The 288358-nt window shown below is 43.1% G+C and overlaps 2 protein-coding genes and 1 long non-coding RNA gene across 12 annotated transcripts; 2 read left to right on the plus strand and 1 right to left on the minus strand.

The window, feature by feature from the left end:
• Nucleotides 1-9127: 9127 nt before the first annotated feature.
• On the plus strand, nucleotides 9128-196247 carry mapk8ip3 (mitogen-activated protein kinase 8 interacting protein 3). 10 transcript variants are annotated; one of them, XM_033040352.1, is made up of 34 exons: nucleotides 9128-9788; nucleotides 53800-53920; nucleotides 59898-59968; nucleotides 67550-67626; nucleotides 72488-72511; nucleotides 82857-83001; nucleotides 84670-84904; nucleotides 85850-85955; nucleotides 88428-88546; nucleotides 97427-97438; nucleotides 99500-99517; nucleotides 104900-104957; nucleotides 106331-106483; nucleotides 107834-107900; nucleotides 112313-112443; nucleotides 116514-116570; nucleotides 117932-118108; nucleotides 122377-122427; nucleotides 124892-125018; nucleotides 128255-128350; nucleotides 129323-129484; nucleotides 131271-131427; nucleotides 141475-141660; nucleotides 144289-144472; nucleotides 152244-152366; nucleotides 154250-154330; nucleotides 155710-155777; nucleotides 157640-157788; nucleotides 167590-167761; nucleotides 168352-168465; nucleotides 174803-174841; nucleotides 184760-184942; nucleotides 186650-186793; nucleotides 193239-196247. In XM_033040352.1, exons 1-34 carry the CDS (start codon nucleotides 9489-9491, stop codon nucleotides 193352-193354), a joined length of 4023 nt encoding a protein of 1340 aa, XP_032896243.1. In that variant the 5' UTR covers nucleotides 9128-9488; the 3' UTR covers nucleotides 193355-196247. The 10 variants fall into 10 exon arrangements, with proteins under 10 accessions (XP_032896243.1, XP_032896250.1, XP_032896247.1 ...); XM_033040359.1 differs by having other exon boundaries at nucleotides 84670-84847; XM_033040356.1 differs by lacking the exon at nucleotides 174803-174841.
• Nucleotides 196248-201356: 5109 nt separating this feature from the next.
• On the plus strand, nucleotides 201357-201640 carry LOC116985558. Its single transcript, XR_004415297.1, has 2 exons — nucleotides 201357-201479; nucleotides 201534-201640. It is a non-coding gene; the product is annotated as an uncharacterized LOC116985558 (long non-coding RNA).
• Nucleotides 201641-201694: 54 nt separating this feature from the next.
• LOC116985557 (nucleoside diphosphate kinase A-like) lies at nucleotides 201695-211350 on the minus strand. The gene is made up of 5 exons (XM_033040363.1): nucleotides 211221-211350; nucleotides 210073-210203; nucleotides 208096-208197; nucleotides 204352-204464; nucleotides 201695-203099 (listed from the first exon to the last, which is right to left on the minus strand). Exons 1-5 carry the CDS (start codon nucleotides 211264-211266, stop codon nucleotides 202982-202984), a joined length of 510 nt encoding a protein of 169 aa, XP_032896254.1. The 5' UTR covers nucleotides 211267-211350; the 3' UTR covers nucleotides 201695-202981.
• Between the last annotated feature and the right edge of the window lie 77008 nt (nucleotides 211351-288358).

Consider the following 288358-nt stretch of genomic DNA (forward strand, 5'->3'; position numbering starts at 1 on the left):
CGCCGTGTGTGGTAGATGCCCTCCAAGGCTGGTAGCTGTGTCCCAATAATCCTCTGCGCTCTGTGGACGACGCGCTGAAGAGCTCTCCTCTCCGCCTCCGTGCAGCTGAGATACCACACAGAGATGCCATACATTAATATTCTCTCTGTGGTGCAGCGGTAGAAGGTTGTCAGCAGCTGTTGGGACAGACCAGCCTTTTTTAATGTCCTCAGGAAGAACAGCCGTTGCTGCGCCTTCTTGACCAGCGCAGCGGTGTTGGTGGACCATGTGAGGTCCTCTGAAATGTGAGTGCCCAGAAACTCAAAGCTGGACACTCGCTCCACACTTTCCCCGTAGATGGAGATTGGGGCGTATTCTCCATTATGGGACCTCCTGAAGTCAATAATCAGCTCCTTGGTCTTGGAGGTGTTTAGTGACAAGTTGTTACGTGCGCACCAGTCCGCCAGGTTCTGCACCTCCGCTCTGTATTTTGTTTCATCACCGTTGGTGATCAGCCCAATCACTGTTGTGTCGTCTGCAAACTTCACGATGGTGTTGGTGTCGAATGCAGGAACACAGTCGTGAGTGAAGAGGGAGTAGAGCGTGGGGCTTAGTACACAACCCTGTGGTGTGCCGGTGCTCAGGGTGATAGTGGAGGACAGGTGCGGGCCCAGTCTCACTGCCTGCGGTAGCTCCGTCAGAAAGTTCAGGATCCAATCGCATATCGGCGAGCTGAGGCCTAGCTGGTGGAGTTTGGTGGTGAGCTTGGTGGGGGTGACCGTATTGAAGGCAGAGCTATAGTCTATGAAGAGCATCCTCACGTACGTGCCCTGTCTATCCAGGTGAGTCAGGACAGTGTGAAGAGCCAGCGAGATGGCATCCTCTGTTGATCTATTTGCCCTGTATGCAAATTGATGAGAGTCCAGTGAGGCAGGGATGCTGGATTTGATGTGGGAGAGGACCATACTTTCGAAGCACTTCATTGGTATTGGAGTTAGGGCAACCGGGCGGTAGTCATTCAGGCTGGTGACTTTAGACTTTTTCGGACAATGCAGTATGGGATACTGACATTGTGTTAACACTAATACACAAGGGGGCTCCAGTTACATCCTTGGGTTTGGCCGGCCCTCATAAGGTAGTTATCCTACTGGCGCTGGTTCAGCGCAACAGGTTCAGTTGCTACATATTGCGAAGGTACAGGATAATTACTTCTGTAAATAAAATATAATATTTTAGGTTTATAATTACTTAAGCACAGCAGAAGGGGTGTCAGGTCTCAGAATAAGTTCAAGGCATACACAGGGACCTTTGGCTGTGTGAGGGCACACATGTACAACTATATGTCAAGGTCAAGCTTTTTCAAGGCTCTGAACTTGCAATGCTTGTTAGTACACAAAAAGTGTTATAAAATGTGTCCGGTCAGACGATTTCCATGGATAAAAAACGGGGTTGATCTATGCAGGAGTAGATACTGTTTCCAGATCTCACTGCACCAGGGCTGCTGCAACATCGGCAGCAGGGGTTGTTGACGTTCCGTTGGATCACATCCTAATGGCTGCAGCATGGTAAACAATTAATGGGTTTTCCAAACATTTTATAATAACCCAATGCCAGACCAAGGGTATTTGTCAACTCTATTTACGTTTTATTTATTTATAGTTCCACCCGGGAGGTGTTACTATTATTATTACTTCATTAACAGCATCAGCATGTTTTAAATCGATGTCATGACTGTATGCATTATGAATGTTTTTCCCTCATTCATCAATGAAGCAGTTGTGGTTGTGTAGACTCGTTTCTCACGGCATGAAATCACAGAGCTTTGAAATCTTCACATAGTCACTCACGTGACTCCGAAGTAAAATAGTAAGTGTAGATTGATGATACATGTGAACCAATCACACATAAGCCAGCATCACTAACTCCACCCCACTATAACACTTATACTAACACTCATTTCCCAGCACTGCAGTTCGAGCAGCTAGGGTGCACTGATAACCTGTTGTCCTCAGCGCTGCTAGTTTCAAGTGCTCATTAAAGATGTGTTTAAATCATACACTGTCTCTGGCTCTTGTTTACAGTAAGATTAAATGAGAACTTACCAGTTTGAAGTTTGATCTTTATTTTATGAGGAGTTACGATGAGGGTCTACGTGCCCTACGCTCCCACCCCTCATAAAGGTAATCTGGTAGTTCTAGTCTTCTCTCATCTTACTATTATACTTCAGTCACTATTATCTGTGATTTCACAACGCTGCTTTGAAGATTGACGCACATGCGAGCGGGGTTCTTCACGTAGTCCCTCATCGTAACTCCTCAACTCCTCATAAAATAAAGATCAAACTTCAAACTGGTAAGTTCTCATTTAATCTTATTATTATAGACCAGTTAGCCTGACATCGGTGGTGGGGAAGATGCTGGAGTCAATTATAAAAGATGAAATAGCGGCACATTTGGATAGCAGTAGCAGGATCGGTCCGAGTCAGCATGGATTTACGAAGTGGACATCATGCTTGACTAATCTTCTGGAATTCTTGAGGATGTAACTGAGAAAATGGACAAGGGAGAGCCAGTGGATGTGGTGTACCTGGACTTTCAGAAAGCATTTGATAAGGTCCCACATAGGAGACTAGTGGGCAAAATTAGAGCACATGGTATTGGGGGTCATGGATAGAAAATTGGGTGGCAGACAGGAAACAAAGAGTAGGGATAAACGGGTCCCTTTCAGAATGGCAGGCAGTGACTAGTGGTATACAGCAAGGCTTGGTGCTGGGACAGCAGCTATTTACAATATACATTAATGATTTAGATGAAGCGATTCAAATTTGCAGATGACACAAAGCTGGGAGGAGGATGCTATGAGGATGCAGGGTGACTTGGACAGGTTGGGTGAGTGGGTAGATGCATGGCAGATGCAGTTTAATGTGGATAAATGTGAGGTTATTCACTTTGGTGGCAAAAACGGGAAGGCTGATTATTATTTGAATGGTGTCAACTTGGAAAAAGGGGAAGTACAGCGAGATCTGGGGGTCCTTGTTCATCAGTCACTGAAAGTAAGCATGCAGGTACAGCAGTCAGTGAAGAAAGCGAATGGCATGTTGGCCTTCATAACAAGAGGAGTTGATTATAGGAGCAAAGAGGTCCTTCTGCAGTTGTACAGGACCCTAGTGGGACCACACCTGGAGTATTGTGTGCAGTTTTGGTTCCAAATTTGGGGAAGGGCATTCTTGCTATTGAGGGAGTGCAGCGTAGGTTCACGAGGTTAATTCCTGGGATGGCGGGACTGTCATATGTTGATGGAATGGATGGGCTTGTATACTCTGGAATTTAGAAGGATGAGAGGTGATCTTATTGAAACATAGAAGCATAGCAAATAGGTGCAAGAGTAGGCCATTCGGCCCTTCGAGCCTGCACCGCCATTCAAAATGATCATGGCTGATCATCCAACTCAGTATCCTGTACCTGCCTTCTCTCCATACCACCTGATCCCTTTAGCCACAAGGGCCACATCTAACTCCCTCTTAAATATAGCCAATGAACTGGCCTCAACTACCTTCTGTGGCGGAGAATTTCACAGATTCACCACTCTCTGTGTGAAAAATGTTTTTCTCATCTCGGTCCTAAAAGACTTCCCCCTTATCCTTAAACTGTGACCCCTTGTTCTGGACTTCCCCAACATCGGGAACAATCTTCCTGCATCTAGCCTGTCCAACCCCTTAAGAATTTTGTAAGTTACTAGAAGATCCCCCCTCAATCTTAAAAATTCTAGAAACATATAAGAGTATTAAGAGTTTGGACACGCTAGAGGCAGGAAACATGTTCCCGATCTTGGGAGAATCCTGAACCAGGGACCACAGTGTAAGAATAAGGGATATGCCATTTAGAACGGAGATGAGGAAAAACCTTTTCACACAGTTGTGAATCTGTGGAATTCTCTGCCACAGAAGGCAGTGGAGGTCAATTCTCTGGAGGCTTTCAAGAGAGAGTTAGATAGAGCTCTTAAAGATAGCAGAGTCAAGGGATATGGGGAGAAGGCAGGAACGGGGTACTGATTGTGGATGATCAGCCATGATCATAGTGAATGGCGGTGCTGGCTTGAAGGGCCGAATGGCCTACTCCTGCACCTATTGTCTATCCTCTATTGTCTATTGTCTATAGGACGTACACAAATCATAAAAACAGAAAAAAAACCCCAATCAAAACAGGATACAGAGTTTCATTGCATAGATAAAGAATATAAAAACAAAGAAAAAATATGGATTTTGTGCACTACCCTAACAATTGTATTTTGCTTCCTCTCCTCAGGGGGAGAGAGTGGGCCAAAAACTCATCAGAATAATCACTAAATGACAACAGAGTACATTTTAAGGAATATGCAAAGAAGCTGTGTAAAGCATATACATTGGTTAAATGCTTGAGCAGGGAGATGTGGGATAAAACTCAATTTGGTGCATTGGAAAGTTGTCCACTTTAGGAAGTATTGAGAATCAGAATATTAATGATTAATAAATATTGCCATCCACATCCGAGGTCTCCTGTGTATGAATCACAGAATGTTAATATAATTGCAGTAAATATCTTGGAAGGTAAATAGTGTGCTATGTTATTTATATACATTTGGAGTATGAGGATAAGTAAGCTTTGTGGCAGAGAGATTACATCTGGAGTAGTCCACAGTTTCAGTTTCCTAACTTAAGGAAAGATACACTTGCCCGAGAGTAAGTGCAATAAAGATTCACCGGATAGATTCCACGGATCAGAGTTCAGTTCTGTGAGAAGACGCGTATGTTCCCTGTTTTTTTAGGCATCTCATTGAAACATTTCAAATTATTAGTGAGCTCGATTGGGTTCCTGGTGAGAGGCTGTTTGCCTAGATGCTGAATGGAGCACTGGATATCATAATCAAAAGGGCCGATATCAAAAGGGCTGAATGACCTACTCCTGCACCTATTGTCTATTGTCCATAGAGCACAAAGTGCTGGAATAACTCAACGGATTAGGCAGCATCTCTGGAGGACATGGATATGCAACGATTTGGGTCGGGCAAGGACATGAAATCAATTGAACAATTGCAGACAAGCAAACATATCAGTTTTTATGAAAATTGGCTAGATCTGATGAAAGATCATCATTATCAAGAGAGAGCTAGATAGGGCTCTTAAAGATAGCGGAGTCAGGGGATATGGGAAGAAGGCAGGAACAGGGTACTGATTAGGGATGATCAGCCATGATCCCATTGAATAGCGGTGCTGTCTCGAAGGACCGAATGGCCTACTCCTGCACCTATTGTCTATTGTCCATAATCTTCAGTTTAGTTTATTGCCACGTGTGCCGAGGTACCGTGAAAAGCTTTTGTTGTGTGCTATCCAGTCGGCAGAAAGACAAAACATGTTTACAATCGAGGGTAAGGAGTCAACTAATTTAGAACAGGGGTGAAAAATATCTGTGATACATGAAATATTATGAGCATTTGCAATTCTACAGCTCGGAGAGTTATGCATCGTTTCAAGTGTTATAGATTTTTTGGACTTTAATGGAATTGGGAATTTGAGTTATAAATTTAGCCACGACCTTATGGAGCAACTGAGCATTAGCAATAAGCTATGAACATTTAAATTTCTGCAATCTATTGACTTTTACTTGAACTTTATATAAATGCATATATTTATATGTTGATAGGCCCTTTTAAAAAAAGACCTCCAGAAACCTAGCATTAAGCTGCCATGAATCGGTTTTCAAATCTTGTTATTGACTTTCTTTTTGGAGAGCATTTAAAATGTTTGCTTTGTTGGTGATGTAACTTGAGACATTGTATTCTGCTGCTGCGATGTGGTAATGTTGAACGCATTTTACATGGACCTTAGAGCGCAGAAACGGACCAATACAATGTCTCTCCTCCTTTTTGATTCAGGACCCACTCTGGAAATTTGGGAACAAAATGCTTGGCTAAATACCTGAGATGCCAAACCTTCCAAGGAGACATTAAATTGGCCAAGCTGGCCATCCGCGAGTCACGGCGCCAGACGGTGGAGGGCTCTACCCGAGCCAGCTGCCTGCCCCTTTTCCGGGGATACGTCCGTGCCCGGGTGCAGATGGAAAGGGAATACGCCCTGTCTGCAGGCACCCTGAGGGAGTCCCGGGACCGCTGGGCACCGAGGGGGGTTGAATGTATCCTTGACAAGGATTGCAATATAATTGTTTAGCAGTTGCTGAGCATATTTGTCCGTCTTGTATTATGGTGGTGTTTTGTTTTATTGTAGTGTCAATACTATTTTAATATTTGAATAAATATTTTTGATTTAAAAAAAAAAAAAAAAAAAAAAAAAAAAAGAGACATTAAACTGAGGGCCCCCAACTACCCCACGTGGACTAATGCACATTTTACACTATTTTCCCTGAGTTGGACTTATTGTATTCATTTCAGCCACTCCATGTGGCAACGCCCTTCACATTCTGTATAACATCAATATCCAGTGATGAATAGTAATTGACAACTAAACAATTGTAGATGGGGAGGAATTGGCATGAAGATCCCTTCTCGTTGATGGACACAAAAAGCTGGGGTAACTCAGCAGGTCAGACAGCATCTCTGGAGAAAAGCAAAAGGTGACGTTTCGGATCGAGACCCTTCTTCAGTGACGGATGAACCCCAGGCTATGAGTGCAAAAGACTAAAGCATTTGCATAAATCTTTAGCACAAATTATTGGCCATGAATGGTTCATCTCAGACTCATCCTAGGGACGCATCATAGGGAGCTAATCTACAGCCAAATTAATTTACTTCACATGAAAATGAGGCAGAAAGCATCAAATAGTCAACAGGAGTCAAGAGTGTTTTATTGTCATATGTCCCAGATAGAACAATGAAATTCTTACTTGCTGCAGCACAACAGAATATGTAAACATAGTACACTGGAAACAATATGATAAATGAGAGAAAAAAATAAAGAAAACAGTAAAGCCGACAGCTATTGGCAACATCTTGATTGTACAGATGAAGGATTGTGCTCCTGAATTAGTCATGAATTGACTGAGCTGGTCTAGTGGGGCTGCAAAACTGGTTCCTACTCGAACAAAGCGTCAAATTGCCAGTATGTCTTCCCATGCAATCATCATGGCAGCTCACACTCAATTCTCAACAGTGATCGAAGGAATTGTGAATAATGTTGTTGAATAAATATTGCTCAATGTGCACAATGGATTTCAGCAGGATTATCCAAGTCTGGACCTCGCCGTGACCTTGGTTCAAACATGAACAAAAAGCAGACATGCAGAGGCAGAGCCATACAGCGCAGAAACAGGCCCTTCAGCCCAACTCGTCCATACAGCCCGAGATGCCCATCTAAGCTAGTCACGTTTGGCCCATATCCCTCTGAACCTTTCCTATCCATGTACCTTTCCAAATGTCTTTTAAATGTTGTTATGGCAACTTCCTCAACTACCTCTTCGAGCAGCTCATTCCATATACCCACCACACACTGTGTGAAACAATTGCCCTTCCAGTTCCTATTAAATCTATCCTCTTAAACTTATGCCCTCTAGTTCTTGATTGCACTACCCTGGGCCTGTGCATTCACCCTATCTATTCCCCTCAGCCGCCTGTACTCCAAGGAATAAAGTCTAATCTACCCAACCTCTCCCTACAACTCAGGCTCTCAAGTCCTTGCAACGTCCTCGTAAATCTTCTCTGAACTCTTTCCTGCTTAACGGCATCACGCCTATTGCAGGGTGAGTAACACTGAGCACGATACTCCAACTGTGGCCTCATCAATGTCTTGCACACCTGTAACATGACAGCTCAGCAGTGACAGTTGTTGCCATTCAGACACCATTAACTAGAAACTGAAAGGACACAAAGTGCTGGAGCAACTCGGCAGGTCTGGCAGCATCTCTGGAGAACATGTAGAGTACCTTTACGAGCTGGGCATTCAAGGGTGGGTAATAAATGGTAGCCTTGCTAGAAACTGCATATTCCGTGAATGAGCTCAACAATCTCCTAATTCCCTACTGTAATAATTATTATTCATAATTTCTTACTAGAGGGTCCATATTTTTCTGCTTCCATATCAAATCCGTCCAGAATTTTAAAGGCCACTTCAGCGCCTTCCAAACAAAAAATTCCCATCCTCTTCAGTGCCCGTTGAAGGGTGTAAACTCAGTTCCTATATGATGTTTATCAATCAATCATTTCATGCATCTTCTCCGGGGCTTTTTTTTTGTTTCACCAGGGAGGGAGGGAGGGAGGGAGGGGTAGAACTGCTGCCACCTGAGATAATAATGGGCCGGCGGAGGGGAGCAAGGAGCTTGCAGGCGGGTTGCATCGGGGTGCCGTGGCTGCAGCGGAGGGAGGGAGAGAGAGGAGGAGGGGAGGAGGAGTGGGAGATAATAATAATAATAAATTTTATTTATTGGCGCCTTTCAAGAGTCTCAAGGACACCTTACAAAAATTTAGCAGGTAGAGGAAAAACATATAAGGGGAATGAAATAAATAGTAGAGACATGACTAGTACACAAAGTAAAGACAGAATTCAATACAAAACACATGGGAGATGGGAGAAGGATGGAGGGAGGGAGATCGAGGAGGGAGAGAGAGAAAATGAGAGAGAGATGGGAGAGAGAGGAGGAGGGAGAGGGATGGAGGGAGAGAGAAAGAGGAGGAATAGGGGGGGGGGGTGAGTGGGAGGGGTAGAAGGATGGAGGGAGGGAGATGCATGAGGGAGAGAGAGAGAGAGGAAGCAGGATGGAGAGGGGGGGAGGAGTGGGAGCAGTAGAAGGATGGAGGGAGGGAGATGAAGGAGGGAGAGTGAGGAGGAGGAGGGAGAGTGGGGGGACAGAGGAGGAGGAGGAGAGAGGGAGAGAGAGAGAGAGAGGGAGAGAGGAGAGATGGGGAAGAGAGGAGGAGGGAGATGGAGGAGGGAGAGAGTGAGGAGGAAGGAGGAATAGGGAAGGGGGAGGAGTGAGTGGGGGAAGGATGGAGGGAGGGAGATGGAGGAGGAGAGGAGAGGGAGGTTCGATCGCGTTTCCCACAATGCAGACACCCATGTCCTGACGTCAGATGGGCACAGCCAGCTGATAGCGCGGAGACGGCTGAGGCTGAGGCTGGGACTGTGGCTGGGACTGAGGCTGGGACTTTGGCTGTGACTGACGCTGGGGCTGGACCTGTGGATGTGACTGTGTGAGAGCGGGGCACACACTCACACACACACAGAGGCGCAGGGACTGAGCGCTATTGTCTGTAACCCGGGAGGGCGGCTGGTGCTCGGCACAGCGAGGGGGCACACGGGGACTGGGCCGGCGGACAAACAAGGACTGGGCGTTGCATTAAGATGCACTGAGACTGCAGAGGAGGACCTCTGACTGCTCCTTTCTCTCTCTCCCCTCCTCCCCCCCCCCCTCCCTCCCTCCCTCTCCCCGGCCGGGAGCGCAGATTTACCCCCCTCCCCTCTCCCCCTGTCTGTTTCCCTCTCGCCACTTCCATCACCGCCAGCAGCAGCAGCAGCAGCCGGGAAGATGATGGAGCTGGATGACGGGGTGGTTTACCAGGATGACTGCTCGGTGTCGGTCATGTCCGAGCGGGTGTCGGGCCTGGCCAACAGCATCTACCGCGAGTTCGAGCGCCTGATCCACAAGTACGACGAGGAGGTGGTGAAGGAGCTGATGCCGCTGGTCGTCAATGTGCTGGAGAACCTCGACTCTGTCTTCACCGAAAACCAGGAGCACGAAGTGGAACTGGAACTGATCCGGGAGGACAACGAGCAGCTACTCACCCAGTACGAGAGGGAGAAGTCGCTCAGGAAACAAGCTGAGGAGGTGAGGTCCTGATCAATGTATTCATCTGATGAAGGGTCGACTCGAAAAGTCACCCGTTCCTTCTCTCCAGAGATGCTGTCTGACCCGCTGAGTTACTCCAGCATTTTGTGTTTATTCTTCAACGTAAACCAGCACCTGCATTTCACATATTAATCATACATCTTTCAACTCCCCATCATCGAACTATCAACCCCTGTGTGTTAATTTATTTTTTCTAGACTGCTGACAGCTTTGTTTACATGTTAACACTATAGTTGAAATCTTTCACCAACCCCCCTCCCCTCCCCTCCCCTCCCTTGCTATCTTTTTCTCTACCTAAACCTTGCTGGTGTAACGGGTTTCACTGCACCATCTCGGGCCTGTCTGAATTACGTGTTTTGATCATTGATTGGTATCAGTAGAATGAGTGTTTGGATTTTGTTACAGCCATTATATAAGAATGTGTTCAGAAATCAATTGCCTGCGTTTGTGTCACCGTGAAACCTCCTTTCTACGATTATTCGTTAAATCAAAAATAAATGTTGCCATTTTAGATTGGATTAGGAATCTGTTCCTCTGTAGAATTCTCTGTAGGACTATGTTAGTTCCTCTGTAGGATTATGTTAGTTAAAATAACATGTGAAATTGTTGTACGTGTGTATGCAGCTTTACATGTGTATTACATGTGTGGGCAATTGCTTACATTTGTTTATGTATCTGACTGGAGATTTCTCTGCGATTTGAGCTCAATGCAGTGGTAGGATTGTGACCAAACGCACCGGGCAGCCTGCAGTAGCAGCAGGAATATTTCAATCATTTTCTCTTTGCAGGTTCCTGCATCGATGTTGGCACCTAATCAGCGATGCTTGATGTGGTATTAGTCTTTTGAGGGCGGGTTTACCAAAATGGGGGGGGAATGGGGGGGGGGGGGGTGGGGGAGAGATGTGGAGCCTGATGGTGCAATCTAAACCTTTCAGTGTCTAGACGGACATGGGCCTTCGCTGAGGGATCCACGTTGAATAGACTCACCCTGTAGAAACAATTGCTGAGGCTGGGGGTTGAGGGGACAGAGGTAAAGGGAGGAGACAAAGGCATCATGGATGCATTTAATTAAAATACAGGGGTTTTAGTATAGGGCCAAATAGTAATAGTTTAAATTATTAATAGTTTTAATATAAGCCCAAATATAGAGCTAATGGAATCAAGGGATATGGGGGAAAAGCAGGAACGGGGCACTGATTTTGGATGATCAGCCATGATCATATTCAATGGTAGTGCCAGCTCGAAGGGCCGAATGGCCTACTCCTACTCCTGCATCTATTTTCTATGTTTCTAAAAAGACAGCTTAGGGGATGCTGACAGTTGTACTGTTAGTAATTTATGTCTTTCGGCCCTTTGGAGTCCCAAAATATCAGCAAAATAGCAGGTCCAATAATTATGTTATTGAATATATTCAGTCTTATGTTTAAGAAGGAACTGCAGATGCTGGAAAATCGAAGGCAGACAAAAGTGCTGGAGAAACTCAGCGGGTGCGGCATCATCTATGGAGCGAAGGAAATAGGCAACGTTTCGGCCAAAACCCTTCTTCAGACTGATGTAGGGTGGGGGGGGGGGAAGAAGAAAGGAAGAGGAGGAGCCAGAGGGCTGAGGGAGAGCTGAGAAGGGGAGGAGACAGCTAGGGCTACCGGAAATTGGAGAAGTCAATGTTCAAGCCGCTGGGGTGCAGACTGCCCAAGCGGAATATGAGGTGCTGCTCCTCCAATTTCCGGTGGTGCTCACTCTGGGCATGGAGGAGGCCCAGGACAGAAAGGTCGGATTCGGAATGGGAGGGGAAGTTGATGTGCTGAGTCACAGGGAGATCAGGTTGTTTGAGGCGGACCGAGCGGAGGTGTTCGGCGAAATGATCACCAAGCCTACGCTTGGTCTCACTGATGTAGATCTGCTGACATCTAGAGCAGCGGATGCAATAGATGAGGTTGGAGGAGATGCAGGTGAACCTCTGTCGCTCCTGGAACGACTGCTTGGGTCCTTGAATGGAGTCGAGGGGGGAGGTAAAGCGACAAGTGTAGCATCTCTTGCGGTTTCAAGGGAAAGTGCCCGGGGAAGGGGTGGTGTGGGTGGGAAGGGAAGAATTGACCAGGGAGTTATGGAGGGAGCGGCTCAGCACTTCAACTCCCCCTCCCATTCCGAATCCGACCATTCTGTCCTGGGCCTCCTCCATGGCCAGAGTGAGCACCACCGGAAATTGGAGGTGCAGCACCTCATATTCCGCTTGGGAGTCTGCACCCCAGTGGCTTGAACATTGACCTCCAATTTCCGGTAGCCCTTGCTGTCTCCTCTCCTTCTCAGCTCTCCCTCAGCCCTCCTCCTCTTCCTTTCTTCTTCCCGTCCCCCCCCCCCCCCCCTCCCACACCCTACATCAGTGTGAAGAAGGGTTTCGGCCCGAAACATTGCCTATTTCCTTCGCTCCATAGATGCTGCCGCACCCGCTGAGTTTCTCCTACACTTTTGTCTATATTCAGTCTGATTCTGGATTCCAGAGTGGAGAATGATGTGATCAATTTCCTCCAGATGACTCGAAAACAGGAAGGAAATGAACACAAAACAGAAAGCACTATTATTTTCAGCTTTCCAATTACTGATTGGGTAAATGCGTTACATGGCCAACATGGAATTTGACAAAACGGGCAAGTTCAGGTTTTGGGGCTTGAACCAACATAGCTGCTCTTGATGCAATGGTGGGTAAATGTTCCTACTCTTGGCCTGGGGCTACAGCATTCCTTGGCTAATGGAGGGGAATATTGGCCAATTTCCATCTCAATGCACTATCCAGTGGCCTCTGCTGAAGTTGTGAAACAACGTTCAGACCTGCTGTGTTGCTGTCCTCGTGGAAAATGCAACATTTGGATTTATCTAACATCTTTCGTCACTTTGGGATGTCCCAAACCTCTGAATAAGGAAGTACGAGGTATTTTTGAAATATAAGAAACAACATTTTGCAAGTTTGCACCCAGCCTGGTTCTAAAATGCCTTTTAAATATTTTTCTATGTTTGTTTGTTATTATCTGAATGGTGGCCGATTAGGAAAAGGGGAGATGCAACGAGACCTGGGTGTCATGGTACACCAGTCATTGAAAGTAGGCATGCAGGTGCAGCAGGCAGTGAAGAAAGCGAATGGTACACAAAAATGCTGGAGAAACTCAGCAGGTGCAGCAGCATCTATGGAGCGAAGCAGATAGGCAACGTTTCGGGCCGAAACTCTTCTTCAGACTGTAAGAAAGCGAATGGTATGTTAGCATTCATAGCAAAAGGATTTGAGTATAGGAGCAGGGAGGTTCTACTGCAGTTGTAAAGGGTCTTGGTGAGACCACGCCTGGAGTATTGCGTACAGTTTTGGTCTCCTAATCTGCGGAATGACATTCTTGCCATAGAGGGAGTACAGAGAAGGTTCACCAGACTGATTCCTGGGATGTCAGGACTTTCATATGAAGACAGACTGGATAGACTCGGCTTGTACTCGCTAGAATTTAGAAGATTGAGGGAGGATCTTATAGAAACATACAAAATTCTTAAGGGGCTGGACAGGCTAGATGCAAGAAGATTGTTCCCAATGTTGGAGAAGTTCAGAACAAGGGGTCACAGTTTAAGGATAAGGGGGAAATCTTTTAGGACTGAGATGAGAAAAACATTTTTCACACAGAGAGTGGTGAATCTCTCAAATTCTCTGCCACAGAATGTAGTTGAGGCCAGTTCATTGGCTATATTTAAGAGGGAGTTAGATGTGGCCCTTGTGGCTAAAGGGATCAGGGGATATGGAGAGAAGGCAGGTACAGGATACTGAGTTGGATGATCAAACATGATCATATTGAATGGCGGTGCAGGCTCGAAGGGCCGAATGGCCTACTCCTGCACCTATTTTCTATGTTCCCATGTTTCTATGTAAGGTTAAATGGAAATTTGCATGTTGATTTGCGCCCATCTTTGAAATAATGCAATAGTATATTTGATGGCTTTTTTTGGGAGGGAATGTGAAACCTTCATCCAATTCTCAGCCAAGTGGAGCATGTCAGCCAGCTCTGCATGACATTTTCAGGTTTTGTGCAAAAAACATTGGAATGAGACTTGAACCCAAAACCAATTGACTTGACAAATGACATTAGGTGCAGGTGTAGGCCACTTGGCCCTTCGAGCCAGCACCGCCATTCAATGTGATCATGGCTGATCATCCCCAATCGGTACCCTGTTCCTGCCTTCTCCCCATATCCCTTGACTCCGCTATCTTTAGGAGCCCTATCTAGCTCTCTCTTAAAAGAGAACCGGCCTTCACCGCTCTCTGAGGCAGAGAATTCCACAAACTCACAACTTTCCGTGAGAAAAAGTATCTCCTCGTCTCCGTTCCAAATGGCTTACCCCTTATTCTTAAACTGTGGCCCCTAGTTCTGGACTCCCCCAACATCGGGAACATGTTTCCTGCCTTTAGCGTGACCAAACCCTTAATAATCTTATATGTTTCAATAAGATCACCTCTCATCCTTCTAAACTCCAGATTATACAAGCCCAGCCACTCCATTTTCTCAGCATATGACGGTCTTGCCATCCCGGGAGTTAACCTTGTAAAGCTAGGCTGCACGTCCTCAATAGCAAGAATGTCCTTCCTCAAATTAGGGGACCAAAACTGCACACAATTTTCCAGGTGTGGTCTCACTAGGGCCCTGTACAACTGCAGAAGGACTCCTTTGGTCCGTTACTCAACTCCTCTTGTTATAAAGGCCAACATGCCATTTGCTTTCTTCACTGCCTGCGTACCTGCATGCTTACTTTCATTGACTGATGAACAAGGACCCTCAGATCCCATTGTACTTCCCCTTTTCCCAACTTGACACCATTTAGCTAGTAATCTGCCTTCCTGTTTTTGCTACAAAAGTGGATAACCTCACATTTATCCACATTAAACTGCATCTGCCATGCATCTGCCCACTCCCCCAACCTGTCCAAGTCACCCTGCATTCTCATAGCATCCTCCTCACAGTTCACACTGCCACCCAGCTTTGTGTCATCTGCAAATTTGCTAATGTTAATTTGAATCCCTTCATCTAAATCATTGATGTATGAATTGAAGATAGACACAAAAATTGAAGATAGACACCTGAAAGGACTGTCGGGGTCCCTGGACGGAGTCGAGGGAGGAGGTAGAGCGATAGGTGTTGCATCTTCCGCGGTTGCAGGGGAAGGTACCTGGGGAAGATTGCACCATTGAGCTGTGGCAGCTAAGTAACTTGATCGCAATTATAGTCGTGGCTTGCATTTGGATAATATACTGCAATATGGGGAGTTAATAAGAAGATATTAGGAGGTATTTATAAAAAGCTGTGAGCAAAGGTTCTTGAGTAAAACGCAAGTTTTCTCAGTTTGTGGTTTCTAATTGCAGGGATGGAGGTAGATAGGTTTGGTGAACTGCATGCAAGCTCTCCTGCTTTTCTTAGTCGATTTGTTCCATGCCAAATGTTTTTGCTTCCCATCAACTGGCAGGATTCACAAAGTCAACTATGAATCTAGAATAGATATAAGATCGTAGATTTGCAGCATCATTTTGATGACAGTCCTGCTCTTACAGATCAGGCTGTTTGCCAGAATTTCAACTTGTCTGCGTTTAAAATATAAATGTTGAATCCTAAAAGAATTAAGGGGATATTATATATTTGAAATGCTGCAATATACATTCTATATTTTCCTAAAACGTCATTTCTTATCTGACAATCATTTATTTAACATAGAAACAAGGTGCAGGAGTAGGCCATTCGGCCCTTCGGTCAGGCACCGCCATTCAATATGATCAAGGCTATCATCCAAAATCAGTACCCCTTACTTGCTTTCTCCCCATTCCAGTAGCACGAAGAGCTATATCTAACTCTCTCTCTAATACATCTTTGGATTGGTATTTACTTTGGATATGAAAAAATGTTGCTCCTTCCCTTGCATTGACATATATCAACTTGATGGGTACAAATAATCCTAAGATTAAAAAATTACAGTTAATGAATTATTCCTAAAACATGTTGTTGCTCCAGCATGTCACTGGCTTATTATTGTGAAGAATTCTACCAGACCTTGAATAATTTTACTCTAATCTTGTCTCATGAACATTGTTAAAGATTAATTACGCATCCCCAATTCACATCCTTCGGGATACTGATGAGTCGTTGTGTATCTATACATAACTAAAACTTTGATCTTCTACTCTTCCGGTTTGCGCGGTCTTTCTATTTGCGCAATAACGGTACGCGTTAGCGCTATGATTTTTTGCCAGCTCACTCACCGTTCTCATGTGCTGCGAGTGCACCAAGTTTTGTTCCGATCGGTGGTCTATTATAAAAGTTAGCGAGGTTTAAAAATATTAAAAACCGCACGTGCGCAGATCGATCCCTCTCCTGCCAGTCAGCGCCGTGTTGGCGGGGGGAGGGGCAGTGGAGAGCTTGGAGAAAAGACGGTCTCTTCTCTTGTCACTCCGCGGGATGGCCCGCCAAACGGAAAGCGGAGAATCTGATCCCAGCGGAGGAGAGCGTCCAGCGCCCGCGGTGAGTCCAAACGCACTGCCATCACAACACCCCGCAGCTCCAGCTCCTTCCACCCTGGTCCCCCTCACTGGCTCCTGCCCCCTACCCCGCGATACCCCCCTCTCCCTCATGGCTCTTCCCCCGTCTTTTCTCCAAGCTCTCCACTGCCCCTCCCCCCGCCAACACGTCGCTGTAGTTGCTGGTACTTCCGGGCCGAGCCGAGGATCTGCGTCGACGGCTGATACTCCTCCGGGGCACATAAGAAGGGAGAGGAGCGGCAACCTCGAGATCCTGGGGAGGGAGAGTGCGAGGGGAGATGGGGATAGAGGGAGAGGAGGGGAGTAGGGAGGGGAGAGGAGAGGAGTTATGGAGGGACTGAGGGTAGGGGAAAGGAGAGGTGAGGGGGCGATTGGGGGGTAGTAGGAGAGGGATAAGAAGAGGGAGGAGGTGATGAGGGAGAGTGGGGGAGGAGGTGGAATAGAGGGAGAGGAGGGGGGGAGGTGGGGGATAGAGGGTAGGAGGGGGGGTAGGGAATCGAGAGGAGTTATAGAGGGAGGAGGGAGTGATTGAGGGGAAAGGAGAGAGAGGTGAGGGAGGGATTGGGGAGGGGAGGTGTAGAGGGGAAAGGAGATGGAGAGTGAAGAGGAGGGGATGAGAGTACTAGGGATGAGGGGAAATGAGCTGCGCCTGTGTAGTTGGGGGCTATGGGTGATTGTGGTGGGGGACCAAGCCTCCTGTGTGACAGGGACCTAATAGGTTCCACTTAGTCTAGTTATTAATAATTTTACAGATATTATAAAATTATAATATATTTAATATACATAATATAATAAAAGTTATAATATCTAAATAAAATATAATTTTGTAGCTATGCTACAAATGTTCCTGATGAAGGCAAAATACGGAAAGAGTAAAATAAATTAAAAAATGTTGTGAATGTTATGGATGATATTAGTGCATGGAGTTTTTCCAATCTGATCACTCGGACATGCATTATTTACATCATTTCTTTCCTTTGCTATTTTACATTATAAGCTAAATGTTAATGCTTCATATTAGTTCATGCAGCTTGCATCTCTAGGCCAAGTCATATTAAGCCTCAATGCTGGTTATGTGATCAACATCAGGGCATGTATCGAGGTTATAATTGCATTGTCATTCAATCAGTATCTGGCACTTGCATTAGTTCATCCATTCTGTATTGGAGCTCTGCAAGCTTCCATGTACCACTTGCCTTTCATTTATGTATCCTGGCAGGTAAGGTGCAGCTTTAACATCATGTATCTTCCCACTTGCAATTGGTGTTACAACTCTGATATCCCTGATTCATTTTCCTTTACTGCTCAATAGACAATGGGTGCAGGAGTAGGCCATTCGGCTCTTCGAGCCAGCACCGCCATTCAATGTGATCGTGGCTGGTCATCCCCAATCAGTACCCCGTTCCTGCCTTCTCCCCATATCCCCTGACTCCACTATCTTTAAGAGCCCTATCTAGCTCTCTCTTGAAAGTACCAGAGAACCGGCCTCCACCGCCCTCTGAGGTAGAGAATTCCACAGACTCACAACTCTCTGTGTGAAAAAGTTTCCTCGTCTCCGTTCTAAATGGCTTACCCCTTATTCTTAAACTGTGGAAAGAGTAAAATAAATTGAAAAATGTTGTGAATGTTACGGATGATATTGGTGCATGGAGTTTCTCCAACCTGATCACTCAGACATGCATTACTTACTTAATGCATAAACTTTACTTACTTAGCTTGTTGCATCCTGTCCTGGAGCTTGACTTCCCTGTATCTTGATTCCCATTCGTACTGTAGTGGCGTAGATATGCAAATTGAATTGTTTCTAGCTTTTGTCGGTTTCCCTTGTGCTGTAAAATGTAAATAAATGGTATTGCTGTTAAAATGAATTCAATCCAATGATTTATGTTCATAAATATTGCTGTAACCTATTTTAGTCTGCAATTTATTGAGCTGAATAAATGGTTTAGTTGCTTAAACTAGCTTGCAGATTATATGTATTCCTATTTTTTTATATGTTACAGGTTTATCAATTAGTTTCATGTGAACAAATGATAGTCACGTGACAGAAACTATGTTTTTTAAAGGATGTAATATAATCCTAAAGCCATTCATACTGAGATATGATCTGGGTCTGCCAATTCTTGTGTGCTGTATCTGAGAAACCCCAGATTGCCTTGGGAATGCTTAGTAAAAAAACAGGTCAGATTAAAATCTTTCCATCATTGTTATTCTTAAATAGTTGCCTTTCGGTAATTGTATCCATCCACCAACACACATGGAGCTGGGATTGCTTGAACCCAGACTTTCCTGATGTGTATGCCTGCCTATCAAATTGCAGTGACTTTACTTACCAATGGCTTGCAAGAATATTATAAATATTTTTGTTCTGAAATCAAATTATATAGTTATGCAATCACTTTCTACATAATTTGTATTGTTTGAATCATGAACCACTGATACATTTAAAAGGGATTTCTTCCATCGAACGTGTCCAAAGACAGGCAGCTCGATTTGTTACTAACACCTATGAGAGAGAAGCGAGTGTCATCAAACTTCTGAATTCTCTGGGGTGGAACCCTCTCCAAGACAGACGTGAAGTTCACCGATTGACCTGTTTTTACAAAATGTTAAATGGTCAGCTCGACAAAGATTACAAGATCTACACCAAACCCAAACCAATTAGGAGCAGACGAGGGCATTCGATCCAATTTATGATCCCAGCTACAAAGACAGATGTATACAGCAATTCGTCCTTCCCCCGCACAATTAAAGCATGGAATAATCTCCACCCTACTATAGTTACCCAACCAGATGCAACTAAATTTAAAGTAGCTCTTTCTTCCCAATAACCCTTTCTGGATTAAGCCCTCCCTTCACCACCTCCAGTTTAAATTCCATTTGGAATATTTTGGAGGACCAAGAAACCAAGAACCAAGGGATAAGGTGAGGATTTGGAAATACTTGAAATCTTTCACTCGAGTTAAATGGATCCAGGGAATTGTTTTTTTTAAGGAATTCATTATCGTGTAATATTATTATTCTGAAAATAATATTTGACAAATAGTCTCCTAACAACAAGTATGCTCCATCAGTTGTCTGGGTCCCCTCGTCATTGGTTGATTGGTCTATTTACAGTGCGAAAAAACATTATTGTAATTCATTTTGAAAATAAAAAGCAAAGCTTGAAGGATTAATCCAATCACCTTGCTCACTGAACTAAAATTCTAGCATCAGCCTTTGATTGGGTATTATAAGAGAAGCAAGATTGTAATGATTGTATGAAATGCTGCTCACGTAAACAATAATAGGGTTGTTGGAATGAAATGTTGCGTAGGAAGGAACTGCAGGTGCTGGTTTAAACTGAAGATAGACACAAAATGCTGGAGTAACTCAGCGGGACAGGCAGCATCGCTGGAGTGAAGGAATGGGTGATGTTTCCCGCATTTCCGGATAGACACTCCAGCATTTTGTGTCTATCTTTGGAATGAAATCTTATTTCGTGCAGAAAACCAAGAAGGTCAGAATGTATATTTATTTATTGCTAGGGTCATGCTGTCATAAACGTGTCTCAAGGTTGGTTGTTTTATTTATTACGGACTGTATTTTGTCCTCGTTAGCTGGGATGATGGAGGGAAGACAGATTCCGTGCTGCTGTTCTGGAAAAGCCAGTGATGTCGCAGGAGAAGGCTAGGTACCAGGTGCAACGACTGCATTGTAAGAGTATCTTATGATTGCACTGCAGGCAGGGTGAGAGTGGTTGTGCTGTGGGGCTGTTTCCACGATTCCTGAAGATAGACACAAAATGCTGGAGTAACTCAGCGGGACAGGCAGCATCGCTGGAGTGAAGGAATGGGTGACGTTTTGGGTCGAGACCTTTCTTCACACTTCTTCCATGATTGCTGCATGGAACCAGCCATCCCCACTCTGGACATTATCAAGAGCAAGTCCAATTTCATGAATGTCCAGTATCAAGCACGGAAACTGGCCTGCTTTACCCAGAGCAGCAAAAGAAATGGAGATCCTGGAAATCTGAAATGTAAACAAAAGGTGCAAGAATCCTCAGCTGTCAGGCAATCTCTGTGGGGAGTTATTGCATCATCCACTTAAAGCTAATCTATACCTCCATATGATGGCGGTGGGTGCTAAGATCATTTCACATATAGCACACTAGAACATTCAGGACTTGCTGATCATGTACCAAGGCCTTGGGACACAGAGCTGGAGGTCTTGCAGGAATAAGAGACAATGAAGAGTGGAATCCTGATCTACAGGATGCCAGGAGAGTCTTCTGATGCAAGTGTGGAAACAATAGCAAGAGTTAGGGATATCAAGCAATGCAGTGAATGTAACAGTGAACGTTTACTGCTCGTGCATAATGTCAGAATTTGGATGCAGATTGATTTCACAATATTCAATTTAATTTGCAACTTCTTTAAAACTGGAGCAGCAGGTATGCACGCTGTAAGATCTAAGCAACATTCAAACATGGGATAAACATTCAGCAAGTGGGAAGTAACATTTGCCCATTACTGAAATGCAGTGACCATCTCCATTGGGAAAGTTTATGCACTGGCCCTTGAAATTTACTGGAATTACCAATGCCTGATCCACTAATCAATACCCTGTTGTCATTATTGGTTATAAACGTAACTGGACCGACAACAGGAATACTGCAACTGCAAAAGCAGGTGAGATGTTGGGTTTCTGGTGCAGTATGATTCCTCTTCTGACTTCCCAAAGCCTTTCCATCATCTACAACAGGGGTCGGCAACCTACGGTCCCCGGGTCGAATGCGGCCCATAACCTGAAATCATCCAGCCCGCAGGCGGATTTTCCCCCTGTAATCATCCGGCCCGCCCCGAGCAGTGGCCAGGCGCCCCGAGCAGCAACGCCCCGAGCAGCGGCCGAGCTCTGGCTGTACCGCATATATTCACTGGTTTAAAGTAATATCTCACGGGGCAGTGGGGTGGGCCTGTTTCTTACTCACAAAAGCCGCTGGCATGGCCGCGCACCTTCTGTGAACACGTTTAAGGAAGAACTGCAGATGCTGGAAACTCAGCGGGTGAGACAAGCAAGGATTGCGTGAGGCTGCCTCACCCACTGAGTTCCTCCAGCATTTTTGTCTACCTTCTGTGAACACGTGATTTGATGCCTGCCCTCTGGGGCGGGATGGGGGCGGGATCCATGTGTATAGATGTGGCCCGCCATCCGCTCACAGACATGCGTTCTGGCCCCTATGCAGAACAAGATTGCCGACCCCTGATCTACAAGGTGCGAGTTATGAGCCGCGTAACACATATAAGCATTTTTATGCTATCAAAAATAGTTTTGGGCAGATTCTGGGCAATGAATAGTAGTAGCTGTGTAGGAAGGAAGTGCAGATGCTGGTTTAAATCGAAGATAGACACAAAAAGCTGGAGTAACTCAGCGGGACAGGCAACATCTCAGGAGAGAAGGAATGGGTGATGTTCTGGGTCGAGACCCTTCTTCAGACTGGATTTTAATTGTAGCTAACTTGAATGGCCTTTTAAAGGGCATCACGTCACACTTTGAGGAGAAGTTTGTCTTTAGTTGTGTGAAGGGAGTGGGTAGAAGAGCAGAATTTGCCCCATCATTCACTTCCATTATAAATGTGTGGGGAATGGGTGGCCCTGGTATTTGATATGCTTGAAGGGAAGAGATTTGAACTTTTTTTTTCGCCTTCCATCACAGCGAGGAATGTGGAGGAGTCACTGTGGTGGATGTTTATGCTAAATGTATTTTGTGTGTTCCGTTGCGTTTTACTTGTATGACTGACTTGGCAAATGAAATTCCTCGTATGTTGCAAAACATACTTGGCTAATAAAGTATTATTGTGATTGTGATTGTGTGAATCCTCATTGCGGAACTATTGACCCAAGTGAAGTTCTGCCCCACTGTTTTATATTAGAACACATACCCAATTGTTAAGTTGGCATTATGTCAAGGGAAATGTTATTTGATCATTGTATTGATTGCGCCTGTGATGAAGAATAAGGGAAGCCAATTTTAACCGAACAACTGTCCTTTGGGAAACTGATAAGGTCAGTAAAATGCTGACCAGCCATCTCGTCTGCATTTATACCCCATGGTTAATGCAAAATAATGATGGCCAATGTTCCACCAGAGTCCATGGGGATTCTTCCTGGAGCTTTCAGTTAAAAATATCTTAGATAGAGAGTCGCAAGGACTGCTTCGTACTTTTGCTGTGGAAAGTGGCCTTGCTTTGAGTTCAGTATGCTCAAAATCTCTAGTAGTTTACCATTTCCCTGCAGGTTAGGTATTTGGAACATTTTATCAAGTGAATATAATCTGTGCAATGCAGCTTGCTGAGCTAGAAATTGTGAAACTCATGGAAACCTGTACTAAATATTCACTGGTTTAAAGTAATATCTCACGGGGCAGTGGGGTGGGCCTGTTTCTTACTCACAAAATGCGCTTGTAAACAGCAAGAATTCTGGGGCTTCAGTGTGGATCTAGAAATGCCACTGCTGAATTTCAGGAGTTATGTAAGGAGGACCAAGTTGGCTGCAAGATCGGCCCTACCAAGAGCTCTTCATGGCAGTTCTCAATGGACAATAGACAATGGGTGCAGGAGTAGGCCATTTGGCCCTTCGAGCCAGCAACGCCATTCAATGTGATCACGGTTGACCATCCCCAATCAGTACCCCGTTCCTGCCTTCTCCCCATATCCCCTGACTGCTCTTTAAGAGCCCTATCTAGCTCTCTCTTGAAAATATCCAGAGAACCGGCCTCCACCGCCCTCTGAGGCAGATAATTCAACAGACTCACAACTCTCTGTGTGAAAAAGTGTTTCCTCATTTCCGTTCTAAATGGCTTACCCTTATTCTTAAACTTAAACATCGGGAACATGCTTCCTGCCTCTAGCGCGTCCAAACCCTTAATAATCTGGTGTTTCAATAAGATCCCCTCTCACCCTTCTAAATTCCTGAGTATACAAGCCCAGCCGCTCCATTCTCTCAGCATATGACAGTCCCGCCATCCCAGAAATTAACCTTGTGAACCTACGCTGCACTCCCTTAATAGCAAGAATGTCCTTCCTCAAATTTGGAGACCAAAACTGCGCACAATACACCAGGTGAGGTCTGACTAGGGCTCTGTACAACTGCAGAAGGACCTCTTTGCTCCTTTACTCAACTCCTCTTCTCAATGGGACATTTAACTCTCCTGCAGCTGTTAATCCTCCCATTACAGGTTCGGGCTCTAGTCCGCTCTCTCACTGAGTGTACATGCTTCAGCCTCCCAGCAGTGGCGTCAATTAGCATTGCGTGATATCTTTGCTGTACTTCCAAGGACTTGTGAGCGTAGGTCTGATATGTGAAATGAATCCAGTAATTCAATTTTACATTGCATACTATATGTTTCATTATCTTATTTTTGTTTCACTTACTTTAAAGCCGCATAGCACACGGGAAATGTAGCTTCTTGGATGATTTTCTCGTCTGCTGTTATTAAAAGCCTAAATTGCCTTTTGGAATTGTCGAGAAGGCGGCGCATGTTTTTTTCAACTATGTGAGACTTAATGAAAGTTTTCTAGGAAAATAAATAGATTTTCATTTGTATAATGGCCTTCAAGGCCTCGGGTCATGCCAAAGCATTTTTCAGTCAATGCAGCAATCCTGGTGTAATAGAAGAAATGCAGCAGTCAATTTTTGCACAGCCAGCCCCCATAAATAGCAATATGAGATTTATTTTAAAATAATGTTGATCGAGGATAAACATTGTGCAGAATGCCAAGGACAACTTATTTGTTCTCTCCTTTTGAAATACATCCAATTGAAGGGGGCCTCAGTTTTGTATCTTTTGTGAAAAATGATACCTGGTGCAATACTGAAGGCAACAGTCCTTCCATAGTGCATTGGCGATTTCGAGGTAGGAACTCTGTAACTTAAATGCTTTGGCATAAATATTTAATAACGCTTGCTGATTGAGGTTTATCTTATGGATTTAACTGATGGATCTAATTGCGAATGGTGGGAGAATGCAACCTGAAAATCAATTGTAAGTCAGGATGGTTGCTAAATTGAAGGATATATACAGAAATCTTCAAGAAATTATTTGTGTTATGATGCAGAATTCAGCTTTAATCTGGAGCCCCCTATCCTTGCATTTTTGGTATAACTATCCAGTCACAAACGTTGGTTCTGTGACCCTTTCACTGTGATCTTTACCTGTTTGAGAGTTAGATCCTCTTGAGCAGACCTGTGTAATTAATAGTAGCCTGATTAAATCAGATCATTTGTGGTCTGCGCATCAAATTTAATTGGATAAAAAATTGACACAAGCCATCAGGCAGTGAGGATCTTTGTTGGTAGCATGTAGTTGGGATGTGACCCCACTGTAGCAGCTGAAGCACATTGTGCAATGTATCAGCCGGCCAAATGTTGGTGTACATCGCCTTCAGGGAAAATATCTAATTAATGCAGGTTGATTGATGAAATCATTCCAAAGATTTTGACCAAAGGTAGAGTTGGTATCCTATTTTGAAAACTATAATGAAGACGTTGAATGTAATGTTACATCTCGTTGACCTCTCATTATTCAGGTTTGGATGAGTTTACTGTTATGTACACCAGTGTGCATTACGCCAGGTTTGCAGGACGCACAACAGGATGCAATGATTAATGCAACAGTAAATACAATAACAAAATAGCAGAATGGTGAAAAGATTGTCGTGCAATCTCAAATAGTCCAAAAAGCCCAAAGTACATTAAAGGAATAACTGAATGAGGTGGAGTCAAGTGGACATGGCAGCACCTCTGGGAAGTGGGAGTGATAGAGGTGATTGACTGAGGAATCTGAGTCAAGAGTCAAAATTGTTTTATTGTCATATGTCCCAGGTAGAACAATGAAATTCTTACTTGCAGTGGGAAAGAAGCTGTTTTGTCTGGATGTCCAAGCTTTTAAGTTCCTTATCGTTTCTCAGAAGGTAGAAGAGAGAACATTGAGTGGCCTGGGTGGCAAGCATCCTTCACAAAACTTTCCTGATGAAATGCACTGAAGGTGGACTGGATAGAAGGAAGTACAGAGCCTGCGATGGACTGGGCTGTGTTTACCACTCGGCAGATTCAGGTGGTCAAGAGCAGAGCTGTAGCCACAACAGGCTGAGATGCATCCCATCAGAATGATTAATATAGTGCACCTATAGAAGTACGAGAGTACCCTCATGGACATGCTGAATCTTCTCAGACCTGTATGAAAGTAAAGGGCCTGTCCCACTTGGCGATTTATTTTGGCAACTGCCGGTGTCATATCAGTGTTGCCAAAAGATTTTGAACATTTCAAAATCCAGTGGCGACAAAAAAAACGTTGCGACACTTGAAAAAACATCGCGCGTCATATGTCATCACGCCGCGTCGCCGTCGCAAATTTATCGGTGACCTGATACGTCAGTCAATGATGCCGGCAGTCACCGAAAAAAACACCAAGTGGGACAGGCCCTTAAATAGTCTGATACACTCATCTTTGGTGTGTACGTAGACAGGTTAATTTGCTATGGATGTTTAGGAACCTGATACTGTTGACCGTCTCTGCACTGGTTGTGTTGGTGAGGACGGGGTTGTGTTCATCCCCATTCCCCTCCACTTCCTTGGGTCAACAATGAACTCTTTTATCTGGCTGATGTTAAGGTCAATGACACAAGGTTCACAATCTCTTTCCCTTCCTCCGTCTCATCATTGTTGTGGATCTGGCTGACAACAGTGGTATTCACTGGCAAACTTCAATGCCAAGTTGACGGTGTACTTGGCTACTTTTCCGTGGGTTACAGGGAGTAGAGCAGGCATCTGAACACACAATCCTGAGAACAACCAGTGTTGAGAGTCTGTGTAGAGGTAATGATGACCAGTTCTAACTGATCGAGTTCTGCTGGTCAGGAAGTCCAGTTGCAGATGGAGTTTCAAAGGCCAAGATCCAGACATTAAGGGATGACCTTATTGGGTATTATGGTGTTTAAGTCTGAGCTGTAGTCAATGGATCGCATCCTGTAATGGATGTTCTTATTGTCAAGTTGATGCAGATGACAAATTACTCATGATTAACTGGTTAATAAAAAAATTACAATTAAGAATCTTAATTGTACAGGCTGAACACTGATTCTTCAGTACCCTTGGTTCCAGAGCCTTTCTGCATTATCAGTTTTTCTGGACAATGAACCAACAATACACACATAGCTCACTGATGACACCTCTCCTGTGTCTCTAAAGCACCGTGGAGTGCCAGAAACTTAAATAAAACCAATACAAATTGTAAACTGAATGTGAATTGAATGACCTGCCGACCCATTCCCAGCTCCCACCATCTCCCTGGCTGCTTAGAGTCCCGATTGTTGACCCCACTCCCAACTCGTAAAATACATCAGTGAGCCCTTCACCCACTGCACAGCGCTTTCTTTATGTTGTCTTCCCCCCGCCTCCTCCCCCTTCCCCTTTACACCGCCCCCTCCTCCTTCTCCCCCAGACATACTCCCACCTTGGAAGCTGACATATTCCACCTTGGAAGCGACAGCAGGTGAGAAGGGAGGGAGCCCCACAGTGACTGAGTGCCTTCTGTCGGTGAGGACACACTGAAGAAAGCACTGTCCCCAGGGGTTATAACGTGAGCTGCAACAACAACCGTGTGAACAGGTGAAGAAGGGTGCAGACCAGCGGCATTGGTACCTAGCTTTAAGGTGAAACAGCACAAAATGCTGGAGTAACTCAGCTGGCTGAATCAGTCTGAGGAAGGGTCCCGATGTCACGTATCCGTGTTCTCCAGAGATCCTGACCCGCTGAATTAACCCAGCACTTTGTGTCCTTTCGATGGGTAAGGCAAGTGCACCGTGCGAATCGGGAGGGGGTTTGGAAGCAGGGGCTCTAAACGTCCGGGGATATGGTGGTAGCCGGGGATGGGTGGGCAGGTTCGTCCGCTACATCAAACATTTGTTATAATGTGGCGGTGACCACATGTAGACGTCTCTGACACGGGAATCATTTACTTTATCAAGTTCCATAAGAATTTTGCATGTTTTGAAGCGATCACCTTTTATTTTTCTAAATATTTGAGAGTTTTGGTCCATTTTTCTTATTCCCTCAATCCCATAAATTAATAGTTTTACAACATGAAAACAGCCATACTGCCTAACTCATCCGTGCTCACCAAATTGCCCCATCTAACCTAGTCAAATTTGTTGTATTTGGTCCATATCCCTCTATCCATGTACCCATCCAAGTGTCTTTTAAATGTTGTTATTGTACCTGACTCAATTATTTCCTCTAGTAGCTCATTCCATACGCCACCCACCCTCTCACAGGTCAGCATGGTCTCACGGTGGTAGAGTTGCTGCCTTACAGTGCCAGAGGCCCGGGTTCGATCTTGACTACAGGTGCTTGTCTGTACGGAGCTTGTACATTCTCCCCGTGACCTGCGTGGGTTTTCTCCATATCTCCGGTTTCCTCCCACACTCCAAAGACGTTTGTAGGTTAATTGGCTTGGTGTAATTGTAAATTGGCCCTAGTGTGTGTAGGATAGCGTTAGTGTGTGTCCAGATCGCTAGTCAGTGTGGACACAGTGAGCCGAAGGGCCTGTTTCCGCGTTTTATCTCTAAACTAAACTAAATTCTCAGTGTAAAAGTTGTCCCAAAGGTTCCTATTAAATCTTTCCCCTCTCCTGTCTGATTCTTGATTCTGCTACCTGGGTAAAAGACTCTGTGCATTCACCCTATCATTCCTCTCATGATTATATACACCTCTGTAAGATCGCCCTTCATCCTCCTGCGCTCCACGGAATAAAGTCTTAGCCTGCCCATCTTCTCCCTTTAGGTTAGGCCCTTGAGCCCTGGCAACATTAGGTGAACATTGCACTCTAGCATGTGTATCCTTCCTTTGAAAGGGAATCCAGGCACAATATTCTGGACGTGGTCCCACTGTGTTCTGTATAATTGGAGCCAGGCATCACTACTCTACTCAAAACCTCCTGTAACAAGAGGCCAATATACCATTTGGCTTCCTAAGTGCTTGCTGAACTTGCATGTTAATTTTCATTTCTGTGGCCACATAGAAACATAGAAAATAGGTGCAGGAGTAGGCCATTCGGCCCCTCGAGCTAGCACCGCCATTCAATATGATCATGGCTGATCATCCAGATTCAGTACCCCATTCCTGCTTTCTCCCTATATCCCCTGATTCCATTAGCCCTAAGAGCTATATCCAACTCTCTCGTGAATACACACAACTCTCTTGAATACATCCAGTGAATTGGCCTTCACTGTCTTTTGTGACAGAGAATTCCATGGATTCACAACGCTGGGTGAAAAATTCTTTCCACATCTCAGTCCTAAATCGCCTACCTCTTATTCTTAAACTGTGACCCCTGGTTCTGGACTCACCCAACATCGGGAACATTTTTCCTGCATCTCCCCTTAAGAATTTTATGTGTTTCCATAAGATCCTCTCTCATCCTTCTAAATTCCAGTGAATATAAGCCCAGTCGATCCATTCTTTCATTATATGTCAGTCCTGCCATCCCAGGAATTAACCTGGTGAACCTACGCTGCATTCCCTCAATAGCAAGAATGTCCTTCTTCAAACTAGAAACACTTGGGTATTTGTCAACATCACCCTTTCAATCTCTCTCTGTTTCAAAAACTAGTCGACCTTTCAATCTATTCTTCCAAAGTAGATAATGTATTTTTTTCTCATGATATTCCTCTTGCCATTATCTCACCCAAACAACACCTATCTCTGCGATGAGGAAAGACTTTTTCACCCAGAGAGATGTGATCTATGGAATTCTCTGTCACAAAAGTCAGTGAAGGCCACTCCACTTGTCACAGCCTTGCAACATGAAAATGACCTGTATTCCTGTGGGTTTTCTGTCTGTTAACCAATCCTCTATCCACACCAATATACTTATTATGTATAATATATATATATCATATAATATATGTTTATATGCCCCTATATTATATGTTTTTAAAGTTTCTTTAGTAATCTCTTCTGTGGCATTTTATTGAAGGCTGTTTATTAGTCCAAATGCATCTGGTCTGTCTGTATCTAGTTTGCTGATCACAGCCTTTAAAATGCTCTCACAGATGTACCAATTTATGTGATGTCCCTTCCATAAATCTAAATTAGCTCTATCTCGTCCTTTTTCTCCCTTCAATGTCCCATTACCAGTTCCTCATGAATAGATTTCAATGGAATGCATCATTTCATGCATTTTCAGAGATGATTTGATTTTCTTGGACTAAATTGTCTTTTGGCATAATTAAAACAAACACCTGACACCTGTGTCTGCAGCACACACATGGACAAAGTCTTGAAGTTACTGTCAATGAGCTCTTGGTTGCATTGTTGCCTTGCCGAGGCTAATCAGGTGGAAGGTCTGAAATGGGGAGGGGGGGGGGGGGTGGGGAGAGAATTGTGACACAAGGAACTGCAGATGCTGGTTTACAAAAACAGACACAAGGTGCCAGAGTAACTCAGCAGGTCAGGCAGCATCTCAACATCTCTGGAGCACATGGATAGGAGGTCGTTTCAGGCCAGGACCCTTCTTCGGACTGATTGTAGTGGGGGGTGAGAGAGAGGGTGGGCCGGGAGGGTGGAGAAAGCTGGAAGAGTAGTGAGAGCAGGACAAAGTCAGCCGAAGGATAGAAGGATTTTTGATCAGCAGATGGTGGGGCAAAGGCGAGAGATAAAAAGACAAAATGCATGAGATAAGGACAGATGAGGCATGGGATGCGGGGCCTGAGGAAGGTGTATAGGTGGAAGGGGACAGGGGCAAGAGAAAAAGGAGATATGGGTGCGTGTCCAGCTGGGGCATAGGGAAGAGAGGGGAATAAATGGGGGATGAAGAGGCTTGTTTGTGAGAGCTTGCAAAACAACTGTGACTGTATTAAAAAAAATTATAACACTTTGGAAAGGTTAAACCTTTGTTTGAAGTGCAATCGGGTTTTTAACTGCATTGTAAGGCAAACTTACTGGCTGCAAATAGTTTTTGTGCTGGCTAATCTCCCTGGATAATTCCTTTGCCATCACAGATGCTGCTTGACCTCCTGAGTTCCTCCAGCAGTTTTTATTGTTCCAGATTCTGGCATGTTCAGTCTCTTTCTTGTGAATCCTCAGATAATGAATTCAAAATTCTATTGAAGTAGAAATTCACCCTTCGAGTTTGTTAGATATGTGCTGCAGTCCACAAAATGCCAAAAGTTAAGGGTATACTTGTTTAATTTGCACAATAGAAGGTGCAATTCCACCTCTTGGCTTTAAATATAAAATTAATATTTAATTTTTAAGGTTTATTGATGATATTTTAGTTTCTATCTTAACTTTATGCATGTCCGATCTTTATTTTGCATGTTCTCCAACTTTTTAGGCAGGAGATTGAGGGTGATTTATTTCCACAGTCCCTTGCACAGGTGAGTCAGGAAGTGCTTGGCAGCATGGGTGAGTGGCTAGTTTGGGAAGTGATGCTCAGCTTTCGGAATTCATGATGAGCTTCATTGTGGTTCTAAAGAATGGACGACATAATTAATCCTATCCTGAAGGCTACTTCTTCACTTCGAATAATCGCGAAGCAGGAATTCTCATGAGTAAATGGGAATGTCATGCTTCTTTACAGAGAGCATCCTGGAATCAAATCTTTTCCCATCTTGAACTCTGTTGCCATGATGGAGCTTGGAGAAGAATGTTTCTTTGGGAAGAATGGTCTCGCACCAAAACATCACCCATTTCTTCTATCCAGAGATGCTGCCTGTCCCGCTGAGTTACTCCAACATTTTGTGTCTATCAATGTTTCCTTGGGAATGTGTTGTTGGGGGCAAGTAAATGAAATGGTGAAACCATTGGAGCCAACTCGAATATAATAAGAGCCTCGGTGATGTTGATGATGCCCAGGGGATGGCATTGACACTGGTTCACTATCCTGTCAAGGGATTTGGAGGATTTGGTGGACTTTTGTTATCCCTCCCAAGCTTGGTGGAGCCTGCCCTAGATAGTCATACCAGTTGGGACCACTTGCTCACTGAAGACTCTCCTCCACCTAATGCTCCTGTCCCACTAATGCCCCTGTCCCACTTAGGAAACCTCCCCGGAAACCTCTGGAGACTTTGCGCCCCACCCAAGGTTTCCGTGCGGTTCCCGGAGGTTTTTGTCAGCCTCCCTACCTGCTTCCACTACCTGCAACCTCCGGCAACCACCTGCAACCTCCAGGAACTGCACGGAAACCTCGAGTGGGACGGAAAGTCTCCAGAGGTTTCCGTCCAGGTTTTCTAAGTGGGACAGGGGCATAATAAGACAGGGCAAACCTCAACTCCACGTTCCCTCGAAAACTGTGGTAATCATCCCCTCCTCCCCCACCTTGCTGATTAAGAATCTATCTTCCCATCTCCAAATATTTATCTGTCTACTTCCATAATTCTTTAAAGAAGAATTCCAAAGATCATGTAAGAGAAGAATTTCACCTCAACGCTTTCTTAAATGGTGACCTCTCATCTCCCTCAAGTGGAAATGACTTCTCCACATCAACCCTGTCAAGTTTTATTTAAGGATCTTTAAATGCTTCAATCAAGCCACCCTTTTCTGTTCTAAACTCCAGTGGATGTAAGCTTAGCCTGATCATTGTTTCCACAAAGTGCAAACTTTGCGATGGGTTTGAGGTCTTGGTCTTCAAAACGTGATTTTTTAAAGATGGCCTAATGACAGTAATGGCTCTGGTTTAATAGCTCATGACCACCTACATTGTGTTTCATGGGGTTTGCTTTCCAGGGTCCTGTCATGGCCCTTTATTGACAGACCGGTGATATATAGCGGGGGTGGAGGTTCCTTGAGGAACATTTGTGATGTAGATGTTAAGAGTAAGACCCATTCCCATCCATGGATCAGTGAATGAGTTGATGATGACTTGGTGGTCAGTTTCTGCATGTGCACATACGCATGCATTCTCTGTATATAGTAGATCCATGTCTGATATTTGGTGACATTGGTTCTGGAGTGGAAGTGGTGCAGGCTAAACAGTTTTCCATTTGTATGTAAATTAATTGCAGTCCAGTGGGCATTGTTTTCAATGAGGTGCAGCATTGTTGCGTTAAAAATTGTGAAAGATGTTGGGGTGTAGCTCAACCTTGTTTGAAACCAGTCGGCAGTGAGAAGACTGTCTGCTTTTGGATTCACAGATTAAATCACAGCTTGAGTGCCATTACGTAGCCAACTTAAGATGAATTAGTTCAGCAGTCGAATTTGAGAAAGATGTATTACGAATGCATTAAAGTATTTTAAAAGTTAGTTTAAAAATGAGCTTTTAATTTGTCTGAAAATTCTTCAAAGTGATTGATTGCCCAGTCTGCTTGATGACATCATTGGTTTTAGGTGCCAGGAATGTCCAATTTTGCCCACGACTGACCCATATCCCCCTAAACCTTCCCTATCCATGTATGTGTCTAAATGTTGTCATTATACCGGCCTCAACTACTACTTCAATTTAATCACCACCCTTTATGGAAAATATTGCCCCTCGGGTTCCTATTAAATCTTTCCCTTTATCTTTTCATCTTCAACTTATGCCCTCTAGTTATTGATAAGATTACCCCTCAGTCCTGCACTTCAATTAATAAAATTCCAACCTGTCCAACCTCTCCCCTTAACTCTGGAATGGGAGAAGTTTTGGGTCTTGACCCAAAACATCACCCATACCTTCTCTCCAGAGATGCTGCCTGTCCTGCTGAGTTGCTCCAGCATTTTGTGTTTATCTTTTCCGTACTCTTTGGACCTTGATGGCACCTTTCCCAAAATAAGCGGGAAAGCAGTAAAGGGAAATTCTGCCCCACCAAGATCACCAAATCTTTGTTGATGGTGAGCAGCACCAGATTGTAAAATCTATGCCAGTGGCAAAGAGAGATACTGCGGCAGTGAGAGAGAAGCAAGTTGGAAATCTGGGAAATTGTCTTTTGCGTTGTTTTTCTTGAAGAATGATATTTTATAAATCTTTGAAGATAATGTGGATAATTCCTTCTTCATCCTAAAGTGTATTTGTCACGGATTGCCAGTGTTTTCAGAATGTCTGAGAGTCATGGCTGGTTGACATGTCATTGGAGATCAAATGGTCACCCCAGCAACCAGCATTGGCAAGCCTGTGATGAGAAGCTGTGTACAGAATGTCATCTGAGCGAGGACACAGCCTTTTATAATTGATAGTTAGCAGCAGATTTTCCAAATATGCATTTTTCCTCCTTGTCATGTATATCTACAATACTGGATGTTGCAAGTTAAGCGTTTTCTGAGTTTAAAATGTTATCATGAGTTAAATGGTGATTTATGTTAAGTTTGTATATCTATGTTGGAACTGAATCTGGAACCAGAAATTGCTATTCCAGAGCGTTTGTGATTGTGGTTGAAATGTGGAGCCACTACCACACATTTTCCCTCCAGCTAAAACACAACCCTAATTTGGAAATGTTATCGTTCCTTCATCCACAGATATGCTTCACACAGGTTTTCTGCCTATCATAAGGTCATGTGATAGGAGCACAGTTAGGCCACTCAGCCCATCAAGTCTACTCCGCCATTCAATCATGGCTGATCTATCTCTCCCTCCTAACCCCATTTTCCTGCCTTCTCTCCATAACCTCTGACACCCGTACTAATCAAGAATCTCTATCTCTGCCTTAAAAATATCCACTGACTTGGCCTCCACAGCCTTCTGTGGGAAAGAATTCCACAGATTCACCACCCCCTGACTAAAGAAATTCCTCCTCATCTCCTTCCTAAAGGAATGTCTAAATTTGAGGCTATGCCCTTTGGTCCTAGACTCTCCCACTAGTAGAAACATCCTCTCCACATCCACTCTTTTACTCTTCGGTAAGTTTCAATTATATAATATACCAATAAATAAATATACCAAAAATACAAAATAAATGTGGTCTGCATACATTAAAAGATATAAAGCAATATGCTGGAGGAACAGAATGGGTCAGGCGGCATCCATGGACTGAAATGGGCAACCCATTTCTCTCTGCAGATGCTGTCTGGTCTGCCGTGTTGTAATAATATATTGTGTCTCGGAAGAGATTGCGTTTGATGTATGGAACCACAAGAGGCTGCAGATGCGGGAATCTTGAGCACAAACTAACCTGATGGAGGAACTCTGCCGGCCAGGCAGCAACTGTGGAGGGAAATGGACTTTCCATTTCACTCTCCAGATGCTGCCTGACTACTCTGTCTCTCCAGCCTATTGCGCTGTATATTTTTAATGTACGCAGACCATAATTATTATGTGTTTTTTGGTATATTTATTCATTGGTATTGTAAGTCACCAAGTTTGTTTATTAATTTTCATATGTTTCAGCTCCTGTGAACTATTGGTATTTGTCAGAGGAAAGTATCAATGATTAGCATATTAATTTGATTTTAATTACAGTAATGGATGCTGAATGCTTTCATAATATTGAGCCTTGCACAGAGTATCGGGTTCAATTTGCCCTGGTCCAGTTAAGCACGTTGAACGCAGTGCATCTTGACTAATTGATTGTAATTGCGGATTTGGGTCTTTTTAATAGGATTAACACTGATCCATTATTTCAAACACTAACCGCCTGCATTTATATGGCTAAACACATTAACTCCCCCTCCCATTCCCTAACCCATAATGACCTTTCTGCTCTGGGCCTCCTCCACTGTCAGTGAGGTCCAACTCAAATTTTAGGATCAGCACCTCATATTTCACTTGAGCTGTTTACAGTCCAGCAGTATGAATATTAACTTCTCTAACATCAAGTAACCCTTGCTTTCCCTCTCTCGCCATCCCTCCCCATCCTAGTTCTCCGACTAGTTTGACTGTCTTCTTGATTAAGTTTTATCTTTATATGCCTCGTTGTCAGCTTCCCCCAGCTAACAATGATCTATTCCACATGTTCTTTGATCTTTGTCCCTTTGATCTCTTGTTGTCACACACCCTTCCATTAAATCTGTGTCTCCCTCTCCCCTGACTCTGTCTGAAGAAGGGTGTCGACCTGAAACGTCACCCATTCCTTCTACCCAGAGATGCTGCCTGTCCCGCTGAGTTACTCCACCATTTTCTGTCTATCTTGCATATATATGGTATTTGTAATGCAGTAAAATATCTAAGGTGCTGGCAGGAATGTTATCAAATAAATATTGACCCATGTGAGGAGTTAAAAGATGGATGACCAGTAGCTCTATCTGGGTTGAAACTGAAGGAGGTCTAGATGCAGGGAGCAATGCAGAGGCAGGGTGATTTAGTAAAATAATTCCAGATTTTATGGCCCTATGGTTGAATGGTGGAATAGTGAAACCCAAGGATGTGCTAGATTTGGAATTGGCAGAATAAGAGAGCCTACATGATATAAAGGATGGAAAAGGTCAGTTTATAAAGACTTGGTGCCAGGGAAGGTTGGCCGGAGGGAATATTAGACAAATAGAGGCTGAAGGCAAATAGCTGAGTATTTTCTGCCGTATAATCCAGAGTAAAAATCTGGCATTTTTTGACCTGGATTAGATAATTTGTTTGACCTTTGTACAGTCCTTGTTTTAGAAACATTACATAATTTGTGGTGTACACTGACCTTGCAGTTGTAGGTGAATTTTAATACTTACTAGACTAAGTGGGACCTGTTGAGTCCCAGTCACACAGGAGGCCTGGTCCCCCAATGCAACCCATTCCCCAATGCAATATTCCACCGCTCACCTGTTCCCCCAATGCAGTGGCGGGAGCATTCTGTAGCCGGTGGACAGGGAGGGCTTCAGACGGGTAGCGTCCTGCAGCCAGGGGAGGGGGACGGCGTCAGGCGGGGCCTGTCGGGGGCTGGTGGGGGGGTGGGTGTGGGGGGGGGGGGGTTGTGTGTGGGAGGGGGGGTTATGTGTGAGATGGGGGGGTTGTGTGTGGGTGGGGGGGTTGTGTGGGGGAGGGAGGTTGTGTGGGGGAGGGGGTGTGTGTGTGGGGGAGGGTGTGTGTGTGTGTGGGGGAGGGTGTGTGTGTGTGGGGGAGGGTGTGTGTGTGTGGGGGAGGGTGTGTGTGTGGGGGAGGGGTGTGTGTGTGGGGGAGGGGGTGTGTGTGTGGGGGAGGGGTGTGTGTGTGTGGGGGAGGGTGTGTGTGTGTGGGGGAGGTGTGTGTGTGTGGGGGAGGGGGTGTGTGGGGGAGGGGGGTGTGTGTGGTGGAGGGGGTGTGCGGGGGGGGCGTTTAGGGGGATGGGGGTGTAGAGGAGGGTGGGTCTAGGGGGTGTAGGGGAGGGGGGTGTGGTGGAGGAGGGGTGTGTAGGAGAAGGGGAGGGTGTGGGGAAGGGGTGTGTGGGCTCACCGCTCCCGGACCTGGCTCCGACTGCACTCACCTGCTCCAGGACCCGGCTCCGCACTCACCGGCTCCCGTCCCCAGTGCCTGTTGCACTCACAGCCCCCGCCCATGAACACAGCCATCCCCCGCCCATGAACACAGCCAGCCCCCGCCCATGAACACAGCCAGCCCCCGCCCATGAACACAGCCAGCCCCCGCCCTTGAACACAGCCAGCCCCCGCCCGTGAACACAGCCAGCCCCCGCCCATGAACACAGCCAGCCCCCGCCCATGAACACAGCCAGCCCCCGCCCTTGAACACAGCCAGCCCCCGCCCGTGAACACAGCCAGCCCCCGCCCGTGAACACAGCCCACACTAGGCGCCGGTGATTGACAGCGGTTGCCGGAAGGGGCGTTGCTGTCCAGTGAATAACAGACCAATAATTTTTGTAATATTTCACCTGTGCGTTCACACCCATGTTAGAAGTACTGATCTGTGTAATGATGTAATGGCCTTCTGAGAGTTAAAGGGATTTATATTACAGTGCTGTGCGGAACAAAACTTGGTGCGCTTGGAGCAGAGGAGAACGGTGAGTAAGGTGGCGAAAAAATCCTAGCGATATAGGATACCGTTTTTGCGCAAATTTAAAAACAACGCAAACCGGAAGAGGACAAAGTGAGAGTTTTAGTAATAGTATAGATCAGTGGTTCCCAACGTGGGTCGTACGCCCCACAGGGGGGCAATTTGAGTTTTAAGGGGGGCAATTGAGCGCGACTGAGGAGGTCTGGGTCCAAATTTTCGATTTTTATTTTTTTGGATTTTCCATCAGGTAAACATATGTAGTTTATGTTTCAGATGTTATTTTGAGTAAATAATTTTTTTTGGGTAAAAAAGGGTGGGGGGGGGGGGGGGAAATCAGGATTTTAGAGGTGATTAGGTGGGGCATGGCCAAAAAAAGGTTGGGAACCACTGGGATAGATAGATAGATAGATAGATAGATAGGTAGATAGATAGATATAGATCTTCTTCTTGCGTATGGCGTACTTGTTCTATTTGATCTTATTTGGTTGTGCACGTTAGGTTGATTGCATTCGTTGAAACACGGTGCACCACGTGAAGTTTGCTATCTCCCACACCATAGATATAGACATAGATAGAAGATAGATAGATATCCATTGTTGTTTTTAAATTGAAGACAAACATATTAGTGGAGACAAAAGTAGAAAGCGAATACTGAATATTTTCTAATCCTAAAACACCACTATGATATGTCTGTTGCCCTTCCACCTAATCTTGGTTTAAAAGGACCTATTTTTTTCGTCAGATCTTGGCAGTGATTTTAGAGTCTGATGCTGCATTTTGCCTGAATACTGGGAATGAGCTCAATCCTACATTAGTATCCTACTGAGCAAGAAGTCTTTAAGGTTATTTTCATGCTCATTGTAGTGCTTGTTTACTTATTTACCGCCTAACATTCGCACTTCAGAAATAAAAGCAAGAGGAAACTCCTGCGTTTTGAATAATACACATGTATAGAATTAATGCAAATATGGCAAAATCTTAAATATCTTGCATGGATTGTAAAGGAGAACCCTGCAATTCATCAGACTGACACACAGAAACACACGTATATCCTCGGAACAAAAGCGACTGCATTTCGATGCAACTACTGTAACTGCTGAACCGTTTTATCTTGCGTCACTTGTCTTTTCCGGGTGACAGTTAGTCAGCATTCCCAGCAGAGGGTGTCCTGGGAGTTTATTCAGTGTGAATGCAACAAGGATTAAGATTGAAAGCAGACACGGCTCCCCTGATGTTGCTGAATGTTAAAGAAAATGGCAGCTGAGCGTACCTTCATTGTCTGTGCATTCACACCCATGTTAGAAGTACTGCTCTGTGTAATGATGTAATGGCCTTCTGAGAGTTAAAGGGATTTATATTACAGTGCTGTGCAGAAAGATTGGTTTTAGAGCTGATGCATGACATTATACGACATTAAATATTAATTTCTTCCTGGAGAGAATGGTTTGCTAACTTTAACAAACCAGTATAGTTGTCCTGTGCGGAGCCTCAAAACAAATGTTGAGTTGTATCAGTGCAGTGTCTTTGAAAATGTCCTCAAAAAGATTGTTAATTTCATTTATGTTTAATAGTGGAATTTATTTATTTTTCTTCAGCATTACATTTAACTTCTCCTTGTGTGGAGCAGGAGAAATTGTTCTTGTATTGTTGAGGATCCACTCTTTCATATTCTCCAAGTTGCTTGGCATTGTTTCCGCAGCCACTGGTGTTTCAAAACTAACTACTACAGCAGGATGTGCAAAAAATTCTCACAAGGAATTCACTCTTTGCTAATGTGTTATTTTTGGAATTCATTTTTTTTTTTTTTTTTAATATTTTATTTTATTAGAAGTAAGTACAATCATATGGCACCAAAGTGCCTAATATATATTTTCATAATACATTTTATGTACAGCTTCTTATTTTTTTTGTTATATTAAAGAAAGATTAGAATAAGAAAAATAAATTAGATAGTAAAGGATAGAAAGGCGTGAGATATATAGTGTGTGAAGAAAAAGAAAAAAGACGAATGAGTGAAGAAAGTTGAGAAAAAGAAAATAGAAAAAAGAGAATAAGACATAAAAATAAAAAAAAAAGGTAAGGAGATTATAAAGGTAAGGAGATTATTGTTTATAATCTTGACCGACCCTCGTCCAGTCCTGAAACAGTTAGTTTTTACAATTGTGTTGCACCATATGATTCCAAAAAGACGTCAAATGGAGACCAACTCGTTATGAATTGGTCTGATTTATCCATTAGGAGGAATCGATTTTTGGAATTCAACCAGATGTCAGATGGATGCTCAGAACTGGGTATCCCATGACTTGCTGTGATCCATCTATACAATGTTCTACTGTAGCCTGTGATTTGTGGTCTGGTGTGTGCTGTTACTGCCAGCCTTGGTCCAAATGTGAAAGAAAGGGCTATATTCTAGACGTGAGTTGAGAGTAACTATCCTCAACCTCTGGGTCTGACTATGAGAGATCCTTGGTAAAATTGACTTCAACGAATGAGTAAGGGGAAACGTTTCTATGATCAGAGTCATACCTCAAACAAAAGTCATTAGGCCAAAAGTGATCGGAGTAGAATTAGGCCATTCAGCCCATCAAGTCGACTCTGCCATTCAATCATGACTGATCTATCTCTCCCCCCTAACCCCATTCTCCTGTCCTTCTCCCCATAACCTCTGACACCCATACTAATCAACAGTCTATCTATCTCTGCCTTAAAATATCCATTGACTTGGCCTCCACAGCCTTCTGTGGCAAAGAATTCCACAAATTGGAGTTCATTGGGGTCGGTCATCCCAGCAACAGGACATAATTGCGCAAGTTTCCACATTCACTCTACCCCAGGCCCATCTATCTTCAGCCACTTTTCAAAGTCCTCTTTGTCATGTCCGAAAAGGACACCCATCGATGGCCATATCAGGCTCAATTCCATTTGCAGAGCCTCGGGGACTGAAGCCGGATTCAGGCACGGGCTTCCCAGTGACAAATCTCTACGGCACAAGCTTGGATAAGTGATCTTTCTCAAGTGTTTCTAACCTTTTGCAGTTTTGTTTTCTGCTGTTGATGTTCAGTAAGATTACCATTAAAGGTCCACCACCGATCTTCTGGCAGCTGGTGGTCTGGCATCTCCTTTAATCCGGACAAAATTACGAGCATTCACTTGAAACCCCCCCCCCCCCCCCCCTATCTGGAAGTCCCCCTGAAAATGTGGTGCCTAGACCGGGGAAGGCAGCCGATCACAACTTCATCTGGACTTCCGCGCCAATTGCCCTCTGTGGCCGGGGCCCTCTAAATCCGGCCCTGCCAGAGCCAGCAGATCTGTTCCCTTAGCCAACTCCCGCGGCTGATTTTGCGAAAACCGGTATCTAGGCGGCCTTGGACTCCTCTCGGAAGCCATGACGTCTGTTGGTCCGACCAGACGGATAATCCAGAAAGGCTCTGGAACCAAGGGTGCTGGAAAATTGGTGGTGGACTTGTATTGGGTCTTCTGTCTCCTGGAGCATCAACGTTTGACCAGACTGGACCAAACGCATAAATAACATGGCAACAAGATCAGGTCAGAGGCTGGATGTTCTGTGACAGGAGATGCGCCTCCTGAAACCCCAAAGCCTTTTCACCATCTACAAGGCACAGCTCAGAAGTGTGTTGTAATATGTATTACTGGATGTAGAGCTCCTGCAATAATATGAAGATCAACACCATCTAGGATAACGGCCCTGTCCCACGGTACGAGTTAATTCCAAGAGCTCTCCCGAGTTTAAAAAAAATCAAACTCGTGGTAAGCACGGAGAATGAACGTAGCGGGTATGTCGGAGCTCGGGGACGTCTCTTAGCGGCTCATAACGCTAACGACAGGTACTCGGGAAGACTCGCTAATGGCAGGTAAGCTCGGGAAGACATGTTGAAAAATGTCCACGAGAGCCCCGAGTACCGACGAGCGGCCATTGCCGTAAATCTCCGAGTTCGAAACAGGGCAAACTCGGGAGAACTCTTGGAATGAGCTCGTACCGTGGGACAGAGCCATAAAGCAGCCTGCTGGCTGGGCACCCTCTCCAGCACCTAAACATTTGTTCCCTCTATTCGCGCATCATGGCTGCAATGTGCACCATCTATAACATGCATCGCAGCTGCTTTCCTGGGCTGCAATAAGAGGGATAAAAGAACAGCATTATGGAACATTCACATTTGCAGCTTCTCTTCCACGCTGCACACCAAATGACCTTGATGTGCTGCTGTTTGTTCATCTTCTGAAGTCTAAATTCTGGCGACTGCGACCCAAAACCAATGTTGTTCAGCAGAATGAGTGCAATGAGTCATGAGGCAACTCATCACTACCTTTCCAAAGCCAATTAGGGTTAGGCAATGAATGTTGGGCTTGTCAGTGACGATCTGTTGAAGTACTTAAGTCAGGTGTGAGACTTTCGACAGTCCATTTCAGATGCCTATATTACAACCATGAAGTTTTGAAAGGTGCTTTGTGAATACAAATTATTTATTTTCTTTGAGTGAATGTATAACAGTACATCACTGTCGGTGGCAGGGTGGCGCAACGGTAGAGTTGCTGCCTCTCAGTGCCAGCGACCTGGGTTCGATCCCGACTACGGGACCTATCTGTTCAGAGTTTGGACGTTCTTCTGATGACCTGCGTGGGTTTTCTCCGATATCTTCAGTTTCCCCCCACACTCCAAAGACGTACAAGTTTGTAGGTTAATTGGCTGGGTATAAATGTAAATTGTCCCTAGTATGTGTAGGATAGTGTTAGTGTGCGGGGGTTGCTGGTCGATGGTCTGTTTACACCATTGTATCCCTAAACTAAACAGGTAAAGGCCCACACTAGAAAGGTCCATCACAGGTGCAGGCCTACATTAGTACAGGCATTCTAGCGTGGGAAAAGACTGAACCATCTAACTTATCTACGCCTCGAGTCAATACCCCTGCGCCTCGAGGCAATACCCCTGCGAATCATCCATGCCCCTCTTCAAAGCCTCCCACATCTTTCCTGCAAGCAGAACTGAACACAATGCTCCAAATGTGACTGAACCAAAGTTTTACATAGTTTTACACATGGTTTCCTGACTTGTATACTCAACAACGCAACCAAAGTAAGCATATGTGGTGTACACCTTCACTGCCCTATCGACTGTGTTTCCACTTTCAGGGAGCTATAGGCTTGCACCCTAGAATCTTCTGTACATCAGTGTTCCATCGGGGGGGAAGGGGGAAGGGGGGGAGGGGTACCCCCATTAACTGTTTCCTTTAACATGGAGGCCTCACATCTTTTTATGAAAGAGAGTATTACTTAGATGGTGAGGAATCTGTTCAAATATAGAATGAACAATTCCACAGAAGGTTTAGTTTAGTTTAGAGATACAGCGCAGAAACAGGCCCTTCAGCCCGCCGAGTCTGTACCGACCTGCTGTACTAACACATTTAGACCAAGCCAATTAATCTGCGAACCTGTATGTCTTTGGAGTGTGGGAGGAAACCGAAGATCTCGGAGAAAACCAACGCAAGTCACCGGGAGAACATACAAACTCCGGAAAGACAGCGCCCATAGTCGGGATCGAACCAGGGCCCCTGGCGCTGTAAGGTAGCAACTCTACCGCTGCGACACCATGTCACCCATGAAGAGATCGAGGTTAAATCAAGAGGTATTACAATTGTGACGTGTTTGGTTATTTAAACACATTGATGACTCTATTTGTAAACATGGTTCAGGGAGGGAGGAAAGCGTTTGGGTAAAAGTGATTGGTATCATAAATAAGAACTGGAGGAATCATAATGCCCTTGAACCTGATCTGATATTTATTACTGTTATGGCTGGTTTGAAATTTTTTGGGGGGGGGCCTCCTTTCTGTTTTTTAAAAAATTATTTTGATGGTCCACTAATTTTAAAGTATAACTGATGCCTTTGTTTTGTATAAATTTAGGGATAGAGTGGAATACAGAGATTTGTGGGGGATATGGAGCTGCAGAGGAATTGTACAGAAGATGGTGGTATATTGTGCAAGGACATGGTTTAAATGAATAGATTGTAATATTTCAGTGCAAGTCCTTCACTTTCAATCCTTTATGTAAGGTATCAGCCTGGGGCAAGCTACGCACAAGCTCGGAATAGATAATGTCCTTCAGAAACCAGTGGAACTGCACTTTATTTCACCCTATTTTTTGGTCTTTCTGCATTATCTTGGGAATATTGAAATACTCCAATCATATTATTGTTCCCTGTCTTCATGTTCCTTTCCTGAATATATTTGGTGGGAATTTGCTAGAGTATCTTGCAGAGTGGGACATTTGCTACATAGAACATGGAATGGTACAGTACAAGCACAGGCCCTTCGGCCTACAATGTCCATGCCGAACATGATGCCAAGTTAAACTAATCACGTTTCCTGCACATGATCTATATTCCTCCATTCCTTGCATATCTATGTGCCTATCCATAAGCCTCACAAATGCCACTATTGTATCTGCCTTCTTCACTACACCTGACAACTTGTACCAGGCAACCACCATTCTCTGTGTAGGAAAAAAACAACCTGCCCTGCTTATTTACTTTAAACTTTGACCCTCTTACCTTTTTCATTTCCAAACGTGAGCAAATCCTATTCCCGAAGAATCCTCGATTAGCATCTCTACCACGGACACGAGGCGTTATGGTTTAGAATTCCATGGACTATCTCTACTTCCCTTCTTAAACAAATGAATAACACTGGCCACTCTCCATTCCTCCGGGACCTTTCCTGTGATTAGAGAGGATACAATGATCTTCGTCAAGACCCCTACAATCTCCTCTCATGCTTCTCTCAATAGCGTGATGTGGATGGCCTGGGGATTTATCCATCTTACTTCCCTTCAAGAGTCCCAACATCACCCCCTTCTTGACCTTAAAATGCCCGAGTATATTAGTATTCCCCACACTGATGTCACTGCCCTCCATGGCCTTCTCCTTGCAAAGTACTTATATAGTATCTCACCGACATCCTCTGACTAAAGGTACATTCTCTCCTTTATCTTTGAGCGGTTCTATATCCTTCAGCTTGTAAGTTCTTTGTCCAAATTGCTGTAACTGTGAGTCGGTGATGGCGATGTGGATGACAGGACGGCACGGAGATTCTTGATTAGTACTGGTGTCGAGGGCCATGGGGAGAAAGCAGGAGAATTAGGGTGAGGGGGAAAGATAGATCAGCCATGATTGAATGACGGAGTAGACTTGATGGGCCGAATGACCATATTCTACTTTTGGAACATGAATTTATGAACATAAATTATAGCTACCTGCTTAACCATAGATTTAAAAAAAACCCAAAGGAAGGTAAATTGGAGTAAGATTGTGGGTTTTTTTTAAAAGGAGGAACAATGAATTGATTTAAGATAGAAAGGGAAAAACACAATAATAATGCGCAAACTCAAATTCACTTTTTGAAAACAATAAAACTCCATCATTTAAATTTCTTTTTTGTTATAGACAGTTGGACAGGCAGCCACTCGTGAGTTCAATGTGTAATTAATGCACAGATTCAACAATTTGTTCAAAGTATGTTGAATCTGCACATGATAGTGCTGGTTGGTGAGGAGAGACTGCCCAAGTCAAATGATGGAGGGGCATAGATGCACCAGTTGTGAGATTAGCTGGATCTAATTTAGTTTAGTTTAGTTTTTTTCACGTGTACCGAGATACAGTGAAAAGCTTTGGTTGCGTGCTAACCCGTCAGCGGAAAGACCGCTCCACTATATCCTCCTACCAATTTGCAAGTTATTAAAGTTGTGCACCATTTATGTACTTTTTCCCCGCATTAAGAACTAGCCTCCAATGTATTGAAAATGTCAAAGATGGATCCATTATGTTTACATTATTTGGAACTTCAGTCTACCGCTTCTGCCAAAGTGTCATGGCTGCAAAGATCATGGCCAAAGTGTAAGGTTTTGTGGGGGTGTAATGAATGTTTAATGGTAACAGTAACTGCACTCAATCTTTTATAGTTAGATTTTTGGTCATTGGGCCAAATTTTTTGAAAGCAGATATTTCACAGCTGCCCCACACAGAGAAAAATTTGCATAGTGCACTTAACAGTTAGAATAGTCATTGCTATTAATGCTTAACCAAATCCAGCATAATATAAACGACTGTGTATGCAAAGATTAAGATTTTTGCAGAATTATCAGGTCACAAAATTACTTGTACAGTGAGCAGAATCTATTGTGTAAGAAGGAACGGCAGATGCTGGTTTACACTGAGGATAGACACAAAATGCTGGAGTAACTCAGCGAGACAGGCAGCATCTCTGGATAGAAGGAATGGGTGACGTAGAAACATAGAAAAATAGGTGCAGGAGTAGGCCCTTCGAGCCAGCACCGTCATTCAATATGATCATAGCTGATCATCTAAAATCAGTAGCCCGTTCCTGCTTTTTCCCATATCCCTTGATTCCTTTAGCCCTAAGATCTAAATTTAACTCTCTCTTGAAAATACCTAGTGAATTGGCCTCCGCTGCCTTCTGTGTCAGAGAATTCCACAGATTCACAACTCTCTGGGTGAAGAGGTGTTTCCTCATCTCAGTCCTAAATGGCCTTCCCCTTATTCTTAAACTGTATCCCCTGGTTCTGGACTCTCCCAACATCGGGAACATTTTTCCTGCATCTAGTCTGTCCAATTTTATGTGTTTCTATAAGATACCCTTTCATCCTTCTAAATTCCAGTGAATACAAGCCTAGTCGACCCATTCTTTCATCATATGTTAGTCCCGACATCCCGGGAATTAACCTGGTGAACCTACGCTGCACTCCCTCACTAGCAAGAATGTCCTTCCTCAAATTAGGAGATGAAAATTGCACACAATACTCCACGTGCGGTCTCACCAGGGTCCTGTACAACTGCAGTAGGACCTCCTTGCTCTTAAACTCAAATCTGCTCGCCATGAAGGCCAACATGCCATTAGCTTTCTTCACTGCCTGCTGTACCTGCATGCTTACTTTCAGTGATTGATGTACAAGCACACTCAGGTCTCGTTGCACCTCCCCTTTTCGAAAACCAAAGAACTGATTGTAGACTTTGGAAGAGGAAGGTTGGGGACCCACAATCCTGTTTACATCAATGGGACGATGGTGGAGAGAGTCAAAAACTTCAATTTCCTGGGCGTGCATATTTCCAAAGATCTTTCCTGGACCCAGCACACTGATGCAATCATAAAGAAAGCACATCAGTGCCTCTACTTCCTCAGAAGATTACGAAGATTTGGTATGTCAAAGATGATTCTCTTCAACTCCTACAGGTGCACAGTAGAGAGCATACTGACTGGTTACATCGTGGCCTGGTTCGGCAACTTGAAATCCAGGAGTGGAAAAGACTGACCTACCCACCATCGAAAGGATCTATCGCAGTCGCTGCCTCAAAAAGGCAGCCAACATCATCAAATACCCACACCATCCTGGCCACACACTCATCTCACCACTGCCATCGGGAAGAAGGTACAGGAGCCTGAGAACTGTAACGCCCAGATTCAGGAACAGCTTCTTCCCTAGAGCCATCGGGCTAACAAACACTACAACCTCATAAGCTATGAGCTACAATAGACTATTATTATTATTATTATTATTATTGCACTGTTATTGTTTTGTTTTTTTCCTGAGTTTTTGTTTTTGTTATATTATTTATTATTACATATTCTGTTGTGCTGCAGCGAGTAAGAATTTCATTGTTCTATCTGGGACATATGACAATAAAACACTCTTGACTCTTCAGATAATAATCTGCCTTCCTGTTCTTGCCACCAAAGTGGATAACCTCACATTTATCCACATTACACTGCATCTGCCAGGCATCTGCCCACTCACCCAACCTATCCGAATCACTCTGTAGCCTCATAGCATCCTCATCGCAGCTCACACTGCCACCCAGCTTTGTGCCGTCTGCAAACTTGGAGCGGTTACATCTAATTCCCTCATCTATCGTTAATATATATTGTAAATAACTGGAGTCCCAGCACCGTGCCTTGCGGCACCCCACTAGTCACTGCCTGCCATTCTGAAAAGGACCCGTTAATTCCTACTCTTTGCTTCCTGTCTGCCAACCAGTTCTCTATCCATGTCAATACCATACCCTCGATACAATGTGCTCTAATTTTGCATACTAATCTCTTGTGTGGGACCTTGTCAAAGGCTTTTGAAAGTCCAGATACACCACATCCACTGGCTCTCCCTTATCCATTCTACTTGTTACATCCTCAAAAAAATCCAGACGATTAGTCAAGCATGATTTTCCCTTCATAAATCCATGGTGACTTTGACCGATCCTGTCACTGTTTTCCAAATGCGCTGCTATAACATCTTTAATAATCGACCCAAGCATCTGCCCCACTACCGATGTAAGGCTAACTGTTCTATAATTCCCTGTTTTCTCTCTCCCTCCTTTCTTAAAAAGTGGAGTTACATTGGCTACCCTCCAGTCCACAGGAACTGATCCAGAGTCAAGATAACATTGGAAAACCAAGGCGTCCATGATTTCTAGGGCCACCTCCTTAAGTACTCTGGGATGCAGACCATTAGGCCCTGGGGATTTATCTGCCTTCAGTCCCAACACTTTACCTAACACCATTTCCTGAGTAATATGGATTCCCTTCAGCTCCTCCCTCCCACTAGATCCTCGGACCCCTGGTATTTCTGGGAGATTGTTTGTGTCTTCTTTAGTGAAGACAGCACCAAAGTACTTGTTTAACTGTTCTGCCATTTCCTTGTTTCCCATTATAAATTCACCTGTCTGACTGTAAGGGACCTACATTTGTCGATTTCGGGTGACGTTTCGGGCGAAGACTTCTTCAGACTCAGGGGAGGGGGAAACACAGAGATATGGAAGGGTAAATTGTGAAAACGAGACATCAAAGGGGATGAAGATCAGGGAGAATGTAGAATAGATGATTGTTAGCTAGGTGACAACAAAGCGTACAAAGATAAAATGTAATCAGGGTCAGTCAGACTGGTCGGAGAACTAGGATGGGGGCGGGATGGAGAGAGAGGGAAAGCAAGAGTTACTTGAAGTTAGAGAAGTCGATATTCATACCGCGAGGTTGCAAGCTGCCCAAGCGAAATATGAGGTGCTGTTCCTCCTGTTTTTATTGATATCCATGTACATACAGTGTGATGCTGTAACATTTCTCTGCTTTGGAGTGGCATATCAGTCCGTCCAGGATCAATGCAAAGATTATTTTTATGCTTAAAACCTTGTTTCCAAAGAACTGTGTAATCTTACAAGCTTTTGCAACAAATCTGTTATTTTAAAATTGTAGCAGTATTTCAACGACTTTTCCCAAAACTGTGCAGGAATTTGTGAGATCAAAATAGGGCTGGTATTCTGAAATACAAGTTGGAGGTTACTGTTCGTTGAGTCAGGGGTCCTTTGACTTCTAAAGTTTGCTGTGATGCATCTACCTACGCTCTGTAGTCACGCATGAAGAATACCTGGCAAAATAGTCATCTGTTTGTGTAGCCTCTCAGGAATCAATGCCTTGAGGAGAGAGCTCAGAGTTTGAAATCTATGGAAGTGTGTGCTTCTTCATTAACTTTCTCAATTAACTTCTACAGATGAGTGTGCTAATCTTCTGCCATTTGATCTTCTAGGCATTTGATAATAAGGATGTTTTTCACTGAGTAGGTACATACGTGCCAAGGAGCAGTAAAGTTGGTAGTAAAAACCCTATGCACTGAAGTAGGGAAAAACGATACAGTGGGTCATGGATACAATCGATTATTAGACCACTTCACTTTATTGAGTGTGTGGCAAGTTACTGGAGAGTATTCTGTGGGATAAGATGTATGTGCATTTAGATTTAGACTGGCTGATTCGGGATAGCCAGCATGGCTTTGTACGTTGTGCATGGAGATTGTGTCTTATGAAGCTGAGCTTATTGGACAAGTAACCAAAAAGGTTGGTGGGGTCTAGGCCGTTGATGTTATCCATATGAACTTCAGCATATGATCCTGCATGGTAGGCTGCTCTGGAAGGTTAGGTGGCATGGGAACCATGGAGAGCTGGCTGACTGGATAGAGAATTGGCTTCATGGAAGGAAGCAGAGGGTGATGGTGGAAGATTGTTTTTTGGACTGGAGGTTTGTGACTTGTTGTGTGCCTCCGGGATTGGTGCTGGGTCCATTGCTGTCTATAGCTTAAATCAATAATATGGATCATAATGTAGAAGGCATGATGAGTAAGTTTGCAGATGACACCAAGATACTGAAGATGGTTATCAAAAATTACAGCAGGATCTTGGTCAGTTGGGCACGTGGGCCTAGGAATCGTTAATGGAATTTAATGCAGATAAGTGCGAGGTGTTGCATTTTGGGGAGTCAAATGAAGGGAGGACATTTGAAGTGAATGGCTGGGGCCTGTGAACTGTTGTTGAGCAGAGGGATCTAGGAGTACAGGTACATAGCTCCTTAACAGTAACGTCACAGGTTGATGGGGTGGTCAAGAAGGATTTGTCTATATTGGCCGTCATCAGTCAGGGTATTGAGTATAGAAGTTGGGATGTATGTTACAGTTGTATAAGGCATTGTTGAGGCCACATTTGGTGTTCAGTTTTGCTCAGTTTTGCTCACCTTGCTGTAGGAAGGATGTTGTTAAGTTAAGGTTTAGGTGAATATGTAAGTCTCGTGTAGGTGGTCGGCATGGGCAAGTTGGGTCAAAGGGCCTGTTTCTGTGTTGCATGACTCTATACAGGGATATAAAAACATTACTGAAAGGAACTGCAGATGCTGGAATCTTGTGTAGAACACAGAGTGCTGGAGTAGTCAGCAGGCCGGGCAACATGTATGGAGGACATTGTTGGGTGACATTTCAGGTCTGAGGTAGGGTCATTGCCAGAGATGTTGTTTGACCTGCTGGGTTACTCCAGCTCCGTGTAATATAGAAAAGGGAAGCCTGACTCCAATAGTACTTCATTGCTAGACACAAAAAGCTGGAGTAACTCAGTGGGTCAGACAGCATCTCTGGAGAATAGGAATAGATGACATTTCGGGTTGAGACCCTTCTTCAGACTAAAAGCCCTGTCCCACTGTACGAGTTCATTCAAAGAGTTCATTCAAAGAGCGCACCAGTAAATGAGGAATTAGGGGAGCGCACCAGTAAATGGGGAATTAGGACAGCAGCAGTGATAGTCATTGATTGTGTTATGTTATGCACGGATATTACACTGGTGTGAACTTGTATAATACGCTGTGCAGCAAAACTGGACCATGAGTTTAAGATCAAAGATTTGCGTGTAAATTGATATGACTGATAGACACAAAATGGACCCTTCTTCAGACTCTCTCCAGAGATGCTGCCTGTCCCGCTGAGGTACTCCAGCTTTTTGTGTCAATCTTCGACAGATTGGGTTTGCTGTAAATGTCTGTATGTTAATATGTGTGTCTTTTCCTCTTGGGCATTACTTTGTTTCTGTTGGTGGCTCCACATTTTATGATAGCCTGAAGTGTGATAAAGCTTTTACCTCAGCAGTTTGATTGTCAGTGCTTGTTTACCTCATTGTTAAATAAATATATTTCTTACTATCAGCTTGATGTCTGCAATTCTTCATTAACACATCACTACAAGATGAATGTCTCTAATGTTATCCTTCTCATGCTGAAACACAAAATAGTTGAAGGGAGGTGATATAACCACATTTTCATTAAATTTCATTTTTGAGTGTTCAGGTCCATCAATTGTTGAGCTATTTAAACGTTTGAAAGTTTCACCTCTCGGTAGAAAATAAAATAAGCCAATCAGCACGGTAAATGTGAGACAAAGTCTTTATTCCTATTTGACAATATAAAAAGACGACTTCTTGCACATATTGAGAGAAGGTGCATCACACCAAACATTTGTCTATAAAAGGGCCTCGCAAACACGAAAATCAACAAATGAGGCACGATAGATTATTTTAAACACATTATATTCATTAACCTCCGCAACAAGCCTAAACTCAGGCATTAAAAGGGACAATGCAATGTGCTAAATGGCAGGTTTTGCGGACGAACATCTTATAGGAAGCACTTTTCAGAGGACAACACTAGAAAGTCAGCTTATTTGCTATGCATTTCTGCTAACATGCTGTAGTGTTCCTGTGGTCGGCTACCCATCAATATAGCTGTCCTGCCACGGCACACTCCCCAATTGTGAATTGTAGTAAGCGCAGAGATGGCCTCTTTGCTCTTTCACACCCAGTGAGACTTCCTCTTAATTCTCTTTTTAATTAATCTCTCCCTTCTGCCTTCACGCAAGCGTCCTCGATGCACATAGTGGGCTGCTGCATACAGCGCGTGAATGAAAAAAACCACCATCCTGTACTCGAAACTACTTAGTATAGGCATGTCTCCAAATGAGCCAATTCAACCAAGGGAGGATATTTATAGTGTGAAATTTGTGCCACGTGTAGTTCACAATGTTCATTCAAGATTTAACGGGAAAGCTCGGGAGACGGACAAGTCACTCGCACAAATAACGGAAATGCCGAGTACCGTGGGAACTCTTTATCTACACCATGTTATATCATGTGATATCGTGCTTGACCACGACCACTTCACTCTGGTTACATCTTGCGTCAAGTCGCCCCGTGAAAAAGCGCCATTACAGGGAATTACCGTGTTTGAAATTTGTTGCAAGAAGCTGAAATACTAGAATAGCAGGTTTCAAATTGATTTTGTTAACGTGTGGCAGAATAATACAGGGCCATGCGTGTAGTCCTCTGCTCAACTGATATCTTGCTGGAAATAAAAAAAAATTGTGGAAAAATGAAAAATTATACCCACAAACTTAAAAGTAATGATCTTAATTTTTAGAACTAGAAAGCTTGCAAAAAAGGTGTAACGATCAAGTTAAGTTTTTACTTTGTATAAACTAAAGCTAAACAAATTTACTCCAGTGGACTTTGATCTTTTTTTCTCTCTTCCAAGCACTGATTCTTCTTTGTCAAAGTAACCAGCAACTGGGTGCTTGCAGGCTCTTTCAGGAGCATCACAAATGTCAGCTTAATGTCTTTACCTTGTGAAATAAAATCACCAACCTATAGAATAACATATCAGACAAGTGATTGTAAACAGTGTCTTTAAGTACATTAAATGGGAGGAAACATTTAGGGAGAAGATTTAGAACCTGCAGTCAAGGCAGCTGACGTCAGGGGTGCACAGGAGGTCAGGTTGGATCATAAATCAATTTTATCTTTAGCTACAAGATTTTTCAGCCGGAAGAGTGGCAGGATGTAAATTAAGGAAGTAGCAATCAGGTGGACAGTGAGATTTTATTTGAAATGCTTCTGATTTTATATCAAATTTTCCATGTTTGCAGTGGCTTGTTTGTGTCATTTTGAAAGTCTGACTGACACTGAGCCAATTGTGAATATTGAGTTAAGATTCCATCTGTGCGACATAGCAACTACCAAATCTGGATTTCTCTCTTAAGATCACAGCTGCATATTCTCTATTTACATGGGTTTAGTTTACCAAAATATAGATAATATCTCCAACGTTGATCGCATTAATGTCAATGATATTGACGCGCAAGAAGTTACAAGAATATAAAGTAGGTTCAGCACATGACTGATAATTAATTATTTTAATCATTTGGCACATGTACAATTCATTATATAAAACACTTTATAGTATGTATTTATATTTCCATTCTTTAAAGCACTGTATCATATTTGCTAATGTACTCTTGGCAACTAAATCACATTAAGTAAGAAGAGTACATTTGTTCTGTGGACAATTCTGCCAAATATTGTACAATCAAAAGCCCCTTTTCCCAACTTGTTTTCTGTCATTTCAGAATGTTAAAAGAAATGCTTCAATTTTTTTCTTAATAGTTTAAGTTTAAGTTTAGTTCAGACAGAGAAACAGCGCGGAAACAGGCCCTTCGGCCCACTGAGTCCGCGCTGACCAGCGGTCCCCGTACACCAACACTATCCTACACACACACACACTAGGGACAATTTACAGTCTTTACCAAAGCCAATTAACCTAACAACCCTGTACGTCTTTGGAGTGTGGGAGGAAACCGGAGCACCCGGGGAAAACCCATGCGGTCACGGGGAGAACGTACAAACTCCGTACAGACAGCACCTGTAGTCAGGATTGAACCTGGGTATCTGGCTCTGGCGCTGTAAGGCAGCAACACTACCGCTGTACCACTGTGTCGTTCTTCATTTCTTCTTAATAGTTCTTCTTAATAGTTTCTTAATAGTTCCGTTGTCATGTTATGGAGGCAGTGTGGGCATTCCATAATAGCTGTTTGTTTAAAAAAAAGATGGAGCTAATGCTGTCCCAGTTGTGCATGTGGAAAATATTTCAATTGGTTCTGGCCTTTTCTTCATGAATGGCAGTGTGGTTACCATGGGAGCACGTGTTATTCAGTAGATACTTCTCTCTGGTGGGGAAAGAGTTTTTTATTTCATTTTAAATATTTGATGCGTGATTTCAAGAAATCAATGTGTTGTTTTTGGATGAAGCAAAGCAACCTGAATATAAAATTCCTTTTGCTCAATAAAAGCTTTAATCATTTGTATGGAGCTTCTCGTATACTCAACATTTTTTCAACGTGCTTTTTTTGTGTGTGTGTATAGAAATTTATCGAGTTTGAAGATGCGCTGGAACAGGAGAAGAAGGACCTTCAGACACACGTGGAATCTCTGGAGCTGCAGAGCAGACAGCTGGAGCTCAAGTCCAAGAACTACGCCGACCAGCGTAAGTTTAAATGTAGAAGCAAGAAACTGGAGGAGCAGGTTCACAGAAAAAGACCGCAAGTGCTGGAGTAACTCAGCGGGTCAGGCAGCAGCTCTGGAGAACATTTTGGTTCGGGACACTGAAGACTGATTGTGGTGGGGGAAGAGAAAGATGGAAGAGAGGAGGGGCAGGACAAAGCATGGCGAGTGATAGGTGAATACAGATGAAGGTTGTTTTATAAGGTAGACAAAAGTGCTGGAGAAACTCAGCGGGTGCGGCAGCATCTATGGAGCGAAGGAAATAGGCAACGTTTTGCTCCATAGATGCTGCCGCACCCGCTGAGTTTCTCCAGCATCTGCAGTTCCTTCTAATTGCTGCCTATTTTGCAACTCTTCTATCCTTATCTCAAGCCTTTTGTCTCTTCATCTCTGGCCTTTGTCCAATCATCTGCATATCAAAAATCCCTCTCGCCATTATCGATCTATCACTCGCCACGCTTTGTCCTGCCCCTCCTCTCATCTAGCTTTCTTCACCCCCCCGCCATTCTTTCCCTGAGCTCAATCAGTCTGGAGAACAGCCCTAACCCGAAACATTAGCAATTCATGTTCTTCAGAGATGCTGCTTGATAGCACTTTGTGTAAGTTTAAATGTGTTTTTCAATAGAAGGCTGTAAAGAGAACCATAACCTGGCAACTCCAACTTGTAATAATGTATAACCTTGATCTTAGTTCATTATTCCAAGGTGCCACACAGGAGCTATTATCATACAATGTTTGTCAACAAACCCTTTAACACTGAACATCGAACAGTCTAGCACAGGAACAGGCCCTTTGTCCCACACTGAACATGATGGCAAGTTAAACTAATCGCATCCACCTGGACATGATCCATAACCCTCCATTTCTGCAGTGCCTTTCAGTGCCCTGGTTTGATCCAGACTACTGGTCCTGCTTGTACGGAGTTTGTTCGCTTTCCCAGTGACCTGCTTGGGTTTTGTCCGGGATCTCCGGTTTCCTCCCACACTCCAAAGACGTACATTATCTTGGTAAAATTGTTAACTGTCCTGTGCATAGGATAGTGCTAGTGTATGGGGATCGCTTGTCGACGTGAACTCAGTGGGCCGAGGGGCCTGTTTCCGTGCTGTATCTCTAAACCAAAACTACATTTTGAAAAGATATTTGTGCAAAGTGGCCAAATCTTAATTTTTGGTTAGAGAGGAAGAAAGGTTGAGGGAGATAATTCTAGTGTTTGTGGTCTTGAGAGATGAAGCCACCAGCCATTGAATGAAGGAAATGAGGTCAGTGCCAGAATTCACAATTAGATATGGACAATGGGAGTACAGGTATCACGGAGAATTATGAAGGTTTGAAGACATTATGGACAGGCTAGAATGAGATGCGGAAGATATTTAAAAATAGGGAAGAGATTTTAAAATGAAGCAATTAATATCAGCAGTGCAGGAATGATGGGTGAACAGGACTTGGTGTAAATTAGAATTCTGATAACAGAGGTGAGGTTGTTAGTAAGAAAATAAATTGTTTGCCAATTGGTTATCCATTCCATGCCAAATCTGACTTTATCTTATAATACGTAATGGGACCTTGTTTCATCTGCTGCTGCTTTGGTTATTATTCTCAACTCCATTTTATGGCTACTTGCTTCATACCATGAATTTCATCCACATATCTGTGCCAATACTAAATTTGCCTATGTCAATTTCCATAATACAACCTGATTCCTTTCTATTCAGCTCCTCTGCTATGTATAATCCATGTCAGACTTGTGTTCAGTCTTGACTCTTCCAATTGTATTTGGCACATGTGCTGTAGCTTCTGTAAAGTTGAGGTCATCCGAACTTGTCCCAAGATGCTGTCGCCATTTACTCCTACGGTCACTGACCTATCCATTGTTCCAGTGGCAATGTCATGATTTTAAATTTTCCATCCTTGTTTCAATGGTATTTATTACCTTGTAGCCTCCACCTTTGTGTCTTGTTTCAGCCATAAACTCTTCCGAGACACCTGCTTCCAACTCCCTACTGGAATCTAATTGCTCTGCCACTGGTTTCTGCTGCCGACATTAAGCTTTGGAAACCTGATTCTAATTCCTCTCCACTGCGTCATCTCTCTTTCCACTTGTTAACACTTGCCATCCTTTTCTAGTATCCTGTGTAGTTCAGTCCCTAATGCTGCTCTCATGAAGCAACTTGTGCCATTTTGCTTTGTCAAAGATGCTCACCAAACATACTGCAGTTTTTGTTTTCTGTCATTGCATTGGTTTTGAGCTCAGCACGCTTCCCAGCTCTGTTTGGTCGTGATCTGGATAGACAATATTTTTTAAATTTAGATTTTTGCTCATTTGATACTAATTGACAGCTAACAGATGGAAATCCATCCAACATCCACTATCACCTTTTATTAAAATTGTATTTGGTTGTATACTTTCCATTCGGATGCATTTTGTTGCAAATGCCACTGTCTCAGTCTTTTTCCATTAAGTCTATGCTGTTTCACCATCACGTTAATGTCACCCAGTTCAATCTGCCTACTCTTGTTGATGATACCATCCCATAGCTTCCCCTGAGTCTTTGGTTGTAGCAGCGAGAGACCTCATGTGGTGGAGTTAGGAGATGGTGGAACTCCTTTAAAATTAGCAATTTTCTTGAACTTAAGGCAGAGAGAGGATAAATCCATCACCTTATGCAGATTTTTTTCAAAACGGGCTCATCGTTACCTTTGGTTTATTCTGTAGCTCCAACGGCTAAAATCGTGCACCAACTACCTTGGGATTATTGGAAGGGCAGATTATTGAAGCTCCGTCTTGGCCTTGGGGAAACATGCAATGAGCACTGCACTAGTTACTGCTACTTGCTGCCTGCCTGTAGATGGCAAAACATAATTTTGTTTGTTTCTCGCTTTCATTGTTCATTGTTTTGAAAGAAAATTAAATTTTGAAAAGCACACATTTGTGGTGGCACGGTGGTATAAAAGATAGAAACATAGAAAATATAGAAACATAGAAAATAGGCACAGGAGTAGGCCATTCGGCTCTTCGAGCCTGCACCACCATTCAATATGATCATGGCTGATCATGCAGAATCAGTACCCTGTTCCTGCTTTCTCCCCATATCCCTTGATTCCGTTAGCCCTTAGAGCTGTATCAAACTCTCGCTTGAATACATCCAGTGAATTGGCCTCCACTGCCTTCGTTGGCAGAGAATTCCACAGATTCACAACTCTCTGGGTGAAAAAATGTTTTCCTCATCTCAGTCCTAAATGGCCTTGCGTTATCCTTAAACTGTGATCCCTGGTTCTGGACTCCCCCAACATGGGGAACATTTTTCCTGCATCTAGAATTGTATATGTTTCTATAAGATTCCCTCTCATCCTTCTAAATTCCTGTGAATATAAGCCCAGTCGATCCATTCTTTCATCATATGTCAGTCCTTCCATCCCGGAAGTTAACCTGGTGAACCTTCGCTGCACTCCCTCAATAGCAAGAATGTCCTTCCTCAAATTAGGAGACCAAAACTGCACACAATACTCCAGGTGTGGTCTCACCATGGCCCTGTACAATTGCAGTAGGACCTCCTTGCTCCTATACTCAAATCCTCTTGCAATGAAGGCCAACATGCCATTAGCTTTCTTCACTGCCTGCTGTACCAGCATGCTTACTTTCAGTGACTGATGTACAAGGACACCTAGGTCTCGTTGCACCTCCCCTTTTCCTAATCTGACACCATTCAGATAATAATCTGCCTTGTTCTTGCTACCAAAGTGGACAAACTTATATTTATCCACATTATACTGCATCTGCCATGTATCTGCCCACACACCCGACCCATCTAAGTCACCCTGCAGCCTCATAGCATCCTCCTCGCAGCTCACGCTGCCACTCAGCTTTGTTTCATCTGTGAACTTGGAGATGTTACATTTAATTCCTTTGTCTAAATCGTTAATATATATTATAAATAACTGAGGTCCCAGTACTGGGCCTTGCGGCACCCAATTAGTCAATAGACAATAGGTGCAGGAGTAGGCCATTCGGCCCTTCCAGCCAGCACTGCCATTCAATGTGATAATGGCTAATCATCCCCAATCAGTACCCAGTTCCTGCCTTCTCCCCATATCCCCCGACTCCGTTATCTTTAAGAGCCCTATCTAGCTCTCTCTTGAAAGTGACCAGAGAACTGGCCTGCACTGCTCTCTGAGGCAGAGAATTCCACAGACTCACAACTCTCTGTGTGCAAAAGTGTTTCATCTCATCTCCATTCTAAATGGCTTACCCCTTATTCTTAAACTGTGGCCCCTCGTTCTGGAGTTCCCCAACATGGCGAACATGCTTCCTGCCTCTTAGCGTCTCCAAACCCATAATAATCTTATATGTTTCAATAAGATTCCCTCTCATCCTTCTAAATTCCAGAGTGTACAAGCCCAGCCGCTCCATTCTCTCAGCATATGACTGTCCCTCCATCCCGGGAATTAACCTTGTAAACCTACGCTGCACTCCCTCAATAGTCACTGCCTGCCATTCTGAAAAGAACCCGTTAATTCCTACTCTTTACAAAGTTTTTTTGAAAGTCCAGATACACCACATCCACTGGCTCTTCCTTATCTATTCCACTTGTTACATCCTCAAAAAATTCTAGAAGTTTAGTCAAGCATGATTTCCCCTTCATAAATCCATGCTGACTTTGACCGATCCTGTCACTATTTTCCAAATGTGATGCTATTACATCTTTCATAATCGACTCAAGCATCTTCCCCACTACCGATGTCAGGCTAACTGGTCTATAATTCACTTTCTCTCCTTCGTTTCTTAAAAAGCAGGGTTACATTAGCTACCCTCCAGTCCACAGGAATTGATCCAGAGTCTAAAGAACATTGGAAAATGATCACCAATGCAACCATGATTTATAGAGCCACCTTCTTGAGTACTCTGGAAGGCAGACCATCAGGCCAGGAGGATTTATCTGCCTTCAGTCCCAATAGTTTACCCAATACCAGTTTCTGACTAATGTGGATTTCCTTCAGTTCCTCCCTCCCTCCAGATCCTCGGTCCCCTAGTATTTCTGGGAGATTGTATGTTTGTGTCTTCCTTAGTGTAAACAGAACCAGAGTACTTGTTTAACTGGTCTGCCATTTCCTTGTTTCCCATTACAAATTCACTTGTTTCTGACTTGTAATGGACCTACATTTGTCTTCACTAATCTTTTCCTCTTCACATATCTAGAGAAGCTTTTACAGTCAGTTTTTATATTCCCCGCAAGCTTTCTCTCATGCTCTATTTTCCCCCTCTTAATTAACCCCTTTGTCCTACTCTGTTGAATTCTAAATTTCTCCCAGTCCTCCTGTTTGCAGCTTCCTCTGGCCAATTTATATGGCTCTTCCTTGGATTTAACACTAATTTCCCATGTTAGGCACGGTTGAGCCGCCATCCCTGTTTTATTTTTACGCCTGACAGGGATGAACAATTTTGTAAATCATCCATGCGATCTTTACATTTTTGTCATTGCAAGACAGTGCTGTTTCCCCACAGGGACAGCAAGAGGGTGTCAATGTGATCTCTGGGCCTTTCAGGCAGTGCTGGTCCTTGTGATCGCTTGTTTTTCTATCCGGTGCCCCAGTTTCCTCCCACATTTGAAAGAAGTGCTGGTAGGTTAATTGGTTAGCGTGAATTTCCTTAGTGTAGGTTAATTGCTAAAGAATCAATGGGAGTAGATGGACATGTGAGAGGTAGTAAGTTCCAGGAAAATGACAAAGGATTGGGCCTGATGGGGTTACTTTGCTGGGAGATGTCACGGAACTGAAGGGGTGAATGGCAGCCTTCTGTGTCATGAGGAATAGGTTCAGTTTCTGTTCATCTGTTTCCCACCCATCGTGAATTTAATTCTTAAAATCCGTCTGATTTCTAGATGCAGTGTGATTTTGTTAGATGGGGTTCTTTATATCGAATCCAATTAATACGAGTCTCATTCAGCTTTGTGCTGTCGTTGCAGTTACCAGACTGGAAGAGCGGGAGGCAGAGATGAAAAAGGAATACAATGCCTTACATCTGAGACACACTGAGGTAAGAGACCGACAGTCAATACTCGCATGAAAGCAGCTAACTTGTGACAGTGCATAAGCCTGAGGCAGCAACAAAGTGTCATCGTGGGGATGACCTGAGAGGTGGACTTTGGTGTTTTGTAGCAAGGTGCAGCTCCACTAACCCTAAGTTGAAACACATGGGAATAAAGTTGCATGTTCAATGTTAAGTATAATTTTATAGGGAAGGCACCAATTGTCCTTCATAGAAACCATCGATATTTTTTGTTGTCGTTCCATTCTTTTCTACAAATGTAAATTGGGTATTTTCAAGAACAGGCCGCTAGTCTTTTTGACCAGATTACCTTAATGGTTAAAATTGAAAATGCATCCTCTTGATGTACCGATTTTGTATTTAATTATGCTAATCAAGGTGATCTACATCCCTGAATATTAAATAATATTCGGCACTGCAGCTAATCATATGATAAGTAAAAATGTAATTAATTTTGCTTCAGATTGTAGAGATCTTGCTTTATGCTCTTGAAAAGTAATATTGCCCCAAGATAGTTTGAAACCATTCCCAATATTTCTGGTATTTTGTTGGAGCAACGTGTTGTAAGTTGGATCAGCAGTGAGGCAGCTTCGAACATGTGGAAGGAGCAGGAGTCTTCAATCCCTTGTTGGGGTTGATGAGGCAGATTTACATATTATCTGCTCCCTGCATCCTGTTGTGATCATAACCTCACCAGAAATAGGAAGTATATAGGTTTCTGTAGTCAATACATGTGTCTTTAATTGTAAATATTTCTTACTTTCAGGCCATTTCTTTACCTGAGCTTGAATGTTTTTTACTATGGTCCAGGTTTGTGTGTACTAGTTGGGTTTACACGGATAGATCGACGTGCAAAGTCACAAGATTCTAGGGCCAGTCTAACCTTGGAATTGTCCATTTTTCCCAATTTCCTTCCTGTTCATTTATTATTATCTTGATTCAGAAAGATAAGGTCCATATTCTTTTATATTTTGAAACATGTGAAGCAATTAAATCCCAAAAGGACTCAACAGGGTTGGTGCTCGCAACTCCACTAATCTTTATGAAGTTCTGAAATGTAACACACTTGGTGGGGGCTCTGGAACCAAGAGGCATAGCCTCGAGATAGGAATTTTTGTTCCTCTCAGAGCTGTGGAATATTCTACTCCAGGCAACTGTGAGTCATTAAATATTTACAAAGTTGAGGTGGATTTTTGTGCAATAGCAGAATAAAGATTTATGGGGATCATGAAAGAAAGTGGAGATGAAACCAAAAATCAGTTCGGCCATGGACTTACAGAGGGGGGGGGGGGGACTTTCTGAACAGCAGATCAGACTCGTGGAGCTAAATAGGCCTTATTCCTTCTCTGGACTTCTGTTATGATTCCTTTCCTCCTTGGTCCCTTGCTTGTTTGTTAAAATACTTCATAGTTTGGTGCTGGATCACTCGCCCAAACCTTTGCTCAGCAAAGCAGGAAGCATGGGTGAGAAACCTAAACACTAAAAGAGCTTCAGGTGCTGGCAAACTGAAATAGAAATTGGAATGCTATAAACGCACAACAAGTCATCTGGGGGGGGGGGAGAAACAGTTGATGTTTCAAGACGATGACATTTCTTCAGAATCAAGAAAGCATATTTTATAATGCAAAGAAAGACAAGGGGTGGAGAGAACAAGGGTAATTTAACATGGCCCTCTCTTGTTCATCATGTTCTCCTGGCCTCAACCTTATGATGGACAATTACTGTTCATCAAACCTTCCCTTTCTCCTAGACCTCATTCCATCAAAAGGACCAGAAAATGCAGTAGGCTGTTCCTTGGACTTGGGATCCAAAATCGATCTTTAACGTGCCTTGGAAGTATTTGTAGATGTAGCTTTACTCTGTATCTATTCATGCTGAGTTTACTTTCCAGATTTATATTCCCAGTACTGGGAGAATGATGACATTCATTTGAACTGGGTTTAGAAGGGTCTTGACCTGAAACGTCACCTATCCATTTTCTCCAAAGATGTTGCTTGATCTGCTGAGTTGCTCCAGCATTTTGTGTCTATCTTTAGAAATAAACGTCACAATTGAAAGGAAGTAAAACAAAGACCCCGGGGACTACAGCTGCTGAGGTCTGGAACAAAAAATAAACAGCTGGAGGATCTCAGCGGGACAGGCAGTATCTGTGGAGGGAAATGGATGGTCAATGTTTCTGGTCAAGACCCTCCAACTGGACAAAGAGTAGAGAGGAAGTACCTGTATAAAGAGGTGGGGTAAGAGGTGGCACGCTATATCCAGGTGAGGAGGTTTGTCTTGATCTCTCACCACCGCTAGGGTGAGACCATTTAAGGTGAAACCAAATGCAAACTTGGGGATAGCACCTTGGGGATAGCATCTACAACCTGATGGAATGATTATTGAGTACTCTAGTTCAGGTAATGTGCTTCCCCTCTGTCTCTGCCTCCCTCCTTATCTACCGAGATCCTCCCTCACATACCCTTCAAACAACCTACCCCCTCTCACCCAGTTCCTTCCCATCCGCTCCATCGGCCCATCACCCACGCACTCTTCTCATCGGGGTCCCTTCCACCCCATTGTTCCCATCTTCACACCCAACCTCCTTTACTTGTCCCACGTTCCCATCTGCATTCCCTGGTTACCTCAACTGATCATGTTCCAGTCTCTATTGCTATCTCCACCACCACCTGAGTCTATCCACCAATCCATCCCTTCTCACTTCGATCCACCAACTGCTTTCCAGCTTTTGCCCCACCTTTTTAAACTGGTTATCTCCCCTACACCCTCAGTCCAGATGTCGGGGGGCCTTGACACGAAACGTTAACTGTCCATTTTCTTTTCATACTGCACCAGAGAGGTGGAAGCACATTCCAGACTGCCACGTCCATGTGATGGTGTTGTGCTGCTTACGTGACCTGTATGTCCATCAAATGGATGGAGAAAAATGATGTGGCATTATTTTGGAGGAGGTCGGCTAATTGGTTTAACAGGTAGTGCTGCTGGCAGAGCTTGCACATTCTCTCTGTGACCACATGGATTTCCCCGGCTTCTCCGATTCCACTCAAAAATATGATGAGAGTTACACCCAGTGTCACTGGATGACTGGAACTGAGGGGAGTTGATGAGTATGTGAAGGAGAGTAGGCTCAGTGGTGGCACGCACTGTCAACCGGGACAACCTCAGATCTCTCCAGCCTGCCCCCATCCCTCCACCCTCTCATAATGCCAACTTTGCCCTCCTCAACACCAGGTCGCTCAACAACAAAGCCCTTGCCCTCCATGAACTAATCCTTGACAACACTCTGGACTTCCTTCTGCTCACTGAAACCTGGCAACAACCCAATGTCTTCTTCTCCCTCAATCAAACATCCCCACCTGGATTTAATTACATTTCCAAGCCCCGCCCCTCACGCCATGGAGGTGGCCTCGCTGTTATTTTCAACCAGAATTTTCGTATCACTGAACTCGCCCTCCCCCCAGTAGCATCATTTGAATTCCTCGCCTTCAAAGCCCTTTCCTCCATGACAGTCATCCTCATTTACCGGCCACCTAAACCAAACCCCTCCTTCCTATCTGACTTCACTGAACTCCTCATACTTGCCTCATCCCTCTCCCCACGTCTACTGCTACTTGGTGACTTAAATATTCACATGGACTCCCCCACCTGCAAGCTCGCATTTGAATTCGCCTTTTTACTTGACAACTTCTCTCTCACTCAGCACGTCACCATTCCCACCCATGACAAAGGTCACATCCTTGACCTGGTCTGCTCCACAAATCAACCAGTACTCGACCTCCATCCTTGCCTCTTCCCCCTCTCTGATCATAAGCTTATACGGTTCACCATCCCTTCTCCGACACCTCGCCCCCGCTTCCTCCGAGAAATCACCTTCCGTAATCTAAAATCCATTGATCCCCACCATCTCTCTGACCTGCTCTCCACCACTCTCCCCCTGGACTCAACCCCCCATCTCACCTGATGATCTCACAAACCATCTCAACTCCACCTTGTCTACCTCCCTTAACATTCTGGCCCCCCTCAAAACAAGAACCGTAACTTTCAACACTTCTTCACCCTGGTACACACCTGCACTTCGTAAACTGAAACAGATTGGTCGCCGACTTGAACGACTCACAAAGAAATCATCTCTCACAGTCCACCTTGAAGCTTACAAACTCCACCTCACTGACTACAAAGATGCCCTCATTGCTGCAAAATCTGCCTACCTCTCCTCCATATTCACCGATCCCTGCCTAAACCACAGAACCCTCTTCTCCACAGTGGGCAACCTCCTCAAGCCTCGAGCCAACACTCTCCCTACCTCTATTCCGGATCTCTGCAACTCATTCCTCCACTTTTTCGCTGATAAAATCAGCACCATCTATCAATCTTTATCCCCTGTACCCGACTCCCCATCATCTACTCCACCACCTACCAAGGCCCCTCCTTTCAACATCTCCACTGACCTCCTTACCCCTCCTCCACACTGCTTCCTCTCCCAGTTTGACCTGGTCACCCCTATTGAAATCTCCAAACTCATCAGCTCTTCCAAACCCACTACCTGCTCCCTCGACCCTCTCCCCACTCCCCTGCTGGTCCTGCCTCCCCGTTCTCTGCCCCTACCTCACTAATCTCTTCAACTCCTCATTGTCCCAAGGAATTGTCCCCTCCGCTTTCAAAACTGCTGCTGTTACACCAATCTTAAAGAAACCTGGTCTTGATCCCTCCTCTCTCATTAACTACCGCCCAATCTCAAACCTCCCCTTTCTTTCAAAAACCCTGGAGCGTATCGTTGCGTCGCAACTTAATTCCCACCTCCTTGCGTATAACCTACTTGAACCCCTCCAATCTGGCTTTCGCCCCCTCCACAGCACAGAAACTGCTCTCCTCAAAGTCCTCAACGACCTCCTCACCTCTGCTGACACTGGTTCCCTCAACATCCTCATCCTCCTCGACCTGAGCGCAGCCTTCGATACAGTGAACCATAACATCCTGCTCACCAGACTCAAAGACCTCGGCATTGAACGCTCTGCACTCAGCTGGCTCCGTTCCTACCTTTCCAACAGATCCCACTTCATCTCTCTCCACAACCACACCTCTGCTGCAGCCACAGTCACTCAAGGCGTTCCCCAAGGCTCCGTACTCGGCCCCCTCCTCTTCATCATCTACATCCTCCCCCTTGGTCAGATACTCCGCCACTTCAACCTGGACTTCCACTGTTACGCTGATGACACCCAGATCTACCTCGGCACCAAATCCCCCCACAACCCCCCCTCTCCCATATCAACTCCTGTTTGTCAGCTATAAAAACCTGGATGCAACATAATTTCCTCAAACTCAACAGCGATAAGACAGAATTCCTCCTCATAGGCTCCAAAGCCACACTCAGCAAAATCAATCTCCCCATCTCCCCAGGCCCGCAACCTTGGCGTGATCTTTGATTCCACCCTCTCCCTTGAGCCTCACATCCGCCATGTCATTATAACCTCCTTCTTTCATCTCCGCAACATCGCCAAACTCAGACCCTCTCTCACACCTCCCGCTGCTGAAAGACTCATCCATGCCTTCATCTCCTCCCGACTGGACTACTGCAACTCACTTCTCCTTGGCATCAGCTCCACCTACATCAACCGACTCCAACTGGTCCAGAACGCAGCCACCCGACTCATCACCCACACCAAATCCTGGCATCACATCACTCCAGTCCTCAAACAACTTCACTGGCTTCCCATCTCCCACCGGATCAACTACAAAATCCTGATCCTCACCTACAAAGCCCTCCACCATCTGGCCCCCCCATATCTCACTGACCTCCTCTCCCCCTACCAACCCTCACGGTCCCTCAGATCCACATCAGCCGGTCTCCTCTCCATCCACAAGTCCAACCTCCGCAGTTTTGGGGACAGAGCCTTCTCCAGGGCAGCTCCCAGGCTCTGGAACTCCCTCCCCCAACTGATCCGCAATTCCGTGTCCCTCACCATCTTCCAGTCCCGCCTCAAGACCCATCTCTTCACCTCTGCCTATCCTTAGCCCCACGTCCCCTTCCCTTTTCATCTGTGCATTAATTGCCTCATATTGTGTTTTGTATTGAATTCTGTCTACTTTGTGTACTAGTCATGTCTCTACTATTTATTTCATTCCCCTTACATGTTTTTCCTCTACCTGCTAAATTTTTGTAAGGTGTCCTTGAGACTCTTGAAAGGCGCCCATAAATAAAATGTATTATTATTATTATGAGGGTGAGGAGAACTCTCTGAGACTTGGCATAGTCGCAATGCACCAAATGACCTGATTCATGAGAAAATATGAGAACTGAAAACAAGTTTGGTGTCTAACTTTCCTTCGTCCTGATTAACAGGTAATCTCTCTAAAATATTAACATTGTTTCTCTCTCTAAGGGTGCTGCCTGACCTGTTGAATGTTTATCGCATGTTCAGTATATATCTGGCATAGATTAGCAATTTTGCAGGTTGCTTCCTGCTGCCAATTGACCTTGAACATCAAAGCAAACATTATACATTCTCACAAAAAATGTAGCATTGAATTTCTGGATACAGACTTTTAATTTTCCTTTCTAGTGTATTTTACATTCTAAACTTTTCAATGTCAACAATTGATTGAGTGACATGAGCACAATATTAATTTCAGTTATTCTCTATTTTAACATGTTATTCCTTTGATTTGATTTTCGAAACTGCATGTCCAATCATATTTACAAGAGCCCGAATCACATACTCCAATGAACTGATAATGCTGAGGGGTGAGATCTGTTGTACAAGATCTAAAATATAAAGATGAATGGTACTTGATGCAATGCTATTTAATGTAATGGGTAGTGGAATGTCAAGAAATGGTATCCTCTAATATTTTTATAAAGTAGTTTACAGAATATACCAATAATGTCATTTTGCGATTGTCTTTTCTGTGTCTCTTCGTTTTGTCTGTATATGTATTTTGTTATGTCAATAAATGTTGCGTTAAAAAAAAAAAGAGTATACCAATAAAAAGACAAGAGAAAGTGTTGTTTTCAGGAAGTCGCCCAATTTCTTGATGTATCACATAATGTCCTGGACAAGTTAGTCCATTCTGTGAATGGAGTGCTGACATGATTTGTAGGTTTACAAGGTTAATTCCCGGGATGGCAGGACTGTCATATGCTGAGAGAATGGAGAGGCTGGGCTTGTACACTCTGGAATTTAGAAGGATGAGAGGGAATCTTATTGAAACATATAAGATTGTTAAGGGTTTGGACACGCTCGAGACAGGAAGCATGTTCCCGATGTTGGGGGAGTCTAGAATCGGTGCCACCGTTTAAGAATAAGGAGTTGTGAGTCTGTAGAATTCTCTGCCTCAGAGGGCGGTGGAGGCGGGTTCTCTGGATACTTTCAAGAGAGAGCTAGATAGGGCTCTTAAAGATAGCGGAGTCAGGGGATATGGGGAGAAGGCAGGAACGGGGTACTGATTGAGCCATGATCACATTGAATGGCTCAAAGGGCTGAATGGCCTACTCCTGAAACTATTGTCTATTGTTTATTAGAATGAGGCTTCCTCTTTTTGGTGCGACTAAATAATTATTTTGTGTTGCAGATGATCCAAACTTATGTGGAACATATAGAACGGTCCAAACTGCACCAAGTAGACGGAACAATGACTGGCAGGAACAAGTAAGCTTTGTGGAATGCCAGCTGTTTTTGTGGTGATAGGTTGTAGGTGGTAGACTGCATGCACAGGGTGGCTTAGAAAAACATCGATATAAGTCATATTTTTAACTGCACTGACAGATCCATGAAGAGTCCCCATGCCTACCTGATTGAGCCTCAATTTTCAGTTTGGAAAATGGAATCGGAAACATTTGTTTGTAATGTGATGTTATCACGTTACTATTTTCAGTGCATTTACTTCAATGAATATAGGAATTTGTACTGTCATTACGTATAATACTGTCATTGTAGAGTTTAACAGCGGCGTCATGATGAATGTCACATCAATTTCTGTCAGGGTCAATTAATTGTCTCGTCTTTAGTGTCATTTTTCTGTCGGGATTTTTTCAGAAATTTGCTATTATACTGCAAAAATCAAAGTGGATCTTTAGACGGACATTTTTGGTGTGATAGAGGAATGAATTTTCATCTTGGCACTTGGGCATTAGCATGAATGACATTGAGAGACGACAGCCCTTTGTCGAAACAGTCCAGTATTCATTTAAACACTTTGTAGTCACACCCAAGTTGCAAGTTGAAATGTATTTCCTGAATTGTAGGTTAATGGCAGGATTCTGATATGGATATCAGCTCCAAAAGAGTTAGGGCCAATATTGTATATAGTACAGAGATGTCTGGGAAGATTATTTGAGAAACTTGGAGAAACTTGCATCGTGTAGCTGGAGATTGTAAGTGCCAAATTATCAAGCGCAAATCAAAATTTGGAAGGCAGGAGGCTTCCATCAGCTGTAATTAATGCTACTTTTATTGATTTCTTTAATAAGGAGCTGAGGTATTGGCACAAAGGAAGAAGAGTAATGCCAGTTTCAGCATCCTGGGGCTATGATTGTAGCCCTGTTGTAATGAAGTTATGAACACCTGGGTTTCACTGGGGTGGTGTTTAGCAGTGACAAAATTACTTAGATGGGGGACCAAGTACTCCCTTAAATGGCATTGGTGTAGTGACAGCAGATGTACACTTTACTTGAAGAGTATTAGACAAATGTTCCTGTTTATTGCTTATGTTAAAATTTGGGGAGTGGTTTGTCCATATAAATAAATACATGTTAATAACATTGGAAAGCAGTTGGAGGAATAAGATGTGTGGTCTCTTGAGTGGATATGAACATAGAAATGTACTGTACAGGAACAGGCCCTCTGGCACGCCATGTCTGTGCTGCCAATGATGCCAATCTGACGAATCCCATTTGCTTGCACATGGTCAGTGTTTATTCCCTGTCTGTTCATGTGTCTGTCTATATGCTGCTTAAACATAGCTTTTATGTCTGCTTTCAGACACCTACCATTGTGCGTGTGCCCGTGTGCCCGTGTGTGTGTGTGTGTGTGTGTATGCGGGTGTGTGTAATGCTCAGCCTTTTTACTCAACCTGCACAGACTTGTATTTCTTTGTATGATTTTGGCCTCTACTGCTGGCCTGAGCTGCAACCCAAGTTCAACTTCCAACTTCATCATCAGTGATCTGTTCTTCCCACTTCCATGCAGATAACTCATTTTAAATGGTGTCTTTGTTCTTCATTTGTTGTGTCGTTTGATTGTCCCTGATGTTTTAGTCAGTGAAGCCCTTATGCCTATTTGAAAGGTCAGATTCTTCAATGTTTTCTTTACTGACCATTTCCATCAGTCTTTTTGAAAGCTGAAAAATTAAATACTCTAACTAGTTTCCCACAAGACTGAATATGTTTCAGAACAGTTTGCAAATATACACACACAAATAAATAGCAGGACACAGTGAGGCAAATGAAATAATTGATTGGCATTATTTATTGTATTTACTAATATTGAGTATGATTTAAAAGTAGGGGGGGGTGGAATTTAAATTTGTATTTTCTACTCGACTGCCTGAAGCAACCAATTGAATTCCACTCTTGAGATATTTAATCACAGGCTTTCTAACATTCTAAATGATCAGTTTCAGGCATCTTAGGTAAGCACATTTTAAACAATTATGAAAATATTCCAAGAATAATTATAAAATTGTTATCATGCCATTTTAGCAGTATTGTAATTCCTAAAACAAACGTGTCAGAATTGACTGTGGTCGTTTTTGTTGAGTAGCCTTTACCGAACATTAAAATATGAACACTGGACATAACCTCAAGCATTGATAATCGTAACATCTATACCACATTGTCCCTTGAGTATAAGTATAATTTAATTGGAAGAATATGCTGCTTCCCCTGCAGGCAAAACTTTTTTTATCATGGACCTAACGTGAATTTAAAATTGATCCCCCTGTAGCGATATATTCTGATTTTAAAATATAATTAATCTAATTGAAAGGAAAGTGGGTGTCAGTCTGACTTATCTGCATGAGCGAACCTCATTACAATGCAGGCGGTGATGCTGACTGGATCAATGACTGGTGTGTTGTGGTGAATTTAACATCTGGAACAAGGTGCAGTTGAACAAGTCCACAGCCGGAGAGGTAGAAAGGTTTGCTGTCTGTTGACCTTGTTCTAAAAACTTTCACGTTAAAACAACTCTAAATAGTTTTACGGGAAACCATTGTATTGGGAAATTGATAGCCTGCTGTTGTGAAGGCAAACATTAACTAATGTTTATCAAGAGAGGTCAAGATTTTGAATGGAGTTTGTCTGGAAGGCTTGTGAATTCCCACAACCCAATTATATCTGGCTATGCCATGAGCTTTGGGGACTTTTGCTTTTCTTCCACTGGAATCACAGTTTGAAAATCGACATTGAATGACACAGGGGGCGGCACGGTGGCACAGCGGTAGAGTTGCTGCCTTACAGTGCCAGAGACCCGGGTTTGATCCCGACTATGGGTGCTGTCTGCATGGAGTTTGTACGTTCTCCCCGTGACCTTGTGCGTTTTCTCCGAGATCTTCAGCTTCCTCCCACATTCCACAGGCGCACAGGTTTGTAGGTTAATTGGCCTGGTATAAATGTAAAATTGTCCCTAGTGTGAGTAGTGTTGATGTGTGGGGATCGCTGGTCGGTGCGGACTTGGTGGGCTGAAGGGCCTGTTTCTGCGTTGTATCTCTAAACTAAACAAAGCTAGATTGCGACCGTCAGGACCTGAATAATTGTCACTGTGCAACTACTTATAAACAGCAAGGTCAGACTCTTAACTAATCCAAGTACCTTTCTTTAATTAAGGGATTCACAAACACCCTACACACCTACTTTAATTAATATTAGTGGTTGGCATAAGATCCCAGCAATGGGAATTGCATTTGAAATGTAACTTCACATCTGGTTACAACTAAGTACTTAACCCAGAATGTAGGCATCACATTCATAAAAGTATCCAATTAGCCTCGGATTATGTCGACAAATTGCCTTAAGAGTTCCCAAACTTGCGAACTGCAATTTGTTTCAGTTAATAATACGATATGTGGTTCCACCATTGAAGCACAGCATCTGATCATGTGATGAGTTGCAGTGGCTCCATTTGCTCTTATAAACTTCTGGATAGGTCAATATAATCTTAAAAATAATTGGGGCCCACATCAGTACAGCATTAGTGCTGAGTTTGTGTCAAAGTTTCTGATAATGCATTGCCGATCCTCCAGGTGATCTGCGGTTATTTTACCAATCTTTTCCTAACCCTATCTTTAGCTTCTGTAGGAAGGAACTGCAGATGCTGGTTTCATATCTCTCAACATCACTGTATATCTCTCGTTTCCCTTTCCCCAGGCTCTCAGTCTGAAGAAGGGTCACCTATGCTTTTTTCCAGAGATGCTGCCTGACCTGCTGAGTTACTTCAGCTTTTTGCGCCTATCATGAGCTTGCTGTATTCATTCAAGTGTGTGATTAGCACGCAAGATGAACCTCTCCTGGGAGAATTTCAATGGCCTTATCCCTTGCCATGGTATGAAGTGGCTACTGCATCAGATTATGGAAACATAGAAAACAGGTGCAGGAGTAGGCCATTCAGCCCTTCAAGCCCTTCATGGTTGATCATCCAAAATCAGTTACTCGTTCCTGCTTTTTCCCATATCCCTTGATTTTGCTAGCCCAAAGAGCTAAATCTAACTCTCTTGAAAACACCCAGTGAATTGGTCTCCACTGCCTTCTGTGGCAGGGAATTCCACAGATTCACAACTCTTTGGGTGAAAAAGTTTTTCCTCATCTCAGTCCTAATTGTCCATGAAAAGTTTGGAAGTTCTCCCTGAGTGATATCTCATGGGCCAAGTAGGTGCAGGCAGGAGAGCAGCATTCATGGTGTTGATTCATGCTGACTTCCAGTGGATGTGCCATGTAATTAAGAAAATCCTTGTCAGTTTATGATTTTGTCACTGATATCACTACTGTTTATTAGAGATTCAAAACGTTTACGTATATTTCTACTCTGCCCTGTGAAAGTGACCCACACTGAAGCTATGTCGGTGAATTACCCTACACTGCATCATGTAACATTAACATTCTACTAACTTAAAGTGGCTGCAGAAGTCCTGCATTCATGAATATAAAAGAATAGTATACCTTTAGTATAGATAGTATACCTAAAAGAATACCTTCATGCTGCATTTTATGATTAACTTTTAAAATGACGACTAGGAAGAGTTAGAAAGTTTTAGCATTTGACCTGCGATGTTGCAGCAGCTATCTGTGACCTGACATATCTACACTCATGCTCTCATTGCGCAGTGGAATTTGTTTATGCAATGCTTGCTTTTTCTTTGTGTGTGATGTTGGGGCTTGTCCTACTGGGAGCCAGCTGGCTGTGTGTTTTGCTGGGTCTGTGACCCCTGAACTGTGTGAATTAATTGTGTTCTTCTTGTCCTGCTCTCTGTGCTGTGCTGTTGCTGCTGTTGTGGCTGTTTTCTGTGTTACTACAGTCATCGCCAACCATGGAGAAAAAGGTAAATGCTGTTCTGTCATATCAACTCTTCCGTTTGTTTTGTTTCATTCTTCTTCTGACCCGAGCTGGGAACAATGAGATCTCTTCCAGCTTGGTGGTTTTGTAAAGTTGACAGACATTAACTATTTAGCATGAGTTCTCGCACGCCTAAGTTTGATCTTGCCAAATTGCATATGAATTGAGTGTAGAATCGAGGTTTTTATTTGTTAAAAGTCTTATTGGATTGAAGATGAACTTCCAGATGCACAGTCACATGAAAGACGCATTTTATCATCTCCTGGCCTTAATGAGGTAAATGAAAATGATGTTGATGTTGCATCAAGCAGTTAGCAATAAATAGTGTAGAAGTGTTTTCTGCCAGAATGTGTGGTATTTGTTTAATTGGATACATTGCAAGGATGATCAGGCACTGCAAAGGGAGGTTTGTAGACACAGGTTTCACATCGGATCTACAACTGAGTTACTGTGTGGGTTAAGTGAAGACAAAGTCATACTATTATCATGCCAATAATATCATCCCACAGACCTTCATATAAAATGAATAAATTATGGAACTGAGTGAGTCTTTGACCTGTAGACTTCCATGTAATATGTACTCAACCAGAATGAATGCACTGTGAGAGATAAATGAGCACTTATGTCTAATGCTGATTGAGCAAGGAATATTGGCTTTGAGAATTCCCAGCACTTTGTTTAATTTAATTTAGAGATATAGAATGGAAACAAGCCCTTCAGCCCATCGAGTCCATGCCGTCCATCACCCATTCAGACTAGTTCTACGTTTAGCATCCACTGCCGACACGCTTGGGCAGTTTTACAGAGGCCAATAAACCTGCAAACCCGCACGTCTTTGGGGTGTGGGAGGAAACTGGTCACCTGGAGGAAACCCATGCAGCCACTGGGAGGACATGCAAACTCCACACAGACAGTAACCGAGGTCAGGATTGAACTCAGTCTGTAGCACTGTGGGGAAGCAGCTTTACCAGCTGTACCACTGTGGTGCCCAGTGAAGGTGTGGCAGGTGCAATGGGAGGTGTCAAGTATCCTCTTGAACTAGCATCGGTTTCCCATAGAGCCCTTGCGCTCTCTGATACATGAGTTATGTGTTGTGATCTGATGTGCACTGCTGAAAATAATGAAAGGCACAACCAGCCATATCTCTTGCACTATTGTGTGTTTCTCTGTATCTCCTTTGTGAACCTGTAACTCTTCTCTAGGTGAATTAAAGACGCCACATATTAATTTAAGGGAAAACAATGGCAGCTTTAGTTCCAACATTTATGTCCCATCTAGTCTGCTCCCATTCCTACTTCATTCAGTTCCAGCAACTTATCTGCCTATTTCTTTCTCACCAAATCACTGGCCCATCTTTCCCTCAATGCAGCAATAAGCTCTGATGATGTTGATGTTCCCATAATGTTAAGAATAGACTGTTGGACAAAATCAGCATGGTCTCACATGCTGGTGCTCCTATGGATGAGGCTGGTTGCTCTTTGAAGAGATGATGTATCTAAGAATCCATTGCAGTTTGGAGGTGCCGATGATCCATGTTGTTCAATATGGGCCAACGTTTAAGAAACAACTAGACAGATACATGGATAGGACATTTTAGAGGGGCATAAGTCAAATGCAGGCAAGTGGGCTCGTGTAGGTGGGCATGTTGGCCTGTTTCCACACTGACTATGTTCCTTAACCAGTGATCCCAGAAGCAGCTGCTGAGGTGTAAAGTTTTACCAAATCACTTATTTTTATGAAGCAGGAAAGATAGCTATTCCCTGCGCCCATGGAAGATCTAAGGATTAATTATGGTCTGCAAGAGACCTCCTGTCCAGAGAAAATCTTTACCGATTCCCATGCATTGATTTTGTTGCAAATGAGCTTTGATTTCTCAGCAGTGAAACCCTAGTGTGGCAGAAATGCCTCAAATTAAAACTGGCACAGCCATGAGCAAGGTCAATACTTGGTATTGGAATGTCAAATGATGATATAATTAGGCTGAACGGTCGAAAATAAATTAATAATTTGTTTTATTTGATGATATTTTGTGCTATCTTCAAATATATTTGGAAAGTAGAAAATATCTGTTCCTTTTCTTACTGTTAGCAAAAATTCAGATATGTTAAGGGAGGGAAACAAATCGTGGATGAAGATGAAATTAAAATACATGTACTTGAGGTGGGAAATTTGTTAGAAATTGAAAATCGCCTTTTATCTGCATGCAAGTCAGAAAGTTCTGCGTCACTGACACTAAATGTTTTTTTTTGAAGAATTCGATTTTACAAGTAATTAACCAAGTAATTATCCAGAATGCTCCAGAAAGTGAGATTCATAAATATTTGATAGGAAATCCACTGAGTGAATAACATAATGTGAAATTGATTTTGGAAAACTTGCAGGTTTAAATCAATGAGAATGTAAGGGCAGCACTGTGGCATTATGATTAGTGTTGCTTCTTTATAGCTTTGGAGACTTGTTTGAATACGGACCTTGGGTGCAGGGGCTGTGGTGCTCTGGTTTTCTGCCATCTACAGTGCATTCAGAAAGTATTCAGACCTCTTCACTTTTTCCACATTTTGTTACATTACAGCCTTATTCCAAAATTGATTAAATTCTTTCTTTTTTATCATCAGTCTACACACAATGCCCCATAATAAAAAAGCGAAAACAGGTGTCTCGAAATTTTTGCAAGGTAATTTAAAAGAAATAAATGAAATATCACATTTACATAAGTATTCAGACCCTTTACTCAGTACTTTGTTGAGGCACCTTTGGCAGCGATTACAGCCTCAAGTCTTCTTGGGTATGACGCTACAAGCTTGGCACACCTGTATTTGGGTAATTTCTCCCATTCTTCTCTGCAGATCCTCTCAAGCTCTCTCAGGTTGGATGAGGAGTGTCGATGCACAGCTATTTTCAGGTCCCTCCAGAGATGTTCAATCAGGTTCAAGTCCGGGCTCTGGCTGGGCCACTCAAGGACATTCACAGACTTGTCACAAAGCCACTCCTGCGTTGTCTTGGCTGTGTGCTTAGGGTCATTGTCCTGTTGGAAGGTGAACCTCCCCCCCAGTCTGAGGTCCAGAACGCTCTGGAGCAGGTTTTCATCAAGGATCTCTCTGTACTTTGCTCCGTTCATCTTTCCCTTGATCCTGACTAGTCTCCCAGTTCCTGCCGCTGAAAAACATCCCCACAGCATGATGCTGCCACCACCATGCTTCACCGTAGGTATGGTATTAGCCAGGTGATGAGCGGTGACTGGTTTTCTCCAGACGTGACACTTGGCATTCAGGCCAAAGAGTTCATTCTTGGTTTCATCAGACCAGAGAATCTTGTTTCTCATGCCTTTTGGCAAACTCCAAGCGGGCTGTCATGTGCCTTTTACCGAGGAGTGGCTTCCGTCTGGCCACTCTACCATAAAGGCCTGATTGGTGGAGTGCTGCAGATATAGTTGTCCTTCTGGAAGGTTCTCCCATCGCCACAGAGAAACTCTGGAGCTCTGTCAGAGTGACCATCGGGTTCTTGGTCACCTCCCTGACCAAGGCCCTTCACCCCCGATTGCTCAGTTTGACTGGGCAGCCAGCTCTATGAAGAGTCCTGGTGGTTCCAAAGTTCTTCCATTTAAGAATGACGGAGGCCACTGCGCTCTTCAGGACCTGCAATGCTGCAGAAATTGCTTTTACCCTTCCCCAGATCTGTGTCTCGATACAATCCTGTCTTGGAGGTCTACGGACAATTCCTTCGTCTTCATGGCTTGGTTTTTGCTCTGACATGCACTGTCAACTGTGGGACCTTGTATAGGCAGGTGTGTGCCTTTCCAAATCATGTCCAATCAATTTAATTTACCACTGGTGGACTCCAATCAAGTTGTAGAAACATCTCAAGGGATGAAACAGGATGAACCTAAGCTCAGTTTTGAGTGTCAAAGCAAAGGGTCTGAATACTAATGTAAATGTGATATTTCAATTATTTCTTTTTAATTACTTTACAAATGTTTCTAATCACCTGTTTTCCCTTCTTCATTCTGGGGTAGTCTGTGTAGATAGATGATAAAATAAATAATTTAATCCATTTAGAAATAAGGCTGTAATGTAACAAAATGTGGAAAAAGTGAAGGGATCTGAATACTTTCTGAATGCACTGTATGAAAAATGTTTGTGTCAATGTTTGGTACATTAGTTTTCTAATATATTTTAGAATATAATGTAATATAGTGAGTGGAAGTAGAATTGGGGAGGGGGGCAGATTAGTTGTTGGAGATGCAAGAGGAAAAATGATTAGTGTAGGTTTCGAGCAGATGATTGCCTGATGGTCAGTACAGGAGTGGTGTATATATGGGTCTGTTTCAATGCTGCTTACTGGATCTATTTATTCAGTACATATGAAACTGATGTTCAGCATTCAGCTCTTCTCATTTTTCTGAGTAGCTGGGACATCTCTGCTCCATAAACCTGCCCTCCCTGTAATTACCACTCCCTTGAGCCTGCCTGCTTCTGTCATCTTTCCCATGCTACAGCATAATCGCAGGATTATAGAGCTGGCTAATTCGCTTCTCTCAGAGAATGAACGTAAAAGCTTTTGGAATGTATTTTCATTTTTGGATTAAATTAGTAATCCGTTGGGAGGTTCCATTTAAAAACGTCAACATTTGGCATTGTGCTCCATACTGCGCATATTGTGTGTCATGTCTTCCAGATTGTAGTTACAAACAATCACAGTGGTGCAAGCTGGTAGAGCTGCTGCCTCACAACGCCAGGGACCCAGGCTAAATCCAGACCTGAGATGCTGTCTGTGTGGAGTTTGCACATTTTCCTTGTGACCGCCTGGGTTTCCTACAGATGCTTCGGCTTTCTCCCACATCCCAAAGACGTGCGGGTTTGCAGGTTAATTGGCCTCTTTAAAAAAGAAGGTTGCTCCCAATATTTTGGGAGCGGATGAGAAAGTGGGATAACAGAACTAATATAAACGGGGTCATCGATGATAGGCATGGAATTGGTGGTCTGAAGGGCCTGTTTCCATGCTATATCTCTAAAGGTTAAACTGCAAAGGCTAAGAGGCCTTGAAATTGATGTGCACCGTGGAACACATATTAAAGAGTTGTTACAGTGACGAGTTAGGCTGTGTTCCTGCTACCACAACATTTGAGAGGTTACATGATTGCTGGGGTCACACTTCCCATCTAATCCTGCAGTGCTGAGAGGTCCTGGGGAGATGGAATCAGGACACTAACGTGGTGGAGATAATTGATGTTCCTTTGCAGAAATGCCTGGATTAGTATCGCCGGATGGGATGTGGAAATACACCAATTAATGCAGCGAAACGTTTTAATCCAGGGTGATTGGAATAAGGAACATGAAGCATAAACGTCAGCATGGAGCCATTGGACTGATAGCTCATTTTATGTTATGTAAATATGATGTAATTCTGTGTATTGGGGTTCCTGGTATGGAAGACTTGTGTCTAATAGCAGAGTTATCTTTCGATGCTTGAGTTCAACTCAGTGTCTGAATACCTTGGGCTGAATGGGTGGTAGCTGTCAGCAGGAAAAGGACTGGAATCACTCGTTGAATCGTTAGCTCTGTTTATGAAGCGGCTGTGGTGACTGTGAGAGCTAGTGAGCACGTCGGCAATTAGATGTAGAGTAACCTCTTAACTATTGCCATGGGATCTGTTCCACTGATGAAATAGTTACCAGGGTACGGGAGCCAAAGTCTAGAGGGCATAGATTTAAGAGGGAAAAAGTTTAAAAGGGACCAGAAGGGTAATCTCCAGAGAGAATGGAGAGAGGAATGAGCTGCCAGACAAAGTGGTCGAGGCGGGTACAATTACAACTACATAATGTTATTATTCATGGTTATTTGTTGAGCTTCTGCAGTACCACTACATTTTTTCTTAAATTATTATCTAATCCAATTTATTTTTAATATACGTAAAGTATGTTTTTAACGAATGGCACTATACCATTCATGGCCTTTTAAGCAACATCCTTTAAGAGCTGTAACACTGAATTTCAGGCTGCTTGTGAAATGAAATATGTTTTTGTGGTCGGCAGCTTCTTCAAGCAGCTGACCTCTTCTTTGTGACAGATCATAAAATCATGTCTTAAGGGATAGGATCAGAATTAGGCCATTCGGTCCATCAAGCCTACTCCGCCATTCAATCATGGCTGATCTATCTCTCCCTTCTAACCCCATTCTCTTGCCTTCTCCCCATAACCCTGACACACGTACTAATCAAGAATCTATCAATCTCTGCCTTAAATATATCAATCGACTAGTCCTTCACAGCCTTCTGTGGCAAAGAATTCCACACTTTCACGACCATGTGACTAAATAAATTACTCCTCATCTCCTTTCTAAAGGAACGTCATTTAATTCTGAGGCTATGACCTCTGGTCCTAGACTCTCCCACTAGTGGAAACATCCTCTCCACATCCACTCTATTCAAGCCTTTCACTATTTTGTATGTTTCAATGTGGTCCCAATCAGGTCAGGAATGCTGTGGAAGAGGAGATATGTACATAATGCTTATGCAAGTCATTCTAGGTCTCAATTGACTCAAATGAGACGGGAGATAAGGGAAGATGTAAAAATACACTTGAGTCACAACTGCAGATGTTTCGATCCATTTATATTTTATGGTTGTTCCCAAACATTCCCACATTCGTACGGGGCTGAAAACGTGACATCAAGTTTAGAAGATACTGAAGAAGGTGCAAAAGAGATTTACTCAAATGTTAACAAAGCTCTGAGATTATAGCTAGCTTAATGGGTTGAACAGGCTGGGGATACTTTCACTATAACTACAAAATCATGTATTTGTTTCATTAGGAGGGCAGAAATATCCAGTATTCACTGGAAATTTAATGGGCAATTTACCGGAATCCACACAGGCGGTAGTTAGAATGTGGTATTGAGATAAAGAGCATGGATGTCGATATGAGAAGTTAGAGTACCTGCCGTTAGCATTACGAGCTGCTACGAGACATCCACGAGCTCCGACGTACCCTCTACGTACATTCTACGTACTTAATAAAAGTTTGATTTTTTTATAACTCGGGAGAGCTCTTGGGTAAACTTGCATCGTGGGATAGGGCCTTTAGGGAGTAATACATAGGGTTTGAAGGAATTGGGGTGAATGACTCGATTGCGGGATGTAGTTCATCTGATTTCATGTAACATGGCAGGTAAAATTGTAGCACGATGGCACATTTTGTAGGCAAATTGACATACTGTGTCATGATCAAGAAGGCATGATCTTTCTAACACCATTTGTTGTGTTGCCAACTTGGGGAACTATCTGGTAGGTGTTGGCCATAGGAAAGGACTATCTGGTCATTATCACGTTGTTTGTGGGAGGAAATAGCTGCATTCATTTATTGTAGCAGAGCCTATATTTAACAAGAAGTTCATGAACTGAGGTTGTAAAAGCCCCAAAGGAATGAAAGTTTTTTTGAACACTAAAGGCAACTGCAGATGAGTATTGATGTCTGTAAGCAAGCTACAGGCATTGACAATAGCTATTGCTGTTGATTCAGATTCAGATTCAGATTCAGACTTTATTGTCATTGTGCAGTGTACAAGTAGCCGTAGTGCAATTTTCGGGGGGGGGGGGGGGGGGGGGAGATCAGTCACTGGGGGAAGGAGTGTCTGAGGGGGGGGGGGGGGGGGATGACTGGCAATCACCAAGGCGTAGTGTTAAGTAGGGTAACAACTGCAGGGAAGAAGCTGTTCCTGAACCTGCTGGTCCGGGAACGGAGAGACCTGTAGCGCCTCCCAGATGGGAGGAGGGTAAACAGTCTGTGGTTCGGGTGAGAGCAATCCTTGATGATGCTGCGCGCCCTTCGCAGACATCGCTTGCTCTGGACAGACTCAATGGACGGGAGTGAGGAACCGCTGGGCAGTTTTCACCACCCTCTGCAGTGCTTTCCGGTCGGAGACAGAGCAGTTGCCATACCATACTGTGATACAGTTGGTAAGGATGCTCTCGATGGCACAGCGGTAGAAGTTCACCAGAATCTGAGGAGACAGATGGACCTTCTTTAGTCTCCTCAGGAAGAAGAGACGTTGGTGAGCCTTGACCAGTGTTGAGGTATTGTGGGACCAAGAGAGATCATCAGAGATGTTGATCCCCAGAAACCTGAAGCTGGAAACACGCTTCACCTCCGTCCCGTTAATATGGATGGGGGTGTGCGTGTCACCCCTAGACCTTCTGTAGTCCACAATGAGCTCCTTGGTCTTCTTGGTGTTAAGGGCCAGGTTGTTGTCAGCGCACCATGCTGCTAGGTGCTGGACCTCCTCCCTATTGTTCCTCCCTCCGCCTTTATTTGGGGATATTGTGATTTGTGGGAGTCTTTCATGAAAGAAAGAGCAGAAACTTTCTTAAAAAGTTGAAGCTTGTGTTTATTTATTTTAACTCCAAAAAGATAGAGAGAGCCCATCACCTTCCAGATGTAACAGGTTCAAAAACGTTCAAAATGTGAAGGCATTGTTCTTGGACCTGGATGTGGTTAGTCTAGAGAGGGAGCTCAAATAGGCTTGAGAGGGCGCAGAAAAAATTCACGAGGAAGTTGCTGGGACTGAAGAACTTGAGTTATAAGGAGGGTTTGATAGACTGCGACTGTATCCCTAGAACAAAAGGGACTAAAGAGGCTGTCCCACTTGGGCGATCTAATCCGCGGGTTCTGGCGAGTTTGCGCTCGACTCATACTCGCAGCATGGTCGGCACGAGGTTGTAGGAGGTCTCCGTAACTCTCCTTCATGCTCGAGAGTGGTCTCCATGTACTCAAGGCCTCAGCTTGGTCACGGCGTTTTTTCAATATGTTAAAAAATGCCCGCGAGTAAAAAAACGGTGGCCGTGGAAAAAATCGATACTTTTTTTACTCGTAGGTTTAGTCGTAGTAGGTCGGCATGTTAGTCGTAGGTAATCGAGGGTAGTTGAAGGTAGTCGTAGATAGTCTTCATCATAGTCAAAGGGAGGTCGAAAGAGATCGTCTTCATTCTCCACTATTCGGTGTCCAATTTTCCCGAAGTTAGTCGTAGCTAGTCGTAGCTGGTCTTCAACATAGTTGAAGGAGGTGGAAGGAAATCTTCTACATAGTCGAAGGAGGTCTTCAACATGTCATTTTTTCAAACTCTTCTAAACTCGCCAATTAGGTCGCCCAAGTGTGACAGCCCCCTTAAGGAGTGAACCGGAGGTTTGTAAAATTATGAAAGGAATAGATAAATTGAAAGGTTACAGTCTTTCTCTGAGGGTAGGAAAGCCTAAAATTAGAGGGCATAGGTTTAAGGTGAGAAGGGAAAAATTTAATTGAGACCCAGATGGAATGTTTTCCCAGACAGTGTTATATATATGGAACAAGCTGCCAGAGGAAGTGATAGAGGCAGGTACCATTGCAGTGTTTAAAAGACATTTGAGTAGGTCTTGGATAGGAAAGGTTTCAAGAGGTATAGGTCAAATGAAGACAAATGGGACCAGCTAAGGAAGACATTTCTGTTGGCATGGGACAAATTAGAGTCAGAATAATACAGCATAGAAACAGACCATTCAGGCCAATTATTTTCCAAAGAAATATTTTATAAGTGTGGTCACTTCTAATGTTGGAGAAGTGTCAGCCAATTTGCAAATGGCAACTTCCCACAAGCAGCAGTTCTATAATGATCTGACGATCTCTTGAATGAGGGATAAATATCCCTCCTTTACCAGAATCTGTTCTTCTTCAAAATGATGTCATGTATTTTTCTACATCTGCCTATGAGAGCTGACAAAGTATCTGTTTAATCTGAAGATGGCACTCCCACACTGTAGCACTCCTTCAGCGCACGTTTAGAGCTGGTCAGAAGAAGGATCCTGATCCGAAACGTTACCTATGCATGTTCTCCAACGATGCTGTCCGACAAGCTGAGTTACTCCAGCACTTTGTGTCTTTTTTTGCAAACCAACGTCTGCAGTTCCTTGTATCTGCTTTGAACACCCCTTCAGTGCCGCAGAGGAATATCAATCTAAATTTGTGTGTGTAATCTCTGAAGTAGGACTTGGCCCAAGCTGAAAGTGTTACCAGCTGAACCATAGTTGTCACTCCAATTGTCTTGTATATACTTTATGATGGTGTATTAATCCAACATTTGAAAATATAACTTTGTTTGATATGGGTATGTTGGATGAGTTTTACGTCCTTCTGATAATGACTGTTGTGCAACATTCAAAAAACATGTAAGATTCATAGCAGCAAATCTGCACAATTGAAGTAGTTAAAAGAAGCAGCCTTAATATTTGTCAAAACCTTAATATTTGTCAAAATGAGAGAATTTTTTGAGAGGATTCTTCAATTGCACATTGTTTCACTTTTTCAGTAGGAAGGAACGGCCAAACACCCTGGGCCTCTTCCCAGTGTTGGATGGGAACCTCCGCGGGCAGCAAGGTGGCCGTGTTACTCCTGGTTCTGACAACTGGCATCTGAGTGACCTGAGTCAGCCTCCATCGAATTGTAGCCTGAAGGTGAGTGAGACTTGCAAGCAGGCGAAAAAAACCCCATCAGGACCTTCATTCCTAGTTGAAACAATCTCTGAAGTTAGAACAGTGGCATTGTTTTCTTGTTTGAGAAAGATTGCTCCTTGGCTTTTAGCATCCTTTAGTTGAGTGGGATTTCCCGAGATACCTATTATATTCTTGGGAGAGAGTATGTTATGGAGTCATTGTAAGGAATCAATCATCTGTGCCCAGATACCTTTGTGCCTACATTGTATCTTTTTTACATCAGTTTGACAGAGTATTTACTCATGTCCTTGTTGACAAGCATCTCTCAATGGTGCCACTTCATTGGTGATAACACAGTAGGAAAAAAACAAACCATTTCTTAATCTCAACTCTTTCGAACCTTGGGTTTTCATTTTCAGTATTTTGCAACTCGTTGATCTTTTCCCGTCATTGCCATTAGTCAGATTTAGTTCCAGCTTTGGAGAATCTGTGTGTCTGTGGTATCTGAATCTCAATTGAACTATCTGCAACAATATTTGACACTAATTTTGAGATAACATTACGTGGAAGTGGCAGCCAAATGAAGCGACAAGAGTCAACGTTAACATCAATTCTTGCTGGAGCTTCCGGGCATCTTTTCTGTGACATTAATATTCTTTTGCATATCTTAGTCAAAGTAAGAAGAGGGTCTTTCTTATTTGGGCTTTGTGCTTCTCGTGGCGAAAGCTGACAAAAGCTGCAGTAACTCAGCGGGACAGGCAGCATCTCTGGAGAGAAGGAAAGGGTGACGTTTCGGGTCGAGACCCTTCTTCAGACCCGAAAAGTCATCCGTTCCTTCTCTCCAGAGATGCTGCCAGTCCCGCTGAGTTACTCCAGCTTTTTGTGTCTATCGCCGGTTATGATTTATTTTATAAACACAAGGAAAGGACTTAATCAAATTATATATCACACTTGTGATACAGCAATTAGTATTAAACAAAAAACAAAATTATGCTTGAGTCTTGCTCGTTTCATGCGTTATGTGCCAGAACGTAATACAACAGATCCTATGGGGGTTTATGTGGGTTTGTTAGTTTTTGCCCCATTTCCAGGGTAAGAGCACTGTGAAGGTTGAGGTTTAGAAAAGGATATCTGTCAGTGGAGTATCTGTAGCCTTTCTGTGCCCTGCGGGTATGTTAGTGAGTACTTGGAATGAGGAACCTACTGGCCTCATTAAGGCAGGAGGAGGTCTTCTTCAATGAGGAATGTTGAGGTATGCAACAGCGTGCAGGCTGTACCTCCACAGATTGAAACGTTAGATAGTTTTCGTGAATTAGTGGCCCCTTGATTTATTCTCACTGTTCCTTAATAGGGTCTTAATAGGACAAACATTCACAACTAAACTTGGCAGCAGGCATGTTGCTTCAGTGGATCAACATTAGGACAAGTACAAGGCAGGAGTCAGTGAATTAGTGTTGATTATGTCTCGTGACTAGAATCTTTGATGAATGCAAACTTCTTATCATGTTGATATTTCATCGGTGATCCCAATTATTTTTGATTAATTGCAATTTTTACCTGATTGCTATTCTTAATATTTCAATAATACACTCAGTATCCTGTGTCCATTGGCACTTCTAAACAAATTCAGTTTTTATGATGTTAGGAGTGATTTGGGCCAACCAGCATGGTTTCCTTGTCTTGTGTTAGGATGATACATCGGAATCTGGGCAGTCGTCAGCTGCTGCCACGCCGAGTACCGCAGGAACTAAATCTAACACTCCAACGTCATCCGCGCCATCTGCAGCCGTCACTCCACTCAATGAAGTAGTTAATCCAATCTACAACGGGGACACCAAGGTCAAGAACCAGCGAAAGCGGGCGAAAGGTAATAGCAGAAACATGGAGGTCCAGGTCACCCAGGAGATGAGGAACGTCAGCATAGGTGAGAGGTTGCTCCTGTTCCCTGATCTTTCCGTGCTCATTGAGTTGAGGATTGCCACTGCTGAGCACAGGAATGTTTGCCAGTGTGCAACATTGTTGTAGTGTCCATGTCTGCGAGTTCATAGTGGGCTGTATTGGTGACAGGATCACCTAGCCTCACCCAGATCACACTTAGATTACCCCATGCTGTTATTATTCCCTACAATCCATTGGAACTCTGCTGTTGTTTGTTGCCTGTGCTTACACAAACCTCACATTATTCTCCATCTAAATGCACTGATTACACATTGCTTTTCTGGCGTGTTTATAAATTACCTCACACACAGGGTGATTACAGCTTTGCTGCTAAATAAGTGATCAGGAGTGCCACCATCCTGCTTGTGCTAATATCCTTTTGCTGGTGGATATCATGTGTGCATCGTGATACGGCCACACCACTAAATTTTATGTATAACATTGTCACTCTTTTGTCCTTGCCTATAATACACTGGTAAAAAGTACTGCTGTTGGAAAAATTGATGTTATTAGCAAATTAATATTTAATTGGGTGAATTTCGTATTTGTAGAGTGCAAAATAAACAATTGTGGATTGACACATATTTAATGTGTTCGTAGAGAAATATCTCAACAGGGTAAATAACCCCTGTTAAAGTACCCGGCATAAATGCCAGGAATGTAAATGCAATATTATTAAGTGCCATTTATCTACGATTTTCACCTTTTAACTCTGCAATATAACTCTCTGTATGCTATGCCACTTCTTTCATTGTTACCATCCTGATGCACTGTTCCTGCCATATCAGTAAGTAATTCTTCAATCTAATACTCTCTGATATTCCATGTCCATACTTAGTTCAGGATTTTTTTTTTTAACGCACAGAATGGTTAATGGTTTAGCACCACATCTCGGTTGTGAAACTAATTATATGTTTGAAACCATTTGCAGGGATGGGAAGTAGTGACGAGTGGTCTGATGTTCAGGAGATTATCGATTCAACCCCAGAGCTTGATATGTGTCAAGATCCACGCTTTGAAGGACGGGGAGGCAACAGGTAGTTTTTCAGATCCAGCATATTAGTGAAAAGTGCAGTGAGGAAGGCTCCGTTCCTCAGGGTCACCCTGAGGAAACTGTTGGTTTCTTCCAAGGTGCGATAGTCAGGAAAAAGAGCAAATCTTTTGAGTCAACCTTTGGCACAATTATCTTGCTCCAGAACGATTGTGGCTCGGATAGAATAAGTACAGTGCACTTATGGAAGGATAGAATAAGTACAGTGTAATACTGTATATTTTAAGTAGCTTTAACTTTAGAGGTAACTTAATCGAGGCCGAGGACTCTTTTGTCAGGCAATTGAACTCCCGGCCTGTTGCCCAGGGGAACTGTCTTCCAGCACATTTAAAGAACTGATTGTTATTCATCCAAACACTACGTTCCTTTCCTCTAAAAGTCATTAGTTCCAAAAGATGCCAGGAACAAAGTTGGAGTTGTGCCTTTGGCCATTAAGGAAGCCATTCATGAATGAATGAATAACGCTATCATTACACAGTGATATGCAGACTCGATCAAATAATTGGACAACATTGCCAATGGTTCTCAATCATCAAACTTCTTAACTTTTATGCCACTGTCTCCTTTAAAATTGTAATCAGACATCCGAAGCAGCAGGCAGTATGCTTTCAGATCATGTACATAATACATTACCAGTAATTAAATGATTCAAAATGAATGGCGGCAAAAATGATGGTTGTATTCAACATATTCAAATAATCCATTAATGAAAGCAATTGATTATTGAAAATGCTTCCCGTCAATGCATTGGTAGGAATGTCACCAGAGCATGAGTGTTTGACCATTTCTGGATCATAGTATCATGTGCACTCTGTCATCTTGCTGCTTCCCCTTATGTTCATAAGAATTAGGCCATCAAGTCTACTCCAACCATTCAATTCTATCCTTCCCTCTTGACCCCGTTCTCCTGCCTTCTCTCCATAACCTCTGACACCCATACTAATCAATAATCTTATCTATCACTGCCTTAAAAATATCCATTGACTTGGCTTCCGCAGCCATCTGTAGCAATGAGTTCCATAGATTCACTACCCTCTGACTAAAGAAATTCCTCCTCATCTCCTTCCTAAAGGAACGTCCTTTAATTCTGACGCTATGACCTCTGGTCCCAGACCATCCCACTTGTGGAAACATCCTCTCCACATCCACTCTATCCAGGCCTTTCACTATTCAGTAAGTTTTAATGAGGATCCCCCTCATCCTTCTAAACTCTAGCGACTACGAGCCCAGCGGCATCAAACTCTTGCCGTCAAACGTTTGACACAACGTTTGCTTGGAGTATGTTGTACTTATTTTTCTGTCCATTTTACTTGACTCCCAAGACATGCCATAAAGCTACAGCATAGTGCTGATTAATGGGCTAGCAAGTTACAAGTTCCCTGTCATCTCTGGTTAGAAAATAATATCCTTGGAAGGACAGACTATTTAGGTTGATGCTTCACTCCAGCCTGGTCTCACCTTATCCAGTGTAGAGGTTCTCCAGTTATCTTTCAGTAAGAGTTATGTTACAATGGTTAAGAACAAGGAACATGGAACCGTACAGAAAAAGAACAGTCCTTTGGTCCACAATGCGTTGGCCTAACATGATGCCAAGACCATCTCTTATCTGCTTGCACATAACCCATATCCCTCTGCCTCACCCACCAACTCCAGCAGCACGTTCCAGGCACTCATCACTCTTTGTGTAAAACAAGAAGAAAAAAGCTGTCTCTCACGTCTCCTTTAAACATTTACTAAAATTCATGTAGACAACATCAACTGGCCTACCGTCATCAATCACCTTCATCACCTCCTACGAAAAGTCGATCAAGTCATTAAGACGCGACCTGCCGCGTACAAAGCCATGCTGTCTGTCCCTAATTATCCCATTCTCTTCGAAAGGGAAGTAAATTCTATCCTGAAGAATCCTCTCCAATAGCTCCTTTACCATTTGATGTGTGGCTCACCGGCCTATTATACCTTGGATTGTCTTCACTTCCTTTCTTAAATAAAGGAACTTGCTAATTTCCATGTCCTTCCCCTTGGTGAAAACAGACGGTTATTTATCATGAACTTGTATCCATCTTACAATTCGGATCTGCTTTCTATTTATGACCATCATGTGTTTTGTTCTGCACATAGATTCCATTTAAATGCAATACTTTGGAGAAAAAACCCCTGCTACCTAATATCAAATTATCCAGAGAGTTTTCCAGAGTGGGATGGGGGTGGGGGAATGTGGGAGGTGGGAGGTGTTAGTGACCATTCTTGTGAAATAGAGATGCCAATAGTAATGTATAACCATAGACGGGTACAGAGTGTCTGAGAACTTGTAGTGTGGTTAATGATTAGGAGGTCCAGGTAAAAAGAGCAGTGGGTTGCCGTGAGTTGCTCTGCTCTGGACACTTGGATGGTTATCTGTCGGCTGTGGATCGTTCACTCATGTTCTAATCTGATTATTGTAAATTGAATGATTCAGCCCCACACAAGGAATTGTAAATAAGGCATTTGGGATAAACACGGATTCGCTGTACCATGAGCTTTCCACTGCGGGGTCGGAGGTGATCGGAGATGTTGACGAGGGGGCAGATCTGCTTGGTAAGTCAAGTCTATGGCTTGGATTTGTAAGCTGTGATGACAAACACAACATTGATTCCGCTGTACATTTCCTGTGACTTCCTATCAATATCCTGAAACCCAAATTAAATTTGAACACATTTTTCATAAAATACCTATTCTTAGTAGAAATGTTGCATTTTCCTCCTTATTATACACAAGTATCGTTCACATTTTTTAATTGAATAATTTCAAGATAGAGGAATTGCTTTTCCGCATTGGTTTCTTTTTTTTTTTGTTTGAGGCTCCAGTTTGTAAGGAGGCAAAGGTTCTGGACTTTGTTGCTCTGGAACAAAGTCACAGGATAACACAATCTATCACTCCCCTCAGTCTAAATGTGTAGGAAGGAACTGCGGATGCTGGTTTAAACCGAAGCTAGCCACAAAATGCTGGAGTAACTCAGCAGGACAGGCAGCATCTCTGGAGAGAAGGCATGGATGATGTTTTGGGTCGAGACCCTTCTTCAGAATGTCACCCATTCCTCTCTCCAGAGATGCTGCCTGTCCTGCTGAGTTGCTCCAGCATTTTGTGTCTGTCTTCTCTCAGTCTACTTCCCTTTATTCTGAGGAATTCCCTTAACTCTAGACAAAGCTTGCCATCAGACAGACTATGTTCAGAGTATCGTCACGTAGGAGCCGCATATCTATCATACATATATCGACAACAATTGTTCTCTTCAACGAGTTTTGTTCAGTCACTGAATCTTATTTTTGCCATCATTTAATCGGGGCAAGAATAATATTTTAAAAGGCACTGAAACATGTTATGCCGATTGACATGTATGTTGAAGAATGTTTATATTTTTGAAATGCATTTATAAATTTGGAGAGTTAATGTCTGAAATTTACAGGTTTCAATTAAGATCTTGCATCTATCGGGTTTTTAATGATTATCTGTCGTAAACTATTTGACTCGAACAAGTTTTATTGTGCATGATTTCATGTAAAAATAGAATCCTGTAAATTGTTAATCTCTAGGTTAATGGATTTTTCTTTATTTTGCCTGTTCCTTACACCTGCGACATTCACTGCACATATTACATAAAGAGGAGCATGCAAATTTATTTAATACCTATACTAATGACATCCAACAATTGACCAATACAAAACCAGCATAATATATTTTATGTGTAGGGTGGAACTTCAGATGCTGGTTTACACCAAAGTTAGACACAAAATGCTGGAGTAACTCAGCGGAAGATGCTGCCTGTCCCGCTGAGTTACTCCAGCATTTAACATATTTTATATATGGATTCACATGCTAATGGCATGTTAGGGTAAGATCTCTCGCTCTGGAGAAACAGATTTATCCACTGGGACACTCCAGTGTTTCATTCAACAGATTACTCTGATATCAAAGAATGCTCCTTAATTCATTGTAGTCTTGAAACGACTTGGAAAATTATGAGTGCATTCCTTTTGGTGCAGTTCTTCTGTGTTTAGTAGCTGGATAATGAATTCTAGGGAATTTTTTTACTTAATACAAGGAAACTGAGTTCTCTCTCAAAATATTTCCATCATATTTGCACGGATGAATTCCCATTATATGGAAGGCCTTCCAAAATTACATTTTTGGCTATGGATTGGACAGAAAATAAAATGAAAGAGAATGGTTTCTTTATTTCCACTACCACACCACCCCTTTCCCTCATTCTCCACCACCCACCCCCCACCCCAGTCCCATGAAATCCAGTGAAATGCTTCAATTGAGAAATCTGAATAGTTTGACGAACGTTAATCGTTTTGGGCTACAGGGAGGAATTTAGTGCCATTACTTGCAGCCATTCTAAGCATTCTATTTTCCATATTCACCATCCCTGGTGAGACTGTTAAATAATTACCCAGTATAAGAATCTTAAGAAAGAAATTAGAAAAGCTAAAAGAAGATATGAGGTTGCTTTGGCAAGTAAGGTAAAAGTAAATCCGAAGGGTTTCTACCGCTATATTAATAGCAAAAGGATAACTAGGGATAAAATTGGTCCATTAGAGAGTCAGAGTGGCCAACTATCTGCAGAGCCAAAAGAGATGGGGGAGATATTGAACAGTTTCTTTTCTTCGGTATTCACCAAGGAAAAGGATATTGAATTATGTGAGGTAAGGGAAACAAGTAGAGTAGCTATGGAAACTATGAGGATCAAAGAAGAGGAAGTACTGACACTTTTGAGAAATATAAAAGTGGATAAGTCTCCAGGTCCGGACAGGATATTCCCTAGGACATTGAGGGAAGTTAGTGTAGAAATAGCAGGGGCTATGGCAGAAATATTTCAAATGTCATTAGAAACGGGAATAGTGCCGGAGGATTGGCGTACTGCGCATGTTGTTCCATTGTTTAAAAAGGGGTCTAAGAGTAAACCTAGCAATTATAGACCTATTAGTTTGACGTCAGTGGTGGGCAAATTAATGGAAAGAATACTTAGAGATAATATATATAAGCATCTGGATAAACAGGGTCTGATTAGGAACAGTCAACATGGATTTGTGCCTGGAAGGTCATGTTTAACTAATCTTCTTGAATTTTTTGAAGATGTTACTCGGGAAATTGATGAGGGTAAAGCAGTGGATGTTGTGTATATGGACTTCAGTAAGGCCTTTGACAAGGTTCCTCATGGAAGGTTGGTTAAGAAGGTTCAATGGTTGGGTATTAATGGTGGAGTAGCAAGATGGATTCAACAGTGGCTGAATGGGAGATGCCAGAGAGTAATGGTGGATGGTTGTTTGTCAGGTTGGAGGCCAGTGACGAGTGGGGTGCCACAGGGATCTGTGTTGGGTCCACTGTTGTTTGTCATGTACATCAATGATCTGGACGATGGTGTGGTAAATTGGATTAGTAAGTATGCAGATGATACTAAGATAGGTGGGGTTGCGGGTAATGAAGAAGAGTTTCAAAGTCTACAGAGAGATTTATGCCAGTTGGAAGAGTGGGCTGAAAGATGGCAGATGGAGTTTAATGCTGATAAGTGTGAGGTGCTACATCTTGGCAGGACAAATCAAAATAGGACGTACATGGTAAATGGTAGGGAATTGAAGAATGTAGGTGAACAGAGGGATCTGGGAATAACTGTGCACAGTTCCATGAAAGTGGAATCTCATGTAGATAGGGTGGTAAAGAAAGCTTTTGGTGTGCTGGCCTTTATAAATCAGAGCATTGAGTATAGAAGTTGGGATGTAATGTTAAAATTGTACAAGGCATTGGTGAGGCCAATTCTGGAGTATGGTGTACAATTTTGGTCGCCTAATTATAGGAAGGATGTCAACAAAATAGAGAGAGTACAGAGGAGATTTACTAGAATGTTGCCTGGGTTTCAGCAACTAAGTTACAGAGAAAGGTTGAACAAGTTAGGGCTTTATTCTTTGGAGCGCAGAAGGTTAAGGGGGGACTTGATAGAGGTTTTTAAAATGATGAGAGGGATAGACAGAGTTGACGTGGAAAAGCTTTTCCCACTGAGAGTAGGGAAGATTCAAACAAGGGGACATGACTTGAGAATTAAGGGACTGAAGTTTAGGGGTAACATGAGGGGGAACTTCTTTACGCAGAGTGTGGTAGCTCTGTGGAATGAGCTTCCAGTGAAGGTGGTGGAGGCAGGTTCGTTTTTATCATTTAAAAATAAATTGGATAGTTATATGGATGGGAAAGGAATGGAGGGTTATGGTCTGAGCGCAGGTATATGGGACTAGGGGAGACTATGTGTTCGGCACGGACTAGAGGGGTCGAGATGGCCTGTTTCCGTGCTGTAATTGTTATATGGTTATATGGTTATATGGTTATAGGAAAGAACTGCAGATGCTGGTTTAAATCGAAGGTAGTCACAAAATGCTGGAGTAAATCAGCGGGGCAGGCAGCATCTCTGGAGGGAAGGAATGGGTGATGTTTCGGGTCGAGACCCATCTAAACAAAATTGCGAAACTTATTTGTGATGTAAATTAAATACGGATAGAATCCTAAATACTAATAAATACTACTCCATATGCCACGAGGATGGAAGTTAAATTGTAAGGTACATTATACAGAGTTCTGTTTAGATTCTGAAGTATTAGATGCAGTCTTTGTATCTTCATTCAGTCTTTGTACCTTCATGCGATCCTATGAAGGCTTTGGGACAGAATGGAGGACAAATTGACCAAAGTGATACTGAGGTTAGAGGGATAATGTCTATACTGAGTAGTGTAGATTAGTACTGCATTTCCCTGACACACAGTTAAGGAGTGATCCACTTGAGATGTCCAAGGAGGTCAATAGTATAGATGGAGGGAAATAATTTCTTCCTGAGCAGAGAGGGGGAGTCAGTAGAGGGAAACGTAGTCTCTTTTCATAGGGAAGCAACAATATAACTAGATTTTCACTTTGTTGCAAGGAAGTACAGTGACATTTAGGGAAACTCACAAGATTCGCATCTGGTGCCCTGGGCCAAGAATGTCACTGTGGCAGCTGGCCGATTTAAATTCACATCATAATTAAATCTGGAATTAAGGAGATTTTGTCAGTATTGGTAACAATGAAGTTATTGGATTGTAAAAGCCCACCTGGTTCATTAATGTCCAGAAGGGAAGGAATTCTACCTTTGCCCAATCTGGCTTCCATGTAACTTCCTATGTGTTAACATAGTTGACTTGTAACTGCAGACAGCAATGCCAATATCTCACGACTGAATAAATAGACATAATTAAACAGGTGGTGGAAGGTGCGAAGGCCAAACCAATGGAGACATTTCAAAGCTGGGATTTATAGATGTTTTTGACAAGGGTGGGATGGGGGGGGGGGGGGGGGGGCGAGGTGGATTTTAGGTGCAGATCAGTCATGATTTAGTGACAGAATAGGCTCAAGAGGCTAAATGGCCTCCTTTATTTCCCTAAATTTTTAATTCCATTGATGATTTTAATCAAACATGAACTTTTGCATAACCTGCTTGGTAAAATGGATATTTGTTTCGAATCCCGAGACAATTATTGGAATCCTGTCTTCCTATGTCAGGGGTGGGGGGGCCTTGGAGAACTCTTAAATTAAAAAAAATCACATTGGTGCATTCTTCCAATTGTAAAAATAATTAATAATGTTATGCTGCACACCAGCTGTGGATGATACGGCTGAGTTTTAACATTAAATATATTTGCACATCCAATCAAAGCTTATCAATGGTAATGTATCAATGATGGAGATCATTGTCATTGGTGCAGTCTTTATTATTTTACAACACAAAGACACAGAAAATGCTCAAAATACATGGGTGGTCAGTTGGAGTCAAGACTGTTTGACATTTTGGGAATGTATCCTTCAAAAATTGTCTTGGGCATCAAATGCATGGCTTTTTTAGTGGTTGATGTGATATTTATTTCCCATTTGGAGTTATTCTTTCTCATGATTTAAAATGGCCATCTGTGTGCAGATTACTGTCTAGAAGGTAGATCGCACACATTTACAGTAGACTCAATCTGTGCTAAGGTTAACATGAACCCACAAATCGGAAGTCACCACAAACGTTGTGAAATTGGGATGTCCTTGCTTTATGAATGTATCAACATGAAATATTTGCTTTGAGAGATGCTAAAACACAACCTGTATACTTGGCACAGACTGTTGAGCAAAACGTAACGTGCTGGAGGAACTCAGTGGGCCGTGCAGCATGTTGAAGGGAATGGATAAATGTCATTCAGATTCTGAAATGTCTGAAGAAGAGTCTTGACCCGAAATATCACCTATTCCTTTTCTCCAGAGATGCTGTCTGACCTGCTGAGTTACTTCAGCTTTTTGGGTCTACCTTCGACATTTCAGATTGGGACACTTCCTCAGACTGAGGTCCATTCCCTCCACAGAGGCTATCTGACCCACTGAGTCTGTCCAGCATTTTGTGTTTTGCTCAAGATTCCTGCATCTGCGGTTCCTTGTTTGGATGCGCCCAGCCATTCAGTATGATTAAGGCTGCCCTCAACTCTCATTAATATTCCAGTATTCTAGGACCAGAGGCCATTGCCACAGAATAAAAAGACGTACCTTTGGAAAGGAGATGAGAAGGAATTTATTTAGTCATTCAGATGGGGAATAAGTGGAATTAATTGTCACAGACAGCTGTTGAGGCCAAGTCATAGGGTCATAGTCATAGTCATACAGTGTGGAAACAGGCCCTTCAGCCCAACTTGCCCACTCTGGCCAACATGTCCCATCTACACTAGTCCCACCTGCCCTGGAATATCAATGTATATTTTTAAGGTGGAGATTGACAGATTCTTGATTCGTAAGGGTGTCGGGGGTTATGGAGAGAAGGCAGGAGAATGAGGTTGAGAGGCAATGATAGATCAGTCATGATTGAATGGTGGATTAGACGATGGGCCGAATGGCCAAATTCTGCGACTAAAACTTATAAATTTAGGAATATTAACTTTGACTGTAATTTCCTCCATAGTTGAGGCTCAGTAAAAGATAGTACTAATCAGCAAAAGCAAAGTATTTAAGACTGGTCCTTAGGTTTGTCATTCTCATTTGCTGAATGGTAATCTATTTAATACAAAGACTAAATAAAGCAACACATAGATTAATGCATGTTAATTGGAAAGTGCTTCTAAGTTGCCACGACTGAGGTTACAGAGGACAAAGGTATTTTTAGTGCAGATGTGGATGCAACAATATTTTAGGAACTTGATCCCAGTGTAATCTGAAATCCCGTTTGCCATTTGGGCTCCTCGAAGGAAGGTCACCATGAGCACCAAGCAAGATGTTTGTTATGATTGCAATCGCTAGTCCTTGCTCTTAAAAACCCAAATCCTGCCGCAGGACTTGCAAAACATAAAGCTGACACTGAGTAACACACATTACACTTGTTTTGAAGGCCATTTCCTGTTGAAGTCACGTCCATCAGGATATCAACAAAACTGCAGATTCTGGATTTCTGAAATAATAACAAAATGCTAGAAGCACGCAGCAGATCAGGTAGCATTTATGCAGAGTAACAGAATTATGTGTTAGGTTGGTGACCTCTTCGGTCACGTCAACTCTATTTCTCTTTCCATAAATGCCACCTAACCTGCTGGGTATTTCCAATGTTTTCTGTTTTTTATGTCCATTGGCAATTTAGTTTGGGCATCTCCTGGTATGATTCACCCGAACACTGGTTTGCTTTCTCCATCATGTTTTGTACATGTCATGTCATCAATACATGTAGCTGATTTTGATTACATGGCAAAATGTGCATTAGAAGATCATGACAAACAATCTGTGTAAATAATTTGTAGGAAAACAAGGATTTTTATAGTTTTGAGCAGCGTTTCTATTAGAGCGAGCTACTTGGGACATTGTTTTCATGTTAAGGAAAGCATCCTCTAAAATAGTTATTTGAAGTAACCATTGCTGGCATACCTCTGTTATGGTTGATGCTTGTGTGAACTCGTAATTGCAGTTGGCTGATCCGTTGATCAATGGACTAATGTGACCACATTTGCAGGGGCATGTGTTTGCATGCGATCAAGGGCCGCCATTGAGGAGGCTCCACAGTTGGAGGGTGGGTGGTTCCACCAGGAGATCCATGCAGCGTTAGTCCCCCTTTCCCACCCAATCCCCAATATTGGAAAGTCTCCTTCAAAGGTGCTAATCCACAAACCACTTGCTGTGGTATAGTGGGTGGTAATGAGGCAGCTGCCCCAGCCGCAGCCAGCTATAAATCAGCAGGTCATTTTTTAAAAACCGTTTTAAAGCAGAGCAAACTATAATAACCACTTCTTAAAGCAAAGATCTCCCAATTGTGCATTGTAATGTTTTTCCATTGTGACCGGATTCAACATCCGTGTCATACACAGCATGCATTTGCTGCACCAGAAATAGTCGTAGCCCAATTTCCAAGTATTTATGTCTTGTTTGTATTTTGAATCATTTATGCATTGATTACTGCACAACCATTGCCACCGACTTTCCTGCTATCCACACAGATGCACAAGGAAGCTGGAGTGTTTGTTTGCTAGTGCTGCTTTATGGAGGAGCGGGGCCTCATTGCATTTAATCTTGTTTTATCTGCAAGAGGTTGTTGTGCTGAATTGGAAGGCCTGCAGTTTATTTGCGGGGAATCTGATAGTCAGCACAAACAGTGAAGCACACTGTCCTGCCTCGTAAGAATTACGCCAACACATCAATGGCATCTTTTAACTGTCCATTTGGATTTTTAACAAGTGCTTAGGAGGGCTCGAGTAGCTCATTACCGTCAACACTAACTGTTCCTTTGGGAAGCTCATCAATATGGTGAACTAGCATCCAAAACTGGGCAAATTGCAATGAAGCTATCTTAAAAGAAAATAATGGGTGATGCCGTGCAGACCATTTCTTGGCAAAGTGGTGCAGCATAGCACATTAAAAATCATTATCTGTCTGAGCCAGAATTCCCCTTGTGCTTGCAGTCACAATTATTCTCTGTAAGACTGGGAGACATTTTATCACTTGGGGGTTTTACGTTCTCCAAGATAAATTTTGGAGTAATCAAGTAGATGCGATATCAAAAGTAAAATATTCATGAATCATACCATTCCCCTGCTCTAATGGAAATCTTTTGGCTTTCCCCCTGCGTCATAGCATTGTCTCCAGGTGAGTTTCAATGAGGCTCAGCTGTAGTCTGTATATCCTAACTGCCCATATTGTCATTGTTGATGGCGAAATGTGAACTGATTTCTTTTGCAGCAGGTTGAGGCCAGGCCTGGCAGGAAAGGCCTTGCAGAACTCATGCTTACTACTGGTCTAGCCTTTAGTATTCCTTGTTCACTGTCGCTAAAATGCCTGCAGGGTCATAGTTTTCTTTGTGATTTTCTTTTCCCGAACATGAATTATTGATCTTTTCTTTTGCTTTCTTTTTCCTTCCCGCCTGTGTTCTGCTTGCGCTGGACATCTCCATAGGAGAGTTCTCAGGTGTGTATATTGGTGTTTGTGTTGGTGCTGTACACATTGTGACACTCCCTTCCCACTACGGGATCACTCGGCTTTTGGCCTCTGCTTCTGTAAGATTTGCTCAGCGTTTTCTCCAGAGAGCTGGCAATGCAGCAAAATTGCTTTCTCATCAATGATGTATAATGTTACGCCAAATAAGAGTTTTTGATTTTAAAATTGAACTGTGTTTAGAATTGTGGTCAGTATAAAAGTATTACCTCTCTGCCTGTTTTATTTTCCTGTTTGGGCTCCCTCCAACTGCGTTCAAAGCCCAATCTCAACCAGTAGTCAATCTTGGCCATTTTCCTCATCTGGGTAACACCACATTTTCAATTAGGTGCTCATTTTATCAGAGAAAACCCTGAAGCCTTTAACACAGTTTAATCTGTTAAAACAATGGTTGTCCATCTGTAACTAAATCCAATGGAACATAGCTTAATCCAGGCATGCTGAATAAATGATGATAATGGAACTGATTGGGTTATGGGAATTTGTGGATTAACAGTTTAAAGGAAAATTGGGGATATAATACTAAAGATTTGCATGATATATAATAACAATAATAATAAAGGCAAAAAATAAAGATAGGTGAGTGATTTAATGATGTAAGGAATAGATTTCAATTTTGGTTTGTTGATTATTGAGGTATTGTTTGAGTGTGGATTAGTCAACTTGTCTTATCGAAAATCGATTAAATCCTAAAATAATCTTTTCAAGTACAATTGTACCTTTTTTCAGAAAACTCTTCTGCCACAACACACTTCCCTCTGTGTGATTCAGTATTTATAGGTAATTTTAACGAGCTGGAAGGAAACTTACTTTGTTGTGGCTTGGTTTGCAGTTGTGGGAATTACCTGCTTGCCCAACCAATATCACTCCCTCGTACCCACCCACCAGTTTGGTACTTGCATTGAAACAAAGCATGAACCTATAACACAAAGATTTATTTTAGTTTAAGGAACAGTAGTTGGGAGGAATAAAGAGCTGCATTAACTTTGCATTGATTTTGAATGTCCAAAGACTAAGACAATTTTAATTTATTGTGCCTCATCAAACCCAGATTAACTTGTACGTGACAGACATAAAGAAATACAAGGTCATCCTTTCCGCTGAATAATCCATTGCAATCCAGGAGGCTGCTGCTTCTATTCCAGATCTGCTGTCCCGGCACAAAGCCTGCTCTAGATTGCCTCAAATTTCTTCAAAGCTCGCTCCACCAGTGAAACAAGCAAAGATTGGACCAAGTGGAATCAAGGGATATGGGGAGAAAGCAGGCACGGGTTATTGATTGGGGACGATCAGCCATGATCACAATGAATGGCGGTGCTGGCTCGAAGGGCCGAATGGCCTCCTCCTGCACCTATTTTCTCTGTCTATGTTTCTATAAGTTCCTGCTGCACTTCTGGCAGAGTTAAGGCAGTGGGGTGGAGAAGCTCTGAGCAAATTCTGATCCAATAATCGGCTGTTGCATGCCTAGCACAAGACAATTAATTGCCTGCAACCATGGTGCTCATTCCAGGTGTTCTACTTGGATGGACTACACATTGCCCCCTTTCCTGTGTATTGCCACTTTTCTGGTTGTGAAATTGGACTTGACCAATAGCATGAAACAGCTATGCATCTTGCCCCTTGCTTGAGTGTTGAAAAAGAAAACTGGGTGTTGTGTGGCACAGTGACCAATTTCTTTTTCTTTGCATTCAGACAATGTAAAGAAGGCTGCCCATTCGCAAAACAAGCTCATTTCGCACAACCAAAACAGACCAGTTAAACCCCATCCTTTACCCAAGGTAATCCACTTCATCTTGGGTAAAGTTGCATTTCTCCTACTGTGCATCTTGCGACTTTGGTAATTGAGACATCTGTGACATTGGAGGAGTCGAGCATTCTTTTGCCTCACTAAATGAATCGCTGTGCAGTACAGCAGTTAAGTTTATCAGCAGTCAGCCCAGTGTGAAGGCTGAGAAACAATCAACTGGTGCATAACTGCTTCTTTCTCTCTTTTTGCTCCCTCCCCCCCCTCGCCTTATCGGACTGCCCTCTTAGTGCGCGATGATTTCTTCGGTAAGGTTCCTGCCGCCGGTTTTCCTTCTTCCTTCATACACGTTCATACCCTTTTTTTTTGCAGTAAAACGCAATCTTTTCCTTTTGCTTTGTAGCATAGCGTGAGGCTGGGGAAATGGTGCTGCTTGTTTTTTGACCCTGTGGCCGCCTGGTTTGGTTGTGTCTTTGTGTTCTGGCTTGTGACGTGGCACTGCTCTTGGCTGATTGGCTCCTTTATTTACATTACATTGTTTCCAACATTTTGAGTTGAATTTTTGACAAAGACCGAGGGCCATCAAATCGCAGACTGGTGCCGATGTTTCAAAGCTGAACCCATTGAACTGTCATTAAAGTGGAAACTGAGGAAGGGGGGTGAGGGGTGGGGGGGGGGGAACACAAGATTGTCATGGATCATTCAATAGATATCTGAATTGTTAGATCCAATTCAGGAATCCAATGCTGCTTCCTAAAACCCCAGACTGGTTGTTTAGGATAATAGTTTTGATAGTAATAAGCAGTAGAATATTTTCTAGGGATTGATCAATGGTATTTTACTATAGCCCAGTCAACATGATTGAAGACCATTTTAGTATTGTCGGCCTGAACATCGGCCAAACTTGTACGCTAAACCATTTTCAGTGAGATCTTATAAGATACATTTTTCAGTGAAAATCAGCAAATGTAGTTTAGTTTATTGTCACGTGTACCGAGGTACAGTGAAAAGCTGTTGTTTCGTGCTAACCGGTCATCAGAAAGGCGACACATGATTGCAATCGAGCCATTCACAGTGTGCAGATAAATGATAAAGGGAATAATATAAATAAATTTTAGTGCAAGATTACGCCAGTAAAGTGTGAACAAAGATAGTCCAAGGGTCACCAATGAGATAGTTATAGGATGGTTCAGTTGCCTGATAACAGCTGGGAAGAAACTGTCCCTATATCTGGAGGTGCACGTTTTCATACTTCCACACCTTTTGCCCGATGTGAGAGGGGAGAAGAGGGAGTGGTCAGGGTGCGACTTGTCCTTGATTATGCTGCTGGCCTTGCTGTGGCAACGTGAGGTATAAATGGAGTCAATGGGAAGGTGAGGTTGGTTTGTGTGATGGTCTGGGCTGCGTCCACAATTCTTTGCATTCCTTACAGTCTTGGATGGAGTTATTCCCAAACCATGTAGTGATGCTGAAGGAAATAGCATGAAAACTTTAAAACTTCTGTCTAATTTTTTTACTGATATTAGCAGAAGAAATTATATTCCAAGTTGTTTGATTTTTCTCAACGGTCAGTACTGGTGAAAGACTTCCAATGATGCCAGTAAAAGTGATGGTATTTCAGGGGGCTTTCCTCTTTAGAAGACCAATTTAAAAGATGATTTAAATCGTTGTTGATGGTTTTGATTATTGGAGATGATACTTATCCAGGGCAACATTCCGTGACTTGGAATATTGTACCACAAGAATTATAGAAAAATACTGTTAAAAGTTAAAAAAAAACAAATAATTCAAACAAATATTTCAAATATAATACTAAATTCAATTTTGAATAATACCAACCTTTTAAAAATGTCACCATTTTATGATGTTTGGTGTACAAGCAATAAATATCTTGAATAATTTAGTACGGGGTTGTTATGACATGAAGTGAAACTATATCAGTATGGTACATGTGTAGGAAGGAACTGCAGATGCTGGTTTAAATCAATTTCACGTTTCAAATATATGCCCTATTTGGATTTAATGAAATGACTATCTGAGGCAGGCTACAATCTACCAATGCTAACATATAACCAATCACTACAGCTGACTGGGAACAAACTCTTGGCAATTGCAGCTCCCCTAATGACACAGCAAGTAGCTGCAATATATATATATATATCAGAAATGTCCTGATTTCATTCTGGAGCCTGTTCTGAGTTACTTCACCTTTATTGGATTGATACTGTCCAAATTAATTTCAGATAGAACTGAAAAAAGGATAAAGGATAGATCAAACACAAATCGCAGAGCTGAGGTGCTTGGTTAGTTTAGTTTATTCTCCCGAGTACTGAGGTACAGTGAAAATCGTTTTTGCTGCGTACCAACCAGTCAGCGGATAGACTTTACATGATTACAATTGAGCCGTTCACAGTGTAGAATACCCCTCAAAGATCAGGAGTATATATTGTCTCGAGCCAGTGATTGTGTAGCAATTCTAAATTGAATTCCTGCAAAGTCCCCAATATGAAAAGGTTTTGAAGTTAGTTGCACAGGAGTGATGATTATTTGTTGGCAATTCTTTTCACTGCTATTAACATATTTAACTTAAGTGTATTCATGCCTCCATTACCTTCTCAAGATTACAATTGAAGTTAAGACTATCTCTTGTGATTGGCACACTGTTACAATGCATGCCTAAGCCCCAGTCATCAGGCCCAGTGTTCTTTCCCCCCATTGTGCGAGAGGATCCTGGTTAAGGTGGGAATTTTCAGAACTTCTTTGGTGTCACCATGCTTTGCCCCCTTGAAATGGACACATTGAAGGGATGCAAGGCTGCAGGAGCATCAGTAGCCACGACTGAAGTTGCTGTTTTCTTGGTCAGGCCCATTCTTCAAGTATTTTATTTAAAGTGATTTAAAGTCATTTGGCTGATGTTTCAGCAGAGAATATTGTATTTAGTAACATGGCTTTCTCAGTAAGGCTTGACTAGAATTCCAACGGGATCCCACTACTGGCCACATCTTCCCATCCCCTCCCCTTTCTGGTTTCCGCAGAGACCGTTCCCTCCACAACTCCCTGGTCAATTCTTCCCTTCCCACCCAAACCACCCCCTCCCCAGGTACTTTCCCTTGCAACCGCAGGACCTGTCCCTTTACCTCCCCCCTCGAATCCATCCAATCCATCCAGAAACCCTGAACATACTGACACTTATGCAGAGAAATTTCCCCACAAAATCCAACCCATGGTTTTAAATCCTATGTGAGTCTCGGCTTATTACCCGTAATGTCACCTTTTCCTTTTCTCCAGAGATGCTGCCTGGCTCGCTGTGTTACTCCAGCCTTTTGAGTTTGTCTTACTTATTATTAATGGGAGATCTCTCTGCTAGCTGTATCAGATCTTTGGCAAGCTGGAAATGTGGGAATTACAGGGTATAGGGCAACATATTTTGCACTCTGAAGGAATGCCAACTATTTTAACGTTGATAGAAGATATAATAAGCAGACAGTAATGTGAGGTGAAGAGGTCAGGGGGAAAGATTAGGAATTATTTGTACATCTATTAAAGGAAATATATTTAGTTGTATCTAGCCCAGAATTAAAGGAGATCAAACACCTTAATGGTGATAATTGAGCATTAAAGGACCATTGAAAATTACTTTGTACGGTGTTATTTTTCTCTTTCCCTCCCCCAAATGGAGATTTTTTAAACTTGAGTGTTGGTGTTAGTGCAGTCTGAGCAAGAGATACAGCAAGTTATCAGTTGAGATCTTTCTACAAGTCAGTGGTTGGATATTCCCTCTGATCCTTTCACTAAAACAGGCAGAGTTTCTGTGGCCGGTGGTAAACATAGGATACAAATAATATCTTGTCATTATCTCAAACATTGAGGACTGTTACACAAAATGACAATTGTTGTTATAGAATAAATAATGACCCAGGTTTAGATTGTTCGCCATGATCACAATGAATGGCGGTGCTGGCTCGAAGGGCCGAATGGCCTCCTCCTGCACCTATTTTCTGTGTTTCTATGACCATGTTTGCCTTTACTCTCACAAGATCATCTGAAGTTGCTCCCCAACCACTAAACTCATAGTGAGTTCCAAAGTTATCTCCAGACCCCATGTTCCACTTGCCGTGCACCTTAGGATTACTAGAATGAATGTTAGATGGTTTTGAATAAAGGGTTTAAGAAAGATTTGCGGGTGGTTTTAAAATCTCTTCATTCTCACTCAGTCCTATCTCTGGAATCTTTGCTCTAAAATTCTGTACTTTTAACCTCAGATGGAGTAACTCAGCAGATCAGGCAGCATCTGTGGAGAAAGGAAATGAGTGACATTTTGGTTCGGGACCTTTCTTCAGACTGAAAATAGGGGGCAGGGGTTAAGAGCTGGAGGCGAGAAAAGACCAGGACCAATCAGGGCCAGCCACAAATGAGCTCCGGCAGGAAGGTGAATTTCAGGCTGGACTTTCATTGAAGATGAGGGCAGAGGCAAGGTAATGCTTTGGGACATGATGAAAGCAAAATGTCCCCTCAGCTGATCCCTCTCCATCTGTTAAAATGTTTGATGGCTCCTGTTGGGGTCCACAAGCTCTGTTGACCCTCCCTCCCATCCTTTCAATGAGTCAGTGAAGAGACAGTTGGGTGTCTTCCCAGATGGACTGGGTTAATAAATAAAGGGTGATGCTGCTTCTTGTCTGATTGTTTTCGTTTTAGATTGTCTGAAGGTGCATTGGATTTATAGTCACTCCAGTTTTTCAATGTTGCCCTCTGAATTTTAACATTGGAAACAAGGGCTTTAGCTAAAAAAAATCCTCCCTAAATCTCTCTACTTTTGTCTTCTTTATCGAACTTCAAACCCAACTCCTCAACCCAACATTTGATTGCCATTCGTTATTTGTTACTTCCTCATTCAGCAGCTTTCCTTGTTAATATTTAAAAGCTGTGTATAAGCATAAGTTCTCATTGCTGGTCAGTAAGCCTCTGTTTCGTATGTTATTAATGTCTGGGTTTGCAGGTTTGGAGCAACCATATAACAGACTAGAATAATACCAAAAGTCTCATCTAGCGATAGAAAGTTTTAAAATAATAGTCTACCAGGGCAGGCACCTCCGAATCACTGATTGTGAGGTCTGTTATTGGCTGCTGAACCATGAAACACAGTTGGTTGGATGGAGTGTAGATTTTAGAAAACTGAATGTAGATCACAATTGAATCAGGCTTTTGTTACTAGACAGGATTCAAAACCTGTCAAGTTGAGGAACGTGAGGTTTTAGCAGCTGGTTAAAAGACTGCTAGGATCTCATGGAATAATTGAGCGAGAGGTTGGTGGAATCACTGGGGTGCATGTGCTTTCTGAGGTTCATCGGCGATCAGGTCTACATGTTCCACTCACGCGCATCACAGTAGCACCTGGTGTATGGCTGTGCTTATTTGTGTGAAGTGTGAGGGATTTCACACGTCATCTATTCTGCTTCAGTGAAAGTTGAATGAAAACCCGCAAGATAAAGATGGCTGAAATGGCCATCTTTATATATATATATAAATGTGTGTGTGTGTGTGTGTGTGTGTGTGTGTGTGTGTGTGTGTGTGTGTGTGTGTGCGTGTGTGCGTGTGTGCATGTAGATGTGTTTGTACATGTTCATGCTGTGTCTTAATAATTTGAGGAACCTACAATGATATTGAATGGAAACAACTTGTGCCTCTTCCAGGAATGGGAAAGGAAGTTGAAAATCTCATCATGGAGAACACTCAGCTCTTGGAAACCAAGTAAGGGCTCTAATTTACTGTTGGGGTTACGCATGTGTAGACAAAGTCCAGCAAGCTGAAAAATATAAATGGTTGTGTTGCTACTTGCTGGAATAGACTATGGACTCTGGTAACTCAGGCAACTTCTAATGCAAAGTTGTTTACTTCACATTGAAATTAAATTAACACTTGCTATACTGTATTAGAATTATTTAGTTTGAGGAACTGGATAATTTAAATTAGATTTTGTTGAATTGAGATTGGGAAGTGATTCACTCTTGTTTGTCATTTGCATAAAGAATCTGCCGGATGCAATACACAAACAAAATGAGAGTGTATAATGGAGCCTAATATTTTCTACTTGGAGGGTGGCACATGCAGCGCCAGAGACCTGGGTTCAATCCTGACCACCGGTTCGATCCTGAACAAGGGTGCTGTCTGTATGGAGTTTGCACTTTCTTTCTGTTTTCACCTGGGTTTTCACGGGTGCTCCAGTTTCCACCCTCACTCAAAAGGCGAGCAGGTTTGTAGGTTAATTGGCTTTTGTCAATTGTCCCTAGTGTGTAGGATAGTGCGGGTGTACCGGTGATCACTGTTTAGCGTGGAGTCGGTGGGCCGAAGGGCCTGTTTCCACGTTGTATCACTAAACTAAACTTTAAAAACTTTTGCCTTGCCTCTGAGTGTGAACTACCCTCCCACCCCGGTATAATAGCAAAACAAACCTGCTCTGCTTTCATTGGAATGTGTGAATCAGTTCCAGTTCACTTTGGACTGATTTAAGAACATTCTGAATGTTCTGTGTAGATAGAACACAATGCTCTGATTTAAGTTAATTTGTGAAATTATTACAAACTCAGATGTGCATCATTTGTGTGCAGTTAGCAATCCTCATAGGGGAGAGGAGAGGCGTTGAAAGGGTTAAGAATCAATTTGAAAGCGAATACAACAAAAAGTGATGTGACATTTCAGAAGGGTAGCTCAGCTTATTATAAACCTATGTGGGACGTGAAATACTAAGGAAGTAGGAAATGGCAGGACAAGGTGAAAGGAAAGGGCTCATGAATTCAGTCATGAGATTGCACTCAAAAAGCTGCACCTGACTTGCTCTTTAATGGTTGTTGAATTTTCAGAACTGCAGCATAGATAGTAACAAAGAACTATGCTGCTCCTTGGGTCAACTATGCAGGAGTGTGGAGCTGAATCTTATGCCAGAACTGACCATTGTTGTCTCTGTAATGTTGTGACTATGATATACGATAATGTGCACTCGTACTTGCTCCTCACTGTATGATTATTGGCAATTAATCTTCTTCACCTGAATGAAGATGAGAAGTTTTGGAATTCCAGTCACTTCAACTGAATGTGATCTCACTGTGACCTTGACTGCTTTCAAGGAATGCCCTGAATATTGTGAAGGATGATCTGATTGCAAAGGTGGACGAGTTATCAAGTGAACAGGAGGTGCTGAAAGGGGAACTCGAGACCGTCAAACAAGCCAAGGCCAAGGTTGAGAACCGGATGAAGGAACTGGAGGAAGAGCTGAAACGGTAAGATGGTGCAGTAGGATCTATTATTGATCCTGTCCATTGCGGCAGGAAGATCAGTTGTGCATCATCTGTGTGTGTTATGGACGCACAGTTTAATAATGAAGCTTCCCCTGGCAGCTGGCTCATTCAAGAGGGCCCAGTGAGGCACACAGCTGATGATGTTGCAGGAATGTTAATGTTATTAGTCCCAATTAACCTCTACTGTTTTCATAAGTATCCTGCACTTGCAGCATGTTCCAAGTGACTGAATTAAACGTCATCTCCCAGTTCTCAGCAACCTAAGGTTCCAGATTTAAATATTATCTGAGTTTATGTTTTCTTTTTGTTATGTAAGAAACAGAACTTAAAAAATTATGCTGAAATTGTGTCTTAGCATTGACCGAGAGTGTTGAGAACCCACCCTACAGACATGAATATATGATTTTAAATGGCACTTCAGTGCAAAGCTGCTGGAAATGATGACATTTAATCTCCAGATGTCCTCTTTGCATTGTTTGCACTGGCACCCAGGACTCTGATATTTTGGGTCAGGAGATGGGAACAATGCTGGCACTGGCAACATATCAGACGTTTTGGGGGCTTGTTATTGTGGAATCAACAGGCATGTTGTTCATCGGCTGAAATGCAAATACCTGACACTTTCTCCATGTGGTGCCAAGTCGAAACAGCAGTCAGATTCCATTTAAGAAGGAACTTGAAAATGGCAGCAATACGGGCACACCAAACAATCCAGAATGGCACTCGTTACTTTGTTATAAGACGACAGAACCATTGTGAACCTATTAATGCCAGGGGCCACATGTTAAAATCACCCTTATGAATTAATGTAATTCAGTAGTTGAACTGCGTTTACCTCTAGCTGTTCCTGCTCAATTGTTCCTCAAAGTTTCTGAGGGGACAAATGTTTGAACTAATTTTCAGGTGTAATTTATATGGAATGTTGAGGTTTAAGGGGATAATTTCAGCATCAACCCGGGCTTCACATCACAGGCATCTTGCCTGTCCCAGGGTTATTTTAAAAGTTCGCTTTAATTCCGATGTTAACTCTTTTTGAGCTGGACGAATATATTGTATGAAGTGTCAATAATAAAATGTGCATTTTGTAACTAGCATATTCTTGGACACTGATGATGAGTCATGACTTTGCCTTCACTGTCCAGGCCAAACACTTATAAGTCAAGTTTGTAGGAAGGAACTGCAGATGCTGGTTTACACTGAAGATAGACACAAAATGCTGGAGTAATGCTGAGTTCAGCATTTTGTGTTAATTATGTCAATAATGTTTCTTGCAATTGGTCAAGCCCTTCCCACCTGCTAAGTAAGGTACGTTTTGTCCCCCCGCAATTCTAGGGTGAAATCGGAAGCTATTGTTGCCATGAATAATAAGGAGGGCAAAGAAGAGCTGGAGGAAGCGAGCGTAAGTATTCAAAATTATGTATCTTTGTTGTTCGGTCAATGAGTGTGATTTGAGGCTCCAATGGCAAAAAGAAGAACCTTAATTTTCCTAAAGCTTCCACTCCAGTTCTGTGGATTATTGGTGTATGATCATGGCAACATGGAAACCACAGACTGTGGCATGAGGGGCTTGGTACACGGGTAGGTGGGTAGTTTGGGAAGTGGTGCGCACTTACTGCTCTCACGCTCGGCTCATTCTCAATACGTGAATACTCCTCGTCCGTCTTGAGCTGTCATAGCCAGGGGCCCCCAGGAATTGACACTTCATCGAGGAGATTTGAGAATGGAAAGCTGCCGCCTGGTCTCTGCAAGATAGAGTTAGTCCGCTAGAATACCACTTTAATGAGCAGATCGGGATTGGTGCGGAAGGACTGAGGATCTGTGCATTCGGAGCGGGAAGGCGGGAAAGAGTGGGTGAGGGGAGTGGAGAAGTCGCATCGACTGTTATAAATGGAAGAAGTCGAGAGAAGGTAAAAGGTCAGGGGGGGGTATCCGAGAGGAAGAGGAGTGTTGGAGGCAGGAGAAAGAGTTATCAGTGGTGGTGTGGGAGTGAGGATTCCATGCCAAAGAAATGGGCACAGAGGCAGAGATGATGGAAGGAGAGAACATCTTGGTGGGCTCGGATCTCGTTGAGATGCAAGTGAGGCCTCTGTTGAAGACAGACTGCTCAGCATCAGAGGCGGGGAGCTCAGGGGAATGGTGAAGAAATGGCACGGATTGGAGCTGGGACCAGGCACATGAGCAGAAGATAGTGATGTTTCCTTTTTCCTTGATGAGTCTTTCGTCAGCCAAGAGTTAAGAAGCGTTTAATTGTCATAAAATGGAGCAATGAAATTCTTACTTACAGCAGCTCAACAGTACTCAATAGATAAGATAATAAACTAACAAAAAAATTTAATAAATATAATCACCCATTAGAATAACAGAATAACAGCCCAAATTCTCCAGTGCAACCCAAACAGTTCAGTTTGAAGTTTAATTGATGTCTGTAGTTAACAATAGTCTGATGGTTGTTGGAAAAAGCTGTTCCTGAACCAGGTCACAGATTTCAAACTCCTCTACCTTCTTCCCAATGGTAGGAGTGAAATGAGAGAGTGGCCAGGGTGGTGTGGGCCCGTGATGATGTGGGTTGCCTCCTTCGTCCTTTACCATCTCCAGATAAAGTTGCCCTGACCTCTATTCTACGTTTGTTTTAACAGTCCCACTTGTCAGTTGTTGTTTTATCAGTACGCATCTGCCCCCAATCTACTTTCAACAGGTCCTCTCTTATGCTGTGGAAATCAGTCCTTTCCCAATTCAAGACTTTAACTTGAGAGGCAACATTTTCTGTTTTACGACTGCTTTGATACCCACGGAATCAGAGGGAGAGAGAGAGAGAGAGAGATTGTGTGGGAGATTCAAGAGAGAGTTTCATATGGAACGATGGAACAATGAAATTCTTACTTGCTGCAGCTTAACAGGGTTACTATTATGTTTCTGTTATATTATGTTCCCCATTGACACTTCCACAATCTCACCTGCTTCATTTCCAAAATTGAGCTTAAATGGAATTTGTTGGAATTCCTACGTATTAATTTAAGTTCTTTGAACGCTCTTAACTAATTCTGCCTCATCGAAGCCACTGAGGCAATTCCAATCAATAATGTAGTGGGGGTAAAATCCCCCACTACATTAACAAACGGCGGATTGAGGAGCACTTCCATAACAACTCTGACCCCAGGCGCATGTGGCAAGGAATCAAATCCCTTGCCGATTACCAGAAAGTTAACACCCCTCCCCCAGACAACGCCACCCTTCCTGACGAGCTAAACCATTTCTATGCTCGCTTTGACCGTGATAACAAAACCCCAGCCATCAAAGTTGCTCCACCCCCAAATGAACAACCCCTCAGTCTCTCCACCTCTGCTGTACAAGATGCACTGAGCAAGGTGAATGAGCGCAAAGCTGCCGGCCCCGATGGCATCCCTGGCCGGGTGCTTAGGGCATGTGCTGGACAACTATCCCAAGTCTTTACCGACATTTTCAATCACTCACTGGCCCAGGGTGTTGTCCCCACTTGCCTCAAGACATCAACCATCGTGCCAGTGCCCAAACAGTCAGCCACAGGGAGCCTCAACGATTTCCGCCCAGTGGCACTCACCCCTGTCATTGCTAAGTGCTTTGAGCGACTGATCTTGGCTCACCTCAAAGCCAGCCTCCCCCCCACACTGGACCCCCATCAGTTTGCCTACCGGGCCAACAGGACTACAGAGGACGCCATATCGGCGGCCCTACACTCTGCCCTGACCCACCTGGACAACAACAACTCCTACATCAGGTTGCTGTTCATTGATTTCAGCTCCGCTTTCAACACTGTCATCCCCGCCAGCTTGATCACCAAACTCAGCGGGCTTGGCATCTCCACCTCCCTCTGCAACTGGACACTGGATTTCCTCACCAACAGACCACAGTCTGTTAGGGTCAACAACCTCAACTCCACCACTATAACACTGAACACCGGCGTGCCACAGGGCTGTGTGCTCAGCCCTCTCCTCTACTCCCTCTTCACCCACGACTGCATCCCTAAGTACGGATCCAACGCCATCATTAAGTTTGCTGACGACACCACGGTGGTAGGACTGATCAGTGACAACGATGAGTCAGCCTACCGAGAGGAGGTCCAGCACCTGACAACCTGGTGTGCCAATAATAACCTCGTCCTCAACTCCAAGAAGACGAAGGAACTTATTGTCGACTTCAGGAAGGTCAGAGGGGGCAGACATACCCCCATCCACATAAACGGGACTGAGGTGGAGCGCGTCTCCAGCTACAAATTCCTCGGGGTACACATCTCGGAGGATTTGTCCTGGTCCCTCAACACCTCCAAGCTGATCAAAAAGGCACAGCAGCGCCTTTACTTCCTGAGGAGGCTCAAGAAAGCCCACCTGTCCCCCCAGATCCTGACCAACTTCTACAGGTGTACCATCGAGAGCATCCTGACCGCCTGCTTCACGGTATGGTACAGCAGCTGCACTGTTGCGGACAGGAAGGCACTACAACGGGTGGTGAAAACCGCGCAGCACATCATCGGCGCCCCGCTCCCTGCCATGGATGCCCTCCACCGAAAACGGTGTCTGAAACGAGCTGGGAAGATCATTAAAGACCCCTCCCACCCCAATCATGGACTGTTTGCCCTCCTCCCATCAGGGAGGCGGTACAGGAGCCTCAGGTCTCGTACCAGTAGGATGAGGAACAGCTTCTACAATCATACCGTCGCATTGCTGAACTCGGAGTCCCGCCGATAGATTCCTCCGGTCCCTCCGTCCCCATTGTTTAATTATTCTGCATTTTCTATTGTTCTGTATCCTCTTTTTTTTTTTAAATTTCTATATTGCACTACTACGGACTGACGCAAAACTGCATTTCGTTGTACCGATACTCAGTATTTGTGCAATGACATTAAAGTTGAATTGAATTGAATTGAATTGAACTCTGTTTACACTTAAACCTTTAGGCACTTTATTCACATGTCTGCTCCTCCCGCTGTCTGTAGTATTCTGTGTTGATGCATTGATGAAAAAACATCTCTTGATGCTCCTGAACACATCATCAGTGATGTAACCTGGGGTCATTGGGTGTTTCGGGTCTTTCAACATCAGACACCCTCACCCAGGCGACCCAGCCGTGGTGATGCATTTAACCATTGGTATCAAAAATATAATGCTGTCAAGCAAATAATATTTATCCTCTGTTTACATTATTCTCTTTGAAAATCAAGCTTGTACATTTGTTCATCAACATCTTATTCAGGAATCTTTAAAATAAACGTGTTACAGGTCAGTGTGACCACTTGCCTATGTGCTAATCACTACCTTTAATCTAATCAGTTGCACTGTGGTATTTCTCCTATAAATCACTGGGGTTGCTGCGACCGATTTTCCCCAGTGTTGCTTCTGAAGGAAGACAATATAAAGGTGAGACGGCGATGATGCAAAGGATTAAAAACAACAGGACTCCCTGGGGTTCTGCTGCCAAATGAAGGCACCCAGGGACAAGGAGAATATCAGAAAGTGAATTGGACATGGTTGCTAACACTTGCCTTCTGGCCATTTTACTGCACTTTAGTCTAGACGGCTTGTCAAGGGCGTGGGAGGAGAACACCTATTGTTTCTTCCAGTGGCAGAAGGAGACTTGGGGGCAATGATAACAAAGAGATTAATTCAAGCAAGCATGTTGTGTCGTGACGTTGTATCCTGTCAGAGTTACAGACTGATTATAAAATGTCTCTCTGAACCGTGTTGGTAGCTGTGAGCTGCTGCTTTGCTGCTGCGCTGAAGTACATCAGGCTGCTGGTTTTTATCTGTTGTGGTGAAGCAGTGCTGTCGTTACCCACAGGACGATGTACAGGTGGCACAGAGGCGTCGCTTCACCCGCGTGGAGATGGCACGGGTGCTCATGGAACGCAACCAATACAAGGAGAGGCTGATGGAGCTGCAGGAGGCTGTCAGGTGGATTGAAATGATCAGGTGGGAAAACACATCAGCATTCAGTACTGTCTAGAGAAACATATTTTACCAAGTCTCAGTGGTGGGTTACATGATATGTGCCCCGGCATTCTCTATAATCTCTTTATTTTGACTATTGAAGATAAAATGGAACAATGCATGCCCGAGCCCAGTTGATATATGACAAATCTCATTCATAATTTGCCAACAAAGTTATTAATATTCTTGTCTAGGCATGTTTATAATCACACCATTTTATTTTTTTTGGCATTGATTTTTGCCATTGACGTTTTATTGATGGGTTGTGGGTGTTGCAGTCACAATCAAGATTTATTGGCCTAATTTCCCCTGAGAAGCTGATCTGAGTTCAGGGCCGGCATGTTTCCAGAAAGGAGGCAAGGTAAGGCAACAAAGGGGATGACAATTTGGTCTGAAAGGAAAAGTGAAGCGCATGTTGGGCTTTGAAAGATGAAATCAGGCAAGTCCTTTAATGAAAATAAAGCAAGTGAGAAAGGCGATTAGTGGCCATGAAATGTCATGATGACTCTGATTAAGGAAGATCCCAAGGTTATATATTGCCTTAAGACAAGAGGGTAAAAGCAAAAGGGTAACCAGGTAAGGCTACTCAAGGTTAAAGGAGGGAAATTGTGCTTGGAGTCGGGGGATTTAGGCGAGATACTTAATGAGTACTAAACATTTGTATTCATCAAGGACCTGGAGGACTGTGAGATCAGTGTGGGGAATACTGATATGCAAGGGCAGATTGAGATCAAGAAAGAAGTGCTGTTGGGCCTCTTGAAATTCTCTGCCTCAGAGGGCGATGGAGGCCGGTTCTCTGGATACTTTCAAGAGAGAGCTAGATAGGGCTCTTAATAGCGGAGTCAGGGGATATGGGGAGAAGGTAGGAACGGGGTACTGATTGTGGATGATCAGCCATGATCACATTGAATGGCGGTGCTGGCTCGAAGGGCCAAATGACCTGCTCCTGCACCTATTGTCTAAAGTGGTTGAATCCCCAAGATCTGATAAGATCTATGTCAGGTTGTTGAGAGAGGCAAGATATGAGATTGCAGGACCCTTGATGAAGATGTTTGTATCTTCTCTAGCCACAGGTAAGATTTCGGAGGACTGCAGAGAAGCCAATTTTTCCCCCACTGTTTCAGAAGGGAAGTAGAGATAATCCAGGAAATTGTAGGCCTCATGCCATTGTTTGGGAAACTATTGGAGAGGATACATTGGGATAGGAATTACTCTCATTTGGAAGATAATTGGCTAATAAGAGAGAGGAAGGTGACGAAGGTGATCGATAAGGGCAGGATGGTGGATATTGTTTACATGGAATTTAATGAGGCATTTGAAAAGGTGGTAGGCTAATGAAGAAGATTAAGGTGCATGGTGATGATTAGGATCCACGACGACCCGGTTATTTGGATTCTTAACTGGCTTATTCATAGAAGACAGGGTTGTACTGGGAGGGTGTTATTCTGGCTGGAGATCTGTGACCAGTGGAGTTCCACATGAATCTGTTGTTTGTGATTAATATAAATGACGTGGACATGGGTGTAGGAAGGCTGTTAGTGGGATATAGATCAACTACAGAAATGGGCTAATAAATGGCAGATGAATTTTAACCCGAGCAAGTGTGAAGTGTTGACATTTGGGATATTAACTGTATACTTTCAGCATATTTTCAGCACACCATTGATGTCTTGTAAATTCCTTTGAGAATGATGCAGGGAAGACTGATTTTGAATGATTCTAACACCTACAATATAAGAATTGTGGAACTGCTGCTTCTCTGACCAACTTGGAGCCATGGTTGACTTTGAAAGGGAAACATTTAAATGAATGAAACCTAATTCAGGAGAAATTATCTGGGAGAAATTATCTCAGTTTGGATAAAAATGAATATTTAAAAAAATTGAGATTGAACATTTCAAGATATATATATATATGTGTGTGTGTGTGTGTGTGTGTGTGTATATGTATGTATATATAATATATATATATATATATATATATATCTTGAAATGTTCAATCTCAATTTTTTTTAATATCCATTTTTATCCAAACTAAGATAATTTCTCCCAGATAAATTTACATTGGAATAAATTTACGTTGAGTAAATCAGGTGGATAGCGGTAAAAACAGAAAGGAGAATTGTTTGATGGCTGATTAAAATCTTTAGAATGATGCAAATACAGTAAATCGCTAGTTTAACAGCAATATGGCTACATTGAGAAGGCTTTTGACAATATATTATGTGAAAAATTACTTATTAGACCAAAAAACAATTCAATTTAGGATATATAATTGGAAGCCAATTTGGTTAATGGAAAAAGAAGGATATATCTGAGATGAGATTAATAATCCTAGTATGGGAAAGAATTGAGTTAGATCCTACAGGTTGGCTCTTGAATCTTGCTGTGTCTAATACATCAATGAACTGGTTGTCAAAGTAAAATGTAAATGCTGACAAAGAAAGGGAGGGCAATGGAACAGCAGGAATTATAGATTAATGGTCATTGCAATTGCCAAGACAAAGTATCAACCACTGATTTAAGGATAGACATAAGTTTATTGAATTGCCAGAAAAAGCCAAAGCATAATGAATGGATCATCGTTTTCAATGTCCAAACAATGTGACAAGCAATGAATAAAGCCAATGTGTTTAGATATTTTTCGTAAGACCATGCAGTCCAAATCCTTGGCAGTTACAGAGCACAGATTGTACTTCATTAGTAGGAAATTATTGACATTCGGTTGCCACAGCACTGAAAACTCCATTCAAAATGATTTAAAAAAAGATCATTTGGATTAATTCTAATTGCAAATGCCATGAGCTATAAAGAAAAGTTGGAAAACTTTGATCTCCAAGGTCAAAAAGATGGACAAAGCAAAATTGTTAAAAATATTGTAGGGACTAGGAACTGCAGATATTGGTTTACAAAAAAAAAGACACAAAGTGCAGAAGTGACCCAGCTGGTCAGGCAGCATCTCTGGAGAACATGGATAAGTGACGTTTTGTATCGAGACCCTTTTATTGGATCTCGGTGGTTAAATTGTGAATATATATCCAAAGCTATCTGGAAAAGCAGAAAAGATACCCACATTTTAGATGGGGTTTTAGGAAGAATTTCTCCACCAGAGTATAAACTAATATTTTGAGGTATCTTAATAGAACCATTCAAAATAAAACTTGAAAATGCAGGAAGAGTTTAAATTGCAGGAAGAGTTAATCTTCCTGAAGGATAGGTTTAGTAATCTGAAGAGACCTTCACTTCTCTTAGATCTGCTCTGCTGAACATGGTTTATTCACATCAATGGCAGGCAGGCCACTCATGCATTGGTGTGGCTATTCCATAGAAGCCATGCAATGAGTCTCTTGGCTTTCTCCATATGGTGTACATCTTTCAATTAGATATTTCACAGAGTCCATGGAAGGTGTGGAGAGCGAAGAGCTCATGTTAACGAAGAGAATTGTGTAAAAACCTTACGGTACTGCTGCCACATGTTCAGTGCTGTGTTTCTAACTCGACTGGAAGTTTAGTAGTACTAGCACTTAGAAAGATTTAATACTGCTGTCAGTTCAGTTAATATAAATGTTCACTTTTGCCGATGTTGCAAATAAAACTTGCTGAGTAATTTGTTTGCGGAATAGCCAGCAGCAGCATTACTGGATGTGATACTGGAGTTTGGCATCGCTCCAGGCTGCAATGGGATTTCCAGTAGATTTGACAAAATGGATCGAAATGGTAGTTCAGTAGTTTGCGTTGCTTTGAAGTAAGCCTCGTGCTCTCCTTGGTCCAAGTTCAACCACTGTTTTAAACATATTACCTGCGATCGAAGAGCCAAATTCCACTTAATCAGGAGCACTCCACCAATTTGACACCAATTTGTTTGGAATCAAGTAGACATTGGACATTGAGATTAAGTGTGTGTACAATGTGATATTTACTTGTTCAGTTTAGTTTAGTTTATTGTCATGTGTATGGTACAGTGGAAAGCTTTTGTTGCGTGCTAACCAGTCAGCGGAAAGACAATACATGATTACTATTCTATATTTTAATATATTTGTTAATATTCAATAGAGCATCTCGAGAGTATCCGACAATCCAGGAGAAGAAAAAGTCAGGAATCTGGCAATTGTAAGTACTTTTGTATTGGAGATTAGCACTGTTAGAATAAATGAAAAAATCTATTCGACGTGCCTATTTATTTTGCTGAATAATTAACAGTTTTTTTTTCATCAATAGTTTCAATATAATCAAAATATCACGATAGGCATGTGGGTAGCTCAAAAGTCTGTAATGGTCTTGTTTGTCAGACTGCTTGAAGATGTGAGCAGACCTTAAAGATAGATGGTAGTTTATGAGCCTCCCTTCCACAGTGGGGAGATGCTCGAAGGTCTTCCATATATCCGTCTCCTACGGATAATCTAAGCCGTGTTGGGATCCAGGAATCGAGATTAAGAGAGCATTCTTTGTTTGTCCATTTATGTTTCCTCAAGGATCTTTACCGAGGACTAAGCTTTTCATCATAAATGTTAATAGCTTGGACAAAGGAAGTGGTCTTCGATGGTTACAGATTTGTCGATGTTGTTCACTATTGATTTTCAAATGCAGCTGTAATTAGCTTTTGAAGATGACAGTTTAGTTTAGTTTAGAGATACAGCGTGGAAATAAGCCCTTTGGCCCACCGAGTTCGTACCGACTAGCGATCCCCGCACTTAAACATTATCCTACACACACTAAGGACAATTTAATAAAGCATTTATACCAAACCAATTAACCGACAAACCAGTATGTCTTTGGAGTGTGGGAGGAAAGCAAAGTTCTCGGAGAAAACCCACACAGATCACGGGGAAAACGTACAGGCAGGCACCCGTAGACAGGATCGAACCTGGGTCTCTGGTGCTGTGAGCACTGTCAGGCAGCAACTCTACTGCTGCGCCACTGTGCTGCCCCGTTTTAAAAAACAGGCCCATGATGTCCACACCAAACATCGATTACATGCTCACACTAGTTCTGTAATCCCACTTTCGCAAAATTCTACCAAGCCAATTTACCTACATACCTGTACGTCTTTGAAGTGTGGGAGGAAAGCAAAGATCTCAGGGAAAACCCATGCTGGTCACTGAGAGAACGTACAAACTCCGTACAGACAGCACCCGTAGACGGGCTAGAACCCGGGTCTCCGGTGCTGCAAGCGCTGTAAGGCAGCAACTCTACCGCTGCGCCACCGTGCTGCACTGAATGGTGATATGGATTTGAAAGGACAAATAAGGATTTTTTCCCCCATTACTCTGAATATGGGATTCAAATTGAGTTTGTGGGGGAGAGTTTTGAAAGTTAACTTGTGCTTTTTGTTAGTGCCCAGTGTGATGATAAATGATAAATATATATGGGGAAAAAAGGGAAAACTCCTTTACGCAGCTGCCGTTTGTGATAGAGATCTGGTAGGCATTTTGTCTTTGGATCCTCACCCTCGTTGTTTTCTTATCCTCCAGCTTCAGCCGCCTCTTCAGCTCCTCCTCTACTGCTCAGCCAGCTAAGAGACCACCCGTCCTTCACTACGCTGCTCCTAACACCTATGGTTCCTCTGGTTTCACCAAGGGCCGACGCCACACCATGTCCCAACTATCGACCACAGACAGATCTCATGTCATGGATTTCCTGCCTGAGGTGTAAGTGACAGCAAAGAGGTGCCACCTGCCCCACATGCACAACACTGACATGCAGCCCGCTCCCATGCCACAGGGTTAATACTCTTGGTCATTTTCATTATCTTTGCTGTTTATTTTCATTATTCATTTGCTTTGCTGGTTATTTGTTTTGCTCTTTCATTTGTAATAATTGGTTACTCTCAAAGAAAGATTGTTTGCAAAAGTCACGCTGTCATTTATTTTACATGAAGAGTTGGAATTCTGACAGTTTAAAGAAGTCATCTCATCTTCAAGACTCTCAGAAGAGGGGGTTAAAAATATTTCTGGGATTGCATACATTTCTTTGCAAAGACTTTCATCTAATTTGAGATGTTGATTGTAGTATCCGGGTCATACAGTGTGAAGAAAATGCATTAATATCCATCTTAGATCCAGTCATTAAATTGGCATGTTAGTTCAAACCCTCCTTATACTGTCTGACTCAGGAGAGCTTCCCATCTAAATTGCCTGATATGGTCAATTCTCTATTTCTACAGTAAGCAAGCATAAAAAAAATCAACTCACAAAGAGTTTTTACAGACTTTTCTATCGCGCAAGTTCCAAAAAGATGAGGCCCGATTGGGATTTTTCTTTAAACAAAACCAGAAACAATGTTTTTAATTTAAGGGTTCACGTTGATCAAGGAAAAGTTTGCAAACTCCATTGACAATCGAATTCTTTAAATTGCACGTGGGAATATTTAAATGTTGATTTGGGCGAGTTGAACATACTTGGAGTGCAGGTATATAGTTCCATGAAAGTGGCAACACAGGGAGAAAGGGTGTTAAAGGCCATGTTTAGGGAAACCTTAGGGTTTCGGCCCGAAACGTTGCCTATTTCCTTCGCTCCATAGATGCTGCCTCACCCGCTGAGTTTCTCCAGCATTTTTGTCTACCTTTGATTTTCTAGCATCTGCAGTTCCTTCTTAAACAAAACTTCAAGACGCTGTTACGGGGTCTGGAAGGTTTGAGTTACGGGGAAGCTAAATAGGCCGAGATTTATTTTCCTGGAGAGTAGGTGGCTGATGGGTGACTTTGTAAAGATATATACATTCATGAGAAGTATAAATATGGTGAAGAGCCAACTTATAGTCTTTCCCCCAGGATAGAGGGGTCTACAATTAGAGTTCACCTTAAACTAAGGTCAGAGGGGAACGATTTAAAAGGGACCTGAGGTACAGGTTTTTCCACACAGGGAGCAGTGTGTATAGGGAATGAGCTGCCAGAGAAAGCAGGAGAGGTGGGTACAATAATAATAGTTAAAAGATGTGGGCAGATAGGACATGTTTGGAGGGATATGGGCAGGTGGAACAAACTTGGTCGGCATTGATCAGATGGGCCAAAGGCCTGTTTGTGAGCATTATGGCTCTGATTATGTTCAAATGAAGTTAGGTTGATGCTGCTGTGAGATTATTATTTGAATTGGTAGTTTGAGTTGGAAGTTCAGTTAATATTGAAATTTCAGTTTCAATTTTTATGCAGTTGTTTGTATTTAATTAATTTAACTTTGTAGATCAATATCAACAATTGATTGATGTACCACCACAGCAGTTAGAACCCCCTAATTCTTCATTCTAATTTTGTGTTATCAAAAATGTAACTTGGGGATTAACATAGTTTTTGAGATGGATTAGATTAATTGCAATGCAAAGAAAATATCGTTAGTATACAAAGTGTGAAATGGCAGTTTATATATTTAATGTCACAACTGTACTGCACAGCACACAAATGTTGACGAGGCTATTGAAATAATTTTTTTTAAGGTGAGATTGGTCACACTTGACGTGTTTGGAGAAACCTGGAACCAAAATGGTTGCAGAAGATTTTTCCATATATAATTTCAGCTGTCAATGGTCAAAGCTCTGGAATTCCCTCCCCAGACTTTGCCTTTCTACCCATCACCACCGGTGGATGTGCCTTCATCTGCCAGGGTCCAGAGCTCAGGAATTCTACTTGCCTTCCCTGGACCTCTGGTTCTCCATTCCGCTTTAAAAGATTACTTGAAGTCAACCTCTTTGACAAAGCTTGTGGTCATCTGTCCTGATATCCCCTTGTGTGGCATGGTGCCAAATTCTTTTCAATTAAGCTCTTGTGAAGTGTGTTGGGTAATTTAGCCACATTGAGATGATGTCACCACGCAACTTGTTACTACTGTAGGGCCATTCCTTCAGTTTCCCTTCTGCAGCTGAGCTTTCTAACCCCTCGTGCAATCAGTGATCTTCAGTCAAAGTCTGAAGCTCAGGCATCAGTGGTGCTTGTGGAAATATAGGGACTTCCATTTTGGGCCATAAGAGGCAGGCAGTGTGTGCATACTGCAAACACCTTCAAGTTCAATACAATAATAACCTGGTAAGATGTTTACGTAATGCCGAGGGAGGCACAAATAATGGACAAGAGACTGGGGAAAAGTCTCCTGCTGTTTGAAATACTGAGTTGAGATTTTTGACATCTACCCGAGGACCCGTGGTTTAACATCTCATTGTAAAGGCAGCTGCTCCAGCATTGCTAGCGTCTCTCAGAAGTAAAAGCTAGATGCACGTTCCAGAATTCTGGGGTCAATGTACAATTGTTTCATTCAGAGACCGAACTGCTTCTAATTGACATTCTCAAACATTTGGAAAATAAGCTTTTGTCTTTTGTAATGATTAAAACAAAAGCACAAAAACCCATTAAGGCCGAGCCTACATGAGATGAAGTGAATTTTCTACTGTTGGGCACCTTTCTCCCTCTACTGCTTGAAAGTGGAAGGATGGCTCAGGTAGTTCGTTGGTGCCCAGTTCGCACTTGATTGGAATCTACCATTGGCCCTTGCATTGGTGAGCAACTCGCTCGTTTGACCCCAAATGTCCATGTTTACCTGCGTTTGCAAAATCTAAATAACTCTGCTGTCAAAATGGCAATAAAGATGGAATGCTAGTCTTGTTGACTGTACCTGTAGTGGGCATTATTTTAAAACTGTTACCCATTATTTGTTTGATCTTGACGGTCGTCATATTCAGAGCAATGGGCAATGCTAAATGGCTTAATAAAGAAGGGCTCAGAAGTCACATTATGTGCTTCAAAAGTTGCCATAAGCAAGTGCTATGAAGTAGATGTCCTCCTACTGGAATAGTCCACTCAACACTATGGTGGGGTGTGGGGGATGGTGGGTGTGTGGGCTGGCATGCTGCAGTTTCAGCTGGAGAAAGCTTGTGACGTTGCGTCCCTGTTTCATTGCTCCCAGGTTGGGGAGTATCAGTTGTGTGTCAGTTGCAATGGATCGAGGGGGAGGGGGGGAGGGATGAGGCTGAGGATGTGAGTCTGGAGGTGCAGAGCCTGAGTGAGTGTGGCTGGTACTGTGTGTCAGGGTTCATCGTAAATCCTTCAGGATGATCTATCTGCGAGGTTCAAAGCATTGAAGACCAGGATCAATGTAAGACAGCTCCCCTGTTAATTGAAACTAAAGCAGGCCTTGAATGCTTTAGTTGGTTTGACACGCGAATAAATTTTAACCGAGCGATATGATAATGTGACTTCAACTGCATTTGGATGCTCCAGTATCTGTTAAGAATGGAGATTGACCTCATGATTCCCATTTGACATAAATGTATACACTGCCCACTCCCATCTGTAGTATTAGAGTGAGACATGAGGAAATGAGGAATTCTTCCTTTTAGATAATGTCGCCGTGCTTTCTGGGAGCTCTTGCAAAAACACACGTCATATTTTTGGACACCAGGGAGGAAATTTCGCCAAATATGTGAACTAAGTAATAATTATATGATCGCTGAATGTGATTTTGCTAAAATTCTATTGTGCCGCATATATGAACTTTGGGCCTTGCAATAGGTTGTAGCCTGTTAATTTTTTTCGCCCCTTGGCAAAGTGCTTATTTAAGAGTGATCAGTTGGCTCACTTATCATTCTGAAATTGGCAGGAACTGTGTAAATCCCTTCTAAATAACCCCAAATGTACTCATTTTTACGTTTACCTTTAAAAGGAATAATTTCTCACTTTCACACGACTTATTCTGAACGTTGCAGGCGGATGTGGTCTGTAAATAACTTTTATGTTAAAGGGAACCATGTGGGCAATTCTGCACTCACTTGGTTATCAACCTGTTCTGTGTGGCGGAACAGAAAATGTCTTTATTTACTGATTTCCATCTTTAGTAGTGTGCACTCTTGCAGACAATCTTTCTTTTGGAGAAGTGTGTGTTTTTATTTTCCATTTTGTATGTTTTGTTAATTTGAAATTTATGTTTTTTTGTAGACAGAAAGTGCCTATGGAGGAGAAGAAGCCAGACACAGATAATGAACAAGTGTACGGTCTATCAGCTCCTTGGGGCTTTGTATCAGGGTTAGGGGTTAAAGTTAATGGTAAACTTGCTGATCTTGGGTGCTTAGAGTCCAGCAATTCTTGAGCTTTGTGCATTTAGAAGTGGGGTTAATGTGGCATTAGAAGCGGTGAGAATCAGAGATTTCACACGGGCACCGGGATATTGCGGAGACAATGATTCGGTACAAACTTCTTGGATTGTGAAGAAAAGTTTCTTCATCACAAGGTTTACAGGATTGGTTTTGTGAAGTCTTCACATCAAGCTGACTCCAGTTTGGAGGGAGGTGTAATCAAGACAACTGTGGGATGCAATTGTTTGACCTGGATAGGCTCATGTAATATTTCAGTAATGAGAAGGAAAGCAATTGTTTTTAAAGTCTTCAAAGCACTCATAGTTATTTAATCTGATGACTTGTGGCAAACAAGAAGGGAAAACAAAGTAACATGCTGGCTGAGATTGCAATTTAAAGAATTGTGTGCCTGATAAAGGGCCTGTCCCACTTTCACGACCTAATTCACAACCTCTGCCGAGTTTGCCCTTGACTCATACTCGCAGCATGGTCGTAGGAGGTCGTAGGTAGGTCGTGATGCTAGTCGTAGGTACTCGTGGCATCAAGTAGGTCGGGGCGTTTTTTCAAGATGTTGAAAAATGTCCACGAGTGAAAAGGGTCGTGAATTAGGTCGTGCAAGTGGGACAGGCCCTTTAGTCTATAAATTCCCCAAAAATGTTTGTTAAAGATACCTGGGGTATTGACCAGTTGGGAGGTGATCTGAGCGAATGAATTGCTCATCAATGGGGGAACCTGTCAGAAGTAGAAACGGGAGAGTTAGCTGAGTTGGTTAATGCATTGTATATACTTCAGGGTAAAATTACTCTTAACATTTTCAAAACCGTAAAAGTACGGCTGAAACAATTTCATTTATGTTGGGGTTGTCCTGCAATGGCCTGTGAATTGTAGTGTAAGTGTGCTCAATGGTCAGTGTGTGGAGCGCACAAGGGGAAGGAAATCTCTGGGGTCAGGGAGCTGGAGGTTGGAGAGCACGTCAGACCTTCATGCGAGGGGGGGGAGAGATTGTAAAATCTGCTCCTTGTGGGGCTCGAAGGGAGTGATGGTGAAGATTGTTGCCCCATAGTTGGCATGTTGTAGGGGAGGGCAGAGCTTGTTGAGTTGAGGGTTGGTTGATCACAATATCAAGGGTCTGGGGAAACATAATTGGATCAGATTTTGCCTGGGGAATAGCAGTGAGACCATAGCACTCTGGAATGTACAACGAAACGGGATTTATGTTGTCTGCTCATTGGAAGTTGCTGTTTATCATGCTACATTTTTCTAAATACGTACAAAAATGGCATTGTGCCCTATGACTCGGCCTAGTTACATTAGTGGACGTAACCAACAGGCACAGACTAAACTTGTTAGAACGTTTTGAGGCTTAACAAGGATACAAATAACAAATTGCTGCCGAGTATCCTCTCCTGTCGTGAATATTATATTTACAAACATAGTCTTATTTCTCAAGATTTCATTTATTTAAGATGTTAAAAAAAACTATTTCCTATCAGTTTTATCCAATCTATCTTTCCCTTTTATTTTTCAATCTCTGTACCCAATTTGACATTGAATTCATTATTCTGTCATATTCCGGGTCAGATTCTGTATTGTTCACTAACATTCTCATCAATCAGGTTCGATTCGAAGATGCAGTTATTGTCTCTGTGCCAAATCCTCCCAGGTGTTTGTGGAAAGTGCTGTGCTTTGTGGATTATTGTTGATGAAAACTGAAAGGAAAAGACTAGAGGTGTGGAGGAGTTTTTTTTTGGGGGGGGGCGGGTCTAGACTTTTCGAGTGTATTAATTAGCTTGCATTAGTTCAACAGTACTTAGACAAAAATGCCCTCTGGCATAATCTAGGCACTGCAAGCCCAGCTGGATGGTTGCTTCAGATTGCTTGTTTTAGTTTGGAGCAGGCAGACGAATTTTAAGATGAACTACCATGGAGATGGAAACAAAAGCAGATCGTGATAATCTATACAAAACCTGGAAATGTTGGAAAGAAATCAGCATTTGTGGAGATCAGATCAATGACCTCTCATTATAAACATTTTGTCATAACGCTTTGTGGAAAAGGTCTAGCACTGTGCAGCGCAGGTGAAGACTGATGTGACTTTTGGCCAGTAGAATTATGGGAGGATGTGGGACGTGTGTCAAGGTAGTCTTGAGGATCAACCACGACCTTAATGGATGGCAGAGCAGGCTGGAGAGGGCATGTCACCTCATCCCACTCCCATTTCTTATCTTCTTTGGGACTTTCAGGTACAAAGGAAACACTGTCGGTCAGAGTATGTTTAAATCTGCAACCACGTGGATCACCATTCTTTCACAAGCATTTAAAAAGCGTTTTTTCAAACTTTTGTGAAACAGTGAAGTGACGGTTGTCTTTCCTCGTAGCGACTGCACGTCAAGTGCTCGGCGGGAGTTGAAACGCGAGCAGTACCGACAGGTGAGGGACCACGTCAGGAATGATGATGGCCGACTCCAGGCTTGTGGCTGGAGCCTCCCAGCAAAATACAAACAGGTAGGAGTTCAGCTTCTCACAACATATCTCCAACTCCCACTCTCCCTGAGTTACTCCAGCACTTTGTCTTTTTATCACTGCCTTAATATGCTTCTGCATGATGTTGGCTCAGAAGCATAAACTGGTCAGGAAGAGGGTTCCTCGGATCAAGAGTGTTTAATTGTCATGTGTACTGATAACAGAAATTCTTTCTAGGTGCACGTAACAGGTTAAAAAATATCAAGAAATTAATAGCCCGGATAATAGTGCAAAATACTGTAAATATTCCATAGTGCAACCAAAGACACAGTCCATGGACGTTCATTGTTGTTGAGGTTAGCGTTGTACAGTGTTTAAGAGCTTCATGGATGCCAGAGAGAAGCTGCTCGTGGAACTGGTGCTCATTGATTTCAGTATCATCATGTCTCATCCTCCTGATAGTTGGAATGAAAAGAGAACATGGCAGGTGTTGTGGGCCATTGGTGACATGGGCTGATGAAATGTGATATTAGAATACAAATACTTAAAGCATTCATCTCACATATTCTTATGACATACTTTAATAGAAGAGCAATAACAAAATGGTGCCCACAAGAAACATCCACTTGAAAGTCTATATCTGGTGCAATATTGTAGGAGTGGTTCCTTTAGTAAGTTATGTTTCATTTGCAGCTTAGCTCCAGTTCCCTGCCTTTGCTCCATTTACATTTCTGTCTAATCATGGATGCTACAGTTTCACTTTCAGTTCTATTCATGATTAAAAAGCTTACCGTGATGTGAATAATCAGGTGTTCTGCATCCATGGGAACAGAAATGTGCAAACTAACTATAGGCTTCCCTGGAAGATCCCTTGACTATCAATGGGAGGATCTATTGATCGGAAAGAAAAGTGCTTTGGGTCCAAGAATGCAGGCAATCATAGTGTTACGAGGGAAGGCGCTGGGGTGCTTGCACTCAAGGATGGCAATCGTGTCGTCGTTTTCCGTAACTCAAAGCTGCATCATTGCACCTGTGTTAAGAAACGAGAGTTGGAAGGAAACTGTGCTGATATTTTGTTTTCTTACACATATTTCACGAGCGCAAATTGTGTTCAGTATCTGAGATTTTTGGGTGGGGATATGTGAATTGTCTGAGGGGCAACTTTCTGTAACCTAAATGACCGTAAAGTGGGGGTCACCTGTTTCATGAAATGAGTGTGTTATCTGAAGCTAATGTAGTTTAGTCACACTGCCGTCAATGGGCTAATGGAACATACGTTCTGAGGTTTTTCTGCTCAGATACATCCAGGCGTGCAGCACACCGCAGTCTCTCTCTCTCTCTCTCTCTCTCTCTCTCTCTCTCTCTCTCTCGAGTAACTACTGTTTGCCCCATGGTGCATAAATGTAGTCTGCAAAATGACTGCAAAAACCAAGCATGGGCTGACAATGAATTTGACCACGCCAAATGTTCATTCAAAGGGGCAATAAATCTGAGAAATTCTCATGGTCTAAAGTCAGATTAACCCTTATTAATCCATGCCATTTATAATCTCCACTATACATATGTGCATGCCACCCATTACAAGGTATTACGGTACTACACAGCTTTACACTATCAAGGTCAGCCCGCTCTCTCTCACGTCACGCCAAGCTAGATGAGAATGGCTGGCAGTTTAAATGTTCCTGTTTGCTTATGGAATAAAGACTGATCTTTCACTATGTGTGTGTTGTTGTGGATCAATGATAACATGGTGTCAGAAATGGGATTCAAACACACGCCTCCAAATCAATGTTAAACAGTTGATAACTTCCCTGTGGTCAAATTGATTTCAACCACAGGACCACATGAGCAGAGTTTACGGTCCGCTCCAGTAGACACAAAGAAAGTTGACTAAGGGGACCCAGCAATCTCTACTGCATAAAATTCCTCTTTGCAATATCACTTTTTTATTCATAAGTTCATAAGTTTTAGGTGCAGAATTAGGCCACTCAGCCAATCAAGCCTACTCTGCCATTCAATCATGGCTGCTCTAACTCTCACCCTCAATCCCATTCTTCTGCCTTCTCCTCATAACCTCTGACACCCGCACTAATCAAGAATCTATCTATCTCTGCCTAAAACATATCCATTGACTTGGCCTCCACCGCCTTCCGTGGCAATGAATTCCACAGATTCACCACCTCTAACTAAAGAAATTCCTCCTCATCTCCTTCCTAAAGGAACATCCTTTTATTCTGAGGTGATGACCTCTAGTCCTAGGCTCTCTTCCACGTCAGCTTTAGAAGATGTCTGGCTTTCAGGGACAGTTTTGTCACAGTCGCTGAACCAAAAAACAAAAACTAACGATCTCTATTTTCTTAATTTTTAACCATTTTCAGAAAATTTGAAATTACCAGAGTAAATATTCTGACACCCACTTCAGTGATCAATATTAAAATGTATCCTTATTATATCAATACCTCAAATATTTTGCAATAACTTTCTGATGAAATCTGTCTCAACATGTATAAAATTATTTTTCTAAGGTCCCATAGGATTGTTAAGAAATACGTATAGCTTAAAACACCATTGAAACATCAGTAAGAAATCAATAACCATGCCATAACATATTAAAAAAAGTTCTTGAATGTTTTTAAATGGAAAAAATGCTGAAAATGTGATGCCTGGTTAAATATTTCTGTTCTCATCAATCCAAGGTCAAGCTTTCAAGGTCAGTTTATTGTCACATGTACCAGTTAAGATACAGTGAAATTTGAGTTACCATACAGCCATACTAAGTGAAAAGCAGCAAGACACACAACCACATAAAAGTTAACATAAAGATCCGTCACAGTGGATTCCACATTCCTCACTGTGATGGAAGGCAAGAAAGTTCAATCTTGTTCCTCTTTGCTCTCCCGCAGTCAGGGCCGTCAAAGCCCCCGCAGCCGACAATCGAAGCCCCCGTCGGGGTGATCGAAACTCCCGCCTTGGGGCGGTTGAAACTCATTCTATTCACTCATTTCTATTAATTTTCTGTGGGAGGTTTCAGCTGCTCAGGAGATTCCTGCATTCCTGCTGCTGGCTTTCCACTTTCAACAGTGCAGGGACATACTCCCGAAGTTGTTGCGAGATATCCCTCATTATCACAGTCAATGCAGAAAACCTAGTTACTAATCTCATTGCAAATTCTGAGACCCCACTAACACTGATTATGCATCACTGCAAAGGAATGTTAAATATCAAGCACCTTATAATATTGTTAGAATGCAATTGTGATGACCTTGTTCTTTGTCTAGTTGAGTCCTAATGGCAGCCAGGAGGACAATCGCATGAAGAATGTCCCTATCCCCGTCTACTGTCGTCCATTGGTTGCAAAAGACCCAACCATGAAGGTAACCAGAAATTATAATGATTGGAGTTTATTTTATACTGGTTTTGATGCTAACTATGATATTTAACATGTACTTCAAATTTCTGGGATGCAATATGATTGGCACTGCGTCTTTCATAGAATTTTTTGGGGCCCTTAGAATTATTAAATAGTTGTGAAACAGAAGCAGAACATTCAGTTCATTGAATCTGAGCAGCTTTAGACTTCAGAGATACAGCATGGAAACAGGCCCTTCAGCCCACCGAGTCCATGCTGACCAGCGATCACCCCGTACATTAACACACTAGGGAAAATGTACAATTCACAGAAGCCAATTAACCTACAAACTTGTACGTCTTTGGAGTGTGGGAGGAAACCAGAGCACCCGGAGAAACCCCACGCGATGACAGGGAGAATGTACAAACCCCGTACAGACAGCTCCAGTAATCAGGATCGAACCCGGATCTCTGGCAGCAACATTACCACCGCTCCATTGTGCCGCTCCTTCCCATTGACCTGACCCCATCCTGTAGTCATGTAATTCCCCTGTCTCACTCAGGAAACCTGAACGGAAACCTCTGGAGACTTTGTGCCCCACCCAAGGTTTCCGTGCGGTTCCCGGAGGTTCCCAGAGGTTTTTGTCAGTCTCCCTACCTGCTTCCACTACCTGCAACCTCTGGCAACCACCTGCAACCTCTGGGAACCGCACGGAAACCTTGGGTGGGGCGCAAAGTCTCCAGAGGTTTCCGTTCAGGTTTCCTAAGTGGGACAGGGGCATAAGTGATTTTCTTTCGAGTACCTTTTCTAAGTGAGTTCCAAACCATTACCACTTTCCGAATAAAGTTTAAAATTTATTCCTAACAATCCGCATCTGTCTTTTCCCCATATTTTAAATCTGTCTTAAGAATCTCCTCATCTTTCCCGTTCTGAATGCTGGTTTTGAGAAGGCTACTCCAGTGTTGTGCAAAGACATGTTGTGTTTATATTGTCGCAGCTTTGGTGTGCAGCTGGTGTGGACCTGACTGGTTGGAAGCTACACCGCATGGATAACGGCAACGCACTGGGCCGCTCGCGCAGCTGCGATCCCCTGACCTCCGACGCTGAGAAAGATGTGAAGAACAGCAGCAGCCATAGCTCCCCCGACAAAAACAAGAAGGTAAACCCAGTAGCACGCCGGTTTGGCCATTGGCAATTTAAAGAGGTATGTGGCTGGTAACACTGATCGGCTCAAGGTGCTGTAGCAAAGTAACTCAGCGGGTCAGGCAGCGTCCGTGGAGGGAATGGATAGGCAACAGTTTGGGTTGTGGCCCTTCTACAGACTGATCCATCCCCACTGCTAATGCTGCCTGATCCACTGAGTTACTCCAGCACTTTGTGCTTTGCTGAAGGTTCCAGCATCTGCAGTTCCTTGCGACTGCATTGGTAGTACTAGGAATGTCAACCACTGTGGTGTTAAGTGGGCATCACTGATTGGATACTACACCAATTCTCAAGAGATGCATGATGCAGCAATATCAGGAGGAAACCTAAAAATAATATGTTCCTTCTGTTAACCTGGAAAACCCATGAATTTATTCTGTAAATGCACAGTGTTGGTTAATTTAACCTTTTGTTTACAGTTTCGTTTATTGTCACGTGTACCGGGGTACAGCGAAAAGCTTCTGTTGCGTGCTATCCAGTCAGCAGAAAGATAATACATGATTACAATCGAGCCATTTATAGTGTTTAGATACATGATAAGGGAATAACGCTTAGTGCAAGGTTAAGCCAGCAAAGCCCGATCAAGGATAGTCCGAGGGTCACCAAAGTGGTAGATAGGAGTTCAGCACTGCTCTCTGGTTGTGGTCCTCTTTTTCAAGATCAAGAGGTTTTGGCCTTGATTCGATTGTTTACAAGATTATCAAAGATATATTCAACCAAGTTAGTGCAATGTTGTTGAAGTTTTAATTGTGGACCACTTGATAACTCTCCTCTTGTTCCTGTATCCAAATGGATGGAGAACATACATATCACAATACATAATCCTCCAAAATTTCCACCACCTCCAGCGGGATCCCACCACCAGCCACATTTTCCCATCTCCACCCCTTTCCGTTCCACAGAGAATGTTCCCTCCACAACTCCCTAGTTAACTCATCCCATCCCACCCAAACCACCCCCTCCCCAGGTACCGTCCCCTGCATTCGTAGAAGATGCGACACTTGTCGCTATACCTCCTCCCTCGACTCTGTCCAGGGACCCTGACAGTCCTTTCAGGTTAGGCAGAGGTTCACTTGCACCTCCTCCAACCTCATCTACTGTATCCGTTGTTCAAGATGTGGACACTTATACATCGGCGAGTCCAAACGCAGACTGGGCGATCGTTTCGCGGAACACCTTCGCTCAGCCCGCGTGATCAGTGTGTACCATCAACCAAGGCTGTAACCAGATAGTGTCGTCATTAATTCAATTGTGGTTTGTGGGAACTTCCAGTGTTCAAATAGGCTGCTGCATTTCATTAGTTTAGTTTAGTTTATTGTCTCGTGTACCGAGGTACAGTGAAAAGCTTTTGTTGCACGCTAACTAGTCAGTACATGATTACAATCGAGCTATTCACAGTGTTTTGATACATGATTAAGGGAATAATGTGAATAACGTTTAGAGCAAGATTTATCCCACACATTTCGTTGGTAAGTGCTGAGGTTATTAAAGGCAAGGTATCAATAAAAGCACCTTACTGAGTGAGACCAATGATGCCTGAAGCAGACCGTGCAGGGAAGCAATGCATAAACCATTAGTTCTCCTGCTGGTGTAATTATCACTCATCTGAACGTAAACATGTGTTGTTGATCATGCTGGTAGTTATCACCCGGCTGGGATAGTTTAACCCAACCACAGGCTGGTGTTGTGCTGTGGTATACCCACAGAGGCAGACCTTTGCTGACTTTGTGTTTCTCCCTCAGGTCCACAGTGCAGAGGATGTCTCCAGCCGTGTGTGGATCTGCACTAGCACCCACTCCACCAGTAAAATTGTGATCATTGATGCCAATCAACCTGGCACCATTATGGACCAGTTTATAGTGTGCAACGCCCATGTTCTGTGCATTACCAGCATCCCAGGTGAGTGAACCTGCATCTTCAGGCAACGGCCATGAATCTGTGACCAATTACATTTATCTCTCAGGACAACTGGACCAACAGCATGTAATCGATGTTTGATGACAAAAAATAATGTAGCATGGTTATAAGACAAACATCTTCTGGGTAGTTTTCTGCATTTGTTTTTTATCAAATCTCAAAGCATCGCAGTACAGCAGCACACAAGTGTTTTTTTTTTCTGGGGAGAACCATTTATGAGATCAAGAATGTCCCTAACAAGAAAATCCTTGAAGCTCTCAGCCCATCTCTCTTCCAATATTATGCTTCTCATGGAATCCAATGCTGGTGTTTCCGGCAATACTGGCACCAAATTAGGTGTGGAGCATGTTTAATTCACAGGAGAGGAATGACTCCAGGGGGAAGAGGCAAGTTTCAGGTTATTTCTATATTTTGAATTGAATTGAATATTGAATACTTATTACATGTCATTTGAACCTCTTTGAGGCTCAAACGAAACTCCGTTTCCACAGCCATACAAACAAAGACAATTTCCTACAAGACATACAAACAATTCAATTTACACAAACATCCATCACAGTGAATCTCCTCCTCACTGTGATGGAAGGCAAAGTCTTTTCTCTCCCCTACACCATTTTACTCCCGATGTTGAAGCCCCAGGCGGGCGATGGTAAGTCCCACGGCCATTTTAGGCCGTGCTGGGCAATGTACGGCCCCGCTCCAGGTCTGAAAGTCACAAAGTTGGAGCCCCCGGTCGGTGTTGTAATGTCCCGCGGCCATTGAAGCCGCGCCGGGCGATGTACGGCCCTGCTCCGGGTCGTTCCAACCACGCGACACGGGCGGGAGCCCCGGAAAGCGGTCTCTCACCCGGACCCGCGAGCTCCCGATATCACAGTCCAGCGGACCTACGGCTGCAGCTGGAGCCTCCGAGCTCTGGGGTCGGGCCGTAGCAGCGAGCCACCACTGCTCCCCATGCCCCAAGGCCGGCCAGCCCCACGATGGCGAGTAGTCCACAGCTCCGCGACTGGAGCCTCCAGGTCGTTCCGGCTGGAGGCCGCTCCACGGTGCTAGGCCCCAAAGACAACGGAGACCCGACAGGAAAAAGGTCAGGTCTCCCGTGCAGGGAAGAAAAGTTTAAATTTTCCCCCATCCCCCCCCCCCCCGCCCCTCACATATACACAGTTAAAAACACTATTAAAAAACACAAACAACTATATTTAACTAGACAAAAAAAGACAGACAGGCTGAAGGGGCCGCTGCAACACAGTCGCGCCACCACCAATTTTAATTAAATCATGTCTATTTAATGGCATTATATATATATAATCTACACACACTCATATATACACACATGCACATATACACGTCTCTCACGCACACATACTGTATATTTATATATGAATCTAATAATTTTGGTATTTTCCAGTGCTTTACATATGTCTTACATATCTTTAAAAGGATTTTAATTTTTAAATGATTTAATGATTCGAATCTTAATAGTAAGGTTACTTTAAGAATGTTTTTTGAATATTTGTGTGAACATTAGGGGCAGACTTTTGAATGTTTTGACAGCTGGGATCATGGGACCATGAAGCATAGGACCATATCTTAGTCAGGTCTCAAAACATATTTGGGGCCTGGCTGGTTTTTAAAAAATAAGACATTTCTTGTGGGCAATGAAAGCTTTTTCTGCACGCCTGTTAATGCGGGCCAGTAGTATGGGTTTCGGTGTTTGCTGTCCTGACATTGTGGTGAATGGGACTGTGGGGAGGTGACACTTCCCTTCCCTCAGATATTGTCATCCCTGAGTTCAACCTGAGCCCATCCCAGTGAGGTAAAACTGGTCAAGGATCACATCACAGTCCAATTCAATGTTCATTTATCAGTTTACTTAGAAACATTGCACCAACAATAGAATAATTTTCATTTTATTATTAACTTTTGCTCTCTGTTCTCTTTAACTTGACGATTTTAAACACTACTCACTTTGGTGATCATTTGAACTAACTCTGTTCCAATGTGTATAGGTGACTCATCCTGCCTGTGGTTCCCTTGCAAGTGCTTGCCCAGAATCCTCCTCCTTTATATTATAAAAGTTAAGCCCATGTCAATTTGATTACTGCAATTCAAACTTTGATATCATTTTATCTTAATCTTGCCTCTTTGTGATGAGTCTGTGATATGATTCAATTTTTACATAGAACATAGAGCACAGAACATTACAGCAGAGGAACGGGCCCTTAGTCCCACTATGATTGTGCCGAACATGATGCCGAGTTGAACTGATCTCATCTGCCTGCACACGATCCATATCCCTCTATTCCCTGCCCTTCCATGTGGCTGTATAAAAGCATTTTAAATGCCACTATCGTCTCTGCCTCCACCACCACCACCACTCCTGGCAATCCATTCCAGGCACCCACCACGCTCTGTGATAAAAAAAATCTCGCCCTGCACATATCCATTAAATTTTACCCCTAAAATGGCTACTCAAGAAGTACAAAATGCTGGAGTAACTCAGCGGGCCATGCAACATCTCCGGATGAAGGAACGGGTAACGTTTCGGGTCGGGACCCTTCTTCAGACTGAGACTTACCTCCTCTCGCCTTCTAACTGTGCCCACTAATGTTGGACATTTCCACCCTTGGGAAAAGGTTCTCACTGTCAATGCGTACATCCGTGTCAATGATTTAGTCCATTGTTAACCCAAAGGAACGCCTGGTCTTTTTACCATTGTCAGGCAAAGATGTTTTGATGGAAAAGTTCTACGTTTATTAGCGTTTTGAAAAGCTGAGGAATGGATTGTATTTCCAAAACATGTAAACTGATTTTGCAGATGAAACAAAACTAAGAGAGTGTTTTTCATTCACTTGATCAGCTGGATCACGAGGATACAGATAGTTATATTTAAACAAGTGCGTGTTATTAGTGGGGTTTGATAATCCTGTTTATTCTTGGGTTAATTGATGCACAGCCTGTTTGTGCGTCTCTATATATAGTTCCAATGTTAGCTTGCAGCTGTTTTAAGATTTCTTTAAAAGCCTTGGATATGCAGCTATGTTAATTCTTAGTGTGAGGACACAAATCATCTTTATAGTGCTTATTCCTGACTTCTTTTGATTCCTCTGGAGTTAACTACAGTTTACTGATGTCTGGAAGCAGGAATGAAAGGATTGGAGCAAAAATGAAGCGCAGAAAGTTTAATGAAATCTAAATTAGTTTAAACTGTGTTTTGGAATATTCTTTCTTTTCTTAGCTGTGTTAAATGATTAATCGTGCTAAGATTTGTCAAATATTTTGAGCCTGGATTCATTCTCCTTTGCTGCCCTCCTGGCCTATTTTGGGAATTTCTGCAATTCCAATTATGCATTTCTCTGACGGAGAACATTGAAATACAGAACTGAACTACATGGCCTCATTTAAATATGATATCAGTGAAATAAGATACAATAACAAAAGTGAAAACAGAAACCGTTGTTGAATTAGAGGATCAGAATTTACCGATGTGCATACACTGGAGATGCTTTGTTTAGTTTAGTTTGGAGATACAGCACGGAAACAGGCCCTTCGGCCCACCGAGTCCGCGATGACCAGCGATCCCCACACACTTTCACTATCCTACTCACATTGGGGATAATTTACAATTATACTGATTAACCTCAAAACCTGTACATCTTTGGAGAGTGAGAGGAAACCAAGAAACCCTAACTGGAGAAAACCCACGCAGATTACAGGGAGAACGTACAAACTCTGTACAGACAGTAGTCGGGATCAAACCCGGGTCTCTGGCGCTGTAAGGCAGCGACTCTACCGCTGTGCCACCGTGTGAAGTACATTATGATCACAATTGAGATTTGGGATAATAATACCTATCTACACATTGTACAAATTTAAACATTTAAAATTTCTGTTGGGAAATCTTAGGAATGTGTTTTGCACTTTGCCATCTACAATAGAGGGTAATTGTAGGAGTTACAATAATTATTCCCCATAATGTAAATGGCCTGTCTGATCCAACGCAAGACCACCATAAGAAAATAGCCATTTTAATTGCCCTTTTTGGTGGCGGATATCGGGATCACACAGTTGTGTCACAAGGCTTATTTTGAGCATGCAGCAACCCCCACCCCCCCCCCCCCCCCCACACTACCCCCCCCCTCCCCCACCTCCCCCCCCCCCCCCCCCAACCAAATTACTTGCTTTGATTCTGGAATCAGTGATAACATAATTGAGATAAGAGTATCATGACCATTTTCTAAAAAACTGTCATGCACAATTTCCATCAGCCACAGATTGTCTGCACTGGTTATTTGCACTAGTTTTATGGTTATTAGTTTATTGAATTAAAAATGATATTTATGGGCCTAGTAAGAATTTCATTGTTCTGTTCTTGGTACATTTGACAATTAAGCACTCTTGACTTGAGATTAGGAATATGATGTAATTCTTTCCATGGTCTCAATGAGTGCAGATCTAACTCAAGAAGCTCAGTGCCATCTAAGATCAGGTTGTCTGGTTGAATAGCGTACAGTTTACTTCCCTAAACATTCAAAGACACAAAATGTTGGAGTAACCCAGTGGGATAGACAGCATCTCTGGAGAACATGGATAGGTGATGTTTGTGTTAGCCGTGTGACAATCCTGCAATTCCCCATCCTATTGTGTTGTGGATGGACTGTCGCCCGAGTAACACATTTCTTGAGGAGGAAGGAACTGCAGATGCTGGTTTACACTGAAGATTGACACAAAATAGTAAGATTAAATGAGAACTTACCAGTTTGAAGTTTGATCGGTATTTTATGAGGAGTTACGATGAGGGATTACGTGAAGAACCCCGCCACGACGCATGCGTGTCATTCTTCAAAGCAGCGGTGTGAAATCACAGATAAATGTAATGACTAAACATAGTAAGATTAGAGAAGAGATACCAGTTAAGAATATGATCAAGGGTGGGAGCGGAGGGCACGTAATCCCTCATCGTAACTCCTCATAAAATACAGATCAAACTTCAAACTGGTAAGTTCTCGTTTAATCTTACTATTTTACTTCGGAGTCACGTGAGTGACTACGTGAAGGTTTTAAAGCTCTGTGATTTCATGCCGTGGAAACGAGTCCATGCATCACGTCTGCCTTGATGACTGTAGGAGGAATTGTGTTAACATAATTTGGACATGAATTCGACATTGAAATCATAAAATTTATTAACACAAATTTATAACCCCTTTTTATGGGTTTAAATTAATTTACAGAACTTAAAATTGTTTCTGCAAACGTTCCAGGTTTCATTACTGGTTTATTGTAAAATAATTGGAATGTTTTTTCCCCCCCAGACCATCCTGCTGCCTTGAGGATTTGGTCCATTGGGACATCCAACTGTATCGCTGCCGATGTAGCTGCAGCCCTGGTGGAATGAGATTTAAAATATTAATATCCACCCCAGCCTGTGTTAGCACCTGTTTCAGCCATCTTGAGATGGTCTGGACCATCACTCTTTTGTGTGGTTGCTAGTGGCTGACCAAAAAGTGCCTTCTCATTGCCTCTTAGGATTTTCGTTTTCTCCATGTATAACGACAGATGTCTTACTATACACAGATGGTCATCTGTTGGGTATGACCTAAATTGTATATTGAGGCCTGCTGATCCCTGTCTGTTCTGCTTACTAACTCATAGATATGAAACGTAATATTTTCTGTTGAGGAAGTCATGTTGTCCAGTCTTAGTTTATGCAGTGACTGTACCCTTTGTGCCGTGACCAATGCCATTAGCATGACTGTTTTTAATGTCAGTCTGTGTAGGGACAGAGCTGTTGCTGGAGACCAATTCCTGAGCATCTTCAGGATAATAATTACATCCCATATTTGGGAGTACCTGGTTCTTGGGGGATTAGTATTAAAATTCCCCTCATAAGTTTTGTTACCAGTGGGTGAGTCCCAACAGAGTAACGCTCTGTCCCCTGCCATAGGTAAGTCGATAGGGCACTTCTGGCGCAGTTGATGGCACTGTAACTGAGCCCCTCATCATAGTGGAGGCCTGCCAGATATTCCAGAACAGACGGGATGTTCATGTCTCTGTAGGTGATGTTGTTTTTATGGCAGTGCATCGCCCACTTCCTGATATAGACCAGATACTGTTTTTTGGTTGACTGTCTTTGGGCCGCCGAGATCATGTTCACTGTTCGGTCCGTCAGTCCCAGTTGTAGTAGAGGTGTTTTTATAACTCTACAAATTAATAAGTTCAAATGTTTATGGCATGGGTGGCTATCCCTTGTTACGGGATGTAGCAATAAATCTGGTCTATGTGGGATGGTGATACATGGTTCTAATACCATGTTTAATACCACTGGGAACCATGGTTGAGTAGGCCAATCGGGTACTACCAATACCAGACGCAGAGTCTTGTTATATTTTCCTTAATACCCGATTGATGAGGCAGAAAGGTGGGAATGCGTAAATAAACAATTTCCCCCCCTCCAATGCAGCGAAAATGCATCTGTCGCCGCTGCCCCAGGGTCTGATTCCCATGAAACATAATTTGATAACTGGTGGTTAAGTCTGGATGCGAATAGATCGATATCTGGTGTTCCATATTTTGCTGTAATATCAGCAAATACTTTTTTATTCAACATCCATTCGGTGTTTTTTTTAATTAAATTTGCGTGACCTGGTGTCTGCCACTAAATTTAGTCTTCCTGGTAGGTAAGTGGCTGATATCGAAATATCTCTCTGGATACACCATTGCCAAATTGTATTAGCCAGATTGTCACATGATGTCGATTTGTTTCCACCCATGTGGTTAATGTATGCTACCACGGTGGTATTGTCTATCTGCAGTCTAACATGCTGGTGATATGACCCAGTACAATATGACTTTAGGCCATGTAATGCCCCCAACATTCCCAGGTAGTTTATGCCCAGTGTGAGTAATAATGATGCCTCCTGAGCAGTCCATCTACCTCCACAGCTGGTGATGGTATTGGTGGCTCCCCACCCAAGTGCACTGGCGTCAGTTTGTAGTACCATGGAAGGGTTACTGACAATGATCGGATTGGAACAAAGCCAGATGTTATCTATCCACCATTTTAGTTCCATTTTAGCTTGATTGGTAGTTTCATAGGTCTGTCAAAGTGACCTGCATTAATTTAGAGTGCTTGTATTTTTGCTCTCTGTAAGTTTAGGTAATGTAGAGGTCCAAATTGTGTGGCTGGAAAGGCAGCCACCATTTTGCCAATGACTTTTGCTACCAATCTGATGGATGGTTTGCTGATGTCAATGAGGTTATTGCAAGCCTCTATTAAATCTCTAGCCTTTCCCTTAGGCAGAGTCACCGACATGTAAACGGAGTCAATGGTGAAACCCCAAATAGTCCATAGTAGTGAAAGGCGTTAGTTTAGATTTAACTGGATGGATAATAAATCCCAGTTTTTCAAATAACTGTTTTGTGGCTGTTACAGTTTGTTTGGCCAATTCCAAAGTTTTGCCCACAATGAGTATGTCATCTAAATATGCCATGACCATGTGTTTACGTTTCCGTAGAGACGCTAGGGCTGGTTTCAAAATGTTTGTGAACAGCCTGGGGCTGATGATAACCCATTTGGCAGTGCTTTATACTGCCAGAGTTGCCCATCCAGTTGAATTTTAAGTAACATCTGTGGTCACCTCGTATAGGCACTGAATAGTAAGCATCTTTTAAATCGATGCTGGCCATGAAGTAACCTTTGGAAATGAATTGTTTAGCAGTAACAAAGGTATCCATTTTGTCAGATCTATGATGATGCGACAACCACCATCTTTTTTGTTTTTGATAAATATATTGGACACGAATTCTAATGGTTCGTGTTGAGTTTTCTCAATTACACCTTTTATGTAAAGCCGCTCCAGTTCAGCTTGCGCTTTTGATTTTTCTTTATCAGAAGGCACGAACATTCGGTTCAGTATATGTTGAACTGGAGGGCTGTACTTGTGTATAAACTCTATTGTATATCCCTGGATACTGCTTAAGATGTAAGTATCGGTTGTTAACATGCTCCATGCCTTCAGAAAAGAGTGTAATCTCCACCCAACCTCCATGCTCCCTGTATTTTGTAGGGAACCAGACCCACCTACCTCCATAGTTACCAGTGGCAGGTTTACTTCTTTTTGTAGATTCTTCGCTGCTGTTGTTGCGCTGGTGTCTGGATTTTCGGTTTGGGTGGCGTTGGAGGTCCCCCCATCTTCCAAGAAGGCCGGCCTGGGCCATGGCCTAAAAAGACATGTTTTGGGTACCGGGCCTTCGAGCTTTCACCAGTTCTGCTGGTGGGTGCGTGGGGTGCTGTCTTTGGCTGTAGTGGGTTCCAGTAGGTTCTCTTGTTCCTGCACCCCTTGCACACTTGTCTTTTCTTCTGCGGACCCCTCTTCCAGGTCAGCCCAGAACTGACCCGCAGTGCTCCCCTCTGATGAGGTAGAAGCACTGTGCAGCCCTTCAAGAGGTACTGCTGTGGGTTTATCATAGGGCCCACAGTGACCCGTTTCCATCTCCCGGAGTCTGTCACGTTGGAGCAAATGCTCCAACACACCGCTCCATCCGGCTCCAGCGCTCTCGGGCGCTGGCCGCCTGCGGTTGTTCAAAGTCGGACTCCTCTGAGTCCACGACCTTGTTTGTTTTTGTGTCTAGCCTTACCGCCCGGCCACGTGGATCTGGCCGGTGCGGAGGCGACATCGGGCACAGCTGATCCCACTATCGGTGATCCGAGTGCCGCTGGCTGCTGCTGGCTGCCCGCTGCTCCGCGGTCCTCCCTCACCAGCTTTGTCCTTACTGCCCTTCCGTGGAGTGGATATGGCCGGTGCGGAGGCGACATCGGGCACAGCTGATCCCATCTAGCCCACCAGCTTTGTCGCAGCCCGTTGGTTTCTCCACCTGTAATCAGCATGGTAAAAACACAAAAAGACCGCAGCTCTTACCTGCAGGTCCAAGTTTAAATTGTCGCTACGGGGGAACGTCGTTCCACCCCGTCTCCTGCCGTTTTTGACTTGTCCAAAAAGTCGACGGCCCCATTCTGAATAGTCTCCCGCCCGGCCGTGGTGTTCTGGCCGGCGCGGGACCAAAAGTCGGCACAGCTGATCTCACTTACGGGGCTTGTGCCTTCAGCTGCTGCTGGCTCCCGCAACTTCGCGGTCCTCCCCAGCCAGCTTCACTCGCAGCACTTGTGGACACTATTTTGTCCAGCTTCCCCCCCTGTGAAAAAACAGCGCGGGGAACAAAACTACCGCAGAGTACATTTCTTACCTGCAGGTCGCGGTTTCAAACTTACCGCTGCGGGGGAACGCTTCCCCCCGCCTGTCGTTTCGCAAGCGTGAAGCGATATGACACGCATGCGTTGTGGCGGGGTTCTTCACGTAGTCACTCACGTGACTCCGAAGTAAAATCTTGGAGTAACTCAATCAGACAGGCAGCATCTCTGGAGAGAAGGAATGGATGACGTTTCGAGTCAAGACCCTTCTTCAGTCTGAAGAAGGTTCTCAGCCCATAACGTCACCCATTCCTTCTATCCAGAGATGCTGAATGTCATCCTAATGGGCCTGTCACACTTAGGCGACTCTTTAGACCATGGACTAATTTTAATGGAATTCACCGACGACGCCTGGCGACAACCTATGACAGCACGTACGGCAACCTACAACAACCTACGACAGCAAAAATTGTCGTCACTATCGCCAAAAAATGTTCAACATGTTAGTGCCCAAAAAATCGCCTAAGTGGGACAGACCCATTAATTACTCCAACATGTTGTACTTCGTGAATAGCTAGATTTGGGCACTAGATGGCAATGTTGCCCACATCTCAAGAATTAATAAAAGAAAAGGTTTACCATAGAGTTGCAGTTATTTTATCGAGAATTCGCTCATTGGAGGCATTTTGCCTATTCTTCTAAGTCATGAAATTGGTGAGGTTGAAATTTTGACTGAAAGATTTCCTGAACCTTATGAAGTAGATGCAATGGAACAGGTTCCCCAAAGTTTAATTATATCTACACCATGATGAGACAAATCTATTCTCTTTCTGTCTTTGTGGCAGCTGCCAGTGAGAGTGACTATCCTGCAGGGGAGATATTTTTGGAAGGGGACTTGAATCCAGATGACTCCAGCGGAGCAGAAGGAGTATTGGCAGGAATTACCTTGGTCGGATGCGCAACCAGGTGCAACGTTCCCCGGAGCACCAGCACATCTAGAGGTGACACCCCAACATCTGACAAAGGACACAGTGAGTAACAACTAAAGTTTAAAAAAAAAAGGTTCTGCTTATTTGCTTTGGTCCTTGACTTGAGAAACAGTTCACGTTCATCTAGAGTATCAGAAAGTATATCAAGATCATTTATGTATTTACTGTTGAGCTAAGTGAGATGACTATTCTTAACATTCACACTCTGGAGCGTGCTATTAACACTTCAGGAAGTAGACTTGACATCATCTCATTTTTACCAGAAAAATGGCTAACAGAGTATGAACATTTCTTAATTTCATCATAGACCCTGGAAGTAGATAGATAGCTCATACCAATAACAAATACCGGTAAATGCACTGAGTGATATGCCATTCTGAGTTAGACTGCTTGCCCAAAGAGTTGATTTCTTCCTAAACTAACAAATTTAAACTGATAAATTAAAAAAGTTAGGCTAAACTGGACTTGAGTCACACATGGGATCATGGGTCATCCATGGGTTTTCTCCGAGATCTTCGGTTTCCTCCCACACTCCAACGACGTATAGGTACAGTGCCCTCCATAGTGTTTGGGACAAAGACTCATCATTTATTTATTTGCCTCTGTACTCCACAATTTGAGATGTGTATTAGAAAAAAATCACATGTGGTTAAAGTGCACATTGTCAGATTTTAATAAAGGCCATTTTTATACATTTTGGTTTCACCATGTAGAAATACAGCTGTGTTTATTTCAGGGCACCATAATGTCACCATAATTTCAGGGCACCATAATGTTTGCGACACATGGTTTTGCAGGCGTTTGTAATTGCTCAGGTGCGTTAATTGCCTCCTTAATGCAGGTATAAGAGAGCTCTCGGCACCAGTCTTTCCATTACCATTGGAAACCTTTATTGCTGTTTATCAACATGAAGACCAAAGTTGTGGCAATGAAAGTCAAAGAAGCCATTATGAGACTTAGAAACACGAATAAAACTGTTAGAGACATCAGCCAAACCTTAGGCTTACCAAAATCAACAGTTTGGAACATCAGTAAGAAGAAAGAAAGCACTGGTGAGCTTACTAATCGCAAAGGGACTGGCAGGCCAAGGAAGACCTCCACAGTTGATGACAGAAGAATTCTCTCTATAATAAAGAAAAATTCCCAAACACCTGTCTGACAGATCAGAAACACTCTTCAGGAGTCAGGTGTGGATTTGTCAATGAACACTGTCCACAGAAGACTTCACAAACAGAAATACAGAGGCTACACTGCAAGATGCAAACCACTGATTAGCTGCAAAAATAGGATGGCCGGGTTACAGTTTATCAAGAAATACTTAAAAGAGCAACCACAGTTCTGGAAAAAGGGCTTGGGGACAGATGAGATGAAGATGATCATATCAGAGTGATGGCAAGAGTAAAGTATGGAGGAGAGAAGGAACTGCCAAAGTTCCAAAGCATATCACCTCACCTGTGAAACACGGTGGTGGGGGTGTTATGACCTGGGCATGTATGGCTGCTGAAGGTACTGGCTTGCATATCTTCATTGATGATACAACTGCTGATGGTAGTAGCATGATGTATTTTGAAATTGTATAGACACATCTATCTGCTCAAGTTCAAACAAATGCCTCAAAACTCATTGGCCGGCGGTTCATTCAACAGCAAGACACTGATCCTAAACATACTGCTAAAGCAGCAAGGAGTTTTTCAAAGCTAAAACAATGGTCAATTCTAAATCTTGAGTGGCCAAGTCAATCACCCGATCTGAACCCAATTCAACATACCTTTTATATGTTGCAGAGAAAACAGAAGGGGACAAGCTCCCAAAACAAGCATAAGCTAAAGGTACACAAAATTGCTGGGGAAACTCAGCGGGTGCAGCAGCACCTATGGAGCGAAGGAAATAGGCGACGTTTCGGGCCGAAACCCTTCTTCAGACAAGCATAAGCTAAAGATGGCTGCAATACAGGCCTGGCAGAGCATCACCAGAGAAGACACCCAGCAACTGGTGATGTCCATGAATCGCAGACTTCAAGCAGTCATTGCAGGCAAAGGATATGCAACAAAATATTAATCATGACTACTTTCATTTACATGACATTGCCGTGTCCCAAACATTATGGTGCCCTGAAATGGGGGGACTATGTATAAACACTGCTGTAATTTATATTGCCACCGTGCCGACCATGTTCCATTATGTTTTTACTGTGAATATGATGGGTCGAGTGTCGTCAATCTGCATCTGAAAATCCATGAATTCTATAATAGAGCTCGCTAACATTCTGCCAGCGAGGTGAGAGTCCAAAACAGGCATAAAGAGGCACCTGGCCAGGGGCTGTTGAATGTGCGGCACAGTTTGGTGCTTGGTTAATTTGCAAGCAAGGATGGTGGTCAGGGATGTTTGAAAGAATAGGAAATTAGAGGTGTAAAAGGCTGCCGCTGACACTGAATTCGAATGTCTGCATTGCATGTAATTGAAAGATGATTAAATACTTTCTGCATTGAAGAAAAGGCAGGAGAATGGGATTGAAAGGGAAAAATAGATCAGCTATGATTGAATGGCGGAGAAGATTCATATGGCCGAATGGATTAATTTTGCTCCTCTGTCTTATGGTTACAACAGTGTGGTTTCTGTGCTTTTTCATCATAAAGACAATTTGCCAATCATGTCTATCCTACCTCACAGGCGAAATGGCTCCCCTTAAAGGTGGGAAGGTTAACCAACCGCAGTCAGCTGAAGAAGCAACTGAAGCAACAGAGGCAACAGGGAACGGAGTCACTGATGCAGAACCAGCATTAGCGCGGCCCAGTGCCTACACAGAACACGTGTTTACAGACTCCGCACGGACAGACGACCGAACTCAGCTCAGGTAATGATGATGGACGTGCACAGGGCTGGCCCATCACTCAGTGAAGGAAATCTGTGGGAAATGGTAAAGTTTCAATCGTATGAAGTTAGGAGAGCAATGTGCACCTTCAGTATCCATGACATAGTAAAGGGCATTTATTATGTGCAAAGATCATGCTATGGGAAATAAAATGTTTAACAAAGAACTGCAGATGCTGGAAAAATCGAAGGAAGGCAAAAATGCTGGAGAAACTCAGCTGGTGAGGCAGCATCTATGTAAATAACATGTGCTGTTCTTTGTTACGAACCTTCCAACGGTCTACACTACAGAATGATAAGCTTCTGTGCCTGCTGGTGAGGGGGAAATATATGAAACCTGGAATCAGATGTAGTCCATGCATGCTGGTGGATAAGTTGGGGCAGATGAATAGCAACACCTGCCTTTTCCCCCACCAGGAAGGTTTCAAGGCCCTCTATTTGTTCCTCCAACAGAGACCCCATTAATTTCCCTCCACTAACACTCTCCTCCACTGACGGAACTTGTCCTCGTCCTCAATAAGTTCTCTTTTGACTCCTCTCACTTCCTCCAAGTTAGCCATGGGCACTCTCAACTGTCTATGACTGCTTTTCTGTCGGTTACATGGAACAGTCCTTATTCCAGGCATTACTCTATCCCTATCCCCCTACTCTTTCTCCGCTACATTGAACACTGTATTAGGGCTGCTGCCTTCACTCCAGCATAACTCGAGGATCTCCCCCCCTCTCCGCCCCTCCCACCCCCTCCCCCCCACAATAAGGCTGAAGAAGGGTCCTGACCTGAAACATCACCTGTCCTTGTTTTCAGGGATGCTGCCAGACCTGCTGTGTTACACCGGCACTTTGTGTCATTTTGCCTTTTCCAGTCTCAGTTTGGAGTTCTGGAATACCAATAAGAAAGGAAATGCCGTGGAGAAAAAAAAATCACTGCTAGATTAAAAGACTCTGCATAGTGATGGGGGGTTAACTGTAATGGTGCAGGTAAAATGTATTGATAAGGTTTTGACTGTGAGGGTCATAGTCAATATATGTTCAAGATGGAACTGCAGATGTTGGAAAATCGAAGGTAGACAAAAATGCTGGAGAAACTCAGCGGGTGCGGCAGCATCTATGGAGCGAAGGAATGCCGAAACGTTGCCTATTTCCTTCGCTCCATAGATGCTGCCGCACCCGCTGAGTTTCTCCAGCATTTTTGTCTAGTCAATATATGTATTCACCGTAATGGTTCATTATACAGGTGCACAACCTTTTATCCGAAAGCCTTGGGACCAGACACTTTTCGTAATTCGGAATTTTTCGGCTTTCGGAATGGAAGATTTTTAGCGTAGATTTTAACGGCTGGCTCAGTGGTAGAGTGCTCGGCTCATATCCGCAAGGTCGCGAGTTTGCGCCTCGATCCCGGCAGTTACTCGATCGCGAGTTTGAGTCTTCAATGTAGTTTTTTCTTGCAGAATAGGAGAGAATAGGGAGAGTTAGGCTGGGATCATTCTCTACGAGATGATCTTAGTGCGGGAGACAAGTGTAGGAGAGGTGTACTGACTGTGTGGGCAGAACTTTGGAAGTGATTGCCCACCATTCTCAAAAGCCGCTGTGTCTCCCTGTCCCTCCAACTCCAGAGGAATCCGCTCCCCGATGGGCCGCTACGGCGACAAGTGGCAGTTCGCCCACAGCCCAAGCCGCGCCACCCCAAGAACAAGACGTACCTTACACACCATCAGCTTCTGCCCCTACTGGAGTTCTGCGTGTTCCTCTGGAGTTGGAGTGGGGCTGGGCTGGAGTTGCTGATCTGGGATCTCCGTGCTTGCAGTGGGCCTGGGGGTCGGTGTCCCGATGAGGGGGCGCAGCTCGGGCTGTGGGCGAACTGCCACTTGTCGCCGTAGCGGCCCATCAGGGAGCGGCTTCTGGTGGTCCTGGCGTCTCTCAGCTCCTGTCCAGGGGGGTGGCCAGAGACGTCAGGACCAACAGGAACCCGCTCCCCGATGGGCCGCTACAGCGACAAGTGGCAGTTCGCCCACAGCCCGAGCTGCGCCCCCTCAACCGCAACCCGGGTTCCTCTGGAGTTGGAACGGGGCTGGGCTAGAGTTGCTGCTGGCTGTGAGTCTCTGGGATCTCCGTGCTTGCAGTCGGTGTCCCGTTGGTCCTGACGTCTCCGGCCACCCCTGGACAGGAGCTGAGACTGGGAACTGTACCGTCCTTGCCCCCTCCCTCTGCAACTGCAAACAACCCCACTCTCCTGCTCACCTACAAGCGCGGTACAGTTCCCAGTCTCAGCTCCTGTACAGGGGGGTGGCCGGAGACGTCACAGCCCGAGCTGCGCCCCCTCATCCGCAACCCCAAGAACAAGACGTACCTTGCACACCATCAGCTTCTGTCCCTACGGGGAGCGTGTTCCTCTGGAGTTGGAACGGGGCTGGGCTGCTGCTGGCTGTGGGTCTCTGGGATCTCCGTGCTTGCAGTGGGCCTGAGGGTCGGTGTCCCGTTGGTCCTGACGTCTCCAGTGACTGGCACTGATTCTGCTGGCTTCACCGACGTGAAGACAGTGCAAAGTCCCCACGCCGGTGCAAAGGGCGGGGAGCTGGAGAGGGGAGGGAAGGATGTCACACACATGGCCGGGAAGCAGAGGGGTGTAGGTGGGGTGAAACTGAAGGGAGCGACAATCTGCTGCTGCCTGCCCGCTGAGTTAAAAAGTTCCCACGCAAGGCTCACGATACACTGTGTATCGTGAGGCTCCAGCAACGCAGCCGCAGGTCCGGTGGACATCGGGGACATCGGGAGCTCGCGGGTCCGGGGGGAGAGAGAGACCGCTTCCCGGAGCTCCCGCAACGCGACTTCTCCAGCCCGTGTCGCGGGGTTGGAACGACCTGGAGCGGGGTCGTACATCGCCCGGCACGGCTTAATGGCCGTGGGACATTCCAGCGCCCGCCGGGGGCTCCAACTTTGTGACTTTTAGACCGGGAGCGGGGCCGTAAATCGCCCGGCACGGCCTAAAATGGCCGTGGGACTTATCATCGCCCGCCTGGGGCTTGGACATCGGGAGAGACATGGAGAACAGGGGAGAGAAAAGACTTTGCTTTCCATCACAGTGGGTTCACTGTGATGGATGTTTGTGTGAACTAAATTGTGTGTATGTCTAGGAATTGTCTTTGTTTGTATGGCTGTGGAAACGGAATTTCGTTTGAGTCTCACTGAGGCTCAAATGACAATAAATTGTATTGTATTGTATTGTACCGTGGGAACTTTTTAACTCAGTGGGCAGGCAGCAGCAGATTGTCAATTATTAACCCTCCCGCGCAATATACCCTCACCTTCTCTTTTATGAATGGGGATTTAGTTCCCCTTTCTTCGAGGACCGACCGGAGGTTCCGCTGTCACCTCTGCGGGCCGCCCTCGGTGAACGTCTTCAAGGACCTTTCTTCAAGGACCGAAAAAATGTCCGCTATTTGGAACTTTTCGTTATTTGGAATTTCGGATAAAAGGTTGTGCACCTGTAATTGAAAGCATTCATGAGTTATTACACTTGACAGTTTAGTTTAATTGCAACAACTGAAATCGTTTGTTATCTGAGGACATTAAATTAGGTGTAGGAAAGTTTGCTCAGGGCCTCACAGGTTGGTTTTTGTCATTTAATAAGGTCACTGCTGAACGAATTGTAACTGCAACCTCATATTCCTATCTACCTTTTTCCACTCATTGATACCAAGAAAGCAGCTCCCTTCGAAAATATTCAATGACCCTGCTTCAAGTGCTTTTTGAGGGAGAGACTTCCAAAGATTCAAAATTCATTTGAGAGAAACTATTTTGCTTCTTCACTGCCTTCCACTGGTTCTAAATTCTCCCTCGGCGAGCAAAATGTTCTCCATACACAAGAACCTCAGAGTCTTGTATTTTGATCAAATCCCTTTCACTAAGCAGATTAGTGAGTATAGTTGGAAGGGCCTGCTGCAGTTATATAAGACGTTGGTGAGGCCGCATTTAGAGTATTTTGTTCGGTTCTGCGCACCATGTTATAGGAAAGATGTTGTCAAGTCGGAAAGGGTGCAGAGAAGATATACAAGGATGTTGGCCCGACATGAGGGCCTGAGCTATAGGGAGAGGTTGAGCAGGCTAGGACTCTATACATTGGAGCACCGGAGAATTATCTTATATAGAACGTTCTCCCCGTGACCTGGTTGGGTTTTCTCAGAGATCTTCGGTTTCCTCCCACATTCCAAAGACGTACAGGTTTGTGGGTTAATTGGCTCGGTAGATGTAAAAATTGTCCCTAGTGGGTGTAGGATAGTGTTAAGATGCGGGGATCGCTGGTCGGCACGGACCCGTTCGGCCAAAGGGCCTGTTTCCATGTTGTATCTCTAAACCAAATTAAACTAAAGATGTACAAAATCATGAGAGGAATCGATTAGGTAGACGCACGGAATAGGGGAATTGAGAACCAAACAACATAGGTTTAAGGTAAGGGGTAATATTTCCACACAGTGGGTGATGGGTATATGGAACGAGCTGCCGGTGGAGGCAGGTACCATTGCAACGTTTAAGAAACATACAGATAGATAGGAATAGGAATACTTTATTGTCACTTGGGACTAGGCACAGTGAGATTCTCCATTGTCGGGTCCCCATTGTCCTTCCCCCCCCCCATTGTCCATTGTTCTCCCCCCTCACGACGGTCCCCTCCCCATGCCGCCCGCTCCATTGTTCTTCCCTTCCCCCCTCATGGCGGTTCCTCCACGCTCTCATCGACGGTGGGTCGACCCGCGAGGCATCGCCGCCGAGGCCCCATCGGCACAAGGGTTCACCGCTGCCACCGCCGAGGCCTCACCGCTGTTGACGCTCCACTTCACGCCTTCGTGATGTCGACCCGGGCCCCAGCTGCGGGCTACATCGGCCGCTTCGCCCGACCCAGGCTTCTACCCACGAGACCCTGGCTGGGCTCCGACCTGGGCTTCTACGCGGCAATCCGGGAGGGAGCGAGACCGCGGCACCTCGATAAAGTCCTCCGGCCGTGTTCCACGTTCACAGCTGCGGCCCCACCATCGGGAAGCCGTCTGGCTGCGCAGCTCATTGGGATAGATGGATAGGACAGATATGGGCCAAATGCAGGCAGGTGGAACTAGTGTAGATGGGACATGTTGGTCAGTGTGGGCAAGTTAGGCCGAAGAGCCTGTTTCCACAATGTATGACATAAGACTTCACAGCCACTCCAGGATTTAGTCTGATAAACATTTGAACTCTATCACAATGCATTAACATTCTTCTATAAATAAGGAGATGAATACAGTTCGCAGGGAGTCAGTAAGATGGTCAGAAAGATCCAGAGAAGGTAGATGCATGGCCTATTGAGGTCTCAGAATGAACTCGGCTATCTTCACAATTATGAAGCATTTTAATATAATGGCAGAAAGGCACTGATTTGTAGGACTGTGTGCTGGCAGACTCTGTGGCCCTTTCATATCCCCTTGTGAACCTTTTTTATGTCATCATTCCAAAAACAGATCAGATGAATAGACCCGATGGATGTTGCTTACACTCTATCGTAGCAATAGGTGTGTAATTGATTGTGCATGACAGTACGAAGCAGGCAACACTGATTCAGCTAGTTCTTCCACATGGAGATCAGTTAGGTTTGTTTTATAGGCATTTGCATTTGTTTTACGTTATAATCAAAAATTAAAATGAGTCCTGGCCTGTTTACAATTTCTCTTGAAATTAATTCAAATTGTTGCTTGATCATTGAACAATATCACCAGATGAATTTCATTAACAGTAAATTCAGCTGAATAACTGATAAGTTAGGGAAAGCAGAGACCTATAGTATCTGACTCTGATTATTTAGTTTTATTGATTCAATGTGTAGTGTAGGGATTATCAGTGCCTTTTAGGTTACCGGACTGACTTGAAAAACGCTAGAACACGGCTTGTACACGCTGGAATTCAGAAGATTGAGGGGGGATCTTATAGAAACTTACAAAAATCTTAAAGGGTTGGACAGGCAAGATGCAGGAAGATTATTCCCGATGTTGGGGAAGTTCAGAACTAGGGGTCACAGTTTAAGGATAACAGGGATGTCTTTTCGGACCGAGATGAGAAAATCATTTTTTACAGAGTGTGGTGAATCTGGAATTCTCTGCCACAGAAGGTAGTTGAGGCCAGTTCATTGGCTATATTTAAGAGGGAGTTAGATGTGACCCTTGTGGCTAAAGGGATCAGGGGGTATGGAGAGAAGGCAGGGATGGGATACTGAGTTGGATGATCAGCCATGATCATATCGAATGGCGGTGCAGGCTCGAAGGGCCGAATGGCCTACTCCTGCACCTATTTTCTATTTTTCTATGTTCTATGAAACTAATTGTGAGATGCATTATGAAATACAATTTAATGACTCATTTCCATAGTTGAGATTGAGGAAATATTTTGTACAATTAATTTGAGCACTTAAATTGTGACCAAGGTCTCCATAAGTCAAAGTTTTTTGAATAGTTATACTGATCATTGAAGGCCAGCAAGATAAGGAGCATCATCCTTAAACATTGGAATTCTTCCCTCAGCTTCTCGTCTTCAAGACTGAATACAATAGACAATAGGTGCAGGAGTAGGCCATTCGGACCTTCGATCCAGCACCGCCATTCAATGTGATCATGGCTGATCATCCACAATCAGTACCCCGTTCCTGCCTTCTCTCCATATCCCCTGACTCCACTATCTTTAAAAGCCCTATCTAGCTCTCTCTTGAAAGTATCCAGAGAACCGGCCTCCACTGCTCTTTGAGGCAGAGAATTCCACAGACTCACAACTCTCTGTGAGAAAAAGTGTTTCCTCGTCTCCATTCAAATTGGCTTACCCCTTATTCTTAAACTGTGGCCCCTGGTTCTGGACTCCCCCAACATCGGGAACATGTTTCCTGCCTCTAGCGTGTCCAAACCCTTAATAATCTTATTTGTTTCAATAAGGAGTAGGCCATTTGGCCCATCAAGTCTGCTCTGCCATTCAATCATAGCTGATCTATCTTTCCCTCTCAACCCCATTCTCCTGCCTTCTCCCCATATCCACTGACAAGGCACTAATCGAGAATCTATCAATTTCCGCCTTAAAAATATCCACTGACTTGGCCTCCACAGCCTTCTGTGGCAATGAATTCCACAGATTCACCACACTTTCACCACTCCTCACAGAAGTTAGGATCAAACCTGGGTCTCTGGCGCTGTGAGGTAGCAGCAGTGTCACAGTGCCACCTCATCATCTTGTCATCTTGTTCTCTACAACGTCATCGGACGCCTTTTGGCCCATTTATCTCATTCAGCAGATTGCTCTCCTTATATACCTGTACCCCTCCATCTTATTGCCAGTTAATCTACCAGCACATATTGAGATGTGATAGGAATGTGGAACACAACATGCTATCATTGCAGAGCCAACACCTCACAGCCAGGACCGATCCCGAGTCGCAGGAGCTGTGAGGCAGCAGCACTAACTGCTGTGTCATTGCAGCACCCAACTTTGCTGCGAGAGCAATAATCTATAGGAACGGGCCTCACTGATTTTTTACTTTGTATTAGATTAACCATTAACCTGCACGAGCTACATGTACTCACGGGCACCATCTAATCTAAAGTCTTCATGGTCCAAAAAAAGGTGGAAACTTAAAAATTGTAAGCACATTTAAATTATATTTTGATACATGGCTGTACTCTAACGGTTCTTGACTATATTATTTATGTGAAGCCTAAAAGCGCCATGTGGAAAATGTTTTTTTTTCATTTCAGGGAAAACGGCCAACCCAAGGAGGAACAGAACACAGGTCAGCCAGAAGTGGAAGCCAATGTTCGCACCAATGGATCGATCACAAGTGCAGCCCCTACCATGTGGCTGGGGGCACAGAATGGCTGGTAGGTCAACATTGCACGTGTGTGTCAGGTGATGCTTCACACGATTCCCATTGATGACGAGTCTCATGGTGAGGAAGGTCACAATCCGACAGGTGAATCTCATTCACTCTTCCCAGGATCTTGAAGTACAGACGGACTGAGTCACAATACAGTTATAGTTTAGGGGGTTCTTTATTGTCACGTGTTACTGAGGTACTGTAAAATGCATGCTATCCATCAATCATATCACACATTAGTACAATAGATCCTCTTCTGAAACCATGCACACAGTCATCACCTTCAGGCACAACTTGCTACTTTCAAGTCTCTGAAACATCCAATCTTGCAGTTACGTTGAATATCTCACCCATGCTCTATTCTATTAGTTTCCTACTGTGTACATGTGTTTATATTTGGAAGGTTTAGGCCCTTTCATTGCATTGTGGTGTTTGAGGTTGTAGTGGATATTATACTGAAGATAGATACAAAATGCTGGAGTAACTCAGTGGGACAGGCAGTATCTCTGGAGAAAAGGTATGGGTGACGTTGCGATCGAGACCCTTCTTCTTGAATGTTATACTTATGTTTTCTGCGGAGAGTGGTGCTTAAATATGTAAACTGCAGTGGTCTGAGATGGCCTCTTAATGGCCACCTGTCCCCATCTTTAAGGAAGATCAGTGCGAGGGTCTTCGAAAAGTTTATAATGGAATATGAATTTGCTTGTTCATCGGAGACAGCCTGCAGTTAGTAGGAATGCCTGTTGCTCAGAGCAGTATCTGTTTTATGCTGGATAAATTTTTTTTTACATTTAAATTCGCCCATTTGGCTTCCTGGTATGTCTTGTTTAGGAGTTTTGTGCATTTCGAAAATAATTGGCAGCATAAATAAGGAACTTGAATTCTGGATTAAAACTTGCCTGCTTATTTAAGGTCAGGTCTGAAGGTGTTACTATTGCACAACTCTGTACTTTCATCATTTTTTAACCAGGTGCACATCAGAAAAACTACCCAGAAAGTTCCCTTTAAAACAAAAATGAGGATCAAATTATTCAAAAAGAAATAAAAAGTTGGTGCTTTAAGTCTGAAATAAAAGCAGAAAATTGTGGAAGTCGTCTGCAAGACACACGGCAGATGAAGAGAGGGAAATAGAGTTAATGTTTCATTACTACTTGGACAATTTGGAATTCAAACCTGTTATGTTGAAGTTAGAGGGAAGGGTGAGAGGAAAGGGAAATATTTGATAGGATGGAGACCAAAGGTGACTGAGTAACTCATGAGGCAGTGAGTGCCAGCTGAGAATGGGCGGTAGAAGATCCCAGAGTTGCATCATGATAAGTAGACAACATCATTTATTAATGTTATTGTAAGGTTATTTGTCAGATAAATAAATAGCCAGGATAACCTCCATTCTTCCAATGGTGTGAGGGTTGTTTTGCACCTGAAGACAGAGAGGTCAGGTGGAGCGTTGATCATCTATCACATTTAAATGACCAAATGGCTCGATCAAGAATGCTAAAGTGTGAGAGTAGCATATGTGCTCAAGTCTCGAGTAGCTCACAATCTTGTGACTCATCCTCACTGGAGAATAGAGACCTTTACCTCTTCTGAGCTGATGTCAATGGTGCCAGGTACAAATCCACATGCTCTGACATGCTATCCAGTTGTACACAAAGAATATTCAAATGTATGCATTATCCTTTATATACAGGCCATTGGCTTAACATCCTTAATATGTTTTTGCGCAAAAGATGAAACTTGTTTGTGTACTATTGGTTTAATGCTTTTCAGGCAGTTGCAAGGTTGTGTTGTGTAAATATATTGCCAGCTCCATGTATTCTCAGTGTGTGCTGTGATTGTAACAATGTGTGATATCTAACCTTTCTGTATTGCTCCTTATGTTATTAGCCTTTATGTGCATTCTGCGGTATCCAATTGGAAGAAGTGTCTTCACACCATCAAACTGAAGGATGCAGTCCTCAGCATTGTGTAAGTTGCTGCAGAGAGAAAATCGTTTTAGGGATGATCTTGATTAGTAAAGGGGCTGTCCCACTTGGGCGACCTAATCCGCGAGTTCTGGCAAGTTTGCCCTCGACTCATACTCGCAGCATGGTCGACATGAGGTGGTAGGAGGTCTTCGTAACTCTCCTTCATGCTTGAGAGTGGTCTCCACGTACTCGAGGCCTCAGCTAAGTCGCGGCGTTTTTTTCAATATGTTAAAAAATGCCTGCGAGTAAAAAAAGGTCGCCATGGAAAAAATAGATACTTTTTTTACCCGTAGGTTTAGTCGTAGTAGGTCGGCATGTTAGTCGTAGGTAATCGAGGGTAGTCGAAGGTAATTGAAGGTAGCCATAGATAGACTTCATCATAGTCGAAGGGAGGTCGAAGGAGATCGAAGGAGGTCGTCTTCACTCTCCACTATTCGGTGTCCAATTTTCCCGAAGTTAGTCATAGTTAGTCGTAGCTAGTCGAAGCTGGTCTTCAACATAGTCGAAGGAGGTCTTCAACATGTCATTTTTTCAAACTCTTCTAAACTCACCAATTAGGTCGCCCAAGTGGGACAGCCCCTTTATTCCCTCTTCTCCTGCCAGTGCCAATGTTAGCCCCGTCTAGAAAGGTTCCTCTGTGTGACCAGGAACATTTGCAGCGAAAAATATCTTGCTTGGAATTCTGACTATGAACTTTGTGTGATGGAGAACAGATTCAGAAGCATATGGACAAATATGGAGTGCAGGAAGATGAGGGGTGATCTTATAGAGATACAATATATAAGATCTTGAGGGTAATAAATAGGGTGAATGCAGAGTTTTTTACCCAGAGTAGGGGAATCAAGAACCAAAGGACATAGGTTTATGTTGAGAGGAACCTGCGTGGCAACTTTATCCACAGAGGGTGATGAATAAATGGAATGAGCTGCCAGTGTAAGTAGTTGAGCCAGGTACTATAGCAACATTTAAATGACATTTGGAAAGATATATGAATAAGAAAAGTTTAGAGGTATACGGGCCAGATGTGGGCAGGTGGAACGTGTAAATGGGGTATCTTGGTCAACATGGCCAAGTTGGGCTAAAGGCCCTATTTCCGTGCAGTATGACTACTTCTGAATTTGAACCTGGGAAGTCCAAAACCTTTCCAGCCACTGGTGAGGAGGCCTCCATCAAGATGCCACTAGCCACTGCTGTCCAGAAACTGTCTGGAGAACACTAACACTAGGAAGCTATTTATGACCTAATCCAGGAACTGGCGGCTGGTCTGGAGATAGATTGTTTAATATTTTAAGTGTGTTCCTAGTTTAATTCTAGGTATAGACCTTTTTGAAGCTTCCTCTACAGACTATGTATTGACCGCTTTCCCATTTTTGCTTGTAGACATGTGAAAGGGCGTGCTCTGGTGGCTCTGAATGACGGAACATTAGCTATATTTCACAGAGCTGAAGGTGAGTACATTTTCTAAAAAAAAATTGAATACAGTTGTATAATTCTTTGTAAAAATAAGGAACGGCAGGTGCCGGTTTACAAAAAAAGACACAAAATGCTGGAGTAACACAGTGGTTCAGGCAGCATCTCTGGAGAACATGGATAGGCAGTGTTTTGGGTTAGGACCCTCCTTTATATTGATGTTCTCCAGAGATGCCGTCTGAGCCGTTGAGTTATTCCAGCACTTTGTGTGTAATTCTTCACCCATCTGTGCCTTTGTCTAATATTATATGTGAGTTATTAAACAATTTGGAACTTTCTCTATTGATACTTTGATTTTAGATCAGTAATGGCTGCACAAATGGTGAATTAATAGATGGATAAATCTCTATAAATTCTGCCAACAATGTTTTATTTGCCAAAATGATAAAGCATAGATTTTATCATTGACACAACTTCAAAAGTTAAATGAGCTTGTATCTTTCTTAAGCATGGCTGAGCTGGAAGTAGTGGCCCTGGCTTTGAATTCTGTCTCGGAATGCAAGGGATTTAAACAAAATACAAGCATGTAGATAATTTAAACTTTTGCAACAATTAAATGGTTTGGCTGAAACTGCTTTTCGATGGAGGAGCCGAACCACCAAACTTCCAAGGATTCATTAAAATCTTTTTTGGTAATTTTTTTAAGGAAATAATATATATTTTTAAACATTTTTTGTTCTTTGTGCAATAGCTTAGGACATGTTTATCTTTTAATCTTTTTGCAAATCTTTGAAGGTGAATGGGTCGGTGGAGTAAGGGAAATAAATTGCTAGAAAATAATATTCAATATAATAAAGGCAATAAGATCAGCATCACACTCAGCAAAGATGAGTTGGGCCAAAAGAAGTTTGTGCAGGCCATCAATTGATATTTTTAGGGCAGTCATAGATAGATTATTGATTAGTACAGCTGTTACAGGGTTATGGGGAGAAGGCAGGAGAATCGGGTTGAGAGGGAAAGATAGATCAGCTATGGTTGAATGGTGGAGTAGACTTGTTGGGCCGAATGGCCTAATTATGTTATAACTTATGAAAAGGGCCAGTTTCTCTGCTGTATTTATCAATGATTCAATGAAACATTAGCAAATCCACTGCGTTCTTTATGATTATGTGCGTTTTACATCCTAACTGCAATGTTATCGGTATCATTTGTGGTGCAATAACACTCTGATAATCCTTGAAAAAACTCTGATAATCCACCATTCAATTGTTGAGAAATCCTGATGATATAATATCTGGCACGTTATGTTGGTATCTGCGCTGCGTTTCAGATCACCGGCCCCGCCTCTCACGTTGCTGTCATTCTTGCACCAGAATTTGTGGAATTCCCTGCTTTAGAGAGCAGTGGAGGCCAAATCACTGGATGGATTTAAGAGAGAGTTAGATAGGGGCTAGTGGAATCAAGGGATATGGGGAGAAGGCAGGCACGGGTTATTGATTGGGGATGATCAGCCATGATCACAATGAATGGCAGTGCTGGCTCGAAGGGCCGAATGACCTCCTCCTGCACTTATTTTCTATGTTTTCTAATTGTGACAAAGGTTTACCTTTTCAGTCTTTCCTCATCTGTAAGGATTAGTCAATAAATCAATATTAAGATTTAAAAGATCTAGACAGTGTTACATGGTAGTCTCCTGATTGCATGCAAAGTGCTTTACAGAATTCATTATAATTTAATTGAGACAATTTCAAACATCAGATGGTTCTGCATCATTGTACATTATCAAATAAGTTGAGCGCAGCATTGAGATCAGTTACTCCAGAAGGGAAATTGTGGAGAAGTGATCGCCACACTAATAATCATCGGTTATAGAAACAAGATGCTTTTTGTTTCCGGACAGATGGTCAGTGGGATCTGAGCAATTACCACCTTATGGACCTGCGACGTCCAAACCATTCCATTCGTTGCATGGCCGTGGTGCATGATAAAGTCTGGTGCGGCTACAAGAACAAGATCCATGTCATTCAGCCTAAAACAATGCAGATTGAGGTAGGTGTGTGGTAAATAAAGTTGTGATGATCACAGGTTGCGAGGGGTACATGTTGTTTACATGGTGTTGAAAGTGTCAAAATGCTTCTCCTTGTGTCCCTCTACACTCATCTGTCTAACTATTTCTGTGCCCTCTCTATACCTGACAGGTCTCTAAATGCCATAGAGTTATACAGCACAGAAAAAGGCTATTCGGTCTGTACTGATCAGGTTACCTACTTGAGCTAGTCTATGCTCAAGTCATCCATTTAAACCTTTCTTATCCATGAACCTGACCAGATTCAGATGAGAAATATTATTTTAAGACTTCTACCATCTACAAATCATAAACCCTTGCTCCCTCTCACCTGTATCCACTTCCCACTAGTTATTGTCCTGCCCCATCCTCTCTAGCAGCTCTCTCCCACCAACTGCAGTCAATCTGAAGAAGGTCCAGACCTGAAATGTCACCTATCCATGTTCTCCAGAGATGCTGCCTGACCTTCTAAGTTACTCCATCACCTCATGTATTTTTCTGTAAACCATTCTAATATTACCACTTTTTTTCTGTAGTGTGGTGACCAGAAAATGTACATAATACTCTAAGTGCAGATGTACCAATGTATTGTATAGGTGCACATGATATCCCAACACCTATCCTCGATACCTCACATATGCATTCTTCAAGCTCTGAAGAAGGTTTCTGACCCAAAACGTAATTTATCCATGTTTTATCGAGATGCTGCCTGATCCGCTGAGTCACTCCAGCACTTGTGTCTTTTTTTTTGTAAGCCAGCATGTACAGATCCCTGTTTCACTATTTTCACACAGGTCAGAATTAATTTCCATCTGCTATCACGTAACCCAACTTTCCAACTGACCCATGTCCATCTGTATTCTTTTACAACCACCTTAGCTACCAACAGCTCCCCAAATGTTTGTGTTTACCGCCCTTACCGATCAGTCCACCTACATCCTCATCCAAGGTAGACACAGAATGCTGGAGTTACTCAGCGGGACAGGCAGCATCTCTGGAGAGAAGGAATGGGCGACGTTTTGGGTCGAGACCCTTCTTCAGACTGATGTCAGGGGAGGAGGCGGGACAAAGATAGAATGTAGAAGGAGACAGTAAGACTAGTGGGAGAACTGGGAAGGGGAAGGGGATAGAGGGAGAAAGCAAGGGCTATCTGAAGTTAGATTTGACTCCAAGACTGAGTGATGCAGAGCCTGCAAAGATGCCAACACCAACAACGGAGAGGTCATCACAGACCCCACAGTGAAACCACCGGGTTTTGATCTCCATCGCAAGCAATGGCTAACCCTGAACAGAATCCGCACCCTTCATGTAAGAACAGCCCATCACCTGCATAAGTGGGGGATGGCAGTCAGCCCTGCTTGCGACTGTGGCCATCCAGACCAAACCATCCCACACATCGTGAATGACTGCCCACTGAGGCTTTTCCCTGGTGGCATCAAAGCCATCCACCCAGTAACTGATGCTGTCCTGGCCTGGATGTGTACCCTTGATCTACAACTTTAGGCTGTGCACGCCATACGCAAGATGAAGATCTGAAGTTAGAGAAGTCAATGTTCATACTGCTGGGGTGTAAACTACCCAAGCGAAATATGAGGTGCTGTTCCTCCAATTTGCGCTGGGCCTCACTCTGACAATGGAGGAGGCCCAGGACAGAAAGGTCGGATTGGGAATGGGAGGGCTGAGCCACCGGGAGATCAGGTAGGTTAGGACGGACTGAGCGGAGGTGTTCAGCGAAACGATCGGCGAGCCTCTGCTTGGTCTCGCCAATGTAGAGAAGATGAACATCCTCTTCCAAATGATTTATGGGCATGATGGGTGGATAAATTTGACGTTATCCACTTTGGTGGCAAAAACAGGAAAGTAGACTATTATCTGAATGGTGGCCGATTAGGAAAAGGGGAGATGCAACGAGACCTGGGTGTCATGGTACACCAGTCATTGAAAGTAGGCGTGCAGGTGCAGCAGGCAGTGAAGAAAGCGAATGGTATGTTAGCATTCAAAGCAAAAGGATTTGAGTATAGGAGCAGGGAGGTTCTACTGCAGTTGTACAGGGTCTTGGTGAGACTACACCTGGAGTATTGCGTACAGTTTTGGTCTCCTAATCTGAGAAAAGACCTTCTTGCCACAGAGGGAGTACAGAGAAGGTTCACCAGACTGATTCCTGGGATGTCAGGACTTTCATATGAAGAAAGACTGGATAGACTCGGCTTGTACTCGCTAGAATTTAGAAGATTGAGGGGGGATCTTATAGAAACTTACAAAGTTCTTAAGGGGTTGGACAGGCTAGATGCAGGAAGATTGTTCCCGATGTTGGGGAAGTCCAGAACAAGGGGTCACAGTTTAAGGATAAGGGGGAAATCTTTTAGAACCGAGATTAGAAAAAAAAAATTCACACAGAGAGTGGTGAATATCTGGAATTCTCTGCCACAGAAGGTAGTTGAGGCCAGTTCATTGGCTATATTTAAGAGGGAGTTAGATGTGGCCCTCGTGGCTAAAGGTATCAGGGGGTATGGAGAGAAGGCAGGTACAGGATACTGAGTTGGATGATCAGCCATGATCATATTGAATCGCGGTGCAGGCTCGAAAGGCCGAATGGCCTACTCCTGCACCTATTTTCTATGTTTCTATGACAGACAACATGAGGCAGCACAACCCCTGCATTACACTTGTTACAAACCTCCAGCCAGAAAAGCACCTCGACTGCTGTCTGTGCCTCCTATCACAAAGCCAAGTTAGGACCCAGTTTGCCAACACATCTTTGGATCCCATGTGTCCTGACATTGTGGACCAGCCAACCCCGTGGGACTGTTGAAAGTTTTGTTAAAGTCCACGTGAACCATGTCCACCACCCCCCTTTCATCATGTTTCTTTGTTACGTCCTCAGGAAACGGAATCAGATTTATATTGCAGGATCTCTGCCGCACAAAACCATGCTGACTCTTCCTAATTTGTCCCTCCCTTACCATGTGAACAACAATCCTGCCCCATAGAATGTTTTTCAATAATTTGACATCATGACATCATGCACATAGACTTGTAATTTTCAGGCCTTCTCCTCGGTACCCGGACGTGGCGTTGAACGATGAGACGCTGAAGCCGTGGCGTTTCGGCTTCGTTTCCGTTCGGTAATTTGGCTTCCACTTCTTTGCTTCGGCTTCTCGTCCTTCGACGCCACGTCCGCACACGATTTCCTCCGTCCTTTTGGAATAAGGAAATGACTTTAGCTATACTCTAATCCTCTGGGACCCCACCTGTGGCTAACAAAGATGCAGAAATCTCCGATAGGGTCCCAGCGACATTCTTCCTTGCTTCCCGTAGCATCTAGGATAGTTCCCATCAGGCCACATGAATCGGTATCTTGACACTTCCTCCTTCCTGACACAGACATGTACCACAATATCAGTGTACCTCTCCCAGTGGCATCTTCCTCACTGTTAGCAACACTGTCAGTTTTCACACCACATATGGACATTCTAATTACGGTTAACCCTCGCTATAAAGTGCCACGGGGGGTGGGGGGGAGGGCGGGGGAGGGTGTCCATTGTTGCTGTTTGTCCGCTATAATTGAGTGAGTGGGGTAAAGGTTGACCCAAGGCCGGGAGGGAAGTAACGCAGCAGTGGAGGGGAGCGGTGGGGGAGGTGGGGGGGGGGGGGGTTAAATAAGCAGGAATTCGCAGGCCGGGACGCCACAGAGCGTGCTGCCCCACACGCGGGTGTTTTCAGGGATGGGCCCGGTACTCATGCCGCCTTCATGCTGCTCGCTCTCTCTGCTCCCACAGCTGGAAGCTCCCGCCACGTGGCGCCAGGCATCGGCTAACTGGCGATAGATGGGGGGGGGGGGGGGGGCAGTGCAAGGGGAGCCTCGGGCCGCTATATCTGAAATCAGTTATGTATGACGGTTTACTGTATGTTATTCATAGCCAATTGGTCAATGTATGGAACACACGGTAAGATTTCCAGCACTGATTCTCGTGAAACACTGCTGGTCACAAAAACAACTCTTCACCATCACCCTCTACCAATCTGCACAGAAATCCCTTGTTTCCCACATGGAACCTTGTCAAAAGCCTTACTGTAAACTATATCTATCCAACTGCCCTCATAAATACATGTTCTTACTTCTTTGAAAAAAAATCAATCATACTGTCAGAGAGGATGTCCTCCTTCACAAAGCCATGCTTTCTTTGATTAATGTCTGCATTTCCAAGTGTAGATTAATCCCACCTCCAAATAACCTCCACCCCACTGACTCTAGACTTGCAGGCCTGTAATTACCAGACTTCTCCCTTCTCTACTTCATGATTGTCCAGCAATCATTTGTCATCTCACCTGAGGTGCGAAGATTTAAATTCTCTGTCTGTGCCCCCAGAATATTTCTCCCACAACAGCCAGAGATGCAACTCTTCAGGCCGTTGGGCACCTATGCTGGTGGAACTTAGATCAATAACACAGAACGGGATTGGAAATATATTGCCAACAAATTAAAATTACGCCTTATGTGTTTGATGGAAATAATTCCTTTTTTACGCCGGTTAGTTTCAATAATGAATTGACTCAACAGTAGAAAACAGAAAATAAAATAATTTCATTTTATTCGTGTATTTTTTAATCGTTTTTCTTCCTCGCATTTCTGAATAAAAATAATGGATTAGTTAGAGGCATTACAGTTCTTTATCCCTGGTTCCTCCTTCCTGCTGTGCTTTATGCAAATAACTGATTTCATGTCAGCTGGTCCAATTCCAGGATTTAATTTGGAAAGAGTACCGTTTAAATAGTAGCTGCCTTTTACGGGCAAATTTCAGAAACGCACTAACTAGCAGGGCTGAGTGCAGGTTGAGTGATGTGGAGTTTGTTTAAGAGGCTTTATTGCTGGAGCTACACAAGTTGTACATTTTCAAAATATTAGTAATGACCACGTTAGCTTTACATACTTTCTGCGATTCAATGCTATGCTGGTGGATTCATGTTTCCCTGAATCAATTTGTATAATCTGGAATGTTAAGAGTGGCAGGCAAGCAGCATCTGGAGAAAAGTAATTGAGACCCTTCTTAACTCGAAACGTCACCTATTCTTTTTCTCCAGAGATGCTGCCTGACCCGCTGGGTTACTCCAGTGTTTTCTGTCTATCTTCGGTGTCTGTGAACAAAGTTCTTTCTTTTTGGCTGATGCTCAGAAGTTTTATTGTGGTCGTTTACAGCTTAATCCCACAGTAAAATGGGAGTTTAGAATAATAGTTATGGTGGGATTTACTTAATAGTACTTTTCTCCATGTAATGACTTAATAATGATGGATTTTCTATTGTATCCCACTGGACTTTCCCTTAACTAGTCCTGAGCATTCTGGGCTGTGGTACAAGACAGAGGCCATCTTTTTGCAACCCTTCCCCATCTCTGCAACCGCCTTGCAGCATTTTACTGCCTCACAGCTTCCTGATTTTATGCATCCTACTGTTTCTTTATAAAACCCTATCCCCAGAAGAAGCTTCTAATGAAACCGACTGTGTTCCAATCTCGCAAGCAGCCTATTTTGACAGTGACCTTGCTGAGATGAAAGAAAAGTGTTTCGGCAGCAGAAGTGATAAATCTGCATTGTGCACAGTCTCTGGAATATCAAATTATCTTTTGTTGTTTATACGTGGATGTTTCAGACATCCTGCTATAAACCAAAGGAAAACCTGTTAGTCATGGAGTTCCGTGAATTTAACCCTTGAGAGCTAATAATGCCTTAAATATAGCTTTTTAACCTTGATGGCATGTAGTCCATCCCCAGGTTAAGAATGGCCCTTCATACAATCAAACTCTCATAACATTATTAAATTCAAAAATCTTGCATGCATACATGCATACATACATACATACATACATACATACATACATACATACATACATACATACATACATACATACATACATACATACACCCAGCAGAACTAGTTTCCTCTCCCTCTCCACTTTCAGTAATTGTTTCCTATCAGTGTTATGTGCTTTTGATGCCATTCGTTACAGAAGGCATCGGTGAAAGTCACCATATCAAGTGCCTTATGTTTATTTTCGACCGTTGGACAAATTAAACTGTGGGACATCTGCAACAAAGGAACAAAAGTACCCAACCAGATGCAACTAAATTTAAAGTAGCTCTTTCTTCCCAATAACCTTTTCTGGCTTAAGCCCTCCCTTCACCACCTCCAGTTTAAATTCCATTTGGAATATTTTGGAGGACCAAGAAACCAAGAACCAAGAACCTATTCATAATCTGGGGATGGACAGTAATTTGAGATTGATGCAGTTCTGGGGATTTGAATAATAGCAGGAGGAAAATGATGCAATATGTTTTCATCCTCGTAAGCAAACAGCAATGAAATATTGAGGTGCAAGAGAATGCAGATACGAAAATTGTTTCGATTGTTTAGAGATAGAGTGTGGAAACAGGTCCTTCGGCCCACCAAGTCCGCGCTGACCAGCGATCCACATACACTAGCACCATCCTACACACACTAGGGACAATTTACATTTATAGCAAGCCAATTAACCTACACACCTGTACGTCTTTGGAGTGGGAGGAAACGGACGATCTCAGAGAAAACCCACGTAGTCACGAGGAGAACGTACAAACTCTGTACAGACAGCAGTCACAGTTCAGACCTGAACCCGGGTCTCTGGCGCTGTAAGGCAGTAGCTCTACCACTGCGCCACTGTGCCGCCCTTGAGTAAAACACCGTGCTGGAATTACTCAGCGGGTCGGGTTGCATCTGCAGAGGGAATGGACTGGAGATGTTTCTGCTTGGGATCTTTCAGTCTGAAGAACAGTCCAGACCTGATATGTTACCTGTCCATTTCAGCAATTAAATATTATAATCCATTGTCTACTGTATTCTCCATATTAAAATACTTAATTTTGGGAACTATGGTTAAACCGACATTTAAGTTACAGTTAAGATAACATTTATTCAGTTGTTTAACATTAATGTACTCTTATTTCAGCCAAGGTGGTAATTTTGAATTTTGATTTTCAGTAATTGAATTGGAAAATGAAATCTAGGTCACACAAGAAAATAATTTGAATACCATACTCGTTAAGTTAAGCAAATATTGCAATGGACCATTCAGTCCATCCATGTATTTATCGTTGATAAGGCCATTAGTTACAGTCATCAAGTCCAGAAACAGGCCCTTTGACCCAACTTATCCATGCTGACCAACTTGCCTAACCACAATAGTCCCACTTCCCTATCCCACTCCAAACCTTTCCTACCCATGTACCTATCCAAGTGTCTTTTTAATGTTATAATTGTATCAGAGGTCGAGTGAGTGACGTGAAGTTCGAGCGAAGTCCGCGGGAAGTTCGCGCGTACGTACGGCCTCAATGCGGCTGCGGGCTGGCAGGTCGTTGCCGCGCGGAATTTTTTAACACGGTCAGTTTTCCGGAGCTCCGCGCGATGTCGGGACCAGCTCCGCACAACTCCATACGGCTCCGGCGATCGAAGTGGGACCGGCCCCGCGAGGCCATACGGCTCAAGCGACCACGTTAGGTCACGCTTGCCGCTTGCAGTCGCATGCTCGTGGGACAGGCCCTTAATAAAGGTGAGTTTTAGACTCCCCTATCTGGGGAAAAGACCCTGTGGCTCATAATTATATAAATCTCTATAAAGTTACCCTTCAGCTTCTTACAGCCCTGGGATAAAAAGACACGGCCTATCCAAACTTCTCCTTATAACTCAAATCCTCCAGGCCCGGTAACATCTTTGTAATTTTTTTTGCCTCTTTTCCAGTTTAATGACATCTTGCCTACAGCAAGGTGTCCAGAATTGTACACAGTTCTCTAAAGGTGGGCTTGTCAATATTTTGTACAGCTGTAGCACGATGTCTCAACTCCTATACTCTGTACTCTGACCAAACGCTTTCTTCATCATCCTCTCGTGCATCTATGTACCTGCACCCTATCTCTCTCTCTCTCTCTCTCTCTCTCTCCTCTCAATCACTGCCCAGGGCCCTACCATTTACTGTGCAAGTCCTACCCTGGTTTGCCTTACTAAAGTGAAAATGTACTCCAGATGCCTCAATTCTACTACCTTCACCTGCCAATTCCTGAAGATTGTTATAGGTGGATAATTTGATGGTTGCAAAACATGCAATGTAGGATGCATGCAGTATAGAATCAATCTCCATGATTTTGCCCAAAGCAATTTCTGTGGAAGAGAAAGTGAGACAGATTGTATGACAGGCAGCCAATTCAGCATTGATGGTATCCAATGCGTTGAAGTTCCATTTCCATCTAGGTTCTCTGCTTCAGCTATTAAGTACAGCAAAAAGGGATGAAAAAGTGATTACTGAACCAATTTTGTTTTACACCGAACAAGTTGTAATGCAGTTATCACTGCGTGTGTAGTTAAATATAACGGAAGATCTTTGGTGGCTTATTAAGGCCAACAGAACTCTGAGACTGCTTTATGCTCAATAAAAATATTTTTAACCATCCATAAAATGTCTCTATTTACCAGTATAATTATATTTCTATGTTATGAAGTTTTGTGCAGCAGTGGGAAATGCAGATTTGGGCAGTGGGGGTCAGGGGCGTATGTGGAGGGGTCTGGGTGGGTGTGGAGGGGTGGGTGGGGGTGGGAAGTCTCAGTGCGTTATGTACACTTTCTCTCACAAATGCCTACATTTGACTCGTGTTGTGAGTGAATCAATGCCAATGCAAGGCACAGACTCGTTATTCAGTCAGAAAGTGCAGCATATCTGAACTGTGCATGATTTGGAAAGTCTGTAGTGAGCATTGTGCGACCAGTAATAATGGAACAAATACACACAGCACTGAAAACTCGGACGGGTTCTGTGATGCCCCAGTCATGGCTCATTAATTCACGTCCTGTGGATCGGCCTCAGTGTTTCTTCCTTTACGGGGAGTTATAACTCAATGCTATAGGATGCAGATTATGTTTCAGCCTGTGTCAGTAATGTAGAGAGGAGCGTTGCACACATTGATGGTGTAATCGTGTGCACAGGTAATAACAGGTGCACCAGGTGCACCAGGCCCAGGATGTGGCTGGGTGACTTTGTGGGGAGATTTCCACTACCAGATTCTTACTGTCTTGTTAATTGTACCGTAACTACCACTGTAGAAACACTCCATATTGCCCTGGGAATCAGATTGGTATTGCCAAAAATGGCCTTGTATTGAATTCATAATAGCTGGCAGAAGGGAAAATTATTAACCTGTGTTTATGATTCTGATTCAGTTCCCAGAGGTGAAAGGCCAAGTCGGCTAACCCTCTCTATCACCTAATCCATTTTGTTTCCAGTAATAGCCCTGTCCCACGGTATGAGTTCATTCCAAGAGCACTCCCGAGTTTAAAAAAAATCAAACTCGTGGTAAGCACGGAGAATGAACATAGCGGGTACGTCGGAGCTCGGGGACGTCTCTTAGCGGCTCGTAATGCTGACGGCAGGTACTCGGGAAGACTCGCTAACGGCAGGTAAGCACGGGAAGACTCGTGAAGATTTTTCAACATGTTGAAAAATGTCCACGAGAGCCCCGAGTACCGACGAGTGGCCATTACCGTAAATCTCCGAGTTCTAATCATGGCAAAATCGGGAGAGCTCTTGGAATGAACTCGTACCGTGGGACAGGGCGTTTAAGTGTGTAGTTCTTTGATGCTGGTGCAGCAAGATGTTTGAGAGAAAGTTGTCAAGGTTTTAGTCACAATACAAGATCTCAATGTCATTCTTGAAGGAGCTGCAATTGTGGAATGATCTACTGATTGCAAACTCTCACTTTCCTACAGAAGTCTTTTGATGCCCATCCACGAAGGGAAAGCCAGGTGCGCCAGTTGGCATGGATCGGAGATGGGGTCTGGATATCAATTCGCCTGGATTCCACTTTGCGCCTCTATCATGCACACACACATCAGCATTTACAGGATGTTGACATTGAACCTTATGTCAGTAAGATGTTAGGTATGGTTTTGCCCTGATACTTTGAATATGTTACTGATTTAAACATTGACTTTATTCCTGTGCCATAGCTTACACAAATATTAACCAAATGATTAAACTAATGTGTTTAGTTTCCTGGAGTTAGACTGGTTTATAGATACAAATGAGTGAAAGTATATAAAAAGTACCCCTGAATTTCAGTGAACGTTCATCTCTGGTTCAGGAGAACAGTTCTACACAATTTCTCTGGATGGTGGGGCATTGGCTGGGTTTCAGTAAATACCTGCAGCATATTTAGGCAAGTATCACCCGTCAGTCTTCTTTCAATAGATTATATTTAAATTGATGCTGCAGAAATGGTGCCAGACATGTGGTGACTCTTGTGAGCTGCCGAGGTGAGGTCTGCAGTGTGATTTTACCGGTTGTGTGCGCAACAAAGCATTTCACTCACTGTACGTGATTTGGAAAGTCTGTAGTGAGCATTGTGTGACATTGTGTGACAATGAAGTATCATTGATTTAAGGTGCCATTAAATCACTGCTGCTTATTACATTTCTCGTGTGCTATTATGAGCTGAACGATGACTAATTCTTCTGTACTGTAATTGTCAGGAACCGGGAAATTGGGATTCTCCTTTGTGCGGATCACAGCTTTGCTTATTGGTGGAAACCGGCTTTGGGTAGGAACTGGAAATGGAGTCGTCATCTCTATCCCATTGACTGAAAGTAAGTTGTTACGGTCTGACTTGGAAAGTAGTGGGGATTTTCAGCGTTACTTGAATGCAGAAGGGTTTTTTTTCCCCTCCAATAAAATCATGAGCATAAAAGTGTAGATGGACACAAAAAGCTGGAGTAACTCTGTGGGTCAGACAGGATCTATGGAGAAAAGGAATAGGTGACGTTTCAGGTCGAGATCCTTCTTCAGCATTTATACTTCCAGATGTGTCTCTTGAATATTTAAATGTTCTACTGTAATTGTGAATATATTTGGCACTATATATGTATTTCAATATCATCCTTTCACATTTCTGAGTAGGTGCTGCCAATACATTTCTAGTTCCAAGTCGAAAGGTTATTGATAACATTGGAGTTCTTCTGCGTGGACCCTTTCCAAAATCAGAAGGCATCATCTGCTGCAGTGTTTTGAAATCATGTAAATCAGTAGTTTGCAGGTTTACATGCGGGAATATGCTGGGATGAGCAGAAGGAGTTGATTCAACTCGGCAGCCAAGACCACACAGCGGTGTGCTGATCCCAGCATCTGCATGTCCCGTGCATCCCAGAGTTACCCAGCAAGAGTTGATCTCATCTCATTTACAAACAAATTATTCAATATAAAATGTTGTCTACAAATAAATGCTTTAAAATAATATATGTCAATTAAAAAAAAATAAATAGACTATTAACTAGGGCTGCCTAAAATGAATTAGGATTCACTGTGAGCTTAAAAATAACATGTAAGCTGTAACAAGTTCAGTGTTAGTGATGTCAAGTTATCAGTTTCGAGCTGGCCATGGATGAACTTCTGATCTAGGTGGGTTTCATCAAAATCAGCAGTATCTAGTTTTGGGTTAAAGTTGTCCCTGACGATCAGGGAAATGCTGCATGCATCACATGCTGGGGTTAGATTTTGGATTGGAGATTGACAAGGAAGATAGCTATCATTCTCCTCACATCAGGGTGACAATTGAGGTTTTATATGTGTGTGGGCAGTTGGGGGACTCGAGGGATCCTGAAAGTGGGTCTCATCCCTGCAGGGTGATGGCAGATGGATGACTGACTCCACATCACGCAGTCTGAAGAAGGGTCTCGACCCGAAGCGTCACCCATTCATTCTCGCCAGAGATGCTGCTTGTCCCGCTGAGTCACTCCAGCATTTTGTGTCTATAGATATTCGATTTAAACCAACATCTGCAGTTCCTTCCATCACATCCCCATCACGCAAGACTGACCTGTGATGAGTGGGGGGCCTGGGCTGAGGTGGCATTCAGTACAGGCTTACACAGTCAATTCAATTGGCACTTGAGCACCAAGGGTGCGTCTGTACCCTTGCCAATGTAATCACACCTTCCCTGCAGTGTGACCAGAATTGTACATGTTCTCGCTCTGTGGATGCCAACAACTATGGAATACATTTCTAGGATCACTTCCAAGCTCTTATTCTCTCTGCCAAAGCTGATAAAGCAAAACATTGCTTTATTAAACACCTTCTCTCCTTGTCATGCTATCTGTGCATGTACATCTGTTGATGTACAAAGTGTAGATTTTCCCCACATTCATCATTATTCTGCCACTTATTTTGTATTCCATTGCTTTTATGCACCTCCCTAAATGAGTTGCATCTCTGGATTGTTTTGTTTTCTGACCAGATAGTTTTTGGCCTCCTTCAGCTGAAAGGTGTCCTCCCCTTACTCACATGGCCAATCTTGGGACGACCTCCCGGGGTTTAAATATTCAATCAGAGCTGAGCCAACTCTGATCTGAACAGTCAGTTCAAGTTGTTAAAATACATCACCGCTTCACCATAATAAATACAACACAAGTAGCCAATATGCAATAGCACAAAATGAATAAAATGTAGTTATCTTTGGCTAAAAGTCTCTGGAAGCAGGACATTTATTTGTGTTTGGTGAGTTTGCTGGAATATCAGCTGACAGTGAGGGGCATCTTGGATCTTGCTGAACGTAGCGAGCCAAGAATGTGTCTGCTTAACCAATGCAACTGAAAAATAGAGAGAGCAACAGATAAAATAAAAATGCGGGTAAATGAATGGATTAATTCAATGTTAATACACAGATGCTGCGACACTACAGAGCTGCTGGGCAGGTTATGGATATGGTGAAGCGGTGATGTTGGCAAGGCTGCACATGATTCTCAGTTCACAGGGTAGCTCACTTGGGTCACAGATTGCTGCTCACTTTTATATTAATAACACTGGATGATTCAAATGTGTTTTTTTAAAGCAAATTCCAGACCATTAGTGTAAAGTTTGATGTAAACTTCAGTTCGCAGTGACCAAAGATACCTAATCTCAGAACCCAACCTGTTTGAGTAAAATATGCCAGTTCAGTTGCATTTTGTACTCTGGTGTACTCTACAAATGCAGGAGCACAATTCACAACAACACATTTAACTATTAGTATAATATTGGTAAGTTATTAATATTCTAAAGCACCTATTAAATAAAAAGTATGAGTTTGACGATTAGAAAGTAATTGATTATTTGAATGCCATTCGATTAAAGGCTGCTAATACAACTTTCTTGTGTGTGAGCATGTGCATGGGTGCATGCATCTGTCTGGATGAATAATTGTGTGCTTGCGGTCCTAATGTATTTTTCTTGTTACTAATGATGGTCCTTCTTTATAACGTACAGTTATTTTAACTTTCTCCTGGTTGCTTAAACACTGCCCGCACTAACCAATACTGACTGGTTGTGACTGACAAATGGATTGCTTTTGAGAATTTTGATGGGAAATCCTTCTGTCGTCATTCTGTGGTTGCCTGAACAACGCCAAGCACTTTCCGATTCACAGGTCTAGATGTATTCATAGTGCAGTTTTAGGATGGAGGATTCTTCATTTGCAGAGAATTCTTCTCTCTGTATCTTTGTATCCCATCACTGCAAAAATAAACGGCAACTGTGCAGGACTTGCTCAACCATATTATCCAACATTTATGGCACAGAAGCTGGTGTTTTTGGCCCGTTGTGTTCATGTCAATTGCAAAATGGATTCCCAACCTAATCGCACCTACCATCACTGCAAATGTGAGTCAAATATGCCACATGCCAGTTCAGTTGCATGTTGTACTCTGGTGAATTTATACAGAGCTTTACAAATGCAGGAACACAATTCACAACCCATTTAACTATTACCGCAATTTTGATAAATTATTAATATTCTAGAGCACCTTTTAAATTTGCTCTGCAAATTGTGTTTCATCAAAAGCGCTAAAATATGTTTTAACTATGATATGGACTTCTTCCCTGATCATCCTCTCGTTGAAAACATCTTTCCTTATTCTCTTAATGTTCATTCTCCAGTTATGGTGCCATATGAACGGTTGCTTTTTGACCCAATGGCAGAAGGGAATAGGTCCTTTTTAATTACTCTATTTAGGCCCTTCATAGTTTAATCTCTGTTTCAAAAAAAAAGTCTTCAGCCTACCTAGTTTTTCCCCTTTGTTAAAATGTTCCATTCCTGATGTCTGCGATTCTCTCCAGCATCCTTTACAGTATAATACATCTTTACAATAATGTAATGTTCAGAACTGTACACAGTGCTCCAGCTAGGCCTCAACAGTGTCGTAGGCAGTTTAATCACAACATTCATTGTCTTATATTCTGTGTCACCGCTAATAAAACATAATATTCTGTCGGCCAGATTAGCCACTGTTAGACAGGACCTCTACCATTAAATATCTGTGGACCCATGTACCAAGGTTTTTCTATTCTTACTCCTCCACCTAACTTTCCATTTATTGTGCATCCCCATTGCACCTTCCCAAATACATATTTCCAGATGCTAACAATGTCCTTCACACATTTGCCTTATGTACTCTACATTCAGGTTCAAATATCTCCGTTCATTCATAGCCAGCCTGATTTACTCTTCCACTCTTTGTTTGTTCCACCTCTTTAAGTAAGTTGCTGCCTTCTGTTTCCATCTCAACTCTTATACCCTCTTAATCTATGTTCAGCTTACTATCCTGCATACAGGCTGGTCTTAAACACACCACACCCGGCAAAACAAGACATCAAATCCGTCTACGATGATATTGGCCCTAGCCCTATGTCTTGTGCAGATCCAATCCCAAAGCATCTAAAGTCCTCCCTCCTGAACCTTCCCTCCTGAACCTTCTGCCAACCATATAGATAGTTAATATACTGTCAACTAATTTGAATCACTACAGTATACTTCCATACAAAGCATGGCATGCTTGTTACCATTTGTGAAAAGTGATTGAAATGATGACTTTGGAGCTGAGGGGATCAGCAATGAACAAAGACTGGGCAATACCTTGGCACCAAGAATCAATAGTTATTGGATATTAGGCGTATCTGCGTCACTTAATACATCGATGTAAAGTTTGGAAGGTTGCAGTTTCAGAACTGTAGACTTAACAGTGCTTTAAGTGTAGACCAAATGCAGTAGAAACACGAGTCTGCATCTTTCAACCAATTTAACTAACATTTAAACTGACTGAGGATTGAGAGATTCATCCTATTTGAAGCTTCAGCGGAATCACGGGTGGCACCGTGGCGCAGCGGTAGAGCTGCTGCATTGTCGCGCCGAGACCCGGGTTTGATCCTGATAATAGGTGCTGTTGGCACGGAGTCTGTACGTTCTCCCTATGACCGCGTGGATTTTGCCCGGGTGCTCTGGTTTCCTCCCACACTCGAAAGACGTACAGATTTGTAGGTAAATTGGCTTTGGTAAAATTGTAAATTGTCCCTAGTGTGTAGGTTCGTGCTAGCATACGGGTTGATCTCTGGTTGGCATGGGCTGAAGGGCCTGTTTCTGCGCTGTATCTCTGGTCTAAATCACGAGTATCTCTAATAAATATACGCGATGAATTAATTCCGTTTACTGTGATATCTCCTAGGTTTCTCATCCTTCATAGAGATCAAGCACTGGAGACCAGAATTGCCAAATGGTTACGAGTTAAATATATTCTTGGAACTAATTTGGGAGAGGCTGGGCAGGCTAGGACCCTATTCCTTGGAGCGCAGGAGGGTGAGGGGTGAACTTATAAAGGTATATAAGATCATGAGAGGAGTAAAAAGGGTTAATGCACAGTCTTTTAACCAGAGTAGGGAAATCAAGAATCAGAGAACATAGGCTGAGGGTGAGAGGGGAAAGATTTAATAGGAGGGACAACTTTTTCACAGAGGGTGGTGGGTATGTGGAACGAGCTGCCTGAAGAGGTAGTTGAGGCTGCGACTATAACAACATTTAAAAGACATTTGGACATGTTCGGGAAAGATTTAGAGGGATATGGACCAAATGCAGGCTGGTGGGACTAGTGTAGATGAGGCATCCTGGTTGGCATGGGCAAGTTGAGCTGAAGGGCCTGTTTTCGTGCTGTATCTAAGACTCTGTGACTCTAATCAAACCATAGAAAGTTATGTTAAATCAAAGGTGCAAGAAGTCAGGTCAGGCAACTGGCTTTGATATCCCAATTCCAAATAAGATTCAGATAAGAAGAAGACTTAAAATTTGGCAGTCTCCAACTACATCTTCTGTGCATTGGAAATGTTGATTTAAATTATTGTGTTAGTAATTGAAATGGTGTATGTGAGTTATTTTTTGGATAAGTTTTGGGAATAGTGTACTGTAACTTCATGTCTGGATCCTTATTTGAAGTGAATAACAGTGGAAGTATTATGATGGAATTATTTGAATGTTCACAGGCTTGACTGCATTCAGTAATACCCCTTTGTTCCTAATTTCTGCAAGTTTCCTGGCTTCCCATTCACTTTTCCTCTTCCAAAACAATTACATTCTCCTTGGTTAGTGGCTCCCTGGGGACTTTGTGGTTCGTGACCAACATGGATTGTTGAGGCCGAAAGGCTTAGACTGCAGGCTGTTTTCCTGGCTTTCAATGAGCATCAGCGTGAGCAAATGCACCAGGTGTAGTTGCACATGACTAGAAAGCCAGGCTCATTGCTCTTCCTTATCCATGATCAGACCCATTATAGCACCTTCACCACTGCCAGAGCCACAGCCAGCGAAGTCAGAACAGACGAGAGCTATGATACCTTGTAGAACAACTACATAATTGAAATTCCTTCATTATATTGGATAATTTGATATTCTTTGAAAAAAAAATTCTATTGAATAGTTTGAACCAAAAATGCACTTTGGAGGTTTATTATCTAAGAAATGTTTTAACTTTCTCAGAGAGAATACTTTTAATCAGTGAGCATAGTGCACATGTCCTTCTTCGATCCCTTCCTAACCCCAAGGTTCTTCCGTTGATGGCTGTGTGTGATCTGCTTTTCTGACCTTCCCTCCACTCTTCCCTCTCTGAATCTCTTCTTCTGCCTTCCCTCCTCCAGCTGTAGTTTTACACCGAGGCCAACTGTTGGGGTTCAGGGGTAAGTTCAACATCTGACTGTTTTAGATGTGTAATACTTTTTATTTTAATTTCAGTTTTTCCATCATGCCTCACTTCTTGCCTGCCTCTCATTTGTCAAGTTGTGAATTTTACACTCATACTTTTGTGATAAGTTCTTTGTTCAAATCAAACTAGCAAATTTAGGATTTTTTTTTTAATGACTTGGTTCTGATATTTCTTTCTTGGAATTTAAAAGTGAAAAATACATTCTTGTTCTGCTAGCTAAAATGAAAAATATAATCAAATTATTTTCATGAAAGACTGACTTGGCTAAAAGGTGCCAATTTATCCAAAATGGACTAAAAGTTTCATTTGACATGGGTCAGTCTAGATCAGGAAGCAGTTTGTTTTTGAAGGTTATTCTAATGTTTATCACTATAAAGTTTAAAAAAAAGTAATTATGGTAATGCTACCATGTTTAGAATAAAACAGGTATTTAGTTAAAACCAAACTCAATTTGATTTATTTAACATGGAGTAATAGTTTTTCTTAAAAGGCAAAATCTAGGTAGGATTATGCTGTTCAGATGGTTCTAACTGCATGTGAGCAAAGCAAACATGTCGGAGGGTAAATATATAATTGTTAGGTAGTGAAGGACTGGAGCTATTGACAGTACTTAGAGCATGTATCTCACAACTAGTTCTCTCTTTGCTTGTGTGGGTGATTCATAAATGTATCAAGTGGCAACTCTGCTTGGAGAGGGAATAAATGTTATGGCCAGGTGCTGTGCACATTGACTAAGTGTAGAACACTATTAATGGCAGCCATGGAACACTCTACTTCTTGCTGTAGCTCTTGATTAAGAGAAATGAGCCATTCAATTGAAATATCCATTGGTGTGGTTGAATTGAGTACCAAATAGTCCACTGTTCCTGCCCATGTATTTTTTTTCCCTGGAACTATTTATCCACAGCATTGACAACCAATCGCCACTACATGAAGTGTGTAGAGAGGAGCTGCAGATGCTGGTTTAAACCAAAGACGGACACAAAAGGCTGGAGTAACTCAGTGGGTCAGGCAGCATCTGAGGAGAAAATAAATGGGTGACGTTTCGGGTCGAGACCCTTCCCATCCCCACAAGTGAACTTAGGCCTATTGGGTACATTATTATCTGGTCGTTACTCAACGTTTTTTGTTTAACATTGAACAAAGTGAAGCCTGTTTTCAGATTCACAATAGTTTTGAGGGCATCTTAATGATCAGAATAAAATGGCGCGGCAGTGGGGTTTGTGGGGAGAATTCCAGAGTTTATGACCAAGGCAGCTGAAGGCAAGTCAATTTGTAACCAGAAGGGACGAGAGCATGATTGTATTTAATCAAGAAGGAAAGTTGTAAAATCAAGCTATTGGTAGTCAATACCTTGCTGAGTCAATATATGTCAGCAAGAATATAGGTTGATGGCTGAAAGGAGTAAATTTTATTAAAGGTAACACAGTTGAGCTCAAATAATAGAGGAAGTGGGAATTTAGACGTAAACAAGACATAGATAAAAATTGACACTGCAGACGTGTTGAGGCAGAGTGAAGACAGAGACGTTGATGTGAATTTGTGCTCACAAGCTTCTTTTTGCTGCAAAATACAACATCAGACTTATGAAGCGTTTAGCTCAGAATTGAACACTTGGTAATGAGAGAGATGGAGATGAGCAGATACTTTTAGTTGGAGAAAACATCTTCCAATACCAGATGTCAAACAAAGTGTGATACTGTCAGAGGCAGTGGGGAGGAGATGGGAGGGAGGCATAAGATATGAATATGTAGAGTGGGATATTATTAGTGTACATTTGAAATCTTGTGTTTTTGACAATGTTGCTAAGGATGTAATTGTGATACAAGGGGGTTCAAACCCAATGAAATATTCCTCTGCTCTCCTTATTAGTTGAATAATGGTGTTCAGAGTCTTATCTTCATGCCACAGAACAGCTTACTGACTTAAAATGGTGGCCAAATATGGTGGTTTATATTAGATGGTAGTTCCGTTGAAACACATTGGGGAGTTACAGAGCAGGAATTTACTTAAACAATGCTCCTGCACCCAATTGTCGATGTTACGGTCCAGGATTTAGGAGATACCAAACAAAGGAGCAATCAATCACTGATGGATAACCCGAGGTAGCTGGTTCTATACTAAGCGATGATAGAGACAGATGCTTATGAACAGGTTCCTTCAGCATAGAAGGATGTGTAAAGTGCGGAAGAATACCTGAGGGGAAATGTACAAGCAGTGAATTTTTTAACAAGTGGATTGCTTGAGGCAAGTAGATTAGTTGTTAAATCATTGAAGCAGAATGCCATGTAAGCCATTTAGCGTAATAATATTACACTACTCATCCTGAAGCTCAAGAATACTATCTAATCTTCATTGGTAATGCATCTTGTCTGGCGCATTTTCCAGCTTTATATAAAAGTTATTACTAATCTATTTTGGTGCATACAGAATGTTTTTAAAAAGGAAATCTAAGAATTGTAATTTATGGTCATTCCAGAAGTTCTTTCACCATGTTATGCTGCTTTTAAGAGCAAGTGTAGTCAATACTTCAGTGTGGTCTTAAGCAGACTTTCCCTGCAATACCTCAGCCATAGAATCATCCCTGTTCCTAGCTCTTGATCCATAACCCCTTGGTTTATTACCCTCAGTGGAGCCACACACTGGCACAGCTGGAAGAGCCGCTGCTTCGGCATCAGCGTCGTGGGTTCAATTCCGACTTTGTGTACTTGTCTGAAGAGTTTGCATGTTCTCCTTGTGACGGTGAGGGTTTCTTCCCACATCCCACACCTGGGTTGGTGGGTCAACAGCGCCAATGTAAATTGCAACACACTGTGAGTGAGCGAATTAGAGGAAATTGATGAGAATATATGGAGAATGGTTTTAAAAAAACATAATTGTCGGATTATTGTAAAAGAGTGGTTGATGGTGAGTGTGGATTAGCTGGGCCACATGTTCTGTTGCTGTGCTGAATCTCTCTACAACTATAACTCAAGCAGGTATTTTTAATTGTCTTGAGTCTTTAGGTTGCTTTTTCCCTATCCACTAATACAATCCTGCTGAAGCGTTTTTAATCAACCGCCATTGCAGTTCATTGCTCTACTGGCTTAGAGGACAACATTGTTATTTTTGTTTTGAGTCCTTACTTCATGATAGGCCGAGCATAAGGCTGATTTGGTGGTCCATATATTTGCATCTGGGTTTGAGGATTGTACTGTTGTGTTGGTTCTCATGGTTAATGAAACGGCTCCTACCTGGTGATCTACATTGTAGCACAAAAGGAGTATTGTATTGAATTGACGTTCATCTCATCCTTTGATAAAAGTGCTAGGGTGAGATGTTATCCATATTGGAAGAGAATGTTTGAGCATTTCCATTTAACTAGTATCAAAAATTAAACCAAATGGCTGGTATAATGTATATAATGTAATTAGCATATGTTATGTCTTGTGCGAGGGGACGCATGCGCTGGAGGAGACTCATGGTGGCGTCCTGTAATAAAGAAGCCTGTTAGTTTACTCCTGTATCTGAGAGTTCTTTTGAGTCAGTTCCAAGTACCCAAAATACACTACAATTGGCGACGAGGATGGGATAGAGTTTGTGAACTCACCCACAGGACTGTTTTGCAACACACAGGATTGTTTAACAGTTTAAACTGTAGATACGGAGTTGTGTCGCAGTTGTTTGCGAGCGGGACAAGAGAGGCCTGCAGATCCCTCTATGCCGGGGACTGCATTTAAAACATCAGCTGTACAAGTCGGCGAGTTTTGTCAGGCTATCTCTATGTTGTGTCTACGTGGCAAGATGTCGTCCTTCGGATTGTTACTCATTTTAGACTGAGTTTTCCTTTTGTCAAATTCCTCAAGCTGAATAGTCTTTGTATAGGTTTTAGGTGAATTGTTACACCAAAACACACAACAACAGCACGAAGAGGATAAAAGAACAGAAAAGGAAAGAAGAAGGACTGTCAGAAAAAAAAGGTTGTGTTTGGAAACAAAGTGGAACGGCACCAAGCCAAAAGATTTGGTGCCAAACGGTTTTGGATTGGCGCCAAAGAAAAGAAAGGTCGGAACAGGAAGCAAGGAAAACAAGTGTCACCGAAGAAAGCAGCCAAAAGCTGGAAGCCTAACCAGCAGGACAGCGACGGTGTCAACTTACCTGGAACATTTTCCAGGGCTGTGTAGCCAAGGCAAAGGGGCAGAAGAGGCCCAGCAGCTGCCACCGACTTCGAACGTTTTCCAGGGCTGTGTAGCCCACAGCCAGGCCCAGGAGCTGCCAACGACGTCGAGTGAGGGCCTAGCACCGGGTAGGTCACGGACAGGTCCAGTGAAGCCACCGACGAAACGGAGTCAGCCCGGCTGGGAGAAGAGTCAACCCAGTCGAGGGAGAGAGCCGGCCGAGGGAGAAGCGGGTCCGCGCAAGAAAAGCGGGAACTAGCAGCAGTAACTAGCAGTAGTCGACTTGGCAGCGAGCCAGCGGCAGCAAAAGTAACGGTGAAGCCCGGAGGAGCCGGCAAAAGCAGCAACAGTGGAGGTCTGGCGAGGCCAGCAGCAAAAGTACCGGTGGGGACAGCTCGAGAGGTCGAGAAGGCACTGGTGTCCATAGGCCGACAAGCTGGACCAGTGAAATCCATCAAAGTAAAAGCAGGACTGTAGAATGTAATACGTTGTTCACTATTCCTTCACAGTAAAAGCGGGACTGTTTGGATGTAATGCATTGGTCACTGTTATTAATAGTAAATCTGTGTGCATAGCAGGAATATGGTTAAAATGTTCTAAATGTCTATTAACATGAAATGTTGGTTAATAGTATAAATCTATTATAAGAATTAGTAATAGTCAGTGGGCTGGATCACTTCTTAGTGTGTAGAAGGATTAAGTCTAGTGCAGAATACATAGTGAGAAAATAAGATAGTGCACCTGAATAGCAACAGGTAGCATGGCTTTTCAAATTGTAGGAAACGTGCCCCAATTAGATTATGGGAGTAATTTTCAGAAATGGACCAAAGTCTTGGAGGCTTGTTTCATTTCCAATGATATCGCTGCAGAGGAGAAGAAGAGAGCATGGTTCATATTAGGCTTAGGAAGAGAGGGTTATCAGACCTTACGCATGTTACTGCTGCCAGCAAAACCCACAGATAAAATGTATGAGGAGTGTAAGGAGGCTTTAATGGCTCATTTCGCGCCAAAACCTCCAAGGGTGTCCAGAGGCAAGGAGCCTGAACTAAAGAGGGCAGAGAGTCTCTCAAAGGACCAAGGTCAAGTGCAAAAGGACAACGCTCAAATGCAAAAGGACAAAGGTCAAGTGCAAAAGGACAAAGGTCAAGTGCAAAAGGACAAAGGTCAAGTGCAAAAGGACAAAGGTCAAGTGCAAAAGAACAAAGGTCAAGTGCAAAAGGACAAAGGTCAAGTGCAAAGGGACACAAGTCAAGTGCAAAGGGACAAAGGTCAAGTGCAAAGGGACAAAGGTCAAGTGCAAAGGGGCACAAGTCAAGTGCAAAGGGACACAGGTCAAGTGCTAAGGGACAAAGGGCAAATGCAAAATGGCAGAAGTCAAAGGCAAAGAGAAATTGCCATCCAAAGGGCAACCCTAGCTATTCAAACTGCATTCAGGGGTATGAAGGTACGGAGAGAAATCCGGAACAAACAGAAGGCAGCAACGGTAATACAAGCAGCATTTAGAAGGCACAGAGTATACCGTCAATACAAAGCAATGAGATTGGCAGCTATAATAGTACAAACCCATTATAGGGCACACCTTCAAATGGAAAGTGATCGCAAAACTTACATTAAGGTACGCAGAAGCGTTGTACTGCTTCAGGCAGCCTACCGTGGAATGCTTGTTTGAAGGCAACTGCGGGGCATGCATAAATCTGTCAAGGTCATACAGACTTATTATCAGATGTATAAACAGCGTCAGTATTTTAAGAAACTACGCTGGTCTGCCATTGCTGTACAGCAACGATACAGAGCATGCCAGATAAGAGATGTCCAAGTGAGACAGTATAAGAGTTTGAGGGAAGCAGTGGTGTGTATTCAGGCCTTATACCGCGGGATCAAAGCCAGAGTATTGGTAGAGAAAACCAAGGCAGCACGCTGTATTAAGTCATTCATAAGAATGTGCATTACAAGAAAGCATTTCTTGATGCAAAAGGCGGCTGTAGTCACTCTGCAAGCTGCATACCGTGGTTACCGATTAAGGGTACAGTACAGAGCTATGCGACAAGCAGTCATTTCGATCCAGAAACGATACAAAAGACTTAAACGATATAGGAGAGACTTCCTCAAACCGATTTATACAGCAGTTGTAGTGCAGTCTCACTACCGTGCTTATGTAGTAAGAGAAATATACAGAGCGCAAATCAAAGCCACTGCTGTATTGCAAGGACAATATAGATCCTACTTCTTGATGAATAACCAGAAAGGTGATTTAAGAAGACAAATAGACGAACAGCAGAAAAGGCTTAAACGTTGCAAAGAACGGTTAAATAAATGTGTGACGATGAGCAAAAAAGCTGTTAACAGAAAAGTCTAAAGAAGAGAGGCTGGTCGGTCGAGACAAAAGTATGCAGGACCGATTGTGATTAGGACATTTCAGTATAGTCCAGCATGGAGCTTCCTTCACTGAGCAATGGACAAATGTTTATGCATTGCAGAATGTCATTATACACCAAGAGCAGATAAATACGTAGCGCCAAGAAATTGAGCGACAGAGAGCGACTGAAAAACGAAAACCTGCAGTCATGTGTCAGATCCCACCTACAAATAAGGAACAGAAACAGAGGAAATGTTAACTTTAGCAGAATTTCAAGAACAGGAAGACATCTGCAAATTAGATTAGGATATTTAAAAAGGGAAGAGGCAGAGATACAGGTAGAGCTAGAGTGATTAGAAAGATGAGTGGAATGAACGATTATAAGTGCTAAGTTTAGATACAGTTTACAGTTATGAGGATGTAATGTAAGATGACTGTAATAATATAATTTTGCAACTGTGTTAATCAATTATATTTAATGTACTAGAAATGGTGTTATTCGCCTCCAAGCTAAAGGGGGAGCAGTGTAATGTATATAATGTAATTAGCATATGTTATGTCTTGTGCGAGGGGACGCATGCGCTGGAGGAGACTCATGGTGGCGTCCTGTAATAAAGAAGCCTGTTAGTTTACTCCTGTATCTGAGAGTTCTTTTGAGTCAGTTCCAAGTACCCAAAATACACTACAGCTGGGTCATTTATTCAATCAGAATAGTTCAGATATAATCATTTGTTTTGCTTCATTGCATTAAGATGTTATATAAATGCAAACAGTACACATATTTAGTAGCAATTGATATCCTTGAACCTAAAGGTAATTTAGTGGTATTAATAACATTACTGAACTCAGTGCTTAGATAGTTAAACATGTAAAACCATGCTGGAGGCCGAGAGTTCATGAGTGAATTCAACCTGGAAGCTGCTGTAAGGTGTAATAACAATTTTTTTATAGCTAGTTTTATGGGATGCATGTTGTCTGGATTTACAACTCCCCACAGTTTTATGGAATGAGATCTTATGGCATGCCCACAAAAGAGGGACTGAAATTGGACAATCTCAAGGACAACAGAAGGGACACCTGTGAGGGAGGTTGATAAAAGGCTGCGGAATCAGACTGTGGTGTTCTTCTAAAGTGTGGAGTGAAATGCAGGGGAAGTGTAGCTTGAGAATAGACTAACCCGACAAATCAGAATGGTGACGTATTTCACTTGGATTCGATTCAGTCAATGGCAGATTTACCTGGCTGAGATTGTATTTATGTTTGACCACTAGATGTAGAGATCAACCTGTGTGGTTTGGGTTAACTGACTTGACATACTGCTACACTGCAGCAATTAATGAGAACTCTGGTGAGATTGTTTGCTGGTGAGCTAGGGTTTCCTTAAAGGTCAGAAAAAAAAATCAATGTTGTAAGACCCCATATGATGTTTGAAAAGTTAATAATTAATCAAATGGTGACAGAGTTATATTGTCACACTGGAGAGTTGAATAATTCCACCCCTTCCATCTCCAGTGCCAACTATACATTCCATTGTAGGCTGGATTGTATGCTGTGGATTTTCTCATTTTGTTCCTTGGTGCTTCAATCCCAATATGAGACGTGTAAGTGGTTAGGAGGCACTTGCCTTCCATTATTCTCCAAACATGAACCAGTCTCCATATACATTCTGTACATGTCAGAAATAAACAGCAGTGATTAGGCATGCCTCCACTTGAACTGTAACTGGGATTAATCCTGAACCCCCTCAGTGCTTTTTGCATTGGTTTCTTTTGGATGACTCCTAAATGCAAGGCGAGCTTTCTTTTCTCCAGACTATTAGGACAATTTCATCAAAGCACAGCCATTTTTTATCATTCCTGCCAGACTATCCTGCTCTTGGATCAGTTTTTATGGGCAAACGGCCAGGATTTAGCCACATAGACTGGCTGGCCACAGCACTGAGTGAAGATTGATGACAAACTCATGGCTGTAGTGTCAATTGTGTTTGTGTTCCTTCCAGGTCTAAATAATGCTAACTAAGGGAGCATCTCCAAACTTCAGAAACCTAATAGAATTGATTAGAAGTTTAGATCATTTACTAAAGAGCATGTTTGCAGAGTGTAAAGAATTGGGCTTTTTGTACTTTTCGAGGCTCAGCCACTGACTTCTAGGATGTCAGAGGATTTATTTTTTTCAGACTTCATTTTACCTATTGCATTCATCTCCCTAAACAATGGTTCCGTTTAAAAACTCTAAAAGTTCACAGTAATGTTAGTTTTATTTATTACCTGCTAGTTTTAAAATCATTCTATAAAATAATACTGTACAAAAAGTAAATGAGATTTGTCTGCATGAGGTTTAGAGATGCTCCCTGACTGACTGCATGTACTGCTCTATAACTAGTGATATCTATAGTAAATTCTCTTTACATCATACAGGGTTCTCTGAAGTTTCTCTGTCATCTCTTTGCATGTGGCATGTTAGTGTGAACTGTACCGTTTTAGATAACAGTATCTATTATGTTTTTAACACTACAATGGAACCTGAATATTTCGTAGCACTAAGAGTATTGGTTGTCTTTCATAAAATGACTGGTAACCCACGATTGTTTAGACAACAGTTATCCTGTAAACATTAGTTTCCTCATTTTGTTTACAAAACCTTTACCCATGTAAAGCAAGAAATGAACAAATTAAGTTGTGGTGAAATGTCTATTCCAATCAGATATGACCTTTTACATAATTGATCACCAATTCTTCAAACTTCACTCAATTATCCAGTTTCCGAACCATTCATCAAAGTTCATTCCACATTGATACATTTCCTTTAATAAAAGTTTATTTTCTAACAATCATCTTGTCGCATACCACAATATAACTCCTTTAATTTCATTACATCTACATTTCCTGATGGTATCGCTTAAAGTTGTTCAAGCCAACTTGCCTTTAATAATTCCCTGTGGCCTGTTCTTTATCAATCTCTACTTTGCTGCATTCTTACTATTTCAACTTCATGGATTTTTAATCTATAATTGGCTTTAGGCTGACAATCTATATTTGTAGAGTTTATTTTACTTTGCTTTCTTAATCAAACCCACTATGTTGCTTTCTCTTTCTGGTAATTTTCTTCTTTTTTATTTAAGTTAAACAATTCAGATTATTTACATTGTGACTATCAGCTTTCTTGAATATTTGCATGAGAGTTGGTGAACTCTTGAAATTCCAAAGATCAAATTCAATATTTGTTAAATCTAATACCCAGGGATATTTAATATGAATAATTTATATTTCTGTAGTTGATTTACCCAAACAGGTTTCAGTGTATTGTAAATCACTATCCTTTCAACTTGTTGAATCGTTCTCTTAATTCTAAAACGCTACAATTGATGTATTTGTTGCAGCCAATAAGACATCACCGACCGCCAGTGAAGGAGCCCGCCCTGGTGGAGTGATTCGGGTTTACGCGGATGAAAGCAGTGACAAGGCCTCGATTGGTAGCTTCATCCCATATTGTTCCATGGCTCAAGCCCAGCTCTGTTTCCATGGCCACAGAGATGCTGTCAAATTCTTTGCATCTGTGCCAGGTAAATTCCTGGTACCAACCTCCCTTTTCCATTGTTCACTATTGAAAAGTAGTTTTGAAATATCAATTACTATGATTCGTCCAAAGATAGACACAAAATGCTGGAGTAACAGCGGGACAGGCAGCATCTCGTAACCTGTCCCGTAACCTATCCCACTGAGTTACTCCAGCATTTTGCGTCTATCTTTGGTTTAAACCAACATCTGCAGTTCCTTCATACATACTATGATTCTTTTCTTTTGACCCATTGTGGGAAAGTTGAGTGATGCAGAACTACATGAATTTCTGGTTCCTCTCCCTCCTTTGGTGATGTGGACACAACTTTGTTACTGATAATTATGCTGCCCGGAAGATTTGGAATAAGATCAGCATTTGCACATTAGAGGGACTGAAAAACTGTGCAATTACAGCCTGCAGAAGGCACAGGGCACTCGAGGGAGAACTCACTTAAGGCCCTGTCCCACTTTCCCGAGTTACTCACGAACTCCCGAGTTTTCCCCTTGATTCAAACTCGGAGATACCAGCCGTAGGTACTCGGGGCTATTTTTTTATTCGTGGACATTTTCCAACATGCTGAAAAAAGTCCCGACTTACCTGATGCCCCGAGTACCTATGGCTGGCAGTACGAGCCGCTACGAAATATCTACGGACTCCTACGGACTCGCTATGGACATTCCCCGAGTTTCAATCAAGGGAAAAACTCGTGAGAATTCGTGAGTAACTCGGGAAAGTGGGACAGGGCCTTTAACCATATAACCATATAACCATATAACAATTACAGCACGGAAACAGTCGATCTCGGCCCTACAAGTCCGCGCCGAACAATTATTTTTTTTTTTTTTTTCCCCTTAGTCCCACCTGCCTGCACTCATACCATAACCCTCCATTCCCTTCTCATCCATATGCCTATCCAATTTATTCTTAAATGATACCAACGAACCTGCCGCCACCACTTCCACTGGAAGCTCATTCCACACCGCTACCACTCTCTGAGTAAAGAAGTTCCCCCTCATGTTACCCCTAAACTTCTGTCCCTTAATTCTGAAGTCATGTCCTCTGGTTTGAATCTTCCCTATTCTCAAAGGGAAAAGCTTGATCACATCAACTCTGTCTATCCCTCTCATCATTTTAAAGACCTCTATCAAGTCCCCCCTTAACCTTCTGCGCTCCAGAGAATAAAGACCTAACTTATTCAACCTATCTCTGTAACTTAGTTGTTGAAACCCAGGCAACATTCTAGTAAATCTCCTCTGTACTCTCTCTATTTTGTTGACATCCTTCCTATAATTGGGCGACCAAAATTGTACACCATACTCCAGATTTGGTCTCACCAATGCCTTGTACAATTTTAACATTACATCCCAGCTTCTATACTCAATGCTCTGATTTATAAAGGCTAGCATACCAAAAGCTTTCTTTACCACCCTATCTATATGAGATTCCACCTTCAAGGAACTATGCACGGTTATTCCCAGATCCCTCTGTTCAACTGTATTCTTCAATTCCCTACCATTTATCATGTACGTCCTATTTTGATTTGTCCTGCCAAGGTGTAAAATCCAACATTGCTCAGAATTCAGCTTCTTCAAACTACCAGAAAAAAAAAAACTTCCTTTGTGTCTTATATTGAACTGAAACGGAGATTGCTGACTTGGAAGCTGTTTTCTTTCATTTTTTTTTTCAATGTATCTGTGGCTTGTTCTGCTAGGTAATGTCCTTGCAACGTTGAATGGCAGCGTGTTGGACAGCCCTACAGAGAATCCAGGACCCACTGCACCTGAGCAGGAAGAGAGGAAACTGCAGCCTGTTTTGGTTCTCAGCGGAGGAGAAGGCTACATTGACTTTAGGATTGGTAAGGCAGACTTGGGTTGCATAAGATAGCACTGAAAAAATATTTAGTTTTCAAGTTATCACTTTTGCTATCTCATTATATTTTCAAATTCCTGTTAAATAATCCAGCCTACACAACCATATTGTCCTAATTTATTCTGCTCTGCTAATTGGGCCAGTTCTTGTTATTCTTTGAAGATAGACACAAAATGTTGGAGTGCATTTACTCCACAGTGAGTTACTCCAGCATTCTGTGTTTATTTTCAATATAAACCAGCATCTGCAGTTCCCACCTACACATTTTGTCTTGCTATCCTTTACTCTCTATCCTCCACATTACGCAGTAACACCTCTCACTTATTGCTAAACTTTACCAATTTTTATTCAGTTGTAATGTTTCATTCTATTTTCAGTAAAATATCCGCAGGCTGGAAAAGAATGCACACCTTGCATTAAGGAGCCATGAAATAAATCCCATTTGCTGATGTTATGTATGGATGGATGTTTGTATCTAATGTCTTTCTGCACTAATTTGACTAAGGAGGAAACATATAATTTCCAGGTCATCATTTGTTGTACTCTTACATGGTAGGGTTTTTTCCAATTTCCTAAGTCTAGGACTAGGGGGTCATAGCCTCAGAATAAAAGGACGTGAGACGAGGAGGAATTTCTTTAGTCAGAGGGAGGTGAATTCATTGCCACAGAAGGCTGTGGAGGCCAAGTCTATGGATATTTTTAAGGCAGATATAGATAGATAGATTCTTGAATGGTATTGGTGTCAGGGGTTATGAGGAGAAGACAGGAGAATGGGGTTAAGAGGGGAAGATAGATCAGCCGTGATTGAATGGCAGAGTAGGCTTGATGGTCCGAATGGCCTAAATCTGCTCCTATAGAAACATAGAAACATAGAAAGTAGGTGCGAGAGTAGACCACCAGGTCCGTCGAGCCCGCACCGCCATTCGCTCATGGCTGAACACTAAACAGACACACTTACCCACAAACAGCAGACACAAGACACAGAACACAAGACACTACCCTCCCCTTTATACCGCTATCACCCCTCTCCACCCCAAGAACCTCGCGATCTCCTGGGGGAGGCAAAAAACCGGATAAAAACCCAGGTCCAATTCGGGAAAAAAATCCGGGAAATTCCTCTCCGACCCCAATCCAGGCGATCGACACTTGTCCAGGAGATCACTCAGGTCTTACTATACTAACCATACCTAGGTCCATATCCCTGCCCTCTCCCCGTAGCCCCTTATCCCCTTGGCAGCTAAAAAAACATCTATTTTAGTCTTAAATATATTTAAAGTTTCTGCTTCCACTGCTCCCTGGGGCAGTGAATTCCATAAATTAACCACCCTCTGGGTGAAGAAGTTCTTCCTCATCTCAGTTTTAAAAGAGCCCCCCCTTATTCTGCAACTATGTCCCCTAGTTCTAGTTTCCCCGATCATTGGGAACATCCTCGGTGCATCCACCCGATCAAGGCCCCTCACGATCTTATATGTTTCAATGAGATCGCCTCTCATTCTTCTAAACTCCAAAGAGTAGAGTTCCAGCCTACTTAACCTTTCCTCATATGTCAATCCCCTCATTGCAGGAATTAATCTTGTAAACCTTCGCTGCACTGCCTCCAGGGCTAGTACATCCTTTCTTAAGTATGGACCCCAGAACTGTACACAGTATTCCAAATGTGGTCTCACTAATACTGTGTACAGCTGCAGCAAGACCTCCGTGTTTTTATACTCAATCCCCCTAGCAATAAAGGCCAAAACTCCATTGGCCTTCCTGATTGCTTGCTGCACCTGCATACTAACTTTTAGTGATTCATGTACTAATACCCCTAGATCCCTTTGCGTTGCATTACAACGCAGCTCCTCCTCATTTAGAAAATAACTTGCCCTATCATTTTTTTTTCCCAAAGTGAATGACTTCACATTTATTAGTATTAAATTTCATCTGCCAAGTTGTTGCCCACTCACCTAGCTTATCTATATCCTTTTGCAGACTCTTCCTATCCTCCTCATCCCCTACTTTTCCTCCCATTTTTGTATCGTCCGCAAATTTTGATATATTACACTTGGTTCCCTCCTCCAAATCATTTATATAAATTGTGAACAACTGGGGTCCCAGCACCGACCCTTGCGGAACCCCGCTAGTTACCGGTTGCCATCCCGAGTATGAACCATTTATCCCCACTCTCTGCTTCCTATTTGTTAGCCAATCCTCTACCCATGCTAATATATTACCCCCAATCCCATAATTTTTTATTTTTAGCAATAGTCTCTTATGTGGCACCTTGTCAAAAGCCTTTTGGAAGTCCAAGTATACCACATCCACCGGTTCCCCTTTATCCACCCGGGTTGTTACTTCCTCAAAGAATTCGAGCAGATTCGTTAAACAGGACTTCCCCTTCACAAAACCATGCTGGTTCTGTCCGATGAAGTCATGTTTATCCAAGTGCCCCGTTAGTGTTTCTTTAATAATTGTCTCTAACATTTTACCCACCACCGATGTTAGACTAACCGGTCTATAGTTACCCGCCTTCTGTTTACTTCCTTTTTTAAATATAGGTGTTACATTGGCCATTTTCCAATCCACTGGGACCGTTCCTGCCTCCAGGGAGTTTTGGAAAATTATCACCAATGCATCCACAATCCCCACCGCTATCTCCCTCAAGACCCTTGGATGTAATCCATCAGGCCCAGGGGATTTATCCTCCTTCAGTCTCATTAATTTCCCTAATACCACCTCCTTGGTGATCTTAATAGTATTTAGCTCCTCCATTCCTACCGCCCCCTGTTTATCCAGCGTTGGAATATTTTTTGTGTCTTCTATGGTGAAGACTGATACAAAATACTCGTTTAATGCCTTTGCCATTTCCATGTTCCCCACCAACAACTCTCCAGTCTCACCCTCCAATGGACCAACGTTCACCTTAGCCACCCTTTTTCTTTTTATATAGCTATAAAAACTCTTACTATTAGTTTTTATGTTGTTCGCTAAATTCCTTTCATAGTCTATTTTCCCCGTCTTAATTAATCTCTTAGTTATTTTTTGCTGACCTTTAAATGCTTCCCAATCCTCTACCCTCCCACTATCTCTGGCTACCTTATATGCCCTTGCCTTCAGCCGAATACTATCCTTTATAGTTTTACTGAGCCATGGCTGACTGTTCTTACCCTTACCCCTTTTTTTCTTCATAGGAATAAATTTTTCTTGAAGGTTATACAGTATACCCTTAAACGTACACCACTGCTCATGTACCGTCTTATTCTTGAGTCTGCTATCCCAGTCAACTTTGATCAGCTCAGTCCTCATACCTTCATAATCCCCCTTATTTAGACTAAGCACCCTAGCCTGAGTTTCAACCTGCTCCCCTTCTATTTGAATATGGAATTCGACCATATTGTGGTCACTTGTTCCCAACGAGTCCCTAACTATGACATTTTTAATTAATCCTGCTTCATTACACAGGACCAGATCCAAGATTGCCTCCCCCCTTGTCGGTTCGGTGACATACTGTTCTAGGAACCCGTCTCTAATACATTCTATAAACTCTTCCTCTAGTCTACCCTGCCCAGTTTGGTTTGCCCAATTAATATGAAAATTGAAGTCCCCCATGATTACAGCAGTTCCCTTTTTACATGCGTCAACTATTTGCAGATTTATGTTCTGACTAACAGCGTCACAGCTATTTGGAGGTCTATAAATTACACCCACTAGTGTTTTTTTCCCCTTATTATTCTCTATCTGTACCCAAGCTGTTTCACTATCCTGATCCTTCAACGCAATATCCTTCCTCTCTATTGCCGTTATTCCCTCCCTTATTAAAAGGGCCACCCCTCCTCCCTTTCTTTCCTGTCTATCTTTCCTAATTGTCGAGTACCCCTCTATATTTAACTCCCAGTCCTGATCTCCTTGCAGCCATGTCTCCGTAATGGCCACGATATCATAACTATATATACTTAATTGCACCGTTAATTCATTTATCTTATTACGAATACTCCGTGCATTTAGATAAAGCACTTTCAGATGATTTTTACTACCCTTCCTTTCCGTTTTTGCCCCTTTTACATCTAGATCTTTATCTTCACAAATTCTGTCTCCTGTCACATTTTGAATTTCCGCTTCCCCACTGATACCCTGCTCTATTTCCTCTACCCCTGCCGTTATTACCCCCCTTGATACCTCCCCCCCGCTACTTAGTTTAAAGACCTCTCTACTGCCCTAGTTATATGATTTGCCAGGACCCCAGTCCCAGCACCGTTCAGGTGAAGTCCGTCCTTACAGAACAGATCCCCCCTGTCCCAGTACTGGTGCCAGTGGCCCAAGAAACCAAACCCATTATTCCCACACCAGTCTTTGAGCCACGCATTTAGCTTTTTAATTTTACGTACCCTCGCCGATTTGGCCCGTGGCTCAGGTAGCAATCCGGAGATCAGTACCCTCGAGGTTCTGCTTTTTAATTTATTCCCTAACTGCTCAAACTCCTTCAGCAGATCCTCCTTCCTCGTCCTTCCTATGTCATTGGTCCCCACATGGACCACGACCACTGGATCCTCCCCCTCCCTCTGCAAATTTCTCTCCAGCATCGCAGAGATATCCTTAACCCTAGCACCGGGTAGGCAACACAGCCTTCGGGACATGTTCTGCTGGCCGCAGAGAACCTTATCTACCCCCCGAATAATACTATCCCCTATCACTACGGCATTTCTTCTAACTCCCCCCTCTTGAATGGCCTCCTGATCCACGGTGCTGCAGCCAGGTTGCTCATCCCTCCCACAGCCCCTGATCCCGTCCTTACATTGAGTAAGAGCCTCGGTCATGCTCGTCAGGGACAAGGGCTGTGGCTCCTGCCACATCTCCTCCTGGTTCCCCCTACCTGCCTCGCTTATGGCCACACCTTCCTTTCCTTGCTCACTGCCTACTGAATTAGTTAAACTGGTCGGTGTGACCATCCCCTGGCACAAAACATCCAGGTAATACTCCCCCTCCCTGATGTACCGCAGCGTATGAAGTTGGGTCTCCAGCTCATCAATGCGGAGCTGGAGTTCCTCTAGCCTCAAACACTTACTGCAGCTGTAGGGATCTTCTACATCAATGGTGTCGACAAATTCCCACATCTCGCAGTATTGGCACATCTCCTGACCGCCCATCTTATATAGGTAATTAACTGGTCCTGTTTAAGAATCCCCTACTGTATTGATACACCCCTTATTTATATAATCCTACCTCCTATAAATGGGAAAGTACTCACCCCAGCCGTAAATTACCTACTGGTTTGGCTGTCTAGTGGTAATTCCGTCCGCTCTTCCTGTCTGGTCCACTGCTCCCTTGCAGTGCGAGGCAAACCTCTTTGCCTCTGTTAGTCTCTGTTAGTCTCTCGAGCCGCGGCTCCGTCCGTCCTCCCTCGGCGACAGCACCTGTGGCACCGCGGTCGTGACGTCCCTTCCGTTCCTGCAGAGCCTTCCTGTCCTGGGCGGAGTCTGCAGCTAACTGTGTGCTCACGTCCGTTAAATCAAACGAACCTTGCTACTGCACACCCCAGGCGAATGGTGAGAAAGGCCTCAATCAGGAAGTGGTGTGCCTCAATCAGTCTCTGCAAGTGGTGTGCCTCAATCAGTCTCTGCAATCTATCATTTATGAACATATAATTGTAACTATAGATCCAAGTCAAGCTTGAGATGGCAGTAACTTGTGTTTGCCCACTGCCAAATCTTCACTGCTGCACCAAACCTTTCCAGTCCATGGGTCTAAATGAGTTTGATAACTTGCCACTATGTCCATCGATTCTGCAAGCAGTGACTAATCTCGAGGTGGTGCAATCCGATGTTTCATCATCTGGCTGCTCTAATTAATTTTTAATAGTTCATTCTGTTAAAGGCCTTTTTCAATTGTCACTGATGTTGATGTTGCAACAACTGAAATAGATTAATATAATTTAAAAAAATGTAAACACCCATATAACTTGCGCAAGTTTGTTAAAATGATTAAATGTAGAAAAAAAGCACATTTTTCCATGTAGGTCAGCCACACTATTCAAATGAATGGGGCAATGTTGAATAAATCAGGTGTGGGAGTTGTGAAAATAAGGAACTGGTTACTCTTTGTATCCAGTCACGCGGTTCAGCACACGTGAGTCCAGCAATCGAGCGGGAGGAAAGATGCGCCAATTCTGACTTCCAGACTGTACTTTCCTGTTCCAATGTGCAGCTGCCAAAGTTTGGAATAGAATTGAAATTAACTAATGTGCAGGGTTTAGGTTTTAGGATAGTTTTGTTTCAATTTTATGTCAATGCGACATTGAACAAAATCTATTCAAATGTAAGTATGGTCATAGGAAGAACATATGCATTTCCATTCCACTTATACCCTTGTGAATTGGAATTAGAATCAACTACTTTCGGCATAGCTGTCTTTTTCTGCTAACATTTTATACTCACGGAACAACTCTCTATGTGCAGGTGATGGTGAAGATGATGAGACCGATGAAAATCAGTCAGATGGAATCAGACCAGCCCTCACTAAAGCAGAAAGAAGTCACATCATTGTCTGGCAGGTGTCCTATGTTCCTGAATAGTATGCCACTACCACAAAACTACTCCCAGATACCCGCAGATCATCTGTATGTATATATAAGATTCCCTGCATTGTACTTGTCCATAAAGAAAGTCGCTGAAAATCTAGAATTTCTGTAGCATTTCCATATCTCCACTTTGGAACTGTTCATTTGTTGAAATTTGCAACAATCCAACACATTTTGGATTCAATTAAAAAATGGAATGTTAAAACAATTAAAAATAGTTAACGCTGGCTTTTCCGAGACTGAAATCTTATTCACTTTAACAAAATTTGTCGCTGTTTAAAGCACTTACCTCTGTAATTAGCCTGTCCTTAAAATATGAAACTAAGAATGCTAGCATAATGCATGTCAGATATTGAAATAATGTCAACTTTCCTGTCTGTTCATTTATGCATCCCTTAAAGGTTGATTTGTGTGTATAAATAGCATTTACTTTTATTTTGTATTGCTTTGTCACCCAAAATGTTTAATGAAAAATCATTGATAATAATGTTCACATTTAAAACAAATCTGTAACATTACTCTTTCTCATGAAGTCCTGCTTCTGTGACAGATCCCAAATAACAGGTAGTGCAACAGGGCTAGAAAGGAGGATAGGAGATTTCAGAAACCAATATTACGGATACATTCAATAAAGTGCAAATATAGACACTGAGAATAGATGTTCCGTTTGTTGAAGGATGCCACATGTTTAGTGACACAGGAAAGTTTAACTATTTTTATTCGGAAACCTTCAACCACCAATTTTTACCTATCCATTCATTCATTCATTATTATAAGCAGCTCTGGAAAGATTAGTATTTCTTTAGGGAGAAAAGTGCATTCACTTTTAAAAAGGGTTTCTGTATATGCTCAGTGGAGTAAATTCTCACCGGACTTCATTGTAGCTGTCAGCGTTCTAGTTGGCAAAGGAAGGATTTGGTAAAACCTGCTAGCTCTCAGTTTAAGGTGTAACAATATCTGAAAATGGATAGAAAAATATGGAATTTCAACTGGATGCATTCTTATTCATTTCTGGATGCCTTTGATTTGTGCAAAAAATTCTGGAGATGCCATTAATTTTATAAATGCTTATCTCCTTCAAGTAACTTTTGATCAGTGAATTTCCTTTCCTTTCTCTAAGTGACTATATTTCTGACGGGATAAATAGGAGGGTTAACAGGAATGAAATAAAATCAAGATCATTGATAGTATCGTTTTCTGGAAGGGTTCCTATTCTGAACTGCTTGAAGATAGTTGGAAACTTGTGTTCCAAGATTATAGCAAATGAATTGAGTTGACCAGGACCTGAGCCCTCTGGAAGTACATTCATTGACTTAGGAACATAGGAAGATATTTCAGTATTCATCATCCATTTTCACCATTTACCAAACTACACAGTGAATCTTCATGAATGTCCAGTATTAAACCATTAAGATACTATTTGCTTTGAAGCTATTTGGTGTGCTCTCAAGACAAAGCAGAGCACATCCAAAAGTGCTTTTGGTCAGGGATTTCTACCAATGCCAAAAGTTGCATCCTGTAGCTTATGCTAACTTAATTAAAATGTCCTGGGATATATACAGTGCAGTCCTTATTAAGATTTTGTGGTGTTTGTCTACTCCAGTATAATGTAAAACTAATTTTGATTTAGAAAGGCTGGTAACTTCATTATAGGGTTTGGTCACCTTCCTCAGATTCAAATTTAAGATTTAAAAAGAGCATGTGAAAGTGCGAATTGTGAGTAATTTGTCAAAAAGGAGCACTTGGAAGCAAGTGTCATTTCGTAGTCCCTTTTATTTTACAATCTTAAATATTGTTAGATTGTGTGCAATTTTTTGGAAATGTGGAAAGGGAGAGAATGTCAAAGAGCCAACCAGACCACTGCTAACCAAAGCACTGATTGCAGTTGCAATGTAGAATGTGCGTTTACCTCTAGGGTGAAGGACTGCAGGAGCAGTTAAAATGCAGGGGACAACATGGATTAAGAATGAAAGACAAAACAGTTAATGTGAAGAATAATAAGTTTTCAGTTTCCATCTGAGCCAAATGGGTATATTAAGAATTATATACAAGAACTGAGTGCCTACAATAACCTCCACACATTAATGTAGGCATGTTGGATACAGTTGAACGTTTGAATGTCAAGTTAAAAAGATTCTGTTTTAATATCCTGGAGTATGTTATAAATGTTAGTGAAATCAAAGCCTTTTCATATTGTAATTCATTCTTTGTATGTCCATATAACATACCACTTTCAGAGTATTCCAAACCGACATCTCGGTGTAATGTGTAATAATTAAGGTTATTTTGACCAGTAACCTGTCATTTTCATTGTTTGGACAAAAGGTGTAAGCAGGAATGAATACATTTTGAATGAGCTGACAAAGTACAGCAATGGGAACTGATAGGGGAAACAAAATCACTGACAGATGGGCGAAAATCTGTCTGCTTTTCTTCAGAAGAACTTGTATTTACTGACACATGGCAGGGTGAGATGAATAATGCTGGTTTGGAAATCAGCAAATATGACTTTTTTTCTGGCCACATGAGTGCATTATATTTGAAACGTATCTGGTTGTCACCTTGATTAGGCGGTCATTTTACTAAGTCTATAGATCTCAGGACTTCCAGACCATGTCCTCTGCCAGTAGCAATTTGAGGTTCTTCTCATCATGTAAAGTAGCTCCTGTGTATTACAGTCTTGAGAAAATGATACTACTGTCTGAACACTGCTGCTTCACAGCAGAGTCCTGTACAAAATGCTGCTTCGTGTATAATGAAAAGGTCAGATTGGATGTACAGAGAGGGTTGGCTGATGTAAGGATACGATCTGAGCTGATTTCCCTGTGCAATGTAATTTAACTTAACAAGTAACTGTTCCATATGTAATAAACATTCACATCATAAATCACTTGTTGCAGTCTTTATTTATAAATTGAAAAATGTGCCAAGTTTAAAACTTGTTACAACAAGCCTGTGCAGAGAAAAAAAGCTTTATGTGCTTACTTCTACCTCATATTATTGACACCCACTAACTTCGCATGATGGTCTATATATTACTAACACAGGATGTTGAATACTTCAGGTCAACTATAGAAAAGATCAGCAATTGTGGATTACTTACTGAGCAGACCAGTGAACATAGAAACATAGAAATTAGGTGCAGGAGTAGGCCATTCGGCCCTTCGAGCCTGCACCGCCATTCAATATGATCATGGCTGATCATCCAACTCAGTATCCCGTACCTGCCTTCTCTCCATACCCTCTGATCCCCTTAGCCACAAGGGCCACATCTAACTCCCTCTTAAATATAGCCAATGAACTGGCCTCAACTACCCTCTGTGGCAGAGAGTTCCAGAGATTCACCACTCTCTGTGTGAAAAAAGTTTTTCTCATCTCGTTATGAAAGGATTTCCCCCTTATCCTTAAGCTGTGACCCCTTATCCTGGACTTCCCCAACATCGGGAACAATCTTCCTGCATCTAGCCTGTCCAACCCCCTTAAGAATTTTGTAAGTTTCTATAAGATATCCTCTCAATCTCCTAAATTCTAGAGAGTATAAACCAAGTCTATCCAGTCTTTCTTCATAAGACAGTCCTGACATCCCAGGTAATCAGTCTGGTGAACCTTCTCTGCACTCCCTCTATGGCAATAATGTCCTTCCTCAGATTTGGAGACCAAAACTGTACGCAATACTCCAGGTGTGGTCTCACCAAGACCATGTACAACTGCAGTAGAACCTCCCTGCTCCTATACTCAAATCCTTTTGCTATGAAAGCTAACATACCATTCGCTTTCTTCACTGCCTGCTGCACCTGCATGCCTACTTTCAATGTGTTCAAAAGGGAAAGGAGGTTGTAAAACTGTCTCCGGAGAGAGGAGGAGAACTTCTTCAAAGTAGGCATACCTTGAGGAGATATCGCAGTGGAGTAGACAAAGTGTTCAAAAGGGATGAGGAGTCTGAAGAAGGGTTTCGGCCCGAAACGTCGCCTATTTCCTTCGCTCCATAGATGCTGCTGCACCCGCTGAGTTTCCCCAGCAATTTTGTGTACCTTGCCTACTTTCAATGACTGGTGTACCATGACACCCAGGTCTCGCTGCATCTCCCCTTTTCCTAATCGGCCACCATTTAGATAATAGTCTGCTTTCCTGTTTTTGCCTCCAAAATGGATAACCTCACATTTATCCACATTATACTGCATCTGCCAAACATTTGCCCACTCACCCAGCCTATCCAAGTCACCTTGCTGTCTCCTAGCATCCTCCTCACAGCTAACACTGCCCCCCAGCTTAGTGTCATCCGCAAACTTGGAGATATTGCCTTCAATTCCCTCATCCAGATCATTAATATATATTATAAATAGCTGGGGTCCCAGCACTGAGCCATGCGGTACCCCACTAGTCACTGCCCGCCATTGTGAAAAGGACCCGTTTACTCCTACTCTTTGCTTCCTGTTTGCCAGCCAGTTCTCTATCCACATCAATACTGAACCCCCAATGCCGTGTGCTTTAAGTTTGTATACTAATCTCTTATGTGGGACCTTGTCGAAAGCCTTCTGGAAGTCCAGATACACCACATCCACTGGTTCTCCCCTATCCACGCTACTAGTTACATCCTCGAAAAATTCTATAAGATTCGTCAGACATGATTTACCTTTCGTAAATCCATGCTGACTTTGTCCAATGATTTCACCACTTTCCAAATGTGCTGCTATCCCATCTTTAATAACTGACTCTAGCAGTTTCCCCACTACTGGTTAAATTAACTGGTCTGTAATTCCCCGTTTTCTCTCTCCCTCCCTTCTTAAAAAGTGGGGTTACGTTTGCTACCCGCCAATCCTCAGGAACTACTCCAGAATCTAAAGAGTTCTGAAAGATTATTACTAATGCATCCACTATTTCTGGAGCTACTTCCTTAAGTACTCTGGGATGCAGCCTATCTGGCCCTGGGGATTTATTGGCCTTTAATCCATTCAATTTACCCAACACCACTTCCCGACTAACCTGGATTTCACTCAATTCCTCCAACTCCTTTGACCCGCGGTCCCCTGCTATTTCCGGCAGATTATTTATGTCTTCCTTAGTGAAGACGGAACCAAAGTAGTTATTCAATTGGTCTGCCATATCCTTGTTCCCCATGATCAACTCACCTGTTTCTGACTGCAAGGGACCTACATTTGTTTTAACTAATCTTTCTTTTCACATATCTATAAAAACGTTTGCAGTCAGTTTTTATGTTCCCTGCCAGTTTTCTTTCATAATCTATTTTTCCTTTCCTAATTAAGCCCTTTGTCCTCCTCTGCTGGTCTCTGAATTTCTCCCAGTCCTCTGGTATGCTGCTTTTTCTGGCTAATTTGTACGCATCATCCTTCGCTTTGATACTATCCCTGATTTCCCTTGTTATCCACGGATGCACTACCTTCCCCGATTTATTCTTTTCCCAAACTGGGATGAACAATTTTTGTAGTTCATCCGTGCAGTCTTTAAATGTCTTCCATTGCATATCCACCGTCAACCCTTTTAGAATTAATTGCCAGTCAATCTTGGCCAATTCACGTCTCATACCCTCAAAGTTACCTTTCTTTAAGTTCAGAACCATTGTTTCTGAATTAACAATGTCACTCTCCATCCTAATGAAGAACTCAACCATATTATGGTCACTCAAGGGGGCCCGTACAACAAGACTGCTAACTAACCCTTCCTCATTACTCAATACCCAGTCTAAAATAGCCTGCTCTCTCGTTGGTTCCTCTACATGTTGATTTAGATAACTATCCCGCATACATTGTCATATATTAACACCCTTCTTATTACGATCAGCCAGTTGAGGTTGCTCCACACAGATTAAAGTTAAAAAAATGGTGCATTTTCAGTTGTTTTGTTCAATAGGCTAAAACTTGATTCTTTGAAGATTATATATTACTAGAACAAGTGGGACCCGTTGGGTCTCATCCCCCAACGCGGGCAGGGGCAGGCGCGCGGTGTCACGGGAGAGCTGCTCCCCAAATGCAGTATTGCACCACCCACCCATAGGTCCCAATACTCACCACTCCCTAGATAGGGAGGGGGCTAGAGAGAGGGAGGGGGGTAGAGAGGTGGAGGTGGTAGAGAGATAGAGGGAGGGGAGTAGAGAGGGAGGGGGAGTGGGGTAGAGAGGGAGAGGAGCAGAGAGGGAAGGGGGTAGAGACCCCAGCCCATCTCCCTTATCCTCCTCCTCTCCCATTCCCTGCCCCAGCACCTACCCAGGTCGTAGAGCAGTGCCAGGGCCTGGAACTCGGTCTGGTTCTTGTACTTGTGCCGGCCCTGGCTGTAGACCCTGGCCCGCCGCTTGGGCTGCAGGCCAGGCCCTGACTTAATCTCTGGGCTCGTCCCTGACCCCAGACCCAGGCTGGTCCTTGGTTCCACCTGCGGCTTCTTTCTCAGCTCCGGTCACGGCCCCATCCCAAGCCCCGGGCTCGGCCCTCACTCCAGCACCAGCACCAGGCCCGACTGCGACTGGGACAGGCAAAGGTGGTGGGGGGGGGGGGGGGGGGGGGGTTTCCAGAACATTCCAGCGTGGTGCCCATTGTGACATCACTCGGTTTTTTTTTTGCCTAGTCGGTGAGTTTGGGCTGTTTTCTAACTTCGGGAATATAGGTGGAAATGCAACGGGAAGATGTTTATCGCCTCCACTGGAAAAAAAAGTGAGTAGAATGTGTGAAAATGGGAAGGCTGTGGCCTAGCATTTGGAAGAAAATAGGAATTAACCAGATTGTGCCCAGATCTCTCTCACACACACAAGTTTTTGTAATATAGATTCCAGGGACATATTTTAATTGTCCATATTTCACTGCTCTTTTACAAAGAAAATTATCTTACCTGCTTGTAATATTGAGTTATTTACTTACATGTTGCCAACAATATACAAGGAAATGCCCATAGAATAAAGTGCCTAGATTAATAAGGCTATCTTTTATTCAGACCCCATGAGCAACATTAAAAACTACTTTCCTCGTTGCATGATACATTAAAAGATGCTTGGTCAGCTCACTGGAATTTAACATTACAAGCAAATTCTGACCATCAGGCAGGGTAAAGAAAAGGTCATTTGTACCTCTTCTTGACGTATGTATTGCAGCTCTTGGAACTAGACTTTAAATTTACCAATTTTTGGTTAACTGGACTTTTATCTGGATTTGTTTCTGGTGTGTAAAGTACAGGCAGGGGTTAAACAAGGGATCCATTCCTGAGAGACTGCAGGCTGGAATCTTGTCAGAAATGTCTGATTCCCGCAGTAACCCATATAGTATCACTTGACATATACCTGGTATACTTTCATTGAATAATCACCATAATCCTACCAGCAATTGAATACATTGTGTTGAGTTATTAGTAAATATCAAAACACTTTTAGTGTTACTAGTTTGAAAAATACTTCAAAATTGTTCAGAAGAATTTCCAAAAAATTGATTTCCACAGGATATTTGTAACCTGGGAAGCCCACGTAAATGGTACCTTAAACACACACCATCATAGTAATTCCCTGTGTTTTTTACCCCTCCCTCTTTAAACAAAGAAAATTGCATCAACAAAGGTCTTTAACAACAGAGAACTGTGGCACCAAGAGGATTCATGGTTTTGGTGCATGCATATCCCATCTTTAGCACTGAAAGAGTACACACCTGTGATTCCTCACAGTAAAGTCTGGACTCGTGATCTGAAGCAAATGTACTGCGCTATTCTGCATTCTCCTTCAGTGAAAGACCCTGAGGCAAGTTTTCTAACAGCTCACCTAGTTTCACCTCTTCACACTATTCCTTTCCCACGTACATAAAAATGTTTATCACAAAAATTAAAAAATGTTCCTGTGGGAAACTTCAACCTGCACTATGTACATTTTCCATTTTGATCAGCAGAAAAAGTATCAAACTGACATTCTCTAATAATCAGTTGTAGAAAAACTCTTGATTTATAGTTACCGGTAGTTCCAATTTTAATCTTATAGTTTAAGTATTCGTTTCTCCCTTACCTGGAACTGGCCAATGGAATTTACAACCCATGCTACAAAATTTAATGTTCCAACAATAAGCTTGTACAAAATGAATTGAATTTGAGTTCCCAAAGTGTGCCTACATTTTAGTGTCCAGCAATACGTTTCAGGGTCAATAAACAATAGGTGCAGGAGCAGGCCATTTGGCCCTTCGAGCCAGCACAGGTCCAGTCCTCTGTGTTGATCTTTTAATCTTCTGGCATTTTCCCCTTTACAAAACTTAGTTTATATTCATAATCAACATTGCATGAATCACTGTTTATATTTGCATTAAAAAAAAAGCAGTTTAATGCATGTCCAGGCACTGAACAAATTCCTAAAAACCATATTTTGCTTTTTTAAAAATTATATCAATGAATAAAGAATTTCTATTAATAAAATGGCACAGGTAACATAGAAATAAATATGCTCAGACTCAGATGGTCCAAATGATACATCAACAAGGCTGCTGACAAAAAACCTTTGGGGGAAAAAAAACATGGAGAGGAACAATTTCCCCAATTCATTTAAAGGTTTTCATTTCATGCAACACTTTTATATTGCATAATATTTTAGTTTCATCTTTTAACAAATATTACCAAATTACAGTATAAATTTAAACACGTTTATTAACGAAGAACTGGCCATGAATCTCCTGTGAAAATTCAGCATAATACATTTAAGACATAGGTCTAGTCTATCCTCTCAGGATAATGCTGCCTTGTTAACGGCTTCATGGATTGTTAACAATTTCCTTTTCTACAGCCAGTTGCATAATATTAACATTGCAGATAGATCAAGGACAATGATTGGAAGTTTTATAGAATCCTTTTCACTGAATTTCACCTGCACTCAATCAAAACTCAGTCACACCAAGTGCAAACACCCTTTAGATGCATAGTCAGACAGACTACAGGAAAAACATACTGAAGTATCATCAACAAGAAGCAGCAACATTGTTTAATTCAGTCATATAATTTACTAGGAAGAGAATGGGCCAAGTTCAACTCCCAGCCACTTCTCTAGAACTACTATGCCTCAAGGTTTTGACATAATGGAGTCCAGAATTTTTAAACATTGATTGCAATTAAATAGCATTCTGCATCTGACCTGCCTACATCTGGACTCATTTCTGCAGTCCAGTTGCAGATTATTGATCCATCCTATACTATGAAATAGCATGCAATTTTGGTCAATTGGTCACCGATGAATTGAAGCATGCTTTGATATTTTTTGTGTCATGTAAGAAAATTCTCACCAGAAATAAACCACCTCACACTTATAGTGTCCATATTACAGCAGCAACACTTTAAAGGTTATTTCAATATTAAAACAAAAACAGAAATACTTGGGACCAAGAAAAACAGAAAATGCACCAAGGATAAACAGCAAATGTGAATGTTTCAATTCTAGGATCAAATAAAAACTTTGTTTTCCTCTAAAATTCAATTTGATCAACCAGAGGGAACAGAATTTTAAAGTAATTAATTTCAAAAGAATTTACATAGAAAGAATGAAAATCTCAATGGTGCATAGGTTTACTGCAGTCAGTCACAGTGTGTGTTCTGTAGCAATGATATTTCCGTACTGATGGGCTTCTTCCTGAGCAAAGGCTTTGTTTTAAAAAGTCTGGTTTATTCATACATCCAGTCAACAGCACAATCATTCCAACAAACTAGCTCCTCAGGGCTGAACCAGAGCGAGATTTCACGGATGGCACTCTCCACTGAATCACTGCCATGGATTACATTCCTGCAGCACGACAAAATAAACAAACTGGGTTAAATGCTCAAGAGGTTCGAGACACAACACTGCATTCAAATGAAGATTGCAAAAGCATCGTTACCACTCTAAACCGATATTCAATTATTTCCCGCAAAAGCATTTCAAACTTACATTTCCAGTTAAAATTCATTACAAAATTAGATCCCACTTTCTCAGCCACACATTTAGAAATGTGGGGATTAATCAAATGGAGTTCCTTTGAGTAAGTACACCATCAGTTCTGTACCTTACCCCTGACCTTAGAGAAACTGATATTTTGCAGTGGTTCAAAGAAGTCTGAAGCTTCATGAAAATAATGAAGCCATCTTTTTCAAAGCAGCATCTTTCATTATGATAAAATGCCTACCAGATTACATACTAAAATGTTTTTTTTGTTCTTAAAAGGAATCTTCTGCATAGGCTAGAGGTATATCTTCAGTTACTGCCACATGACAAGCATCATAAAAGCAGACATAAAAACGTTAGCCTGAACTAGGCAGTAACACTTCTCTCCCTCTATAGCTGTGTGGAGGTTACAGATTCCAGTGTGAAGACAGACCCCGCACTTCCACTCAATCTATAGTGTAGTTTCCAAATGCGCAGAATTTATGCTGCAGTTTGTCTCTGACTTGCACAAGATTAAACTAATATGTTCTGCAATTTTTTCAGCTGAATGGAGAATAGCCGGTTCAATTTACACAGAAATCAGTTTAATTTAATATTTAATTATCAATACTTTTAGTATAAAACTAGGCCAATTTAAAAAAAAATTATAATTAAAATTTAACATGGATAATTAAATATTGTCAATGTAATTTGTGCATAATTTCTGAATGTTTTGTGAATGGCAGAGACTTTCATAAACCCAAGAGAATGTTCAAACTCAATATTCAAGACAAATATGGGGCAGTTTGCTAGAAAGGCCCTTTGCTAGCTCTTGTCGATCAGCTGATGGTGAACTTAGCAATAGAAGTCTATGCTCATATTCTTGCTAAGAGTAAATTCAGTGAACGAAACGAGTAAAGAGAACAGATAGCACACTCCTTGGATGCTATAGGCCATTAATGATTGATTACAGAAACCACTCCATATGATTTCATACAAAATGTCTTACACTAATTAATTAATTGCAAGCTTACTTAAAAAAAGTAATGAAGATTTCCTAACAGAATTCTATGTAACAAAGAATTACCTGTTTTCGATAAATGTCTATTTTTAAACCAAACATGTGAGTACCCACCTGCTCACTTCAATACAGAAGTCCCCTCTGATGGTACCTGGTGCTGAGTCTGCAGGGTTGGTTTCTCCCAACATAGCACGAGTGGTTTTAACAACACTTAATCCTTGCCATACCTGAAATGTCAAAGCACCATTCAGCAGCAATACCGCGTGGCATAATCTTGAAGAGTAAACCACAGCATTTTATAAAAACTAGTTGTACCCATGAGGAGTTATTTCTCAGTGGTGATTTAGAGAATAAAAACATTAAAACGCTGGAACTATTCTACAGCGAAACAGGATTTGAACAGAGAGAAACACCAACTCTCTTTCCCTCCACTGCCCAATGCTGAATATTTCCAAATTATTTCCACTTCCATTTTTAATTATAATTCCCTACATTTGCAGAATTCTGCTTCAGCTTTAGCAATCTGCTATCCCTGATGATGTTGCTGTACACACATTTTTTAATGTGAATTCCAAAGAGGATGTCCATAACCATAACCCAAAGTATTACACACTGAGTTTATTTGGGTCCAATAAATAGAACCAGTGATAAGATGAACAAATAACTAGTTTAATGTCACTTTATACAAATGTAAATCAAACTATATTGAGTGCTCATTTTTAAAATACTTTTCCAGATGCTGTTCGCTGGGATAGCCTATAGTAGCCCGTGTGAGTAGCCCGTTATTTAATGCCCATTGTTTAATCTCAGAGAATATTATTAAATTGTTGAATCGTGTAAAATATCATACATGGCTAATCCTCTCTTCACACACTCTCGTCATTATATTTTCCAGCATGGATCATTGGGTTAGATAAATAATTTTTACTGATTATTTTCTTTCCAGTTTCAAGATGTTTGTCATTTGCATCAATGATTTGGATGATAACATACAGGGCAAGATTAGCAAGTTTGCTGATGATGCAAAAATGAGTGGTTTTGCAGATAGTGAAGAAGGTTGTGAACAATTGCAGCAGGATCTGGATCGATTGGCCCGGTGGGCGGAGGAATGGTTGATGGAATAAAATACAGAGAAGTGCGAGGTGTTGCATTTTGGGACGTCGAACAAGGGCAGGACCTACACAGTAAATGGTAGGCCTCTGCGTAGTGTTGTAGAGCAGAGGGATCTAGGAATACAGGTGTATGATTCCTTGAATGTCGAATTGCAGGTGGATAAGATGGTCAAAAAGGCCTATTGCATTTTGGTCTTCATCAATCAGAGTATTGAGTATAAAAGTTGGGAGGTCATGTTGCAGTTGTATAAGACTTTGGTGAGACGCATTTAGATTATTCTGAAGAAGGGTTTCGGCCCAAAACATTGCCTATTTCCTTCGCTCCATAGATGCTGCTGCACCCGCTGAGTTTCTCCAGCACTTTTGTCTACTTTAGAATATTCTGTTCAGTTCTGGGCACTGTGTTATAAGAAAGATATTATCAAGCTTGAAAGGGTTCAGAAAAGATTTACGAGGATGTTGCCAGGACTAGAGTGTGTGAGCTATAGGGAGAGGTTGAGTAGGCTGGGACTCTATTCCATGGTGCGCAGGAGGATGAGGTGTACAAAAATCTTATAGAGGTGTACAAAATCATGAGAGGAATAGATCGGGTAAGTGCACAAAGTCTCCTGCCCAAAGTTGGGGAATAGAGGACCAGAGGACATAGTTTCAAGATGAAGGGGAAAAGATTTAATAGGAATCCAAGGGGTAACTTTTTCCACACAAAGGGTGGCGGGTGTATGGAACAAGCTGCCAGAGGAGGTCATTGAGGCTGGGATTCTCCCATCAATTACGAAACAGTTAGGCAGACACATGGATAGGACAGTGTGGAGGGATATGGACCAAGCACAGGCAAGTGGGACTAGTGTAGCTGGGACATTGTTGGCCGGTGCGGGCATGTTGGGTCGAAGGGCCTGTTTCCACACTGTATCATTCTATGACTGTAGTCTGTTAATTTTTCACTTGTGAAGATCAATGTTTATTATGTTTCCATGCTGTATCTTTCAATCAATTAGTCACATGTTTATCACCTGAGCTGCTTAGGTAACCCAACACTAATCTTCAATCATTTATTATACTTCCAAAATTTGGATTTAAAACCTTTATTCACGTGACAAGAACAAATGTTCTTTGTTTTAAAGTTTCCAATAAATGGACATTGAAGAAATCACAAATATTTCCATGGTACATGAGGCTATCATTATTACCCCAAAATTGCAATATTATTCAGTAATAATATTGCACTGTGTGGCTAGGTTCAGCTCCAACTCAATAATTAAGTTTGCTGATGACACTGTGGTGGTGGGCCTGATCTCAGACAACGACGAGAAGGCCTACCGGGAGGAGGTGGCTGATCTAGCACTCTGGTGCCAGGATAACAGCCTCCTCTTGAACATCAAAAAAACTAAGGAGCTGATCATGGACTTTAGGAGGGCACATCATCCGAGGACGTACACTCCATTGAGGATAAATGGGGATCCTGTGGATAGGGTGAACTGTTTTAAATATCTGGGAGTCCACATCTCCGAGGATATGACATGGGCATCACACGCCTCAGCACTCGTGAGTAAGGCAAGGCAGGGCCTTTACCACCTCAGGCAATTGAGGAAATTCAGAGTGTCTCCGAGGATCCTCCAGTGCTTCTACGCAGCTGCGGTGGAAAGCATCTTGTCTGGGAACATCACCATCTGGTTTGGGAATTGCTCTGCCAAGGACAAGAAGGCTCTGCAGAGAGTAGTGCGTTCGGCCGAACGCACTATGGGAACTTCACTCGCCCCCCTGCAGGAACTATACATCAGGAGGTGCAACTCCAGAGCCAACAATATCATGAGAGACCCCTTCCACCCCTGCAACGGTCTGTTCCAGCTGCTACGGTCAGGCAAACGCCTCCGTTGCCATGCGGTGAGAACGGAGAGGTTGAGAAGGAGTTTCTTCCCAGAGGCCATTCGGACTGTAAACGCCTATCTCACCAGGGACTAACTCTACTGAACGTTTTTCCTTCCATTATTTATTATGTAAAAGAATATGTGTGTTATGATTGTGTTTATAGTTTGTTTGGTTGTTTGTCTTTTGGCACAAAAGTCCGCGAGCATTGCCACTTTCATTTCACGGCACATCTCGTATGTGTATGTGACAAATAAACTTGACTTGACTTGACTAATACTACCCGATTCCTACAATTTGCTAGCAACTTCTCAATCACAGCCAGATTATCAATGAGGGGCAATAAAAAAGTCTTCCATTTTATCCTCAGCGAATTTAAACCCGTCCTAACAATTAAGATTATTTTTTGCAGTTCATAAGAATTGACTATCATGTCATTGACAGAAGGTGCAGCTACAGAAAAGACAGCCAACTGCTTGTGTTATCTTAATATGTGTAATATACATAGGAGAAAGACACCATTCAGGGTGGCACGGTGGTGCAGTAGTGGAGTTGCTGCCTTACAGCGCTGGAGACTCGGGGTCAATCGTGACTACGGGTGCTGTCTGTACGGAGTTTGTACGTTCTCCCCGTGACTGTGGGTTTTCTCTGAGTTCTTTGGTTTCCTCCCACATTTCAAAGACATACAGGTTTGTAGGTTAATTGGCTAGGTATAAGTGTAAATTGGCCCGAGTGTGTGTAGGATAGTGTTATTGTGTGGGGATCGCCGGTCCGTGCAGACTCGGTAGGCCAAAGGGCTTGTTACCGTGCTGTATCTCTAATCTAAACCATATAATATTGTATGAATGGATCATACTATACACTTGTGGCAGCTTTAACATACCATTGTGACCAAGGGGCCAGAAGACATGTATTTCACCAAACTATTATAGAAAGGCTTCTCCTTAAGTTCAATGTAGTGCTCTTTCAGCAAGTCTTCTGAAGCCTAAATTGAAAAAGGAATAAATATACAGTTACTTAAATTATAAGATTTTATTCTGTTAAACACTGATATATATATATATATATATAGATAGGGTATCAAAAACAAGATACAGATTTATGGCGAAAGGAAAGAATTTTATAGGGAATTGGAGGATATTTGGATATAACTGGAACATACAACCAGAGGTACAATCATTACACTTAAGAAACATTTAGAAAGGATATTGACAGTGTAAGCAATTTGGATTAGTTCAGCTGAGTAAAAAAGTTGACATGGACGTGGTGAGGAGCTGAAAAAGAGCCCATTTCAATGCTGCATGATTTTTATGATTATGACACCAAAAGTGCATCAACTGGACTTGTTTCATTAATGTACAAGTTGTCAAGTCTTTCCTGGTCTTAGCAAAGGTCATTTTGACTTACATACCCTAAGTAATTGGATATGTCTCATGAATGCACTTGGTTTTCAAGAGAATTTATGGGAATTAAATTCAGAGCTCAAAAATAAGAAAGGTTTTATGTCAATCCAGTTGAAGGATGTGTTGGCTCTGGAGAGGGTCCAGAGGAAGATTACAAGAATGATCCCAGGAATGAGTAGTTAACCTATGATGAACATTGTTGGCACTGGGCCTGTCCTCGCTGGAGTTTAGAAGAATGAGGGGGAACCTCATTGAAACATACAGAATAGCGAAAGGCTTGGATAGAGTGGATGTGGAGAGGATGTTTCCACTTGTGGGAAAGTCAAGGACTAGAGGTCATAGCCTCAGAATTAAAGGGCGTTCTTTTAGGAAGGAGATGAGGGGAAATCTCTTAAATCAGAGGGTGGCGAATCTGTGGAATTATTTGCCACAGACGGCTGCTGAGGCCAAGTCAGTGGATATTTTTAAGTCAGAGATGGATAGATTTGTACAGGTGTAGAAACATAGAAAATAGGTGCAGGAGGAGGCCATTCGGCCCATTCATTGCGATCATATCTGATCGTCCCCAATCAATAACCCGTGCCTGCCTTCTCACCATATCCCTTGAAATCCACTAGCCCCTAGAGCTCTATCTAACTCTCTCTTAAATCCTCTAACTCTCTCTTAAATCCTCTAACTCTCTTAAATCCTCTAACTCTCTCTTAAATGTCATAGGTTATGGGGAGAAGGCAGGAGGATGGGGTTAGGAGGGAGAGATAGATCAGCCATGATTGAATGGCTGAGTAGACTTGATGGGCCGAATGGCCTAATTCTACTCTGATCACTTATGACTTTATGACATACAAAAATGTTTCAATCCATCACTCATTCACAACATGGGCAAACTCTCTTGTTGCAGCATGCTAATTAGCTTTTTCTCATGTGACTACAAAAGGATCAATTTTTTTGTCTCTTAAGGAAAGTTTACGAAAAAGTATTAAATATGTTGAAACTTAGGCCTCACATTACCATATTTGCAGAAATAACCAAACTACTTTTCATCTTGTTTAAGGAATCAGAAAATGACATTCTTTGGAGGTGATCTCTACCACTTTGAATGAGCACTTTATTGATAATAATGATAAAGTATCAATAATTTAAGATAGCTATATATGCAAAAAGGTACAACGGTTCCCAGTGCGTGGGGACCGCTGAATGTGTGGGTAAGGGGGAAACAAAGGAGGACTGTGTGGGGGAACCACCATGAGGAGGGTGAGAACAAAGGAGGACCTGGCGTGGGTTATTTTGTAACTTTGTCACCACCCTTTTTGTGGCGACTCTTTACATACCTTGGGTGTGCAAAACAAAGAATATCACTGTGACTTGTCACACGTGACAATAAAGTATTATTTATTCATTCACTTGTTCTGCATAATTATACTTCATAGGAAAAGAAACGCACATCTGAAGCATCATACCTTCATAATTTTCATCCCAACCAGTTTAAATCCTTTCTTCTCAAACCTCCGTATGATTTCTCCAACCAAACGGCGCTGAACTCCATCTGGTTTGATAGCTACAAAGGTACGCTCATATATTCCAGTCATTACTAAAAAATAAACAAAGATTTGAAAGTGAATTCTTGCCTTTCTATAATCACGTTTCACAACTTAGTTTCCTACCTATTAGAAGACGTAGAAAATAGGCAATTCAGCCCTTCGAGCCAAAAATTATTCCATTTCTATTTTGGCCTGTTTGACTAGACTGCAATTTGGCAATCATTAAGGTATACAGGAATAGGACTGCACCATTCAGTCCACAACTTTGCCCCACCATTGAATTAGGTCATGCACTTCAATTCCATTTATTTATCCTTTGTGCGTAATTATTTTGATTTATTGATTAATGGACTAGGGTCAACTCTGGATTTGTAATCACCAACTTGCCCCGATTGTAATCACCAACTTGCCCTTGACCTGATTGATTTAGTTGATAATTTCAGAGGTCAATTAAGAATTAACCACGTTGGTTGAACTGATGTCCTTTATAGACCAGAGCAAGCAAACACACAAAAGGACATGAGGGAATCAAGTCATTTTTTATGCCAATTCAGTCACCATTACTGACGCCAGGATTGTTTTCCCGGTTACTTAATTTATATCATGCAGAGATCATGGTGTGTTTCAAATTCGTGGCCAGGGATTAATAATCTTTCGGATACAAATCCAATAATTTATTTACTATACTATCAATTTCTGGTTTTAAATTTTCACTTAATCCAGCCCATAACTTCTGTGGGAGACAATGCCTGATTTCCAGTCCTTTGTGTAATCGAGTGCTTTCTGAGATTATCCTTTTGAACGCGAGTACTTTCACATTTAACTTTGATTTTCAGGTTACACCCATCATTTTGTGAAGTAAATGCATAACACTGCCCCGGTGTGCTGAACAGTAACGCCTGCCTGTGCAGGTGCAGGTGCAGTGGGAGTCCCAGTCATTCACTGCCTCCACAAGCACTGCAGAGAGATGCAGGGAACGAGGGAGACGTAACACTGTTCCGGTCCCGGCTCCAGTCCAGCATAGGGCTGCCAAGCGCCCTTCATTCACCCTCATTGCCCCCTCTCACCCATCTGGAACATGTAGGCAAAGAAGCCCAACGCTACACAGAGCATCCTGTCCACGCCCGCAATGTCCGCCAACACCTGGCAGCGGCAGCGGTCACACGCTGACGGGGACGCGCACGCACCAACAGACCGGCCGACGTGAGGACGCGCTGCGGCCGGACAGAACCACGTGACCGCCAGACGTGGGAGGGGAGGGAGAAGCACGTGACCTCCAGCCGCAGGCAAGAGCGGAGCCACGTGACCGCCATCATCCCTGGCGACGAAGAGGCACGTGACCTCCGACCCCGGGCGGGGGCAGAACCACGTGACCTCCGACCCCGGGCGTGGGCAGAACCACGAGGCCGCAGCCGGCTGTAGATCAATCACCATATTACCGATCTGATCCATGCCTGGTTTTACTATATTGCTGATCCATGATCCATGATCCATGATCCATGCCGGGTATTCACAATGTCATCTTGTGATATGCGGTTAGCTGGGCAAGAGAGTAGGTTTTCATAAGGATTTAAAACTACGCGGAAGCTTTCGTGTAGTCTCTGACTTCTATATGGACACTAGACCGTGCAGACCACTTGGGTCTGATTCCCCCAACGCAACATTGCGCCACTCACGCATAGCCCCCAACTGCACAGGCGCGGATCATTTCACCTCATCCCCCAGCACCCTCCTCCTCCTCTTCACCCTCCCTCTTCAATCCCTAGAGAGGGAGGGGTGGTAGAAGGGGAGGGGCAGAGAGGGGGAGGGCAGAGAGGGAGGGAGGCAGGGAGGGGGGGAGAGAGTGAGGGGGATGGGGTAGAGAGGGATGGGGTGGAGAGGGGTATAGAGGGAGTGGGATGGGAAGGGTAGAGGGAGGGGATAGAGTAGATGGGAGGGAGGGTAGAGAGGGTGAGGGATGGAGGCGGTAGAGAGGGAAGGGGTAGAGAGGGAGGGGGTAGAGAGGGTGGGAGTGAGGGTAGATAGGGACGGGGCATCTCCCTCCTCCACCCCTCCCCATCTCCCTCCACCACACCCCATCTCCCTCTACTGCCCCACTCCCATCCCATTCCTCACCCCATCTCCCTCCTCCTCATTTCCTTCATCCTCCTCCCCTCACTCCCATTCCCTGCACCATGTACTACCCAGGTCGTAGAGCAGCCCAGGGGCCTGGAACTGGGCCTGGTTCTCGTACTCAACCCAGCCCTGGCTGTCAACCCAGGCTCGTCCTTGGTTCCAGCTGCAGCCTCCAGCCATCAGCTCGGCGGCTGCCTGGGCTCCAGTGCAGGTTCCGACTTCGCCGTCCCTGACACTGGACCCACGATCGTCCTTGATTCCTCGAGCGGCTTCTTTATCTGCCCCGGTCAAGGCCCCATCCCGAAACCCGGGCTCAGCCCTCACTCCAGCTCCAGGCTTGGCTCCAGCCCAGGCCCAATCGCCGAGCTCGGCATGCGGCAGCAGGCCCCGGACAGGCGCCGCCACTCCGTTCACCGCGAACGCTGGAGTGCTCCTTCCTTCAGGAGTGTCCCATCCTGCCTTGTGAGTGAATTGTGACGTCACTCACACACACACACACACACACACACACACACACGTACACACAAACAAGAGACGAGTTTTAGTATTTTAGATAGAAGAACTTTATATGAAGCTAAACGACTTGTTGTTTCACTGCTTCCTACATAGTGTCAGAATTATTCTTTCGGTAGACTTTATTTTATGAGTTGTCACAGAGTTTATTTGCGACTCAGATATGGCCGAAGCATTTCGAAAACTGGACCCGCTTGTTTTCGACAGCAACATCGGAAAGCGGTGGCGCAACTTCGAAGAACACTATGATGTTTTAATCGCAGCTGGTCAGTATGATAAACCACCTCGGGCTTGGGCTAACATGCTCATCAATCTCGCAGGACAAGAAGCTTATGAACGAGCAAAACAATTCGTATTTGCGGAGACAAAATCATATCCTCCCATTGATGGAGCACTTCCAGTCATCACCCCTGTTGAATCGGCGGACGACCCTCAATGTCTCAAGAGAAAATTTCAACAGTTGCGCAGCCCCCAGACTAATCCTATCATCGAACGAATAAAGTTTAACTCACAGAATCAGAAGGATGGTGAGACGATTGAGTCATTTATCTGTGCTATTAAAAAGGCAGGAGGGAGCTGCAGATTTGGCAAGCTCTGTAACAAGCTTATTGGAGACAAACTAGTTTGCGGTCTTGCTTGTGATAAACTAAGAAAAATACCTATCCGCGACCCTGACTTAACTTTGTATAAGTGTCTCCAATTGCGAGAATTATGAACTAACTATTCATAACACCAGAACGCTAACTGATGCACAGCGATCAACCTTGTGTATCAATGCTGTTCAGGCTGGGTTCCAGAGACAACATAAGCCTGAGATAGCGATGAGAGTCCAGCTTGATAAGCCTGTGATTCGATTTATTACCGATTGCTTCTCACTCGTGCTGCTAAGAGGGAGAAATGTCCCACTTTTGGTCAAATCTGTCATGGCTGCAAAAGACGTAATAATTTCGGGAGATGCTGCAGATCCACACAACAAGTTCACATCTTGCGAATTGCGTGCACAGCCTAAAGTTGTAGATTAAGGGTAGACATCCAGGCCAGGACAGCATCAGTTATTGGGTGGATGGCTTTGATGCCACCAGGGAAAAGCCTCAGTGGGCAGTCATTCATGATAATAATAATAATAATAAATTTTATTTATGGGCGCCTTTCAAGAGTCTCAAGGACACCTTACAAAAATTTAGCAGGTAGAGGAAAAACATGTAAGGGGAATGAAATAAATAGTAGAGACATGACTAGTACACAAAGTAAAGACAGAATTCAATACAAAACACAATATGAGGCAATTAATGCACAGATGAAAAGGGAGGGGGACGTGGGGCTAAGGATAGGCAGAGGTGAAGAGATGGGTCTTGAGGCGGGACTGGAAGATGGTGAGGGACACAGAATTGCGGATCAGTTGGGGGAGGGAGTTCCAGAGCCTGGGAGCTGCCCTGGAGAAGGCTCTGTCCCCAAAACTGCGGAGGTTGGACTTGTGGATGGAGAGGAGACCGGCTGATGTGGATCTGAGGGACCGTGAGGGTTGATAGGGGGAGAGGAGGTCAGTGAGATATGGGGGGGCCAGATGGTGGAGGGCTTTGTAGGTGAGGATCAGGATTTTGTAGTTGATGCGGTGGGAGATGGGAAGCCAGTGAAGTTGTTTGAGGACTGGAGTGATGTGATGCCAGGATTTGGTGTGGGTAATGAGTCGGGCGGCTGCGTTCTGGACCAGTTGGAGTCGGTTGATGTAGGTGGAGCTGATGCCAAGGAGAAGTGAGTTGCAGTAGTCCAGTCGGGAGGAGATGAAGGCATGGATGAGTCTTTCAGCAGCGGGAGGTGTGAGAGAGGGTCTGAGTTTGGCGATGTTGCGGAGATGAAAGAAGGAGGTTATAATGACATGGCGGATGTGAGGCTCAAGGGAGAGGGTGGAATCAAAGATCATGCCAAGGTTGCGGGCCTGGGGAGATGGGGAGACAGTGATGCCGTCGATGGTGAGAGTGGGGTTATTGATTTTGCTGAGTGTGGCTTTGGAGCCTATGAGGAGGAATTCTGTCTTATCGCTGTTGAGTTTGAGGAAATTATGTTGCATCCAGGTTTTTATAGCTGACAAACAGGAGTTGATATGGGAGAGGGGGGGGGGGGGGGGGGGGGGGGGGGGTTGTGGGGGGATTTGGTGCCGAGGTGGATCTGGGTGTCATCAGCGTAACAGTGGAAGTCCAGGTTGAAGTGGCGGAGTATCTGACCAAGGGGGAGGATGTAGATGATGAAGAGGAGGGGGCCGAGTACGGAGCCTTGGGGAACGCCTTGAGTGACTGTGGCTGTAGCAGAGGTGTGGTTGTGGAGAGAGATGGTGGGATCTGTTGGAAAGGTAGGAACGGAGCCAGCTGAGTGCAGAGCCTTCAATGACGAGGTCTTTGAGTCTGGTGAGCAGGATGTTATGGTTCACTGTATCGAAGGCTGCGCTCAGGTCGAGGAGGATGAGGATGTTGAGGGAACCAGTGTCAGCAGAGGTGAGGAGGTCGTTGAGGACTTTGAGGAGAGCAGTTTCTGTGCTATGGAGGGGGCGAAAGCCAGATTGGAGGGGTTCAAGTAGGTTATACGCAAGGAGGTGGGAATGAAGTTGCGACGCAACGATACGCTCCTGGGTTTTTGAAAGAAAGGGGAGGTTTGAGATTGGGCGGTAGTTAATGAGAGAGGAGGGATCAAGACCAGGTTTCTTTAAGATTGGTGTAACAGCAGCAGTTTTGAAAGCGGATGGGACAATTCCTTGGGACAATGAGGAGTTGAAGAGATTAGTGAGGTAGGGGCAGAGAACGGGGAGGCAGGACTTAAGCAGGGGAGTGGGGAGAGGGTCGAGGGAGCAGGTAGTGGGTTTGGAAGAGCTGATGAGTTTGGAGATTTCAATAGGTGTGACCAGGTCAAACTGGGAGAGGAAGCAGTGTGGAGGAGGGGTAAGGAGGTCAGTGGAGATGTTGAAAGGAGGGGCCTTGGTAGGTGGTGGAGTAGATGCTGGGGAGTCGGGTACAGGGGATAAAGATTGATAGATGGTGCTGATTTTATCAGCAAAAAAGTGGAGGAATGAGTTGCAGAGAACCGGAGTAGAGGTAGGGAGAGTGTTGGCTCGAGGCTTGAGGAGGTTGCCCACTGTGGAGAAGAGGGTTCTGTGGTTTAGGCAGGGATCGGTGAATATGGAGGAGAGGTAGGCAGATTTTGCAGCAATGAGGGCATCTTTGTAGTCAGTGAGGTGGAGTTTGTAAGCTTCAAGGTGGACTGTGAGAGATGATTTCTTTGTGAGTCGTTCAAGTCGGCGACCAGTCTGTTTCAGTTTACGAAGTGCAGGTGTGTACCAGGGTGAGGATGTGTTGAAAGTTACGGTTCTTGTTTTGAGGGGGGCCAGAGTGTTAAGGGAGGTAGACAAGGTGGAGTTGAGATGGTTTGTGAGATCATCAGGTGAGATGGGGGTTGAGTCCAGGGGGAGAGTGGTGGAGAGCAGGTCAGAGAGATGGTGGGGATCAATGGATTTTAGATTACGGAAGGTGATTTCTCGGAGGAAGCGGGGGCGAGGTGTCGGAGAAGGGATGGTGAACCGTATAAGCTTATGATCAGAGAGGGGGAAGAGGCATGGATGGAGGTCGAGTACCGGTTGATTTGTGGAGCAGACCAGGTCAAGGAAGTGACCTTTGTCATGGGTGGGAAAGGTGACGTGCTGAGTGAGAGAGAAGTTGTCAAGTAAAAAGGCGAATTCAAATGCGAGCTTGCAGGTGGGGGAGTCCATGTGAATATTTAAGTCACCAAGTAGCAGCAGACGTGGGGAGAGGGATGAGGCAAGTATGAGGAGTTCAGTGAAGTCAGATAGGAAGGAGGGGTTTGGTTCAGGTGGCCGGTAAATGAGGATAACTGTCATGGAGGAAAGGGCTTTGAAGGCGAGGAATTCAAATGATGCTACTGGGGGGAGGGTGAGTTCAGTGATACGAAAATTCTGGTTGAAAATAACAGCGAGGCCACCTCCATGGCGGGAGGGGCGTTGCTTGGAAATGTAATTAAATCCAGGTGGGGATGTTTGATTGAGGGAGAAGAAGACATTGGGTTGTTGCCAGGTCTCAGTGAGCAGAAGGAAGTCCAGAGTGTTGTCAAGGATTAGTTCATGGAGGGCAAGGGCTTTGTTGTTGAGTGACCTGGTGTTGAGGAGGGCAAAGTTGGCATTATGAGAGGGTGGAGGGATGGGGGCAGGCTGGAGAGATCTGAGGTTGTCCCGGTTGACAGTGCGTGCGGTCAGCTGGGATAGGGGTGAGGGGGGGGCAGAGCGTGGTAGTGAGCAGACGGATGGAATGGAATGTCCGTGATTGAAGCAAACAAGCTTGCGTCGAGAGCCTCTGGATGAAACGGGGTCGACGCAGAAGTCCAAGCTGTTTAACGACCTGGATGCAGGATGGGATGTGGTTGTTGAAGAAACCAGTCATCTGCAGAGTTGAGTATTTGAGCATGATGGTGAGGGTGCAGAGAGGTGTCCAGCGGTGCAGGTGCAGGTGGAGAGAGTATCCAGCGGTGAGGGAGCAGAGAGGTTGTCCAGCAGAGCGGGTGCAGCGAGGTGTCGAGCAGTGAGGGAGCAAAGAGGTTGACCAGCAATGCAGATGCAGCGAGGTGTCCAGCATTGAGGGAGCAGTTAGGTTGTCCAGCAGAGCAGGTGTAGAGGTAGTCCAGTGATGAGGGTGCAGAGAGTATCCAGCAGTGCAGGTGCAGAGAGGTTGTCCAGCAGTGCAGGTGTAGAGAGGTTGTCCAGCGGTGCGGGTGCAGAGAGGATCCAGCTCCCTCACTGGTGCAGGGAGGTGTCCAGCATCGATGGTGCACAGGCACAGGAGGCGTCCAGCGTCGATGGTGCACAGGCGCAGGTACACGCAGGGAACAGACAGGCAGTAGGTAACAGGTAACAGGTAGGTAACAGACAGGGGGGGGGGGGGGGGAACAGCGGGCGGAGAAGCGGCGAACAGTCAACGCCAGCGTCCTCTCCGGGCAGCGTGCAGGGATTCTAGCGGTTCTGGCGGCTAGCAGCTAGAAGCTAGCAGTATAGGCCATTTTTTTCCATGATGTGTGGGATGGTCTGGTCTGGATGTCCACAGTCGCAAGCAGGGCTGTCTGTCATCCCCCACTAATGCACATACTGGGCTGTTCTTGCATGGAGGGTGCGGATTCTGTTCAGGGTTATCCATTGCTTGCGATGGAGGTCAAAACTCGGTGGTTTCACCGTGGGGTCTGTGATGACCTCTCTGTTGTTGGTGTTGGCATCTTTCCAAGCTCTCAGACTTGGAGTCAAAGTCTTCCAGTGATTTAACGGAAGACCAGAAGGTTTTGCGGGATTTCAGGCGCATGTTGGACAGATTGTTCAAGTCAGCATGGATGGGAAGGTCAAATAGAACGAGTTCACAACAAAGAGTAGACAAAACAACCCATACATCAGCTACATTCCGAACCACGGGTCAAAAGTGACACCAAAACACTACATCTATTTGTTTGTGCATATCGGGTTGATTGCTTTAGTCGAAACAGGGTGGACCACGTGAAGGTTGCAGGGGCAGAGACATGAAAGAGGACATATTTTTACAAGTGACGGCATCAAAGCTGATCCTTCAAAGACAGCGGCCATCACCGAGATGATGGAGCCAACAGATGTCACCGGCCTGCAGAGATTTCTGTGCATGGTCAACTACCTTGAGAAATTCAATCCTAATTTCAGCGAGCTCTCGGCTCCCCTGCGGCAACTTAAGGGGCTGTCCCACTTGGGCGATCTAATCCGTGAGTTAAGAAGAGTGTTTTCAACCTTCAAGCTCGAGGGCACTCGCCTGGAAAGCCTCGAGCTGGATCGACCGTCCGCGTTGAAACCGCGAGCTGGATCGACCGACCGCACACACACACACAAACACATCGCAAAGGCGGGGACCAGGGAAAGCGGGGGAGCGTTGGCTGAAATTCCCACCCGCGATGAAGAAGAAGGTAAACGGCTGCCACAGTGTAAAGTAAGTCCTTTGGAGAGCGTGAGGGGGGGGGGGGAGAGAAGGGGAGAGAAGGAGGTGAGAAGGAGAGAGAAGGGGGGAGAAGGCAAGAAAAGGGGGGAGAAGGAGTGGAGACACTTTTAAGAAGCCAGACAACATAATAAATTTAGCGGGCATTTTACCTATTTTACCATTTTCCTTGGTCCTGAAACATCCAATGAGCCAATCAAAATGCCCGGTCAGCGAAGGAGATTGCCTACGGCTGCCCTCGACTCCCTGTAACTAAATAGCGACCCCACTCCACTGCACTACGAGTTCAAAAGAACCATGCCGACCAAATTTTACAACCGGAAAATTTTTCAACAAGCTGAAAAAATTTCCGCGACCTAGTTGAGGCCACGTGTATTCAGGAACTTCCCTCGAGCATGAAGGAGAGTTCCAGCGACCTCATAAGACCTCCTAGGACCACGAGTCGACCATGCTGCGAGTTTGAAGGTCGAACACACTCTTCTAAACTCGCAGATTAGGTCGCCCAAGTGGGACAGCCCCTTTACTCACAAAGACACTGCCTGGACATGGCACGAGCAGCAGCAACGTGCTTTTGACAAACTCAGCCAACAGATGTGTCCTTCTGCTCTGTCCTATTTTGATATCAATCAGCTTTTCACGCCTACCTGCAACACTTCTCTGTATGGTTTCGGCGCTGCATGCCTGCAGGAACAAAAGCCTGTCACCTATGCCAGCAGGACAATGACAGACACTGAGACTAGTTACGCACAGTTCGAAAAGGAATTGCTGGCAGTGGTCTTTGCATGTGCGAAGTTCAACAACTACATCTTTGGCAAACTGGTAACTATAGAAACAGATCACCAGCCTCTGGTAACCATCCTAAACAAGCCCACACACGCGGCTCTGGCTTGACTGCAAAGGATGATGCTAAGGCTCCAGAAGTATGACATTACTCTTGTTTACAAACACAGAAAACACATGTACCAGGCTGACGCTCTGTCTCGGGCTCCATTGAAAACACATGTACCAGGCTGACACTCTGTCTCGGGCTCCATTGAAAACCACTGCCCAACACACAACTGAGAAGAACACTTTTGATGTTGACCGCATTCATCCATCTCGTCTGGAAGACCTGGTGACACACATGGTAGAAGACGCCACTCTGCAGACGCTCACCTCGATCATTAAACATAGATGGCCCAGCAAGCAGCACATGCTTCTGCCCACTATTTGGCCCTACTTTCCCATTAAGAAGGGGTCATTAAGAAGGGCCACAAGGCAGTGATCCCAGCCTCGTTCCAACAGGAGTACTTTGACGCCGTACCCAGGGGACATCCCGGTTCATAAGCCACTGTGCAAAGACCAAAGGGCATGTTTTTCTGGCCTTCAATGATGGATAATATACACTAGATGGTGCAGTCTTATGCTGTGTGGACATGGGGGGCATGGTATGGTGGAGACGCCCCTCAAATTAAATTAAGGGAAGGTATCCCACGCCAGGGGGCCACATGAGTGGCACGGGTGGGGGACATTTTTGTGGAACTTAAAAGACTTATAAACGGTATTGAACAATCTCTATAGCCGACGAAAATGTCAGATGGAATTTTCGCACTGTGTACACATTGTATATATTTATTACTTGGACAGGGGCCACAGAGTGGCACGGGTGGGGGACTGTTTGGTGAAATTTGACAAATGTAAAAAAATTGTACTGGAAAAATTTGTATAGTCTCCGAAAATGTCGGATGAATTTTGTTTGTTCGAATGGTTCAGGAATTGTATATATTTATCAATTGAATAAAGTCTATTTTGAAATTTAAAAAAGTGTGCAACAGCATGAAGCCACAGCAGCAGAGAGAACCGCTTCTGCTCACCCTGTCCCTGACCTGCCTTGGTCCCTAGTGGCAACCGACATCTTTGATTGGCACTGCCATCAATACCTGGTCCTGGTGGACTCATACATCGGCTGGTATGAGATTGATTTGCATCGCACTACCTCTGCAGCAGCAGTTATTCTGAAGCTAAGAAGACACTTCTCGGTCCATGGGGCACCACGTACCCTCATGTCCGACAATGCTGGGCAATTCACAAGCCAACGTTTTAAAGATTTTGAAAAACAGTGGGACTTTAAGCAAATCACCAGTGGTCCAGAATATCCCCAATCGAATGGACTGGCAGAACGGGCTGTCCACAGTGCAAAACAGGTCCTAGAAAAATCCAACCAAGTTGGGTCGGACGTATTCTTGGATCTCCTCAATCTCTGTAATGTTCCACATGACACAACACTCGGCCCTCCAGCACAATGCCTGATGTCCAGACAGACACGCACCACTCTTCCCGTCTCAAAGCAACTGCTACAGCCACGCATATACGAGCCACGGGTAGTTCAGGCTCAACTGCACCATAAAAGGCTGACACAAAAGGCATGCTACGATCGATCAAACCGACCACTCAAACCATTGATGGGAGGACAGACCGTCAAGCTACAAACCCAGAAGGGATATGATCGCATGGGCACGGTCAAGGAGACAAGCCAGGAGCCAAGATCCTATCTGGTTCAGTCAGAAGGAAGTTTCTACAGAAGGAACCAGAGACGCATCCTTCCAGTAAATGAGCCGGTGCCATCGCATCAAATCCCATACGATCCTACGGATGATCCGGACAACATGATGTGGACAGAAGATGGAATGCTCTTCTAAATGATAGACACGTGGCAGCAAACCGTGAGCAGTTTTGGGATCAGGAGCCCGTCTCTACACCAGTGGAGGAACCACTGGTGTAGAGACGGGCTCTTCACCAGAACCACCGGTGCTGGTGAAGAAATCACCCATAAAGCCACCTGTCGAGAAATCGTCCGAGAAACCTGTGCCAGTTGAGAAATCGCCTATGAAGAAATCACCTGTGAAGTTTGTGCTGGTGGCGGCATACCTGTGAAGAGTGCCACAGAGGGGCTATGCCGGACACGTGCAAGCCGAATCCCAGATACAAAGACGATGACTAATGTGTTTTTTCAAACTCTAACTGACATCACTCTATCGTACTTTGCGTTACTTTATTCTCCTCCGCTTTGCTGTAGTTTTTAACTAAATTTTCATATCTATACACATTACATATATGCATGCTTAGTGATTAGTTTATGGGGCAGAAGCTAAAGAAGGAGGATGTAGATCAATCACTATATTACTGAACTGATCCATGCCTGGTTTTACTATATTGCTGATCCGATCCATGATCCATGCCAGGGTTTTCAAAATGCCACTTTGTGGAATGCCTGGGCAAGGCATTCAAGAAAGAACTGAAGCTGCTGGAAAATCGAAGGTACACAAAAATGCTGGAGAAACTCAGCGGGTGCAGCAGCATCTATGGAGTGAAGGAAATAGGTGACGTTTCAGGCCGAAACCCTTCTTCAGACTGATAGGGGATGGGGGGGGGGGGGGAGAAGGAAGGAAAAAGGGAGGAGGAGGAGCCTGAGGGCGGGGGGATGGGAGGAGACAGCTCGAGGGTTAAGGAAGGGGAGGAGACAGCAAGGGCTAGCAAAATTGGGAGAATTCAATGTTCATGCCCGGCGGACGCAGGCTACCCAGGCGGAATATGAGGTGTTGTTCCTCCAATTTCTGGTGTTGCTCACTCTGGCAATGGAGGAGACCGAGGGCAGAGAGGTCGGATTGGGAATGGGAGGGGGAGTTGAAGTGCTGAGCCACCGGGAGTTCAGGTAGGTTCTTGCGGACTGAGCGGAGGTGTTCGGCGAAACGATCGCCCAACCTCCGCTTAGTCTCACCGATGTAAATCAGCTGGCATCTAGAGCAGCGGATGCAGTAGATGAGGTTGGAGGAGATACAGGTGAACCTTTGTCGCACCTGGAACGACTGCTTGGGTCCTTGAATGGAGTCGAGGGGGGAGGTAAAGGGACAGGTGTTGCATTTCTTACGGTTGCAACGGAAAGTGCCGGGGGAGGGGGTGGTATGGGAGGGAAGGGAAGAATTGACAAGGGAGTTGCGGAGGGAGCGGTCTTTGCGGAAGGCAGACATGGGGGGAGATGGGAAGATGTGGCGAGTGGTGGGGTCACGTTGGAGGTGGCGAAAATGGCGGAGGATGATTTGTTATATTTGCCGGCTGGTGGAGTGAAAGGTGAGGACTAGGGGGACTCTGTCCTTGTTGCGAGTGCGGGGATGGGGAGAGGGAGCAGTGTTGCGGGGTATGGAAGAGACCTTGGTGCGAGCCTCATCTATGGTGGAGGAGGGGAATCCCCGTTCCCTGAAGAGCGAGGACATTTCCGATGCCCTGGTCTGGAAGGCTGGGCAAGGTAGTCGGTTTTGATAAGGATATAAAACTACGCGGAGGCGTTCATGTAGTCTCTGACTTTTATATGGATATTAAAGGACTTTATATGAAATTATTTATTTAAGAAAGAACTGCAGATGCTGGAAAAATCGAAGGTAGACAAAAATGCCGAAGAAATTCAGCGGGTGAGGCCGAAGCGAAGGAATAGGTGATGTTTCAGGTCGAGACCCTTCAGTGTGAAGAAGGATCTCACCCCGAAACATCACCTATTCCTTCGCTCCATAGATGCTGCCTCACCCGCTGAGTTTCTCCAGCATTTTTGTCTACCTTTTATATGAAATTAAACGACTTGTTGTTTCACTACTTCATACAGCGGGGAGAGAAACATGTGACGTGAGGAGAAGCACGTGACCGACAGCTGCAGCAGGGGCAGCAACACGTGACTCTCGCCCCCCCTACATTGCTTATGTAGGGCAGTTGTTAAAGGTGTTGAGGAGAGGGGAATCCTTAACATGTTGAAAATAGATAAAGCTTGGACTGAGATTTGGGAGTGTGCCATAAATTAGTGTTTCATTGATTCACGTTCTTTGAGGAAGTTGTGGAAAGCAATCAATCGCAAATAATTCTTGCTAATCTCATGAAAAATAGGTGCAGGAGTAGGCAATTCGGCTCTTCGAGCCAGCACCGCCATTCAATATGATCATGGCTGATCACCCAAAATCAGTACCCCGTTCCTGCTTTTTCCCCATAACCCTCGGTTCCGTTAGCCCTAAGAGCTAAATCTAACTCTTGAAAACATCCAGTGAATTGGCCTCCACTGCCTTCTGTGGTAGAGAATTTCACAGATTCACAACTCTGGGTGGAAATCTTTTTCCTCATCTCAGTCCCAAATGGCCTATCCCTTATTCTTAAACTGTGGCCCCTGGTTCTGGACTCCCCCAACATCGGGAACATTTTTCCTGCATCTACCCTGTCCAATCCTCAAATTTTTGATATGTTGGCGATTCAGAAACTCCAAGCCGCTGAGTGTGTTCTTCCGTTCCGACGTCGGAGTTCCATCATCCCGTCGAGAGGGCCTGAACATTGGGCCGCCGTATTGGCGATTGAGGAGGGCTCAAAGGCCCTGACCACGGGTGAACAATGAGGAAGATGACTGAACTTCATTGCCTTCCCTCACAGTGGGAAACGTTGATTCCGCTGCGTAGGGATGTTTATGTTAAACTCTATCGTGTATTGTGTTCTTTTTTATTCGTATGGTTGTATGGTAACTCAAATTTCACTGTGCCAATTGGTGCATGAGACAATAAATGTAACTTGAACTTGAACTTATCGTTCTAAATTCCAGAGAACCCATCCCAGTCGACCCATTCTTTCATCATATGACAGTCCCGCCATCCCGGGAATTAACCTGGTGAACCTATGCTGCACTCCCTCAATAGCAATAATGTCCTTCCTCAAATTCGGAGACCAAAATTGCACACAATTCTCCAGGTGCGGTCTCACTAGGGCCCTGTACAACTGCAGTGGGACCTCCTTGCTCCTAAACTCAAATCTTGCAATGAAGGCCAACATGCCATTAACTTTCTTCACTGCCTGCTGTACCTACATGCTTACTTTCAGTGACCCAGGCCTCATTGCACCTCCCCTTCTCCTAATCTCCTATCATTCAGATAATAATTTGCCTTCCTGTTCTTGCCACCAAAGTGGATAACCTCACATTTATCCACATTATACTGCATCTGCCATGCTTCTGCCCACTCACCCAACCTATTCAAGTCACCCTGCAGCCTCATAGCATTCCTACTCTTTGCTTCCTGCCTGTCTATCCATATCTCTATCCACGTCAATACCCTACCCCCAATACCATGTGCTCTAATTTTGCACACTAATCTCTTGTGTGGGATCTTGCCAAAGGATATTTGAAAGGCCAGATACACTGTTCTGCCATTTCTTTGCTTCCCCCAATATAAATTCACCTGTCTCTGACTATAAGGGACTTACATTCGCCTTCACTAATCTTTTCCTTGTTACATACCTAAGGAAACTTTTACAGTCAGTTTTTATATTCCCCGCAAGCTTTCTTTCATGCTCTTTCCCCTCCCCTCTTAATTAACCCCTTTGTTCTCCTCTGTTGAGTTCTAAATTTCTGCCAGTCTGATTTGCTGCTTCTTCTGGCCAATTTATATGCCTCTCCCTTGGCTTTAGCACTATCCTTGACTTCCCTCGTCAGTCAAGGTTGAGCCATCTTCCCAGCTTTTTAAATTAATTTCTTATTTATTTATTTCCTCCCCCCTTTTTTTTATTTTACTTTACTTTCTTCTTTTTTGCCCTCAGAAACCACCAATGTGCAGTATTGTCCATTAATCTAGATGAAATCAGTAACTTGAAATGAACTGGATTGGAGATTAAATTGTTTTTACTATCGTAAATGATCAAGTGTCAATTTATTTATTCACTCAATTGTCTAGAAGAGAGGAAAAAAACGCAATTTTACTAGATTTTCCTGATCTCCATTTTACCTATTTTTCGTTAAATTCCGGTGCAGAATCGCACTGAAAGCAAATATAATAAATTGATGGTACTTTCCATTCCTGCAGCAGAAAATACATCCCAATGAACAAATATGTAAACATTTAATGGAAAATGTGTAGCACAGTTTCACAGGTGCTACACGGCATCCTGATTTTGTATAACTAAACACAGAAAATGAAGCACCCCTGGAGAGAGAAAATTGGCATTATAGGTCAGTAATCAGCCTGAAAAGTAAGGCCAGAATTTGTTCGTTTTACTGACAGTTCCACATGGAACATCATCAGCTTTCACCCATTTCATATCAGGAATGCCACATAAATTGATAAGTCCTGTATTTATTGGCCAAACACTGCTGGCATTTTGCTGACAGTTCTGCAACTGCTGGAGTCCCCATGGAGTTTATCAGTGGAACAGGAATTTACTGATTCTCCGTGTATTTATGTCAGACATGCTGGTGAATCGGATGATCTTCATGTCATCTTAGACCTGCTGTAGGTAGGATCCACGAGATCATTCATTTGAATGAAGATTGCGGGGCTGGAGCAAAGAAATTAAAGTTAGATGACTGCAAGTAAAAATACCAGAAGATGCTGGAAATTTGAAATCAAATTTGAAAATGCTGCAAACATCCAGCAGGTCTAGCAGCTCCTGTGAAAAGAAAAGTGGAATTTAACGTTTCTGCTGGATGGTTATTGATTAAGGGAAGTGATGACCTGCTATCGATTTACAACATTTTGTACTTTTTTTTTCAAAATGTGAACAAAATGAACTTGGGCTGGTACATGTTGTAGGTTCATGTTCATTACAAGCTGGATATATAGATGACATCATAGCCAAATTATCTGTTCAGGGAGCCATCACAGTACAATTAGAGTTTGATGCTGAACCACATAAGCATATATTAGGGCACAAGGCCAAACGCTTGATAAAAATGCTAGGTTTCAGGGAAAACTGAGAGAAGTGGCGAGGTAGGTGGAGTGATCATTCTAGAGTTTAAGATTTGAAGGCATTTGTGATGGAATGATAAAGATTGGAGAACCCCAGAAAGCCAGAATTGTGGAATATTTTCTGAATATTGAAGATTGGTAGTTTTATTAATTGGTAGTTTTGTGCTGCTCTCCCCTTTCCCCCCTCCCTAAAAATGTTCCCTCGGTTTATTTTTCCAAGCTGCTACCTAGTCTGCAATCTCCAGCATTATCTGTTTTTATTTAAGGTTTCCAGTATTTACTGTTTTTTTGCCTTTCAAAAGCAATTTAAAAAATGTTGTAATATAGGGAGCCAATAAGCGAGTTCGATATTCTGACTGCGCATGCCCAGGTCATGGGGCATTCGCGATAAACATTCTCAGTAGCTGTGCTGCTGCACGGAAACTGACCTACCTTTCATCTGAAGTCAGGATCGAACCCGGGTCTCCGGCGCTGCAAGCACTGTTGAATTGCTACTGGACCATCCCCGTCCCCTCCCGAGTGTCCCATCCCCGTCCGGGGGTGGCTGGAGATGTCAGGGGTGACCCTGGACTGATGGGACACCGGCCCGGAGCAGTGGCGGCCCAGGCTTACAGCCACTGCAGAGAAGAAGCGCTAACTCCTTCTCAACTCTGCCTGTCCCGCTGGGTTAACCGACAGCCCTGGACTGATGGGACACCGACCCGGAGCAGTGGAGTTAGCACTTCTTCTCCGCGCTGGCTGTAAGCCTGGGCCACCACTGCTCCAGGCCGGTGTCCCGTCAGTCCAGGGCTGTTGGTTAACCTGGCGGGACAGGCAGAGTTGTGCTGGAGTTAGCGCTTCTTCTCCGCGCTGGCTGTAAGCCTAGGCCGCCACTACTCCGGGTCGCTGCCCCATCAGTCCAGGGTCACCCCGGACATCTCTGGCCGCCCCCCGACAGTGATGGGACACTCAGGAGGAGACGGGGATGGTCCAGTAGCAACTCAACAGCGCTTGCAGCACCGGAGACCCGGGTTCGATCCTGACTATGGATGAAACACGGGTCTGTATCCATGCGGCAGCGCAGCTGCCGAGAATGTTTATCGCGAGTGACCTTTGACAAATCCCATGATTCCTTGCATTTTTCGGAACACCAAACTCACTTATATAGGTTAGCGATTAAAGGTAGAAAAGGATGATTTGAGATAGTTCGCGGTTGTAGTTGTGGAGAGGTCTGACAGAGTTAGCATCAGAATGGTCGTGCAAAGTTGAATACCTTTGCCACGGCACTGACACTGCTGGATTGCAGGATTTGGCATTTTACACAAATAACTTTCATCAAAGAATTATAAGCATCAATTCTGGCGCATTAAAGTAATTGAATCAAATTTCTGGAAGACTAGGTATATGGACAGATTAGAAAGAGATTATTTGAACAAAAAGTTACTCCTTCCACCACAGTAGTAATATATTGGGGTGTAGCCTTTCTTAATTAAGGTCAATCCTTGAGTTGCAAATGGGAAATCCGCAGGATAAAATCTCTATCAAGGTGGTGTCAAGTGTGTTTAATTATCATATGCGCTGGGATTGGAACAATGAAAATGTTATTTGCTGCAGCTTTTGCAGGCACGTTAAATAATTAAATAACCACAACAAATAATGTCTTGATTTGTTATTTATTGTATATTTATCAGTTATACTACATAAACAGACCATAAAAAATGCAAGCCGAAGGATGTAGCACAGCAGTATACAAAGTCCATAGTGTTTTAGTGCTGAAGTAGGGTTTTGGTTAAGGGCCTGTCCCACTTTCACAACCTAATTCACCACCTCTGCCGAGTTTGCCCTGGACTCGTACTCGCAGCATGGTCATCACGAGGTTGTAGCAGGTCATGATGCTAGTCGTTGGTACTCGTGGCTTCAAGCAGGTCGGGGCATTTTTCTAGAATGATGAAAAGTGTCCACGAGTAAAAAAGGCCGTGAATTAGGTCGTGAAAGTGGGACAGGCCCTTTAGGCTGATGCTGTGTGAGTTCAAGAATCTGATGTTTGATGGGAAAAATCTATTCTTGATCCTGAAGATAATGATTCTCAGGCTTCTATATCTTTTTTCCCCAATGGTAGGTGCAGGATGAGCGCATAGCCAGTGTGGTATGGATATTTTATGTTGATAGAATCATTCTTGATGCATTGCTTTCTGCAGATCCATTCTATGGTGGCGAGGCGGTCATTGCCTGTGATAGACACAAAGTGGTGGAGTAACATAGTGGGTCAGGCAGCATTTCTGGAGAAAAAGGATGGGTGAAGTTTCGAGTCAGGATCCATCAGACTGAAAGTAGGGCGAGGGGGAAGGGGTGAAGAGCTGGAGGTGAGAAAAGTCCAGGACTAATCAGGGCCAGCCACAAGTGACCTCAGTTAAAGTGATGTCCTGGTGGTCCCATTGTTGGCTTGGCAAGGGTCTCGATCCGAAACACCACCCATGCCTTCTCTCCAGAGGTGCTGTCTGACCTGATGCTGCCTGACACTCCAGCATTTTGTGTATCCCGGGGAGGTAGCGGCCTGTAGACCGGAACTCGTCCGGAGGATCCAGCTTGCCACCTGGAGTCTCCACCTGGTGACCGTGGGCCTGACCCGCTCGCCGAAGCCCTGCACCGCGGATTGGAATCTGTCTGGTAGGCCCGACTCACCCGCCATGGATGGTAGGACTGCGACCCACCTCAGAGACTGAAACCCACCCAGAAGTCCCGCTATCCCGCTGCGGTACGAGGATCCACGGGAACCCACCTGGAGGGTTGGTAAGCAGGCCGGCTGCGGGAAGGAGTGCACTGCCTCGACGGGGGAGTGGGCCGCTCGTCGCTCCCAGAGGCCCAGCACATGTCCCGAACCCGGCCTACAGTGGTGGAGCAGTGGTGGAGGACACCAACGGCTACACTTGGCCGGGCCGACCCTGCAATGCCACCAGGACAATGGACCTTCATGGTCAGATCAAGATCCCTGCACTTACAACAACTAGCACTTGAAAATGGTGTCTAACTGTATACTGAATGAACAAATGAATGAATTAATAAATTTACTGGCCAAGTATTCACATACAAGGAATTTGCCTTGGTGCTCCACCCGCAAGTGACAACATGACATACAGTGACATACTGTATTAGTGCATTCATTTGAACTGTTTCTGAGATGCTTATCTAATATGTATACATGCTTATGTATAGAGATACTCGTACATACATAACTGTATACAACAATATTTTTCAGTGTACATGTGACAAAGTACCATACCAAAATGTGATCTTAAGTGGGATACGATGTTGGGAGTTGTGGAACTGGTTAAACAACCAGGGGGGTGGAAGGGGGTAGGGGATTGTAGATAGAAGTGACTTCACACTAGAGAATGCAATGTACATACCACTGGGTTGCAAGGTACCTATATGACATGCTATTCCTCCAATTTGCACATGGCCTCACTTTGGCAATGGAGAAGGCCCAGGACAGAAAGGTCAGTATGTGAATGGGAAGGGAGTTGAAATGGTTGGCAACTGGGAGATCCCACAGGCTGCAGCAGACTGAGTGTAAGTGTTCAGCGAAACGGTCACTAAGTCTCGCCGATGGTCTCGCCGATGTACAAGTGCTGAACACTTACGTTCAGAACCTTGAAGTTGGTGATTCTCACAGTCACCAATGCCACACTGTTGATGAAGACAGGTTCACGGACTGTCGACTTTCCTTCCTGAAGACAACAATCAACTGCTTCATCTTGCTAATGTTGAGAGCAATTGTTTTGGCAACTCGATTAATCTCCCTCCTGTATTCAGACTCCTCATTACTCATTATTCACCTGACAATGGCGGATTTGTTGGCAAATTTAAAGATGGCGTTGGAGCTTCATTGCAAATAGTTACAACAAAAAAAAAGAATCCAATAAACTATAAACACCCTTTTGGTTTCTTAAAGAAGTAAACTAACAATATACAAAGAGCATTTCACACCCCCGTGTCAGATATATTTAATCATAGTAATTGTGTTCTGGACCACATTTGATGAACTCTAATCTGCCAAGTTGGGGCATGTACAATGTCGAAAGATAATGAAAGGATACTTCAGGGTGATTACTGGGTTGTAATCTAATTGAGGGCTTTAGACACTGTTAAAAGCCATGAGAGTGTAAATGAATGGTTTCAAACCATGATCCAAAAAGGAACATCTGATTATTACTTTGAAAGCAGGTATTATTTTTTATATAATATATGTTGTTCATTTGTATAACTGACAGTGATTTTAGGGTATGGTCACTAACTGTCAGTACACCATGGTTTAGGCTTTATTTTTGAGCGTGCTTGAGTAGCTTTGCGTGCCTCACAGCATTCCAGGAACCATTTTATTATGTTTGATAGCAGTAAACTTCATTTACTAAGTATGGAAATGCTCATTCTCTTGGATTTTTAGTGTGTTAAAATTGGAGGACTATGTTGGACAATAAGCTGACATCATCCTTGTTGATATTTTTTTGTGAAGTTCATGGAAGATTTATTCATTTTGATCATTTTTTTTTAACCTTTGGTTGGACAGTGCCCTCCATAATGTTTGGGGCAAAGATCCATCATTTATTTATGTGCCTTTGTACTCTGTACACAATTTGAGATTTGTAATTAAAAAAAATCACACGTGGTTAAAGTGCACATTATCAGATTTTAATGACGGCCATTTTTATACATTTTGGTTTCACCATGTAGAAATTATAGTTGTGTTTATACATAGCGCCACCATTTCAGGGCACCATAATGTTTGGGACAATGGATTCTTAGGTGTTTGTGATTGCTCAGGTGTGTTTAATTGCCTCCTTAACGCAGGTATAAGAGAGCTCTCAGCACCTAGTCTTTCCTCCAGTCTTTCCATCACCTTTGGAAACATTTATTGCTGTTTATCAACATGAGGACCAAAGTTGTGCTAATGAAAGTCAAAGAAGCCATCATGAGACTGAGAAACAAGAATAAAACTGTTAGAGACATCAGCCAAACCTTAGGCTTACCAAAATCAACTGTTTGGAACATCATTAAGAAGAAAGAGAGTACGGGTGAGCTTACTAATCGCAAAGGGACTGGTAGGCCAAGGAAGACCTCCACAGCTGATGACAGAAGAATTCTCTTTATGACAAAGAAAAATCCTCAAACACCTGTCCGACAGATCAGAAACACTCTTCAGGAGCCAGGTGTGGATTTGTTAATGACCACTGTCCGCAGAAGACTTCATGAACAGAAATACAGAGGCTACACTGCAAGATGCAAACTACTGGTTATCTGCAAAAATAGAATGGCCAGGTTACAGTTTGCCAAGAAGTACTTAAAAGAGCAACCACAGTTCTGGAAAAGGGTCTTGTGGACAGATGAGATGCAGATTAACTTATCAGAGTGATGGCAAGAGCAAAGTATGGAGGAGAGAAGGAACTGCCCAAGATCCAAAGCATACCCCCTCATCAGTGAAACACGGTGGTGGGGGTGTTATGCCCTGGGCATGTATGGCTGCTGAAGGTACTGGCTCACTTATCTTCATTGATGATACAACTGCTGAAGGTAGTAGCATAATGAAGTCTGAAGTGTATGGACACATCCTATCTGCTCAAATTCAAACAAACGATTTAGATGAAGGGATTCAAAGTACCGTTAGCAAATTTGCAGATGACATAAAGGCAGTGTGAACTGTGAGGAGGATGCTAGGAGAATGCAGGGTGACTTGGACAGGTTGAGTGAGTGGGCAGATGCATGGCAGATGCAGTTTAATGTGCATAAATGTGAGGTTATCCACTTTGGTAGCAAAAGCAGGAAGGTAGACTATTATCTAAATGGTGTCAAGTTGGGAAAAGGGGAAGTACAATGGGATCTGGGGGTCCTTGTTCATCAGTCAACGCAAGTGAGCATGCAGGTACAGCAGGCAGTAAAGAAAGTGAATGGCATGTTGGCCTTCATAACAAGAGGAGTTGAGTATAGGAGCAAAGAGGTCCTTTTACAGTTGTACAGGGCCCTTGTGAGACCACACCTGGAGTATTGTGTGCAGTTTTGGTCCCCTAATTTGAGGAAGGGCATTCTTGCTAATGAGGGAGTGCAGCGTAGGTTCACAAGGTTAATTCGTGGGATGTCAGGACTGACATATGCTGAGAGAATGAAGCGGCTGGGCTTGTATACTCTGGAATTTAGAAGGATGAGAGGGATTCTTATTGAAACATATAAGATTATAAATGGTTTTGACAGGCTAGAGGCAGGAAACATGTTCCCGATGTTGGGGGAGTCCAGAACCAGGGACCACAGTTTAAGAATAAGGGGTAAGCCATTTATAACAGAGATGAGGAAACATTTTTTCACACCGAGAGTTGTGAGTCTGTGGAATTCTCTGCCTCGGAGGGCGATGGAGGCCAATTCTCTGGATACTTTCACGAGAGAGCTAGATAGGGCTCTTAAAGAAAGAGGAGTCAGGGGATATGGGGAGAAGGCAGGAACGGGGTACTGATTGGGGATGATCAGCCATGATCACATTGAATGGCGGTGCTGGCTCGAAGGGCCGAATGGCCTACTCCTGCACCTATTGTCTATTGTCTATTATCTAAATGCCTCAAAACTTATTGGCCGGCGGTTCATTCTACAGCAAGACAATGATCCCAAACATAATACTAAAGCACCAAAGGTGTTTTTCAAAGCTAAAAAATGGTCAATTCTTGAGTGGCCAAGTCAATCACCCGATCTGAACCCAATTGAGCATGCTTTTTATATGCTGAAGAGAAAACTGAAGGGGACTAGCCCCCAAAAACACACATAAGCTAAAGATGGCTGCAATACAGGCCTGGCAGAGCATCACCAGAGAAGACACCCAGCAACTGGTGATGTCCATGAATCGCAGACTTCAAGCAGTCATTACATGCAAAGGATATGCAACAAAATACTAAACATGACTACTTTCATATACATGACTGCTGTGTCCCAAACATTATGGTGTCCTGAAATGGAGGGACTGCTGTAATTTTCACAGGGTGAAACCAAAATGTATAAAAATGGCCTTTATCAAAATCTGACCATGTGGACTTTAACCACAAGTGATTTTTTTTTCTATTACAAATCTCAAATTGTGGAGTACAGAGGCAAATAAAGAAATGATGGGTCTTTGTCCCAAACATAATGGAGGGCACTGTAAATAATGTTTGAAATTGAAAGATTAATGCAATTTGTTGATTTGTGGCATTCATATTGAGAAGTTGTTATGCAGTAATTGACAGATCATTAAGAACTAATAACGATTTGACATGAATACAGGTAATTTCAGTTTGTAGATGACTAACCTATTTTGTAATCAAAGAGGAGGATAGTAATAGACTCCAGGAGAATGTGCAATGACAAATATGTCACAGATGGAATTTAGCAGAAAAGTATATGTTTGGCATGAAGAATGAAGAGGAGCAATATAGATTATCTGATACAAAATTAGAGGCTGCTATATCTGAATGGAATACACTAAAGGTAATTAATCTTAACTCCATCTTTATACATATTGATATGACATTCAGTTTAGATCTTGTAATTCAGTTTATTTTGCACAAGAAACATGTTGAGAAGGTTATATTATGAATTATATGGTGCAAGTAAAGTTGATGTCTTTAATTTGTAACTTGTCTCTGAAAAGATACCTGTCGTAGTTTCTAATAGACGTCAGTGGCTGCTATTACTTTTAATAGATAATTTATTGTGGACATTTGAATGTGGTAGTGCGTGCTTTCAAGCTATTGTATCTGCTGCCCAACGGGAGAGGGAAGAAGAGAGTGTGATTGGTGAAATGGCAAACATGTGACAGATGTGTATCTCTGGAGTATATACATGCTCTAGTCTGTATCAACAGCACTGAAGTAGAGATGGTCGAAGGCTTCAAGGGCCTAGGGGTAAAAACACCAAATATTTGACCTGGTCCATCCATATTAATGCTACGGTCAAGAAAGCTCACCAATGCCTCCATCTCCTCAGAAGACTAAGGAAATTCAGTGTATCTTTAATGAGTCTTATCAATTTCTACAGATGCACCATAAAAAGCATCGCACCATTGATTGATTAAAAGATCGGGTATTGAAACCATGTCTTTAGTCTCCTAGCAGACCATCGATCACCCATTCACACTATTCTATTTTATTCCATTTTCGCATCCATTCCTTACATACCAGAGGAAATTTACAGAGGTCAATTAACCTACAAGCCCACATGCCTTTAGGATGTGGAAGGAAACCGGAGCACCCAGAGGAAACACATGAGCTCACAAGGGGCCCACTTGGTCTCGCCAATATATAGGAGTCTATGCCTGGAACAGCAGATACAGTAGATGAGGTTGGAGAAGGTGCAAGTGAACTTCTGCCTCACCTGAAAGGACTGTCGGGGTCCTTGGATGGAGTTGAGGGAAGAGAATGTCGGGGTCTTTACACCACCTCACAGGTTCACTTGCATCTCCTTCAACCTCGTCTAATTTATCCGCTGTTCCAGGTGTGGACTCGTATATAGGTGAGATCAAGCGCAGGCTCGGTGATCGTTTCACAGAACACCTCCACTCAGTCTGCCTAGGCCTAAGTGTTCTCCCAGTTGCAAAACACTTTAACTCCCCTTCCCATTCTCATACTGAACTTTCTGTCCTGGACCTCCTCCATTGTCAGAGTGAGGCCCAACGCAAATTGGTGGAACAGCATCTCATATTTTGCATGGGCAGTTTACAACCCAGCGGTATGGATATTGATTTATCTAACTTTAAGTAACCCTTGCTTTCCCTCTCTCTTTGTCCTTCCCCCATCCTAGTTCCCTGACTGGTTTCACTGTCCTTCTGATTAAATGTTACTGATTGTATCCCTCGTCACCTCAGCTAACAATGATCCATTCTACATTTTCCTTGAGCACGTCCCCTTTGATCTATCATTTTCACACCTTACCCTTCGATACCTCTGTGTCTTTCCCCCGATTCTCAGTCTGAAGAAAGGTCGACCTGAAAAGTCACCCATTCCTTCTCACCAGAGATGATGCCTGCCCCGCTGATTTACTCCAGCATTTTGTGTCTATCTTTGGTGTAAACCAGCATCTGCAGTTCCTCCCTGCACAATGAGCGACATTTCGGGTCGAGACCCTTCTTCAGTCTGATGTCAGGTGAGGGGGTGGAACAAAGATAGAATGTAGTCGGGAGACTGGTGGAAGAACTGGGAAGGGGAAAGGGACGGAGAGAGAAAGCAAGGGCTATCTGAAGTTAGAGAAGGCAATGTTCATACCGCTGGGGTGTAAACTAGCCAAGCGAAAAATGAGGTTCTGTTCCCCCAATTTATGCTGGGCCTCACTCTGACAATGGAAGAGGCCCAGGACAGTTCAAGTTCAAGTTCAAGTGAGTTTATTGTCATGTGTCCCTGTATAGGACAATGAAATTCTTGCTTTACTTAAGTTCTGACAGAAAGGTCAGATTGGGAATGGGGAGGGGGAGTTGAAGTGCTGAGTCACCGGGAGATCAGGTAGGTTAAGATGGACTGAGCGGAGGTGTTCAGTGAAACAATCGCCGAGCCTGTGCTTGGTCTCGCCAATGTAGAGAAGTTAACTTCTTCAGACTGAAGAAGGGTCTCGACCCGAAACGTCGCCCATTGCTTCTCTCTGGAGATGCTGCCTCACCTGCTGAGTTACCCCAGCATTTTGTATCTACCTTCGATTTAAACCAGCATCTGCAGTTCTTTCTTACACATAACAAATCTACATACAGTATGGTTTGTAACATATCTGCATTTCTATGTGACTACTTTGTTGAGGCTGCTTTTGCCTTAGTCACTTCAAAGAGTAAACCACGCCTACATCCTATGGCCAAACTCTAGGCTTAACTGAACGAAGGAAGGACACACGTTTAATCGTTTAGCATTCTTAGCTCAAGTTTCACATACCATGTCATGTGAAGTGAAACTTGAAGTGTTTTGTTCCATCTGCAATGGAGCTGTGGTATCCCCATCTGAGTCTTGACCTTGGGTGGCACGGTGGCGCAGTGGTAGAGTTGCTGCCTTACAGCGCTTGCTGCGCCGGAGACCCGGGTTCGATCCCGTCTACGGGTGCTGTCTGTACAGAGTGTGTACGTTCTCCCCGTGACCGCGTGGATTTTCACCGAGATCTTCAATTTCCTCCCATACTCCAAAGACGTACAGGTATGTAGGTTAATTGGCTTGGTTTATGTGTAAATTGTCCATAGTAGTAGGATAGTGTTAATGTGCGGGGATCGCTGGTCGGTGCGGACTCGGTGGGCTGTTTCCGTGCTGTATCTCTAAAGTAAACTAAAATTGCAAATTACCTTGTGGACAGAGCTGCTGCATTTGCTACAGTCTAATCTCCAAGTAGTTGTATAATAGTCTACAATGATTTTCTCTGGAAACACAGGAAGGAAAGAGGGAAAGTTAACTCTATGAGTCTTCCACTTGACAACATAATTGGAAGTTGATCTTATCTTAACTAACACCCAGTTTTATCTGAAAGACGAGGAGAAAATCTTTTGTCAAACCCCCAAATCCAGGCAGTGGTACCTGTTTTGTCTCATCATCAGAGTGAGAGACTGCAAGGATGTTTGCATTAACCAAATCATTGTCCTTAATCTCTCTGCTTGACCTGGTGAGAACAGAAATACTGCGGCAGAATCACAAATGTTGAAGGTCTTAAGAGCTCCGTAAAGATAGCTTGTGTCAAACAATTTTTCACTGACTGGGATTGCGGAATAGTGTCTAGATGGTCATGACATCCACCGAAAATAGTACCTTCGAATAAATGCTCCTCTTCCTGTACACAGCATAACTGGTTCAATACAAATGACCAGGAGATAATTAACTGGAAGACTTTCTAAGCTTAATGTACTCCTTGCGAAGTCAGAACTAATGAATGTATGATTATTAGATAAATATATGCTAAGCACTTAAGCTGTTTTCATTTTATGGCTGGACAAGGAATCTTTTCTGTTGAAATAAAATAGATATTTAACTTTGAAAAGTCTTCATTGAGAGAAATTGGATTGTTTGAAATGATAGCAACGTGAAACTATACTGTAAAATAGCAAACCATAAGTTAACTTACTTTATAATTTATATATTAGGATCTATTGTGATTTAGTTCCTATATCTGTGAATGCACTTGGATTTTCTAGTTTCTAACAAGCAATCCGTCCGCGATTATAATTTTTTTCAGATCTTTAATCACCTTCCCATCTAAATTATCATTATCTGATGTTTTATGCTGTCACCAAATATAATTATTGCTTCAATTTTTTACTGTTTCCTCTTTGTCCTTTTGTGCATTTATTTCTAATGAAGTTAAATGTTTTACTTGGTTATGAATATATAATTTATGGAAAAAAAACATTTTAATGCCATTATAATAACGGTTTATTGTTGTAATGCCCTTTCAAAAGTCACACACACATACAAATCTTAATTGCAAAGTTCCTAGAGAAATATTGTTAGACTTCCCCGTGTAACTCCACATTGTCATTGGAAGGTTTGATTGTTTTTATGATTAATTATAGATCATGCTCAGCAATGAATCTGTGCACTTGGCTCTTGTACTTTCTTCCCACAATCACACTCTCAGAGTTATAAAATGCATCTTAAAAATGAAATGCAAAAACATCACTGTTATTGCAAGATCTTCCAGCTATGGAAGGGGGTGGGGGGTCAGTGGCAGTAAGGTTTAGGGCATTAAGCAAGTTCTTTGTGCAAGCATGACTTTAAATCTCTCTGGTTCCACAACAATGTGCTCCTGGCAAGCGTGGAAGGCCTTTGTAAAGAGTAATGACCCATGAATACCTGACTCTTTAAGAGAGGCTACAATTCTACCTGCCCCTATGGGTTGAAGGAGAAGTGGATTAGAAGTGGTTTTTGTTGAGAGGCTACTTTAGGGCAACAGTTGGCAGAGATCAGTTGCAGGAGCCTGAAATGATCCTAAAGAAAGGAAGCTGAGAGTGACCATAATTTTGACTTAAATAACCATATGCGTCAGAATATATTTGAGGTTGCAGATCTTGGCGAGATCTTGATTCTTTAAGGGTATTGAACATTTAAATAGCAATGTTTTACGGAAAGCGATTTCATGAAGTAAAGCAGAGACTACTGGAAACACTCAGCAAGTTAAGGGCCTGTCCCACTGTACGAGCTGATTCAAGAGTTCTCCCGAGTTTCCCCTGATTCGAACTCGGAGAATTGCGGTAATAGCCGCTCGTAGGTACTCGGGGCTCTCGTGGACATTTTTCAACATTTTGAAAAATCTTCATGAGTCTTCACGAGCTTACTGTGTTTCCCGAGTACCTGCAGTTAAGAGACGTCCCGAGCTCCGACGTACCTGCTACATTCTACATGCTTACCACGAGTTTGATTTTTTTTTAAACTTGGGAGAGCTCTTGAATTACCTCGTACAGTGGAACAGGCCCTTTAGACAGCATATGTGGCAGAACATTGAGGTAACATTGCAGATCGATGACCTTATCTCAAAACTAAGGAAGCTCATATATCATACTTCGAGTAAGTTGCAGAGAAGGGGGGAAGGCTGCAGAGAGCAAAAAAGGATGTCTGCAATAAAGTAGAAATCAAGAAAGATTGAATGCCACAAGTGAAGGTGGTGCTAGTTGATAGAGAATGGTGAAGGCTTGATAATCGCAGAAGATCTGTCTGTAGGAGATGCAGATGGAGAAAAGGGGATAGAGAAGAAAGTTGAAAATACAGAACTTTTACATACCAAAACAGGAGAGAGAGTGAGAGAGACTGAAGAGTGGTCAGTAAAGAATCAAAAGAAAAAATGATGCATTCTCTGTATAAATGGGAAGGTGCCTCGTGAAGGATATTGATGGAGATGGAAGTGTGATCGAGGAAGTCCAGGAAGAAATGGTTACTTTAAAATACGGAAAGGGGAAGATGAATCAGATGATGCATCACATCAAAATGAGCAGAAATGACAAATATAATCATGATTGTGGAAGCTGGTGAGGTTGGATGGTGAAGGCAAGGAGAATCCTATCCTTGCTCTGGGTCAGAGGAGAGGGTGTGAAAGCAGGTGTGTGAAATAGTACAAACATGGTTGAAAGACCTTTCAGTTGCAGCAGAGATTAAATCACAGTTAAGGACAAAAGAAAAGATATTCGAAGACGCTGTGAAAGTTGTCATCGCCAGTACAGAAATAATGTAGCTGGAAAATCTGGGGAAATGGAATCAGGTTGGGACTCGGTGTAGTCAAGATCATTATGTTAGTCTCTGGGAATGTCATGCATATTGGTTGTTATCTCATTAGATGGAGAAATCAAGAAAGGGAAGAGGCAAAAATGGATGATGTGAAAATGGAAGGAGGCGATGAATCTTCTGAATTCTTTAAAAGAGTGTGATGTTTCTACAATAGTAGGTGAGGAATTTGAATCACAAAGGGGCAGCAAAACTTGTCCCCCGCAGGGTTTCCATGGCAACGGAGAAGATGGTTGAGCTTCCGTTCAAGGAAGGGGCAACGGCTTCTCATGGTTTGTGGTGTGAAATGGTAAAGGAGTTTGATGCTCATGCTATTAACGATTCAGCAAGGACCAGGAATCAGAGAACTGTAAAAATAGCAGAGATCGTCAGAGGTGTCCTGGATATAAGTCCCAACAGACTGGGTAAGATGAGCAAGAATAAAGTTAAGATAGGAATAAATTAGCTTTGCGAGACACCAGGTTGAATTGACGTCGACTAGGAGATCCATCTTATGGATCTTGGGGCAGAGGTAGAAGAGGAGTATGTGGGATTGATGACTGGAGTCTGTGGTTGGAAACATTTCAAAGGAAATTAGGTTAATGACTGGAAAATAATGACCTGGTGTTCAAGTCATCACGCCATTGTTTTTCTGACAGTGGTGAGTTCATTGTATTGTGGGATGTAAGGGAATGTGCCAGAGAATTGGCATTAAGCCTTGGTGAGTATAGAACAGAACAACACAGGAACGGACCCTCCAGCCCACAATGTCAGTGCTGAATGTGATGCCAAGTGGGACTAATTTTCTCTGCCAGCACGGGATCCATATCCCTCCATTCCCTGAATACCTAGGTGCTTATCTAAACTCTTCTTAAATGTCACTATCGTATCTACCTCCAGTACATCCTTGGTAAAACCATCCATGCAAACACCACTCTCTATGGAAAAAGAATACTTGTCCCACACATATCCTTCAGTTTTTTTCCCCTCGCACCATAAAGGTTTGCCCTCTAGCCTTTCACATTTTCACCCTGAGAGAGAAAAGGTTCTGACTGTCTACCTTATCGATGACTCTCATCATCTTATACAATACGTTACAACTTTATTCATCCTCGGAGGGAAATTGGTCTGCCAACAGTCACAACATACAAGGTACACAAAATTCCCTCGGCTTCCAACACTCCAGAGAAAATAATCCACGTTTGTCCAACCTCTCCTTATCTTTAATATGCTCTAATCCAGGCATCATTCTGGAAACCTTTTCTGCAACTTCTCCAATGCCTCCACATCTTTTCCGTAATGGGATGGCCAGGACTGCACACAATACTCAAATGCAGCCTAACATAAGTCCTATAAAACTGCAGCATGTTTTCCTGACTTATACTCAATGCCTTGACCTATGAACGCAAGCATACCATATGCTCTCTTTACCTACTACTCTATTACAGACATCAATTATTGAATTCCAAGCACAGATTAGTGTGGACCTCCACTGGTCACAGACCTCCAGCTAGAATAATAACCATCCACCGCACCCCTCGTTCTTTTGTGAGTCAGTTCTGAATCTCAATAACCAGGTCACCGTGGACCCCATGCATCTTAATCTTTTAGATCAGCCTACCATGAGGGACGTCATCAAATGCTTTAAAATCCATGGACTTAACATCACTGCCCTATCCTTATCAATCACCTTTTTCACTCCTCAAAAAACTGAATTGTTTGTAAGACATGACCTACTGTTGAGTGTCCCTAATTAGCCCATTCTCTTACCCAAAAATGAGCAAATCCCATCCCAAAGAATCCTCTTCAATAGCTTCCCAGCACTGATGTGAGGCTCACTGGCCTACAATGTTCTAGGTGATCTCTACTTCCCTTAGTCATAGTGTCTTGCAGTTTCGAAACAGGTACTTCAGCCCAACTTGCCCACACCGACCAACATGTCCCACCTGCCTGCATTTTGCCCATAGCCCTCTAAATCTGTCCTTTCCATGTGCCTTTCTAAATGTTTCTTAAACGTACCTGCTTCAACTGCCTCCTCCAGCCGCTCATCATATACACCTACCACCCTTTGTGTGAAAAGGTAACCCCTCAGATTTTTATTAAATCTCTCCCCCCTCACCTTAAACCTATGTCCTCGATCCCCTTCTCTGGGCAAGTGATTCTGTGCGATTACCCGATCTAGTCCTCCCATGATTTTATACACCTCTACTAGATCACCCCTCATCTCCCTGCGCTCCAAGGAATAGAGTGCTGGCCTGCTCAACCTCTATAGCTCATGCCCTCAAGTCCTGGAAATATCCTTGTAAATCTTCTCTGCACCCTTTAAAGCTTGACAATATCTTACCTACAACATGGTGGCCAAAACGGAATACTTTAAATACAGTTTATACAATTGCAACATGACCTCCCAAATTCTGTGTGTAATGCTCTGACTGATTAAGCCTCTTTGACACCTTATCTATCTGAGATGCCACTTTTAACAAACTATGTACCTGCACTCCTAGATCCCTCTGGTTTACAACACTTCCCAGAGCCCTATGGTTCACTGTGCAGGTTCTGCCTATGTTAGTGTTCACCTCACATTTCTCTGCATTAAATTACATCAATCATTTCTCAGCTCACCTGCCCAACCGATCAAGATTTGACAACCATCTTCACTACAATACCACCCACTGTAGTGTCATTTGAAAACTTTTTAACCGTGCCATGTACCTTCTCATCCAAATCATTGATGTAGATGACAAACAGCAATAGGCTCAGCACCGAACCCTGAGTCACACCACTAGTCACAAGCCTCCAATCCGAAAAGCAACATTCCACGATTACCCTCCACTTCCTTCCATGAAGCCAATTTTCTATCCATTCCGCTATCTCTCCTTGAATCTCATTGGGACATAACCAGCCTACCAATGCGGAACCTTGTCAAATGCCTTACTGAAATCCACGTATGCAATGCGTTCATTGACCTTTTTGGTCACATCCTCAAAATATTCAATCAGATTTGTGAGACACAATCAAGAGTCAAGAGTGTTTTATTGTCTTATGTCCCAGATTGAACAATTAAATTCTTACGCAACAGCACAACAGAATATGTAAACGTAGTACACTGTAAACAATATAATAAACGAGAGGAAAAAAAGTTCAGTGGGTGCATTTAAGCACATACTCACAAATACACACATACATAGATCATATATATATATATATAGATCACACACAACAAAGCAATAAAAGTGTAATAATAACAATAATAGTCTATGTAGTTCAGAGCTTATTTGAGGTTGTAGTGTTTATTAGCTGAATGACTGCAGGGAAGAAGCTTTTCATGAACCTGGACGTTACAGTTTTCAGGCTCCTATACCTTCTTCCCGATGGCAGGAGTGAAATGTACACTCTGGCGTTTTGATCGATGAGAGGGGATCTCATTGAAACATATAAGATTGTTAAGGGCTTGGACACACTAGAGACAGGAAACATGCTCCCGATGTTGGGGGAGTCCAGAACCAGGGGCCACAGTTTAAGAATAAGGAGTAAGCCATTTAGAACGGAGACGAGGAAACACTTTTTTCTCACAGAGAGTGGTGAGTCTGTGGAATTCTCTGCCTCAGAGGGTGGTGGAGGCAGGTTCTCTGGATGCTTTCAAGAGAGAGCTAGATAAGGCTCTTAAAAATAGTGGAGTTGGGATATGGGGAGAAGGCAGGAGCGGGGTACTGATTGGGGATTATCAGCCATGATCACATTGAATGGCGGTGCTGGCTCGAAGGGCCAAATGGCCTACTCCTGCACCTAGTGTCTATTGTCTATTGTCTATTGGACTATCGCTCTAAGCTGGAGGATGGCGGATGTTCGGCAGCTGTGGCAGGGCTTGAATACCTTCACAAGGCCAAATCAGGAGGCAGCTCAGTGTTGGATGAATTACAGATGCTGATGAGTCAGAGTACAGAAGTGAGATTGATCGATTGACCACTCTTTGATAGGGAGAACAGTTATGTGCCTTGTCGGGCCCCCATAAGCCCTGATGGTATTACAGTCACAGTGTTGCTTTTTTGATGCCCTTGTCAATGGTCATATCTGGATTTCTTATGCACCTCTGCATCACCAGACCTGAATGCCTAGGATCTGGCCTTCAGCGTCATGTTAGGTTTAGAATTTATCAAGATGAGTAAGCGGTGAGATGAAGCTGAGTGTCCTGAGGATTGATCTTGTTGGATCCGAGAGGGAAAGGTCAAAGGGGATAGTGAAAGAAATACAAAGGGTTAGACTTGGGGGTCGACAAGGGTTCAAAGTATGGATATCAGGATGTGCTAACAGCAGTGACTGGGGTAATGTCGAATAGTCTGTAATTGTAGGAGTATCTGAAATTTAAAGGATGGAATTTCAGTTTAAAACCACGAAGTATACATTGGGGCAAAGTCATTTGTTCAAGAAAGAGATGTGTCTGTGAATGTGAATTTTAGTCAAATACTTTATTGAAAGCAAGAATGGAAATAGAAGCCAATGAAGGTGAAATAGGTTTTTTTTTTTAAATTAGCTTTTGAAGAAGTAAATGAGTGAATAATTATCTTTCAAAGGAACATAATGAGGAATGTGTGATATTGTCAATTTTGGAAGGAAAAATAAAGAATAAGCATAGTGTCTAAATGCTGATTGCAGAGTTCTGGGATGTAAAATATCTCTGGAGAATCAAGAGTGATTAATTGTTGCATGTACCAAAATGCAACAATGAAATTTTTACTTGTAGCAGCACACCAGGTTTGTAAACACAGTACTCAATAGAGAACATAATAAACAAACACAAAAGGTTCAATAAATAAGAAAAAACCAATATTGTGCGAACCAAAACCAAGCCCCAAATCCTTAGTGCAATCAAGACAGTTAATAGTTTGGTGTTTAGTTGGAGTTCGTAGTGTTCATTGGATGGTTGTCAGAAAGAAGGTGTTCCTGAATCTGGACGTCACAGTTTTCAGACTCCTATACCTTCTTCCCGATGGCAGGAGTGAAATGAGAGTGTGGCCAGAGTGATGTGAGTCTTAGATTATGCTGGTTGACTTTTTCAGGCCATGCTTTTTATAAATCCCTTTGATGTTAGGGAGGACAGTACCTGTGATGGATCAAGCAGTGTTCACCACATTTTGTAATCTTCTTCATTCCTGGCCATTTGAGTCACTGAATCTGGACGTGATGCAAGCAGTCAGTCTGCTCTGTACCATACAGCTGTTACAGCTGCCAGACAGTATTCACCAACACACCAAATCCCCTCAATTTTCCAAGTAAGTAGAGCTGTTGATGGGCTTTTGTTTCTGATAGCATCATGGGCTGGGTCCAGGGATATACATGGTAGGAACTTGAAGTTGTTGTCTCTCTCCACCACTGACCCATCGATGAAGACAAAGTGCTGGAGGAACTCAGCAGGTCAGGCAGCATCTCTGGAGAACATGGATAGTTGAAGTTTCGGGTTAAGACCCTTCTTTATTGATTCTCCACCGTCCTCTCCTTGTTTTAACTGATGTTGAACAATGTTGTTCTGGCACCATTCAATCAGACGATTGAATACACTGACTCATTATTATCTGTAATTCGTCCGACAACAAAGGAGTTTTGGCGAATTTAAAGATTTTGTTGGAAGTGTGTGCTGCTACACAGTCATGAATATAGAGTGAGTAGAGCTGGAGGCTGTGTACACAGCCTTGAGGTGCTCCGGTGCTGATTGTATCGAGGAAGTATTGTTGCCAGTCTTATCGATTTTGTTCTGTTGATGAAGAAGTTGAGGATCCAGTTGCAAAGGGAGGCACAGAGATCCTGTTCCCTGAGCTTGGTACCAAGTTTGGAGGCGACAACGTTGTTGAACGCTGAGCTGTAGTCTACGAACAACAGCCTGTTGTATTTGTTTTTATTGTTCAAGTGGTCCAGTGCAGAGTGGAGAGCTGGCAAGATCATTTACCTCATTGATCTATTGTGGTGGGTCCAGGTTCTTGCTAAGTTAGGAGTTGATATGTGTCATAACTAACCTCTCAAAGCACTTCATCACCACGTGATGATTTGCATAAGTCTAGCATGGAATTAATAGAGAAAGCTAATAGATTTTGTCATATATCGTTCCAATGTAGGACAATTATGCATCTATGAAAGAGGGGGGTAGGAATGCAGAGATAAGATTATAACAAGGTGAGCTTGCTGCACCATTTAATAAGAGGCTGAGTCGCAATGGGGATGGGACACAGTTCAGGTCCTTCCTGCCATTAGTTAAAACTTTAAGTTCATAAATGGATGATCGCTGATGGTGTGTTGATATTAAGTAAAGAGCCTGTCCCACTGTACGAGGTAATTCAAGAGCTCTCCCGAGTTAAAAAAAAAAATCAAACTCGTGGTAAGTACTTAGAATGTACGTAGCGGGTACGTCGGAGCTCGGGACGTCTCTTAGCGGCTCGTAACACTAACGGCAGGTACTCGGGCAACGCGGTAAGCTCAGAAAGATTTTTCAATATGTTGAAAAATGTCCACGAGAGCCCCGAGTACCTACGAGTGGCTATTACCGTAATTCTCCGAATCGGGGGAAACTCGGGAGAACGCTTGAATTACCTCGTACAATGGGACAGGCCCTTTACAGAATAAGAAGTAGAAACAAGGAACTTCAGCTGCTGGTTCATGGAAAAAGGCACAGAGTGCTGGAGTAACTCAGCAGGTCAGTCAGCATCTCTGGAGAACATGAATAGGTGAAGTTTCAGGCCGAGACCCTTCTTTAGACTTCTCACTGTCAGTAATAAAATAACATGCAAATGTTGACTAGAATATTCTGCATTTATATATTTTTGATTATTATTTTGAATTAATGTGTATTTTGAAATAAAAGCAAAAGGCTTCAGATAGACTAAAGGGAAAGTGTGACAGGAGCAGTGGTTTGGAGCATACAGCAAAAAAGCAAAACCACATAAAAAAGCTGTACGTTTGGACGAGTGGGCAGGGAGAACATTGACAGAAAAAGTATATCAAAAATTGATGATGACCACCTGAGGGTGCTCCTGCATAATGCAAGCAAGGTCACATGGTAGAATGATAATTTTAGTGATTTTACGGTTGGATTAGTTTCTTTACCACTTGAATATAGTGGATTTCTATTTGATTGAAGAAAAATTGCAGCAACTGAAGGAACATAATTGTCGTTTTCTCATCCTTTCATGTCCGGTTTTAAGTACCAGCACTCTCTCTTTTAGCCACAAGGATAGAGCAATTTGAACTACAGATGCCTCTAAACCACTGTCGGTTTTATTCTTCTCGAATGCCTGATTGTGTGAGTGGTTCCCTGGTGTACCACAATCATTTCCTCTACTCTCTTCGTAGCCCCACCCTTCCATCTTCCTTTCCCAACTCCTTCCCCAGCCTCTCTTTTTCCCCTGGAGTGGTCCATCCAGTAACATTTTATCGAGAAATTTGAAAAACATACCCACAGGGAAATTTAATTTTATTGTGGTTCAAGACTGGTGGTTGATTTGGCAAACATCTAATGACAGTTTTTAGGGCTGTTTCAAAGTCCAATTTGTCTACGATACTTTGGCCACATCTTTCCAGACCTTGGACCCTTGCTCCATGGTGTCCTACAGTGGATGATTGAAAATTTCAATATTCCTCTGCTAGCAATTTCCTCCATTTCTTCTAACTCCCTTTCCCTCTCAGGTCAGTTCTCAAGTGGACCTTTGTGAAGCAACAATAAGATTGCCGCTTCTCTAGGTGTCGATCATTATAGTTCTGACACATCTACAGGTGCCTGTCTCATTTACTTAATTAGTTCTCCCTCAAGGACATGAGGTGAGATTAGTGGAATGACAAACCAGAGGACAAAAAGTCTGTTTGCAATTCGCCATTTAGTTGTTCAACATGCATGAATCCTTGGTTTCTGAAGCAGTTCTTTGCTACTTTCCAACATTCTGCTAAAAGTTCATAGATGGTTTAAATCTAAATGTTGCCATGTTTTTATAATGTGTTTCTACCAATCTAATCTTGCCACTGGGAGTTTATTTTCACTTTTATAATGTCAGGGTTGACGAGGTTGCCACAAATCACACGATGCTTGTTCATCCATTTGTGGAAATGAGCAAAAGTCAAATCTAAATGTATATCAAGGTGGTTCATTCTCACTGGGAAGTTGTGACATGAAAGCTTACTTGCATCCTAATTCAGCAAATACCATTCCAGTTGATAATGGTATATCACCATCTCCCAGAGCTAAAGGCCTATGCGCTGAGATAAAATATGTTTGAAGCTGCTTTAAAAGCAAGAAAGGTCAACTACTTCATGTTTTTTTGCTGCGTATTCCTGTGAGCTGTAAAATATAAAAAGGAAAATTGTTCCTTTCAACAGCCATTGATCATGACTAAATGCAGAAACGTTAATGTAAACGAATGAAACATGGTTACAAAAAGTGAGATTCGATCTTTAATTCTGACTGATTATTGTGATCAGTGAGGGTTAAAAAAAAGGTTCCATTCTGCTCAATTAAATATCTTGCAAGACCCTTTATCAGTCAGCTGATAATATTCTTTTCAATCAATATATTCATAGTACATTACCCGCCAGCAGTTCCAACCTCTACATAGCAATGTGATTTGAAAAATAAATTTCACCACATCAGAAATTCAATAAGTCTCCACACAATTATGAAGAAAAACTATCAAGAAGTACCATGAACAAATGTGAAATGTTAATTTTTGAGCAGGAGAGCAGCTAGAGGAAAATTAAAACAATGTTACCAAGGCTCTGTGTAGAGAAGGCACTGAAAGCTTGAGGCTTGCACAGACGTTGACAAAAAGTGAGGAGCATTTTCACTACTGACCTCATTTAATCGGATTACTGGCTAATTCCATTTTAGGATTGACATTAATCCTATAAAGCAAGCAGGAGTAAATGAGTGGAACGGTAATTTACTGAATGTGGGATATTCTGAGTTCACATCAATTCCATTTGAGGTAGGAGATGTTGGTGGTCTGAAAACACTTTAGTTTATTTTATTGTCATGTCCACCGAGGTACAGTGAAAAGCTTTTGTTGTGTGTTATCCAGAAGGGTCTTGACCCGAAACATCACCCATTCCTCCTCTTCAGAGATGCTGCCTGTCCCGCTGAGTTACTCCAGCATTTTGTGTGTATTTTCGATTTAACCCAGGATCTGCACTTCTTTCCTACACAGCGGAAAGACAATACACGATTACAATTGAGCCATTTACAATTGAGTGAATAGATACATGATAAAGGGCCTGTCCCACTTGGGTGTCATTTGCGTGTCACGCAGGTGGCACGCGAAGATTTTGTGAATCCCAAAATCCTGGGGCGCCGCATGCGACCGCGCGTCACTGCCTAGATCCTGGGGCACCGCCATGCGCACGTAATGCACGCCATGCGGGTATCACGTGCTCGTCACGTGTCGTGCGTCGTGACGCATAAATGATGTTGTGTAAATGATGCCCAAGTGGGACAGGCCTTTAAGGGAATAACATTTTGTGCAAGGTAAAGCCAGCAAAGTCCGAACAAGAATAGTCCGCGAGTCACCAATGAGGTCAACCTCATGACCAAATGACCAAACAATTTCACACCTAAAGGAATATTGGGACATGGGAAATCCTAAATCTCCTCATGATGCCAGGAGGTTACTCTTGCTCTTCCTAATCTATAAGGAAACATTCACAACATTTCAGTCGCTCTTTGGTGCAAATTCCACCAGGTGTTTAATACACACCACGCAGAAGAAGATGGTTATGATTTAAATTTTATTATTGTTCTTAAAATAAATATAGCTGTGGGGTGTGTGGTATGGATCGTGACATGCTTTGCAACATCCAGATGTAAGAGTATCAGGCAGCGTGAGTGTGGTGGCGATATGAGGCTGTTTAAATCTCTCCCTCGGATATCTCAATCTTATTGGTGCCGAGAAATAAAATCACCCAAATATTTATTACTTATTATTTGAGTCTTTGAAAATCCACATGAAAGACCTATTCAGGTCTCTTAATCCTTGCGCCCGTCCTGATTAAGGGATGCTAATTTCCTAATCAGCCATTTCCAACTGTGAAAAGTCTCAATTCAAGCAATTAGTAAAAAATTAATTGAATTGCGTTTTCAACTATTTTCTACTTTTCTATACAATTTTTGTTTCACTCAATTGAAATATAATGTGGAATATGATGTGCCTGCAGCTTATCTTTAAAAGACAGAAACAAATGCTGCCGTTTTCCGCTGATGCCCCTGAGAGCTTCATCTTTCAGAGCTGGTGTCTTATCCAGCACGCTCCCATGCTGTGCTTGTATTTAATCGGTCGTATTGCACCCATGCCAGTAGGCTGATATAGGTCAGAGCATTCAAACAATTTGTTTTTACTCAATTGTTTATTTAATATTAGGGTTTTTTTGTCGGCTTTGCTCATATAATTCTATAGAGCAAATAGACCTATTTGACAAGACTGGATTGAACACATCTTGCAGCTTTTAAACGTTTTCCAGCACAAACTGCACAGAATTTGGACACATTTTTAAAAAATAATTATCGAATTGTTGAATCCGCTACTAGCTGAGTCCTGCTTGTCACGTTATAATATGTGGTAGATTTTCTGTAAAATATCAAGTGTTGCGGTATTTTGAGAATCTTGCACCGACCTTAATCTTGTACTTAACTGGGTGCCTGACTTTGCCCCCAGCCGGTTGGGAAAATGTGGCAGGTACCAGAAATCCATTTTCAAGAATCCATAACCTCGCTATTAAGTGAGAACATTTTCAAAGAGAAATATTGATCAGCAGATCAAGAAGCATCTTTGGAAAAAAAATAAAGTTAACATTACAAATTAGAGATGTTTTCTTAAGACTGAAATCAGTTTTAAGCAAAATAAATTAAAAAAAAAGACCAGACAGACCATACTTGAATTTGATGCAATGGATTAGCGCCAGAGGGAGAAATTTAAAGAGGATCTAAGAGACATGTTTTTCATACAGAGGGTGATGAATATTTGTAATGAGCTGTCAGTGGAGGCAGATACTATTACAATGTTTAACAGGGATCTTGGATAGGAAGGGGGGTAGAGGGAAATTAGCTTAATGCAGGGAAATGGGATTAGCAGAGACAGGCAGAATGGTCGACTTGGACAAGGGGGCATTGAGAGCTGTTTCTATGCTGTACTTTCCTATTATTCCATGATTATTGGAAAATAATGAACATATTGTTGTCTGAAAAGTTATAATCTGTTTTACAAAAAGGTGAGCTACAGTTCTTTAATCCTATCTTCAGTAAGCATTCCAGCACTAATTTCCCTCTTCTGCTTCTTATATTGCTTCAATGATGATCAACATATGCTGAAGAAAGAATACATGTCCTCCAATTGTTATGGATGGCAGACTTATGTGCAGCCCACATGCATTTGGGGGGCCAGAGGCATGGGTTTGCATAGCTGCAGGGCTGCAGGCATCTTGGAGACTAAGTTTGAAGTTGCCTTTCCAGCGGGAAAACTGTTTAGGTTATGAACAATTCACAGGAATGGAACCCTACTGTAGCCTGGGAAGGACCTGTACCTCACTCTCTAGCTGAGTATGTTGAAGCACTTGGACCCAATATTGAATTAAGTAATGGTTCTTTTTTTTGCCTCTCCCATACACGGTTATACTTTTTTCCAGTTCAATTTATTTATTTTTATTTTGTCTTCAACTGCTGTGTTTTAAACTAGTTGTCGGGGCTGGAAACTGGAAGTATCCTGAGCTAATTCTGGAACCACCATCATCTATTGTGACAAGTGATGGCTTCCACTGATTGTCGCTGGAAGCTTGCGTCCTTTTCAGGACGGACGATGACAGCGAGGCCAACATTTGTAACAAGATGGACACGAAAAGAAGAACTAGTTGTCATCTTCAAACTTTGGTCTGCACCCTTTATAAACATTGTCTCTGTTTACTCCATCCCTTCCTCTCTTTACAACTTAACACTTGTCTTCTCACTTTTACAGTTCTGATGAAAGGTCCTTTAACGGAAACATCAATCCAGTTTCTCTCCTCTTTGATGTTTCTTAACCTGCTGAGTGTGTCCAGCATTTTCTATTTCTTTTGACGATTTCAAGCATCTGTAGTTTTTTGCTCCAGTCACAGAATTACTACGGTTAATGGATATCCAAATAAAAATGCAGTTTGGGAAGCAGAATCATTCAGTTCTTCATTTTAGTCTCAATTTTTAAATATGTTAAAGCCTCCATGAAACCACTTCAATATGATGACTTTGTGTTCCTGTTAAGTGAGCCTGAAATACGTTCTAAAGAGTCTAGCATATAATTAACGTTAAGTGATATAATCGTACACTTCTTCACAGAAACCAAATGCTTTACCAGAAACACAAGGTGCCAGAGTAACTCAATTGGTCAGGCAATATCTTGAGATGGAATAGATAGGTGACATTCAGTGAAATGGTAGTCTAATCTACGCTTGCTCTCGCCAATGTATATGACGACACATTGAGAGCACTGAATGCAATAGATGAGGTTCAAAGAGGTGCAGGTGTACCTCTGTCCCACCTTGAAGGGCTACTGGGGTCCACGGATGGAGGTGTCACCTCATGTCTCTTGCAAGGATGCCCTCACTCTCAATGTCTCTGTCTCTGACACCACTGTTCCCCAGATGAGGCTGTCCACTCTAGGACGTCCGAGATGTCCTCTCTCTTCAGTAAATATGGTTAACCCCCCCCCCACTGCTGCTGTTGATTGATCTCTCACCCATGTCTTCTCTGGTTGGTAAAGATTTTGACTCCCCTTCCCATTCACATACTAACCTTTCTGTCCATGGTCACTTCCATTGCTGGAATGAGGCCACACGCAAACTGAAGGAGCAGCACTTCATATACTGCTTAGTGCCCACTGGTATGAACATTGAATTTTCCAATTTTAAGTCACAACTCCTTCTGCCCCTCTCTTTTTTGTGTCCACCCAATCACAATGTTTTCTCCAATTTCACCACCCCTCTTTTTTTCACCAACCCTGCTCTTTTTATCTATATCCTTCCCTCTAGATTTACATTTCACTCATCTTCTCCCCTTATCGGACATCCTTTTGCCTTCTTTTCATCTATAGTCTTTGTCCACCCATCTAGAAATCAAATCCCATTCATCTATCACTTTCCAGGAAAGAAAAAGACACAAGATGCTGGAGTAACTCAGCGGGTCAGGCAGCATCTCTGGATGGATTGTGGGGGGAGGGGGAGTGACGAAAGCTAGAAGAGTGAAGGGGCAGGACAAAGTGTGGCAGTTAATAGGTGAACACAAACAAGGGAGGCTTTTGATAGACAGATGGTTGGACAAAGGCCAGAGCTTAAAAAAAGGATTGAAGAATTGCCAATTGTGAAACCAGAGGAAGGATCGTAGGTGGAGGAGAGAAATAGGTGCAAGTCTAGGTGGGGCATTGGAAGACGAGGAAGGGGGGGGGGGAGAAAGGGAGGTGTGGGGGGAGGAAGGGGAGGGAAAGAGTTGGGTTGTCAGTTTAGTTTCTGTTAGTTTAGAGATACTGCGTAGAAACAGACCCCTCGACTCACCGAGTCTGCATCGGCCAGCATTCACCCATACATTAGTTCTTTCCTATATGCTAGGGATAATTTACAGAAGCCAATTAACCTACAAACCTGCACGTTGTTGGAACATGGAAGGAAATCAGAAAACCCAGGAAAAACCCACGTGGTCACGGGGAGATCGTACAAACTCCATACATTCAGCACCTGTAGCCAGGATCGAAGCCAGCTCTCTGGCGCTGCAAGGCAGCCATTCTACTGCTGTGCAACTGTGCCTCCTCTACCGTTAGAGGTTACCTAAAATTGGGGAATTCAATGTTCATACAATTCGGTTGTAAGCTACCCAAGCGGAATATGAGGTGCTGCTCCTCCACTTTGTCCTTGGCCTCACTCTGGCAATGGAGAAGGCCCAGGACAGAAAGGTCAGCATGGGAACGGCAAGGGGAGTTAAAATGGCTAGCAACTGGGAGATCCACTAGGCCTTGGTGAAAGGAGTGCAAGTGTACGGTGAAACGGGCGCCGAGTCTACGCTTTGTCTCACTGATGTACAGGAGGCCACATGGGGAACATTGGATGCAGAAGATGAGGATAGAGGAAGTGCATTTGAACCTCAGTTTTACCTGCAAGGACTGCTGCGGTCCCTGGATGGAGGCGAGGGAGAGGCATATGGAGAGTTGGTGCATCTCCTGCAGTTACACTTTTCAGGATGTGTCCTATTCCCAGCCCTTTTCCAGCTTTCTCCCCCTACCATAAAGATTCCAAAGAAAGGCCTTGACCTGAAACATCACCTATACATTCATTCCACAGATGCTATCTGACCCACTGAGTTACTCAAGTACTTTGTGTTTTACATAAGATTCCACCATTTGCAATTCCTCCCGTCTCTGCTTTATCTGAAGTTGATATTAAAAAGCTGGGGTAACTAATGTGAGGCTGCATTAATGTCGGTGATCTGCTGCCCTTTGAAATTCTCAAATTATGCCAATTAATTCAGCTATTTAATAGAAAAAATAAAGGATGTAACTGAAAGATCGTGAAAGTCACATTTCATGATGCAGGTACGAGTCATAGAGTTCTCCACAAATATTAGGTGGGATAAAATGTGTCAAGCATATTTGTAGGATAGCACTGATAACATGTGTAGAGGGGTAAGATATCATGGTGTTAAACACTTATTTATTGTTATGGTCTATATTTATTTATTCACAGGATGTGGATGTCATGGGCAAGGGGTGCATTTATTGTCCATCCCAAATGACCTACAAATGGAGACATCAGTTAATAGTCAACCAAGCTGGTGAGTCTGGAGCTGACATTGGCACGACTGGGTGGTGGTCATATTTTTCCATGATGGTTTTTCAGCAATCTGGTAATTTTATGGTTATTATTACAGAAATGAAATTTATTTCCATTCAAGATTTAAAAAAATCATATCATTTGATTTCCGCAGCTATCATTGCGGTAGTCAAACTAATGTCAGTGCATCAACAGACAAGACCACTGTCCGCAAGTTCAATAACTCAGCCACTATTTCTCCATACGCAACAATATTATGCTCGGCATCAGTGTTGCAAAAATGTTCTAGGGTATCTCATCATCTGAACTGTCAATATCTTAGCGTCAGAGTGCAAACCAATGAGCATTGTGTCAACTAATGTTGGAGTTAGATACGATACGATATGATAGAACTTTATTCATCCCAGGATGGAAATTGATCTGCCAACAGTCATAAAAACACAAAATACATGAAACATGAAATTAAAGTGACGAGTGGAAAGGATTGGGGATGTGCAAAGATTGGGGAGGGGGAAGTCAGTCGCAGTCTACCGCACGACAGAAAGGGGAGGAGTTGTAAAGTTTGATAGCCATAGGGAAGAAAGATCTCCTCTGGCATTCCGTCCTGCATCTTGGTGGAACCAGTCTGTGGCTGAAGGTGCTCCAAAGGTTGACCAGTGTGTCATGGAGGGGGTGAGCTGTATTGTCCAGGATGCTCCGTAGTGGGCATCCTCCCCTCCAAGACCACCTTGCATGAATCCAACTCTGCCCCCAGGACAGAGCCAGCCTTCCTGAAGAGTTTGTTGTCTGAAGAAGGGTTTCAGCCCGAAACGTCGCCTATTTCCTTCGCTCCATAGATGCTGCTGCACCCACTGAGTTTCTCCAGCATTTTGTGTACCTTCGATCTTCCAGCATCTGCAGTTCCTTCTTGAACATAAGAGTTTGTTGATCCTATTGGTCTCCGCAACCTTCGCCCTGCTGCATTGGCACTGGCTACCATCTATTGGTAGAACATCTGCAGCATCTTACCTCAGAAGTTGAAGAAGCTGAGCCTTCTCAAAAAGTACAGTCGGCTCTGTCCCATCTTGCACAAGGCCTCAGCGTTCCTGGACCAGTCCAGTTTACTGTCTAGGTACACTCCAAGGTATTTGTACTTCCTGGTAAACTGCACATCCACACCATTGATGGAGACTGGGGACTGGGGTGTTCCTCTCCTCCTAAAGTCCACCACCAATTCCTTAGGGTGGAACTTATAAGAAATGATTATGGAACAATTTGTTTTATAGCATAATTTATTTCAATGGTGCACAACAAGCACTCCTCTGCAAATGAGAGTCATGACTAAAATTACAGCAGTTACAAAAGCAGTCTCACTTCTTCATCAAAATCCAATGAGTGGAGGATGTGTAATCTTCAACACTTCAAGTAGCATTCCCTGTATCCTTGTTTGACAGTGAACCACTCAATTATCTCCAGTGTGGTTAGTACACACAACTGAGATTTTTGACAAAGGCAGAAGAGGAGTACCGGATCTATATCCGGCTGTTTACCTCGACAGTCTTCCTACTATTATGGTGTCATCTGCAAACTTACAAACCACCACTTCTACTTTTGTCGGAGAGACAAAACTTTATGACTTCATTAACTTCACGACTAATTGCCATCCTGCAAACTTCACGACTAACTTCCATCCTGCACTCTAATTCACTTGGACAATCTCCGACATCTCCCTACCGTTTCTGGATCTCACCGTCTCCATCACAGGAGACAGACAAACCTACTGACTCCCATAGCTATCTAGACTACACTTCTTCCCATCCTGCTTCCTGCAAAGATTCTCTCCCCTACTCCCAATTCCTCTGTCTACACTGCATCTGTGCCCAGGATGAGGTGTTCCATACTAGATCACCGGAGATGTCCTCATTCTTTAGGAAACAGGGTTCCATTATAGATGAGGCTCTCACTAGGGTCTCCTTGATATACCGCAGTTCCACCCTTGCTCCCCCTCGCCCCATTCGCACCAAGGACAGAGTCCCACTGCCCTCACCTTCCACCCCATCAGCCGTTGCATACAAATTAAAAATTAAATTTCTTTATTTATATAGCACATTTTTAGTCAACTTGCATTGACCCCAAAGTGCTTCACATAATTACATCCACACACACAGGCAAAGGTGGGTGAAGTGTCTTGCCCAAGGACACACACAGGCAAAGGTGGGTGAAGTGTCTTGCCCAAGGACACAACGACAGTATGCACTCCAAGCGGGATTCGAACCAGCTACCTTCCGGTTGCCAGCCGAACACTTAGCCCATTGTGCCATCTGTCGTACAGCATATAATCCTCCAACACTTTCGCCACCTCCAACGGGATCCCACTACTGGCTACATCTTCCCATTTCCGCCCCTTTCTGTTATCCGCAGAGACCGTTCCCTCCGCAATTCCCTGGTCAACTCGTCCCTTTCCACCCAAACCGCCCCCTCCCCAGGTACTTTCCCCCGCAACCGCAGTCGATGCAACACCTGTCTCTTAACCTCCCCCATCGATTCCATCCAAGGACCCCGATAGTCTTTCCAGGTGAGGCAGAGGTTCACTTGCACCTCCTCCAACCTCATATACTGTATCCGCTGTTCCAGGTGTCAACGAGTGCGGGGCTTGTTTTATTACAGAGGCCCAGGAGCCGTTGGAGCGGTCGCAGAGGGAGGAGTACCCGACTCTGTAACGTTCCAACGTTCCAACGTTCCATTCGCATTTCAAAACAAGTGGGCTTGGGGAAGCCGCTGATTGGTGGAAGCAGACAAGAGGGAGCAGCTGATTGGGAGCCAGATTTCTTCCAGCAGTTTGTATTGTATTGTATTGTACTTTGTATTGTATTGTATCCTAGATAAGGGGGGAGAATGAGGGCCAGGGCAGTTTACTGTTCTGGATGTCAGATGTGGGAGGTCAAGGAATCTGATAACCTTCCAGACGTCCACATCTGCGCCAGGTGCGTCGAGGTGGGGCTCCTAAGGGACCGTATTAGGAACCTGGAGCAGCAGCTTGATGACCTCCATCTGGTCAGGGAGAGCGAAGAAGTCATAGAGAGGAGTTACAGAGAGGTGGTCACTCCAAGACCACAGGAGGCAGGCAAGTGGGTCACGGTTAGGAGGGGCAATGGGCAGAGGCAGGGACTAGAGAGTACCCCGGTGGCTGTACACCTTGACAATAAGTACTCCTGTTTGAGTACTGTTGGGGGGGACAGCCTACCTGGGGGTAGCAACAGCGGCCGGGCCTCCGGTACAGAGACCGGTCCTGTTGCACAGAAGGGTAGGGAAAAGAAGAGGAGGGCAATTGTAATAGGGGACTCTATAGTTAGGGGGTCAGATAGGCGATTCTGTGGACGCAGTCGGGAGACCCGGATGGTAGTTTGCCTCCCTGGTGCCAGGATCTGGGATGTGTCTGAACGTGTCCAAGATATCCTGAAATGGGAGGGAGAGGAGCCTGAGGTCGTGGTACATATAGGTACCAATGACATAGGTAGAAAAAGAGAAGAGGTCCTGAAAGGAGAATTAGGGAGTTAGGAGGAGAGTTAAAGAGAAGGACCGCAAAGGTAACAATCTCCGGATTACTACCTGTGCCACGCGACAGTGAGAGTAGGAATGGAGCGAGGTGGAGGATAAATGCGTGGCTGAAGGACTGGTGCAGAGGGCAGGGATTCAAGTTTCTGGATCATTGGGACCTCTTTTGTGGAAGGTGTGACCTGTACAAAAAGGATGGGTTGCACTTGAACCCGAGGGGGACCAATATCCTGGCGGGGAGATTTGGAAAGGCTACTGCGGAGACTTTAAACTAGAACGGTTGGGAGGAGGGACTAAAATAGAGAAAGCTAGTAGACAGTGTGTGAGGCAGGGGGTAGAGAAGGGAAGCACTCAGACCTAACATGTATGAATGAATGAATGAATGAATGAATGAATGAATGAATGAATGAATGAATGAATGAATGAATGAATGAATGAATGAATGAATGAATGAATCTCTTTGAATGAATGAATCTCTTTATTGTCATTGCACATGGTACAACAAAATTTAAAAGTCAATCCCACGGTGCGATTCACAAGAGCAATTTTAAATATATAAGAAAAGGTAAAAATATATACATATTAAAAAAAATTACAGATAAATAGCAATAGCAGCTGAGGTAGAACCATTCAGTTGAATGTGAGTGTTATTTCTTATTTTGCATTGTTAAGTTCACGTATGGCTATGGGGTAGAAGCTGTCTCTGAGTCTGTTTGTGCGAGTTTTGAAAGACCTGTACCGTCTGCCAGAGGGCAGCAGGTGGAACAGGTTGTGTCCAGGGTGGGAAGGGTCCTTCAGGATGTAGGGGGGGGGGGAGAAGAAAATAATAATAAACAGAGAATAAGTGGTGGTGGGGTTCTCAAATGTGAATGTGGCAGGCAGACAAATCCAGGGCAAAAATCAAAAAGGGTCACTTTTCAACATAATTGTATAAGGGGTAAGAGCGTTGTAAAAACAAGCCTGAAGGCTTTGTGTCTCAATGCAAGGAGCATTCGTAGTAAGGTGGATGAGTTGAATGTGCAGATAGCTATTAATGATTATGATATAGTTGGGATCACGGAGACATGGCTCCAGGGTGACCAAAGCTGGGAGCTGAACATCCAGGGATATTCAATATTCAGGAGGGATAGACAGAAAGGAAAAGGAGATGGGGTAGCGTTGCTGGTTAGAGAGGAGATTAACGCAATGGAAAGGAAGGACATTAGCTTGGAGGATGTGGAATTGATATGGGTAGAGCTGTGAAACACTAAGGGGCAGAAAACGCTAGTGGGCGTTGTGTACAGGCCACCTAACAGTAGTAATGAAGTTGGGGTTGGCATCAAACAGGAAATTAGAAATGCGTGCAACAAAGGTAAAACAGTTATAATGGGTGACTTCAATCTACATATAGATTGGGTGAATCAAATTGGCAGGGGTGCTGAGGAAGAGGATTTCTTGGAATGTATGCGGGATAGTTTTCTAAACCAACATGTAGAGGAACCAACGAGAGAGCAGGCTATTCTAGACTGGGTATTGAGTAATGAGGAATGGTTAGTTAGCAGTCTTGTTGTGCGTGGCCCCTTGGGCAGGAGTGACCATAATATGGTTGAGTTCTTCATTTGGATGGAGAGTGACATTGTTAATTCAGAAACAAGGGTTCTGAACTTAAAGAAAGGTAACTTTGAAGGTATGAAACGTGAATTGGCCAAGATTGACTGGCAATTGATTCTTAAAGGGTTGATGGTGGATATGCAGTGGAAGGCATTTAAAGACTGCATGGATGAACTATAACAATTGTTCATTCCAGTTTGGCAAAATAATAAATCAGGGAAGGTAGTGCATCCGTGGATAACAACGGAAATCAGGGATAGTATCAAAACAAAAGATGCGTACAAATTAGCCAGAAAAGGTAGCCTACCAGAGGACTGGGAGAAATTCAGTCCAGCAGAGGAGGACAAAGGGATTAATTAGGAAAGCGAAAATAGATTATGAAAGAAAACTGGCAGGGAACATAAAAACTGACTGCAAAAGTTTTTATAGATATGTGAAGAGAAAGAGATTAGTTAAAACAAATGTAGGTCCCTTGCAGTCAGAAACAGGTGAATTGATCATGGGGAACAAGGACATGGCAGACCAATTGAATAACTACTTTGTTTCTGTCTTCACTAAGGAAGACATAAATAATCTGCTTGAAATAGCAGGGGACCGGGGGTCAAATGAGATGGAGGAACTGAGTGAAATCCAGGTTAGCCGGGAAGTGGTGTTAGGTAAATTGAATGGATTAAAGGCCGATAAATCCCCAGGGCCAGATAGGCTGCATCCCAGAGTACTTAAGGAAGTAGCCCCAGAAATAGTGGATGCATTAGTGATTTTTTTAAAAAACTCTTTAGATTCTGGAGTAGTTCCTGAGGATTGGAGGGTAGCTAATGTAACCCCACTTTTTAAAAAGGGAGGGAGAGAGAAAACGGGGAACTACAGACCAGTTAGTTTAACATCGGTAGTGGGGAAACTGCTAGAGTCAGTTATTAAAGATGGGATAGCAGCACATTTGGAAAGTGGTGAAATCATTGGACAAAGTCAGCATGGATTTACGAAAGGTAAATCATGTCTGACGAATCTTATAGAATTTTTCGAGGGTGTAACTAGTAGAGTGGATAAGGGAGATCCAGTGGATGTGTTATATCTGGACTTCCAGAAGGCTTTCAACAAGGTCCCACATAAGAGATTAGTATACAAACTTAAAGTACACAGTATAGGGGGTTCAGTATTGATGTGGATAGAGAACTGGCTGGCAAACAGGAAGCAACGAGTAGGAATGAACGGGTCCTTTTCAGAATGGCAGGCAGTGACTAGTGGGTTATCGCAAGGCTCAGTGCTGGGACCCCAGCTATTTACAATATATATTAATGATTTGGACGAGGGAATTGAATGCAACATCTCCAAGTTTGCGGATGACACGAAGCTGGGGGTAGTGTTATCTGTGAGGAGGATGCTAGGAGGCTGCAAGGTGATTTGGATAGGCTGGGTGAGTGGGCAAATGCATGGCAGATGCAGTATAATGTGGATAAATGTGAGGTTATCCACTTTGGTGGCAAAAACAGGAAAGTAGACTATTATCTAAATGGTGGCCGATTAGGAAAAGGGGAGATGCAACGAGACCTGGGTGTCATGGTACACTAGTCATTGAAAGTGGGCATGCAGGTGCAGCAGGCAGTGAAGAAAGTGAATGGTATGTTAGCATTCATAGCAAAAGGATTTGAGTATAGGAGCAGGGAGGTTCTACTGCAGTTGTACAGGGTCTTGGTGAGACCACACCTGGAGTATTGCGTACAGTTTTGGTCTCCAAATCTGAGGAAAGACATTCTTGCTATAGAGGGAGTAAAGAGAATGTTCACCAGACTGATTCCTGGGATGTCAGGACTTTTATATGACGAAAGACTGGATAGACTCAGCTTGTACTCGCTAGAATTTAGGAGATTGAGGGGGGATCTTATAGAAACTTACAAAATTCTTAAGGGGTTGGACAGGCTCGATGCAGGAAGATTGTTCCTGATGTTGGGGAAGTCCAGGACAAGAGGTCACAGTTTAAGGATAAAGGGGAAATCCTTTGGGACCGAGATGAGAAAAGCATTTTTCACACAGAGAGTGGTGAATCTCTGGAACTCTCTGCCACAGAAGGTAGTTGAGGCCAGTTCATTGGCTATATTTAAGAGGGAGTTAGATGTGGCCCTTGTGGCTAAAGGGATCAGGGGGTATGGAGAGAAGGCAGGTACAGGATACTGAGTTGATCCTGAGTACAGCCATGATCATATTGAATGGCGATGCAGGCTCGAAGGGCCGAATGGCCTACTCCTGCACCTATTTTCTATGAATCTATGAACTTCTGTACATCGGCGAGACCAAGCGCAGGCTCGGCGATTATTTCGCTGAACACTTCCACTCAGTCCGCCTTAACCTACCTGATCTCCCAATTGCTCAGCACTTTGACTCCCCCTCCCATTCCCAATCTGGCCTTTCTGGCCTGGGCCTCCATCATTGTCAGAGTGAGGCCCAGTGCAAATTGGAGGAACAGCACCTCATATTTTTTTGGGTAGCTTACACCCCAGCGGTATGAACATTGACTTCTCTAACTTCAAATAGCCCTTGCTTTCCCTCTCTCTCCATCCCCTACCTCTTCCCATTTCTCCCACCAGTCTTACTGTCTCCGACTACATTCTATCTCTGTCCCACCCACTCCCCTGACATCAGTCTGAAGAAGGGTCTCAACCCGAAATGTCACCCATTCCTTCTCTCCAGAGATGCTGCCTGTCCCGCTGAGTTACTCCAGCTTTTTGTGCATACCTTCTACTTTTGTGTCCAATTTGTTTATATGTTACTCTAGTAGGAGGTCTGTGACCAGTGGATTTCTGCAGGGATCTGTGCTGTGTCCTCTATTGTTTATGATATCCCTGCAGAACTCCACCAGTCACAGACGTCCTGCCAGGGTAACTCTTTCACCACAACCCCTAGTCTTCTATGAGTAAGTTAGTTCTGAATCCAAATGATTAAGTCACGGTGGATCCCATGCATCTTAATCTTTATCAAAGCCATGTCAAAATCCATGCAGACAACATCCATTGTCCAACCCTCATCAATCCCTTTTGCCATTTCCTCAATAAAATCAATCGTTCATGCCACAGACAAAACCATGCTGAATGTCCCTAATTGGCTCGTTCACTTACAAATGTGATGAAATCCAATCCTGAAAAATCTCCAACAGCTTTCCAACCACTGGCGTGAGACTCACTGATCTATAACTTCCTGCATTTTCTTTACGTCCCTTCTTAAATAAAGGAATAACATTGCCCACTTTCCAGTCTGCCAGGACCGTGCCTGCGGCTGGAGAAGGTGTAAAGATTTTTGTCATGGTCCCCTGCAGTCTCCTCTCCTGCCTCTCTCGATAACCTGGGATAAATCCAATCAGACCCTGGGGATTTATCCCCCTCAACGCTCTTCAAGAGCCCAATATCACCTTCTTCTGGATCTCAAACTGTTCTCCATGTTCTTCTCCTTTGATGAATACAAATACAAAGTATAGTAAGCCCTCATTATAAAGGACCATGAGGGAGGGTGGGCAGGGAGAATGTGTCTGGTATTGTTGATTGTCTGTTATAACCAAATAAGGCATTATCATTATATGTAGTTGAAACAAAAAACTGCTGCTGATGGTTCATACACAAAATGACACAAACGGCTGGAGTAACTCAGCGGGTCAGGCAGCAATGCTGGAGAACAAGGGTAGGTGACATCGGAACCCTTCTTCAGATTGATTCAGTAGGGCTGAGTTACTCCAGCACTCTGTGTTGTTTCACCTTAAAACTAGGCGCCAATGCCTCTGGTCTGCAGCTTCCAAGGTGGAGCATGTTGACAACCCCGGGGGAGAAGTAAGCGGAGGCAGCTGTGGGAGGGAGATGCCGAGTGGACAGAGCGACAGGAAGTGGAGGAGGAGGTGGCGGTGGTGGAGAGGGGAGCATACAGAGTAATGGCCGACAGGAATAAGCAGTAGTCGGTGAGAAAGGGAGGAGCCCTATGGTGATCAAGCGCGTCCTGTCGGTGGTAGCGGACTGAAGAAAACGCTGACTCCAGGGGCTACAACGTGAGCCATAACAACAACCACGACAACTGGACCCTGTGGTGGGTGAAGAAGAGCTCGTTGGTGCACCTTGCTGATCAGCGATGGTGTCGGTAGCCAGGGATCTAAGTGGCTGGGGAGGTGGTGCGAGGCAGGGGTGGTATAGGCAGATCCGTCTGGTATAAACAAAATTTGTTATAAAGGGGATGTTAAAACGAGGGTATGCTGTACTTGTTTAATACCTCACCTACATTCTCTGACTCCAAACATAAATTCCCTGCCTTATCCTGGAGCGGCCTTACCTGAAGAAGGTCTGAGGAAGGGTCTCGACCCGCAACATCACCCATTCCTTCTCTCCAGAGATGCTGCTTATCCTGCTGAGTTACTGCGGCCTTTTGTGTCTATCTTACCTTCCACCAGGTTACCTTCTTGTTTTTAATGTGTGTATAAAATGCCAAGGGATTTTCTTTAATCCGACTCGCCAATGACATTTCATGTTCCCTTTTGGCCCGTCTAATTGCCAGCTTGAGTTCTTTCCTGCTTGCTTTCTATTCCTCAAAAGCCCCCTGATTTCATCTTTCTAAACCTTACATATGCTCCCTTTTGCTTTTTGACTCAATTTGCAACTCTTCGGTCATGAAAGATTTCCTTACAGTGCCACTGTAATTGCCTCCATCTCGCATGCCTGTCCTGAAGGCTAATCAGCTGGCTTTAGCAACACTCACATGTCAGGTGTGGACATACCCAATAACAACTGCTCAAAATTTACTCTTCCTAGTTCCTGCCTAATAAAAATGCCTCAGTTTAATACCTTACCCCAAGGTTCAGACTTTTCCTTACTCATAACTGTCTTAAAATGTATAGAGTTTTTATCCCTGTTCCCAAATACTCTCCCACTAAAACACCATTCGCCTGAGAGGGCTTGTTTCCAAGTACAAGGTAAAGTAATTAGGTCTCTTCTCGAAGTTGGACTGTCCACATATTGTTTCAGGAAACCTTCTGGGATACACCCCACAAATTTAGCCCCATCGAAGCGTTTTGCACTAAGTCATTTAATTTTCACCTTGCAATTTCATTTCTCATTCATGAATTCATAAATGAGAGGATTATGTACCATTTTGTTTTCTAATTGTGATTTCAGTATCACAGATTTGTACACTATATAAAACCAGCTAGTTGCAGAATATCACATTACATCCATGATTGCAATGAATTTTGAGAGAAACACCATGGAAAAATGTCAGAAGGTGGCGCAGCGGTAGAGTTGCTGCCTAACAGCGCCAGAGACCTGGGTTCGATCCTGACTATGTGTGCTGTCTGTATGAAAGTTGTGCATTCTCCCTGTGGCCTGCATGGGCTTTCACCGGGTGCTCCAGTTTCCTTCCACATTCGAAAGACGTTCAGGTTTGTAAGTTAATTGGCTTCGGTAAAACTATAAATTGTCCCCAGTGTGTGTAGGATAGTGTTAGTGTGTGGGTATCGCTGGTCGACGTGGACTCGGTGGCCCAAAGGGCCTGTTTCCGTGCTGTATCTCTAAACTGAACTAAAATTCATATTTTGATTGGCAATAAATAGTCATATTTTTCATTTAAGGGACAAAAATGGTACTTCAGTGGATCCTGACATGATTTGTGGCACAGCAGCAAACTGTTGGATCCAGTTCTTACAAGCACTAATTATATAATCTGTACTATTTTCTTAACTTCCTTATACATTAGTGATGTAGAATAACTCCCTATATGCATTAGTGATGTGGAATAATTGTCTTAAGTATGTATCGGTGAATTAAGTGATCATATATTCCAATAACAATGACAGGAAAATAGTCATATAATCTTGATTCAGTTATTTATTTAACCATTTTGATTCCATGTACTTGGACTTGGATTTGTAGCTACAACAAGTAGGGAATCAATAGTTTAATTGTGCAATCCTAATGAGATTTAAAAAAACTTGAGTTTACATTTCAATAGTTGATGTAATTAAACCTTTGGAATTAATGTTATAATATTACCTATTTTAATACCATGCAAATATTATTCTCCCAATCAATACTCTTAAATTAATGTGTAGGGAGGAACTGTAGAAGCTGGTTTATGCCGAAGCAGACACAAAATGATGGAGTTAAGGGCCTGTCCCACTTTCACGACCAAATTCACAACCTTTTTTACTCGTGGACATTTTTCATCATGCTAGAGAAAACGCCCCGACCTACTTGATGCCACGAGTACCTACGACTAGCATCACGGCCTGCTACAACCTCCTACGACCTACCTACGACCTCCTACGACCTCGTGACGACCATGCTGCGAGTATGAGTCAAGGGCAAACTCGGCAGAGGTCGTGAATAAGGTCGTGAAAGTGGGACAGGCCCTTAACTCAGCGGGTCAGGCAGCATCTCTGGAAAAAAAGAACAGGTGAGGTTTGGGGTCGGAACCCTTCTTCAGATTACATTTATTTCATTTATTATCTGTATTTTTTATTTCTACTGCATTGGTTGTACGGACGACAGTTGTGATATTATGCCTCTAATATTACATTTCTACTTCTTTCGATTTCATTATTCACCCAGAACAGGAAGAGGCTGTCATTTGTTCAACATTCTTTAATTCAAACACGGCATTGAAACGTAGAGATACATATTTGTTCTTCCAATTCTGTGCCTTGCGCGTGCGTGTAGGCATGGAGACTGTTAATGGCTTGGAACTTCACTGCTCACTTCACAATGCATTGTAGAATGAATTAGAAGATTATGTCCCCGTTTTATTTTTCCATTTATGATTCTAGCGACACAAATTTGATGAGGAAGCTTTGTGCACTGGAGAAAAATCAATTGAATGTGCTGTGTAAAGCAATTTGTCACTGTGATCTCTTTTCGTTTTACAGTCACATGCATACCATAGACCAACAGGCAGTCTGGGCATAGTTTCCCAGTCATATAATTGCCATGGAGCAATATACTGTTCAAAATGAACACCAAGAAATGCAGTATTTCATGAGCATTGTGTTTCTGAATTATTATCTACCTTGCCTTTTTCTTAACTGGCATTGTTCCAGTGCATTATTAATATTCAGGGCATCTTGGCTTCAACATTCAGCTATGCATTGCCTTTTGTTGCATTTTAATTTGGGTGCTGACTTGTATCCAATTTGCATAGTGCGCACATTGGTATCATGAGTCATGTTGACATACTTTTACAGAAGATGCTTGCACTTTCAAATGAGCAGAGTGTACGGATTGTGGTGATAGGCAGCATGCAATGCAGACTTAAAGACAGAGCTGCAAGTTTGGACATGCGACGGACACCATGCATTTATGGGGCACAATGTCCTTCGCAGGTCCAAACTTGATCGAGTGCAAGAATAGCCCCACATCTGAGCTACTAAAAGGAATCAATAAAGACATGCAGATTAAACCAAACAGATCTCCAAACACCTAGACCTAGGAGTCAGTACCCCGAATGTGCAACTGTATCCTTGACTTCCTGACTCATCGACCGCATGTCCGTGACGATATTTGACCAAACATCTTTCATGATACTTCTCAACACAAGTTCCCCACAAGGATGCGTTCTTAGTCCCTTCCTATACTTCCTCACACTCAAGACTGCCTGGCCAGGCGGCACCACCACAGTGAACAATGACGAGATGGAGAATGAGAAGCAGTATGCATTCCCTCTCTCTCCATCCCTCCCCTTCCTAGTTCTCAAACCAGTCTGACTGTCCCCTTGCTTAACTTCTATCTCTATATGCTCTGTTGTCACCTTCTCCTAGCGAACAGTGATCTATTGCACCTCGTCCCCTTTGATGTCTCGTTTTCACATCTTACCCTTCCTTTTCTCTAAGTTTTCCTCTCTCCTGACTCCCAGTTTGAAGAAGGGTCTTGACCCAAAACGTCATCTATTCCTTCAATCCAGAGATGCAGCCTGTCCCGCTGGAATACTCCTGCATTTTGTGTCGATCTAAGGAGATAGAGAGCTTAGTAACATTGAGTCAAGACAATAACCTCTCTCAATGTCAGCAAGATGAAGGAATTAGTTATTGACTTCAGGAAACAGAGTAGTGTACATATCCCTGTCCGCATCAATGGTGCCAAGATGGAGATAGTCGAGAGCTTCAAGTTCCTTGTCATAATTATTACCAACAAGCCTGGACAATTATTACCTGAACAAATCATGGTGAAGCCACAGCCAAGAAAGCACATCAATACATCGACTTTCTCAGAAGACTGTAAAAGTTTGGCATGTCTCCAACATCGCTTACCAACTTGTACAGATGCCACCTTAGAATGTATCCTATCGAGATGTATCACAGCTTGGTTTGGCAACAGCTTGCAAAGAACTCGCAGAGAGTTGTGGATGTAGCCCAGTCCATCACACAAACCAGCCTGCCCCCCTCCATTGACTCCATCTACACTTCATGCTGCTTCAGGAAAGCAGCCAATATAATCACGGGCCATTTACACCATTGTTATTCTCTCTTCTCCCCTCTCCCATTTGGCAGAAAATACAAAAGCTTGAAAGCATGTCTCGCCAGATTTAAGACCAGTTTCTTCGCTGCTGTTATCAGAATACTGAAAGGACTTCATAAGCCGAAGGTGGAGTCCCTTGCACTTTAAAAAAATCCGTACACTCTTTGTAACTATACTCGTTCGCTCGTGTGTCAGACGATGTAGCTCGCTGTTGGCTTCTGTCGTCGTCCAACATGTTGACAGAATTGTCGCCCGACGCGTCACAGAGCGCATCGCGTTGTCGCCTCCAGGGATCGCCACGAGGAGGCTTCTGTCATGATCCCCGTAACTATACTGCCATAACGCCATAACATTATTCTGCACTGCCTGTATACTTGTGTATGGAATGATTTTACTCATGTCCAGTATGAATTCAGTGGATAACACACAATCAAAGTCTTTCTCTATATCTTGGTACATGTGACAAGAATAAACTAAAACCATGCTAGTTACTGATGCAAATGAAAGTATTTGGTACTTTGCAGAGCTTGCAGAATATGGGAGTGGTGCTCCAGGAGTTATGGGAGTTCGTGCTGTCCAAGGTTTCTCCAATAACTGATTGCTTCCAGAAATGATTATTTTAGCCAGCATTCGTCTCGGAGTGTAGCTCTTTGGTAGCCTATTCACAGTATGAATGAAGGCATTCAGTGCAGGACAATTTTGAGAATAAATTGGAGGATTAACATGTTTTTTGGGAGGTGTATTCAGACTTCACTCTCTACAAAGAACAAAATATGTGGCCCCGAGGATTCAGCAAGGTGATCCTCTCTGAAATACATGGTTGACTCAAACCACAGTTGTAACTAAAGAGTTATGAAAAGTCCACAGGTGGAAACTAGTGATGTCGCAGTGATTATCACCGTCCTTATATCAGGCTCCTTACAGATCAGAGCTGGTGTAGCCCAGTTTGCTGTGCTCCTTTGCATAAGGGATGATGCAGAACGTCTTTATTGCAAGGCAGCGAGATTAATCTCATTCCCCGCAAAAAACTGGAAGTCAGAGTGAGCGTGCAGTATTCTCATGGTGCGGGGTTCCCAGGGGTGCCTATCGACGTCACATTCATATAAATTTGGTGATGTACCACAACTGGACCAAGTTCCATAAATAGAGCATTGTAATAGTGAACATCTGGTTTCCAACTAGCAGCGACAATACTTTATTTTGTGGCAGTCTGCTGTGCTGGTGATATTTGAGCCTGTGTGACCAGCAGCTGTGGGCCGTGAAAGTCTAATTTTAGTTTGTATCCTAAAGATATAAGTGATAGCAGCCTGCTTCGCTACCTAGTGAGCACAGAAAGTGCACGGACAACGTGATCTCAAGTGGCAGGACATTTGTCCCACCAGTCTTTACAGACTTGAGGAAGACTGCTGCATTGATGTGAAACCCTTCAGGTCTTCCTGAACATTTGTATCCAAGGCCATGATGGCTGATATTTGATCTTTTGCCAAAGCATGCGCATCTATTGGGTGAGTTTCATTTATACCACAAAGTCATCCTTCAGGTGGTGCATCATAGCTGGATCAAGAAGAATGGCAGTAGAATGGCCTATCATTTACATGCTGGACACAATTGTCTGTAAGTTCCACATGAGACCCATGTTAAAGGTCGGTTAGTATCCTCTTTGAGCTTTGAAATTGCAGCCACCATTCTGATATGTCAACCATTGCACCAAGTGTACCATTGGCCACATTCTCTAGTCTACCACATTGAAGTTTTCTTCTGAGTCAGCTGCAGGGAAAATTCACAAGATCACAAGTTCATGTTGTAGTAGAATTAGGCCATTCAGCCTATCGAGTCCACTCTGCTATTCAATCCTGGCTGATCTCTGCCTCCTAATCAGATTTTCCTGCCTTCTCCCCATAATTGGGAAATAATAGAGAAAATTGGGGATTACCAGTTAGGCTTACATTGGTAGTGGAGAAGATGCTTGAGTCGATTATTAAAGTTTTGACAACATCGGTCAAAGTAAGCATGGATTTATGAAGGGGAAATCATGCTTGACTAATCTTCTGGAATTTTTTGAGGATGTAACAAGGATAAGGGGGAGCCAGTGAATGTGGTGTATCTGGACTTTCATAAAGCCTTTGACAAGGTCCCACACAGGAGATTAGTGTGCAAAATTAGAGCACATGGAATTGGGGGTAGGGTATTTATTTATTTTTATTTATTTATTAGTTATTTATTTCAGACAGAATAAAAGAATAAAAAGCAAATGTGAAACAGCATACAAAAAACAAAACACAAATATTTATAAAGTGTCATAAACAATATCTATAAATAAATGAAATCATATGTGTCCGAAAAGGAGCAGGAAGAAGCCAAAGCTTATTAATTCCCACCCCTTATTCAACTGCTTGTTAATCTCATACACATTTAGCAGCTATATGTACACCAGCCACTATATGTACACCAAATTATTTACATTTGAACACTAATCAAATATTTACAAAGCCATACTAAAAATAAAAAAATAAAAATAAAAGAAAAAACCCGCAAATACTATACAGTATCTTAGTCATATTTACAACCCATCACTCTATAATCACCCTTCCCAATACAATCAGTATAACAAATATCACAATCACCTATCCTCATCCCAATATCCTTTTAAACAAGTGTTTTTGTACATCTTTTTAAACTGAATTATGCTTGTGCTAAGTTTTATCTCCTGTTCCAGACCATTCCACAAATTCACACCACAGATTGCTATGCACATACTTTTAAGAGTTGTTCTGACATTGAGTTTTTTAAAATTATGTTCCCCTCTCAAATTATACCCACCCTGTCTTTCCATAAACAGTTTTTGTATATTTCTTGGAAGTAAATTATTTCTTGCTTTGTACATGATTTGCGCAGTCTTAAATTTAACCAGATCGTTGAACTTCAGTGTATGTGACTTTAAGAATAATAAATTGGTATGTTCAAGATATCCAACGTTATTGATAATTCTTATTGCTCTTTTTTGTAATGTGCATAACGGCTGTGGGTTGGTTTTGTAGGTGTTACCCCATATCTCCACACAGTAACTCAGATATGGCAATATGAATGTATTATACAAAGTATGTAATGATTTGTGGTCCAGAATGTGTCTTGATTTTCCCAATATTGCTATAGACTTTGCCAGTTTTGCTTTGACGTGGTTTATATGTGGTTTCCAGCAGATTTTGTGGTCTAAGATCACACCAAGAAATTTATTTTCATATACTTTTTCTATACTTATGTTATTTATTTTCAATTGTACTTGAGGGTTTATTTTATGTTTTCCAAATAGCATAATCTTTGTTTTGCTTAAATTTAGAGACAATTTGTTGACATCAAACCACTGTTTTACTTCGGAGTCACATGAGTGACTACGTGAAGAACCCCGCCAGGATGCATGCGTGTCATTATCGCCTCACGCTATGCAACGAGTCAGCACGGGAGAGGACGTCTCCCTCAAGCGGCAGTATTTCAAAAGCCGACAACAGCAGGTAAGGGACTCTGCATTTTTCGACTTATTTTTAGGTGAAAGATGGACAGAGTAACGAGGAGAAAGGCTGCGAACAAGCTGGAGGAGGAGAACCGCGGAGTTGCGGACAGCCAGCAGAAACAGCAGCAGCCGACTGCACGGGAATCTTCTGAATTGGAGTCAGCTGTGCCCGACTTCGCTCCCGCTACGGCGAAATCCACTTTTCGGCCGGGCGGGAAAGCGAAGAGAAAGACCCCACGAATGCCGGACTCAGAAGAGTCGGACTTTGAGGAGCCGCGAGCGGCCAGTGCCCGTGAGCACAGGGGCCGGTTCGAGCAGACGGGGCAGTGCGAGCAGTCAGGACCGGCTAGTGCCCGAGAGCACTGGAGCCGGTTTGACCGGCTGCATGACGAGGAGCAGCAGCGAGCGGACAGTGCCCGTGAGCACGGGGGCCGGTTAGAGCGGTTGCTCCAGGAGATCCTCCAAAGTGGCAGACTCCGGGAGAGGGAGGCTAGCCACAGTGGGCACCCAATAAGCCCCACAGCGGTACCCCTTGCGGGGCTGCATAGTGTCTCCTCCTCGTCAGAGGAGAACACGGAGGATCTGTTCTGGGTAGACTCTGAACGGGTCACAGAACCACATAACCCCCAGTAGCCCTGGGGTGAAAGAAGGCATGCTGGATATGGTGAACCAATTCTTCCAGCCAGACCTAACCGGGGAAGACCTGGAGCCCAAAATTGGAGCCAGTGTGACGGCAGCAGACGGGGTGGAACGACGTTCCCCCGTAGCAACAATTTTAACCTGGACCTGCAGGTAAGAGCTGCGGTCTTTTTGTGTTTTTACCATGCTGATTGCAGGTGGAGAAACCAACGGGCTGCGACAAAGCTGGTGGGCTAGATGGGATCAGCTGTGCCCGATGTCGCCTCCACACCGGCCAGATCCACTCCACGGAAGGGCAGTAAGGACAAAGCTGGAGAGGAGGACCGCGGAGCAGCGGGCAGCCAGCAGCAGCCAGCGGCACTCGGATCACCGATAGTTGGATCAGCTGTGCCCGATGTCGCCTCCGCACCGGCCAGATCCACGCGGCCGGGCGGAAAGGCTAGACACAAAACAAACAAGGTCGTGGACTCAGAGGAGTCTGACTTTGAACAACCGCGGGCGGCCAGCGCCCGAGAGCGCTGGAGCCGGATGGAGCGGTGTATGGAGCTTTGCTCCAACGTGACAGACTCCGGGAGATGGAGTCGGGTCACTGTGGGCCCTATGATAAACCCACAGCAGCACCTCTTGAAGGGCTGCACAGTGCTTCTACCTCATCAGAGGGGAGCACTGCGGGTCAGTTCTGGGCTGACCTGGAAGAGGGGTCCGCAGAAGGAAAGACAAGTGTGCAGGGGTGCAGGAACAAGAGAACCTACTGGAATCCACTACGAGGCCATGGCCCAGGCCGGCCTTCTTGGAAGATGCGGGGACCTCCAACGCCAACCAAACCGAAAATCCAGACCCAGCGCGACAACAGCAGCGAAGAACCTACAAAAAGTAAACCTGCCACTGGTAACTATGGAGGTAGGTGGGTCTGTCTCCCTACAATATAGAGGGAGCACGGAGATTGGGTGGAGATTACACTCTTTTCTGAATGCATGGAGCATGATAAACAACCGATACTTAAATCTAAAGCAGTATCCAGGGATATACAATAGAGTTTCTACACGAGTACAGCCCTCCAGTTCAACATATACTGAACCGAATGTTCGTGCCTTCTGATAAAGGAAAATCAAAAGCGCAAGCTGAACTGAAGCAGCTTTACAAAAAAGGTGTAATTGAGAAAACTCAACACGAACCATTAGAATTCGTGTCCAATATATTTATCAAAAACAAAAAAGATGATGGTTATCGCATCATCATAGATCTGACAAAATAGATACCTTTGTTACTGCTTAACAATTAATTTCCGAAGGTTACTTCAATGGCCAGCATCGATTTAAAAGATGCTTACTATTCAGTGCCTATACGAGGTGACCACAGATGTTACTTAAAATTCAACTGGATGGGACAACTCTGACAGTATAAAGCACTGCCAAATGGGTTATTATCAGCCCCAGGCTGTTTCACAAAAATTTTGAAACCAGCCCTAGCGTTTCTACGGAAACGTACACACATGGTCATGGCATATTTAGATGACATACTCATTGTGGGCAAAACTTTGGAATTGGCTAAAAAACTGTAACAGCCACAAAAAAAAAAAAAAAAAAAAAAAGAAGTTATTTGGAAAACTGGGATTCATTTTTCATCCAGTTAAATCTAAACTAACGCCTTCCACTACTATGGACTATCTGGGGTTTCACCATTGCCTCAGTTCACATGTCAGTGACTCTGCCTAAGGGAAAGGCTAGAGATTTAATAGAGGCTTGCAATAACCTCACTGACATCAGCAAACCATCCATCAGATTGGTAGCAAAAGTAATTGGCATAATGATGGCTGCCTTTCCAGCCACACAATTTGGACCTCTACATTACCAAAACATACAGAGAGCAAAATACAAGCACTCTAAATTATGCAGGTCACTTTGACAGATCTGTGAAACTACCAATCAAGCTAAAATGGAACTAAAATGGTGGATAGATAACATCTGGCTTTGTTCCAATCCAATCATTGTCAGTAACCCTTCCATGGTACTACAAACTGATGCCAGTGCACTTGGGTGGGGAGCCACCAATACCAATACCACTGTGGTAGCATACATTGACCACAGGGTGGAAACAAATCGACATCATGTGACAATCTGGCTATACAATTTGGCAATGGTGTATCCAGATATATATCCATATCAGCCACTTACCTACCAGGAAGACTAAATTCAGTGGCAGACACCAGGTCACGCAATTTTAATGAAAACACCAACTGGATGTTGAATAAAATAGTATTTGCTGATATCACAGCAAATATGGAACACCAGATATCGATTTATTCGCATCCAGACTAAACCACCAGTTATCAAATTATGTTTCATGGGAACCAGACCCTGGGGCAGCGGCGACAGATGCATTTTCGCTGCATTGGGGGGGGGGGGGGGGGGGGGGGGGGGGGAATTGTTTATTTACGCATTCCCTCCTTTTCCTGCCTCATCAGTCGGGTATTAAGGAAATACAACAAGACTCTGCATCTGGTATTGGTAGTACCCGATTGGCCTACACAACCATGGTTCCCAGTGGTATCAAACATGGCATCAGAGACATGAACATCCCGTCTGTTCTGGAATATCTGGCAGGCCTCCACTATGATGAGGGGCTCAGTTACAGTGCCATCAACTGCGCCAGAAGTGCCCTATCGACTTACCTATGGCAGGGGACAGAGCATTACACTGTTGGGACTCACCCACTGGTACACAACTTATGAGGGGAGTTTTTAATACTATCCCCAAGAACCAGATACTCCCAAATATGGGATGTAAGAATAATCCTGAAGATGCTCAGGAATTGGTCTCCAGCAACAGTTCTGTCCCTACACAGACTGACATTAAAACAGTCATGCTAATGGTATTGGTCACGGCACAGAGGATACAGTCACTGCAAAAATTAGACTGGACAACATGACTTCCTCAACAGAAAATATTACGTTTCATATTTATGAGTTAGTAAGCAGAACAGAAAGGGATCAGCAGGCCTCAATATACAATTAGGTCATACCCAACAGATGACTGTCTGTGTATAGTAAGACATCTGTCGTTATACATGGAGAAAACGAATATCCTAAGAGGCAATGAAAAGGCACATTTTGGTCAGCCACTACCAAGAGTGACAGTCCAGACCATCTCAAGATGGCTGAAACAGGTGCTAACACAGGCTGGGGTGGATACTAATATTTTAAAAATCTCTTTCCACCAGGGCTGCAGCTACATCGGCAGCAATACAGTTGGATGTACCAATGGACCAAATCCTCCAGGCAGCAGGATGGTCTGGAGGGGAAAACATTCCAATTATTTTATAATAAACCAGTAATGAAACCTGGAACGTTTGCAGAAACAATTTTAAGTTCTGTAAATTAATTTAAACCCAAAATTTGGGGTTATAAATTTGTGTTAACAAATTTTATGATTTCAATGTCGAATTCATGTCCAAATTATGTTAACACAATTCCTCCCACAGTCAAGGCAGACGTGATGCATGGACTCGTTTCCACGGCATGAAATCACAGAGCTTTAAAATCTTCACGTAGTCACTCACGTGACTCCGAAGTAAAATAGTAAGATTAAACGAGAATTTACCAGTTTGAAGTTTGATCTGTATTTTATGAGGAGTCACGATGAGGGATTACGTGCCCTCCGCTCCCACCCTGATCATATACTTAACTGGTATCTCTTCTCTAATCTTACTATGTTTAGTCATTACAGTTATCTGTGATTTCACACCGCTGCTTTGAAGAATGACACACATGCGTCCTGGCGGGGTTCTTCACGTAATCCCTCATCGTGACTCCTCATAAAATACAGATCAAACTTCAAACTGGTAAGTTCTCGTTTAATCTTACTATTTTAATTTATTCATTTCTGATGTGATGACTTCCAAAAGCTGCTTCAAATTGTCACCAGAACAAAAAATATTCGTATCATCGGCAAATATAATCAATTTCAGTATATTTGATACTTTACATATGTCATTAATGTACATTATGAAAAGCTTTGGACCTAACACAGACCCTTGAGGTACTCCACAAGTTATGTTCATGTAAGTTGATTTATGTTCACCTATTTCTACAAATTGTTGCCTGTTTCTTAAATAGCTTCTCACCCAATCCAGTCCAACCCCTATGATGCCATACTTTAGGTGTCCTTGAGACTCTTGAAAGGCGCCCATAAATAAAATGTATTATTATTATTATACTTATCCAGTTTCATGAGTAAAATGTCGTGATTTACGGTATCAAATGCTTTTTTTAAATCTATAAATATTCCCACTACAAGTTTTTTATTATCTATGCAATTTGTGATTTCCTCAATTAGTTCCATTAGTGCCATAGATGTTGATCTGTCTGTCCGGAATCCATATTGACTGTCGACCAAAAGCTTATGTTTTTCAATGAAATTGTCAAGTCTTTCTGTAAAAAGTTTTTCAAGGATCTTGGAGAATTGGGAGAGTAAAGAAACAGGCCTGTAATTTGTGAAATGGTGTCTATCCCCAGTTTTATATAATGGTATTACTTTAGCTATTTTCATTTTGTTCTGAAATTTACCCTATTGAAAAGACAAGTTACAGATATGAGTTAATGGTTCGGCAATTTCTTCAATAACGTTTTTTATTATAATCATGTCAATATCATTCCAATCAGTAGAGGATTTGCTTTTACATTTTCTTACAGTGTCTATGATTTATTTTCCTTCGACTGCTCTGAGGAAGATAGAGCTACTATTTCTATCCCAAAGATCAGTATCTGCCCCTTCTTTTGTTTCTGGGTCATTAATTAATTATTGACGGATTAGAGAACTGGTTGGCAGACATGAAACAAAGAGTAGGAATTAAGGGGTCCATTTCAGAATGGCAGGCAGTTACTAGTGGGGTGCTGCAAGGCTCGATGCTGAGACCCCAGTTATTTACAATAAATATTAACAATTTAGACGAGGAATTAAATGTAACATCACCAATTTTACGGATGACACAGAGCTGGGTGGCAGTGTGAGTTGCGAGGAGGATGTTATGAGGCTGCAGGGTGACTTGGATAGGTTGGGTGAGTGGGCAGATGCATGGTAGATGCAGTATAATGTGGATAAATGTGAAGTTATCCAGTTTGGTGGCAAGAACAGGAAGGCAGATTATTATCTGAATGGTGCCAGATTAGGAAAAAGGGAGGTGCAATAAGATTGGGAGTGCTTGTACATCAGTCACTGAAAGTAAGCGTGCAAGTACAGCAGGCAGTGGATAAAGCTAAAGGCATGTTGGCCTTCATTGCGAGAAAATTTGCATTTAGGAGCAAGGAGAGGTATAGGGCCCTGGTGAGACCTCACTTGGAGTATTGTGTGCAATTTTGGTCTCCTAATTTGAGGAAGGACATTCTTCCTATTGAGGGAATGCAGCATAGGTTCACCAGGTTAATTCCCAGGATGGCGGGACTGACATATGATTGAAGAATGAGTTGAATGGGCTTGTATTCACTGGAATTTAGAAGGATGAGAGGGTATCTTATAGAAACATATACAATTCTTAAAGGATTGGACAGGCTAGATGCAGGAAATATGTTCCCGATGTTGGAGGAATCCAGAACCAGGGGTCACAGTTTAAGAATAAGTGGTAGGCCATTTAGGACTGAGATGAGGAAAAAAAAATTCACCCAGAGAGTTGTGAATCTGTGGAATTCTCTGCCACAGAAGGCAGTGAAGGCCAATTCACTGGATGTTTTCAAGAGAGAGTTAGATTTAGCTGTTAGCGGTGAATAAATCGAGGGATATGGGGAAAAAGCCAGAATGGGGTACTGATTTAAGATGATCAACCATGATCATATTGAATGGCAGTGCTGGCTCGAAGGTGCTGACCTATTTTTATATGTTTCTATGTAATCCATGACATCCGTTCTAATCAAGAATTTGTCTATCTCTCCTTAAAAATATCCACTGAAGGCCTCCACAACCCTCTGTGGCAATGAGTTCCACAGATTAACTACCCTCGGACTAAAGAAGTTCCTCCTCACCTCCTTTCTAAAAGAGTGCTCTTTAATTCTGAGGCTATAACCTCTGGTCCTAGACTCTCCCACCGGTGGAAACATCCTTTCCACATCCACTCTATGCCTTTCATTATTCTGACTTTCATTAAAACATGTGCCAGACATTGCCCATCAAGGAGATCAATAGGGATCAAAGGAACTGCAGGTGCTGGAATCTGAGCAAGATACAAAGTGCTGGAGTCAGGCAGAGTTGGTCAGGCAGCATCTATGATGGTAATGGATAGGCGACGTTTTTGGTCAGGACCATTCTTCAAACTGATCGTGGTTGAGGGAAGAAAGCTGGAAAAGAGAGGTGGATGTGGCACAGAGTCTGGTAAATGATAGGTGAATACAGATGAAGAGGGTTTGATTCGGAGATGGGTGAGGTAAGGAGAGATGAGGAGTGAAAGATAAACCAAATATAAAGCCTGGCTACAGACGACATTTGCTCACAGTTTCACAATGTGCATATTCTGCTTCTCAATTGTTTGCACAATTGTCAGACTCTGAGCTGGTAGGTGCAAGTGCTAAATAGGCCGATGGTCTTTGCTCTGACAGGTCTTGCATCATTGCCTACATGGTGAGGCGATTTTGGATTTCAAAAAGGAGAAAGAGACAAAAGTAGAAACATAGTTAAGGACAGGCGTAATAAGAGTTACATATTTGCAGCAACTGCTGCTGATTACAAGTTATAGGAGTAGAATTCGGCCAGGGTGGTGCAGCGGTATAGTTGCTGCCTTACAGCGCTTGCAGGGACGGAGACCCGGGTTCGATCCCGACTAAGGGTGCTGTCTGTATGGAGTTTGTACGTTCTCCCTGTGACCGCGTGGGTTTTCTCTGAGATCTCCGGTTTCCTCCCACACTCCAAAGACGTATAGGTGTGCAGGTTAATTGGCTTGGTATAAATGTAAAGTGTCCCTAATGTGTGTAGTATACCGTTAATGTGCGGGGATCGCTGGTCGGCGCGGACTCGGTGGGCCAAAGGGCTGTTTCCGCGCTGCATCTCTAAACTAAAAACTTTTTAAAAAAATTACATCAGGAATGATGGTAGGATGATGAAAATTATAACATCAATGCCTTTAGCTCACTACTTGCCTTCAGTTGTAACTGGTTCCATTATTCAAAGGGATGGTGCAAACCTTCAGCAACTTTGTTTAAAAACTGGTACCTAATATCACTTTCTTCTGCGGGAGATATAGCAGAGGTCAGCGGTGGGCAAGGCATTGGGTGTTATGTTATCATAGTTGAATCGCTAGCAATTTGTGCACACTGTGAAATGTGGCTCTGTGCCTTGCAGTATTGTTCTGTGGGATGAAGGTATGATACAGCCCGTGTATGTTACATGTGTGTCACGAGGAATGAAGAGAATCACGAGTATTTAATTGTCGTGGACAATGGAACAATCAAATTCTTACTTGCAGCCAGCGCAACAGGTCTGTAAGCACGATATTATGTAATAAACAAAAAATTAACAAAGTAATGATCCCAATATTATTGTAAAATTTAAGCCAAAGTCCTTAGCACAACCAATGATAGTTCATTCTGGAAATTGGTGCTGTGTAGTGTTCAAGAACCAGATGGTTTTTGTGAAGAAGCTATTCTTCAAGCTGCTGGTCATGGTTTTCAGACTCCTATTCCATCTTCCCGATGGTAGAAGTGAAATGAGAGTGTGGCTAGGGTGATGTGGGTATTTGATGATACTGGCTGCTTTTTTGAGGCTTTGCCTCCTATAGATCCCTTTGATGGTGGGGATGTCAGTACCAGTAATAGACCCGACAGTATCGACCATTTCAATAACAAGGGAGCTGTGCATTGAATAATCTCTGTGACTCCAGGTGCATTTGGTGGGATATGCCTATGAAGCAGGGCCGGCCTTTAGCCGATTGGACCGATTGCTCCCAATTGGGCCCCGCGCCTAAGGGGGGCCCCGCACTAATGTTCCGTATTTCGTACGGAAATACGAATTCTCTTTGTTAAGTAAAGATTTTTTTTTAAATTCGCCATACGGATTTTTTTTTTAAACGAACATGGATAACAACCGCTGCACGGCTATCAGACTCAAACGATTTGTTAACTATTACTGTTAGCACTTCTTAACAGCAAGTAGTTAACAAGTTGTTATACAATGTGCCATCAATGCATCGATCCACATTCCTCAGTAAATGTAATTGTGTTTTAAACAAGTATTAATGACGCTGCGTTCCTTTGAATACAATTCACGCGGCGTCATTAATACTTGTTCAAAACACAATGACATTTACTGAGGAATGTAGATCGATGCATTGATGACACATTGAGAAGTTCTTAAAACTCACCATCATGAGTGAGGGCCCCGGACCGCGAGAAGGGGCTTCTTCTTGGTGTGCAGGTTAGTCATTCACCTACCGAGCCACGTTGTGTCTCTGTGTGTTTCGCTCTCTCTCTCTCACGCTCTCTCGCCTGCTCCCCATCTCGTCTCTCTCTAGCTCTCCCACTCCCTCTCTCTCACCCTGTCGCCTCAGCAATCCCGGAATCATTGACGTTTTGCGGTAGACAAAAATGCTGGAGAAACCCAGCGGGTGAGGCCTTGCCCGCTGAGTTCCTCCAGCACTCTGTGTTTTTTGTTTGGCTCTGAAGTTGAAGGAGGCTCAGCGGGACGGGCAGCGGCTCTGGGGAGAGGGTTGCGTTTCTGGTCGAGACCCTTCTTCAGCCAATCACAAGTCCTCTCACCGACGAGTGTTCAGTTCAGTCTGAAGAAGGGTCTTCTCTCCAGAGTCGCTGCGCTGCCTGTCCTGCTGAGTTACTCCAGCTTTACGTCCATCTTCAATTTCAGAGAAATACAATTTCTCACGGGGGGCTTATAACGTCAAATGCATGGCAGATGCAGTATAATGTGGATAAATGTGAGGTTATCCACTTTGGTGGCAAAAACAGGAAAGTATTATCTGAATGGTGGCCGATTAGGAAAAGGGGAGATGCAACGAGACCTGGGTGTCATGGTACACCAGTCATTGAAAGTAGGCATGCAGGTGCAGCAGGCAGTGAAGAAAGCAAATGGTATGTTAGCATTCATTGCAAAAGGATTTGAGTATAGGGGCAGGGAGGTTCTACTGCAGTTGTACAGGGACTTGGTGAGACCACACCTGGAATATTGCGTACAGTTTTGGTCTCCTAATCTGAGGGAAGACATTCCTGCCATAGAGGGAGTACAGAGAAGGTTCACCAGACTGATTCCTGGGATGTCAGGACTTTCATATGAAGAAAGACTGGATAGACTCGGTTTGTACTCGCTAGAATTTAGAATATTGAGGGGGGATCTTATATAAACTTACAAAATTCTTAAGGGGTGGGACAGGCTAGATGCAGGAAGATTGTTCCCGATGTTGGAGAAGTCCAGAACAAGGGGTCACAGTTTAAGGATAAAGGGGAAATCTTTTAGGACTGAGATGAGAAAAACATTTTTTACACAGAGAGTGGTGGATCTCTGGAATTCTCTGCCACATAATGTAGTTGAGGCCAGTTTATTGGCTATATTTCAGAGGGAGTTAGATGTGGCCCTTGTGGCTAAAGGGATCAGGGGGTATGGAGAGAAAGCAGGTACAGGATACTGAGTTGGATGATCAGCCATGATCATATTGAATGGCGGTGCAGGCTCGAAGGGCCGAATGGCTTGCTCCTGCACCTATTTTCTATGTTTCTATGTTTCTATGACTGCGTCCAACTGCTGTCTGGTTCGTTGATCGGTTTGCTAGATATGAACTGTTTTGGGAGAAAAAAATGCTCACGGCAGACCAAACGTATTAAACAGAAATTGGTCAGATATTGAGCTTTACACAGTGAGAAATCATGTGAAATAATCACTGAATTTTATATTAAATGAATGTACCTGCATGTTATACTGTTTAGTTTGGAGATACAACCAGATAGTCTGGTTGATACAACCAGATTAGTTTGGAGATACAACCAGATAGTCCACTGAGTTCACACCGACCAGCGATTGTTGTTTTCCTATTTGACAATTTTATTTGGCGGCCAATCAATCGCTGTCTCTAAGGGGGTTGCATCCAATCACCAACCAACTTGCCTTAAAATTCCCGTCCAATCAACAATTCAGTCTCCTCCCATGCAATCAGCCGCTGTCTCCAAGGGCATTGTGTCCAATCACATAATGCAGTTTAATGGTAATTTGCTGCTACGGTAAAGGTTGGAAGCCAGCGGAGCTACTGACAGGCAAACGGGAGGGAGCAGGAGAGATTCACACAGTGTATAATCCATAGCACCAAGTGTACAATTTCATAATGTATACTAAATAACTGGGCTGACACACCTTGGCTGGGAACCTGAGCCTCACCAAAATTGTTCCCAATTGGGCCCCGCACCTCTTAAGGCCGGCCCTGCTGTGAAGATGGATTATTTAATCTTGACCACGTGTGTGATACCATTGAACTTCTCGCAGCATTGCTTCCAATGCTTGACTCACCATTCACAAGCTCCAATGCTTGTGTAGTGATCGCCAGTAGAGTGGCCTGGACACAAAGCCAAACTGTATCTTTTCTATTCTTCCACCAAGACCTCCAGTGCATAATTGGGAAACCATGCAGTCTGTTGCATATTTTGTGCTTTGCCTGTTCGACTTGCAGTACTTGCACTTGCCACTAAACTCAATACTCGCTGCGGAGAAGACAAAGTTGCTTTAAGAAGTACCAAAGGTTTTTAAATGTTTAAAAAGGAACTGCAGAAGCTGGAAAATCGAAGGTTGACAAAAATGCTGGAGAAACTCAACGGGTGAGGCAGCATCTATGGAGCGAAGGAAAAAGGCAATGTTTCAGGTCGAGACCCTTCCTCAGACAGGTTTTTAAATAGTCAATCTAGCATTAACTCGAGTTCTTCACATCTGAACTGGTCCCAGTTTGACCATTGCCTAGACTGGCATGAATGGCGAGTTTTAATTGTGCACTATGATCCTTGCACTAGTTTAGTAATCATCAAATTAATCCTGCTCTGCATGTAATGACATCTTTCTAAAAGCCTTTGACCAAAAGGTAACAATTTATGAACTATTCTTAAATTAAGGTAATTTGTATTTACGGTCCTTTTGACTGTACAGAACATCAGCATGGCCATGTTGGGCTGAAGGGCCTGATTCCATGTTGTAGAACTCTATGACTAACATAGTTTGTCCATATACCACATATAACTAAATATTTATTTCTGGGAATGCAAGCATGGCAATGAATAAATGTAACTCTCCACAGCCCATTATTCACAAGCAATCATAGAAGTTCGTCAAATAGTATGAAACATTTCAAATCTTGGAGCAATGCTTTGTAACATTTCATCACATATATAAATATCCATTAATGCCAGGTGGTACTTTCATCTGAATTCTTCAGCAGCTAAACGCTCATTGAAAAACACAAACAAACCTATTGCACAGCGAGCCAATATTCAAATTAGTTAAAACTTCAAACAAATGTTTGGTTTAAACTGGGTTATTCAATTTAAACCTGTGAGTGAAAGCATTGATATGACTTGACTTATAACAAGAGACAAGTGTGTGTGATATAATTAAAAGTAACCTTACAAAATAATTATGCAATATTTTTATACAAAATAATTATCCAAAAATATATTAAAAGTAGCTCAGATTAAGTAGATATTTTGGAATATTTGAAAAAATATTTCTCTCAATTTGTAGATGATATCAAATTGGGGATAATCAATAACTGAGGGGACCAATAATCAATTTGCAGATTGGCAAAGAATTGGCAGGTGAGATTCAATGGAGATAAATTGTGATCGTAGATTTTTCTAGGAAGAATAGAGAGATCACTTATTATTTGGAGGGTCGTGATTTAATAGGGATCTCAAACTACTGTAAATGCCCCAATCACAAATAGGGTTTATTTTTTGAGGGATAGAATAGAAAAGTCAGGAATTTATGCAAAATCTGTATCTTACCTTGCTTCGATCACTCTTGGGAACAGTGCTCACAGTTCTGATTGGCGAGTCATTAAAAAGATGAGGAACAAACACGTTAGGTCTTTATTACGATAACGGAAAGCTGAGAGAACTAGTCATTAAAATGCGAAAACAGTTTTATTACATAGATTTAGAGATATTATCTCCAGGTTTGGAGAAGAATGTCAGTACAGGGCATCAATATAAGATAATTACCAATACATTCAAAAGGGAATTCAGAAGTAAAGTCTTTGCTCAACGATTTATGAGAATGTGGAACAGGGAATCCTAGAGTTGTATATTATGGAAACAGGCCCTTTGGCACAGCTCCCGTCGCCAAGACCGCCAAGGGCAGTCACGGTGGTGCAGCGGTAGAGTTGCTGCCTTACAGCAAATGCAGCGCCAGAGACACGGGTTCGATCTCGAATACGGGTGCTGTCTGTACGGAGTTTGTACGTTCTCCCCGTGATCTGCGTGGGTTTTCTCCAAGATCTTCGGATTCCTCCCACACTCCAAAGACGTAAAAATTGTCCCTCGTACGCGTAGGATAGTGTTAGTGTGCGGGGATCGCTGGTCGGCGCGGACTCGGTGGGCCGAAGGGCCTGATTCCCCGCTGTATCTCTAAACTAAACTCAACTAAACTAAACTCAGCCATGCTGGCTAAATGAGTCCCAATTGCCTGTGTTTGACCCATATCCCTCTAATTATTTTCTATTCATGAACGTGTCCAATTGTCCATAAATGTATACCACCTCTGCAGCTTCCACTGGCAGCTTGTTCATATACTCACCATCCACTGTGAAAATGTTGTCCCTTAGGTCCCTTTGAAATCTTCCTCCTCTAACCTTAAATCTATGCCCTCTAGTTTTACTCTCCCCTGCTCTGGAAAATGACTGAACTCCTCAACTTTATTCATGCTCCTCGGGATTTCATATGCTTCTGTGAGGGCACACCTCAGCCTCCTACGCTCCAAGGCCCAGCCTCTCCTTATAACTTAGACCTACCAGTACAGGTAACATCCTCGTGAATCTTTTTCTGCGCCCTTTCCAGCTTAATTACATTCTCTTTATAGCTGGGCATCCAGACCATGCATAATACTACAAGTGTGGTCTCACAAACAACTTGTACGGTTGTAACATGACGTCTCAATTCCTGTATGCAAAGCCCTGACGGATAAAAGTCAAGTATGGCATTTGCTTTCTTCACCACTCTGTCTGCCTGAGCCACTTCTTTCAGGGAACTTGCTGTCAACGGGAGGTGGCTGAAGTAAATGGATATAAATGCATTGAAGAGGAGACTTGAGAAGGGAATGGAGGTCTTTGACAATGGGAGTATCCCAGCAAGCAGGAGCGAGTCCTCCAGCAGGCCCACCGTGCATCGAGGACTCACTCGCCGCCGTCTCCGAACTTGGCCCCGAGTCACCAGCATTGATGGGACCGACCGCTGAGAGCAAGGGGACTGCCGTCAGTGAGCGTTGAGAGCTACTCGGCAGGGGGCCGCTGGGAACGAGGGGGGATCCCGGCCAGGGGGGGTTGCTGAGAACAAAGGGGAGACCCGGTGGGGGGCCACCGAGTACGAAGGGGGGCGCGGCGAGTAACTTTGTCGGCACCAGAAACACTTGTGTACTGTCCAGGTGACATCTGCTATATGATGTCACCGTGTTGTATGCAAAACAAAGCATTTCACTGTACGTAGGTACATGCGACAACAAAGAATAACTGATACAGAACAGGAAAATCAAGAGGATGCTCCAGTAGACCGTAACAACCAGCAGACCAATTGGCATGTTCTTTACTATCTATTTTACATAATTCAATGCATTACCTAACTTCTTCAGTGGCTTTTAAAAGTGAATGATTGTTTTTATTTCTCAAATAAGTGGATACAACCATATAAATCTTGTAAATTATGTACCATGATGCAGGATTTGACTATGAATATTTCCCATATCATTCAGCAGTTGAATCATTAAGTAAATGTTTGGCATTTTAAGAACGTCAAGCAGAGTTTAGAATCTCCATCCATTCCAACCTCTGCTTTAGTAACAGTTCTTGTGACCTAAGAACTTTGACGACAAAAACAATTTAACTTGACTACTTATATTGTCCAATATCCAATATTCAAAAGCAGCCGATGTCCATTCTTGGAATCTTAATAGATTATTTAATATATACAAATAATCTAAACTGAAAGAGATTCTAGATCTGTAGGTAAATAGAAAAGGAAATGGTGAACCACATTTACATTGCTTTGTAAATGGGGTTATTTAAATTGACTTGAATTATCCCATTAATGCAAAAATACAACCTATCATTAATGCAGAAGAAGTTTGTGTTTTTTATTTGCTGGAAAATAGTTATTCCTTTCACAAAGTCAATGTAGAATTTTTGACAATTTTTAAAAAGGTATACACAGTATACAAAAACAGATTGTAGAAATATTTAGTACAATGCTAGTTTGGGAGCATATCTTCATAGAATGGAAGAATATACATTTACTACAAATTTGTATTTGCATATTCATTTAACTGAATATCCAATTCAAAGCATAATTATGTGAAAATATTAATATTGTGCTTTAAATGCCTCATAATGTTTTGACAAATATTCTAAGAAATAATATTGAAAAGAATCGCTATTGCATTTGGTTGGTTTATTAAATCATGTCACACTAATGTGTAAACAAAATGAATACTTGCCCGTGATTCTTTGTACAATCCAGATTTTGGACAACTGGTAAAAATATATTAGAAATGTACTTACATGGACACAAGGAACACATCCACATGCCGAATGTAGAAATCACTCTAATTATAAGACAAAGAAAAGGAAGCAATTCCAAGAAGATGGAACAAAGAAAAAAAACTGACAATAGAATTTATTGGGGGTCATAAGAGTGACCTCGTTCAACCTGCGTCAAATTACTTTGTGTATTTTCAGTTCAGCAGGTGGATTCTGGCTGATGTCTACTATCATCTGCATGTGATGTAAATATTTATTCTGACCTTATAGCCTGGAATGGTTCAGATGACTGAAACTATCAACATCGAGTCTAATCTTACTTTCCAAGCACATTCTTATATTTGTACAGAGAAACAGTCCAGCTACAATACTGGAAATATACCCAGCAGTTTGCACTGGCATATGCAGGGTACATTTGCTGGTCCAAACATGCCCATGGAATCATATATCAGGAAATGGTAGATTGGCAACAATTGTTTTCATATTCATAATCATAATCATACTTTACGAGCCAAGTATGTTTTGCAACATACGAGGAATGTATGAACCTGTGCTGCAATTTTCATACATAAATAGATATATCTGTAGTAAAAACATATACCTAATATATATTTTTCTTTATAATTATTCAGTGATCACATTTTTTTTCCCTTTAAAGCTCATTTTTGCAGCGTTGTCTGTATTATGTCAATATATCTATCTTCTGCCCATGAACTATTCCAGTGAAAAAATACCAGAAAATCCTATAGCTTTGCTTTGACATTTTGTAATCACTATGGTAAGGGTTTCCCAGCTGCCGATTTGAGTCATACATTATTCCATCCCAAATCTTGTGGATGGCGTTGTAAACATAACGTTTCTTGTTTTTTTTATAGGGCATATATTCTGCAATTGCCTAGGAAGCTCAGCGTAGAACCTGTAAGGGGACATGTTTTTTGATATGTGATGATGAAAGAGATCTAAGACCACTATCATCTCAATGTTAAATTAAGTCGATTGTTTTACATGCCAAGACACACAATGAAAACTGGTGTCAGCCCTACCTGTTTGAACAACATCCCAATAAGATAGGTTAAACACAAGGTATACCTGGATCAATGTGGACAAAATCAATCAATCAATAAAAAAGCACCAAAATGTAAGAACAAAAATAGCATTCAACCTCTCGAGTTGACTTGTATTTATGTATTCTGCACCATTGTCTGCATTTGTTACATATTCCTTGACACAATTGCCCACAAAGACGTATTGTGCTTAGTCTTAAGAACTTCAGTTGACAGTGACTTTGGGAATTAGTTACCTCCGAATCTGCTTGCTTTCAGCATATGTCAATGCCCCACCAATAAATTGTGCAGAACCTCATTAAAAACCATCTGGAAGACAGTAT

The sequence above is a fragment of the Amblyraja radiata genome, chromosome 22, assembly GCF_010909765.2.
Source record: "Amblyraja radiata isolate CabotCenter1 chromosome 22, sAmbRad1.1.pri, whole genome shotgun sequence".
Taxonomy (NCBI): Eukaryota; Metazoa; Chordata; class Chondrichthyes; order Rajiformes; family Rajidae; genus Amblyraja; species Amblyraja radiata.

Coding starts and splice junctions, on each gene's coding strand:
- mapk8ip3 (XM_033040352.1), top strand. CDS start 9,489: ATGATGGAGCTGGATGACGGGGTGGTTTACCAGGATGACTGCTCGGTG. Junction 84,905..85,849: donor GATGAGGAACGTCAGCATAG/GTGAGAGGTTGC, acceptor AACCATTTGCAG/GGATGGGAAGTAGTGACGAG. Junction 168,466..174,802: donor CTCTATCCCATTGACTGAAA/GTAAGTTGTTAC, acceptor TCCCTCCTCCAG/CTGTAGTTTTACACCGAGGC.
- LOC116985557 (XM_033040363.1), bottom strand. CDS start 211,266: ATGCTCTGTGTAGCGTTGGGCTTCTTTGCCTACATGTTCCAGATGG. Junction 210,204..211,220: donor TGCCTACATGTTCCAGATGG/GTGAGAGGGGGC, acceptor TTTATTTTTTAG/TAATGACTGGAATATATGAG. Junction 203,100..204,351: donor TTCTGTATTGAAGTGAGCAG/GTGGGTACTCAC, acceptor GTCGTGCTGCAG/GAATGTAATCCATGGCAGTG.